Raw genomic sequence first — 288,358 nt, 5'->3', positions numbered from 1 at the left:
TGCTCAACCGTTTAGCGGGCTGTATCAAACGTATATAGGGTGACAGACTCAGCAGGTGCCTGGTAGTATATAGCTAGTTAGTCAGCTTGCATACATTACTGTAATTAAAGCTAAACAATAAACCATTTTATACATCGATTATGTGTGTGTGTGTATTTGTAAGAGTACTAGCTTAAGCTTACCAAACACAGTACAGTAGCTAGCGTAGCCATGTCTGCTATCAGACTGTCACACATCGGCCATTCAGTTAAACAGTAAAAATACTGAATGAAATAATGAATCAACAATCGACATGCTTGCTCAGTTTACTAATGGATTAATATGATACACGCTGTCCTATAGGACAGATATAATTAACACTTACGATAGCCAGTTAGCTCACGTAAGAAACAGTTATTTAAGCTAACCAATTGAATAACTTTCCCACAAAAAAAACATCGATGATGTGTGTTTGTGAAGTGTAACATATGTCCTTTATCAATCACTCACGTTATTGTCGTTTATGTTATTTACAGCTTCACATTACACCTAACACAAGTGTAATTCAGTTGCTTATAATGTTTAACAGCAGCGTTAAGCGTGTCACACCATTAAAAGTCAGGCAAAGTTGTTGTAGCTAAGTGAAAAAAGTAGAGGTCCTGGTAATAGCCAATCAAATAAATGGTGTTTCAGTTCCTGCCTGGTAACTAAATCGTAGACGAATTCTAGAATTTTGATTGGTTGTCAACCGATCGTTTTAGGAGTCAATCGATCGTCTACCGACAGAACCTAACAGCACCTGTAGGCATATTACTGTCAGCTGCTGACAGTATATCATTTGTGAATTTTAGAAGAGCAGTGGTAGTTGAATAACTAGGTTGAAAACCTGATTGGTGTTGAGATAAAATATTATAGTCTGCAAGGTATTTAGATAATTGATTAAATATAATTTGTTCAAATATGTTTGTTATACTATTGATAATTGAGATTGGTCTATAATTATTAGTGTCTGAGGTGTCACCTCCTTTTTGAAGAGGGGTTACCCTAGCGCTTTTCCAGGAGGAAGGTATTTCACAGGATGCAAAGGATAAATTACATACATCAGCCAGTGGGAATGACAAGACATAAGGCAAGTTTAAAGAACTTAATTTCCAAACCATCTGGACCAGCACTGCATCCAGAGCTTAGGCTATCAATAACCTGCTGAACGTCAGGTGGAAAAACAGTTTTGAAACTGAAGGAGCTACTACACCTACTCTGATCTTTGTTAAGACCATAGTAAGTGTATCCAGATAGAGAGCTACCAATTGTAGAAAAGTGCTGGCTAAATGCCTCTGCAATTAAAGAAGGTTTACTCAGTTTGATCAATTAATTTAATATGCATTGTAGGGTTTTTCATGGATTTATTGGTTAAACTATTGATTCTCTTCCAAAATTTCTTAGGATTTTTAAAATCGGTTGATAAGCAGTCTATGTCCGTTCGCGCCCCTGCCTCTAAGTGATTAAATGCATCTCGTCTCGTGCGCATCACCTCTCCTGGTGAAGCGGTTCTCCCATGCAAATCGCTGCAATTCGCATACCGGAGCCAGAAGGATAAGCTAACCTACCCACATAATGGGACCATGCTAGTTTAGCCAAGTACCAGCAGGCTAGCAACTCACTGCCGGGCAGTGTCCCTACCAATGCTGAGACCAAACCTACGCCCTTGCCGGTATTAAAAAAAAAAAACTGGATGAATGAACCACGTAATCCATGCAGAATTCAATTGGGAGGGGGAAAAACTATCCTCTTCTGACAAATTCCCTATTTTATGTTACGACCGACTCATGAGGTCGCAACATAAAAAGGGAGGAGGCAAACAACAAGGTCAATTGTTACGAAAAATGTGTTTATTTGGTCAAAAGGTAGATCCAACAAAAAAAAAAGTCTAGGGGATTCAAAGATGCGTGAACCCAGTATGTTTGTGAGTAGGGATGATTGCGAGAATTTATAGTGCTTTTATACTCACACCCGCCAGGTGTGTGTAATGACTGTTAAACTGTTTCCCTGCTGCAGGCCCACAACCTGCTGCCTGATATATACAGAGTATGAATGTGATTCATTGAATGTTCAAATTACTTAAAATGCCCATCCCCTACTAGTTACTATTACTCATGTAGGTCAAACCGTGGTTGTTACATTAGTTTAATTAAATCAGTCTCATAAAATTTAATAATCATTAAATTTAGTATTTAATATTTTATAATTAAATTACTAAAATAATGGAAAGCTCTAGTTGTACCACTATGCTACAGTCTAAGTATGGTATCACAATACTATCGTACTACAATATCACTACAAAGTCTATAACACTTAATGGAACAGCCAGAGAAGTGAAGGCAATTGGAGTACTTGGTTGGCGGAAAATGGCTTTCAGTGGAATATTGGAACAACAACAGACAAGACAATTGTTTAAGTCTAAATAAACAATTTATTAAAGGTAACAGACAGTAATTAATGGCTAATACTAATCACATAAACAACTGAGTATAACAATGAAACCAGGCACAAAGTGGAGTTGGGATTTCAGAGGAGGGGGCATGAGAGCCTGCCCGTCCGTGTGTGTGTGTGTGTGTGTGTGTGTGTGTGTGTGTGTGTGTGTGTGTGTGTGCGTGCGTGCGTGCGTGCGCAGGTATGCCACTATAAATTGGAGGATGGGCACAACTTTAAATGAGTAGGTTACAACAGACAAAGGATTCTTATCTCAAGGATAGAATCGGCCTTCAACTCAATACAATATATTTCAGCAGCACTGAACTAGCGATGTGGACGTGGTGATTGAGGGAGTTGAGAGAGAAAGAGAGAACGTGCATGCACGTTTCTAACAAGTTATCGAAAGTAAAAACAAACGCAAGATATAGCACGGTTACAGACCGTGCACTGTGAATTACAAAGTAAGCATTTAAATCATGAATGAAATAAAACAACAATACTTTCACACATATATTAACACACATATAAGACTAATCTCTGCCCAGATGTCAGCCTTACGTGAAGAACGCTCTTGCTAAGCATTCAACGGTGTTTTCGCGGAATCCTTGGAACAACGCGTCACGTAGGTTCACTGGATGTCCGTCTGTCCTTTCTGCGCCTCGTCAGGCGAATTCGCGGAGGCCTTGATGGAGGTCCGATGATTTAGAAGGATGTAAAGTTCTGTCGACTTGGAGAAACGAATAAGGGAAGCCGGTCGCCTTATCCTACTCATAAGAACACTGCTGGGCTGCAGTACTATACTACCGGTATAACTTGGTTGCAACTAGACGCGTCAAAGTATTTTCTTAACTTCGGCCAAAAGTTCAATACGACTGTCGTGCGTTGTCCTTTGTTCTGCAGAGAGGGTATCTCTTAATTGAAGGATCTTCACGTGTGTGAGACCACCGTACAGAGAGAAAGATTTGGGGGGTTATCACTGTTTTAAGGGCAAAATGCGTCACCCTTTTTATGACTTTGATGTGACCAATTGCGAGGTCACTGACTGTTGATAAGGATTGAAATTTGATAAGGGAATTGTGGGTAATGGAGTCTATGGTGTCTCATTCACTTACATCCCCCCTTTTGGTCTCAGGGCTGGGATTGCTTCGTAGTCCATGAGAGCAACAGAAAGCTGTGTAGTCCATAAATCCATAGTCCAACAATGTCTCTTATTCCTGCTGACACAAATAGTTCGTAAAAAGGCTTTTGACATCTGGGCATCATAAAGGCTTTTGAACATCTGGGCAGATGGCATTTCTATACCTTAGTTCTAGCAACAAACATTCAAACAACATTCAAACACTCCAAACTTAAAACAGACTTAAAATATTCATGGAAAGGAAGGAAGGGGTGTTAGCATTGAGGGTTAACAAGCCTATTCCTTGAGAAAGTTAGTGGAAGCTTTTGGTGTGAGGGAGGTCTGAACACCGCTGCGCTGAAAATTCTTGAGAATATTTGCTGTGGTGTTAAGTTTTACGTGTGCTGTTGTATTTGTTTGTGTAGCGTGTATGCAATGCCTATGGGGTTAGCGTGGCATGCAAGGTTAGTGAGTGGAGTTAGAGTGTTAGTGTCTATCCACCCCCCTTTGGCGTGAAGACGGCTCAAAGGGTAGAAAAGCTAGCAGAGCTTTCTGTGAATATCCAGTAAGGGCATCAGCCTTTTTCAGCTGTAGCTGGATTTCATTTTCGACCCAGGGTATGGCTCACATGGTGAGGAGTCTATGTCATCTTCTGATGAAACTGAACTTCTGGATGGACAGCGAGAGCATAGATAACCATATCTTTCTGGTGGGCCGGCACTGCAGACCTTTATGTTTCGCAGTGTCTCATGTGATTGACGTAAAAGGGACCTCTTAGGGTCTATTACATCCACATTGGATTCAACATATGAATGTTGAAAATCAGCCATAGTAGGGACATGGATCTCAGGAGGGCTAAGCTGCTCCTAGTGGCAACCGATCCTGTCACACTTAACCTGTTGGCCTCCTGCTAGATAAACAGGGTTTGGAGGGATGAGCTGCTCGTGATGGCAGTCAGTGAGAGGAGCCAACACCCAAAAACTGTGAGAAAGACGCCCTATGTGTGTTAGGTCTAACCACCAGAGGGGCTCAGGTCCTCGGTGGGTGTTTACGCCTTCTTTGGGTTTCTCCCCCCTTGGCGGGGGACGAGGGATCACTATTTAACTATCAGGACCTCTTTAAGAGAATCAGTGTCTGACCAAATCTGACTCCCTGATTCAGATTGTCCTGACTCTGTTTCCATATCCCTATTACCATGCTGAGGTCCATGGTTGAACCGATCATGGGGCCTTTGAGGGAAGTGATCTCTGTTAAAATTGTGAGGGTAACGGCCCTGCTGGCGGTTACCCTTCCCTTGGTAGGGCTGTTTCCTGCGTTGATATTGACCATTGCCTCGCCAGCTCTTCCACCCACCCTGGTGGTGGTTTTGTGGAGAGCGGTTTTGGGTGGCACCTCTATCGGTTGACCACTCCAACGGCACTTCACAGCCTTCCGAGTCAAACGGATCACCAGCTGTTGATTGTACGTTGAGCACTCTAGGCTCCTCATCCGGCTGGTCAACCGGGCGCACAACTGTTTCCCATGTCCTTTGTGCTTTTTTCCTAATCTGCCGCATTTTGGGTTTACCCTGTTGGCACATCAGTGCAACATGCGTGCGCACACAAGGGTGGAGGTTGTGTATGAATAGGGACCTGAAGGCCCTATGCTCTTCCAGGCCTGGGGCGCTACTGCCTTGGAAGAACGCGTGTCTTAAACGCGCATGATATTCACGTGGGGGTTCTGTCCTTCCCTGCCTGATCTGGATGGCGCTAGTGGTGGCCAATGTCTCAGCGGGGGAACTACCTCTCCGTGTTTTCCTTGACCTGGGGCGGTCACTCTCTGAGCTACCAGATGAAGAGTTCCTTAGGGGAGAGCTGCTCTCATCGTAGCTATCAGAGGAAAAGGACGGGGACGAGGAAGAGGATTCACGGTAAGTAGGTTTAGCTACTGCGTGCCTTTTCCTCTTTCTCTCCTTCTTAGCAGCCTGAGGCTTTATGAGCCTTTCAGGTGCTGGTGGGCATGACCTGGCTCCACCAGGGTTGTGAGAGGGGGCTACAGCATGGCGCTCAGGTTTGTCTAGGAAGAGTGAGGTGTGCAGGCAATCTGAGGTATCTGCTTCTGACTCTACTCCTCTCCTAGTTACTGGCTCTACTTCTGCCTCTGTCTCTCTGGGGGATGCTTTAAGCATTGCTTGGGCCCTGGCGCTTGTTTCGCGGCTCTCCTTCGGGACATGGTCATAAACGGCTACTCTGGGCCATTCAGTGTCGAGCATGTTAACGCAATTTACAAGGGTCTCCATAGTGAGTTGGAGCTCCTCATGCAGTTCATCGTTGCGTGTGTCTAGTTTGTCACAACTAGAATACAGTTTCATGTTCTCCTTGCGGAGAATCTCTATCTCCAGGCGGGTGCTCTGGTGATGAAACAGGAACAATCTACCTACCACTCCTTGATGGGTGGGGACTTTACGGTAGGGATTATGAACATGCCTGATTAAGTCGCCTATCTTGGACTGACACTCATCTAGGTTCATCTGTTCAAGTGCCTCCCTTTCATCAGGGGAGGTCTTAAGGAGGTCTGCCACAAATTTAAAAAGTTGGGCTGACTCCACAGGAGGGAGGTTACTCTCAGCTCCTGGCGTGTGTGGGGTTTTCGGGCTCATCCTGTCTGCCTAGTCTGGGACACGGAACTACGCCTGGCAAGCTAGTGACGTGATCACTGATGCTTAATTTAACCCTTTTAATGCAAGCTAATGCAAGTAGTCACAACGCAAACTACAACAATGTTATGCTTAATAACAAAGCAAGGAGATGCACAAGTACTCGAACCTGTGACTTACACTCACGGCTAGGTAACTACCGTGTTGTTTTTACAGTTCTAAAATGCTAGTTACTCTCTTGTTACAACTGATTGTACAGGTTGCTATGGTAACAAATGGTACTTGTGTGTCCAATGGGTTGCTGGTATCACAAGTATGGACTCCCACTAATTATACTTACAGTGTGGCTGGAACAGGGACTGTTAGATAATAAGTATGTATTAAACAGTTAGTAGACGACACTTAAAATGATTCAAAACCACATTTGATATATGCCTTAGAAGTTTCAATGGACCTGGTAAGGTCCTGGAGTTACTCAGGGGGTTGGATTCTTATTTGTTATTGTAACAATATCACTGAAGCCAACAATACCAATCCTCACACGGGCTGCACCATATTATGTAGGTCAAACCGTGGTTGTTACATTAGTTTAATTAAATCAGTCTCATAAAATTTAATAATCATTACATTTAGTATTTAATATTTTATAATTAAATTACTAAAATAATGGAAAGCTCTAGTTGTACCATTATGCTACAGTCTAAGTATGGTATCACAATACTATCGTACTACAATATCACTACAAAGTCTATAACACTTAATGGAACAGCCAGAGAAGTGAAGGCAATTGGAGTACTTGGTTGGCGGAAAATGGCTTTCAGTGGAATATTGGAACAACAACAGACAAGACAATTGTTTAAGTCTAAATAAACAATTTATTAAAGGTAACAGACAGTAATTAATGGCTAATACTAATCACATAAACAACTGAGTATAACAATGAAACCAGGCACAAAGTGGAGTTGGGATTTCAGAGGAGGGGGCATGAGAGCCTGCCCGTCCGTGTGTGTGTGTGTGTGTGTGTGTGTGTGTGTGTGTGTGTGTGTGTGTGTGTGTGTGCGTGCGTGCGGTGCGCAGGTATGCCACTATAAATTGGAGGATGGGCACAACTTTAAATGAGTAGGTTACAACAGACAAAGGATTCTTATCTCAAGGATAGAATCGGCCTTCAACTCAATACAATATATTTCAGCAGCACTGAACTAGCGATGTGGACGTGGTGATTGAGGGAGTTGAGAGAGAAAGAGAGAACGTGCATGCACGTTTCTAACAAGTTATCGAAAGTAAAAACAAACGCAAGATATAGCACGGTTACAGACCGTGCACTGTGAATTACAAAGTAAGCATTTAAATCATGAATGAAATAAAACAACAATACTTTCACACATATATTAACACACATATAAGACTAATCTCGGCCCAGATGTCAGCCTTACGTGAAGAACGCTCTTGCTAAGCATTCAACGGTGTTTTCGCGGAATCCTTGGAACAACGCGTCACGTAGGTTCACTGGATGTCCGTCTGTCCTTTCTGCGCCTCGTCAGGCGAATTCGCGGAGGCCTTGATGGAGGTCCGATGATTTAGAAGGATGTAAAGTTCTGTCGACTTGGAGAAACGAATAAGGGAAGCCGGTCGCCTTATCCTACTCATAAGAACACTGCTGGGCTGCAGTACTATACTACCGGTATAACTTGGTTGCAACTAGACGCGTCAAAGTATTTTCTTAACTTCGGCCAAAAGTTCAATACGACTGTCGTGCGTTGTCCTTTGTTCTGCAGAGAGGGTATCTCTTAATTGAAGGATCTTCACGTGTGTGAGACCACCGTACAGAGAGAAAGATTTGGGGGGTTATCACTGTTTTAAGGGCAAAATGCGTCACCCTTTTTATGACTTTGATGTGACCAATTGCGAGGTCACTGACTGTTGATAAGGATTGAAATTTGATAAGGGAATTGTGGGTAATGGAGTCTATGGTGTCTCATTCACTTACACTCATGATGAATTAGTTGAGGTAGGCTACTTTAGCTGAAGCTCAATCCTTACCTGTTAAGCCATATGTAGTGGCGGTTTCAGGCACTGGGCACTTTTCAATGACACGTGGGGGGCGGCACGAGCACACACAAAAATTGAATTAAAATCATCTGGGACGCTAAGCAGTTTTCTATTATCTATCTATCATATCACTGTGTGGGGAATTGGCGAATTGGTGCCCCCCTGCGGCTGCAGGCGACCCTGCTCCCTAGAAGGTGCCGTGTACAGATCCTGTGTGTGGGGGAAGGTGAGGGGCGCGGGGGACAGTTTAACTCTGGGTCTCCCAAATGGAACTTGTGAGGTTAGAATTTTCCTCTGCTCAAGTAATAAACTAAGCCTACATGCAGTGCTTAATTTGAGGGGGAGCAAGGGGGAGCGCGCTCCGGAAGCTCTGACGTGCGCTCCGCCAGCTGGATCTGGATTTGTGTGTGAAAAATCTAATAATTAAATACATAAATTAAAGTTTTTTTCGTTTTAATATCTGTCATGGTGATTTCTCAATTCTCCCATGAAACGAGATACTCAAAATATCTGAGCTAGCCTATTGCGGGAAAGGAGCGTGCACACACTTCCGTTCCATTTGATAGAGTTTGTTGAGCGTCGGCGGCAGAGTGTTCGTGGGGGAAAATGCAAAAGAAGAAGCAAGGAAGTTTGTTAATGCACGGTACCCGAGAGAGTAGAGAGAGATGCAGAGAAAGAGAGACCACTGGATCTATGGATGCTGTATGGGCTGTTTTGAACAACTGAGATGTAAGTAAGATGAACTTTATTATTCTCTACTGTGCTGGTTGCAGTGTGCAAGTCATTGAATGTTTGTTGTCATGCCACGGAGACAGGCGCGCGCCTGTGTGTAAACATGTAGGCGTGTGTATGTGTGTGTGTGTGTGTGTGTGTGAGGGGCTAATACTGTGTGCATGTGTGTGTTTTGTTCAGATGTGCAGCAAGAGAGGTTGGAGTGATGTGTGATAAATCTGCGAGGAGTTAGCGAAAGTGGCTGCGGAGAAGAGGGGCAAGAAGGCCAAAATGAACTTTATTATTATTATGGTTTTTGTGGTTTTCTGGGCCCTGTTCGGCATACAACTGAAGCTAAGATAATTAATTTAGCTCGCAATTGGAGATTAACTAGCTCGCTAATTGAGAACAGGCCTAGCCCGTCTGGCGACGGGCGCTAATTTATTTTAACCTCTCGTTAATTTATCCCAGGCTAAAATCATCAGCTAAATTGCGCGTGCACGTCCTGCTTTAAAAGGCATGAAAGGTCGATAACCAAAACCAGGATTTTCTAACGGAAAAATGGCAAAAGCGAGTAAAGAAAGAGCGCATTCGTTCACTGCTGCTGAGCAGACGCTCCTTATGAGTACATACGAGGACTACAAAGAAATTATAATGGCAAAATCCAACACCGCCAACTCAGCCAGAGCAAGACAGGCAGCCTGGCAAAAAATTGCCGACACACTTAATGCGTAAGTTTAGGGGAAATGTACAGGCTCATAAGTGCCTCATTACCCTCATTACCCAAATCAATCAAACGACATTTATTTCAATGTGCCTGCTGGCATTAGGCTTAATGGAAATGTATCATTGAATGAGCTCTTGCTAGCGAAAATAATGATCTCCAACTCTTTCAGAATAAGTAGATAAAAACAAAGAGTAGCCTATACGAATTCATAGACACTTGGATATGTGTACTGAAAGCGCTTCTATATATCATTTAGGCTAGTAGGCTATATACAGTGGGGAAAATAAGTATTTGAACCCCTTGCGATTTCACAAGTTTGGCCACTTGCAAAGAAATGTGTGATCTATAATTGTAATGGTAGGTGTATATTAACAGTGAGAAACAGAATATCAACAAAAAAATCCAGAAAAATGCATTTTATAACATTTATGACTTTATTTGCATTTGATGCAAAAAATAAGTATTTGAACCCCCAAAACTGACTGACAAAAATGACTTAGTACTTGGTGGAATAACCCTTATTGGCAAGCACAGACGTCAGACGTTTCTTGTAGTTGGTCACCAGGTTTACAAACATCTCAGGAGGGATTTTGGTCCACTCCTCTTTCCAGATCCTCTCCAAATCTTTAAGGTTGTGTTTTCAATGGGAGGGAATGAGGGAATGAGGTTCAAGCCCAATATTCCACGTTACATGGCCCCATCCATAGTCCCCTTGATGCGGTGGAGTCGTCCTGTACCCTTGGCAGAGAAACAGCCCCAAAGCATAATGTTTCCACCGCCATGCTTTATGGTGGGTATGATGTACTCTTGGGGTCATATTCAGCATTCCCCCCCCTGTCAAACACGGCAAGTCGAGTTGATGCCAAAGAGCTTGATTTTGGTATCATCTGACCACATTCTGTCTCCCAATCCTCCCTAGAATCATTCAAGTGTGCAATGGTAAACTTCAGATGGCCCTGTACATGCGCTTCCTTGAGCAGGGGGACGTTGCGAGTGCTGCAGTACTTCAAAAAATTACGGCGTGGTGTGTTGCCAATGGTTTTCTTGGTGACTCTGGTCCCAGCTGCCTTGAGATCATTCACAAGCTCCCCCTGTGTAGTTCTGGGGTTATTCTGCACCTTCCGAATGATCACTGATTCCGCACGAGGGGATATCTTGCATGGAGCCCCAGACCTAGAGCGGGTGACAGTTGTTTGGTGTTGCTTCCATTTATGAATAATCGCACCAATAGTTATCTGCTTCTCACCAAGCTGCTTGCCGGTGGTTTTTTAGCCCATTCCAGCCTTGTGCAGGTCTACAATCTTATCTCTGACGTCCTTGGACAGCACTTTGGTCTTGCCCATGGTGGTGAGGTTGAAGGTGTGAAGTATGATTCTTTGGACAGGTTTCTTTTATACAGGTCATCAGTTGAGATCAGGTATACCTTGTTAGACCTAATGAGGACTAATCTGTGTGCTTTTTGGGCACATAACTGGCCATTGGGAGCCAGGATTATTGCTGTTTGCTTGGGGGTTCAAATACTTATTTTTTGCATCAAATGCAAATAAAGTCATAAATCTTATAAAATGCAGTTTTCTGGATTTTTTTGTTGATATTCTGTTTCTCACTGTTAAAATACACCTACCATTACAATTCTAGATCACACATTTCTTTGCAAGTGGCCAAACTTGCGAAGTCGGCAGGGGTTCAAATACTTATTTTCCCCACTGTATGTGTAAATGCATGTATTTGTAGATTAGCTACCATATACAACTAGACGTTTGAACATTTTTGTGCAAATCTATGTAGGCCTATGGCGGGAACAGAGTATGTATTATACATAATCCGAAATTCAATCAATTTAAGCAGTGAAACGATTCTCTCTTCGTATCATGAGTCCATCATTTTCAACAATAATGATATGGTGTTCTAAAAACACTGTCATATAATTATGAGTGCTTTCAACCCCCATGTAGTTGCAACCCGATGGCCAAAAGGACATGGGACCAAGTTAAGATCAAGCACAAGAACATCCTTCAGGCTGGTGAGTGAAAACAATAAGTGCCATGGTAATGTATTGAACAGCTAGTCAGTCATATCCTTCATATTTTAGCAAACAAAAAAAGGGCAGAAATGGAGAGGACGGGGGGAGGACCCAGAGGGCCAGACCTCACTGCTCCTGAGGAGCTGGCCCTGGCCAATAACAGAGGTAGGCCTCTAATGGAGGGCATAGCTGAGGCCAGCTCCACTGGAGAGGTGGTTGCAGGTGAAGAGAACCCTTATGTCCAAGGTAGGTGCACTTCATTCTATGAGTTTCCTTCATAATTAGTCATTGGGTTAACCATCGTCACACTTTGCAGTGGTCGGATGTTCCGTCACCCTCCTGCAGCCACCTAGCAATGTGTTGGGCAGGGGAGAGGAGGCCACTGATGTAAGTTGATATTGTTGCATCATTGTGTAATGATTCTATACATGTTCATTGTGTGTTTTTTAAACCAAAGGCAATTTTCCACAGTTCCTAATAATTCCTAATTCACTAACATGATGATGAAGAAACTCTGTCGGCCTTCTCAAGCGATTTGGTAAATGCAAGTTTTGTTAACTAATAATCCTATTCAACTCACTCCTTGCACTGACTACATCGATGCATTCCTTTAGGCTAATGTTGCTGCTGGACCACAGCCTGATCGGCCGGCGCCTGGCCCCTCTTTCTCTGCTGGGGATGGGGAGGTTAGTTCTCATTTAATACCCTCACATTGTGAGGTCGGAATTTAGTTGCCATCTGACCACCACAATGAACAAAGTTATAAATGGTTATCTTGTCTTTTTTTTCAGCCTGATAATGACAATGTACGCGCATTGTATAGGCGCTTCTTGCGCTTGAAAATGGACCTGAATATTCTGGTTGCAGAGAAACTGAAATCAGAAATGGAGATCAATGCGCTAGTTAAGGAGAAACTAAAATTGGAAATTCAATTGCTGAAACGGCAGCTGAATGTAAGTAACACTGTAAAGCAAAGGTTTGGCTGATGTATTTGTGACCATTGACATGAATTGTGACTAAACGGAAATTCTGATTTCTTGTGCACCTTCATTTACAGGAAAAACCCATAAAGGGATAAATAAAAGGCTTTATTGTACAACATGGATCTCTTACATTATTCTTCACATATTCCTCTATTCAGAATGATTTGTATTGCCAAGTACACTCTCATATACAGGACATTGACTTGGTGATTTCAGAGCATGGAACAGACACAATGTTCATAAATAGAATAAAAATAAGGGTCAAACATACAAATCATCAAAACAGTATAACAGTATGAGCAAACTGTGCAAGAGAAAGTGTTAACAAAATTGCAATAAATGATGTGCACTTGCTTTGATGTGTTGAATGAATAAGGATGCAAACTTAAGTGCAAAGTAAAGTGCATTGTGTGCAGGGGTCCCAGAGTCAGTATGGTGCAGGGGGCTTGTTTGTCAGCCCCACTACCGTGGGGAAGAAACTGGTCAGGTGGCGCAAGGTTTTGGTTTTAACTGACCGGACCCTTTTGCTGGATGGGAAGGGTCAGCAATGATCCTGCCTGCTCTCTTGCGGTGGTCCTGGAGTGGAACAGAGGTCAGGGTGGGGTGGCTGGTCGCTGATGGCTGAGGATGGAGTATTAAGTTAAGAGGGTGGCAAACCTTATACCAATTAACCATATAAATGAAACATGCAAACATAAAGAGAGAAACATGAAATTAGTTCAACATTACCCAAAGCCATCCTGGACAGCTATCCGAAATTGTGGTGGGCAATGACGTCCCTTGCAGCCGGTCCAGTCATATCCTGATTCGGGAGAGGCTCCAGCAGATCGTCCTCATGAGGGCCGACTATCACTGGGAGCCTCTCCCTCCTCAGTGTGGCGACGTTGTGGAGCACGGCGCACGCCATTGTAATGGCAATGGCCCTGTCCGGTGCCACCCTCAGCCCCCGCAGGCAATGAAAGCGGCCCTTGAGTCGGCCGAAGGTCATTTCTATCCGCCCCCTCGTCCGAGCAAGGGCAGCGTTGAACCGAAGCTCAGGGCCTGGGGCTGGCTCTATGTAGGGGGTCATGAACCACGGCCGGCATGCATAGCCCCTATCCCCAATCAGCAGGCCATCATAATTCCCTAGTATATGATATGAACAAAGTTGGATCACCTCTACATAAAATAATCCATTTCTGAATGACATGAGATTTGCTATACCTTGTTGAAAGCTGTGGCACAATGTAGACTGTCTGAAAACTCTGGAGTCGTGAACGGAGCCCGGCCACTTTGCCTCAACATTTGTGATCAGGCAGTTGGAGTCACAGATCATCTAAGATGAATTGCAGTCAAGTCATGGGTATTGTACAGTACATGGGTAGCATACAGCAGGCAATTACAAGGTCCATGACCCCTATTGTCAAAGACAAATTATTGTCTATTGTTTTAATTTTAGGAAAATTATCTCTTAAATACCTGCACATTAAGGCTGTGAAATCCCTTTCTATTCACAAAATCGGCCTCATTTGGCCCAGAGGGCCTTCTGATGCGGATGTGGGTACAATCCACTGCACCAATCACATTTGGAAACTCTGCATAATGATAAACTCCGTAATGAATAGTGATAGAAATGCATTTTCATTAAATGGTAAAATATTGAATACTCTATTACCTGCAATAGCATAAAATCCCTCTTTGACATTATTTGCAGGGATAAAACCAGGGAATTGAATGAAGTTATTCTTTAATGCCTGCAGCGCCAGGTACACCTTGCGTATGGCAACGCAGGCTGCGGCTTTGCCAATGCCTTCCGCATCTGCAATACTGTACAAAAAGCCCCCCGACGCAAAATATCGGAGGGCTATGCAGAGCGTCTGAGGCACAGTAAGCGCTCTGCTGCGGCGTGTACGGTTTGCTACATGGGGCGCCAGAAGGTCCTGCAAATATATAAGTCCCTGCCTACTGAAGCGGTACCTCTCATACAAATACTCATCACTATAAAGAAATGGATCTTGGCGATCGCGAAATACTACGACGTTTCGGAAAGATTGTCTCACTACAATTGCTACTATGTCAATAGGGTCTCTCAAAAAGGGAGCTGCCATTTTTTTTCCGGGGGTGGGGCAAGCTTAATCCAGGTACTTTTATATTAGCCTGCCCTGGAGCAGGCTAGGGCTAAGCGATTAATTACCATGGAAATTGAGCAAAAGTTGCTTCGCCGAATCCGCTAAAGCGGTGTTGTCTTTTTTTAGCCTGGAGTTTAGCTCGCTAAACCGCTTAGCGAGTGTCGCCGAATAGTACCCCGGTATTGTTCTGGTTAATAATATGTATCTATTTGTTAACGTGGCCAAGTTGTCATGCCAGATTGTTGTTCTAACTAGGCCTACTATAATCTATGAGGTAGCCTATCTATTTGTTTTCATCTTTTGATGCGACGGAGATCCATTTTCAAGGACTTGGTGTATTTTGTTGTGTTGAGAATACAATGACTCAATGACGCACCTGCGAGTGCATGACATTATTCCTGTTAGTAAACAACGGTAAACTTTATAACGTGTGGCTGTGTGTCTCTCCAACATAACATATGTTTACTATTTTTTCTGGGTACATCCCCATTCACGAGGCTTTAGTAGGCTAATTTCTTGCAATGTTGACTAAATAAGCCTACAGCATTGAACATGGGATTTTGTGTGGGTTGTTCGAAAGCGCCCACCAGAGCCCCCCCCCCGCCGCTTTTTTTCTACTCGTCCTCAGCGCTCCGGGAGCTCCCACTTGACAAATTAAGCACTGCCTACATGGTCATAGGCATACTCATTATTCACATTGTTGTCCTTGTGAGTACCGTCTTACTTTCACCACTGATGTTATGCTAGGCTTAGCAAATTATCTCTGGTTAAAACTAGCTAACGTTAGCTATTCGCTAGCTAGCTTGAGAGTTATCATTATGGTGTTAATTATCAGACTGCTTGTGTTTTCGGCAAACGTTCACGTTGTCATTTTAATCCATTAGCTACTAAAATGAGCATATCGATTGTTAAACCGTTATTAAACTTAGCATTTTGATTGTTTAACAGAATGGCCGATGTTTGACACTGTCATTACTGATCTAGCAGCTACGCTAGGACACTGCCCTGTCGGGGACGGCTCAGTGTTCCGAAAGCTCAATATTCCGAAATCTCAATATCCCGAAAAAAAGTCCCCCTATTGTTGCTGTGCTTACAATTTCGGAACAGAGGGCTGTCGGAATAATGGTCTTTCGGAACATTGCCATGGAAACGCCCTGTTAGGGACAGGGTAATGCTAGTTAATCAACGTAGGTCTACATCTCAGTGCCTCTCTACAGATGAGTTTTAAATTAACTGAAGGTAAATGAATGTAATCTTTCTCTGCTGTGCATGAACAATGCTGGTATGGGATGTTGTTATCTGCATTCGTGATGACCGTGATGGATTCTCCTTGTTGCAATGTGATCTGTAAATTCTCGCCTCCGATTTAAGCTTGTTGTCATCCATCATATCTAGTTTTACATTTTGTACATATCCCTCCATTGCATAATGAAGTCCCTTCCGAAGGCTTCTAGACGCAATCAGGTCCTTCTGTCTCCAAAAGTTGCCTAGAGCCTCTTGGGATATCATTTTGACACTGATAGCTGCTTTTGAGAACTCTAGTCAGCTCCTCTAGTTTGTCCGAGTTAGCGAATAGGTCAGTTCAGAAATGTAAGTGTGTCTTTCACTTATATACTTATAATATAACTAAATTCCGATTTTTTTTTTCTGGGGGGGGGGCTCGGAGGGGGTCTCGCCCAGGGCGTAATTCCATGTAGAACCGCCACTGGCCACATGTGTCAAACTCAAGGCCCGCGGGCTTGATCAGGCCCGACAAGCAATTTAATCTGGCCCGCCAGATCCTCAGAATGTTGCAAAAAGTTCCATTGATTTGAATGAGCAACGGTGTTATTTTATTTGGCCCGCCTAATTTTTCCTCGGGATTCATAAAGTATTCATCTTTCTATCTATCTGACCTTATCTGCCGCGGCCGCTGGTATGTCGAATGCACCACACATACTGCAAGTCCCACAATGCACTGTCCCCGCGTTGGTAGGATACGTCAATTTAGGCCGAAGCACGAGAGCTTGCCCCACTGTCAGCAGCCTCATCACCTGAGGTAAAGTTTAGCTTGCAACCTGTCCATTCAAAAAGAAAAATGGCCAAACGAAAAGTGGACCGTGAAAACGGGGGGAGAATATATGTTTGCTGAGGTTATGGGGAAACCTGTGTGTCTTGTGTGCAAACACCAAGACAAATACAAACAACTAGACGTGACACAGAAGCACCAGAAGTTTAGAGGAGTTAAAAAGAAGTCATAGCAGGTTATGTTTGTAAATGCCAGATCTAAAAGTGAGGCTGCTGTGAAGTCGAGCTATATTGTGGCAGCGGATACAGCTAAAGCAGCCCGACCCTTAAGCAAGGGAGAATTTGTTAAGGACTGCATGGTTAAAGTGTGCGACATCGTGTGCCCTGAAAAAAGGCAAGCATTTTTAAATGTGAGCCTTAGCAGGAACACCGTTGCTGATCGTGTAGGTGACCTTGCCACCGATCTGAAACAGCAGCTGATAGGAAAGGGGATAGATTTCGTTGCATACTCCCTTGCTGTGGATCATCGGCTACTGCCCATATGTCAATATTTATCCGTGGAGTGGACTCGACTGCGCGTTACAGAGGAACTTTAGGGTTTGAAATCCATGCATGGCACAACAACGGGAAAAGATCTCTTTGAAGAGGTGTCCAAATGCTTAAATGAAATGGGGCTGCCTTGGGACAAACTTGTGGGACTGACCACAGATGGAGCACCTGCGATGTGCGGACAAAATAATGGATTGGTGGGCAGGATTCGGGAGAAGATGCTAGAGGAGAACGCAGGTGAGCTGGATAACAAATGAGCAGGGTAACACAGACAGTAAACTTCATAAGAGCCAAAGGATTGAATCATTGCCAGTTCAAGTCCTTGCTGGACGAGATGGGTTCGGAGTATGGGGATGTGCCATATCACACAGAGGTGGTTAAGCCGGGGGGGAGTGCTGAACAGATGTTTCGAGTTGCAGGAGGAAATCTGTAATTTCATGGAAAGCAAAGGGAAAGACACGACAGAGCTCCGGGATAAAAGGTTTCTGTATGAATTTGCGTTTATGGGTGACATTGCGAGCCATCTCAATGCGCTCAACCTGCGGCTTCAAGGGCGGGCCATGTGATCACTGATATGCGCGCTGCAGTGAAGGTTTTTCAAACCAAACTTCGCCTATGGGAGACGCAGATGCTGCAAGAAAACCTGGGCCATTTCCCGTGCTGCCAAACTATGAAAGAGAGGGTGTCCGTGTTCCAAAGTGTACAATTTGCTGAAAAACTCGGCATACTTTCTGCCGACTTCACATGCTGATTTACTTTGAAGCCCAAAAGAGTAGATTTGAATTGCTCAGTAATCCTTTTGCCATTGAAGTGGAAAGTGCACCAACAAACCTCCAAATGGAGCTGATCGAACTCCAATGTAGCGACAATCTCAAGGCACAATATGAATCTGTTGGTACTGCACAGTTTCCATGTTTTATCCCAGACACAATGCCCCATCTGCGTACCCAAGTTTCTCAAATGCTCTCCATGTTTGGCAGCATATACCTGTGTGAACAAGTGCTTTAATGAAGCCTAGATTTCCTATTTGCATTTTTTTCTTGCTACTGCAAGTGTACTGTAAATAGTTGGATGTTTGAATATAAGGAAATTCGTTTTTGGCTGTTGTTGGCCTCTGGGAATTTTTTTTTTTTATTGCAAATTGTTTAAGTTGATGTTGAACGTATATAATATATCTTTTTTTTTTTTTTCAATAAATATTGTCCGGCCCTAATATATCTTTTTTTTTTTTTTCAATAAATATTGTCCGGCCCTTTTATTTAGACCCCTGCATTCAACGAATCATTTCTGTTTCCTTGGCTTAGCCTATTCAACAGACCCGATGCGCGGCCATGAGAAAAAGAACGGATCTTATTTTGAGAGGACTTGTTACTCCTGAGTCCTTGTAAGGATTCGTTCAAAATGAAAGACACATCACTAGAACGAATCATAGATCCAAAGACTTGGTTGGCAGAAGAACGAAACATAGATCCGAAGACCCTTTTCCGGCAGAAGACCGCAATGTTGATCCTAAGACTCGGTTGGCAGAACAACGAAACATTGTCCGCCCCCCGGTTAAAATGAACGAATGACGCGAAAAAAGATTCATTCTTTTTACTGAATGAGATTCAAAGATTCGAGTCGATAAAATGATCCGAACTTCCCATCGCTAATTCGTTCATCTGCCGGATATTTGTCTTCTGATCTATGTTTCGTTCTTCTGCCAACCAAGTCTTTGTATCTATGATTCGTTCATCTGCCGGATACGGGTCTTCGGATCTATGTTTTGTTCTTCTGCCAACCAAATGTTTGGATCCTTTTCCACGTGACCTGCATAGGCTTAGGAGTGGTAGAGGAAACAAAAATGATTCGTTCTTTTTCCGACTGGGTCTTCGGATACGGGTCTTTGGATCATTTTTCACGTGACCTGCATTCAACGAATCATTTCTGTTTCCTTGGCTTAGCCTATGCAACAGTCCCGATGCACGGTCATGGGAAAAAGAACAAATCTCTTTTCAAGAGGACTCGTTACTCCCAAGTCCTTGTAAGGATTCATTCAAAATGAATGAATCGTTCACGGACGACACATCACTAATGTCTATGCTCAAAATGGTACTGGAGAGATGAGCAGTGCACGGGGTCACACAGGCCAAAACACAAACAGACTTTCTGCTCCTGAACTCCTATATTTTAATAGGAGAATATACTGGCTGTTTGTTGTCACAGAAGCCAGTATTGAATTTAGCATGTTTCCTTTATCTCTGATGAAATATCATGGTCATTTTATGATTTTCACTGCACGAAAACTAAGATTATCTGGCCCGTACACGCTGTGATACAGCCGCGAATGATCAGCATTCCTGGCCGATCGCGGACATTCCCCCGAAATATCCGTCTGCCGCTTATGAATGGAAATTCCCGGGAAGGAACGCGCGGGGGGAGGGGGGGCGATGTGTTTAGCATACTTCTCACCTCCCGCTGACAGAGGTGCGAAAGGCTCTTACTACCATATTGACTGTCAGCAGTCTAGCCTCACACACCCTGCTGCAGCCATTGGTTGAAAACGACAAGTATTTGAATTAAAACGTCTTGTGATGAGACGGAATGACATTCTGTCTATTGGTCAGCTTTTAACTGACAAAAACGTATCCCCTCCCATTTACAGCAATTGCCCCATAAAAACGAAATTAATAATGTACTTGATAATACTTTAATTGATATTCTGTCTTTAGGGTTTTGGTCCTGGGTATTCACAATTCTTTTTCTGTCAATACATTCTTGTTCTTGTTCAATCCAGGCCAATTCAATTAACATATGAAAACCTCAGGGGAAGGGGGGCCTTTCACACCATTTGGGCTTCCACGGCAATACACAGGGTCTGCGACTGTCGTAAATCCCACATTTAATGCAGTGTTTGCTCATTCATGAGCAACTTGGAAATGGGAATCTTCCGACGAACTTGGAACATCATAGACTACTACAGAAGTTTGAAGATTGTTGAGAGATCTGAGAAGTAGGTGTTACGTCACTTGACATGGCAGCATTTGTGGTGAAAGATAAATGTATCGATACTTGATCTGTGCCCAAATAAGGCACTTCACTGTTTAGGTCATACTTATTAGCACAGGGTGTTGTGATGTTGAACGATACTTCGCTGTTTACGTTCGTGTAACCCACATAAAGTTATCCTTCTGGCTAGCTAGCCTTCTTAACATTATTTAACTGTCAATACCGTTGCCTGTTTGTTAGGGCTGTAACGATATTGGATCGAACCGAGAAATCGCGACACTGGGCCACAAACCTGCATCGCGATGCGAGGAGGCAGAACCGCGACATGCCCTCAGCGGTCACGTGATACAAAAAGTTTGGTTCGCTAGTAAGCCTACACGTGTGCTGTGCGCAATGTCAATTCAGAGCGTGCTCAGAGTATCACCAGGGCATTTGGAATATTCATGGCACCTGTGGATTAAACAGTGTGTGAGACCCCACTCCCAACTCAATACATCGCAAAATACACATATGTCTGCTCCAAATCAAATGAAGCTGCTTGCAGTTAGCTAGCTATCTATCTAGCAAACTGCTCTTTCGCTAGTTATGATGACCTTACTATCTAGTTGAGTATGGAGGACCAAACCTGCCATATTTACAAATGAATGAATGAATAAATAAATGTCACATCCATGCATTTAGACAGAAATAATTCCTATTCCTATTTCTATTCCTATTCCTATTTCTTCTTCTCAATATGTTAATGAGATGTGTCAATCAAAAATAGGTAGGCGGTATTTGACACACCATTGGCTAATCGTTTTCAATGCGTTGTATTCGATTATGTTAGGGGATGTTCTCTCAACTAGATAGTTAGGTCATCATAACTAGCGAAAGAGCAGCTTCATTTGATTTGGAGCAGACATATGTGTATTTTGCGATGTATTGAGTTGGGAGTGGGGGTCTCACACACTGTTTAATCCACAGGTGGCAACTTTCCTCCTATGTTTTGGGCTTTGGAAATGTGAACAAAAATGACGTGTCCCTCTTGGGGGAATCTGTTTCTACACTAACAGTGGCTGGTGCAAGGATGTGACAGTGATTCAAGAGTTCTGTTCACCTGATCTTGAATCATTTTTTATAAATTGTAACCCTTCTACTCCCCCCGTGAGTTTCATTCATTCTGGTCGGTGTTTACATTCCTCCGCAAGCCAACATGCAGGTTGCTCAGCGCCTGCTCGCCGATCAGATACTGTGTGTGGAGAGGACTTACCCGGACTCCTTAGTTATTGTCCTCGGAGACTTTAACAAAGGAAATGTCACCCGCAAACTCCCCAAATACAGACAATTTATTAAATGCCCGACCACAGAGGAGAACATTCTGGATCACTGCTACACCACAGTTAGCAGTGCCTATCATGCCGTCCCCCGGGCTGCACTGGGACACTCTGACCACGTCATGGTCCATTTGATCCCTGCATACAGGCAGAAATTAAAACTCTGCAAACCTGCTGTGAGGACATCTAAGCAGTGGACCAGTGAAGCTGTGGAGGATCTTCAGGCGTGCTTGGACTGTACTGATTGGGAGGTCTTCAGGTCCGCTACAAACAGTCTGGATGAGTACACAGAAGCTGTGACATCATACATCAGCTTCTGTGAGGACAGCCATTTACCATCTCGCACCAGGGTGAGTTATAACAATGACAAACCCTGGTTCACAGCTAAACTCAGAAAGTCAAGGTTGGAGAAGGAAGAGGCATTTTGAGCGTCAAAATACAGGTTTAGAAAGGAGGTGAGATGCTAAACGTCTTTACTCTGAGAAACTCCAACACCAGTTCTCAGCCAACGACTCTGCTTCTGTCTGGAAAGGGCTTAGGCAGATAACAAACTTCAAGCCCAGAGCCCCCCACTCCACTAACAACTCACGCCTGGCCAACGACTTGAACGAGTTTTACTGTCGCTTTGAAAGACAGTGGGACAGTCCTGATACCATCCCCTGTGACACCACCCACCAGCTCCAGCCCATCAGCGTCACCTTCCCCACCACAGCAGAGGCCTGCGCCTCTCCACAGCTGCCCGCCTCAGAGCACCCCCCTTCTCCCCCACCACGGTGAAGACTCTATCCATTATGGAGAGGGACGTCTTCAGAATCTTTAGGAGACAGAACCCCCGCAAAGCAACCGGGCCAGACTATGTCTCTCCATCCATCCTAAAGCACTGTGCTGAACAGATGTCACCGGTGTTTGACATTTTTAACACCTCACTCAAGTCATGCCACGTACCAGCCTGTTTTAAGACCTCAACCATCATCCCTGTCCCCAAAAAAACAAAGGTCACAGGACTTAATGACTACAGACCCGTAGCTCTGACCTCTGTTGTGATGAAGTCATTCGAGCGGCTTGTGTTGCGGCATCTCAAAACCATCACTGACCCTCTATTGGATCCCTGCAGTTTGCCTACAGAGCTAACAGGTCTGTAGACCAGTGGTTCTCAACCGGGGGTACGTGTACGTGAGATTTAAACATTTAAAAAAAAAAAATAAGCCTCCATCCAAAAATCATTTAAAAATACTTATTATACGGCTCTTCAGAATGTTCCAAAATGTACGTTGATTTGTATGGGCCATATGTGGGTTAAATGTCTGCGTTCGCAGGTTTGTAATTCCTTGATATTCACTGCTGCGTAAAGTTTATCACCGCTGTCATTGGCAACGGAAGGTCATTGAAACTTGAAGTCAGAAGGTGGATTGCTCAGCATTTGCGTGCAGAACAATTTTTTTCTTAGCGGAAATCACGAAATGACAACAAACTCATTCAAAAGAGGTATTCTGGAGGAATGTCTTCTATCGTTTTGGCAAGTAACTGTATAATAAGCGCGATTTTTTTCGCAAAAACATGGGAGCTGAACACACACAACTGCTGCTGCACACAGGAGTGCGTTGGCTCTCTCGAGGGAGAATACTCAAACGGCTGTTGAAATTACGATCTGAAGTACAGACCTTTCTGATTGAGCACAGATCCCCCAATGCCACACAGACTGGCTTGCAAATATGTGCTATCTGGCAGATATATTCAGCAAACTGAACGAACTGAATATGTCTGCAGGGAAAGGACACCAGCATTTTAAACCTGTATGACAAGGTGGGAGGCTTCCCGAAGAAAGCAGAGCTGTGGAGAAGAGCCTCTGCACAGGGGGATTTCACCTGCTTTCCTCAGATGGATGATTTTCTCTCTAGTGAGGATGTGGACATAGCTCCAGTCCAGTTGGTCATCGTGGGACATTAGACCAATTTGATTTAACATTTTAATTTTCAATTTCCTACTTTCCTGACATGGAGGAGAAATCTACACAGCTGGATTGGGTGAAAAACCCATTTCTCTTGTCCGAAGCATGTGGAAGCTCTGTCACTAATCAGGAAACACTCATGGAAGTGTCATCTGACCGTGGGCTCCAGATGAAGTTTGCCACATCCACACTCACACAGTTTTGGATGTGTATGAAGCAGGAGCACCCTGACCTGGGAGAGAAAGCTTTGGAGCAGCTACTACCCTATGCCTCCACATATTTATGTGAGGCCTCCTTCTCTGCAATGACTGTGATCAAAACAAAGCAGAGAAACAGACTGTGCCTGAAGAAGAGCTTGATCACAGCAGTTGCCTCCTTGCCACCAAGACTGACAAAGATTTTCAGCGAAGCACAAGCACAAGTTTCTAACTAAAATGTAATTGCAAACGCACTCAGTTCAATGCAACAATATTCAATGTTCAATCGTCAGTGCTGACAGTTTAATAAATCAGACAATGAGGGCATAGAGCTGTGTATAAAAAACTGAAAAAAGGTTGAGAACCACTGCTGTAGACGATGCAGTAAATATGGCCCTTCACTCCATCCTCCAGCACCTGGACACCTCAGGAACATATGCCAGGATCCTGTTTGTGGACTTTAGCTCTGCCTTTAATACCATAATCCCGGCTCTGCTACAGGACAAGCTTCTCTGGCTGAGTGTGCCTGACTCCATCTGCAGGTGGATTACAGACTTCCTCTCTGACCGGAGGCAGCACATGTCTCTGACCCCCGAACCATCAGCACCGGTTCCCCTCAAGGCTGCGTTCTTTCCCCTCTACTTTTCTCCCTGTACACCAACAGCTGCACCTCCAGTCACCAGTCCGTCAAGCTCCTCAAGTTCGCGGACGACACCACCCTCATTGGGCTCATCTCTGGTGGGGATGAGTCTGCCTACAGGTGGGAGATTGACCATCTGGTGACCTGGTGTGGACAGAACAATCTGGAGCTCAATGCGCTGAAAACAGTGGAGATGATAGTGGATTTCAGGAAGAACCCAGCCTCACCCAGCCCCATCACCCTGAGAGACGCGCCAGTTGACAGTGTTGAGTCCATCCGCTTCCTGGGCACCATCATCTCCCAGGACCTCAAGTGGGAGCATCATCTCCCTCACCAAAAAGGCACATCAGAGGATGTACTACCTGCGGCAGCTGAAGAAATTCAACCTGCCAAAGGCAATGATGTTGAACTTTTACACCTCCATCATTGACTCCATCCTCACGTCCTCCATCACCATCTGGTACGCTGCTGCCACTGCCAAGGACAAAGGCAGACTGCAGCGTGTCATTCGTTCAGCGGAGAAGGTTATTGGCTGCAATTTGCCATCTCTCCAGGACCTGTATGGATCCAGGACCCTGAGGCGTGCGGGGAAGATTATGGCCGACCCCTCCCACCCTGGTCACAAACTCTTTGTGACCCTCCCCTCCGGCAGAAGGCTGCGGTCCATCAGGACCAAAACCTCACGTCACGTCACGAGCAGCTTCTTCCCGTCTGCGGCTGGCCTCATTAACAAGGCCCTGGACCCCAGCCCCCCAACACGGACTAATCCTGAACTCTGTATTGCACATTAGTCCTGCATTTTCCATTTAATATATTCTGTACATTTTTAAATATATTCTAGATTTAGTTTTTCCTATAATTAATAACTTAATATGTGTATAATAACTAATATTTGTATAGTTTATTGTGTATGTTTATTGTTTGCACCAACGTCCCACAAAAAAATCCTGGTAGGTGAAAACCTACTTGGCAGTAAAAACCTTTCTGATTCTGATTCTGATGGTAAACGCAGAATCAAGGTACACTTCTGTCAAAACTAGAGTGCGCTAAATGAAAAGACTGAAGTTGGAACAGACCGCATTTGCTGTCATCCCCGTGGCAACAAACTGACAAGAGCACCGCTGCTGTCACTGTTCTTCTAGGCGTTGTTGAACAGTACTTTCCACGTGACGGTATTCCGTCTAATAGAGCCTTTCTTACTTCGCTCATTTTGCCTTACTGAGTCTTTTCATTTAGCTCAATCTTTCTGTTGTGGACGAACAATTTCTCAAAGTTTTTGAATATAGCATGCAAACTTTATAATCTAGAATGAATCTAGAAAAGAAGACATTTCCTAGGAAACAGACTTTCTCCCAGAGTTATCCCAAAGGAATACACTTGTATTAGTTAAAGTCCTGTGTCCAGGGCTTTGAACGAGAATTTTTTCCCAATTGGTTCGTTCCGAACAGAAACAGTATTTTAACGTTTCCGGTTTTCGTTCCAACCCTAAAATTGACGTTCCTGAACCGGTTAGAACAAAAAAATAAAAGTTCCTGAACCGGTTAATAGTGTTCCATGTCAGCTGCGGGACATACAAATAAGTAGGCTGATCATTAGGACTTTAAAATCATCTGTTATGTCTCTGTCTTGTCATTAAACATTAAAAAAGCACTATAGGCTACATTATGTAAGCGGCAACTGTGATTCTGACATTTTGTAAGTATTATACATGAGTTAAGACAAGGAAAATGTATGGCATGTTGTTTATTGGGCAAACAAAACATAACAGCATTTGGCCAAACCTCGTCAGGGCCCAACCAGTGCATTTTTGTCAACAGAGACAATACAAATATTACAAAACTACAATGGTATCTACATACATCCATCAATGTTGTATTTGGATTTGTTAGTCGCGGGGTCAAATGAATAATGCTGCCGCATAGGATTCTCGCAATGTCTTCCCATCTGAACAAAAAAGTTAAAATTCCAAATATGAGAACTACCGTATTAGCCTACGTTTTAAATAAAGACTTAACAAACTAGGGTAGGTTATGCTGGGCAATAGCCAGGTAGTCTACTGCCAATGCTAACTGTCCAACTTAGCTATAATTTCATTAACTTGACCCTGCAGATTTTTACAACAATGCATTAGAAATTAGTAGCCTATCTTATAGAATTCCTATTTAAAAACAAACATGTGTGAGATACTTGGTACAATATTTACCTCTTCTTAAGATTGAGTTTGAGAGACTGGTGGCTATAGATTTGATCCGATAAGGCTGTCGCTGCCGCGCGTCAAGGTTCTCTAAGTGAACGACCGGAAGAGAACATCACCAATCATATTGCATTTAGGAATCTTGTGAAAGAGCGAAAAAATAACGTTATTAACCGGTTACCATTATTTTAGGGAAACGATTCTGATCCGGAACATAATTTTTTTTTTAAGTTTCTTGTTTCGTTTCTGTTCCTAGCAAAACATCAAAAGTTTCTGGTTTTCGTTTTCATTCCGTGAACCGGTTCAAAGCCTTGCCTGTGTCTACCAGTTATGCCTTTTGCACTATATGTAGGTCCACATTTAGCATTGCCCATAGTGGACTCTATGATGCTAAGACACACATGTCTTCCATCAAATACAAAACAGCCAGCACCCAAGTCCAAGGGAATAAGAGTCTGCTGTCAATGGGTTTTGAGACCCAGTCCAGTGGCATGACCCTGACTGAGAAAGTCACCTGTTCAGCCATTATTTTATTTTATAAGGGTTGCATTTTGTATACAGAAACTTTTAAAATATGAGATACTTCCACCACAATATGAAAAGGTTGCCAAAATACACTATGTCACAGCCAAATTCACGTGATTAAAAAGAGACCCTCTCAAAAGGTGATCTTACAGACTACAAATAAGTAAGTATTAAGTATTTTTTCTTTTACAAGTACATATCATTTTTGCCCGTGGCACCCATTAACGCAGTACAGATTTCACTTAAGGAAAAATACTAATTTACTGGGGAAAATACTACTTTTGGAACCATTGAGTACAGATGGGCACACCACAATGTTGGCAATACTGGTGGATCTGCGCACATCTTTTGGATCCACACCAACTATGAAAGCAGAGGTGTTGTGGACCCTTAACACCATCGCCAAGCACCAGTCCTACAATGGTAATGAGGTATTTCAGAGCTTTTCAAGTGCATGTTCCCCGATTCCGATATCGCTAACACGATTACTTGTGGTCCCAACAAAACGGCGTATATAGCCAAGTTTGGTTTAGCTGTTTATGTAAAAGAGGAGCTGGTGTCCAAAGTCAAGAAAATAACATACGGCGTTAGTCAAACTTTTTTGTGGTTGATTTTCACGCCTCTGTTCGGCTTGTTGCCTGTGGTCTGTGTCTGTGCTGTGGTCTCAAGCGTAAGTACAGTCCACATTTTCACATTTGTTTGATACATTTTTTTTTTGTCTTTGCTGGTAGGTCTGTGAAATAGGTACTAAGTTTTTATTTAAATGGTCTTAAAAAGGTCTTAAAAAGAATTGAAGAAACCTGTAGGAACCCTGTCTACTCCTCATCAGCTCTTTCTGTCTTTACATTACTGTACTGCATGGCCACCTTGTATTTGTCACATTTTACTTAACCGTCTAATTGTCTGAACTTAAATGTTGTATTTATGTTGTTTGCATTATTGTAACATTGTTCTGTATTATTCTTGTTATATTTGAGTTTTGCTTCATTATTATTTTATTGTTGGAAATGTATCTTATCTTCTGTTCGTTTGTTCTGGGAATGGTTAAAATTGCAGTACGATAAACTATTGTATGCTAATCAATCAACTTTCGCGAATCAAACATGTAGGCCCTAGCTGTGAGGTTGCAGTATCGCGCGTACTGAAAATAGGGCCAAGTGATCACGAGGTGTGACTTTTTCCACTACCATGTTTTTGGGATGCAAATATATCACTCTTTTGAGAGAAACGTTTTATTTTGCTGGGTCTAGCAAACCTGCCGGACTACTTTTGGCTTGACCAAAACTGGACAAGAACTCTGCTCACAGGACGCTGCCGGGGGTAAGTCAGCATGATTGCATGACACTGGTTATCGGGGAGGCCATACAGATTCATGTCAAAAATCCCGAACCATCCCTTTAATGCTTTTCAAAGCGATTAGCTCATATTAGCTAGCTTGTATGTGAGTCTCTGTGAGATCTTCTGTGATCCTCTGTGAACTAGTTTTTGTATTCCCTACTTATTAACTATACCAGAACAGCTCAACTTCATTGGGTGAGTGATCCACCAAAGCTTTTTGTGAACATGAATACTGGCTGAACATAACTTGAGTTTCAGTAACCTACACATCTTCTTGACATTTAGCAGTACAATCACAAATCACATTAAAAAACACAAGCAAAGACTTCAGCCTCCTTTGAAGTAGTAAAGATTCAGAAGAGCGGAATGCGGGAAGGGAGGTAGGAGCATATGGCACATTTATACCACTTGGTTTTGTGCGATGGAATTCTGTAGGAGGTGTTTAACATATGGCACATTTATATCACTTGGTTTTGTGCTATTGGAGTCTATAGGAGGTGTTTAACATATGGCACATTTATACCACTTGGTTTTGTGCTATGGGAGTCTGTAGGAGGTGTTACAGTTCCTGTAACTCCAACCATTTGGCGGAAAAAAACACAAAGCAGTTTTATGGAAATATGATTGTAGATTTAATTGGAGTATAACATAAATGCCAAATGACGTATACATACATTGACATAAATGTATACAGGTCTGATAATATCTGTTAAATGTCATCTTTATTTGCGTGGGTACCTCGCAATGTCATCTCTTTGATGCTCTGTTTTCTTCCAGTCATCCTCCCAGCGTTGGCGGCGATAGTCCGACTTGCACTCACTTATTCTCTGGAGGATTCCCTGGTTCTCACAAGTCACTTGGAAAAGCTCTTCTCGTCTCCTCTCAGTGTTCAGACTGTTGAAAATGAAAGGATTATTAACCTAGAATACAACATGGAACGATCAAATAAGTTGTATTGGTGACAGTTTTAAATCATAGTTAACTTTAAAGAAACAGCAAGCGCCGATGTTATCAAGCAACTGTCAAAAGGAGAAAAAAAGTGAGTAATTTCAAGCACAGGAAACACCCTTGGAACCCCTTATTTGTTTTTTTCCTGACACAAAATAAGGGGTTTTAAATAAATATGCGGTAACCGGATATATATATATTTCACTATAATCTACATAAATAGATTCCCTAGGTTGCTTTGATGTGTGTTAATAGGCCTGTAAATATTAGATAATGTGAAAGCCACAGCAATTACCACAGTTTGTTGAACTGAACTGTTCTGGACTGTTAATTAATCAGATGTATTTAATAATTTTCATAATTGGTATCTGCTGGACTTGAATAAGTGCAGTTGTAATAACAGCATACATCAGAATACCCCTTGATATGAATTTATGCTTATGTAACCTGTGGCACTAGGCAGTGAAGATTGTTTTTTAATATGTCCCTAATTAGGAGGGGAGCGGGTATCTATTGAGCCATGTGGGGGTCCTAGGAGCAGGCATATGTGCACACACATGTCGCTACCGGATGGTAGTTGCGCATGCACTACCTGGTCAGTCGCTACCCGATGGTAATTGCGCACATCGCGCATGCGTCACTTTGGGACACTGTAGACAGCGGAATACAATCACTAGCTTCAGCTGATGGTAGTTTGCGAAAGACGGTATACCTTAAGAAGTTTGGTCATTTTATACAGCTGTAAGTTCTTAACGTTTGTATAATAGAAGCAGTTAAAGATCAACTGAATATCCTCTTTTGTTCTCCCTGTCAAGTTCTTTTGGCTAGACATCAATGCTTTATTTGTTTTAGCTACTGCTATATTTTCTCACTTCTTCATAATACAAACTATTTGCCTTTTCACCCTTACTCCATCTCCAGACTTTTAATAATGAAATATAACATTAATTAAAGCTGCAAGCAGCGTTGAACGGGCCCGAGCGTGCGCGCGCGTCGGAGAAGGCGCTGGTCGATGGCCGACGCGCATCGCACAGCTGTCCGTCAAGCGTAAAGCAAACCGTGAGAATGCCACGTACATCAAAACATCACACCAATACAGCGCAAAGAATAAAGAAGCGACTTTTCCAACCACCAACAGGTGGCGCTATAGGCGAGTGGCATTATGGGCATATGTCCGTGTTCAGGCCGGGTCCAGCGTCCACCCTATGAAGTTTGGTCAGGATCGGACAATGTGCGATGTTTCCAACCACCAACAGGTGGCGCTATAGGCGAGTGGCATTATGGGGATAAGTACGCGTTCAGGCCGGGTCCAGCGTCCACTTTGATTTTTGGTCAGGATCGGACAATGCAGGCAGGAGTTTTAATTGACTTTGTGGTTTTGGCGAGCACTGGCGAGTCGTAAAAGTTTGAGGGTCTGCCACGCCCACACCTTTGAGATTTTGAACAATCTCTCAATACAATTTGATCCCCCATGGCTGAAGAGTATCCTGACCAAGTTTGAAGGCATTTCCATTAAATCTGTAGGAGGAGTTCTATCAGATGCGAGGTGTGAAAACGGCCAAAAACAGGCAAAAATGCAGTCAAAACGTAGCCTGACGATGTCATACTCATGATTCTAGTCAGAATATGAGTCTGATACCGAACCATTGGGCTGTGATTATGGGGTGTGTTTCAACGAACCAGGAAAGAAAATGCCTATTCACTGAATTGGATACCTAGAACCAATCAGAGCAACGTAGTAGCCTATTACCATCTGATAGATTAAACTTTTACCTAATCCTGTAGGAAGGACGGCAAAAACATCTTTTCAATCGACAAATGCCTTGATCGCGTTTCTCTGTTCCTCTTTCAAAATGAATGTGCTGTCAATGTCTGTTGAGATATGCCTGCTCACGTTAATTAATTAGCATTAAGGCTACAAGCTACAGTTTGTTTCAATGGGTTTTTTGTGTTCGCGTTAGCAATGATCTAACAATAATGGTCTAGAGAGCTTTAGTTAAGACAAACAATACTCTGCAACATTCGTGTTGCACATGCACAACTAACCGAGTCAATGTAGACATTAAAAAGTCGTGTAGATAGCTTAATTCACATAAAATATTCCCCACTTAGCACCCGAGACGCGGCCATCTTGGTCGGAGTTCGAATCTACCGGTTAATTCAACTCAAGCGTTGGTATCTGTCCATCAACGTATAAAGCCCGCCCTGACAATTTGATTGGTCCGGTTTTATCCGACCGATGAAACTCTCTCCCATTTGGCCCAGAGCCAGACCAAATCTCCCTGACCAAAAATGTTGTAGGCGGGGTTTGGGCTGGTATCCAGGCTAGTCAAAACGCACATTCCACTCAAAATTGCCGACCTCCTGTTGACCTGCCACCAATTCGTCAATACACTTTTTGGTGCGTCTGGGCATGACAAAGAAGTTCACCGAATAATTTCTTTGCTATGCCAAACTAACCCCAATGCATAGGGGTATTTGCAATTTTCTAGGGGGCGCTACAGAGCCATTTTGCCCCGCCCCATAAAATTTTAAACACAAAAGATCTAAGAATTCCCGGCATAACATCCATACCAAATTTGGTGAGTTTTCAAGCAATTTAAAAATAAGAATAATAAACAGTAGAAAAACAATAGGGCTTCGCTGCTTTCAGCAGCTCGGGCCTAAATATTATACCCACATTATGCGTTAAGACAACCCCATATGTTGACGTTGAGCCTTAGGTAAACCGTTTGTGTCTGAGCATGCGCGATGTGCGCGACTACCATCCGGTAGCGGACTACCATCCGGTATAGTGACACACACCTTGAGTCCTGGAGCAGTCTGTAGCAGCGTCTGTCGGTCAAGGATACATAATTCCGCTGGGATCGGTATTGAAGTGAGTACGTAATTCCAGTCTCTGGTTGGTTAAAACTTGTCATCTGACCAGAACTATCATACATGTCTTGTGAAAAGCCTGATAGTTTAGGGGTGATGAACTCAAAAACAAGATGCAGACTATCAAATTAATTTTTAATTAATGTAAAAAATTATAAAGACTATCAGTGCTATTCAGTTCACCACATACCGCAGCAAATTACAAATGCATACATTCAACAGAATTGATTACTCACTTCCGGTTTTAATACCAACCTTACCGGAAATACGGATCCTCGGCCGACAGCGACCATTGAGCATTTGCTGTATAAAGTGCTGGGGCAGTTCATTGAGCATTGGCTGTATAAAGTGCTGGGGCAGTTCATAGATACCTGCTCCCCTCCTAATTAAAAAACTAATTTCACTGCCTAGTAACACAGCTGTTGTGAGAAGGGCGTAAACATCCTTGAGTAAACCTTCTGACTACCACTGGTTGCTTTACTGCTGCACCAGGCTCAAGGCTGCTAACCTCCTTACCTTGAGCCAGGTTATCAATTTATGCCTGTGAATTTGACTGTACAGTTTATACCTTTTTGTTAGTTGCTGTGTCTCTACCACAACTATTATGAATGCTTATTGTTATGTCTCTCTTGGGATTCTGCTCTAAATGAAAAAGAGTTTTCTAGTGCTTGGCTTTGCTCTAGCCCATTGATCGTATGTGGAAGTGAGTATTGAGTGAATTGTGAGCCACTGGCTAGAGGGCTTTTCTGTTCTGTTTTGTTTTTCTATTTATTTATTTTTAATTTTATATTTGTTGTTAAACTTCAGCTTAGGTGTTTGAGGAGCCAAGGGGGTTTGGGGAGCTAATTGATAGTTTGGGTGATTGCGCTGTGTTCACAAGAGAGACAGAAGTTTGCAGTGCAGTGCATTTTGAATGATCAATGTGTATGATTGAAGCGTTTCAGAATACATTCACATGTGGTATTGGGGTCATAGAATCTTATTAGTGTTCCAGCTCCCAACAGTTCAGCCGATAGTTTTGTGAATTATTCTTAATTTTTTTTTATTGACCAATTATATTGGAAAGGTAGTTACATGCGGGTAAATATTGGAGATGCATTTTAAAGATGGAGACGATCGATATTGTGATTGTAAAGACTTGGGGCCTGATTTACTAACAGGATTGCGCCCATTTCTGGCGTAAAATAGCGGTCGTAAACATAAAACGGTATTTACTAACGGGCCGCATTTGAGTAGAGTCGCATATTAACGTTTTGAGGGTGTGTACCTGCAAACAGGTGGGATGGTTCCGAAACGTGGGTGGTAACGTAGGCGTGAAGCGCTATTTAATGGGAGGAGTGCGCCTAATGATGTATTGCGTCGTATTTACTAAACTGCCTGGTGAGCGCACATCTCTGATTTGCAGGCTAATTCTCCGCCTCATAAAAGCACGTCTTAACCAGGAAGCGCATTTCCACTGAGTCTGAAAACGTTGATATGGCAGCAGCAAGGCGACGACAGAGACAGCGAACAGAAATATTTTTTTCAACTCGTATAATTCATATATTCATATATATGAAATTAAACTTTCCGAACGTAATTGGAGAAATTGATCGCACCCACATGCAAACAGTCCCACCTTCAATCCACGAACACGTTTACCGAAACAGAAAGCACACATATTCAATGAATGTCCAGGTCATATGTGATGCCAACATGACCATTACTTACTTGGTAGTGGTCTCTCCATGACAGTTTTATCTTCCGGAATAGTGCCATCTATCCATGATTGAGCAACGGTGATTTTGGCTTCTTGGTAAATGTATTTGTTTCAGTGGGGATATATTGTAGTGAACCCATGTCCCTTGTAGAACGTATTAATCTTGCCATGTACACATCTATATTGTTATAATGATTGCCCAGCGCGTATCTGGCTTGATAAATATCACGGAAAATGCGGGGAAACACCGTGCGTTAATGTGCGCCTGGCAAAGGCGGAGATTAAGATGCGTTCGCAAATCAATGTTAGTAAATCAGGGTCTTTAAAGGGTGGAGTAAGCACAGTTTGCCCAGCGCAGATCTGGCTTGATAAATACCACGGAAAATGCGCAAAAACACTGTGCGTTAATTTGCGAACGCAGATTAAGCAGCGCTCGCATATTAGTAAATCAGGCCCTTGGTGTCTGGGCTACAGATAGCTCTTTTCTATAATAAAGAAAGGTCCTGAAATACTAACAAAGTAATTTAGTACCTTCACCTGAAACACTTACCTGTGTTCAGAGAAGTGATTCCTGTGGTCAAAGAGCCCCTTTGATTGAAATACTAACCTGTGTTCAGAGTAGTGATTCCTGTGGTCAACGAGTCCCTTTGATTGCATAATATCAGCCAGTCTGGAGGCAAGGAGATGGTTGTCCTTCTCAATAATGGTCAGTTTTTCCTCCTGTAACTTCTCACAAAAACAAAAACCTCTTGTGATGCTCAATAAACTAAAGTTGGAAAATGATACATATAAACACACAGTGGTTAACAACAACACATTGAAGAATTGTTCATAAATTAACATTAACCACATCTTAACAATAAATAGTACCAGGACTATCAATCAAAAGTTCAATCATCTTAGAAGTGAGTAATCATTGACCAAACTTCTAACATCTACATAACATGGTTGCAAACTCCTCAACTTTAGGTATTATGATTTCAACCTGGGGGGCGGGGGGGAACAACATTGGTCATAACACTAGTGGAGGTATTCAAATAGCCCAGTCCATGCCAGGTTGGTGTCCATGTAAAAAAGGAAAGGCCGCTTGAGAGGTGAAGGCGTGTGACATCTATGAAAAAGACTGAACTGCATCTAAAGACAGACAAGTTAGTACATGACAGTGAGTGTGTGGATAATTTAGCTAGCTTATCTAATGTCAAAGATCTGTTCCATGAGTATGTGGGTAGCTTCAGCTTACTTGACGGGAGTAGCCTATTCAGTCACTACTGTTTATTTGCTTGGCCTCTCAGTTAGCAGACTGTTCTTTAAAAACACCAGTTTGTGTTAAAGCAACATTAAGGCGTTCTGGTCTAATACTAGCAAGCTACCTACCTACAAAATCATATAGGCTACTGTATATGTATTATAATTTGTACTGACTTTATGTTTTGACCTTGTGATCAGCATCACTGATATTCAGGGTTTGCTTAAGTATCTTACACCCCTTGTCCTTATCCGACAAAGAATGGCAGAAAATAAAATCGGAGTACGGACAACTAATGCCCGTTGGCGTTGAGGATGCAGATTAGAGCATGGATCGGGCCGAATTTTTCTGTCCGAGCCCGGCCCGGTCCGGCAGAATAGTAACCGAGCCCGGACCGAGTCCGACAGCCATTAAAATATGTTTTTTTCGAATCCGAACCAAGCCCGACGGAATAAATTTCTCAACTGTTCATAGTAGCCTACTAATGCCAGATTTACGTAGGCTACAGGGACGCAGGAAGTGGGGTGCTCCGGGTGCTGCCGCACCCCCTATAGTGGACAACAGACGCAACTACAACACTTGAACTCAGGCAATGCCGCGTTTTTTTTTTTTTTTTTTTCGAATTATTATTCTAAAATAAAAATACAAAATATGAATGTTGTCTACTGTTTTTTCATACTTATAAGTAGTTTGAAATGTCATTTAAAATGTTAGTTTGAAATGAGTGGTACACTTTTAGACGTCAACCAGACCGGAAAGAACAGTGTCGTAGAACAGCGTTCTATTGACGGGGTTTGTTTAGCTTGTGTTAGCAAAGTAGCAGCCAGCAATATGAGCCAGAAAAGAATTTCAGATTTTTTTAAAGATGGAGGGGGGCAAAAGGCCAAAGAAAAAAAGTCATCTAATGGTGAAGGGCACGAAGAGGAAGAGGACGAGATGCCTTCATTATCAGGGCAGCTTTCTCCACAGCTAATGCTAACTGGCTGTGAGAGCATCAGTGAGGCTACCTCCCCAGTCACGGCCGATGCAACAAGTGTACCCGACGATGGACCAGTTCAGCCATCAGCACACTCGTTCCCAGCCAGACGTTTCGGTAAGGAAACCTTCTCCAGGTCCTTTAACTCTGGCTGGTTTCAGCGATGGACGTGGATCCACTATGTTAAGGAGCATGACATCGCCCTGTGTTTTCATTGCTGCTCCGCGATCAATAAGTCGTAGTAACATCAACCAACTGAGGAAATACTGAGAAAAACTAATTTTGGTCCTTTGGGCTAGATTTGGTGACGTCATCCGATTACATACAGCACCACCCACTTCATATGACTTCCTGCGTCCCACGTTGTTTATGAATAGCCTGGCTTTATTAAACTGGGGCATCAAAAGTTAAATGCTCTCTCACACAAAAAAGCGCTGTTAAACGCACAATGGTGCACAATAAGGCCAACAAGCATATTTAAATTAAATGATTCACATTGCAAGAACGTTTAGTAAAATGGTGCGGCTCCTTTAAGAGGAGCACGTACAGGGAGGAGAATGACGCATAGTTTGGATGCAGCGACAAAGATGTATGTGCTGTAACAGTGAACGTAGCGTCACACCGGTGTGACAGCAGCCAATTTTCCGCAAAGACGTACCGACACACGGGTGTGACAGAATGTGGCGACAGGAGCGTTCCAAAAGCCGCGTAACAATAAGCCTGTGTGTGGGTTACTAACTTCGCTAACGTGAGCTAACATTGTACATTCAGCCACCTTCATCCATTATGCCTCTTAAAATCGTCTTGTCAGTATCATTTTGTTTACTATATTTGTGTGGTCCACGTCCAATTGTACATGACAAAGTTACAGCGTTTGCAAGTATAGGGAAGACATGATCTCCGGTACAAGACAAGCACAACAAGTGTTTTTTTTTTCATGAAACTTGTATTAATCCCCGTAGGGAAATAATGGTAAATGAAATTTACATAACTGAAAATAACATGTATGGTACATTACTCAATGTTCAGTAGTGATGGGAATTTCGATTCACTTAGAAGATTCATAGTCCTTTGAGTGAATCACTAAAAAGATCCGAATCTTTTGAGTCCTTTGAATCTGAATCAGTCGAAATGTTGTCGCTGAATGAGCCCAGCAGCCCACTCCCTAGTGCCTAATGCGCACGCTCACAGCAAACCACTGTAATGCAGTTTTGAGGATATCCAGGGGAAATATGCAAGCACACACACACACACAGACACACACACACACACACACACACACACACACACACACACACACACACACAGTAAGCCTAGATACATTGAACAAATTGTAACATGATAGGCTTGGCTGGTAGGCAGCTTATCAGAATTAAATAGCCTATGAAATTTCGTAAATTGTGAATAGTTACTTATTTTTTATTTTTACTTAATTGAATTGTCATGTTTAAAATAAATATATTTCAAGAAAATTGGTTCAGACGAGTTACAGTCGATTTTGACTGAAAGAAGTCATCAAATTATTTAAGTCAGCTTACCTTACACGTTAAACACGGCCTGAAAGTAGCATTAATGCTGTTACAAACGTAGAAAATGAATCTGACGACGGGCCTGCTTGCTGTATCAATCAATTGAGGTTGGGTGAAAGACTTACTCAAACGACTGTGAAATGGGTCGGACTCGTAGGCTATCCGGTTGGGTGAAAGACTAACTCAAAGGATTCAGGTGAAATGGGTCGGACTCGTATCCGGCTGGGTGAAAGACTAACTCAAATGACTCAGGTGAAATGGGTCGGACTCGTATCCGGTTGAGTGAAAGACTAACTCAAAGGACTCATATTGAATGGGTCGGACATATTTTAATATTAAAAAGGATGCAAACATCGGAGATGTCGCTAACGTGCCTATCAGTCTCAGATAGAAGTCACGTTGGCGACATCTCCGATGTTTGCATCCTTTTTAATTTCACCTGAGTCCTTTGAGTTAGTCTTTCACCCAGCCGGATACGAGTCCGACCCATTTCACCTGAATCCTTTGAGTAAGTCTTTCACTCAACCGGATACGAGTCCGACCCATTTCCCCTGAGTCTTTTGAGTTAGTCTTTCACCCAGCCGGATACGAGTCCGACCCATTTCACCCGAATCCTTTGAGTTAGTCTTTCACTCAACCGGATACGAATCCGACCCATGAATTCGCTCAGTCTATGGATCTGGATCTGTGTACAGCTCTGTCTACAGGAAGTTCTGATTCACACGCAGCTTGCAGCTTCGGGTCCGTATATCAATATGCTTAATCTAAGTTACTATGCAGATGAAAAACGGATGTGTTAATGTTGTTATAGACCTACAGTTTGATGAAATTCGTGCATTGTTTTAATAATGTCGTCCGTAGCAGCGAGAACCGAAAGATTCGGGTTAATTGAGACCACGGACTCGTGACTCATGGGTGAATGTAAGGATTCGGATCTTTGAATCCGATTGACTCAGATTCAACCACCACTAATGTTCAGCCAAACATCAATTCCAACGACAGCTCGATATGAAAACCAGCATTGCAGCGGGAATATACCGTACATGAATGCTTCACGAGCTGACTAGCTTAGAGGCATACGCTCCTGTTGTAGTCTCATCATTGATGCACACAAACTGCGCAGACACCTTTTCATATTACAATCACTTGTCACTGACAAATCATCACTATCAGCGCATCCACAACATGCAACAGTTTGAAAAAAATAACGACACACCGATACCTGCATCGCATTCATTCATTTATTACAGAAAAACAAGTAGCGTCCAAGCTAACAAAATGACGTCCCTAGAACCTCCCCTGAACGTCCCCGAAAGTAATAAGGACGTCGCAAGGGAACGTCCCCACGACGTCTTTTTGTAGGGTTCCCTAAAGGTCCCGGGGACGTCGCAGACAAACATCCCCGGTACGTCCCAGGTACGTCCTTACAACATTTAGGGGACGTTCAGGGGACGTAATTTAACGTCTTTATTTAAAATAAATCTCCTTAAAATATAACAGGCTGCTAAGTGTTGTGTATTGTAACTTATTATGTATATGCTTATAGAAGGAAAAACACGATTTAAAGTATAAACAAACACTTTATTTAAATGTTTTTTTTTCTCCCCCTCCTCCTCCTCGTCCTCCACCAGTTCGTCCGGAATCAACACCTGCAACAACAATTTAGCTACAGTTAGACAACAGAGCAATTTAACCTGCTTTTACCTAGTGAGAATTATAATGTAATGCATTAGTATGTTAACATAAATGTTATCTTATTGACTGTTATAGCCTCCACTCTCCATTTGTCCGACGTAGAAACAGTAAAGAGATTATGCGCGTCTGAGTCCGTAACCAGGACAACCATGTCAAATGGCAATGAAAGCCAACTGTCATTCTGATACCTTTCTCGCTAAACGTCTTGGTTGTAGCTTTAACTGCCAAAAAAAGAACTAGCTTCTGTAGAGCTACGAGCAGCTTCACCTGTCCAAAAGTAGCCAATTCAGCTGTTTTGTATTTTCTGTATCCTCAATGGGGCAACACCACTAGTGTGTCATATTCCTATTTAGTGCTATCGATAACATAGTAATACAAATTAAGACGATACAACCTCTCAATTTAGCCAACTTCGCCTTCACAGTTTGAGCTAGCAGGCTAGTACAGTAATACATTCATTTTCGATATTCCTAGCTATGGCATATTTCAAGTTGGACAAACATATAGATACAGGTAGAACTAAAGTTTGTATTAAAATACATTTACCTTCGGGTGTCTTTCCTTTCCACACGAATTGATTATCAAACGGGGCCTAGTTTCCCGAACGCTAAAAAGGACTTGAAATGGGTCGTAAGAGGGATCCTTGCAGAGCGGTTTCCCGACGCCGCACTTACGGCTATGATGAGTCTACGATGTCGCCAAAATCCACGTAGGCCTTTAAGATACGTCGTTATCGGGAAACGAGGCCCGGAATTACTAACTATAAAGGAAGGATGTGGGATCAAAAGGTTTTGCTGTCTCTCATCAACAACGTCTTCACTCAACAGCAGGGTTCATGAGCGTTGACAGGTACCCAACCAAGTTACCAGGCAGGTCCGTGAGAGATGTCTTAATGTCATATCATAACCAACCAGGGACGTTGCAGGAACGTCCCGAATGTCCCCCGAAAGTTTTTAATATAATGTCATTTCATAACCAACCAGGGACGTTGCTGGAATGTCCCCCGTAAGTTTTTTAATATAATATCATTTCATAACCAACCAGGGACGTTGCTGGAACGTCCCGAATGTCCCCCGAAAGTTTTTAAAATAATGTCATATCATGACCAACTAGGGACGTTCCTGGAACGTCCCCTGAAAGTTTAAAATTAAATTACTAATTGTGACATTTTAGGAACTTAAATAACGTCTAAACAACGTCCTAAGGGTAACGTCACGATATAACCTATAGGGGACCAAACAGGGACGTCCCCAGGACTTGTTAGCTGGGGTAAACGTAAACTCACAAAACTAAATAAACATGACAAGAAATGTTGAAAGGAGGCAACAGCTCACTGATGATAAAATTCGGGACATCTTCACCAGCTGAAACACACAGAAATACCAGTCTGTTAGTTAGTGTAATGCCCAAAATGTAAAGACACATGCATGCATAAACCTACGGTGCAAAATGTCTCAACACAGTCATCAAATGAAAACCTGTTCATGAGTGAATGTGTGTCCGTGTGTGCTTGTGTGTCCATGAGCCCATAAAAGTAATTGGCCTCTTTTAAAAATAAATGTTTCTGGTTTCTTGAAATATTCAAATAGCTTGCTATAGAGTTGTACACACTTTTTGTCATTTAGCCTAACTTTTACCCAAAATCACTGTGCGACATTTATCATGTTCCCAAAATCTACACTAAACTGCCTTCTATTTGATATTGACTACATTAACTTCCCAAAGTAATACACTGATATGTGGTATCTGTGCACAAAAATAAGGTAATTTCACATCAACTTCTCGTTTGCCTCATATCTGACTAGCTCTGGATTTGCGCAAAAAAATAATTGGCTATTGTTGTTAGACGTTCACTTTCTGGAGTATATTCCCACGTTATTTTCACATCTAGCTAGCTCTATTGGCCTACAGTTCGACATCGATTGTATTCACATTTGTATTGTTTTGCATTCACGCGATTGCATTGCATTTACACATCATATCACATCACATCACATCACCTCATATTCCGCTAACTAGCTCTATTGACCTACAAACGGTTTGACATCCGATTTCTATAGCCTAATTTACAACTCTGATGTTTTCTGGATATCATAAAGAAAGAAATTATAAGGTCACTTACCCTTTGTTGAATCCATGTGAGGAAAGGAAATAGTCGTCGACAATCATCAACTGTTGGCAGGGGCGGACTGGGGGGGAAAAGTGGCCCGGGAGTTACTGTCAGACCGGCCCACTCAAAACACGGCGCGCGGCCCACTAAGGCTATATGCACACGGAGCCTAGTTTCACTGAATCTGGTTTTTCACACCTATCGAATCTCTTAATTTCGTAAAGACAGAGCCTGGTAACGAGAGATTTGCGTAAAAACGGGGCCACCAGATTGTGTTGAACGGGCTGTAGTACATACCTCACGCCTGTGGGTGGCGCTTTAGCGCTTTATTTACACAACTGAAAAAACGTGAAAAACCTAGAAGAAAAGACTAAAAAGCACGAGGATAAACACATTACACAAGACATTCAAGCTCCAATTAACAACATTACATTATGATGGTTAATAAAATCAGTGGTTAGACTAGACTAAAGGATATGCGAAAATGAATTCTTTTTTCTATTGATAATAAAGAGTTTGGAACAGTACAACATGACATGTCTGTCATCCCATTTCCCATGATGCTTTGCTCCGTCCATTTTTACATACATTTATGAATAAAAAAGCTAATTAAATCGCTGGCCAATTTATATTTGCGGTCATGAAAGTTATGTTACGTCTGAATAAGAAGAATTAGATCAAGATAGGAGGCTAATCAAAAATCAGAAGGCTGGGATAATGTTAGTGAATTCGAGGCCCACCACGAGTGAGATTTTGAGGGAGAACAAGTAGTGGTTGGAGATCGCAAATCGATCACGTGGGGCAATGACGTCATCAGGTTGCGTGAAACCGTGCAGACGAACACCAGCCCCCGTACCGATTCAAATCTACTCACTTTCTACCCCAGACTTCGATCGTTGCGGATACCGTGTGCGGATAGAGAGTGTTCGTCTTTATGATAGGGCAATCTGTATTATGAACAGATCGAACGCAAACAAACTAGACTTCGTATAAACAGTACATAAGTAAAGGCTGCGCTGCCCACTCAGTACACGCCGCATTGCCCACTCAATGGGTTGCACGTATCGACCAGTCAGTGGCCTACTGGGAAAAATGCCCATACACTTAACATTATTTTGGATGATAACAAAGAAATTACATCATATATGCTTGTTTTTTAATAACATTTGGATCCACCAATTTGCCTGGATGGACACATGGAATAAAATGATACTGGCTATTGTAACACTCCAAGGTAGGTATAGGTTGCTAGATGAATAGATCAGATCAGATGGTTATCAGACATTGCCAAACAGGGCGGTACAAAATACAATTCTAAAGTGCACATCTCAGGTCAACAAGGACTCAGCCTATAGTGCAGTCAAACCATGGCTAAATCATTTTTTTTATTTTTTTTCAAGTTTGCTGTGAACATAGCAGTCAGGCCTCTTATTTGAAAAAAAACAAACAAACAATGAACCGTAACAGTTAGGTTACCAATAAAAGGTAAGCCTACTACTTTTTTGCTTTCAGCCAGCTACTCAAACAGACAAGCCTGTTGACATTTTCAGACAACAGTGAAGCTCGCTACATTTGCGCAACACAACCAAGCCCAAACGGCGTGCCTATTGTTTTGCTACCGGTCTAGCTGTATCCGGCGTGGTGCTGTAGTTTTTCTAAGGTTAATAGTTGTTGCAACAGCATGTAAAAAAAAAACGACACAGTTTGCTAGGCCAAAAATAACGTAAATCTCGCGAGAAAAACATTGACGTCGTTAAAATGGGTTCGCATTAGCGTCGTTAAAAACGCGTTTATTTGACAGTATTTTTTTGTATACACTATTTTTGTACTTAATATATTCCAGCAGCAGAATCATCAATCTAGATAACATATTAACATTGTTTATAATGTAAGTGTTGTGAAACGCAAGCTTTACATGGCCAAGTCATCACCTCTAGATAAGACTAAGGCCGAATCTCGATTCTTCTCCTTGCCCCTTTTGCTTAGTCTTGTCTTAGTCTTAACCCTAGCACTTGCAAGTGTAAGGGCCAAGGGCTGAGATCTTTCCCCTATGAAATGAGACGCCACTCGATTTCGGGTACGTCATGCGTGACTGTATGAGCTATGAAACTAGCGATTTAAAAAAAAAGTCTAATGAAGAACATGGTTGCAAATATATATGTATACAACTGTGTAGAGCACGAAACAAGACTGTCGTCATTTTTAAATTAATTATAAGCCAAAAATACTTACATGTAGTGCATGTAGCATGATAGCTGGCAAGCTACCATATAAGCCAATGGAGTGGTGGTATACGCGCTAAATGTATCCTAAAACTACCGTTTGAAAGCTTCAGTTAAGGCCGACAATACTATACATCGTTCGAGTAGCACATTTCAGATCAAACCGAGTCATTATAAACATATAAAAAGTTGTGTAGATAGCTTTATTCATGTAAAATATTCCTCGCTTCAAGCAGCCATGTTTTTTTGAAAATTCCCGAGCTGGTTTCGCGGTGTGCTCTGGGATAGCCCTTGGAGTTAAGGTAGCCCTCCGATCATCTCAAAAACGAGGGCCATACACCCCTTAACCTTACCCCTTAATCTTGATCAAGTTGGGTATTGAGACACCACTAGCTCTCACATGAACGCGCAATTTCAAGGGTAAGGGGTAAGATAAGGGGTAAGGGGAAGTATTGAGATTGGGCCTAATTTATTTTAACCTCTCGTTAATTTATCCCAGGCTAAAATCATCAGCTAAATTGCGCGTGCACGTCCTGCTTCAAAAGGCAGGATAGGTCGATCACCAAAACCATGATTTTCTTTTCCCAAACAAAAGTCTAAACTCAAAGAAAAAGACTCATTTTTTTCTCCGCTAAGGCAGGATATGACCATGAACGCGTTAAGAAGAATTCAAGACCATAATCATGTCAAAATTCAACACTGCCTCGTCTGTGACCGCAATATAAGAAACTGCCTTTAGACTGACTAAGTTGTGATATCTTTTCCAACATCTAATATGTGACTCTGGTGCAATGGGTAGAACTCATGGTTTGCATGCTACAGATCGCTAGTTCGAACCCCTCCGCTTCCCTGGAATTTGTAGTTTCACATCTCCTTGTAAATTGCTTTGAATAAACCGTCTGCGAAATGACTAAATGTAGCCTAAATGAATTAATAAGAAATTCAATAAATTGAACCAATAAAATATATTGTGTGCATTTCTCTCTTCTTATCATGCATCCACCTTTTCTACAAAAAATATATGCTGTGAAGTAGACTGAGGTAGACTTTATTAACTAGGCTACTGCACAAAAACTAGACACGTTTGCAAAACTATACGTTTGCAAGGATGTAAGTTGCATTTGTTGATAACGTATTGTTAACAACATCGTGATTGTGGGACAAGATCTTAAACAACTTTCGCCAATATCTCCGTAATGGAGATGGGTTATATGCTCAAATTTCCTGGGATCAAAGAAAACGTTAGTAGGCTATTCATGTGCAAATCAAGTCTCAGGCTGCGAATGAAAGTTATTTCGGGTTTATCAACTGTAGGCTACCAATGTCCTATAATTATGAGTGCATCGCCGACATTACAAAAAGTGAAGACATGCAATGATCTACGGTGGTGTATGCAATAAATGACTCGAGAAGGTCTTCTAAATTAATTATTCCTTGTCGGGTGGATCGGTAGCGCTCATACAAGAACTCATCATGATGGAAAAATGGATCTTCTTGGCGATCGCAAAGAACTTTTCCTACGCTAATCAAACTTTATGACTCCTTGTCAATGGGATCCCTCCTTTTGGCGTGGGTGTGGCAAGTTTAGCCAGTTAAACTTTGGTTAGCCTGCCCTGGAGCAGGCTAGTGCTAAGCGATTGGTTACCATGGTCATCAGCTTCGCCGAACTGGCTAAAGCGGTGTTGTCTTTTTTTAGCCTGGAATTTAGCTCGCTACAAAAAGTGAAGACATGCAATGATCTACGGTGGTGTATGCAATAAATGACTCGAGAAGGTCTTCTAAATTAATTATTCCTTGTCGGGTGGATCGGTAGCGCTCATACAAGAACTCATCATGATGGAAAAATGGATCTTCTTGGCGATCGCAAAGAACTTTTCCTACGCTAATCAAATTTCATGACTCCTTGTCAATGGGATCCCTCCTTTTGGCGTGGGTGTGGCAAGTTTAGCCAGTTAAACTTTGGTTAGCCTGCCCTGGAGCAGGCTAGTGCTAAGCGATTGGTCACCATGGTTATCAGCTTCGCCGAACTGGCTAAAGCGGTGTTGTCTTTTTTTAGCCTGGAATTTAGCTCGCTAAACCGCTAAGCGAGCGTCACCGAACAGTACCCAGATCATAACGGCTAGGTAGGCTAGCTGTAGGGAACGTTACCACAGCTGTGAATAGCAAGCAAACATTTGGCAAGGTCAACAACGCCACATCCTACCTTATCACTGTCACCAGTCGGTGGTTTTCCAAATAAAATGTAGGCTAGAGTAATTGACATTTAATACTAAAACAAAATAACTAGACTGACGGAAGAGATTGACAGAGGCAGCGACGGGCTGTGCCTCATCCGTGTTAGAAGGGCTAGCTAGGGCTGACTGCACACGTCACTACGGTTGCGTGCCCTAGGGGCGTGTTGCGTGTATGTATGCAAATCCAATTTTAAGAATCCTCGACCTTAATCGGCACAGCTGAGAACACTTCGGCTGTGTTAGAACCAATTTTCAGGTGTTCATTAATAAGTTGGAGATATTTTATTACGTTGAACTTCCGAAGTCCGTAAAACACACTCAAGAAGAGACTTAAAAAAGAAAAAAGAAAAAAAGTCACCATGAGTGTGAAGACCGATCGCGAGTAGTAGTAGTATAAAGCTCAGTCAGTGCTTTAAAACAGTTGTAGTTCTTAGAGAAAACTAGACTTGTATTGTCCTCAACGACATGTAGTAAATTGTACCGACAGCCGCTGGGGGTGGGCCGGTTAATGATAACCGTGGGACGGTCTTTTGGGCCATCGGCCAACCGGGGATTTCCGCCCCTGACTGTTGGGCCAGGTGATGACAAATTCACGTGAGACTGGCTGGTAACTACTACCACGACGTTATCATCGCTACAAACGTGCAGGCACCTGTCGGCCTATGGTGTTACGATGACGTCACACGGTTCACAAAGAAGCACTTGTTGATTAGTCTGATATTTGTTAAATATTTTTAATGAATAGCCTACACTACTGATAAAAATGTCTAGATAGCATATCAGATCAGGAAAACTCTGCATAATATTTTCCTTGAAGCCTTAACAATGACTGTAGAATGTTCCCGTAGAACATTCTGCAGAACATTCGTGAATCAGCCAGAAAAAAAACTCACCCACTGCGGTAGGTTGGTAAAAAAAAAAAACTACGTTCTGAAAGGTTAACCAGTATGTGAGTAACGTGAGTTTTAATAAAGCATAGCGTGTGTAATGTGTAGCTATTTCATTCCGTTGTAACTTTTCCTGCTGTCTGTAAAGGGAAGGGAGGTAAAGGAAAGGGAATTAACCCCGAAGTTAAAAACATCTAACTAATCTACTTCGGCCGTGGAGCATTTTACTCCCCTGCAATCCCCAACTACGGGCAGACAGACAGCAGGAAAGGTTAACAAACGGAATGAAATAGATACACATTACACACGCTATGCTTTAATAAAACTCACGTTTTATGATAGGCCTACACCAACGGAGGCACAAGTCTTACCATTGAAGATCTTTTTGCACGCCGACGTTCATTATGAAACTATCTACATCCAACCATTGAGAGTTGCATCAATCATATTTCATTAAAACGTCACACTTCTTACATTGGACATATCCAACAGCCTAATTTTACTGTTTTGATGATCTCATGGTCAGACACAAGACACACTTCCAGAAAACATTTGGAGACTAAAGTAGTGAAGGCTCTAAAACTGAAAGAATATTACTACTCAATGAAAAGAGATGTCTTTACCTGTAAAATGACGGCCATAAATGGGGGACGAAGTTTGTGGGCAGTATAACATAAGTTTTTGTCAACATGATGTTTTCACTATTTTTACCCTTGACCTGTTTGTATCTCTGTACATAGCATCAAAATGATGAATTGCTGCTGGCCAGGCGTGTGTATGTACACACATATACATATACTGCTGAGAGACAGGTAGGTGTCCTCAAAAGCCAAAATGTTTTAAGCCGGTGCACAACGTATACACTCACCGGCCACTTTATTAGGTAGACGTGGTCAACTTGTCGTTAACGCAAACATCTAATCAGCCAATCAATCACATGGCAGCAACTCAAAGCATTTAGGTAGACATGTTTGACCTGCTGAAGTTCAAACCGAGCGTCATAATGGGGAAGAAAGGTGATTTACGACGCATGGTTGTTGGTGACAGACGAGCTGGTCTGAGGATTTCAGAAACTGCTGATCTACTGGGATTTTCACGCACAACCATCTCTAGGGTTTACAGACAATGGTCCGAATAAGAGAAAATATCCAGTGAGAAGCATTTCTCTGGGCAAAAATGACTTGAGGTCAGAGGAGAATGGCCAGACTGGTTCTATGATAGAAAGGCAACAGTAACTCAAATTACCACTCATTACAACCAAGGTATGCAGAAGAACATCTCTGAACGCACAGCATGTCGAACCTTGAAGCAGATTGGCTACAGCAGCAGAAGACCAAACCGGGTGCCCATCCTGTCAGCTATGAACAAGAAACTAAGGCTACAATTTGCACGGGCTCACCAAAATTGGATACAGTTGCACTCAAAATGATTCAACACCCATTGCCCTTTTAGGTTTATTGGCCAAATATACAATTTCTCAGCTGTTTGCAATAAACAAATTCCACAATAATTGTTTAAGTAGTTTAAGGAAACTAATTTTAAAGGGGGTTTATCCAAATTCAACACAAAATGCTACTTTAAATGACTTAAATGAATTGAATGCAGTGTCAAAATTATTCAACCCCTTCATGACAAGCATCTTCAGCACTTAGTAGAGCACTCTTTTGCTGTTATGACCTGCTGCAAATGTGATGGATAGCCAGACACCAGCTTCTGACAGCGTTCCTGAGGAATCTTAGCCCATTCCTCATGGGCAATGGTCTCCAGTTCAGTAATATTCTTTGGTGTTCGTATTGCAACCGCCTCTTTCAAATCCCACCAGAGATTTTCGATGGGGTTCAGGTCAGGCGACTGTGACGGCCACTCTAGAATCTTCCATTTCTTCTCCTGAAACCAAACCTGGGTGGAATAATTTTGACACTGCAGTAAATTCATCAAAGTCTTTGGATAAAACCCTTTTAATATTAGTTTCATTAAACTACTTAAACAATTCTTGTTAATTTTTTTTATTGCAAACAGCTGAGAAATTGTATATTTTGCCAATAAACCTAAAAGGGCAATGAGGGTTGAATAATTTTGATTGCAACTGTAATAGAAGATTGGAAAAATGTTGCCTGGTCTGATGAATCTCGATATCTGATGCGATATTCAGATGGTAGGGTCAGAATTTGGCGTAAGCAACATGAACGCATGTATCCATCCTGCCTAGTATAAATGGTTCAGGCTGGTGGTGGTGTTATGGTGTGGGGGATATTTTATTGGTACACTTTGGGCCCCTTAGTACCAACTGAGCATCGTTTAAACCCCATAGCCTAGTATTGTTACTGACCATGTCCGTCCCTTTATGACCACAGTGTGCTCATTTTCTAATGGCTACTTCCAGCTGGATAACGCGCCATGTCACAAATCTCCAGGCGCCTCCACAATCACCAGGTCTCATACCAATAGAGCACCGTTGGGATGTGGTGGAACGGAAGATTCACATCATGGATGTGCAGCCGAGAAATCTGCAGCAACTGCGTGATGCTATCATGTCAATATGGACCAACATCTCTGAAGAATGTTTCCAGCACGTTGTTGTATCTTTGCCACGAAGAAGGAAAGCAGTTCTCAAGGCAAAAGGGGGTCCAACCCGGTACTAGCAAGGTGTACCTAATGAAGTGGCTGGGGAGTGTTATAACTGAGTTGAGTGGGTTGTTCTACTCCTATGTCACAGAAAGGACAGACATTTTAGAACGTTAAGCCTGATATATTGCAGTATATCTCCTGTTGAGTCTTCAGGGGGGTGAGCAAGCCAGATGGCAAATTTCAAACAGTTATCAGAAATATCAGCTGTTTTAAATAGTTCACAAGGTAAAACATCAAATAATATAGTGCTTTCAATATAAATTCAATAGAATTTACAAAACACTCAAACTCAATACTCATTTTACTGCCAGTTACTATGAGGTTATATATATGATAATCCATGGCTCCTACCTGTAGCTTCTTCAGTTTCAGTTGGACGTGCGGGGGGGTCTCAATACCTTCGGTGTCAACAACTGATTTGGCATTTTTAACCTGTATTTAAATGTTTGACATTATTCATATGTACCACATGTCATGGTACTGGTACAAATATATGCGCACACACACACAGTTAGCACAAAGTTACCTTATCGCGGTGCTCTTTATAGTATGTCTGGTCCCACTTTTTCTGGAGGTATTTATTGGTAGAAGGTTTAAGTGGTTGGTAGGCTTTGTGCATGTCTGTTCCACTAGTGTAACACCTGTCTCCTGTAAGTCCAAAGCTTTTATGCGTAACAGGATGTCTAGATGAGTTCTTGACTGGCCTGCTGCCCCGGTTACTATAGCGATAATGAGAAGAGGTGAATTATTTATGGACGTTACTCACTTACCTGATATGTGTGTGAAGGACAGAATAGACTGGAGTTGTCTTATAATGAACAAAAAATAAATAGATACTCAGATTGGTAAGGATCTAAAACACTATGTATGATGTTAAATTTGATGTTGAAGAATGTTGCATGACATCCAAAAGTGTGCATTAATCCGTGAACATGGAAATGATTCAACAGTTTTCATGACAAAGACAGTAGGAGTAAACCTAAAGCCATAAAAGACAAAGACAGTCTTGGGAGTGAAACCAAAGGCATAAAAGGCATACCATCAAACAGCAAACATTTCCTGAATGAAATATTGGTGCTTTTAATTGGCAAGAATGGCCAGAGTGATCACATTTTATTAGAAACATCCTTTTGAACATTGGAAAAGAATTCACTCTGTAACATTTTGAAATTCAAAGTTTACAGTTATAGGAAAACAGGAAAGAGTATAGAACAGTGTCTAGTGCCTTTGTTCATAGTTAGTTACAGAAAAGAGTATAGAACAGTATTTAGTGCCAGTGTTCATAGTTAATTAGAACAGTGTTAAGTGCCTGTGTTCATAGTTAATTAGAACAGTGTAGTGACTGTGTTCATAGTTAATTAGAACAGTGTTTAATGCCTGTGTTCATAGTTAATTACAGGAAAGAGTATAGAACAGTGTTTAGTGCCTGTGTTCATAGTTAATGAGCACAGTGTTTAGTCCCTGTGTTAATTAGCGTTTCGAATCGTTTGCCTCTTCAGGGTTTGCAAAATGGTAGCCCTTGGTGCAGGCATTCTTCAGATGTTGGCTGCCCGAGACATTTAATGTAGAAAGGTAGATATATTCAATATAGAAAAGTATTTGCAATCATCATAAATATGCATTTTATTACAATGCACTGTGTTGTACTTCCTAAGCACGATTTTTACATTGTTTGCAAAGCATCTAGATTTGCATTTCCTGAAGGAAATACAAGTGCATCCAAAGCAGAAAATAAAATATTAAGTGAAATATTCGAACATTTAACGTCATTCAATGCATGCAGAGAGAGACTGACAAGGTAGAAGGAAGGCCAAAAGTTAGATAGATTGAAAGAGGGGACATTTAAATGTATTAAAGAATTAATATATTTAGTAAAACAAAGTAATTGATTCAGGAATAATTCAGCTCGCTTAACGTAGAAACTTTTTTGAAACTTTGCTGCATTAGTCTTCTACTTTTTCAATTGGTAAAGAAAAAGTAGATGTACATTTCCTTAATGAAATACCAGTGCATGCAATGCAATGGACCCTTAACACCTCATCCATAATAAAGAAGGCACACCAGCGTCTCTTTTTTCTGAGGAGACTAAAGAAGGTCCACCTGTCTCCTTAGATTCTGGAGAATTTCTATCGCTGTACCATTGAGAGCATTCTCACAAACTGCATCTCAACATGGTACAGCAGCTGCTCTGTTGCCGACCGCAAAAGACTGCGGAGGGTGGTGAAAACTGCCCAACGCATCACCGGTTCCACTCTCCCCACTATTGAGGCTGTCCAGAGCAAGAGATGTCTGCGGAGGGCATGCAGCATCATCAAGGACAGCTCACACCCCAGCCACAGACTGTTTGCCCTCCTCCCCTCTGGGAGGCGCTACAGGGTCCTACGTTCCCTTACCAGCAGGTTCAAGAACAGCTTCATCCCTGCGGCTGTCACCCTGCTGAACTCTGCTCCACGGGGGTTAGCCCCCCCACCCCTTCTCACACCTCCCCCTGTGACTGTTCTCCCCCCCCCCCCCCCCCCCCCCTCCAGCAACTAGACATCACTATACTCACTTCTCCCCCCCACCCACCCCTACCCTGGCTTGACTGCCACTCACCCTCCTCTAGCCATTGAACATTTGCATTATACTTCACTTCACCCCACCCTGGCACTGCGCGAAAAGCAAGATTATCGGCCCCGTAAACGCTGTGATACTGCCGCGAATGATATGCATTCCTGGTTGATATCGGACATTCCCCCGAAATTTCCGTCTGCCGCAAATTTACGGAATTTCCCGAATACAGACCAAGAGGGGAGAGGGGGGCGATGTGTTAATTCTCACCTCCCGCTGACAGAGGTGTGAAAGGCTCTTATTAGCATATTGACTGTAGCCTCACACACAATGCAGCCATTGGTTGAAAATGACGATGATTTAAAATGTAACCGTCTTGTGATTGGGGAAAGAGATTCTTCCCTATTGGTCAACTTTCAACTGACAAAATCGTAGCCCCTCCCATTAACAGCTATTGCCTCATAAAAACGAAATTAATAATTTATGTATAATAATATTATGATAATGGTTATATATGAAATTAATGAATTTCTTATTGATCCTTTAAATAATCATAATCATAGTAGGCCTAATAGAAAGGCAGTTGCTTTAGACAAAATCGAGCATTGACGACCTTAAGTCAGGAATTGAAAACCAAAGCTTTATTTAAACAGAAAAACAGACATTGCATCAGAGAAGAAAAAAAAAACAGCAGCAGCAATAACAGCAACACAGCACTGAAATCTGGGACAATAACATTTTGGAACGGCTTCATAGTGGCGGAAATGTGGTAGTCTTTCCGATGGTGTGCCGACACAAAGCCTTCTGTGGTCCCGCCCGGTCGAGTCTTCCTTGCAGAGCCGCACAAAGGTCAGAGAGCTCGTTGCTTCTGAAACTGGCAGTCGCACAATACAGCCAGTTTCCCCCTTGTCTGTGCAGTCCTCGTCATCGGACATCAGGTCCAGGGTAACGTTCTTCCAGAGGTCCATTTCTTCCGTCGCCAAGACGGTCATCCTCGCCTCCATCAGCTGTAAACATAAACCAAATAAGTGCCGCTGTGCTGACACAATGATAACGCATATTTCTATAGTTCGTCCATCAAATGTGTTTAACGACTGCAATGTACATTTGTTTATAAAGGACATCGTTTCTGATGCAAAACGTCACTTTTTATTAACACGAATAATCTCACCCTTGCATTGGGTCGTATGGCATGGCGCTTCGCTCGCTGTTGTGTGAACGCCGCACAGTCTCCTGTAAAGTGCAATACACATTTCCAGAGTTAAGCAGCAGGCATTTGGGCAGTCTGGTAGCCTACGTTTCACAATGATTTCCCTGAATAATTTACATTGCTTGTGAGCAAAATTCTGAGGCCTTGTATAACTGTAAGAAGAAATCACCTAAACATAAATAGACTTACTGCGATTTTTGAATTAAACGCCCTTCGCACACCTCAGCGGTTCTGGACAGCTGTAGCTCGACGCACCGGACACCGACATGGCTGGTTTAACTTCATTCTACCCCCCTCCCCCAATTGTTGCTTTCAGCCATCTGAGGACCCCAATGTCTTCTTGCGTCCTGTCGTCATCATCAACTCCAACGATGTGCTTCCGGCAGTCAGCAATACCCCACTGACGACCTTGCCAAGGGACATGCTTCCGGAGTCCCTCATGATACTGATGGGATGTTGCTAAATGTTGATGTTTGCAAGTTCACCTATTCCAAGTGAATTGCTACGCTATTTTCCATAATACAAACAGATGTACTTTACTGCAAGAATTCATCCAAACCTAGTCTGTCTCTCCCTCTCCTCTTTGTCAACCTCTCTCTGTATGGCACTCTTCTCTATGCCCCCCCCCCCCCCCCCCCCAACTCTTTCTCTATATGTCTGGAGGTCAGGACAGCACACAGTAACACAATGTCCAATGTATTTCCAGCTAAATTTGTTAATGATTTGTTGGCTGTTTGATGATTTCCGACTGTTTGATGTGTTGCTGAATTGTCATCGTTTATGTTAGATGTCAATGTACCTTATGTCTGACAGTAAACTAAAATCGTTATGTGAAATATATAATTAAGTACATTTAAGCATTCTGATGCTTAATATTGTTAATTATTGTCAAATGCCTGTTATTGGTTTACTTCATTAACAGGGTAATAAAACAGTGATGAATAATATGTTGTGAAATATTTCCCGATTTTAAATAACTTAACTTAAGAAGTACTCCAGGTTAGAGTGATGACAGATTTCTTTGGAAGTTACTATATGACTTGAAATCAGTGTTGTCAGTCAAAATTTTACTCTTATTTTAAGATTTTGTGGTCTTATGTAGAAGCCTGAATTGTTTCTTATTTCAAGTACTAACGCCTCAGAAGATCACTAGATTTGGGTGACATCAGGCTTATTTTGAGGTAACTAGGCGCGGAGTGCCAGATCGCGTCCTAGGTGAGGCGAGCCTCATTCACAAAGTCGAGCGTCTCGCCCAGGCGCGGAGTGCCAGACCCGCGTCTTAGGTGAGGTGCGCCTCATTCACAAAGTGGAGAGTCTCGCCCAGGCGCGGAGTGCCAGATCGCGTCCTAGGTGAGGCGCGCCTCATTCACAAAGTGGAGAGTCTCGCAGCGGAGTGCCAGATCGCGTCCTAGTCCTTACCTGGCAATTACGTATGACGAAAGCACGGTGGGGATAGCTCTCCCGGAAGCCATAGAGATTGCAATGAGAGCCCTGTCGCGGCGGTTACAAACATGAAAAAAAGGATACGAAACACTGACATGGGCCCGTCATAATAGCCTGCACCTGGCCCTGTGGTTACTACATTACGCCACTGAATAGCCCAAACCTGAATGTTGTGCTATACCAAATTGTGAGAAAACTGAAAATTCAGAAAAAGTATTTCCTGTATTTTAAAAATACAAAATACATGTATTGTATTTTGTTACATTTTCTGGCAACAGTATTTTGTAATTTATTTTGATACATTTATTTGAGGGGTATTTTGTATTTTGTATCAAAATACATTTTGATGTATTTTTGCCCATCTCTGATTCTACCCCCCTCCCCCAATTGTTGCTTTCAGCCATCTGAGGACCCCAATGTCTTCTTGCGTCCTGTCGTCATCATCAACTCCAACGATGTGCTTCCGGCAGTCAGCAATACCCCACTGACGACCTTGCCAAGGGACATGCTTCCGGAGTCCCTCATGATACTGATGGGATGTTGCTAAATGTTGATGTTTGCAAGTTCACCTATTCCAAGTGAATTGCTACGCTATTTTCCATAATACAAACAGATGTACTGTACTGCAAGAATTCATCCAAACCTAGTCTGTCTCTCCCTCTCCTCTTTGTCAACCTCTCTCTGTATGGCACTCTTCTCTATGCCCCCCCCCCCCCCCCCCCCAACTCTTTCTCTATATGTCTGGAGGTCAGGACAGCACACAGTAACACAATGTCCAATGTATTTCCAGCTAAATTTGTTAATGATTTGTTGGCTGTTTGATGATTTCCGACTGTTTGATGTGTTGCTGAATTGTCATCGTTTATGTTAGATGTCAATGTACCTTATGTCTGACAGTAAACTAAAATCGTTATGTGAAATATATAATTAAGTACATTTAAGCATTCTGATGCTTAATATTGTTAATTATTGTCAAATGCCTGTTATTGGTTTACTTCATTAACAGGGTAATAAAACAGTGATGAATAATATGTTGTGAAATATTTCCCGATTTTAAATAACTTAACTTAAGAAGTACTCCAGGTTAGAGTGATGACAGATTTCTTTGGAAGTTACTATATGACTTGAAATCAGTGTTGTCAGTCAAAATTTTACTCTTATTTTAAGATTTTGTGGTCTTATGTACAAGCCTGAATTGTTTCTTATTTCAAGTACTAACGCCTCAGAAGATCACTAGATTTGGGTGACATCAGGCTTATTTTGAGGTAACTACATGGTTTGAAATAAGTAGAATTAGTCTTATTTCAGGACATTCTGTGCTTGAATTGTGTCTTATTTCAAGTACTAATGCCTAAGAAGTTCACTAGATTTGAGTGACATCAGGCTTATTTTGAGGTAACTGCATGTCTTAAAATGAGTGGAATTAGTCTTATTTAAGGACATTCTGTGCTTGAATTGTCTCTTATTTCAAGTACTAATGCCTCAGAAGTTCACTAGATTTGAGTGACATCCGGCTTATTTTGAGGTAACTACATGTCTTGAAATGAGTGGATTTAGTCTTATTTCAGGACATTCGGTGCTTTTGGAGTAATGGGGCAGCCTGTCTTATTTTAAGAAATCTTAACAAGCCTGATTTGCTTAACGCACTGGCAGCCAAATTTGCTTGTTTTAAGCAAAATCCTGCTTAAATATGTAATTATTTGTTTTAAATCTAGAGGGGCATTTTTTGCAGTGTACATTTGCACATACTCTGCACTTTTATTGCTATTTTGCACTTACTGGTTAGATGCTAAACTGCATTTCGTTGTCTCAGTACTTGTACTCTGTACAATGACAATAAAGTTGAATCTAATCTAATACAACTAAAAATATTAATATTCCCAAAAGTATTCACAGCTCAGTCCAGTAGATGGCGGTAATGCAAGATTGCAAGCTGCCAATAAACTCAACAGGAGAAGTAGAAGAAGACTTTATGTGGCGAAAATTTGTGTCACAGCCATGTTGGAAAAATAACGTACATTTCTCCTCCAACATAATTGCCGTAAACTCTTGTGTGATCTGCGTCGCTGTGGACAACTGTAACGGGTAGGTAGATCTTGATATCAACTTTTATTTGACATCAAATACAATTGCTCAGTTCTCTGAGAAGTGAGTAAATCTCGTTGGAAATGAATCAAACTGTGAGCCACCCTGTGTTCTGCCTGCTTTGCTTATGAGTTAAGGGTAGCAAGAAACAAGCGGGAACAAGTACGGCCTGTAGGTTGTGAATCTAAACTTGAGGTATTGAAAATAAATAGACTACTTCGGAAGGGCTTCGAAAAGGCAGGTTTTTCAAGTGACTAACCGATACAGGGCCCTTAAAGTTCTAAGTGTTAGCACCAATTGAACCATGGTGGCGGCAGGGTTGATTGGACATATAAGAGAAGTTAAAGGCAACATTTTGAATGTCTGATGGAGTACCTCTTGTTAGCAAGTGTTATACTTTCCTCATCTCTGGGCATGCGAGGGTCCGCTAGGGTTTTAGTGACGTAAAAGACGTCATCAGATGTTGTAGTTCAGGCTCTGTGCCGAGGTCCGTGTACTCTCCACTACTCTATTTTATTTGCGTCCTCCACGGACTAGAGAGTACGATCGCTCATATACCTGGAATTGTCAAACTCAGAGCATCCTACTAAGAAAGAGGGTGATGTTTGAGAGTTCCCAGAAGTAGATTTGCCGACACTCAACATAGCAACATTTGTGGTGAAAGATAAAACACGTACTTGCTCTGTGCACATAGTGTCATATCATTCTTTATTTAGGTTGTGCTCATTACCGCTGGTCATTGGGATGTTAACTGATAGTTTAGCAGTTTACTTTTGTGTAATTAAGCTAATGTTTACCGTCTGGTTAGCAAGCCTACTTGACGTTACCTAACTGTGAATACCATTGCCTGTTTGTTGTCATTGTGTGAACGCTCTCACAAAGTTTCCCAATTCCCATTGTATTGCCTTAACACACGAATAGTTGTAGGCTCTGCACAAGGTCTACACCTTATCTATGTCCTTCTAGATGAATAGAAACCAATATTTATTTTGCCTCTGCTAGAGATGACCAACCGACTTTATAATAAAGGATATAAATGGTGATTACCTGAGCAAGCTATCACCAGTAGTAGGCTAATTCTGAGGGGAGACTGTGTCCAGGCATTTAAAAGAGGAAAGTGCAGCATTTATTGAATTGCATCTCCATAGTCCAACACAGACATGACAACTGCTTCTCAATCTTTTTTTCTACTATTCATAGAGAAGCTGGATTTGTTTCTTTAAAAGAAGCCAATTTGTTCGCTGTTCACTGACGAGATTATCTAAATGTATGTTTCTCATCAAGCCAGTTACCAAGATATTTATATTCAAAAATTGCCCCTAAGTTTGCAAAGAAAAAAGTGTGTACATATTTACCAATTTAGGCTAATATCCTAATTGTTTATTGAGCCATAATTTTGTTTTCATTTAATTTCATTCCCATTTCTGTCTCACACACACACCCACACAAACATGCTTGTTCCACTACACACGGAACTAATTGCGTACTTCGAAGTAATGATACCCGGCAAAGGCAAAGCAATCCTTGCAGCTCCAACTGTTACTGCAGAAAGTAGCCTAACCCAAATCATGCGCAGCCACCAACAACACCCGAGTTAATAAGATGGCAAAGAAAGTTGCCGCTTCTACAAAAGTGGAAAAACGTTTTGCTTGGTATTAAAGATGTGAATAAGACAACTCTCCTGTTCTGTAAAGCATGCAGGGCTCACCCACCCAAACATAGCCTTGGACAGCTTAAAGCTAATCACGACTGTTAAAGGAAGTTATCAGGTGAAAAAGTATTCAGCTCACTTTGCTTTGGTAAATAACATTAATGCTAATGCTAGAAACTTCAAAATGTCTTTGGTCAGGTGCCTTAGCAAGTGGCCCATAAATGTTACTTAGCCAAAGTTAATGTAGTCTCACATAGCCAGACCTATGTCCATACTTTGTTTTACTCCAGACAACATGTAGGGCTGCAAAGGGCAACTATTTTATTTTATACATGCTCAAAACATCAGTGGGGCTAAGTTTGTGGAAGAAATTAAGCATGCAAACAGCATTCAAGAACTGCATCAATAAAGACATTTTGGCTCTTGACAGTAGGCCTAGACTAGGGGTGTCAAACTCATTTCAGTTAAGGGGCCACATACTGCCCACTTTGATCTCAAGCAGGCCGGACCAGTAAAATCATAGCATAATAACGCATACATAATGACAATATTTCTCTATGTTTAAATCATTGGTGAAGGTTTTTGGATGATAAACCCTATTTTAAGGTCTTTCTAATTTATCACAAACATAAAGACATCAGCCCACTGTTTATGGCTTATCTCCGCATATTCCCTCGCCTTGTGACGCGTTTGACGTCTGCAGAGGAGCAGACATCGCATTAATGCTGTTTTAAAGCCATTACTTGATCGTTTAAAAAAAAGTGACAAAACGTTGGTACTCATAAACTTCCATATTCTTAAGAGACATTCTGATTCACAACCCTTGACATTTATTAAGAAAACAAGTGCAATTTCATATTGCAAAAGAGACTGCAATATGCAGTGGAAGGATGTATCCAAAACATTAAGATAAACAACGAAGTGGACACATCAATAATCGACGCAAAAGCATACAGGTCTCAATCAAAAACATTAGAAACCATTAGAAACCCTACGACCTCTTCATTAAATGCAACCAGCTCCCCCTTGCATACTAGTCATGTTCTTTCACCGCTGGGTAAGATCTTTATATAATATTTCAAACTAGCTAATTACCTTCAAAGAATCTTTATGTTAAGTCTTTATTCCATCTCTGGCAAGATAATTTGGGGAGGTATCCATCTAGCATAGCTAGCTAGGGTGGAGACTATAACATTAACATTCTGACGGTAATATTAACATTTTTATTTCAACATTAAGACATTTGTTGGAGAGACTAGTTATGCACTAGTAGTGGTAATAATATTAATTGACATGAACCAAAACTGTCAGGGATGTTCTCTCAACTAGATAGTTAGCTAGATAGCAAAGTTCGCTAGCTGCAAGCAGCTTCATTAACTTTGGAGCAGACATATGTGTGTTTGTTGATCTTTGATATATTAGGTTGGGAGTGGGGTCTCCCACACTGTTTAATCCACAGCCGGCACCTTTCCTCCTGTGTTTTGTGCTTTGAAAATGCAGAAAAAAACGACATGTCCCTCTAATCTCAGGCTACCTTCTGTCAGACCTTAACACTCTAAGGTCCAAGGCCTTTTAGACTTTTCTAAGTTGTCTGACATGCCTTGATGTTTTTGTACATTTTGCTTAACTAAAAACATTGATGCACAAATGGAATATATGATTCTATTCTAGAAGACCTCAGCAATAATATTAGAAAAGGGTTCAATGTTTCCGTGGTTGTTCTTTTTATGTCTCTAAGACGAAAACTCAAAAATAAAAATATCCCGGACGGATATAGACCTTTTGACCCGTAGGAACACTGTTTCACCATGCTGCCCAGACCTCTTCTCTTAGTAGCAGTTGCTAAGGTAGGATTGGACGAGTGCTGTTCTATGGAGGAGTTTCGCGAACGGTCAATTGCTGTTAGCTATGGTTCTCAGTGTAATGTTAGTTTAACAGTGCGGCCCCCAGTGGACTGATTAGGTATTGCAGCGACTTTTGCAATTTATGTCTTTCTTTTCACACTTAGCAAAGTCATCCGACGGGCCGAGCTGGATCCCCTGGTGGGCCTGATCCGGCCCGCGGGCCGTATGTTTGACACCCCTGGCCTAGACTGTTTACATTTGTGAAACACATTTTTCCAAATATTTGTATTTTTATAGACCACCTACAGTTTCTAAAGAGGTTTTTGAAGACTATGAACTAGTTTATTTTAAAACACTGTGATGGAATTATTATAAAAATGAATGCATTGTATGTGTGGGAATAAACTCCAAATGTTTAAATCGAATCATTAATCGATCCCCTGGTGACCTAGTAGGTCACCGACAATGGAACTAATTTTTGAACGCAGTTACATTTCTTCTTAACTCCACTTAAGAAGTTCACCGGACAATTCTAGCATTCATTTAAGTTTCATTTCTCATCTGGGATTTGTTCTTAACTTCGAACAGAATTTACGAACGCTAAATAGCCGTCGAAATCAGAACCATTTGCCCGAACAAAGATGTGAACTGCACATTGAGTGTTCAAAAGCTATTACCTCTCTTACTGTTAGCTTTTTATAGGCTCATAAATGTTAGATGGCCATTTATTTGATCATGTTGGAATACCTGAAAACCTCGTTGATTATAACTTACCCAAGAAAACATTTGACAATATGGTATTACTTTTTAAAATTTATTTAAGTTTCCACATATATTAGACCATGTCAGAATCACCAAATTGGCCCCAGATTTCAGAGGGTTCATACTTCTGCTAAAACTGATGTGGTAGTGGTCCGACTCTAATGTTGTTTAATCTTGTTTTGTTTTTGGATTTTTTTATTTAGAAGAGACTTTCCTGACTTCATTACCAGCTTTCAAGAGTACAGTCAGAAGGGTAATGACCACTCAGGTAATACATTTAGTGGCAAAAGTTTTATACCCTTCTACCCTTCTCACACAAGCCATGCACTGTAGGTTGTTTTACTCACTGAATCGTGTGCTTTTTATTACAGTACAGCATACTTTTCAAACAGGAGCATGGTGAGTACCTGTGGTGTTTCAACTTCTAGCTACTTCCATAATCCACAAATGTGTAGAAATGTGATGAATAGGGTAGTCTTCTTACTATAACAAACCTTTCAACATTTGATAGAGGTTGTATTCTATTGTTTTTTATGTATATTGTATATTATTTTACTACTCGAACATGCCAAGACTAACATAACTATGTCATGACAGGCTGGGTTACACTATGCGACTTTAACAATCTTAAAATGTTTTTCCGTTGCTGGGAGACATGGTTCATGGAACACAAATCAGATGACAGAGCAGAACTTATGCTTTGCAGTGATGCTAGTCACCTGTTTGTGCCTCAGAGCATGCAATCATGTTTTTGAAGTATATCAGACTCAAGTAAAGGAGTGACATCATGTTTTTGAAGTATCTCTGACAAGTAAAGGCATGACCTTGGTTAATTTCTTCACCCATTTTCACACCCCTGCATATGTCAATATATTTTGAGTCTCAAAGCAAAGGGCATCTCAAAATAAACAGCAGGACTCATCTTTTCCAGTGGTGCTAAGTGCTTATCTGTGAGACATTTACAAATACAGACTTTTCCAGAGTACTATAAGAGGAAATGTAAGCATATTTACTTGATACATATTATTGTTCATCTACATAGACATCATTTCTCTTTAAAGCGCAAAGTAATACAATTACATCAGGATAGCCCAGGCTCTTCTAATCAGAAACATAGCATGTCTGGCTACGTCTTATAATGCCTAAGATAGAGATGCTCATGTGTTGTCAGAGATGCATGGTAAAGCATATCGCAAATTCAGAGTTTACATTTTTGATTTTGTTTTGTTTCAATGAACAGTGTGACAGAAAGTGAAAGACTTGTTCTTTCACCATCATGTGTGTTAATTTCAATGTTCTTTTGTTTTTGTGGTGGGGGTAAAGCTCATGATGATGCTATATGGACGGCTGCTTGGGGTAAAAGTCAAAGTGATGGATCAGAGACCATCGTGACTGGGTCTTTGGATGACATGGTTAAAGTCTGGAAATGGTAAGATTTATTGTTTTTCACTTTGTCAGGATAATTAGTATCAGTTTGACTGAGTGTGGGAATTCTAAATTCTAAAATACCAGTAAGGCAGGAGTCCAAATCTAAGGGACTCAATAGCCATGATTCCAGTATCGGGAAGCTAGGGCAATCTCAGGCCTAGGGCTTAGAACAAAAAACATTTGTGTTTCTACCATTGGGCCAATAGCCCCGCGGTATTGCCCTAAAACCCGCCCACAGTACACCCCGTGGTTTAAACGTCACCCATTTCACAAGCAAGTTGGAAGTTTAAGTTCAGATATCATGCATCTACAGCCTACAACAGAATAAGTTGAAAGGAAGTCAACACTCAACAGGGATTAGAAACGGTTCAAAGAACGAAAACGAAAACCGGTAAAGAACGAAATTTTGTGATGAACGTAATCGAAAACCGGAACAAAAACAATTTCAGCTGTTCCGGAGTGAAAACAATATTTTAAATTTTAAATAACCGGTTAATAACGTTATTTTTCGTTCCAAATAACCTTTCTTGAAATATTGTGGGAATAAAATAATTGTTAAAATAAATCTTGAAATAAAGTTTTATTCCGGAAGTGATGGGCTTGGCTACCTGCCCGCTAAATGTTACCCAGACCGCCTGGCTGAAGTGAAACTACTGTTGACACTAGCGAGCTGCGAGTAGCCTAACAGATCTGCAATGATTGTGCTGCCTGTGCCCGTTACCTACATAGACATGTATAGGGTTACCTAGGTCAGTGTAGAGCGTGCCTTTTCGCCTCTCAAATATATCCTGTCTCCTTTGCGCAGCAATCTGAAGGAGAATGTTTTGGAGGACATACTTTTCCTTAAACTGAATAAGCAATTTGGTATGTAAGCTATCTGTTGTCCATTTCAAATAGGCTAACTCGAGTTAATAGAAGAGAGTAGGCATAGGCCTCTAGCTATGGACATGAGTTGTGTTTATTTTGCGCGTAATGGAGAACGTTTTGTTGGAGATGCTTTCCGAATTTGAATGTAGGCCTAAATGTGACCGGCTGAGTTTGTTGTCATTTTGTTTTGAATAGCCATGGGTCTAAGCTGCTGCATTTCTTGCTTTCTTTTTTTTTTAACAGACTTCAGTTCGAAAGACATGTTTGCGTTTAAATGGTCCTGCAGCCTAATTTCATGTTGCCGACTGGAAACAAATAAAATTGAACTGCAAGGTGAATAATGTTGTTTCATTATTTATTATAAGTTGTAGGCAAACTCCGTTTCCACAACGTTGGAAAAGTGCGCATTGCATTTAGCCTATAGGCTTCACGCACGCACCCGGATAATGACAAACATTAAGCACGCGCACACACCCCCCCATGACATTTTTGAAAAGAACGTTATTAACCGTTCTTTTATAAGGTTCTAACCGGTTAATAACATGAAGAGAAGCATAGGAACACTGGAACGGAACAGAAAAATAACGTTTCTGGTCAGAACGAAACGAAATGTTGGAAATGTCTTTATTGGGAATAACCCCTTGAGATGTACCATCTCGTTTTCGAGGGGGTCCACAACACAATCAGATTTCAAACACACATCAAATGAACATGTACATAGAAACAACAATAACACAGGAGAAACAAAAACAACACAGCAGAATTGCAGCAAGACATCAATTACATAACGAATTATACGCCTGCGCTCCAAACCGAGCACAACAACAGATCATCAGCTCAGGATTATAATAATGTTAATAATAGTAATACATACTGTATATGTATAGTAATAATATCTATCTATCTATAACTATTCATCTATATCAATCTAACTGTATCTATTTATCCAGCAGTCACATCCCCAAACACTATGTTAAATAAAAATACATATACATATATATATATATATACATATATACATACACATATACATATATATATATATATATATATATATATATATATATATATATATATATATATATATATATATATATACATATATATATATATATACACACATACATACATACACACACATATATAAGAAGATATTAATTGAAACAGTTGCAGCAGTTTGCATAATAAGAAGAAAGAGCATTTTTAAACACAGGTGATGATGAAATTGACCGAATATGTCCTGGTAGATTGTTCCAGTCTAATGGTGCTTTAAACTCAAAAGCCATTTTACCAACAGATTTACCGACTGTGGGAGTAGAAAAGAAGATTTGAGAGGCATGTCTTAAATTGTAATGAGACGAGACTGGTACAAATAAATTCTTTAAGTAAGGGTAGTTGAAATAAATACATTTAAAAATAAAGTGATACCAATGCAACTGTCTTCTTATATTGAGAGAGGGAAAGTTAACAGTTTCATACATTGTACAGTGGTGGGTTGTGAAAGGACAGCCAAGGATAAACCTACACAATCTATTATACACAGTATTGAGAGGATGGAGATTTGTTTTTGAGGCCACCATATAAACAACATCTGCATAGTCGAGAATTGGTAATATGAGTTGTGAAGCAAGTCTCTTCCTAACAGCAGATGAAAAACAGTGTTTGAAAAATATTTCGTTTTTAATCCCTGACACTCAAATAAAGCATATCCCTCGTAAGTTTAACAGACTTTTCAGAATTCTCTTAAAACTCTAGGCTACTGTTGGCTATTGCTATAGTTTAGCAATCCATATCACAGGTAGCATGAAGACGCGGCTGTCATATAAGCCAGCTATAGGCATAATTCATGTGAGATAGCAAACTAGCCTCAATTGTTAACATTAGTAAGCCTGTGTTTAAAGCACACCATGGCTTGAATAGCATGCTTATCGTTCATTGCAATACATTTAATATCATATTGACGAGGTGGTTTAAGTAGACTTGCAGCTATCACACTCTTTCAACTTTAAACTCATACTAGTGTGCCTAATTTTGTGTGCAGAAATCTTGGCACGAGGCCATTAAATGTTGCTAGCACTAACAGGCATGAGAATCACTCACCTTTCGGCGAAATTCGCCGTTTTGAAAACAAAATAGGTGACTTACGTGAGGGGGGGGGGGGTCATATTCAGTGAACTGCGAACACGCAGGCCTGCCAACCTGCACGCATTTTGTGTACCCGCCCCCTCCCCCGCGACAGAGATTTTGGACATCTTTTTCATATTCATGACATGTACTATTGTAAGCATGCACCTAGTGGTGGCGGCGGCGGCAAGGTGCTCAGTGCTGCCAGATTGTAAAGATAACTAGAAAATGCCTTTTACTGAAGGAAATACCAGTGCATGAAATGCAAAAGTTAAGAAAGAACGAAGAAAAGAAAAGTGAAAGAAGGAAGGAAGAAAGAAAAGAACAGTAAAAGAAGGAAAGAAGAGTGGAAGAAGGAAAGTAGAAAGGCAAGAAGAGTGAAGAAAGGAAAGAAGAGTGGAAGAAGGGAAGAAGAGTCGAAGAAGGAAAGAAGAGTGAAAGAAGGAAAGAAGAAATAAAAGAAGAGTGAAAGAAAGAAGAGTGGAAGAAGGGAAGAAGAAAGGAAAGAAGAGTGGAAGAAGGAAATTAGAGGGGAAGAAGGAAAGAAGAAAAGAAGAGTGGAAGAAGGAAAGAAGAGTGGAAGAAGGAAAGAAGAGTGGAAGAAGGGAAGAAGAAAGGAAAGAAGAGTGGAAGAAGGAAAGAAGAGTGGAAGTAGGAAAGAAGAGTGGAAGAAGGGAAGAAGAAAGGAAAGAAGAGTGGAAGAAGGAAAGAAGAGTGGAAGAAGGAAAGAAGAGTGAAGAAAGAAAAGAAGGGAAGAAGAGTCGAAGAAAAGAAAGAAGGGTGAAAAAAGGAAAGAAGAAAGAAAAGAAGGGTTAAAGAAAGAAAGAAGAGTGGAAGAAGGGAAGAAGAAAGGAAAGAAGAGTGGAAGAAGGAAAGAAGAGTGGAAGAAGGGAAGAAGAAAGGAAAGAAGAGTGGCCGAAGGAAAGAAGAAAGTAAAGAAGAGTGGAAGAAGGAAAGAAGAGAGGAAGAAACAAAGTAAGGATAAAGACAGAAAGAAGGAGAAAAAAAGAGTGAAGCAGAGAGATGGAGTGTGAGAGAAAGTAGAGTGAGAGTGATAGAGAGAGAAAAAAAAAGTAGAGTATGGAAGGTGTCTATTAATATTCCTAGTTATACAGTTAAATTGAGAGGGACAGAGAAGAGGTTCCTTGGATTTGGTGCAGGTGTCAGTGAAGCACAGGTGCAAGCCAGTTTAAAGACCCTATTATGATGTCATAATGGCCCAATGTAAGTCAATGGGAAAATTTAGATTAGTTTTTATTTAATATCTTAAAAAGTAGAAAGTTTAGAAAAGTGAAAAATACATAGCATAAGTGTCCTTCACAAGACCTACGCGACAAAGTTTGAACGAAGTTTGTAAGTTAAGCGGTTCGAGCTGAATTAATCGCAGAAAAAGGTAACAAGAATAAGAAGAAGAAGAAGAAGAAGAAGAAAATGCCTAGGAATAACAATACAGGGCATTTCATGCACTGTAACTAGAAAATACATTTCCTGAAGGAAATACCAGTGCATGAAATGCAAAAGTTAAGAAAGAACGAATAAAAGAAAAGAAAAGTGAAAGAAGGAAAGAAGAAAGAAAAGAAGAGTGAAGAAAGGAAAGAAGAGTGGAAGAAAGAAAGAAGAGTGGAAGAAGGGAAGAAGAAAGGAAAGAAGAGTGAAGAAAGGAAATTAGAGTGGAAGAAGGAAAGAAGAAAGGAAAGAAGAGTGGAAGAAGGAAAGAAGAGTGAAGAAAGAGAAGAACAGTGGAAGAAGGGAAGAAGAGCTGAAGAAGGAAAGAAGAAAAGAAAAAGGTAAGAAGAGTGGAAGAAGAAAGGAAAAGAGTGGAAGAAGGAAAGAAGAAAGTAAAGAAGAGTAGAAAGAAGGACAGAAGAAAGGAAAGAAGAGAGGAAGAAACAAAGTAGAAAAGAGAGACAGTAAAGAGAGAGTGAAAATATTGAAAGAAGGAGAAAAAAAGAGTGAAGCAGAGAGATGGAGTGTGAGAGAAAGCAGAGTGAGAGTGATAGAGAGAAAGAAGGAGAGAGAGAAAAAAAGTAGAGTATGGAAGGTGTCTATTAATATTCCTAGTTATACAGTTGAATGGAGAGGTACAGAGAGAAGAGGACCCTTGGAGGCTTGCCGCAGGTGTCGGTGAAGCACAGGTGCAAGCCAGTTTAATGATGTCATTAATCAGGAAATCAGAAAAGAATAAAAGAAAGAAGAGTGAAAGAAGGAAAGAAGAGTGGAAGAAGGAAAGAAGGGTGAAAGAAGGAAAGAAGAGTGGAAGAAGGAAAGAAGAGGGAAGAAGAGTGGAAGAAAAGAAAGAAGAGTGAAAGAAGAAAGGAAAGAAGAGTAAAAGAAGGAAAGAGTGGAAGAAGGAAAGAAGAGTGGAAGAAGGTAAAAAGAAAGGAAAGAAGAGTGGAAGAAAGGAAGGAAGAGTGGAATTAAGAAAGAAGAGAGGAGAGAAGAGAGAACAAGCGTGGCTCTTGATAAAGACAGTAAAGAGAGAGTGAAGAGGGAAAATATTGAGAGAGAGAGATTGAGTGTGAGGGGAAAAAAAGTAGAGTATGGAAGGTGTCTCTTAATATTCCTAGTTATACAGTTGAATGGAGAGGGACAGAGAGAAGAGGAGCCTTGGAACCTTGGCGCAGGTGTAAGTGAAGCACAGGTGCAAGCCAGTTTAATGACCCTATTATGATGTCATAATGGCCCAATGTAAGTCAATGGGAAAATTTGTTTTAGTTTTTCTTTAATATCTTAAAAAGTATGAAGTTTAAAAAAGTAAAAAATACATAGCATAAGTGACCTTTACAAGACCTACGCGACAAAGTTTGAACGAAGTTTTTAAGTTAAGCGGTTCGAGCTGAATTAATTGCAGAAAAAGGTGAGAAGAATAAGAAGAAGAAGAAGAAGAAGCCTAGGAATAACAATACAGTGCATTTCATGCACTGTAATAATAATAATAAGAAGAAGAAGCCTAGGAATAACAATACAGGGTATTTCATGCACTGTAATAAGAAGAATAAGAAGCCTAGGAATAACAATACAGGGAATTTCATGTACTGTAATAAGCAGCATAGGAATAACAATACAGGGCATTTCATGCACTGTAATAAATTATATCTGGCAACACTGGGAAAGCGGTTGATCAATGACAGTTCTGTCTACAGTCAGAGCTCGCGCAAGAAGGTGGAACGTAAGATATCCTTTCCAAAACGTATAAGGACGTAATAACTCATTTGTGAAAGACCCAGAGAAACACTAATATCCGACGAGGCTAAATTCCGGACAATTTTGGAATCCCTGCTGGACGCATTTTTTAGGTCTCGAAAGGAGAACATGCCCGGGTAAAAGATGACGTCTGGTCACTGACAATTCGGAGGTACAATGGGAAGTGGGGGAGTAATAATCAAGCACATAAATGTGACCGTAATGTAAGCATATAAAACGTTGTGTTCGGTAACTTAATGAGATGATTCATTTCAAGGGGTATAACCTTCAGATACATTTGTATAAAAAAGTTAGCCGTAGTAGCAAGCATATGATGTGATTAGCCTGGTTACGAGACGGCTACGGTGTGAATAACTGATGGAGTAGGCTAATTTAGCTGCAGTAACGTTAACTCAAACGCCACGGAGACTCCCTGTTCTAACTTTGAATCGCTCTGTTGGGGCAAAGTGACCATTGCAATAGTCTTTGCTAACGTAGCAAATAATTCCTACTATTGCAGCCAGTCAACCTACAAGCCTTGCAGGTATAAAACAAATCATGACGTCGGATGACGTTTTCAGCCTTGTTACCATAAACAAGACCCAATACAGAGCAACCCTGAGCACTGACATGATAAGCACTTTGGTGACAAGAAAGGTGAGCAGCATGGCTGCAAAGTCACATGGAAGGCTTCAGTTGTGCTCTGCTCAAAAAGGCCAATATATATAGGCCTATATATATATTTGCAGTACCAGTCAAAAGTTTGGACACAACTTCTCATTTTTAGAGAAGTTTTTTCTTTACTTTTATTATTTTCTACATGGTAGATAACACTTGTTTTGTTTAGTGCATCATTCTTTATGTGTTCTTTCGTAGTTTAAATGTATCTATCTATAAATCCAGAAATATCTGTGTGTCTGTCTGTCTGTGACAGGCGTATCTCCCTGACGGTAGTTACGTTACTTATGAGATTAGTAACGCCATCTCCAGTCAGAGTATTTAAACTGTGTTCCCATTGTAAGGACATAATTAGATTACGATCTGTCTGAGAGTGGGCTGTCAAAGCTAGCATCATCGAAGTCACACAGTACAGTACAGTACATACATTCAATAAAATGAACCTACATTTGAGTCCAACTGCATGACCATTCTTACCCTACACTTACTCTTACAATAAAGAAGTGATCCTTTTTCAACCGTAACTTCATTTTAAATAATTTCTTTCTTTATGACATTTAGTTTATAGTTTAGACAGCAACTTTAACATCTATATTCAACTGCATCCACTACATAATCTCAAACTTTATTTGTTGGTATATATCCAAAAAAGGCTATATAACATTAAAACATTTCTTAATGAAAAGGAAACATGCATCACAATAATACTTCAGTGTAACCTGTACCTATGTGGAGTGCAAATATGTCTTGCTATTACACTACCCAACAGCTACACCGACGTCTGCTAACACTACAGAATGCATAATTCTGCATAAAAGAAGTGATCCTATTTCAACCGTAACTTCATTTTAAAGAATTTCTTTCTTTATGACATTTAGTTTATAGTTTAGACAGCAACTTTAACATCTATATTCAACTGCATCCACTACATAATCTCAAACTTTATTTGTTGGTATATATCCAAAAAAGGCTATACAACATTAAAACATTTCTTAATGAAAAGGAAACATGCATCACAATAATACTTCAGTGTAACCTGTACCTATGTGGAGTGCAAATATGTCTTGCTATTACACTACCCAACAGCTACACCGACGTCTGCTAACACTACAGAATGCATAATTCCTACGGGCACTGCACTAGTTCAGTATTAATCAACAATGTAGAAAATAACAACATTTCTCAAAATAATTAAAGGTGTGTCAACTTTTGACTGGTACTGTATACACTGTATATATTCTTGAGAAGTGCTTAATGATGCAAAATGTAAAGATCTCTTTTCATTTATGGAATTCTTGTCAAGAAAATATGATTGTATTGTTTTCTTCGCTGCTTATTTATTATGTTGAATAACTGGATGATATGGCTGTGAGTGGGGAATTGACCACATGCAAAGCACCTGCCAAATTGAACCCGAAGGGCCTTGCCAATAAAATGTATTGAAATCTGAGTTACATAACATTGTATAGGCTGTCAATCATGATGAAAGAGTAGACCAGTTAAGTTACAGCATGTCCAACATCTCTTGTGGGGGTTATGCATTAAGCCATTTGTGGTGCCCTTACCACATTGTGCCTCATATACTGTAAATGTTAGACCCAGTGACAGGCTGGCATGAAATGGCTTGCATAATACTTAGTAAGGAGGCCATAATCATTTTTGACTCATGGCTAAAGTTAAGTTTCTCCAGCTCTCCCCAGGTTGGAAAAACAGCATCTCAAAATGCATCTGATTGATGCTTTAAAATATGGAATATTTAAATTTTGCTTATGGGGGAGCATGCCCCCGGACCCCCCTAGAGGGGTAGGCCTAATGTCCTCCTCACCTTTTTCACCCCTGACCCGTTTTCATGCCTGACTTACATAAACATCTATTAATAAAGATAAAATCCAGACCCTTCTATTAACCTTTTTGGAGAAAAACAAAACAAAATTCCCCTCATCTTATCTGCCTTTCACACAATCTTCTAGCTATCTGTTATTTATATTGTCATGCAAACGTTGTAAAAAGTTAAGTTTGGTTTGGTAAAAGTCTTGAAAGCAGTGTGAATTAATGTATTATTTGGCCAACTAGAGATCAGCCTCTTGCCGTGTTCGCTGTTTTAGAAGGTTAAAGTAGGAATGGCCTTAGGGATTTTATGGTCTATATCTGTCTTAAGTAGGAATGGAGAGCGATGGGTGAGATTGGAGAAATATGTAACATGAAAACCTATTAATTTGTATTAACACTGGCAGGTCAGATGAGAAACTTGAGCTCCAATGGACTATGGAGGGTCATCAGCTGGGAGTGGTGTCCGTAGACATCAGTCACAATGGTGCCATTGCTGCGTCCAGCTCATTGGATGCCCACATTCGACTCTGGGATCTGGAGACAGGAAAGCAGATCAAGTCTATGGATGCTGGGCCAGGTAATTCTGTTATTTCTATGTTGGAGATTGTGTTTGCATAAAGCTAACATATTTCAGATTTGTATGCGTGTATGTATGCAGATGTATACATGAATGTAGATGTGTGTGTATGCACACCACCGTTGAAAAAAAATTAAATAACAGAAACATTCATTTAATACTAGGGCTGGGCAAGTTAACGCGTTAATCTTGCGTTAATTCATCAATTATTTAACGCCGACAATTATTTAATCGCGCGTTAGCACAGGTTTTATTATTTTGCTCAAAGGCTTTTATTTTGTAAAAGTCTGCCGCAAAACCGGAAACGGATAAACCATATATACAGCCGCGGAAAAAATTAAGAGACCACTTCAAAATTATCAGTTTCTCTGGTTTCACTATGTATTGGTATGAGTTAAAGTAAAGTTAACATTTTAGTTTTATTCAATAAATTACTGACAACATTTCTACCAAATTTCAAATAAAAATATTGTCATTTACAGCATTTATTTGCAGAAAAATGACGATTGGTCAAAATAGCAAAATATATGGAATGTTTTCAGATCTCGAATAATGCAAAGAAAACAAGTTCATATTCATTCTTAAACTACACAATACTAATGCTTTAACTTAGGAAGAGATCAGAAATCAATATCTGGAAACGGCGCATCTTTTTTGTTATTTTGACCAATTGTCATTTTTCTGCAAATAATGTTCTAAATGACAGTATTTTTATTTGAAATTCAGTAGAAATGTTGTCTGTAGTTTATAGGATGAAACAAAAGTGTTAATTTTACTCAAACACATACCAATAAATAGTAAAAAAAGAAAAACTCTTAATTTTTTCCGCGGCTGTATATATACAGATGTCTCGTCGCGTTGCCGGCCAACGGAGTTGAACGTCCGCACTTGGCGGCCATCTTGCCACAGTCAGCTCGCTCACGTAACATTGTGTTGGTAGTGGTACTTGTACTTTTTAAATAACGATAACTTGCTCAATTTTCAACCAATTTTTAAGCGGTTTGGCAGTTTGTTATAAACGTCAGAAATGTAGTTATGACACTGCTAACTTATGAACAATTATAATTATAACCATGGGTTTTCATATAAAAATAACATTAAACAGAACAGATAGGTGCAATGAATACACACGCACAAGGTATTTATGTTAAATCATTATACTCAGCATACAGAATGGCAACATGAGATGTATGTATACTTTTAAAATAGGAATATTACTAATTTAATAAAATAATTTGAATCATTACATGTTTAGTTTAAACAAGTAATAATTCTGTAGTAGTAACTGCTACTAGATACAAATGCTGATGCTGGTGTTTTCACAACAAATGCAATGGCACTTTAGTTCATATGGCAGTACATTTAAAAAAACAGTGTCAAGTTCTAGGAATTGACAAACTGCACTGAAAGTGTTTTTTGGTTTCTCACTCTAACAGGGACATTTGGTACTGAATATAGGCTGGTTATGCTGCTCCCTGATGAAAGTAAAATGTTTCTGCTGTTACCTCAGAAATTGCCTGTTTTAATGATATGATTGTGGCTCAGGATTTTGTGGCCAGTTTTTTTTTTTTCATAACGAACAGGATAACATTAATGTGCACTGTACATTACTTTTGAATTCATTGTTGGATTTTGCGTATACAAATGCGATTAATCAGGGAAATCATGCGATTAATCACGATTAAACATTTTGATCGTTGCCCAGCCCTATTTAATACATTTAAAACGTTTTGAAAGCCAATCATAAAATATTAAACTGAAACAGAAAATGGATATATGCAGATCCATACCGTAGACATTAATTGAATTAATTTAGTTAAGGATCGTTACAGCTGGAAAGATCTGATTTTGATTTGAATATTTACATCATCTTCCGTTAGCCATCCTACATTCTCATATTTAAAAAGGTTCATCCATCATTAGAAAACCCTTTTGCAATTATGCTTCTGCAGCTGAAAATTGGAAGAGTGGGCCATCATGCCTGAATGATTCTGCCAGGAAGCAGGGGCAAACCTGTATTATAGGATGATAGATGAATCTCTCTTTGATTCCCTTGTAGTTAACACATCCTTGTCGGCATTCAAAAACAATCTTTCAGCTGCGGGAACTTCTAAGACTTTCAAAAGGTTCAAATGTTTAGAGGAACAGCCAACTGCTGCCCTTTTGTCTTCCGTCTCTTGTGCCCTGTCTCTTGTGTTCTCTCTCCTCTCTCTCTTGTGTATTTGTCCCCTGTCTCTTGTGCTCTGTCCCCTGTCTCTTGTGCTCTGTCCCCTGTCTCTTGTGCTCTGTCCCCTGTCTCTTGTGTTCTCTCTCTTCTCTCTCTTCTGTCTCTTGTGTTCTCTCTCTTCTGTCTCTTGTGTTCTCTCTCTTCTCTCTCTTCTGTCTCTTCTGCCTCTTGTGCTCTGTCCCCTGTCTCTTGTGATCTGTCTTCTGTCTCTTGTGTTCTCTCTCTTCTCTCTCTTCTGTCTCTTGTGTTCTCTCTCTTCTGTCTCTTGTGTTCTCTCTCTTCTCTCTCTTCTGTCTCTTCTGCCTCTTGTGCTCTGTCCCCTGTCTCTTGTGATCTGTCTTCTGTCTCTTGTGTTCTCTCTCTTCTCTCTCTTCTGTCTCTTCTGCCTCTTGTGCTCTGTCCCCTGTCTCTTGTGATCTGTCTTCTGTCTTCTGTCTCTTGTGCTCTGTCCTCTCTCTCTTGTTGTCTCTCCCCCCTGTGTCTTGCTTTAACAGCGACCCACCGGACCGACAAGTTGACATAATAATTTAGTTCTTCAATTCCAAACACAACAAATTATCCATCTGTGCTAGCTAGCATTAAAAAATCTTAAACGGTTTAAATGGCAGAGTTGAATTACATGAAATGATAGTTATCTAGATGATGTTACAGTCTCCTCATAATTATAACAGGAAAAGTTGGAAACCCTCAGGGTGCCTGTGCAGCTTTTATCACAAGTTTATATTCACACATATTAACATATTAACACACACTAGCAGCTGCAAACTGTTCCCTTAGCTAGAGAAAGCTAGGATAGTTTAAAACTTCCAATGGGTAGAAACCCTCTTGGTCCACGTTTGGTAAACCTTCAGGTAACACGGGTGTGAGACCGCAGCTTTTATTTCTGGCACTGGGGAAAGTTACAAGCACTAAAAAGGGTCAAGCAACCGATCCAAAGCTCTGTGGAGCGAAGGGATTCAATATATACTATTTGCTTCCCTCTGTCATCATATTATTGTCATTGCATGCTCCATCCGATGGTCTCAATTATGTATGTCAGCAGCCTTTCCTGCTACTGTTTAGGCTATGTATGTTAGACTGTGGCTCATGTCTGCCTGAGGGAAGTGCCCATAGTCCTGATATGTTACTCGTTAGAACAAGGAAGTGAATCATGCGCACAGTACACAGAAACCTTATCTCAACTAAGCATGTTTAAGTTATAACAGTATTATTCTCATATTGCAGTATCGTAAGAACAGCTCAAACTGTGAAATTTGAAAATTGAGAATTTGTTGCAGCCATTCACATGAATTTCAAACACACACACAAGCACCCATTCAAGTTAAACACTCACAATGGAGAAGGCAATAATAATAATAATAATATCTTTATTTTGTATTGCGCCCAAAGTCGCAGATTACAGAGTCATAGAGGAGGGGGGGGGGGGGGGGGTAGTACAGACAGGGGGGACAGTACAAGCAGGAGACATTTACATTTACAGGCAAAGAAAGGGGGGGGGGGGTATTACAGACAGGGGGGGACAACACAAGCATACACAGCACAAAAAGAAAACAGAGTTTGGAGATGTAACAGGGGGTAGAAGTGTAGGCAGTTGGGTAATGGTGGCTAGGGATAGGGAAGATCATAGGCTTGGGTGAAGAGGTACGTTTTGAGACGGGACTTGAATGTTGTGAGTGAGGGAGAGTGGCGAACAGATTGGGGGAGGGAATTCCAGAGTCGGGGTGCAGTGCGTGAGAATGCTCTGTCGCCAAAAGTTTTTAATCGGGATGTTGGTGTAGTCAGGGTGAAAGTGGAGGAGGAACGGGTGGCTCGGGAGGGGCGGTGGGGGAGGAGGAGGTCAGACAGGTAGGGGGGGGCTAGGTGGTGAAGAGCTTTGAAGGTGAGGAGGAGTATTTTAAAGTTGATGCGCTGCTTGATGGGGAGCCAGTGGAGAGAGTGGAGAACAGGAGTGATGTGTTCACGGGACCGGGTGTGGGTGAGGAGGCGGGCAGCAGAGTTTTGGACCATTTGGAGTCTATGGAGGGAATGGGAGGAGATGCCAGTAAGGAGGGAGTTGCAGTAGTCAAGTCGAGAGGAGATGAAGGCATGGATGAGGGATTCAGCAGCAGGGGGGGGGAGGCAGTGTCTGATTTTGGCGATGCGGCGGAGGTGGAAATATGAGGTCTTGATGATGTGGCTGACATGGGGAGTGAAGGTAAGGGTGGGGTCCATGATGACACCGAGATTGCGTACCTGGGTGGAGGGGGTGATGGTTGAGGAGTCGATGGTGAGTGAAATGGGACCAGTTTTATTGAGAGTGGATTTGGTGCCAATGAGGAGGAGCTCAGTTTTGTCACTGTTCAGTTTGAGGAAGTTGTGAGTAAGCCAAGTTTTTATTGTGGAGATGCAAGTTTCGATGTGGGTGAGGGGAGGATTTTGGAGGGATTTGGTGGTGATGTATATCTGGGTGTCATCGGCGTAGCAGTGGAAGTCCAGGTTGAGTTGGCGGAGGATGTGACCAAGGGGGAAGAGGTAGCAGATGAAGAGGAGGGGGCCGAGGACTGATCCCTGGGGGACCCCCTGCGTAACTGGGGAGAGGGTGGATGAGTGACCGGAGAGGGAGATGAACTGTTGCCTGTTTGTGAGGTAAGATGTGAGCCAGTCGAGTGCAGAGCCCTCAACACCCAGTTGGCGCAGCCTTTGTAGCAGGATGGAATGGTTTATAGTGTCAAAGGCTGCGCTGAGGTCTAGTAGTAACAGGATGTTGAGGGCACCGGAGTCTGCAGAGGTGATGAGTGACCGGAGAGGGAGATGAACTGTTGCCTGTTTGTGAGGTAAGATGTGAGCCAGTCGAGTGCAGAGCCCTCAACACCCAGTTGGCGCAGCCTTTGTAGCAGGATGGAATGGTTTATAGTGTCAAAGGCTGCGCTGAGGTCTAGTAGTAACAGGATGTTGAGGGCACCGGAGTCTGCAGAGGTGAGGAGATCATTGAGTACTTTGACCAGGGCTGTTTCAGTGCTGTGAAGTGGACGGAAACCAGATTGGAGGGGTTCGTAGAGGTTGTTTGACTGGAGGTGGGTGTGGAGTTGGGCGGCGACGATGCGTTCAAGTGTTTTGGAGAGGAACGGCAGGTTGGAGATGGGGCGGTAATTGGAGAGGTTGGCGGGGTCGAGGGTGGGTTTTTTGAGGATGGGGGTGATGGAGGCCAGTTTGTAAATGGAAGGAACATGGCCAAGGGATAGAGACTGATTGAAAAGGGTGGTGAGGTGGGCGATGAGAGCAGGGAGGCAGGCCTTGGTTAGGGTCGTTGGGAGGGGGTCAAGAGAGCAGGTGGTGGTTTTAGAGGCAGTGATGATGTCTAAGATGTGAGAGGAGTCAACAGGGGAAAAGGCGGTGAGGGGAGGGGAGGGTGGGTGGTCAGGGGGAGGGGGGGGGTCAGGGGTGGGGGGGGTGATAGTGTTGATGGCGACGGCAGTCAGGGAGCTGTTGATTTTGGAGATGTTGTCATTGAAGGCAAGAAGGAAAGAGTTGTAGAGGTCAGGGGAGGAGGGTGGTGTGGTGTCCAGTGGCTGGAGCAGCTTGTTGACGGTGGCGAACAGGGTGCGGGGGTTCCGGTGAGAGCTGCTGATGAGGGTGGAGAGGTGGGCAGTTTTGGCGGCTTGGAGAGCATCACGGTAGGAGGAGATGTGTTGCTTGTAGGCTTCGGCGTGGACAGTGAGGCGGGTTTTTTTGAGGAGTCGTTCCAGTTGGCGGCCCGTCTGCTTCATGTTGCGGAGTTCAGGGGTGTACCAGGGGGCAGGGTTGGTGTATGAGACAGAGGAAGTTTTCCAGGGGGCAAGAGAATCGAGGGAGTCGGAGAGGGTGGTGTTTAGCATGGCAGCATAGTCATCGGGGGAAGAGGGGGCGGAGTCAGGGGGGGAAGCAGAGGATATGAGCTGGGAGAGCGTGAGGGGGTTGACTGACTTGATGTTGCGGTAGGTAATGGTGCGTTTTAAGGGGTTGTGGGGCGAGGATAGGGGGGCGGAGAAAAGGATGCAGAGATGATCAGAGAGTGGGAAGGGGAGGGGGTGGGGGTTGGATATGGGTAGGAGAGAGGAACAAACTAAGTCCAGAGTGTGGCCTTTGGTATGGGTGGGGAAGTCGATGTATTGGGCGAGGTGGAAGCAGTCCAGGAGAGAGAGGAAGTCAGACGTCAGTGAGGCGTTAGGGCAGTCGATGTGGATGTTGAAGTCACCAGTGAGTAGGAGGCGGGAAGAGAGAGAGGATGCGATGGTGAGGAGGTCAGACATGTCAGTGAGAAAAGAGGGGTGGGGCTTTGGGGGACGGTAGATTAGAATGACGGTGATAGAATTGGGGAGGGAGAGAGCGAGGTATTCAAATGATGAGATGGATGGAAGGTTGAGGTTCAGTTCAATGATGGATGTAGATTTTTTGTGTATGACAGCAAGACCTCCCCCACGCCCGGAGAGGCGGGGTTTGGCAGTGTAACTGTAGTTGGATGGAGTGGCTTGGTTGAGAGCGTAGAAGTCCAGGGGCTGTTGCCACGTTTCACAGAGGAAAAGCAGGTCGATGTTGTTGTCAAGTAGCAGTTCAAGTATAATAGGTGATTTGTTGGAGAGGGAACGGCAGTTCAGCAGTGCAAGGGAGATGGATGGGGGCGCAGGGGTGGGGTGGCGGAGGTTGCTGAGGTTGGCAGTGCGGCTGGTGGGGGCGACGGGGGGGCGAAGACTAGTCCAGAGTGAGGGGATTGGTGAGTCATCTTTGGAGTGATGGTTGTGAGAGAGCCCAGAGCGCCGGTGGATGGAACGGCGCCAGCGAAGGATCCCAGCTGAGCTAGCTGCAGAGGCAGCAGCAGCTGGGAGACGGTAGTTGCGGTTGAGGAGGTGAAGGTCAGCAGCAGTGTAGGTGAGTGGACGAGAAGTTGGTGGCGTAGTGGTAATCTGTCCAAGGAGGAGATGTAGCGTAGCAGCAGATGAGAATAATCCGTTTAGTAAACTGGCGGTGGCTAGAAGCTGGTGGGCATGGAGTTGAGGGAAAGCGGCAGTGGACCGGGTGTTGAAGTAGGTGGAGTGGGTGGCGCTGGTTACCCCAGACCATGTCTGCACGGCAGGGAGGACCCGCAATGCCATGGCGGGCCTCAGCAGGCTGTAGCAGGCGAGCTGAGAGGGAGTGGAGGCTCCCTCTAAGAGCGCCAGCAAGATAGCCAGACAACTGTGTTGTTGTTGTTTAGATTTTTTAAACGCACGCAACAGTCGGCCGGGGCTTACACAATCACCACCACGAACACACACAAACGTACTCACCCGAGCCCAGATCACGCAGTCCACACACTCGAAGCCGGGAGAAAATAGATGAGTCCAGTGATGAGGTGGGTCCGGAGATGGAGAGTTAGTCCAGCTGCTAGCTAGCTGGCTAGCGCAGTAAATGGTCCAGGAGTGAGGGAGGAGAAGAGTGAAAGACGGGTGGAGCAATTACCGATGAAGTTGAAGGAATACGGATATGGAGACGGATATGTAGACGGGAACAAAACAAAACACTAAAACGACTAACGACTAACAAAACACGAACTATTGGGACAGAAGCGGCAGTCAACAAAGTAGACGCCAGCGTTGCTCTAGCCCAAAGGAGACGCACATTGATGACGCACAAGTAAACTTATTGCAGTAACCTCCAAGCCCTACCGGGGTAGTACCATCCGGTCTCTACTCCCGCACAATGCACAATTCCATCTTCAGCTGGATGGAGACCTCAATGCTAATATGTTAATGATTGAGCAAGCCTTATTTTGTCTGCCGTTTGATTTGTGCCACCCTTGTGTGTTTGCAGTGGATGCATGGAGCGTAGCCTTCTCTCCTGACTCAAAGTACATCGCCACAGGAAGCCATCTTGGGAAGGTCAACATTTTTGGTGTTGAAAGTGGAAAGAAAGAACACTCTTTAGACACCAGAGGCAAATTTATTTTAAGCATAGCATACGTAAGTCCTAAGACTACTACTTTCTCATTTGTTATGCTAAATAGTGTTGTCATGAGACTATATTATGATTAGGTTTTCAAAAAAAAAACCTTGGACAATGTCTGGACCTGATTTTCCAGACATTGGCTGGAGTTCATATGATGCTATTATCGCGTTGGTGGGATAATGTGGTGTGAGGATTGGGTTTAAGATTCTAGACAAAATTGATCAAATTGTTCTCGGCATCGCCAACAATGCAGCCAACTTCAATGTATTAATGTGGGTAGATAAATTACTTATTTTGCCTTTGGAAATACTAGAGTATAAATGTTCACAATAAATAAACAGATTGGGAAAATGAGTGATAACCTTCAGGGGGATTGGATGCTTTGCAAGGCACTGTATGTATGAACCATTGCCACAATGTACAGTGTGTTGATTTTCTAGTATGTAAGTTCTAAATGATGATAGATCTCATATGATCTGTACATGGTCACACTATCACAGAGCGTTAGAGATGCTGACCGGGGTGTTAATAATAATTCATCATTGTTACTTGTTTTGGGTTGTGGTATTCTTTTCAGAGCCCTGATGGAAAGTACTTAGCAAGTGGAGCCATAGATGGGATCATTAACATCTTTGATATTGCAACGGGAAAGCTGCTCCATACGCTTGAAGGTATGTTTATTTTACAAACAACACAATAATGATCTGATGATTGATTTGATTCATTATAAACAACACATTAATGAGCTGATTGATTGATTTGATTGATTACAAAGACAATAATGAGCTGATTGATTAATTTTATTTTTTTGGTGCTTCGTCATGCAATGTTCTTGTTACAAATCTAAAATCAACAAGTACAGTTACATGACAAAAATGGAGCAACTGGCTGCTCAACATACAGTGCCCTCCACAATTATTGGCACCCCTAGTGATTATGAGCAAAACAGGCTATGAAAAAGTATGTCTTTGCTGTTTATCCTCTTGGTCTTTCACTCAAAATATTCACACAAATCTTACCTGTTCATTGAAGTAAAATGATTTAAAGAAAAAAAACAGTTGACACCAAATAAATATTTTCCCCCATAACATATGTGCCACAATTATTGGCACCCCTTGATTAAATGTTTTGTGCAGCCTCCATTTGCCAAGATAACATCTCTGAGTCTTCTCCTATAATGCGTGATGAGGTTGGTGAACACATGGCACGGGATCTGAGACCATTCCTACATGTAGTATCTCTCCAGATTCTGAGGTCAACGTTTGTAGACTCGGCTTCAGCTCATCCCACAGATTTTCTTAGGTCAGGGGACTGTGATGGCCATGGCAAAACCTTTATTCTGCGTCGATGAACCATTTTTATTTTGATTTTAAGGTGTGCTTCGGATCATTGTCCTGCTGGAAGGTCCAACCACGGCCCATTTTAAGATTACTGGAGGGGGCTGTTAGGTTTTCATTTAATAACTGCTGGTATTTCATGGAGTCCATGATACCATGTATCCTAACAAGATGTCCAGGGCCAAGATCCGCCACCATACTTCACATTGGGTATATGGTGCTTTTCTGTATGGCTATCTTTCTGTCTACGCCAAACCCACCTTTGATGTTTGTTGCCAAAAAGCTTTTTTTTTGGTCTCATCTGACCATATAACTCGGTCCCATTGAAAGTCTGACTTACATTTGGCAAACTGTATGCGCTTTAGTTTGTTGTTGATTGACAGCAGAGGCTTTTTTCTGGCAACCCTCCAAAACAACTTGTGGTGATGTGGGTGGTGTCTGATGGTAGTTTTGGAGACTTTCTGACCCAAAGACTCAACTAACCTCTACAATTCTCCAGCTGTGATCCTTGGAGATTGTTTTGCCAGTCCAACCATCCTCCTCACGGTACGTGGGGTCAATGTACAGACACGTCCTCTTCCAGGCTGATTCTTAACATCTCCAGTTGCTTTAAACCTTTAAATTATTTCCATGATAGTGGAAATCGGTTTTTTCAAGTGTTTAGAGATTTTCTTGTGTCCATATCTTGATTTGTGCAGCACAACACATGTTTTGGGGGAAAATATGTATTCAATGTCAACTGTTTTAGTTTTTCTTTCAATAATTTTACTTCAATGAAAAGGTAAGATTTTTGTGAATATTTTGAGTGAAAGACCAAGAGGATAAACAGCAGACATATTTTGTGTAGCCTGTTTAGCTCATATTCACTAGGGGTGCCAATAATTGTGGAGGGCACTGTATTTGATCCTCTGATCAAACAAAAGTTTGTCTAAACCCTAACCCTAACCACAGAATCAAACATAGGGTTGCCTAAACCCTAACCCTAGAAGTAAACATAGGATTGCCTTAATACTCCATGGTTCACCTCACCAGCTGTAGCAATTTATTTCAACATGATACTTCTGTGTGAGCCTTCATGGTGCCTCACTGGAAACCAGCCAATCAGAGCAGAGCTCATCAACATATTAATGAACCCACCAAAAAATGGAAAACCGCTTGTTTCATTCTAGGGCCAAATAATAGGGTTGTAAATGATTGTGTAACACCGCTTGTTTCAATCATGCATCTGGGTGTTTTTCACCCGGACCAAAGTTGCATACCTTCACACTTGTTGGGGTTTATTATGAAGTTTGGCACTATTGAAAATGGCCAGAAGTCATATATATATTGCAATATATTTTAATTACTTTGTTTTACCTTCTGATGTACCCTGGACATTTACAGTCATTTGGAGAGGGGTCCATGCCATGTTTGATCATGCTTGCAGGGCATGTAAGCAGTGTAGCTAGAATCCGCAATGTCAGGACGCATTTTTTATACTTTTTCACTCCATGAATTGGGTTGTTGTATTCATTTGTTGATTGGAAAAGACCTGTATCAATATGAAAGAGTTGAAGGGTCATGTGAAAAGGATGTCTAGTAGTATAGTGCCACCATGTGGAAACAGGATGATGGTGCTTCCAATGCCTAAAAAGCCAGGACAAACAGACATGGAGAAACCACTTTTAGTTTCTATGCCCCCAGCCTTTGGAATACTCTGCCAGAATACCTTAGAATTAGGCCGCAAGGTGAAGCACGAAAAGTGCTTTAGAAAATGAATCCCGTTCCACTCACTGGCATCTACACAATCTTTAGCTTATAAAAAAGAACGAGTCGTGGTTAGTTACCAAAAAAAAGTTCGTCGCTGATTTTCCAGTCGATTGTCTATATGGCTTTGTTTTATGCAGAACTAGAGACTTCAGAGCGTAATAAGATTTTTGTCGGGAGCCGTGCCACGGTTCGACACGTGATCATGCTACACCAATGAGAAGGCTGCTTTTTGACAACAGAATGGAAAAATGGCGGCTCCCGTGCGGTTAGAAACATCGTTAAAGATAGAGGAAAACACTTGAACATCCTCAAAATTGGGCTAAATTAATTCTAATTAGTGCTGTATACATAGCCGCGTCCAAGAAGAACAATGAGGCAAATATACGATAATGTTATTTTTATGTTAAGTCATTTAGATCAAGTTTGACATACATGGGCATACACATTACTGACGATCTTACATGGACTGTGAACACCCAGCACACCGAAGAAATCAAGGCAAAGACTGTACTTCCTACGTCAGCTAAGGTGATCTTAACTATGAGAAATCATAGGCTTAGATGATACACAAACAATTCCATGCAACATTGTAAGAAGTCATTACAGAAATACAATAATCATCCCAACTTTAGAAATCCAGCGAGGGGGTTGACTTTTCCTCATTGATCTGGAGCACTCACACCTAATTGTAAGCCCTGTCAGACCCTCGTTTGTAATTGTGATTAACATTAAATAAGGGTTAAATACATTATATCAGTAAGACACAGCACAAAATACAGTAGTAATAAGGATAAGTGCAACGGCCCAGTGGTTGAGAAACACTACACTAGGACATCAAGTCTGAAATGCCATCAGCGGTTGCACAGTGAAGAAAAGCCATGTAAATGCTTGAATTCTGAAGTGTGAAGTTTGCCCTTCTCAAATGCATATGTTGATACTCATGCCAATGTGGAAAAACTTCTAAACAAGCTGGGTCTTTAAAACGTCACCTGATAGAACATGGCAGGGAAGGTCCACATAAATGTGCCTGACCTTTTATATGTTTACAATATGTAAAGGCATTTTCACTGGCATTTTCATATGCAAAAACATACTATGTGGGAAAACATTTACAAGGTCTTCAACTCTGTTTGTGTGTGTGTGTGTGTGTGTGGAAGAGAAGACTGGAGAGAAGCCTCGTGAAGGTGCCCAGTGTGTGCACACTCACACTCACACACATCCTCATATAGGCTGTAAGGTGAACCCTGTTTCCGTTTCAACCCGCTACACTGTCTGGCATCTACAGATGTGGCAGTCATTGCTGTAAGTGTGCAGACAGATTTGCCATTCACTTTATATGTTTTCACAGGGACTGGCAACAGGACATGTATCATTGACATTACCAAGGTGTCATCAGCTCTTGGAACCAGTGTGTTTTCAGCCTTGATCGGAATTCAAACATTTTCTGGGTGTGACTCCACAAGTGCCTTTAATGGCAAAGGAGACAAAAAAGACATTTTCTGTTGCATGTGAGAAAGATGAGTACCTAAAGGCTTTTAAAAGTTTAGGTACTAACTTAAACTTGGAGCAGTCAACATTTGCATTTCTTTGCCAGTATGTATGCCACTTATATGATCAGTCGGCTGCTGATAATGTAAATAAAGCTAGGTTCAAGGCTTTCTGTATGACATCATCAGCCTTGGCAGAATTATCCATTCCCCCTACCACTGATGCCCTCCATCAGCACTGCAAAAGGGCAAACTACCAGGCTGCAATAATGAGGTCCCGTCTCAAACATAATATAAGTGCTCCATCACCTGCTGGATATGGTTGGCAAATAGAGAATGGGAACTTGCACGTCACCTGGATGACTAGAAATCCGGCCCCTGACAGTGTTTTGCATGTGATACACTGTGGCTGCAAAGGTGCCTGTGAGACAGACAGATGTTTTTCTGCAGGATTGTGTTGCATAGTTGACCTATGTCGTTGCTGTAGGAACTGGAAGATAACTGTCCTGACACTGACACTAACAGTGAGGACTGAGTGTCCCTAATCTGTTATTTCTTATTCAGTTTTGTACAGTTTTATATATCATATTTCATGTTTCATAAAGAGTGTTTTTATGGTTCATTAGTGTTGTTTTCATTTGTGGAAGAATGAATGAATGAATGAACAAACAGATGGTCATTGGTATTTACAATTACTGCCTTTTATTGATACATGGAGGTTTATTTGTCACATACATAAAAATACTACTGTTTTTTCTGTGCGAGTGTGAAGAAAGAAAGATCAAGAAATATTTTTCATAAATAGCAAGAGGGAGTTTAAAGAGCAGTGTGTGAAAAAAGGTGTAATTGATGTTTTAAAATCATTGTGTGTGTTCAGGATAAGGAATGCTTGAGGAAAGAAGCTCCTCCTCAGTCTCTCTGTTCTGGTCTTGTAGCAGCAGAGACGTTTGCCTGACCTCAGTGTTTTGAAAAGTCCATGGTCAGGATGTTAGGAATCCTTTACAATACCTTGGGCGCTGGTAGGTAGGTCTTTTCTTGTAGGTCTCCTGCAGAATATGGAGAGATGCTCTGATGATTCGGTGCTGCAGTCACAGGCTGTACAGTTCCCATACCAAGTGATGCTGTCTGGACACACAGCTGATGGTGCTGAACTTCCTCAGCTGATGTAGGAAGTACAGTCTTTGCCTTGATTTCTTCGGTGGGTGTTCACAGTCCATGTAAGATCCACAGTAATGGGTATTCCCATGTATGTTAAACTTTATGTAAATGACTTAACATAAAAATAACATTATCGTATATTTGCCTCATTGTTATTCTTGGACGCGGCTATCTATACAGCACTAATTAGAATTAATTTAGCCCACTTTTGAGGATGTTCGGATGTTTTCCTCTATCTTTAACGATGTTTCTAACCACACGGGAGCCGCCATTTTTCCATTCTGTTGACAAATGCAGCCTTCTCATTGGTGTAGCATGATCACGTGTCGAACCGTGGCACGGCTCCCGACAAAAATCTTATTACGCTCTGAAGTCTCTAGTTCTGCATAAAACAAAGCCATATAGACAATCGACTGGAAAATCAGCGACGAACTTTTTTTTGGTAACTAACCACGACTCGTTCTTTTTTATAAGCTAAAGATTGTGTAGATGCCAGTGAGTGGAACGGGCTGAAACGAAAACCGTGTTCACCTTACGGCCTAAATGGCTTAACGGTGAAAACCTTTAAACATGCGATTAAGACATACCTCTTTGATCTCGCCTATCACCATCTTGCCGACGGTGTTCTGCGTAGCTAGCTTGGTAGGCTGCTGAATCAGAGTTTGTAGACGGTACCCTGGTGCTGCTATGGCAGCTGACCCGTTAGACAGCTTAAGGCAGCAGGCACCTGCCTTCAGTTTTGGACAGACCCTCTGACTTGTTTGAGCCTTGTTTGTTCAACATGGTCTTCAGTAACACACAATGATAAGAAACAAATGCTAAATGTTGCATCAATGTCTCTGTTAATGTGTGTTTTTGTAAATATGTGTTTCACCCCTTCAGGACATGCCATGCCTATAAGATCCCTGACATTCTCACCAGACTCCCAACTCTTAGTAACCGCCTCAGATGATGGATACATTAAGATTTACGATGTGTAAGTAGAACTGATTTCATAGGCTACTTGAGTTCTTTGAGTTTTTCTCTGAAGGAAACTTGACATTTTGGGTTGAGTTTACAAAGATTCTGCCACACCTTGTTACAGGTGATGTTCATGCACACAGCAGGTTTCAACCCCACTATGCGAGACAAAACAGCTTTATAATATCAGTTGTGCTTTCAGGTGTTAAACAGCGAACTTTGTTAGCTAAGGCTATATACATCGTAAGTCGTAAGGTAAAATTAACAATCAATGCATTGAGGGTATTCAGACTTCACTTCGTAATTTTTTTTTAACGGTGCAGCCTTATGTTAGAATCGTTTAAATTATTTTTTTTCCCTCATCAATATACACTCAACCCCATAATGATTATGTGAAAACAGGACTTTAATCTGCAAAATGTCCATCACATGTCCATCACATTGCCATAAATATTCAGACCCTTGACACTTGAGATGGAGCTCAGGTGCCTCCCATGTCTCTTGATGATCTTTGCTTCCACACCTTGACTGGAGTCCACTTGTGATCAATTTAGTTGATTGCTTCTGATTAGGAAAGGCACACACCTGTCTATATAAGATCTCATAAGAAAACCATAGAATGTGAAGTCTGAGTACATTCTGAATGCACTGTATGTCTGGGTATGTGTTCATGCAAGATGGTGATTATTAGAATGCCCATTTAGGATGGACAGACTTATACAAACTTATAGACTGGAAATCTAGAGGCCTTTTTTCAGTTCAATCCAAAGAAGGCTTGGAGTCAGGGCCTCGTTTCCCGATAACGACGTATCTTAACGGCCTACGTGGATTTTGGCGACATCGTAGACTCATCATAGCCGTAAGTGCGGTGTCGGGAAACCGCTCTGCAATATCCCTCTTACGACCGATTTCAAGTCCTTTTTAGCGTTCGGGAAACTAGGCCCTGGTCAGTTGCAGTCAGGTTTTCGTACTGGCCATAGTACAGAGACAGCCCTGGTCAGGGTCACCAATGACCTCCTGATGGCAGCAGACACTGGCTCCCCATCTCTCCTCATCCTCCTGGACCTAACAGCTGCTTTTGACACAGTGGATCACAACATCCTCCTCCACCGCCGGCAATACACCATTGGGCTCTCAGACAATGTACTAAACTGGTTCACCTCTTACCTAACCGACAGAACTGAGCACGTCGACTTGGGCAGTGAAAAATCTTACACCCACAACGTCACCTGCGGCGTCCCTCAAGGCTCTGTGCTGGGCCCCACCCTCTTCTCCCTCTACCTGCTCCCCCTGGGCAATGTCATCAGCAAGCATGGGATTTCCTACCATTGCTATGCTGATGACACACAGCTCTACATAAGGACAACACCCACTTCTGCTGCACCTCTGCCAACATCCACTCTGACCACCTGCTTGGAGGAGATTGAGGCGTGGATGAAGGTAAACTTCCTACAGCTGAACAGTTCGAAAACGGAAGCCATACTAGTGGGCACACCACATCAGCTCCGCTCTTCCACCATCACTAGCATTACCTTCTCTGGCCAAAACATCTCTCTTTCCAAATCAGTTACCAACCTGGGTGTTAAAATGGATGCTGAATTGACCTATCGCTAAGCCCCGCCCCCCATTGTGACAGTTGCTAAATCGGACACTCTCAGAGCTGACTAGAGTTTACAATGGCAGCTATCAGTGACAAAACTATATCCCAAGAGGCTCTAGACAACTTTTGGAGACAAAAGGACCTGATTTCGCCTAGAAGCCTTCAAAAGGGACTTAATTATGCAATGGAGGGATATGTATACAATTTAAAACTCGATATGGTGGATTACAAGCTTACATTTGAGGCGAGAATTTACAGAGCTCAATGCAACAGGGAGAAGCCTCAACTCACGGTCATCGCGATTGCAGATAAATACATCCAATACCAGCATTGTTCATGCACCGCATGGGAAAGATACAATGAATTCACATTCAGTTAATTTAACTAATCTGGAAGGCACCGAGATGTACACCTACGTTAATTAACTAGCAGGAACCTGCCCCTGACAGGACAGTGTCCTAACCATATCCTAACTGTCTAGCTTGTTAATGTAACCTTGTTAATTACCGGCATGCGTGTGTTTCGTTCACGTTGTCATGTTAATCCATTATTAAACCTATCGTTTGTTTCATAGAATGGCCGATTTTTAATAACTGTCCCATAACTGACAAAGTTACGCTAGCGCAGCTATTGAATCATTAACGTTAGCTAATTTGAACCAGAGATAACTTGCCTAAGCCTAGCATAACATCAGTGGTGAAAGTAAGCAGGTAGGTAGCCTACTGTGAAAAATGAGTAGGCCTATGCCTTTTATCATGTAGGCTTAGTTGATTGCTTTAGCAAAGGGAATTCTAACAAGAGTATGGCAGAAAGCTAATGAACGTAGCGTTCACTGTGTGGTCTGTCACACAGCTTAATCCACCAGAGATATTTGGACTGGTCTTGTTTTCGTTTAGGAAATGAGATACAATATACCCCATTGCCTATCTTCTCACGATAACTCGTATCAGTGTTGTATCTACCCCATGCACATCGTTTGGCCATTTATGTTGAAACTACATTACCACAATTACACACTTGTTTTTGTCCCGTTGTGGCTTGGGGAAAGGGATGAAATATACCCCATTCTGCAGCCTATCGGGATATCTACTGTCGGTGTTACATGTACCCCAAGCACATTGTTTGACCATGTTTTTTTTTTTTCATAAGCAACATCAATCGATCATTAAATTATTGTAACATGTCTCCTCCCTGTTGTTTTCAATGGAGTTATCGGAGCTGATGTCCGAGTCCAGTTCAGGCTGGAATGTCATTGGTTCATCTGCGTTCTAAGGGCGGCGCTTAGCGACAGGTCAATTGACCTATGACACCCACATCAAACACCTCTGCAAGGTTTCATTCCATCCTCTCAGGAACATTGCCAAACTCCGTCCATCACTCACCCTGGCAGATGCAGAGAAGCTTGTCCACGCCTTTGTCTCCTCCAGACTGGACTACTGTAACGCACTCCTCATTGGGATCCCTGGCAAGAGCATACAGAGACTGTAATATATCCAGTACAGTGCTGCCAGGATCCTGATGAGGGTGCGTAAACACGACCACATCACCCCCACCCTGAAAGCACTTCACTGGCTCCCGTTCCCACTCAGAATAGTGTTCAAGGTCTCCCTCCTCACCCACAAATGCCTATACGGACATGCTCCCCCCTACCTCAGGGAACTCCACTCCCCCCAGACCTCCTCACGCTCCCTCAGTTCTGCATCCGCAAACACCCTTCAAGCCACCAGAACCAAGCTCTGCACCATGGGTGACCGGGCTTTCTCCTCTGCTGCCCCAAGACTGTGGAATGCCCTCCCTGACCATCTCAAGGCCCCACAGTCTGCCCCACAGTCGACGTTTTTGAAAAACGTATCTTTTTTCAATTTTCATTGTTGTTTTATATGTATATGTAGCACTTTGAGATTTGTATAATGTAAAGTGCAATACAAATAAAATGTATTATTATAATTATTATTATAACACCAAAATACATCATAGAGTTACGACACTTCTTGATTGTTACTAGACACAGGAGAACAGTCTTCAATCTTTTCCTGATGTGATGACATGTATGACTTTGTATGTTCTTAAAGATCCATGTTTATATTGTCTGTGTATTATTTGTGGGTTGATGTACAAATAAGTCTTGATTGTTTGCTCTACAGGCAGCATGCCAATCTGGCAGGAACACTTAGTGGCCATGCTTCTTGGGTCTTGAATGTTGCATTCTCCCCTGATGACACGCACTTTGTATCCAGGTAAATCCAAATGATCACAAACATTCCATTGAATACAGTGTGGGCCTAATCAACAGAAGTATGACAAAGGAAGATGCCCACTTGACAACCCTAGTGAAACGCTCATGACGATTTATCTTTGCTGTCACTAAGCAGTGTTCAGTGTCGTCATGGTGCTAATGCATAGTCTAGGTTGATTAGGGTTTGATTACTTGCATGTGACAGTGAGAGGATTGGCCACTGTGGAAAGACCCCGACCAATAGCACAAGGAATTTTGCATCTGTGTATCTGCTACTGTGTATAACTGAAAAGTTTACAGAGGATTCATCATAAGTATCCTTTGGCCAGCTGTTTCAAAATAGTCCCACACAGGCATAAACACTTTGCTTCTTGAGTCCAGTGTGTGCGATGCAGAATATCACTCTTGCTGCATTCAGGCTTCCTCAGCTTTGAATAATGCTGGCAGACCATAAGTCTTTAGTTACTGATAGGCATCTTTGTCTTTTTTTTATGAAATGGTTGGTTACTTAAATATTCAAGTGTTGTATATGATATAAAAAGTACGTTGTCACGAGTGCACACTTCCTTACTTGCACTAGGTTTGCACTGAAATATTTTAATCTAATGAATGTGAAATATGTGCCCAAGATTTTGCCCAAGATGTTCACCATTCTGATGTATGCACTCATTGTGAGACACTGAAAAGTGATACGTGCCCCACTCTCCCCTCTAAAGACATGCTGAGCGGATACACTGGATTATTTATTTAATTGACTGGATTATTTATTTAATAGACTCGATTATTTATTTCATTCACATGATTTATTTCCTCCCCCAGTTCTTCTGACAAAAGTGTGAAAGTCTGGGATGCAAGTTCCAGGATGTGTGTGAACACATTCTTTGATCATCAGGACCAAGTAAGAGCCTTTTGGTCTTCATTATTTAAGTGGTAGGATTCTGTATGTAGATCTAAGTTACTAAAACTGTTCTCCCAGGAAAATAAGCTTTTTTTGTATTTTTACAAAATGTGTATGATCTACAGTCCTGCTCACCATTATTGGCACCCCTAGTAAATATGAGTAAACAGGCTATGAAAAAATATGTCTTTGCTGTTTATCCTCTTGGTCTTCCACTCAAAATATTCATAAAAATCTTACCTTTTCATTGAGGTACAATAATTGAAAGAAATTATTATTTTTTGACATTAAATAAATATTATTCTCCAAAACATGTGTGCACAGGTATTGGCACCCCATGATTAAATGTTCTGTGCAGCCTCCCTTTGCCAAGATAACAGCTCTAAGTCTTCCCCTTTAATGCGTGATGAGGTTGCTGAACACATGGCACGGGATCTGAGACCATTCCTACATACAGTGTCTCTACAGATCCTTCAGATTCTGAGGTCAACGCTTGTAGACTCGGCTTCAGCTCATCCCACAGATTTTCTTTGGGGTTTAGGTCAGGGGACTGCGATGGCCATGGCAAAACCTTTATTCTGCGGTCGGTGAACCATTTTTGTGTTGATTTTGAGGTATGCTTCAGATCATTGTCCTGCTGGAAGGCCCAACCACGGCCCATTTTAAGCTTCCTAGAGGGGGCTGTTAGGTTTTTATTTAATATCTGCTGGTATTTGATGGAGTACATGATACCATGTATCCTAACAAGATGTCCAGGGCCTTTGGAAGAAAAACAGCCCCACACCATCAGAGATCCGCCAACATACTTCAAAGTGGGTACGGAGTGCTCTTCTGTATGGCTATCTTTCTGTCAACGCCAAACCCACCTTTGATGTTTGTTGCCAAAAAGCTTAATTTTGGTCTCATCTGACCATATAACTCGGTCCCATTAAAGTCTGACTTACATTTGGCAAACTGTAGGCACTTTAGTTTGTTGTTGATTGACAGCAGAGGCAAAACAACCTGTGGTGATGTAGGTGGCATCTGATGGTAGTTTTGGAGACTTTGTGACCCCAAGACTCAAATAATGTCTGCAATTCTCCAGCTGTGATCCTTGGAGATTATTTTGCCAGTCGAATCATCCTCCTTAGATTTCAATTACGGTCTAAGATTTTTCTATGGGTGCCACATGTTTTGGGAAAAAATATTTATTTAATGTCAACAGTTTTTTTTTCTTTCAATAATTTTACTTCAATGAAAAGATAAGATTTTTATGAATATTTTGAGTGGAAGACCAATATTTTTTCATAGCCTGTTTGCTCATAATTACTAGGGGTGCCAATAATGGTGAGCAGGACTGTATATACATTCTGTGAAGAACAGAGCAATGTGAACCCATACTGCAGAGCCATGTGAACCCATACTGCAGAGCCATGTGAACCCATACTGCAGAGCCATGTGAACCCATACTGAAGAGCCATGTGTGAACCCATACTTACTGACCTCAGGAGATGAAGTCAATTTTTGAAGCAAATTGTTCCATATTGAGCATTTATGTAAAGGGTTAAATACTTCGGCAGGCTCAGTTATTCATTTATGTATAAGGGTTGAATACTTTGGCAAGCTCAGTTATTATTTTTTTGTTTTGGTAGACAAATACACCAGAGCATAAATGTCCCCAATGAAATACTGATTTGCAAAATATGTTTAAGTATCTTTTGTAATTTAGAAAATTGTGATAACTTTCAGTGGAGTTGAATACTTTTGCAAAGCACTTATGCATTAGATAAGTCTACTTATTTTTCAATGAACAACTTGAGATTGTTGTGGTCCTTCAATGCAGCCCTTCTTTGCTTGTTTTTTTTAGGTGTGGAGTGTTAAATACAATGGCACAGGATCCAAGATCATCTCTGCAGGGGATGACCGTGCCATTCATATTTATGACTGTCCAGTCTGATACTTTCCTTTACCTTCTGTTCCTGTCCTGCCTCTGTGGACGCCTTGTTTGCCATGAAATGACTTCCCCATGCTTTGTCACCCTACCAATGAGTCGGCAGATCCTTAAGCCTAGGCAACTGGCAGCATTGAGCGTTTAGCACAGTTTGGTCTTAGTAGTTTTTCTTTGATAATTCTAAGCCAGTTATTTACTCTTCTCAAATGAACTTTTTCCTCTAAGTTCTCCTGGCAAAAAAAAAATAAATAAAAAATTCTGGAAAGCCTGACCTTTTATGCCAGAGTGCAATGTTTTTTTTTGTGCTTTGTTTTTTTTTTACAAATTAAATATTCAATTTGATCATTTCTTGTCTTGGTCTCTTACGTTTTGTTTTCTTGACCATCAATATGAAAATTCTAGCCAGAAGCCTTAGAGAGAACTATGTCTTTGTAAGATACGTAACAAAGTTATACTGCACATTAGCTGCTGATTAAAACCAAGATGCGTATGCCATGATGCTTGGTCAGTAATGTCTGTCATTCTGTTTCAAAATGAGTGCTTTTTGGCTAAGCTACTAAAACCCCTTTCATACCCACCTTTTGACCTGGGTTGGAAAAGGGTTGGATCATTTTGGAATAAACCTTGGCATGACCCAGGTTAAATGTTGCTTTAAACAAAATTAGATTCTAATTACAAGAAACAAATCCTAAAAACTCCTTTCAAGTACACTGAAGTTCAACCTCTGCTTTAAGCATCTTTTTGGAGAAGTACTTTTAAACATAAACAAATTTAAACATACAAAAGAAGGCACCGTGACAAAGCTGGATTAGTATCTTCATACAGCACACGTAAAACGGCACATACAGTATGAGTCAAACTGGAAAAGGGCATTTCAATAAGGTAATATGCTTTAAATCATGCTAACATTGCATGCCAATTTCCATTAAGAAGCTAACCGGATTAGCTCCATTATATGGTTTTGCCATGGGTCCCGTTTAGTTTAGAAGTTGCATCTGATGGTATTGAGAGATGGGTGATTGAAGCCTGAGCGCTCATGAAAAGGCACTGCCTTGTTAATATTTTGATTCTGGCATAAATGTTTTGTTTTCTATTAGAAGGCACTTTACAAATGATGACATGGAAGCTTTTTTTTAATTGTATGGCACTGAAAGTTTAACCAAGGAAACAAAATCACCCTCTTTCAGTATTTTCTGGCCATGTATGGTAAATCCCGCATTTGGCTGTGAAAAGGCCTCTTGCTTATAATAAAATTGTGATGCTTTATCCAACAAACTTAATATTTTCTGGAAGCCTATGTATAGTTCTCTCAATGAACCCGATTTGGCTCTATTTGTTAAAAGTTTACTGTTTATTGTTTAACTTCATTTATCTCTATCAAAATGATGCTGACTAACCAAATGTTCTCTCTCTGATAGCGTGACCTCTGTTTGCAAATGTTTATATCGGTGGAAATGTTATTCCTCATCACCATATCCATTAAGTATATTTGTGCGTATACTGTCGAACTCTGCCCAAATCACTTTGTCTCTTACTTTCCCTGCTTTGGTACAAAATACAGAACGATACCTTACTTATTATACGGCTCTTCATATCGTTCTGTATTTTGTACCAAAGCAGGGAAAGTAAGAGACAAAGTGGCTAGATAGAGCAATTCTGTAATTTATTATAACATCCATCAAATAGAGTGAAATAACACTGAAAAGATGTTTATGTGGATCTATATAATCCAGTGTCATGCCATTAGTGCAATCAAGGGCCCAGCTAAATCTAAAAATAGACATGAATTTGACCAAAATGTTTGTGGTAAATATCTATGCGCTCATGTGTATGTGAAATGTTTTCTGTAAATTCTACAGCAAATGTATATTTATTATATTTATCACCAGAAAACATTGTGATAAATTTTCCTTTAAGCCACTTTAAACAATCTCTTTTGCAAGAGGTGAGTTTCATGACAGGATTATGATCAGAGGAGGATATTAAGCTAGGTCTCAAGGCATAGGTATCCCTGATGCTTTCAAGGTTTTATGGACAATTTGAATGATCATTTTCATTCTGATAGTATGGTTGTATGATGACTTTAATGATCATTTTCATTCTGATAGTAATGGTTATATGGATGACTAATGATCATTGACAAAGGATTGACCAGGCCCTCAATCAAGCAGAAGCAAGATTTAAACAAGGGTAAGGTCAAAACAGCGCTTGACACGCATTGATTGGATCGCCACCTCATCCTTGACAGTGTCTCAGTCCACCTAACACAGATTTGCCATCATGTAAAGTCTTAGCTTTTTCCGTCTCCTTGACCATGGGTTATTCTGCAACTTTGCAAATCATGATGGGTTTCCTGACAGTGAACTTGGTCAACTGTTTCAGATGTATCCATTCTTTGATCAGCAGAGGTAGCAAACCGAATTTCAGGTAATTTATGATAATGCCTCTTTCCACAAGCCACCAGGTGTGTTGTTGCAGTGTATTATAAAGAATGATATGTGGACAACACTGTCAGAAGTTACATTACACTTCTGCTGAAAGGTCCTTCTTCTGCTTCAAGAGGGTTTAAACATATCGCCGAAGCAGTTGTGGTCAGGAGAGGTGTTCTATTTAATGTAAAATATCTATGGAGTCTTCAGTCATTCAGACACTCAAGGCCAGAGGTCAGCCCTATGATCGTGTCATAGATCGTTTTGTCTCAGGGGAGGATGCCCCTGTTGTACAAGTATGGAGCTGTATACGTGTATTTACTTTTAATACCAATCATCCATGTCTGTGAAGAAGATTGTTGATTGTCATGGGCAGCTGCTTGCCTATTACTGAGTCCCTGCATGCCTCTGAGATCATCTATAGTCATCTGATCATTATTCTTTAAAGGTACAATTAAAGGTAAGGTGGGACATAAGATACGTACAGATTTGTATATTATGGGAGGGCTTGGAAAATAATTGTAATTATCAAGTGAAATTAATTTGACTAATCTAGGTGAAACCTAGTGAAATTGTGCATAGATGTGTAAATTAACAGGCTGTCTTTTGCATTCTATAGTGATGCAAGTCTTGCTTGGGCATAGAAAAAGCTTATATACAATAGGCTGTACAATCCAGGTTTATTAGAATACTAGAGAGCACAGACCTCCACCAAGGTCAAATCCCCTTCCAGTGTTAAAGAAAGAGAAACATAATTTGTCCATGGCAAACATTTTCTTTGATTAAGACATCTGAGAAGGGAAAAATTGAGAGACATTAATGTTTTAATTTAAATTTAGAAAATGCTATTGAAGCCATGGCTGCCACCACCAGTATGTCTATGGCAATAGTACATTTCATACCTCCTCAGAAATGACTGCTGTAAACTGGAGGATTCCTGTTTGGGGCCTTTGACCAGAGGGATTTTCCAAGTATTTGCTTTAGTGACTTACCCTGATTAGCTAACTCAGAGTGAATGGTAAACCTCCTAATAGAAGAACCCTTTGGCTTCATTCTCCAAACAGCCATAGGGCTTGATAGATGTTAAATATAAGATCTCAGGTAACATCATTATCAGTTAAGGATAATAATAATTAGAATATCCTACAGTTTAGATGTTCTGTCTCTTACTGAGACCTGTTTAACAAAAAGACAGCAGTACATTTCAGTTCTATGAATACGTGCTGAACTGGCAATAAATGAGGACTGAAGCAGCGTTATTGAAATATCCATTCAAAGAGATTACACAGTCATTTGATTTCTTTTCATTTTGTTTCATATAGAAGGGTTTTTTTTTATCAAGTAATTTTATAATAAGAACCTTTGTCACTGCAGTACTTGACACTTTTGGGCTCGTGCAGCAAGTGAAAGAGCCTTTCCATACCTGAGGCCACACTTTGGATTTCTAAAGGTCTCAACACGTTCTGGTCTGGTCTCTTTGATTTACTGATCACTCTGGATGATAAGCACGGTTTCTATTAAGTTAAGGTACATAAATGAGAGTACAAGTGCTCAGTTTATGGAGTTGATGTACACTCCTAGATAACTTTAACTTGAAAATGTCGAGTGTCGTGGATGTGGTTGCACCAGTCAAAGTCAAGAAAACTGAGCAAACAGAAAGCACCATGGAGAAACACCATGAGTGTAAAAGCCCTGAAAAGAGAATGCAGGAAAGCTGAACGCAAATGGAAAAGTAATCTCAAATCCTCTATAATCTCTATAAGCCTTCATGTGTTACGTAGGGCTAGATGTATACAACTACATCGCTTTCTGAAAATATTGTTATAGAATTTTTTTTAATGTTTTTACCTTCAAGGTGCTTGATCTTTGCACTAGGGCCCATTGTTCCATTTAATGCTGAAGTGTTTTTTTTTTTTGTCCAGTTCCACGCCTAGAGATATACATCCTAATATGTAGGCACTCTGAGATTCTTTGGAATGAAAAGTGCATTAAAAATCAAATGAATTATTATTATTATTATGTCTTATACATAAGTGCTCTGTCCACACTGCTACTGTGTGATCACTTCAGAAAGAAGGCGGTCCCATGACAGAGGTTTATTTAAAATATAAGAAAACTATCAGTCACACCCTCATTTATTTTAGCCGTTGGGAAAACATGAAACACATGGACTTCTGCATTAACCTTGTGAATGTCATTACCACACCATGGAAGCATCTGTTTCCTTGTATCACATCAACCCCATGATCAAGTAGACACATGTGTTAACAAGCACATTTGAATGATCTTAAACAGATATGCTGTGAAATATCCCCTTGTATGTTAGCATCAGTACCCTGTGTTAGCAACAAAATATATTTAATAAACAATAAAAGTTAAGCTAATACTTCTTAGCAATGATCCTATTTGCATTATGGATCACCTCAAAAGCCATCATAGTATAGAGTTGTGTAAACTGCAAAGATATCAAATTCAATTCTTGAAAGTAAATTGGACTTTTAACAGAAATTTGTGATTGGAGGTTGTCAGCCAATGTACTTTTACATTATACTGTAAATAATACAGTATAAAATATACATCAAAAATGTAATAACTAAACACTCAACCATGGGATTGCCATAACTGTTGGTAATATAAACATACATTTTCATTTTCATTTGAATCTGAATAATAACCAGCAGCCTCTTATAAAAGCTGGGTAGACACCCATGTTCATAGTTCATGTGGCTAGTAAAAGGTGGTTTCACTAGCATTGGCCGGCTAGGTTGTTGTGACTATATTTACACTGACCTCAAGCAGGGTAATGACAGCCTGGTTGAAGCGTGCATTACTGAAATTATTATCCTTTGGCTATGCATGTTCTAGCTAAATAAAACAACGTGAATACTTTGCTTCTGTAGAATAGAATAAGGGCCTTGAATGGAGTTGGTGGTTAGGGCTTACAGCTAACACAAAGACTTTATATTTTCCCTCTCGGTCAGGCTGTTTCCTAAAGACTATAGGTGGCAAGAGAATATTGCATTTCGTATCCTTATTTATAGCTTGGACAAAAGTGGAAAAGGTAATGAAAATTAAGTAAACAATGACCACACGTTGGAGACACTAATAATAGGCCGCTGCTTCCACAGCTTTAAATATGGTTTATTCAGCTTGCTTTCATTGAAGGAGTCAATACATGGCTAGACTTAGAAAGCTAAATAATATTTTCTTAATTCCTTGTTGTCAGTCTTGCCATATACTGTCATGGACAAATTCAACGACACATCACAAACACAACTTTCAACACCTGGAGAATGGGTCTAGTTCAGGGATGTTAACTAATAATTAAATAAAAACGTATAATGTATAATTGACGGCAACCATGTGCTAACCGGTCAATACATCTCTAGCACACTACACACCTTATAATTCAGTGGACTAAAGGTTGATGGGAATTCTGTGTCTATTGAAAGTCCTACTGAGTAAGGACCTGTAAGATATCCTTCACCAGCATTGTGCCAATCACCATCTTTTCACAATTGACTGTGAGCTGAGCGGCCCCCTCCTCCTTGGTGAGCACGGTAACAAGCACTAAACTGCCACTGGTCATCGTCTTTCCTGCAAACCTGTGGGATTGAGTTAAGGCAGAAGGGAAACAGAAACTAGATTTTGATAGGTGTACAAAAGTTTGGAAATATAGAAAAGAAGTGGGAATACAATATTTAGATCCATTTGGTGCATCCTTGGAGAGGTCACATGGTGGGAGAGGAACATGTTACTTTGCATTCCAACAGAACCTGGCACTTTTAAATCACATCTGCATGTCCATTCCAACAGAACCTGGCGCTTTTAAAGCACATCTGCATGTCCATCAGCGAGGGGACGTATGACCAGAACTACTTAGGACCCAACATAACGTACCGGTCATAGCAAGGATATCTCAGTCACTTCTTCACTTCTTAATGACCTACCTTCATTATACATTGATACAAAATCAATACAAATGGACAAATATATATAAAAATAAAATGATGGGGGTATTCCTTTTCTAAGCTTATCCTTGGGTGATGTTTGCGTTATTTCCAAATACAATCTACACCTCACAGTCATTGCATTTTACTCTCTCAAACACATTAGTGTGAAGAAAATGTTTAAAGGTAATGGAAACAATGTCTGACATCTGACATCAGTCAGCTTGATTAATTCCAGTTGCTGTGAGCGAGCTACCTGGTAAACACTTTACAGAGGGCTATAAGTCAGTTCAGTTACCTCTAGTGCAGAAAGAATCTTGTAGTTACCACATAAACAAACAGCTGGCTACTGCTTGCCATGCACACCAGTTCTTTCCTATGAAATTCAATTGAATGAAACTGTCTGCCACTAATTTGTAGTTCCCATTCTGTCATGGTCTCTCACCTGCACTCCTTGTCTGAGCCGCATGGAACCCTGCTGATGTTGGCTGCAGAGGTCACCTGCTGCACAATAGTGTGGTCATTCTGACACATCACTCCCAACACCAGCTTCTCGCTCAGCTCGTTCATGCCCATCAGCTTGCCTGCAAAGAATCCAAATCAAAACAATACAACTTTAAGATTGGAAAGTTCAGTTGTTCAATGTATGGTTATGGTGATAGCTTTTGGTGATAGTTTTTGGTTTATGGTGATAGACGCGGTACCACTTTACAATAAGACTCCATTATAAATGGTTTATAAATGGTTTATAAATAGGTTATTAATTAGGTTGTAAACCCTTTGTAAGTCATTAATAAGCCCTTATAAATGAGTTATAAATCAATCAATCAACTTAAATTTTATATAGCGCTTTTCTAGATACTCAAAGACGCTTTACAGATCAGTCCGGTCCAGTCCATTCACTCAGACAGTCATACCAGTGGTGGTAAGCTACGAGAGTAGCCACAGCTGCCCTGGGGCAGACTGACGGAAGCGTGGTAGCCAATCAGCGCCTACGGCCCCTCCGACCACCACCAACATTCATTCCAACATTCATCCAGATTCATACGATGTAATGTGATGCATGTCTTTATGATGGTGGGGGAAACCGGAGTACCCGGAGTAAATGAGTTATATGAGTTATAAACACAGTTTTCATATGTCGATGCGGGCTCACTATTTGGGAAGATCCCCATCTTGGCAACCCACTGTCTATCCCTTAACTTGCTCTCTTAGCCTAATTGCACACTCCCTACCATTCTTGTATCTGTTACTAGAGATTAAACCCCAGGAGGGGGGGGGGGGGGTCTCACAACGTGCCCCCCCCCCCCCCCAAAAAAAAGGTTACAATTAGGCTCCATTTGCCAGTTATATATGTTTGTAACTGATTAATAAAGGGTGATTTGTTGTGTAATGAGTAGTAAGCAGTAGCTTGATCTTGGATGGATGGATACTTTATTAATCCAGAGGGAAATTTTAGGACATCCAGTAGCATCCAGACACAAAATCCACAAATCACATCCACATAGGGAGAACACATTCAAAGTGAGTGGGAACGGAACGGAAACACAAGAACACATCCATCCATCCAAGATCAAGTTACTGCTTACTTCTCATTACACAAAAAATCACCCTTTATTAATCAGTTACTAACATTTATAACTGCCAAAACGGAGCCTTATTGTAAAGTGTGAAACACATCATCATCAAGTCAAACATTTATAACTGGCAAAATGGATAATTGCAAAATGGATGGCTTTGTTGTAAAGTTTTTTTTGGGGGAGGGGGGGGGGCACGTTGTGAGCCCCCCCTCCTGGGGTTTAATCTCTAATAACATATACAGGAATGGTAGGGAGTGTGCAATTGGGGGGGTAGAGCAAGTTAAGGGATAGACAGTGGGTTGCCAAGATGGGGATCTTCCCAAATAGTGAGCCTGCATCGATGTATAAAAACTGTGTTTATAACTCATTTATAAGGGCTTATTAATGACTTACAAAGGGTTTACAACCTAATTAATAACATATTTATAAACCATTTATAAACCATTTATAATGGAGTCTTATTGTAAAGTGGTACCCTTTATGTTATCCCCTCCCCTTCTGCCACAAGACCCCCCTCACTCTACCCAGCTGACCTCACGCAGATGAGCCGCAGTTCTGATTAAGGTTTCTTCAGGGAGTGCTTGCCCCTGTCGCCATTGTGCTTGGGTTCAGGCACTGCAAAGCGCCTTGAGACAATTGTATTGTTTTGGCGCTATATAACTATAAAGTGCTGCTTGACGTCTATAAGTCACTGAGTAGTTTAGGCCCAGAAAACATATTGGATATGTTTTCAAGAATATAAACCGAGTAGGGCTTTTAGATCCATGGACTCAGGTCAGCTGGTAAAGTCAAAACTAAACATGTTGAAGAAGCATTTAACTGCTATGCTACATGCACAACTGCCAGAAGATAAAGCAAACTGAATTATATGAAATGTGATATAAATTAGAAATCACAAAAGCGTAGAATATAATACAGACATTAAAGTGATTAGCACGTTTATCTCAATGGTAGTTCCTCAGTTAGTGCATTCCAGAATGTACACCAAATATGGTTATTTTCCTCCTGTTTTTATCTAAATAGAAATTACTGCAAAAATACTATGCCAATATTATATGTACGTCATAAACATGACATGGCAGAGGTCCACAAGATGTTAGGACAGTATCTTGAACGAAGATCTTATCTTCATTTCTATGCCTCAAAATGTTCCATGTGTAGCAAATGTGTGGCATAGACCCTCAAGGCACCAACCTTCTGAGAGTTGCTCATGGCCACACTGTGAACATGACACTGTCCTGGTCCTTACTGTTCTCACCTTGCTCTTTTTTGAACTCATTTTCTGTCATGAAGACTGGCATCATCAGCTCTCCCACTGGAGGTTGAATAGACACAAAGAACTTCCTTGTGTGTGTACTGTTGAAGTAGAGAAACACAGCGTCAACTAGGACTTCCAACGGGGACATATCAACATCAGCAACAGCTTGCTAGATTGTACAGCTACAGTGTTTACGCAACATATTTTGAATGGGATTTGGCATAGAAAATATAATAGCTGTCAATTATCACCCTGTGACACTGTTCTACCTTCCATTTCCTTGGCAACACCATGTAGCAAGCTATACATCCAGTGTTGAATGCAAGATATTATACTATATACGATATTATTATATATGTAGCTGGCATGTCATTAGATTTAGTCTTATCAACATTCACATAGCTGGCGTGTCATTAGAGTTAGTCTTCAACAGTTTCATAATGTTAGCGTGCAGTCAGGGCTTTTAGCGTGTTCTTACCAGAGCTGGAAGTTGGCAGTTTGTGTGGAATCACTGAAATCTATGCCCATGACTACAGTTACAGACCCAGATGGGGGCAACACATCTGAAATAAAAACATTGAAGATGCAACAAAGGATGTTATGCCATTTGACCTTGCAAATTATGATGAATTGCAAAAATAAGGTCCACCAACCAATCTCTGTAAACTCTTTCATCCTCATGCCCGACTGGAGCTTGGGCTCTTCCACGTGCAGTGTCTTGACCTCTGACGTGGTGTTGTTGGTGAAGTGGATCTGGACCGTTATCATGTGTGGGTCGGAACTGAAAGGCTGTCTGCTGAAGCAGTACTCCACCGCCAGACCCTCCCCTTTGATCCGGTGCAAGAGCTCGTACATCTTCAGTGAGCTGGCTGTAGTAACAGTCTAAGGATGAAAGACCAGACTTCTGTTGACACACCACCTCCTGACCTCTTCCCAGACAAGTTTGCATCTCTGTCCATTTGGACCAAAGAAAATGCCTTCCTTGGAAATGAGAGAATCAGGTAGGACTATTTTCTTGTGCAGCCAGGATCCAATGAAGCAGAGCAGGCTGCAGTAGCAATACATCCCTTTTGTACACCTTATTGTTGAGTGAGCAATCCTTCCCCAATATTCTGCTGTGAAGGTACGATTTGCCCCCTCTTCCCCTGTTTCTGACTTTCACACCTACCTCTGCTCCCTGTCATATGTGCCTAATGGTTTGTGTTGAGATGTTCTTAAGCCTGTCGAGTACACAATATTATTGTGCCGTGGTGGTACCATAAGCCTAGGCTGGTTGTGCCGTAAGATTATTTCTTGTATAAGGACATTCTAACTGCTCTCAGATTATTGTTTGCAGAGTTTGTGCTAAATAATAGCATATTATATAGCATACAATTGTATTCATAGCGGCAATGCCAATTTAAATAGTCTCAAGGCGCCTTGCAGAGACTAGACCCTGACCCTCCTAGAGCCAGCACTAAGGTGACGGGGGCTAGGAAAAACTCCTTTTTAACAGGAAGAAAACTTGAGCAGAGTCGCAGCTCAAAGGGGGGACCCTTGTACTTGGGGCCAGCCGGGTAGAAAGAAAGAAAAAGAGAGGGGGGAGGGGCATGAGGGAAGGGAAAAATAATAAGGGCAATGTTCGTATCTATGTTGACTAATCTGTCAGCTCTTTTCCATAAAGATAATAAGGGCAATGTTCTTGTCTATGTTTACTAACCTGTCCGCTCTATTCCATAAAGATAATAAGGGCAATGTTCTAATCTATGTTTACTAATCTGTCCGCTCTATTCCATAAAGCAGGCTAATTGCCTGCCAACACTAATTGCTGTTCATTGTCCATTAATCATTCAACTAACATTGTTCCTCATCATCATATATGATACTTATACATATATGCATGAAGGCAATCTACAAGGATCCCTACTTGGATAACCCCCTAGGATAAGTGTATCTGTCTCTCTGTCTGTCTGTCTCTCTTTATTCCCCTTATGCTCTTGACCCCACAGTGGGATGCAGCTGCTGTCTGTCCACCAGACCTGTCTGCCCACCTGAGTGCCTATGTGCTCAAGGGAGTTCAGGTCTAGGGCTCTATAAAGTGCTTATGTGATCAAGGGAGTTCAGGTCTAAGGCTCTATAAAGTGCTTATGTGCTCAAGGGGGTTCAGGTCTAGGGCTCTATAAAGTGCTTATGTGCTCAAGGGGGTCCAGATCTAGGGCTCTATAAAGTGCTTATGTGCTCAAGGGGGTCCAGGTCTAAGGCTCTATAAAGTGTCTATGTGCTCAAGGGGGTCCAGGTCTAGGGCTCTATAAAGTGCCTTGAGACAGTCTATTTAAATGAATAAACTTTAACTGAAAAATGTAATCAATCAATTCATCTATGTATCTAACTAATCTCATTTTATTTTCAAGGTAAAAGCTGCTAAAACCTTAATCTTAATCTTTAAATATTCTTAAATCCAGTTTGAAATATTTTTACCGTTTACTTTGTATTATTTTAAATTTCACTTTTTATTTAGTTTCCAAGCACTGGAAATGCATATCTAGCTATTCATTGGAATTTCAATGTTCTAAAGCCTATAGCTTACTCAAAGGGCCATGTTACACCTTGTGCATCCTAGACCCAACTTTTAATCCTCGCCCACCACTTAATAAATGTAGTATTTGTTGATTAGGCTAACACCTGAAAAACATCTGATAAACACCTAGTAAAAATAAAACAGACCACCTTCCAACTTCCAAACATACAGTGGGGAAAATAAGTATTTGAACCACTGCCGATTTCGCAAGTTTGGCCACTTGCAAAGAAATGTGTCATCTAGAATTGTAATGGTAGGTGTATTTTAACAGTGAGAAACAAAATATCAACAAAAAAATCCAGAAAACTGCATTTTATAAGATTTTATTTGCATTTGATGCAAAAAATAAGTATTTGCAAGCAAACAGCAAGAATTCTGGCTCCCAATGGCCAGTTATGTGCCCAAGAAGCACACAGATTAGTCCTCATTAGGTCTAACAAGGTATACCTGATCTCATAAAAGAAACCTGTCCAAAGAATCATACTTCACACCTTCAACCTCACCACCATGGGCAAGACCAATGAGTTGTCCAAGGACGTCAGAGATAAGATTGAAGACCTGCACAAGGCTGGAATGGGCTACAAAACCATTGGCAAGCAGCTTGGTGAGAAGCAGATAACTATTGGTGCGATTATTCATAAATGGAAGCAACACCAAACAACTGTCACCCGCTCTAGGTCTGGGGCTCCATGCAAGATATCCCCTCATGCGGTATCGGTGATCATCCGAAAGGTGCAGAATAACCCCAGAACTACACAGGGGGAGCTTGTGAATGATCTCAAGGCAGCTCGGACCACAGTCACCAAGAAAACCATTAGCAACACACTATGCAGTAGTTCTTTGGTGTACTGCAGCATTCGCAAGGTCCCCCTGCTCAAGGAAGCACATGTACAGGGCCATCTGAAGTTTGCCAATGAACACTTGGATGATTCTAAGGAGGATTGGGAGACAGGATGTGTTCAGATGAGACTAAAATCAAGCTCTTTGGCATTAACTAGACTTGCTGCGTTTGGAGGGGGAAGAATGCTGAATATGACACCATCCCCACAGTCAAGTATGGTGGTGGAAATATTATGCTTTGGGATGTTTCTCTGCCAAGGGTACAGGACGACTCCACCGCATCGAGGGGACTATGGATGGGGCCATGTAACGTGGAATATTGGGCTTGAACCTCATTCCCTCATTCCCTCCCATTGAAACGCAACCTTAAGGATTTTGAGGGGATCTGCAAAGAGGAGTGGAGCAAAATCCCTCCTGAGATGTGTGTAAACCTGGTGACCAACTACAAGAAATGTCTGACGTCTGTGCTTGCCAACAAGGGTTATTCAACCAAGTACTAAGTCATGTTTTGCTAGGGTTTCAAATACTTCTTTTTTGCATCAGATGCAAATTAAGTCATAAATGTTATAAAAATGCAGTTTTCTGGATTTTTTTGTTGATATTCTGTTTCTCACTGTTAAAATACACCTACCATTACAATTCTAGATCACACATTTCTTTGCGAGTGGCCAAACTTGCAAAATCGGCAGGGGTTCAAATACTTATTTTCCCCACTGTATACCTAACAGAAAACTGCATTCTACAATGGAAGATGACTGCTAAATTCAATTACACTTACCGCTGAGGACATCATGGTATCAGTCAATGATAACCCTTCTAAGTCTGTCACCAAGCTGTTTGATAGAACATTGTTGACTGTAATAACTTGAGATGTGGTAGGTTCAACTGGAGATAAGAAAAAGACATCGGTTGGACATATTAATCATTTCATACAGATTGTACTAAGTGCAATTCATATTGCTAAAATGTTTTATTTTTTACTCACAGTCATCCAGATCAAGAAGAGACATTTCCTTCTTTTCAACAGTTGTTTTTTTGGTTTGTTTGGAGGGAAAGTTGGGCACAGAGACCTGTGTAAGAGTGTTGATTAAATATTATTGTTCTACACTTTAGTCAATCATAATGTTGAAATCCTGCTAGAGCAGAAGTGGGCTCTCTCGTCCAAAAGAAATACACCCAAAAATATAGTTTTCTCTTTAGCTGTAAAGATGAACCAAACAGCAGTGCCTATCCTGGGTCCATAGCATGTTCCAGTGGTGTGGAGGCCACTGTGGAAACCCTGTCATCGGTCCCACACAGGCACATTCTGGCTTAGTTCATGCTTGGCTCTGTAAGCTACCTCTGGGCTGACCCATGAGGACTACTGAAGCCCACTGTGGGATTGATCCAGATGCTGGGCTCTCAGTGCCTCTCGCCTACAGGGGCCTCTGAAGGCTGTGGTCTATGAGGGTAAACCCACAGAAATCCTTCACAGGCCCATGGTACTAGAGACCATACAGAGCTCTCAGCGGCATGTACCTCTGTGGCCTGTAGGAGTCAGATGATGTCAGCTACTACCTGAGGTAAAATGCAAAGGAATCCCACAGAGGTCCATTAGACCATCCAGGGCCATCCATATTGGCCTCTATAGGTCTTATGGGGGCTAGCACACTCTACTACTACTACTACTACTACTACTACTACTACTACTACACTGGCCAACTGCACTGTAGACCATGCTGGGTCCACTCTACTGTTTGCCATTTGGGTTCAATGAGGGCTGCCCTGTGAGGGGAACATGGCATGTGTGAGAACTTGCAACACTGTGTTGGAAACTATTTAATGTTCATAACATAAATTTGTATAAGACACTGAACTGTTTTACACCAATTTATAGCATATTGTAGGACATAGTCTTCTGATAAATGGGACAGATCATTTCTGCTCACTGGGAAAATAGCTCAAATGCAGCATGAGTACAACTGACCATCCACCAAAGACCATGAGCAGATGACCATCCACCATAAACCATGATGACCATCCACCATAAACCATGATGACCATCCACCATAAACCATGATGACCATCCACCATAGACCATGATGACTATCCACCAGAAACCATGATCAAATGACCATCCACCAGAAACCATGATCAGATGACCATCCACCATAGACCATGATGACCCTCCACCATAGACCATGATGACCATCCACCATAGACCATGAAGACCATCCACCATCCACCATGAGCAGATGACCATCCACCATAGACCATGATGACCATCCACCATAGTCCATGATGACCATCCACCATAGACCATGATGACCATCCACCATAGTCCATGATGACCATCCACCATGACTGTGGCTATATTAAGTAGATTATTTGTATGTATACAGAAAGGTCAGTGCAATATCTTTGTATGTACTGACTCTGGATAACCAAAAAGGACCATTCACAACTGGGTAAATTGTTCAAATTAAGATTAGTCCACCCCTTTGAAGGTTATCCAGAATGTACTGAATGACTGTTTTATTTAATCCTGCCCAGTTGTTTTCTCTGGTGGTTAGGTATAGTATATTTTTAATCCTGCCCAGTTGTATTCTCTGGTTAGGTATAGTATATTTTGAATCCTGCCCAGTTGTATTCTCTGGTTAGGTATAGTATATTTTGAATCCTGCCCAGTTGTATTCTCTGGTTAGGTATAGTATATTTTGTGCTCTCACCTTCTTCTTCTTCTTGACCTCTTTCTCAGACTCGGACTCCTGCTCTGACTCCGATTCTGACTCACTGCTCTCTGATTCGCTCTCCTCCTCATCAGACTCAGATCGGATCTCTTTAGGCTTCTGCAGGATCTTCTCATCCTCTCCACAGCTCTCCTCACTGTAGCAAAAAAAATCCTACCTTATCAACATTACTTACCAATGTATTACATCAATTACAACACTGATATTTAAATACTCAATGAAGGACCTGGCTGCGCTCTCTGAAGCAGATGGCTTCATTTTTCTTTGCACAATCTTCTTTCTCTTCTTTTTTTGCTCCTCTTCCTCAGAGTCAGACTCTTCCTCACTCTCCTCTGACTCGGACCCTGAGCCACTCTCCTCGCTGCTGCTGCTGCTGCTCTCTGATCCACTGGCAGAGTCGGATCCTGCAGCCAGAGGGGATTCAACACAGAAACACAGAGTGAGCAATGAGAGTGGAAAAGTTCTCAGTAGATTAAGTTAGCAAGAGATGGAACAGCCACCCGTGGGGAAAACCAATCCCAGTTACCCATGCACCTTCATTGAATGTACAATCTTTTTTTTATTATTATTAGGTTTCCTCCGTAAGGCTCAAGGCTCAAACTTCTGTCCACGACTGGTGCTTATTCTCCATGGACACTGCCTGCTCTAGGTTGTTAGTGAAAACAGGGTCAAAGTGGCAGAACTCGCATATATTTATATAGAAATAGTACATAATTGAAAAACACAGCATAAAACTTAAATTTTGTGCAGCCAAATCAAATCAGTCAAGAGTCAAGCCCATTCTCTAAAATCTCATGCAAGATGGTTTTGCTGGATTTTTCATTTTCAATGCCTTTTCCACCAGCCCTTTTCACTCTCAAACTATGAGCACTGGTTACCTACCACTGTCAGCTGATTCTGTTTGGCCAGACTCTCCATCAGAGTCTGAGTAGAAGGGCTTCTCCACTTTCTTGTCTTTCCTCTTGTCACGACTGCTACACTTGGTCCATTCAGGAACCTAAAGGAGATCAAATCACAGGGTAAAAAACACCCCAAGTCTGCGTTGCCAAAGCATGGCAATACAAATGTATTGAACTCTGCAATCTGCCCACAATTGGCCATTTTAATCAACTTTGACCCATGAGTCTGAAAATTAATTCCACTGAGGTGACATCATCATGACCTCCTCATAACTTCAATATGTAGGTGAATCACTTTTGACACAGATAACATTACAGACTGATAATGCAGTGTTTTAAAAGAATCAAGGAGACTGACTTAAGGGATTTGTATTGTTTTAAGGGGGAAAAGGGAATCAAGTAGGAAACTAGTCCAGGAGTGAAAGGTTTGATAAGATGGGCATGGTCAAGTACTGCCATAGTAGAAGAGGAAGCTTAGGGTGGATCCAACACAACTGAGGCGCAAAGACATGGCCTTATGGTCACTAACTGACTCACACTGGTTAAGGTTGTGACTCTTTCAAGCAGCTTAATAACCTGGCAGACAAGACAGAAAAGAACGTAGTGAAGAAAGGTGAGATGAATGGTGGAATCAAGTAAAAAAAGACAGAAATAGACAAGAATTCAAGTCAGCCTATCAACACTCCTCTAAAATAAATATGTCTCTCAGGATAACAAAGCAACTGTCTTCAACTTGTTTTGACCATTACCAGTGTGTACTTTGTGTCACCACAGCATTTCTTATTGAATTATATATGGCTATTAAAACACATGCATTCATTGTATGGATATAACGTTAAGCCCAAAGGGTAGTGTCAGCGTCTATAACATTGTCATGATCATACAACATCATGTAAATGATCCTGCAGTCACATGGGAGAAAGTTGGAAATGACAAATCCTGAAGGAGCAGTTTCAACACGTAAACAAGGTCACACCCTATATAAAAGCTGACTCTGGAAACATTTCAGCCTTAAACAAACGTAATGCAGGCTTGATCCGTCTCCAGAATCAGCTTAAAGGGAGAGGACAGCACACAAGGGATAACTTACAGCTGGCAGTGGCTCATGACATATGTATATTCATATGCCATTTTATAGAATACATTAATTGTACCTCAACACCAGACTGCCAAAACTATGCACTGCTTGATATCTGCTTACTCCTTCAAACAATTGTCAGGGCAGAAAATAGGTTTCCTGACAATTGATGGCAATTCAGCTACTTTAAAATACTCCTCCATCTGCTGCCATTCCAACGGTTCGTATCAACAGGGAGCACGCTGCCACATTAAGAGTTTTGCTTCAGATTAGAATGTTTTGGATTCAAATGGATCTGAAATTAAAAGGGTTTCTTATGATCGACAGCAAAATCTCAAATTAGGATCACTGTGTAGGAAACATATTCGGATATTGTCCTATTTTAAGAGAGTGCCACTTAAAACTGAGCTCAGTCTCTGCAATTGACAGATTGGCTTAAAAGAGAGCTGGACAGAGCAGAGCAAAGAGAACACACTGCACTCCCAGTTGCACCTCTCTCCAGTCTCCTAGCAGGCCGATTCGCCCCTCACTGGTGGTAAAGACTTCCTCTAGCTGCAGAGCGAGGCACAGAGGGAAAGGCGGTCAGAGAACATAGGAGGACAAACTGGAGGAAGACAAATACACCCGTCACCTCAGACGCACCTCTTCCACTGCTATGAATAACAAACACAACATTAACCACAGAGGAACATGAAACACTAACAAAAAATGAGCCAGTGATCAAATCAAGTCAAACTTGATTTGATTCAGATGCTTGACATGATCAAACTAAGAAATGACACATGAGTGATGGGCCTAAACATGCTCCTTTAACCTTGCTTTCATAAAAATGTACATTTATGTGGTAACATTCTTCAAGGAGGGTTTGTAGTTCTATCACAAGTCACATGATCGGCTTGTGGATTCGTGAGTGCTGCTCTGCAGAGGACAGACAGCAGAGGATTATGAAATGGGATGAAATAAACTTCAGCCATGTTTCTTTCAGAACCAAACCAAACTCTTATTCTCCTGGGCTGTTTTGAGTCAATGAATAAAGTGGGCATATAATGTCTGATTGGATAGAATGAGTACATGAATGTTTTGCAGGTTGTCTATATAGCTGTGACAAAGTAAAACTATATCAAATTAGGGGCATTGGGCATAAAGCAGATTTGAAGCCAATAAAGAGAGAAAAGGTGATGGCATAAGATGGTCTGTGTGGGGGTTAGCAGCAGGCCCCTCTGCGGTCCAGTCCTTCTGCAATAGCAGCACCCCCAGGCCTTCGAATAGGGGCCTATTGGGTCTGTTACTCTTTTCCACTTCACGCACAGAATCCTTCACCTCCACGTTGCGCACAGATGGGTCGGGGGCAACTTCAGGCCAGTCAGGTAACTCCTGGTATCCCCCGGTCTTGGCGTTCAGCAGATGGGACAGGGAGCCCAGCTGGAAATGGTCCCGGTCTGCAGAAAATAAACAAAAGGTTTAAAACAATGAAGGAAATACGAATACCTATAGAGTATTGGAGTACACTAATGCAATATCAAGTCAGCCTTTGAAATTCTGTCATTCAATTCATGATATGTTCTTGGTTGTCATTGGTGTGTTTTTGTAAACAGTGTCTTATCGACCTCTTTACCTTTAAATGGAGACTCCAAGACAGGAGCGGGTTTCAAGGCAAGGAACAGCTTCTTAGCATACTTGTTAAGGGCACCACCCTTCTCCATGGGCACAATAAGTTGGCGGATGAATCGAGCTCGGTCACGAATGTCATAGTTTTGGTCATACTTCGCCAGGTTGAGGACATACTGAGTAAGCAGTTTAGTCTACAGGTAGCAGGAAACAAAGAAATTATGAAATGGGTAATTTTATATCAAACTTAATGCAAGACCACATAACACAAAGGGAGTCTCACGGTGTATTGGGAAAGGTTGATACAGTAACTCTCCCCTTTGGATGCAATATGTGATAATAATTAGGACATTATTTACTCATTATTTACTAAATTAGACATATTGTCAGTTTAGACAGACTGTATGACCATTACTTAATTACACATTATTATTATTATTGATCTCTGTATGCATATATGTCATGGAATAAGCATGGGAATGGTAACGGCTCACCTGTTTTGAGTTAGTAAGGTATAGTTTGGCTGCCAGATTGATTATCTGTAGCTTGACGATGTCTTCTTCATTAGTGAATGTCTTAGCCATCTTCCTCAGGACATCAGGAGCGATCTTAGGCACATGCTCACAGTACTCTCCAATTAGCCACAAGATGCTAGCTCGTGCCATGGGGACCTACACACAGAGAAGCACACTCTATTAGCCACAATATGCTAGCTCGTGCCATGGGGACCTACACACAGAGAAGCACACTCTTTTAGCCACAAGATGCTAGCTCATGCCATGGGGACCTACACACAGAGAAGCACACTCTATTAGCCTCAAGATGCCAGCTCGTGCCATGGGGACCTACACACAGAGAAGCACACTCTATTAGCCACAAGATGCTAGCTCGTGCCATGGGGACTTACACACATAGAAGCACACTCTATTAGACACAAGATGCTAGCTCGTGCCACAGGGGGAACACACTCTGCTGCAGCAGTCTTCTGGGAGGCACAGTTGTATATCTGAGCAGGTTGGACAACCTTACCTGAATGTTGTCTGTGAGTTTAGCCATATGCTTAATAATCTCACTATGCTGCTCTGGCTGCATCTGGAGGAGCTTCTTGATCACCACCACTGATTCTGCCACCACCAGCTCTGAAATATCACACATCAAAGCTCAGTGTTAACTCCAGAATTCTTTTGTGGGGGTGTTATAAGACCCATTTACTGCAAAAGGTACACTAACCATCACGGTTGGAGAGTAATTGGACTAATCCATTCAGACATGTATCCCGGACCTCGCCGATATTTGTGGCACAGCGGCCAATGGCTTGGATTGTGGCAGCAACAAAATCTTTGTCCATACTTTTAATATAAGTCTACATTTCAAACAGAAAAAAACATGCATTCGTTTAGGTAAGTATATTTTGTGTGTGTATGAATTTTACTTCTTAAATTGATCAGGTCATGTAGTTACCTGAAATTCTCGGAGGATTGTTGAAATATTGGTATCGCTTGCCAAATTAGTTAAAACCTCAAGCTGTGAAGACATTGACACATCATGATGGATTTGTTACTCTTTAGTGAGGGGAAAAGCATAAGAGCTTTACTATGATGGAAAAGATTCATAACCTGTACCTTAAGGACTTTGATCTGGGTTGGGTCTGTAGATCGTATGTAGAAACTCTTAAGGTATGGTTCAAACATCCCCTAGAGGAACAATGGAACCAACAGAAACCATTACAGGCCACCCCTATCCTCGTGCATTTTACTAGGCCAAACATGAAACATGTCCAATTCATTAACTTTATGTCAATCATATCAATTCAAATTTTCTAGGGGCTAAATTTGAAGACAATAGGAAGTCAGGATTTCCCCTTCAAATATCTCAGTGCACCCTAATACAAGATTATAGCTCGGAAAGGTCTTATATCTCAGTGCACCAAAATACAACATTATGGGTCAGAAAGGTCTGAAACATTTCAAAATCACTGAGGCTATTGTGACTAAATCAGACACAACTTCAAATCAGTCCTTTGGGGGCCTTGTTCAGGGGCCTCTTCCTACTGTTGGCTTTAGGGGCCTTGTTCAGGGGCCTCTACCTCCTTAGCCCAATCAAGCCTTGCAAATGTGTGGACCCATTGGGGAATTAATGAAGATGGTGAAATTTGGCCACACTAATACAGAAGGCAATCTCTGGACCCTCAGTCAAAATAGTTTCAACCTGTCTTACTGTAAGGTTACGTTGCTATGGTAAGCTTTTATGAAAGAAACTGAAACACACTTAGCAGTGTGTCCTGAACATTTATTGTTCTCATCTTTGTTGTGTTCAAATATTTCATACTCTTCATGACACAGACTAGGTGGAGAATGTGAATACTTGCCCTTCGTTTGATAGACATGGTGGCCACATTTTGTAAGACAACATACTGGACTTCACTGTGATAAAATAGAGAGCAACAGATATAATTACAAATGCATATTCGGGACCATCTTAACATTTATAAAGTTTAGACCAACGACTGTAAACCGTATGGGTGGCATATTATAAAGCAATCCATCAAACTGAGAGGTGCCATATGGTCACATTGAAGGCAGTCAGTGCAGTATGGAGCCGGAGCATGCATAACACACAGAGTATGGTACGTGTATGCCCAGAACCCATTTACCCATATGGGGTTTAACATGTGCCCATGCTGAGCTTCCTTCTGGTTACTTCACTTGTGAAATAAGCTCATGAGGTCCATACTTTCACAGTCACTGATCATTTTTCAGTACATTTTAAATTACATGAGGCTTAAACACTGCCAACAAAAAATTATTCTGTAAACAGAAGTATGACAAAAATATGTCTATAAATGGTAAGACAGAATCTCCCCGCAAAACAGCCACACCACACTGTCTCTTCCGCTCCACAGCTGATGAAAACACACACAGACTCAAATTTCCTTGAACAGAATCTGACCGCTTTTCATGAATGCTGTTCAAATTTGAAAGAGTTGGATGAAAACCCAGCTTCACAAGGTCTATGTTCTCCAGGAATCATTTTGACCTTGATGCAATTGAGTTTAGAAAATAGTTACTGATTTTTGGGCGAAGACGCGTGTTGTTGTTAGTGTTGACCAGCCAATCACAGTCAAACATTATGTTTTAACAACTTTATAAATGGAATGACTGGAATGACTTTATAAAATGGCTTCAAAACAATTGATAACAGTTTTGAATAGAGGATGACCTATTTTTTATGTTACGTTACATGAAATTATGCTTTTTGAGAAAATTTGATTTTCCATTGTGAACATTATAATTATATTTTTTCATTAAACTGACCTCTATGTGAGATATGAGGGTTAAATAATTGTGAAATGTACTGTAAATTCTACCTCTTGATAACAATATCAAACTTGGTTATTGCACCCAGCCATGAACGGTGGGCAAACCCGTTACAATTTCTGTCATGTCTAAAACGTACTTCTGTTCTTACTCATTTTTTGAATATTGATTGTTCAGATGCCAGTTGCACCACTTTAAATGATTTGACTTTAGGTTTCTTGGACAACTAACCTGTGGCTTCTCATGAGCCGAACGAGAGCTTTCGCGATCACACCAACCTCGGCTTTTGGGGCCAGGTGGAAATAGAGCTGGGCCACAGCCATTACAACCTGAACAAAATAAATGACAATGAATTAGACAGGAACAAGGAAAACATTATTTTGTGCTGTGCAAGAAATGTTTGACACATATTTCCATTTTTCCAGTTACATGTTTCTTGTAATCCAATGCTAGCAGTTGATGTAAGAAAACCTACAGCTGCATTCCGACTCTGCAGGAGCGGTTTAGTGTTCCTCAGTAGAAGCCTGTGGTCAGGGTCCATGACATAGGGCTTTCTTTTGGCCATTGTAGAAATTTCAGCATTTTCTTCCTTCGCCTCTTCATCCTCATCAGAACCATAAAAAGCCTTCTCCCCTCCTTCCTCCAGAAGACACTCCTATGGCAAGAGAGACAACAAAACACACACACACACACACACACACACACACACACACACACACACACACACACACACACACACACACACACACACACACACACACACACACACACACACACACACACACACACACACAAACATTCCTTAACACAACAAAAAAGGTGCTTCCTCAAGACTTTATCCAACAGCTTCCTTGACTTGCGATATTTGCAAACCCCTGGAGCTTTTGGCAATCAGTTGCAAAACCATATAGGGTTAAAACCAAAGAGGTTAAACCATAGATGTTTAAAGCCACTTTGATTTAAAGTTGGTTCTGGAGAGAAGTATGCTGTACAAGCTGCTCAATAATGGACACTAACACTAACAACAACACTGCTATTCTGTAGGAGTCTCCTTCAGCTAACAACAACACACAACACTGCTATTCTGTAGGAGTCTCCTTCAGCTAACAACAACACTGCTCTTCAGTAGAGGTCTCCTTCAGCTAACAACAACACTGCTCTTCAGTAGGGGTCTCCTTCAGCTAACAGCAACACTGCTCTTCAGTAGGGGTCTCCTTCAGCTAACAGCAACACTGCTATTCTGTAGGAGTCTCCTTAAGCTAACAACAACACTGCTCTTCAGTAGAGGTCTCCTTCAGCTAACAACAACACTGCTCTTCAGTAGGGGTCTCCTTCAGCTAACAACAACACTGCTCTTCAGTAGGGGTCTCCTTCAGCTAACAACAACACTGCTCTTCAGTAGAGGTCTCCTTCAGCTAACAACAACACTGCTCTTCAGTAGGGGTCTCCTTCAGCTAACAGCAACACTGCTATTCTGTAGGAGTCTCCTTCAGCTAACAACAACACTGCTCTTCAGTAGAGGTCTCCTTCAGCTAACAACAACACTGCTCTTCAGTAGGGGTCTCCTTCAGCTAACAACAACACTGCTCTTCAGTAGGGGTCTCCTTCAGCTAACAACAACACTGCTCTTCAGTAGAGGTCTCCTTCAGCTAACAACAACACTGCTATTCTGTAGGGGTCTCCTTCAGCTAACAACAACACTGCTCTTCAGTAGGGGTCTCCTTCATCTCCTCTGCAATAAGGACTGTTACAGGAAGTTACTTCTGCCCAACTCAGCAGCCATCTACAATAAATACCCTCTGTGCTGGGAGAGCACACTCCCCCTCTGAGTGACAATGCACAAATGCACATTTTACAACTAATCTGCAATATCTTACTTTAAAGAGGTCATATTATACTAATTTCCAATGCTTTGTTATTATGGTGTATTGAGTCCAGATTGATCAGGCGAAAACTGTTTTAAATGAAAAATCACATAATGGATGTGGATTCAGTACAGAGGAAGTATGTTTCAATTTAAATACTACTGCATCTTTTCCAGATTTCCAATAAAACTATCAAGGACATCAAAATTGACTGTCAGCATGAAAGGCATATTTGTTATATGTGGAGTATGTAAAGTGTGAATGGGGTTTTATTTCGAAACAGGGATTGAAAAAAAAAAAGACAGACAGACTTTTGGGGAGGGAGATACTTTGGAGGGAGCTAGCGTCTAGGTTAGCCAGTCAGTAGTTAGAACGTGGCGTGCAGCCCGCTGGGTTAGTGGTTAGTTGAAGCGCGCAATAAACTTGCAAGCCTGTGAATCTAGCTAAGCTAAATGCCCCCAGATATAAAACAAATCCCAGGCAACTGTGTTTTGTCATTTATGTGAATTGCAGCTGCAACAATGAAATCCCCTTTGGGGATAAATAACGTACTCTATCTATCTATACATCTATCTATCTGTACCACTTTAGTCCTAGTAACAGAGGGGTTTAGCACTTCAGAACTAATAACACAGGAGTTAAGCACTTGTATTCACAGCTTGTGCCATATCTTATATGGATATTTGACTTTCTCAGGTGACAGCATCAGCATATATGAAAACAACATTCTTGTACTCACTTTATATGATTTTAACAAACACAAAATTGCATGAACTAATATCAATATACTTACATTGATGTTAGGGTTGAGGAATTGAGTCCTAGCATATCGGGTGAGCATGTTGATGATGACGACCTGGCCCCACTCCTCCACATCAATCAGCAGGTTACACAGTTTACGATAGTTTTTATGGATCAAGTCGATGCGCTCTGGACACACCTCCTCAAAGGCCATCACTACACTTCCAGCCACCAGCTGCAGAGACAAATGTAAAACACACTTTACTATGTCTCAAGTCAAAAAAGAGACAAACGTAAAACACACTTCACTTGGTCACTAAGTCCAAAAAGCATAATTAATTTTTATGTGGTGTTGATTTTATGATGAAATGCAAAAAAAAAAAAAAAAAAAAGCAAAATCAGAATGGCTGAGAATTGCTTTCTTTCTGTCTCTACATCTACCACCAATTCTATTGTACCAGAACTTTCTGAAATGTGTCTTACCGTAGTTTTATCAGCAAGAAGTTTTTCTATAACCTCTATCAACTGGTCCTTCTGTTCAGGGTCCAAACTAATAAGACAACCAGAATGCATTAAGCAGATCAGATCAAAAGGTGAGAAGGATAAAAAAGCAAGATAATGAATAACAATGTCCCCCCCCCCCCCCCATGACACCCTGTCAGAGTGCATCAGTACCTGTAGAGCTTTGGGATGGCGTGAGCAGCAGTCTTGCGGACGTAAGGAGACATGTCAGATGCAGCCTCTTTGATGGCCAGCATCATGATTGGCACAATGATAGTGACTCTGATACTGGAGAGGACACGTAGTGCACTTGCTCGAATCAGCTGGTTAGGGTCCTGAGAAAGGCAAAGATTCAAGCTCAAACATCCCCTGATCTCATGTTGACAAAGTATATAATGTACAGTATACCAACATTAGAGGCCTTTCTAACACACTTTACTTACCTGTGATCTGTTGGAGCAAACACCTCAAAGATAACTTATATCTTGATGTATAAGATATCATATATCTCCCACAAAAGATGACAAGTTAATTGATTGGTTTACTAACACTTATGTCTTTTACTTTTATGAATGAAAATATAAATGAAGAAATGTAATATGTGTTTACCGGAAACCACAAGGGAATGTTAGTCAGTGCATAATATGAATTGAGAACTTACTGTGTGAGTTATTTTATTCCCAAAATCAAAACTCATCAATGACTTGTTAGCCAGACTAATGCTAAAAAAAGAAAGAAGAAAAACAGGGAACCGGAATAGGAGGACTGGCTGTTTTTAAGAAAGGAATCAGTGATTAAAATATTATTTGACCAATGACCAATGCTGTCAGAGACTTAAACCCAAACAATGAAAACATATTCCTATGCTCCATGTTCTTATTTGAAGTGCATCTTAATTTAGCATATTCCTATGCTCCATGCTCTTATTTGAATTAGAGTGCATCTTAATTCAGCATATTCCTATGCTCCATGTTCTTATTTGAATCAGAGTGCATCTTAATTCAGCATATTCCTATGCTCCATACTCTTATTTGAATGTATGTCTATAGGTCACCTTCAACCCCCGCTGGAATGTGGAGATGGAGAGCAGAGCAAGGTCCTGCTGTTCTTCAGCATAACGCACAAGGTAAACATAAACAAGTTTCTTCACCTGTCAGGACAGAAGAAAGCATTGCATTTGAACATGAAGACCACAGTTACTGATTACAGTATTTAACACTCTTCTCAGAACTTACTTCAATGTTCTTACAAGCCACATTCTTCACAACAGCTGGAAACAATTCTGAGGCATTCTTTCCTCTGGCAATCATCTGTTTTGGGGGCAAAAATAACATACAGTCATGAGCTATTAAAGATTACATACAGTCTTGAGATCACAAAGATAACATACAGTCTTAAGATAACAAAGATAACATACAGTCTTCAGATAACAAAGATAACATACAGTCTTCAGATAACAAAGATAACATACAGTCTTGACTACCGTCAATCACAAATCAAATATAAGAGCGGTGCAATTAGGGGTGGGAATCTCTTGGCACCTCACGATTCGATTCGAAATCGATTCAGAGGTCAACGATTCGATTTAAAATCGATTTTGTAATTTAACATTTTTTTTTTTTTTTTTTTTTTTTTTTTTTTTTACACATCCATTTTATGTTGAAATGCAAGCTGCATCGACTATTGCATTGCTCATAGAAAGTCAAAATTGTGACCATTAAAAGCTTTTACTCTAATAAAGCAAATAGCAAAGGTAATTCATCTGTTGATTTTCTTCAATTTAGACTCTGAGTTGCAAACTCAAATGATTAAATAGTCAAAATGCATCGATAATCGTTTTATCGGTTTCGAATTGATATTCGATAATCAATCGATAATTGCATTTCAACATGAAATGGATGTGTAAAAAAAACGATTATCAATTTTAAACCGATAAAACGATTATCAATCCATTTCGACTTTTAAAACATTTGAGTTTGCTACTTAGAGTCTTTGCTACACTTCCTACTTTGTGTTTGATAATTAAAGAAAATCAACAGATGAATTACCTTCTCTATTTTTTATGAAAGAAAAAGCTTTTCCTTGTCACAATTTTGACTTTCTATGAACAATCCAATAATCGATGCAGCTTGCATTTCAACATAAAATGGATGTGTAAAAAAATAAAAAATAAAAAAATAAATATATTTTTTTTTTTTTTTAAATTACAAAATCGATTATGAACTTTTCTGAATCGAGACAGAATCGTTTTAGAGAGAATCGATTAAAATCGAATAATCGATTTTTTCCCCCACCCCTAGGTGCAATGGCTTCTAGCATCTGTAATGTTCAAATAATTGTACCTGAAACTGAAATTAGTGTTTTCTGTTACAGTATTTTGATTGATTTTTAAAAATTAGTAAAAAGACAGTCTTGTATCAAAAGAGTCACGGTCATTTCCTCACTTTCTGGAAAGTGATATTTGTCATGGAGACAACATGATGTATATGTGTTGTTTATACTGTTTAATGCTGTAAGTTAGCAACAATGCTCTCATGATCTCATGACCAGTCTTTGACAATCTCACGCCAATAAGCCTTGCAGATACATGTGTACACTGTCCATTAAGGGGTCCCAAAGCGCGATTTGTATTTACAAATGGATTTTTGGACTTTGTAATCCATTGTGCACAGACATGCAGAAGGGCTCAGAATAAGATAAAGGCAAATAACGTTTCTTTACCATCACAAGTTTATTAAATAATAATTAAACTTACAACTACAAGCAAGGTTGATGACTTCCAAAATCCCACTATGTTCCCTTATCTCCCTCTGGAACGAAATACTGTTTTCTGATTGGCTAATGGGGTGTACATTAAGTTCGTATAACCGGACACCTTGGACGTAGTCCCAGTAGAAAAGTTAAATCGCCGTTACATATCAATGCTCTTGAATGGTTACCATTGACAACCAACATAACGTTTTTTTTTTTGACAGCTAGGATAGCGGATACATAGTTTCAATCTAGTTAACAAGGAAAACAGAAATGGAAGATTTTGTAATTAAGTTTAATATTCTCGGGAGCAAAACATTTGAAATAATAATAATCAAAACATTTTTGGATGTTGTAAACGGGAAATAAGCGGGATAACGGCCTTCGAGCTGTACAGTTCTACAAAGATAATGGACTTCGTGGAGTTCTTTGGCCCGCATCGTCCATTATCTTTGTAGAACTGTACATCCCTGTTATCCCTTACATAACAATGCAGCAAATGTCTGCCATCTATAACCACTGCCACCTGTTTAGCTAGAAACACTCCAAACGTGAAGTTCAAATATGAATTCCATTCAACTTAATGTTGTCTCTATAGCCCCTGAGACAGACAGACAGACAGACGGGAGGAGGAACAGACAGATGACCGTCCAATCACGTCAAGATGGGGTCAGACACATACATTCCTCACTTGAACAATGAACAACAGATGATCCCAACGCAGAAGTGCCTGAAAGAGGGCGCAGAGAACATTTGCCATGAACCACGCCATCATTTATTAGCACATCCAGAAGATTGTACAAGCGATGTGCTTGTACATGTCAGAAAAGTGATTGATACCATTTGAGAACAAGTTGAAAATATGATTTCTACGATTATCATGCAGAGCCCAATCAGAATCTATGTATTCAGGTATTTTCAGGTCTTTTGTTTGGGGTGATACATACATGTGGAGTTTTTGCATCTTTCAGTGCAACCCACTTTAAGTTGTAGTCTACTGCCACTATGAGAATAGTATTCTTTGTTTTGCTTAAAGGTAATGGTGCCATAAAGTCAACCTAATAATCTATCCCGGCCCCAGGAATTCTGTCTTGAGTGTTTAACTGAAGGGCTATTGTACTCCTGGTATTTGTGGCATTCCTGGAAATATTTGGGTGCTATTGGATATTTGTGGCAGAAACACTAAGTAAATGCAAGCCCAAATACGCCCCTCTCAACCAACATCTTGAGGAGCCTTTTCGTGACCCACCTGGAGAGAGTGAAAGATTACTACTCCCATCCATCTCAATGGCCAATGCCATGCTAGCTTTTTCAACCCAGGAAGTATACAAATAATTGCCTTCAAATATCTTGCTTTCTCAGTTTTGGCATGAAAACTATGAAAACCATAACCACCATTACCAAAACATTATACTGATGGACCTCCATTGCGTGACTGAAACCTGCCAATGAAAAGCAAACGTCTTGGCACCTAAACAGCTGATGCTAATTGGTTGAGGCTAGCCCTCTTATGCCTGAGCCCCTGGTTACACCATGTGCATGTTTGGGTCTTTCTGAGCTGTACCTAATCTTACCATGGAAAAATGTCCACGGAGCTCACACGAAACCATGTAAGCAATAATGAGTCCTCCTTTTATGTGAAGATGGTAAAAGAAGAAGATAAACATATTTTATTCTGTTCCTTCATATTCCTCTAATTTGTTTCTTCAATAGTTCCCTTTTTCTTCAGTTTCTCCACATGTGCTTGGCCTCAATCCCTAATATTCCATTAATAATACTGCTCAATCTGAATTAAATTGCATCATGTTACCACAAGAACTAGTCGGATTTATGCAAATCTGAATGAAAAATAAATTATAGCGAAGGGTCTTGGTTAATCCAAACAGTCTTGCCAATTATGATTTATGACCTGCCCTCAGTGACACATTCTATCATCTATATGCCACATTGTATGACTTCATTATCATTATATGACATTCACTAATACTACCTCTTATGTGCAAACAGGTCCAAGTGACACCGATGGAAGTGCTACAGGATATACAATTATAAAAGGAACATTGAAGGTAGAGTCCGGGATTCAAATCTAATACACTTTCTTTCAACTTCAGCTAATTGCTCATCACAGTCCTCTAGCTGTCAGTTCAGTGTTCAGTTTACGTTACAAATCCCTCTACCTGTGTTCGTACACAACTCTGGTGCTGTGAATTCAACACAACATCAGCACAAATACCGCATCTTTTCACAATGGTATAACTTTTCTTAAAGATTGCAAATAAAATTGTATATTGTGATGCCTTGATGTTCAATTGCAGGTTATTTCTGCTTCTTCTGACCTCCTGATGGTGGTATAATATTATGTGCAGTCGCTCTCCACCACTGCAGTGTCAGTGTCTGTCTGGTGTGTGATTGATTGATGACCATGGTGAAGTTTGCTTGGTAGGCTATTACACATTCACCACATAGCTGGATCTCTACCTAGTGAAAAATTAAGTGAACTACTCCCATTGTATTATACAGTTGTGAAATTGTAAATAGTGTTCGAATATAATATTAATCTTAAGGCATACTGTTGTGTTCAACTGTTGCGTTTAACTGTTGATTCAGGCGTTTGTGTTGCAAGGAGATAGAATTTGAAAATAAATGTCATGCATAGATCTACTGAATTGTAATTTGAGTGTGTAGAATATCGGCGGAGTAAGGCGGGTGTGAAAGGTCTCAGAAATGTGTGAAATCAAGAAAACAAGAGCAATCAGAGATTTCTGACCTCCAGCAAGGGTTGACGTTGATAGTAAAGCAAGATCTAAAACGTTCATCTGAACAATAGCCCAAAGCAGGGGCCGACTGGGGGGAAAAAGTGGCCCGGGAGTTACTGTCAGACCGGCCCACTCAATACACGGCGCGCGGCCCACTAAGTACACAGCGCGCTGCCCACTCAGTACACACCGCATTGCCCACTCAATGGATCGCACGTATCGGTCAGTCAGTGGCCTACTGGGAAAAATACCCATACACTTAACATTATTTTGGATGATAACAAATAATTTACATCATATATGCTTGTTTTTAAATAACATTTGGATCCACCAATTTGCCTGGATGGACACATGGAATAAAATGATACTGGCTATTGTAACACTCCAAGGTAGGTATAGTTTGCAAGATGAATAGTATCAGATCAGATCAGATGGTTATCAGATCAGATGGTTATACATATAACTACAGCCTATTGGTTAGTACACTCAAAGCGTATTAGATAAATATACTTGAAATTAGTGCTGTCAAACTATTACAATATTTAATCGCAATTTTTTGTCTATTATAAATGTCCCTTCATTTATTTTGTATCCATTTATCCATGTTTTATTCCAGAATCATCTATCTAGATAACATATTAACATTGTTTTTAACTAAGTGTTGTGAAACGCAAGCTTTAAAGCTTCAACACCTTTAGATAACATATTAACAATCTAGATAACATATTAACATTGTTTATAATGTAAGTGTTGGTGTAACACAGTGATTTTAGCATAACAAACTAGCTGGTTAACTTATTTGACACAAGTTACAGTATTAGAAATGAAAAGATTGCCCTATTTACAACTACCACCATGGATAGCTTGCTCATCGATTGTAAGCAAGTGACTACGGCTAACATGTTAAAATAGATAATCTCGATGTTGACAACAGCTTGCTTATTTTACCAGATCATAACGGTCTCAATTTAAGACATACCGTTAGATAGGCTTGCTGTAGGGAACGTTACCTCATCTGTGAATAGCAAGCTAACATTTGGCAAGGTCAACGCCACATCTTACCTTATCACTGTCACCAGTCAGTGGTTTTCCAAATAAAATGAAATCCAAATAAAATGTAGGCTAGAGTAATTGACATTCAATAACACCTAAAACTAAATCAGACTGACGGAAGAGATTGACAGAGGCAGCAGCAAGCTGTGCCTCATCCGTGTTAAGGGCTAGGGCTGACTGCACACGTCAATACGGTTGCGTGCCCTGGCTGGGCGTGTTGCCTGTATGTATGCAAATCCAAATGTAAGAATCCCAGAATCCTCTACCTCAATCGGCACAGCTGAGAACACTTCGGCTGTGTAAGAACCAATTTTCAGGTGTTCATTAATAACGTAGAGATATGTTCTTACGTTGAACTTCCGAAGTCCGTAAAACACATTTAAGAAGTAACGTACAAAAAAAAAAAAAATAGTCACCATAGGTGTGAAGACCGATTGCAAGTAGGAGAATAAAATTCAGTCAGTGCTTCTCTGCATTTGTATTTTTTAGAGAAAACTTGATTAATGTTGTCTTCAGAAGTTTTAAAATCTATTGTACTGATATGCGCTGCGAGAGGGCCTGATGGCGCTGGGCCGGTTGATGATGACAATGGGCCTGTGTTTTGAGCCATCGGCCCACCGGGGATTTCCCCGGTATTCCCGATGGCCAGTCCGCCCCTGGCCCAAAGTCTACATTCATTGTAAATTTCATTAAAATCCGGTCATTGGTTTTCGAGAAATGTCACTTTAGGTGTGAAATAGGTGTGAAACTTTAGGTGTGAAATTTTAATGGGGATGTCCCAGGACCAAGATCCACCTCTTGTGAAAATGTCAGAAAGATCCGCCCAGTAGTTTCTGAGAAATCTTGTCCACAGACAGACAAACAGACGGACAAATAAATAAATAAATTAACGGACCCGATCGCATAACCTCCTTGCTGGAGGTAATAAGTGTTCTTATATCTCCAGTGCATGAAATGAAGACATAAGGGCACACAAAAACAAATATACTATATTCGGATATTTGTGATTTTTATCTCTCCTTAATTTGTCTTCTTATTCATGTGTTTAAAGAGAAACAAAAATTGCAAAATTTCTGATAAAAATTTAAAAAATCACCACCAAAACAATCTTTCATTTTAATGACAAAAAAAAAAAAAAACGAAAAAAAATGTGCAACATTCTAGAGGGACTAGTAAATGGGAAAACAAATATAGTGGCTCAGACCAAGCCATTAACAATTCTAGCCAATCAACACGTTGCTTTAGTAGCACGGAAGGGGAAGGGGTGTAGTTTGATTATCTGTTGAGCTCAAGCATCAATAACATTTTGCCAGATTTACGGACTGGCCTTTAATAGCATCATAATTTCACAGAATAACCATTAGTTAGTAAAATAAAGGGCAAATAATTACTCACAGCAACAATCCTCTTCATAGCTTCAAGCTTTAAGGAGTCTTTGTTGCTGTCCAACATTTCTTTTAGGTCATCATGTCTGGGGGAAAGCAGAAAAACACAATATATAAAACTTGAGGGTATGCACTTTACTACTTATCGGTTACAAATTTGTCTGAGACTCACCTTGTAATGTTTGAATATTCTGTTATTTTATAGCCACACTGTTAAAAGGTTAAAAAACAGAACCATGAAAGGAAGTTTCTATCTGGTGAATGTTTCCCCTGGCTTTCATACAGTTGTCACTATTATACAACTATTAACAACATCAACAACCTTTTAAAAAGGTTAAAGTTCAGTCCATCTTTACCTGGTGCTGTACCTCTACAGGTGGGAGGAAAATGAATATAGTGTAGTATCGTGAGATTTTTTAATACAGCTGCACCAATTATCAAGACTTTGATTTCTTTAATATTATGATTTCAATTTTATTTTGGTACTTCTAAAGATGGTGCAAGACCCTGTTCTTCTTTTACATCGCAGCGGAAGTTGGGAAAGGAAGTCAGAGTTGAGAACTAATTTGGTTGCAGAGACAAAAAAAAGTGTTTTAAATATGTGACTATTTTTGTTCACAGAATGAAATGGGAAGATTCAAGTGAGATTAACTGAATTGTGTCTTATTTTCCTTATGCTATACAATATTTTTGAATAATCGGAATACTTGCTGTATCATGTAAACATGTAAAGAATCACAGTAATATTGTATCCTCAATTCGCACTACACATATACTATACTACACTCCATCTTTACAGCTTGCTTTGGCCCCTGAATAGAGAAATATAAACTCATTGGGACTGAATTTACACGGCTGTGTTTATTTGCCATTTTTGAAACGTATTGACTTGGCCTGTGCTTTCGACCTAGGTACAGGAAATAACAATAACAAATGAATGACAACTGCATAAATTGAGAGATTGAGCAAGAATTAAGTGAAACTAGGAAATATCAGAATATCAGTCATTTACCTGCATAATGTTTTATATTTGTATCATATTTCATTAATGGCAATTTATTGATCACAAATATTTTCATTTTAGGAACAATAACAAATCAGTAAAATTGGACATTTTTATTTCGCCTTGTCATTGGCAAAAAAACTTCTCAAAGACTTCTCAAAACCGCATTGGCAAAACCGTTATAACATACGGCCTCCCAAGAATTGAAAAATACTCCGACCCTTAGATGTAATGGTCATATCTCCAGCCATATTTCAGAGTTCTGTAAAGACACAGTGAATAATAGTTTTAAAGTAACGTGCAGTTACTTACCTTTCCCAAATTTTGGCTCCTATATATCTCAGACACTACCAATCTTTTGGATGAATAAAGTACACTTTGTCATTGAGTTGGCTGCACACTAAAAGGGTGTGAAACAGCAACACTAAATGACCACCTGTGCACACACAGGATAGGGCTATATATTATCATACATTTAAAAAATAGATTGAAGATTGAATGATTCTGTAAATGTCTAAATTAAATTTGATGAATGTTCAAAATGTTGGATGATTTGTTTTAAATTGAGTAAATAGCTTCTCTATGTCAATATTGATGAGCCTACAAAATTCCATTATGATTTGCCATTCACATGAGCATGAATTGACTGCTGAATTTGAATTGGCAATAGGTAACCATTTTGTTGAGCAAACCAAATAGAACAATAGGAGATGTGAGCTAATGTAGAACTATAAGCATATGAAGATTTAAACTTAAACCCTAAGCCATTTTAGATATATGTAAAGTTGCAGCACCCCCATGGACAAAGTTCACAAAATATGGCGTGTGTCCGAAAAATTTGGTAGATGCAGAATGTCACATTTCATAAACTTTGAACATCAGAAGATATTGGCTAGTGAAGTGGTAGATTATTGCTTTGAACATTCTTCACTAGGTGGCGCCGCTCTACAAAAGCCATAACACTTCGTCATTTTTGATGAAACAGTTTGAGTTGTTGACGTGCGCCCTTTGAACAAAATTTCACAAAACTTGGCGTGCATTGCATTGAAGATATTTCACTAGTCCACAAATGTGTCGTAATGAGCTAGTAAAAACGTTATACTATACGATCATAATAAAATATAAATAAAAATATAAGACATACACAAGCATAAAAAATAATATAAATTGGAACTTATTAACCAAATGGATTTAAAGTAACCCAGCTAACCATTAATATACCCATCAGAAATCAGCAAAGGCAAGCTTCTAAAAATGAGTTTTAAGAAGAGAATCTGTGAAGGGCCCAAGGAGAAGGCAGCTCTGACATTATGGTGAAGGCTGTTCCAGCGTTCCAGAGGCAACACTGCAAAGGCCCTTGATGAAGCAATCTGAGTGGTCTCATAGGTGTATATGGGTGTAAAAGATCTGCTATCCGGCACCAAGCCATAGAGTGCTTTGAACCTCATCATCAAAACCTTAAAATTAACACAAAAATGTACTGAAGGCTAAAATTGGAGAGATATGCTCAGACCTCAGAGTCCGGTGTAATGCTACGGTGATTTAAACAGGTAAAGAGAGGGCTACAGTAGTCCACACATGAAGAAATAAAAGCTTTGATAAACGTTTCTGTGCCACTGAAAGATAACATTGTTTTTAGATGTTCCTCAGATCTTAAATACAATACTGGATCAGTTTACTTAGAGGACTATGGACAAATCTGAATCAAAGATCAATCTTAGAATTTCAATCTAAGGGCCCTGGCAGAGTGATTTCAATCTAAGGGCCCTGGCAGAGTGCAAACAAGCTTGCCTGAATCTTTGGGACCAAAGACAACTACTTCAGTTTTGTCCGGATTTAACTGTAAAATGTTTGGAGTCATCCAGTCCTTGACTTAGTGTATGCTGTTATGCAGGAGAGCTATTATGAGCACCTGTGCCTTTTTCCAACATCAACATTTCCCTACCTTTGTTACTTACCTCTGACCTTAGAACCACAGTGATAACCTACAGCTTCACCAATAACCAAACAATACACATCAGAAAAGAGAATCACCTGATTCCTTTTCCCAGCAGTGACTGAAAGAAATGCATCCACCACCTTTGCCTATTTAATACCTGCCAGCAACTCCTATTTCGTGACTTCAAAATCTCGAAATGTTATCATTCTGCTGTCAGCAAGTCTGCAAACATAAGCAATTTCTCATCTAACAACATTTTGGCATGAGGAGTTTTTAGAAACATTTTTGTTTCATATTTTGTTGATCAGATTATCATCAAGCTTGTCTGGACAATGCAGGCTAATTCAAACCAACATAAAATATTAAATATTTTCAATAAAAACACATGAGACCAAAATATTTGCAGTAGTGCTAGACCCTTATCAACATTTCTATGTGATACTGTCTGGCAACTCATGGATGGATTTTTATTTGGGGATTTTTTTGTGCCAAATTAATCCAGATAGTGATTCTAAAACTCGCAGTGGTAAACCAACACCAACACAAGGTATAAGGTTATGTATACGTATCCTCCTTTTCCAAAGTCTTTTAATGACTTGAGATCTTGTGTAATAGATAATTAAAAAAATGAATAATTCAACATCACAGAGAACTGGTTGACCGTCTGTGTGTGAGTAGTCAGGTTACCGGCATACATTTTTAAAACAAGTAACTGAAGCAACTCCGTTTTTGTAGTCTAAAATACAGAACTGAATAAAATGGAAGAACATCTATGTCCTTAACTACTTTAGGTTTCATTACCATATCAACTTCATTTAAAACCAACTCCTTATGTAGATACATTTAGTACAATTTAGACATGAAATACTTGCTACTAAAGTATTTTCTCTTCAGAAGTTATTTGAAGTTCCTCAACTGGTGGGAAGCATTCCTACATACTCATGTTGTTCATTCACAAACACGAACTCAAAGACAAACACCTACTCTTGCATTACATACACATGCATGGAAAGTCTTTACATTCCATTTGACATTTTCTAATTAGTCCTATAGCAAGATACTTGTCTGATTGGGTCCTACCGCAGGGGCTGTGCTTGAACACTGACACCCCCCTCCTCCAACAGGGCCTTCTCCCCAGTATCCTCTCCACCTCGCAGGTGCCTGAGTTCGTCTGGTTGGACGGCGTTGTACCATGTCTGCTGTCCCCCATCTGGTGTGAGCACTGGGCTCTTTGAATCTTCATGGCCTTGACCCTGCGCCTGGCTGTGTGCATTTCTCACCATGTTAACTGCATTGACTGGCAGCTGTAACAGCTTCTGCATGGGATTCATCCTGAACTTGTAAATGTACCTTGTACACTGCAGGTATTGAGTTATCAACAGTGAATAACACAGTGGTATCCAGAGCTGAAATATAGCATATCCAGAGCTGTTGAGTTGAGTGAGATCCTGTGCTGGTGGACCCTGCTGAGAATGATGCTTCTCTGGTCTTTGCTCTGTGACTGCTGCTTTGTCTGCGTGCCGTCCAAAATGACGTGAGATGCCTTAGCTCACTCCCTTCGCCACGTTAGCAATACCCCTCCCCTTCACTTCCTCTCTGTTGCTCATGCTCTATGTATATTGCCTCTCGTCCTTTCAGTGCCTATCCAGTTGTGTCTCCCTCTGGTGCTCAGACACATTCCATTCACCATGAATATAAAATAAAATACAACTGTTGTGTGGTGTATGTGAGGCAGATAAAGAAAGTAAATAATAATCGAATGGTTTTGAAAAATCCCTAATTTAATTCTTAGCTTTAACTGTTGCCTGTTGACTACAACCCGGAATGGACAACCAATAAGCATAAACTACTCTCCTGATCTCTTTCCAAGTCAAAGCCCAAATTATTGTCTGATAGCATGTTTTACACTGTGAATGGTGCCACTTAAAACAGTGTCATAGTATTTTGATGTACAAATCAATATAGCATCTTTTCTATTACAATAATGTATGCAGATCAGGGACATGCCGTCCCAGTTGTTTTGCTAGGAGTCTTTCTGCTGTGCTAAGCACTGGAGTGTCCCTCCCCCAACTCTTCTCACTATCATGTCTAAAGTGGTGAAATCACACACTAGTGTAATACAGAGATTCATACTGTAGGTTGTCAGTCCTATTTCTCACTCACACCGTTTTGGCAAAGAGGCCTGTTCCCTTGCTTTTCCTGCTGAGAATTATTATTGTATGGAAATCTTAATATCATATCCTGCAACTCAATATTCTCAATGGAACATGCCACAACACAACAGAGAGCAATTAAACAGCATGTTGAAATCATACAATCTCATATTGTAATAAGATTAAACCTACTGGTTGTTACTCTAGAAAATCTGTTTTTGGGACTTTTTGATAATACCTGCTCTCAAGTAAGATCAAGGTTGTGTGACAGTTGAAACAGTCTGAAAATAACCTCTGTTATATTTTTGGTCATTTTTTTTCTGTGCACACTATAAAGACGTGCAGATGTTTCTATACCAGGCATCTTAAGTACATGATGTCAAGTTGAAGTGATAACAAATACGTCATTTAAAACTTAGGCCGACTGTTTTTTGAGAACGAAATGCAAAAAGCTCCCTCTGTTGGTGGTAAAAACCACTGCGAAGTGCGAATATAATGTGAAGGTGATCCACCCTGCATCCACTCAGTAAATCATACCAGTATTTTCTTTATCTTTATCAACCCGTGCCAGACCATACAATACATCGTTAGTAAATCAGATATAACGAATACAATGATGTTCTTTCACTGTTCCTAATAACATCCTCGTTTATTTATCACTGCACGGTCAGTTCTGTGTTGAATCTGCCTTCTGCATTTTCATAATATTTCGGCTCCCCTTAAAGGCGCTGTCCACACAGCGGTACTGAAATAATTCTTGTCTGAGTAAACTAGCTTTAGTTAACAGCCAATTTAAATTGTAATTTTTAAAGGGCCATTCTTGTTTCATATGAGCAATCTTTTCAAAGTGTTGACCCATCCTGTTCTTAGCCAGTCTCAATGCTAATAGGGAATGTTAAAGCTTTATAGGCCAATGGCTTCTATGCACGGAAGCTTGGCAATATAGCTACATCGACTTCGTCAACAAAATCACATAATCAAGGTGGAAACATTCACATTTCGTACAAGTACTTAGTTTACGTTTCCCCACGAAGGCACATAAGGGTATTATGAACCTTTAGCTTGTCGCCCATTTTCTGTCGTAAGGAACAGCATCCTTGCGGATCCGACTCCTTATACAATAAAAGCATATTGACGAAAATGTTTGCGTTTACCTCTTGTAATCAGAGGAGAAAATCCCCCCGCTTGCAGGATCATGCCCATACTCCGGCTCTCCAACGTTAGAGGAGCCACCTTTGTCATCACTGAATGCAGAACTGGCAGACATCTCTGCAACCTCTCTTTGATAGCGTCAGAGATTTAGAGTCAAGACTGGAGCTTAAAGCAGTGTTCCGCTTGGAGTGCAATTTCTGTGGCCTATACCCTGACGATTTCCGTTGTTCTCGATGACGTTGTACCGTGTTCATTTAGGTGTGTTCTGCGTTTCCGCACAAAACTGTCACTTAACTGTTAAGTGCTCATGTCCATCACTAGCCCGAGAGAATGTTAGCGTAGGCTTAGTGTAGGTTCATTTTTAGAATAGCTTTGTAGTAGGAATTAACCACTCCCCATGCGGGAAGGCCCCACATCGGAAAGCTTGCATGGAATATTTAAGGATGGATATCCGATTCATTGTCAGCGATTAATTGCAATCTCATGATTATATCACACATTAAAAATCAAACAATAATTTGATTTGGTATGATATATGAAGACGAAGATGGTTGCTTCAAAATTTAGTCCAGAAAATTATGGATTAGTGGAGATGCTGCTATTTATCTACTTTCTAAAAGTATTTCTCAGCAGTCAAGATCGTGCTTCCAAATTTTCATTTGACAACAATGCCGTTTCGTCAGCTAGGCACTGAAGGTGGTTGAAGGCTAGCACACATACACTCGGGTTTTGGCTGACATGTCAAGTTGGGAGAGAGTGACAAATGTCAGTAATACCGTAATATATCGTTAAATACCGTGCAGACATTTTCAATGTACAGCCTATTCTCCCCTGTGCATTTCTCCTTTACTCTGTGCTGTTACCATCTAAACTGCTTTATGTAAAATAACTACTACTACTATTCTCCCCTGTGCATTTCTCCTTTACTCTGCTTATCAGACTTCAGACAAGCTCAGCGTGAACTTTCCGTTTGATCCATGTGTTTCGCATCCTGGCCAGGATCTTCCCTTTACTCACATTATCTGGGGTGAACACAGGGACATCGCTTGACCCCTGCCTGCGCACTCCTCCGCGGTCCCTGCAAAGCACTTCAGGACCCTAGCTAGAGACCTCACCCACCACGCTTCTTTTTAGGCAAATTTGGAGCATGAACTTGAGTAATTATGTAGCGTAACAGCCCCTCAGCTGGTTTAGTCTGCTGATGATCATCTAGGGAACAGTAGTAAAAGAAGGCCCATATTTTCTACTATATTACAGTTTTTCTCCGTTGCTAAAACTCAGCAAAACAAAGCATGCCTCGGTTTCTCTGAACACTAAACCCAAATCCCAAAACCACTCACACAAAATGCAAAACCCTTTATATCTCTTGCAAAATGCTACCTTGCTTTCAAAACACTATTAATATGTCACCTCAAAAGGGTATTTTGTTTTTTCAAATGACAAACACAGACCATTATATGAGTAGACATTATGAGCATCGATTGAAGACTGATGTGCTCAATGGAAAACACTACTATGAAATGGGAAAACACTAGTATGAAGGCCTTATCAGGAGAACTATGCCTTTTCATCTCCAGTGTTACTGTATGCTTTCTCCTGTTGTAAAATATTGGAACTGTATAATGTTTTAACTCAAATATAAAACACCTCACAAACAGTAACGACTTACAGTAAAGATTTTTTTTTTTTTTCAAAAGTGCTGTAGCCTTTACATCAGAGCAAACACAACCGAATGTGTAGATAATTTACACAGAACAAACAATAGGATATTGATACAGTCAACAAAAAAAGAAAGAAAAATGTAAAATAAAAAAGGAAAAAAAAACTAGACTGCATCCTGTTCTTGCTCAAGACAATATCGACAATTGTTGTGTTGTGAAACATCTGAAAATACAGTAACATTTGATTGGATTACAATACAGTACAGTAATGTTTCAGTGCTAATAGGACGTAATCAGTTGTGGAAACGTATATGACTTACTTGCACATAGTCATATCATACTGTAATTGTTTGACTCTATCAGAGTTTCTGTCAAAAGGCACCCTGTACACCTGCTTCATTCTCGAAGTGTTCTGCCTTAGAACATGGTTCACTGTGGCTAGGCTCACTGTATAGGAATATGCTTTGGATATCAATGGTTGCACTTTGTATTTGTTTATAATTTTACAAATACAGTACAATGTAAAATACTCTAAATACAAGAATACTATGCTCCTGATAAGGCATTCAAACTAGTGTTTTACTGTCATAGTAGTGTTTCTTACCCATTCTCTCTTCTGAATGTCCGGAGAATCGGTGCAACTAAGAAGCGGCTTATGTTGAACCCTCTGGCCAGCCTTGCCAGCCTCCTGCATGGTCAAACCCATGTTGACCACATGGTTGAACACATTGGCCTGAATCTCATCAGAGATACAGTAATGGCTCTCCGTCTTGCTCTTCATCTTCATCATTTTCCTCCTTCTCCTCCTCTTACTCTCACTCCTCTGCCTCTCTGATCACCTCTCACTTCAATGTTGCCATAAATTATTCTCGAAACTAGGAGCTAAAGTTTGATTTCAAATTGCACAACAGCTTTGGAAATGGAAGTTTTGTCATTTGAATAGCAGTGTGTTCTGTCTGAAAGCAATGAGGTTTTGGCATTGATAAACTGTTCAAAGTAGAGAGGATGGTGTTTAGTATTTTGTAGAAAGTGTGGTTAACAAATGAAATCTGTGTCTAAAGCAGAGAATTGTGTGTTGTGTTTTGAAGAAAGTACGGCTAACAATTGAAATCTGTGTCTAAAGTAGAGAATTGTGCTTATAGTTTAGCAGAATTGGTTTAGGGAGTTGGCACTTGGGTTAAGTGTTCAGAGAAACCGAGGCATGCTTTGAAAAATTGAGTTTTAGTAACGGAGAAAAACTGTAATAGGAGGTAGAGCGGGCTTTGGCCATATCTAGCACCTGGGCCTATAGGGAGGATGGTCCTGGCAAGTAATCAGACTGAAACAAACTAAAATGTTGTGTGAGTACCCTCACCATCCATGGCTGCAAACTGTTGACTGTCCCACTAGCATGATTTTGAGCACCCACTGTTTCCCCGATATGATATCTGCCGCACTCTGCTCCACTCCAGAATAGTCAAATCTCTAAACATTCAGGTCTTTTGACCAATTTGCAGTGAGGACTGCACTGTAAAAGTGTCTTGAGCCTCTGTTTTGTTTGGTAAACTATGGAGAACTTTGAAAAGATCGACAACCAGAGAAGGAGAGGGGTTAGAGTGAGAGAAGGAGGAAGAGGAGGACAAGAAGGAGGAGTAGGAGGACAGAGAGAAGGAACAGGAGGAGGAAGAGGAGAAGGAGGAGGAGGACAAGGAGGATGAAGAGAATGAGAAGGAGAATGAAGAGGAGAAGGATGAGGAGGAAGACAAGGAGGAGGAAGAGAATGAGAAGGACAATGGTCATCTCTAATGAGATTTGGGCCGCTGTGGTAGACCATGTGCTCAACCATGATTTGAGCATTAGGGAGGCTGGCCAGAGGGTCCGACCAAATCTCAGCCGCTTCACAGTTGCTTCCATCATTAGAACCTTCAGGATGGAGAACAGGTACGAAATCTATTTGCCTTGTGTACTGTAATACTGCATATCAATAGAATACAGTGTGCTCACAGTATTTGTATTTTGTAGGACTGAAAGAGAACCACACTGTGGAGGAAGAACACACACTTTCAATATTTTTTTAAAGCAAAGTAGCATTTTGCAGAAGATATAAAGGGTTTTGCATTTTGTGTTAGTTGTTTTGGGTTTTGTGTTTAGAGTTTTGAGAAAACTCTAAGCAATTGAGAAAAACTGTAAGCATTTTGTATACAATATAATGTCAATACAATCTAGTGTTTGATGGAACAGGAGACTTAAATTGTAAATATGGTTTGTGAGAACAACGGTATCACACGGTTTACAGTACTGTACTGTTCTCTGTGTGTACCGGAATAAAACTTTTTTGCCTCATATTAGTGTGTTGTTTTTATGTTTGACTATGAAAAATGTAGGCCTACACTGAGACATTTTACAAAAGTAGAAATGGCTCATTCTCGAGTCATTGTCATTGTCATTCATATGGTGTGTTCCATTCTGATGATTGTGTTTTCAATTTTGTACTGCAATGTGCTGTAAATGCTTTGTAGTGTACAGCAAATGCTTAGTTTGATACAATGATTGTATGTGTGTGTCATTTGAAAACATGGCTGTGTGTACCAAATGAAGACATGAGTTACATTTTGTGAACAGTTAAGAGATTCTGAAAAACTGTAAAACCCTTTGATCAGACATCATGTCAAAATTCTAGAATTCATCTGCATCACTCATGACATCATCGGCTGAGAGCTCTACTTTGAGAGTTCTACTTGGCACATTCTACTTTGAGAGTTCTACTTGGCACATTCTACTTTCACTCACTTTGACTTGACTGACAAAGAAACAACATTAGAGAGCGCTTTCTGCCTGCTATTGAACCACCAACATTGATTCACTGTTTGGAAATACCATTTAGAAATTTAAACCTTGTGATTTTGTGTTTTAACATCGGGTGAGGCACAAAAGTAGTACATTTCGTAACAGTAAGAGTAATCGATTGAGTTCATCAACCTGCTGAAGATGGAGTCGCGTGGCTGTTTCATGGATGCCCTGAGGGCTGCATTTTCCAGCATCAGGGACAAGATCCGCAAGAGAGGAGTCAAACAGAGGCGGAGAAACTACCGTATCAGTAAGATGCAGGCCATGTTGGTGTGGGCTATGTGAGGGCTCTGTGTGGGCTGTGTGAGGGCTCTGTGTGGGCTATGTGCGGGCTATGTGCGGGCTCTGTGAGGGCTCTGTGAGGGCTCTGTGGGCTATGTGAGGGCTGCCAACACAGCGGGGCCAACGTTTTGCCAATGAGCAAAGTCTTACGGGCCCTGCGCGGGCAGCCCTCACAGGGCCCTTGTGCCAGCCCAGAGGGGGCCCGCATGGGGCCCGTGGAGGCTTGCTTGCCTAAGCTTAAGATAAAAGCACCGTTGCTATGGATGACGTCGATTCTCATGCACGAGTTTAGAAGGGGTGAGGACGGTGATTGGTTGTTGACAGGCTCTCTCATTAAAAACTCATTCGTGACGTCCCTCTAACAATCCCACTATATTGTAGCGTAGCTGGGATGCCGCTACACGGCCAAGTGTTATTGTTATGCCGCGGTGTATGATGGGAGTCAAACATCTCAGCTGTTAGCCTAGCCGCAATGCTAGGTCTTGGTTATATGTTGTTGTTATATGTGTATCTATGTAAATACCCGATTGTAATGGTTCCTGTTGTGATTTGTGATGTATGTGAAGTGCCACCATGTTTGTGTAATAGATGTAATGTCGTTATGAATCCCTGAAGTTATTGTAATCTTTGTCTAAGTTCGAAGTTCGAGACAGTAAAGAGTTTGGAACCTCATCTGTGACTTACTTCGCCACATTGGTGTCAGAAGTTCGGATCGGACGAAGCCTGAAGGATGTACACGCCATGGGGAGCACCTGGAGGTGTCATCGAACCGAACTACTCGAGGACCACTCTACCAGCCTTCGGGATGGAGGAGTCACCGCTGGACGCGCCACCGCGACGTCTCTTCGATGGAGCCAGCGGACTGCGGCAAAGGAGCGACGCCAAGGGGGACGACATCACCCTGCCCGCCTTGGATCGAATGCCCACCCTGGAGCCGATCTACCCGGGACCACTGCAGGATAGGCAGCTCCCGATGACGACTCTGGACGCCCAACCCGTCTACAACCCGGCGAGGCGAGCGACAATGAAGCTGCCCAAGTACCATGGAGAGGGACCGCTGGAGACCTACTTCATCCAGGTGCAGCTGGCGGCCAACTTCAACGGCTGGTCGAGCGAGGAGACCGGCGTACAAGTCGCACTCGCCCTGGAAGGGAAGGCGCTGCAGGCGTTGATGGACTTGACGCCGGGCCAGCACGCCAGCTGGCCGGCGATCAGAGACGCTCTGCAGCGCCGTTTCGGACAGCGGGTGTTCACGGAGGATGCACGGGAGAGGCTAGCCAACCGCTGCAGACGGGACGGAGAGAGCCTCGGGGCATTCGCCGCTGATCTGCGGTTCTACACTCGGAGAGGCTACTCGACCTTTGCCGATGCCGAGCAGGAGGAACTTACGCTGCAGGCGTTTGTGCGAGGCCTGCGCCCGGAACGGCTCCGGGAGCACATTCGTATGAACTTTCCCCGCTCCCTGGCTACAGCACTGGACGAAGCCGAGCGCGTCGAGCATGTCCTGTGCGTAACCAGACATCAGGTACGATAGGCAGACGCGGCGGTGGAGCTCGGCGAGGACGAAGTGGTGGAGGCGAGGCAAGCAGCGACGACTAACCCACGGCGATACCCCGGACGGAGCCCCGGTCAACAACAGCGGCGGCGAGACGACGGCTGCTATCGGTGTGGTGAGCCTGGTCATCTGGCCCGCCATTGCTTGGCACCAGCACCACGGCAGCCGTCTTTAAACTGCTGAAGGGTGGCCTAACGGGAGGATCGCCACCCTTGCCTATCATCATAGCCCCCTCCCCCGATCAACAGAGACTAGGCCGTATTGGCCAAACACATGGGTTGTTTGTGGACATTGACATTGATGGCGTGCCCGTGCGGGCGTTGGTGGACACCGGGTCCACCATTTCAATCATCAGACCCGGTGTCCTACCCAACACCGACCAGCCCACACCACCGGGCTGGACGGCTACAACAACACGCATCACGACAGTGACTGGAGAACAAGCGTCGATGAAAGGGAGGAAGTTACTGACGGTCTCCATCGCTGGCCGCACAGTGCAACACTCATTCTGGCTGGCCAATATTCAGGACAACAGCATCATTGGCCTGGACTTATTGACTGTGTGGGGGGCTAATGTGAACTTGAAAGACTCTTTGCTTCACATAGGCAAGGTGACCGTGAGTCTGCGCGCTGTCGGGGAAGTAACAAAGACACGAAGCGCTGCAGCAGGTGGGGCTGTGCCAGCAGCAGGAATGTCATCAGCTGCCCGGCAAACGAAACACGGCAGTCCTCTCATAGGTCCGCTTCACAGTCAGGGCGCTCCTTCCAGTCCAGGCTGGTCCCCGCCCCCTCCCAACGCCACAGCTGAGCTAGGCTCCGGATGTACAACATCACTCCGGAAGAAAAACAAAGCGGTTCGCAGCTTGTGCAGCAACACCACAGCCGGCGTCTGAAGAAACACTACAAGCCGTCAAAGATCTGTATGCTCATAGTGAGGAAGGGCTGCCTGCCCAAAAGCTTTGCCTACAGCAACTTCTGCTGGGATTTATTGACATTTTTGCTGCACATTTTTGGCACAAGGTTGGTGCAGCACATTGACACGGGTGATGCTCGCCTGATTCGCCTTCGTCCCCGGCGGCTGCCCCTAGCCAAACGGGAGGCAGCGGAGCAACAGATCGCAGAGATGGCAGCAGCTGGGGTCATTCGAGCCGAGCAACAGTCTGTGGACGGCGCCGGCGGTCCTGGTGAGGAAGAAAGATCAGACATGGCGGTTCTGTGTCGATTACAGACGCCTCAACGATGTCACCCGAAAAGACTCTTACCCCTTGCCACGGATCGACGGCGCGCTCGACGACATTGCCGGGTCGAGGCTCTTCAGCTCGCTGGACCTCCGAAGCGGCTATTGGCAGGTACACCTCACGCCAGCGGCCCGCGCCAAGACGGCGTTTTCCATCGGGCAGGGGCTATGGCAATTCCGAGGGTTACCCTCCGGATTGTGCAACGGGCCCGCCACCTTCGAGCGCTTGATGGAGAGAGTGCTCGCGGGTGTGCCGCGGAGTCGCTGTGTGGTGTTTCTGGACGATTTTCTATGCCATGCGGCGGACTTTGAGGGGGCTATGGATAATCTGCAGGAGGTGTTCGAGGCCATCCGAGCAGCGGGGCTACGGCTACACCCGCGGAAGTGCCATCTATTCCGGAGGAAAACGGCTTTTCTCGGACACATCGTGAGTGAGGCCAGTGTGTCCACCGATCCGGGCAAAGTCGCTGCGGTGAGAGACTGGCCGACACCCCGCGACGTCGCTGAGCTGCGGAGCTTCCTGGGGCTGGCGTCCTACTACAGGCGCTTCGTCAAGGACTGGCAAACTGCACGGCAATGCGGACGCGTGGTCTCGGCGACCGTGTGCTACAACGCAGTGTCGGCAGTGTGAGCGTCACGAGTTGAAGAGCTCGACGGCCGAGACGACACACCATCAGCATCCGGCAGAGGCGAAGGTCCGGGCAGCCAACGCCGCGGACGCAGCTCCGATCGCAGACGACGAGGGTGAGGTCTTCGACAGTCAACAGCTGCAGCAGATGCAGGAGCAAGACCCTGTCCTCGCCAGGCTCCGTTCTTGGGTGGAAAAGGGGCACCGTCCACCGTGGTCTGCTGTTTCCGCTCTGGATCCGGAGACCAAGACGCTGTACTCGCAGTGGCCCAACTTCACCATCAGAGAAGGGCTGCTGTATCGCCGCTGGCAACCACCATCAGGTCAGCGCGAGATCCTACAGCTGCTGGTGCCTCCCTGTGTGCGTGGCCAGGTGCTACGGATGATCCACGGCGCAGTGGGGGTAGGGCATTTCGGCATCTCAAAGACACTACACCGACTCCGGTCGCGATTCTACTGGCCGGGTTGCCGCCTCGACACCGAGCAGTTCGTGCATTGCTGTGATGCCTGCACAGCCAGGAAAGGGCCCTGGCGGCGGTCCCATGCCCCACTACAACGTTACCAGGTCGGGGCACCCATGGAACGCGTCGGCGTGGATTTCCTGGGACGGTTTCCTGTGACGGAGCGGAATAACCGTTACATCCTGGTGGCTATGGACTATTTCACCAAGTGGCCCGAGGCGTATGCCACTCCCGACCAGAGTGCAGCAACAACGGCGAAGTTCCTGGTGGACGAGATGTTCTCTCGTTTCGGTGCCCCGGAGGAACTGCACAGCGACCAGGGGAGGAACTTCGAGGCAGAGGTGTTCCAGGACGTCTGCCGATTGCTGGGGGTGAAAAAGACTCGAACAACCCCACTACACCCGCAGAGCGATGGACTGGTAGAACTCTTTAACAAAACGCTGGCGGAGCAGTTGACCATCACCGGCAATCGGCAGGCAGATTGGGACCTTCACATCCCCATGGTCCTGTGGGCGTACAGGAGCGCAGTCCAGGAGAGCACCGGATGCACACCCGCTTCCCTGATGTTCGGCCTTTGCTGCGGCGTCAAAGTGTGGGTTTATTCCCCGCAGCGGAAAAGAGGTATGTGTCCAAAGTTGTCTAGCAAGTGGATAGGGCCATGTGTTGTGCTAGATAAACTTTCCGATGTGGTGTACCGTGTGCAGCTAACGGGGCGTAAAAGAACTGTGGTCCTCCACCGTGACCGTCTAGCACCCTACCGGCCCTTAGCTCGCATCAGTGGGGAATAAGAGACTGTGGGGGAATCGTCCACTGGGACTGTAACATCTCCGCCTGCAACGAGGACGTACCCGCAGGGCCCCTGTCCATCTCCAGGACTTTGTCATGCAGGCTGGGGTTTATGGGGACATGTAACCCGCCTGGAGGGGGCTATGTAGCGTAGCTGGGATGCCGCTACACGGCCAAGTGTTATTGTTATGCCGCGGTGTATGATGGGAGTCAAACATCTCAGCTGTTAGCCTAGCCGCAATGCTAGGTCTTGGTTATATGTTGTTGTTATATGTGTATCTATGTAAATACCCGATTGTAATGGTTCCTGTTGTGATTTGTGATGTATGTGAAGTGCCACCGTGTTTGTGTAATAGATGTAATGTCGTTATGAATCCCTGAAGTTATTGTAATCTTTGTCTAAGTTCGAAGTTCGAGACAGTAAAGAGTTTGGAACCTCATCTGTGACTCAGAGCATTCTTTACTTCGCCACAATATCAACTGAAAATAAGAGAATAACCTAGGCTTCAAATTAAGTCATATTAAATAGTTATGGACAGTGCAGTTAGCAGAATGCACAAGCATGATGACAAGTTTGTGCATCCAACGGAAATGACACTTTGCACGTTAAGAGAAAGCGATCAATATAAAATATGGCAATTGCATGTAATCAAGGCAGTAATAATTAAAGCACCCAACAAACTAAGGCTATTATATTTCCAGCCCTTGACCACTTAAAATATCAGCACATACGGCCCTTCAAGCCCTCCAATCTTAATTGATCAAAGCGAAACGAACGTGAAACGTAGCCTAAGCGAAAGCCTACTGGTCCCAGGACCAATAGCCACTGTCACCCCAGCGGCATCCAGCTGGTAAGTTCTCAAAAACCTGCTGAAGACCGCTCTCCGTTGAAATGCACGAGTCATCAGTACATCCAGGCCACGGTGGACGAAAACGTCCTCATCTTTTGATGGGGCAATTATTGTAATGTGTGTCCCGTCACTGGACATTCCTGCGATCGCCATGGAATTTACTTTGATCTTGTGTAAAAGGCGATTGTCCAAAGGCAACTGGATAAACTGTTGGATGATGTGGGGTCTACAGTGCGTTGATAGTTTGATGAATTAAACGGCTGACTGATGATTCCCAGGCTATCTTTATGTTTCCAAACATTTCACTTCGGGACACATCGCTGTTTAAAGGCGCCATTGCATCCCGCGCTAATTCTACGACAATATTAATACCTTCACGGTTTAAGCAATTCAATTCAATTCAATTCAATTTTATTTGTATAGCGCCATAACAATACAATTGCCTCTCGGCGCTTAACAGAGCCCAGAGCCTGAACCCCCTTAGTGCATGCACAACGGCAACAGGGGCAAGAAAAAAACTCCCTGTTAGGCAGGAAGAAACCTTGAGCAGAACCACGGCACATAAGGGGGGACCCATCTGCTTGAGGTCGGCCGGGTGGAGACAGGAAGGTGGGAAGGGGGGAAGGGGAAGGGTAGTGTGGCAGAAGGGGAAAGGAAGCAACAGGGGCAATACACAGCCAGCATTTGGTCACTGGACAAATGTGTACATACATCTGGTGGTAAATACATGATACAGACAAGACCAGATTACTGTGGCAATAGGGTTACTGTTACAGGGGTAGGGGATGTAGGGACAGAGAAACATTTCGGTGGAGGCAATAAAGTATATTGTACATAAATGCTAGCATAAAGTATTGGGTAGAGTAGGTGTACGGCAGTGCAGTGGCAGTGGGTGCGGTTGGCCGAGGGTTTCTCTAGGTAGACCAGGTAGAGAGACTACGTGCAGAGTGGTGGGGGTGGGGAGGGAAAGTTCCACATCCATCAGCGATTGGAACACGCCTGGCTCCGGGGAGGCAGTGGACCTTGCAGGGGCCGCTTGTTGAAGGGGGGGGTGTGGACATCTCGGACCATGGAGCTGCCGATGACCAGGGTGGGGGTCGTCACATCCAGCGGGAGAAGTCGTCAAAGGGATGATGACTGAGTTGAGGGCCCAGGATGGGGAGCAGGGCGGCGTGGGCGATGCTGGTGTTGCTCTGGAGCCGGTCTGCAGGGGCGTTTCGGGGCGGGCTGAGGAGGGGAGTGATCAGGCCCAGGAGGCTCCTCCTGATCCATCTAACAAACAGGAAATGACGAATCAGTCTGCAGGTCTGTCAGTCGGGAATCAGCACGAACAAACACACAGATGAATCATTTCACCAACCAGGGACATGTCACCCGTGTGTCGGTTTGCCTGTTGCATATTGCAATACTTAGATATGTTTAGTTTTTCTGGCATTGAACATTTTGTTTTTTGTTGTAAACTGTTTGCCGGGGCCGTACATGCAATGTCTTTTATCAATTCCAAGTCGGCTGCAGCCATCTTACGATTTTTTGTGAATAAGTCTTATTGACTTAGGAGTCCTCATGAGGAGTTTTAAGCTGTCTTAGACTCAGGTGCTACTTTTAGGGATAAAATACTTTGTGAATTGCTCTTAGTAAAAAAAAATAGGAGTCCTAAATGTAAGACTGACACGCCCATTATTTTTAGGAGTTTCTCCTAAATTCGCCACTTATGAGCTACTTTTAGCCCTAAGATTCTTTTTGAATACGGCCCTTGACTTTTTGTGTCTTGTAGGTTGAGATTTTACTTGAGAAGTGTGTGCAACAACTGAACATTGTGTACAGTGATTTGACAACAAGGTGATGCGTAATTGACATCAGAGTGTAAACAAGGAAAATCAGAGTCTAATGCAGATAAGGGAGTCTTAAGTATTGCCAAATTGGGTTGAGCGATTGGTACATGAAGTGAAGGTTGTGCAGATTGTGCCGAATTTTCGCTTTTTGGGTCTTAACAACTGTGAAAAACTGTTTTACCAATTATTTGCCGTAAACAAAAAGCAAAAATTCGGCACAATTTGCACAACCTTCACTTCATGTACCAATCACTCGACCCAATTTGGCACTACTTCACACTCCCTTATCTGTATTAGACTCTGACTTTCCTTCTTTACACTCTGATGTCAATTACACATCACCTTGATGTAAAAACACTACACACAATGTAGTTGTTGCACACACTTCTCAAGTAAAATCTCAAAGCATCAACCTACAAGACACAAATATTCAAATCTCTAAACATTCAGGTCTGTTGCCTGTGATGTGGATGAGGCCCTCTCGCCAGACAGGAACGGGAGGCATGATGACCAATTCATTTTTGTGAAGGTTGAGCAGGCCGGTTTACAGTACATACCGTTCTCTGTGTACCGAAATAAAACGTTTTTTTTTTGTTTTTTTCATATTTGTGTGCTGTTTTATGATTGACTATTAAAAAAGTAGGCCTACACTGAGACATTTTACAAAAGGAGAAATGGCTCATTCTTCAGAGACATTGTCATTCATTTGGTGTGTTCCATTTCTATGATTGTATAAGGCTGTGTGTATCAAAAACACGAGTTCCATTTCATACAGTTAAGAGATTAGATGGCAAAGAGTCATCTTGCAAAGGGAGTGTCAGGTTTAGCGTTTTGTGTGTGAGGTTTTCAGTTTTGTGTGTGCAGTTTTGAGAAAGACGTTTTTATTCTGAGAAACGTGTGTTAACAATTGTGAAAAACTCTTAAAACTGCTATGGTTGGTCTTCATATATTGAATATTTCAGGCCACACAATCGGGCCTTTACCTTCAATGCTATTGCAGTTAAAAACTGCATCAAGGTTAAATGACTCAAAAACTATGAGCTGATAAAAAGCACCATGATTCCAGTGATTCTTTATTATAAAGATTATTCACAATATTTGACAATGACTGATAACATACACTACAGTCCAGAATTTGGGAACTCTCCATTTTTCATTTCAAATTAAATTTTCATGTATTGCATTATTTAGTACTTTTGGGATTACATTGCATTGATAAGTTACAACACAAACTAATGTGGCCGATTTTGTTAAATAAAACAATTTAGACAACGATCAGCATAAAAAAATATTGAAACTTTGGATTCAACAATAATCTTACCATTGGCAGCTGACAACTAACAGTGTTTTATTGACATAATATGCCTAGAGACTATTCACACTGGTTGGACACAGCGGTGGTCCGGTATACGCACCATGTGGTCCAATCCATTTTGTTATAGACATACACACACTAGATGGTTCCTCTCCAGAAATGATTAGCAAAATGCCGAGGTATCCTTGGGGTCACTGTCTTGTTGTAAAGTGACACTGCCCAGTGTCCAGAGGGAAGAGCATGACACTGCCCAGTGTCCAGAGGGAAGAACATGACACTGCCCACTGTCCAGAGGGAAGAGCATTTGTAAATTTGTAAAATGCTATCGTATACATGGTGGAACAATATTGCCTGCAATACAGAGATCAAACTTTCCCCGCTTCCAAACACTCCTTCTAGAAAAGATGCTATTTGGCCTTTCAGTCCTCTTTCAGTCTTTAATGGACCCACACTGACCCACATATATTCCAGGCTATAGCACACACACTTTTAAGTGAAATTCTACATTTATTGGCAATGTCATATCAAATAGCCTTCATCCTTTAATGCAATCCCAGACGCATGTGTTTCTGTTGAAAATGTTGTCAATTCCCCAAGGCAGAAACTTCTAAAAGTTCTTAACGGTCAAAGGCCTCTCTCTGGCAAAAGTTATTACCAAGGCTGTTACCACCATAGATAATAATAGATAAACCAAACGACCTGTTATTACCAAGGCTGCCTGTAACCACCATAGATAATGATAGAAAAACCAAAGGACCTGCTACCCAAACTACTCCCCACCCCCCACCCTTGGGTATGAGTGCTTACATGTGACTGTGAGAGGTTTGTTTTCAGTGTGAAGTCCCCCGATAGGATTTTAACATATTTTCCTGTGTATACCAAACTTTTCCTTGAGTTTTTCCAAGCTTTTAGAAGAGTGGGGAGTATACTGTCTGTATAATTTCTCAATTACCATTTAAATGTAACTTTTGGCAAATGCCTGATGGGCAAGTGCAAGGTGTATTCTCATTGCATATTTATATTGCACAGATGTAAAATATAAACCAGCCTGTATTACACAGAATATGAGTAAAGAATCCCCTCAATAAAAAAGATACGAGATGGTAAATCATGAACCAAACATCAAACTGGAACAAATCAACTCAAAATTCAGAGTTCCTTAAAGTATTCATTTGTGAGAAGTGGTGGTCTACTTGTTTATGTTTGTGATCGCATTTTACGTTAGATAAATTGAACACTTAAAATATGCTACCTTAACAGACAACTTGGACAAATGCCTTGTATGTTCATGAATGGTGAAATCAACATGTAACATTTATGTTTTACCATCTTCAACCTCAAACCAAACTTTAAGAAAATCTTTAACCTAGCAACTGTATATACTATAAGTGTCTGTAAGTCTGATGTTAAAACATACATTTGAAAAGTTCCATGATTGGATTGTAGTGATGAAAGCAGTTCATTGTCACTGTGGCATTCTAAAAGAACTATACACATATAAAACAAAATCATACAAAAGAAATGCAATGCAAATGTCGCCTTAAGCAATAGGGATGGATCAATATAGAACGCTCCTGTTGGATGAGCGAATGGCATTCACTACAATACCTCAAACACAAAGAGCCTGAACTGAAAGAAGAACTGAAAAGCATCAACGTGAATGAGGACGAAGTTGAGTCAGTCAGCAGATTCTGAGCAGAAAAAGCCGGAAGGGAAGCACCATGGCCAGATCTCAGATGGTCACCAGTATAGGTCCGAGAACTGAAGCAGTGCCTCTGCTCAGACAGCAGAAGGCCTTCTTTCTGCACTTTCTGCTCCGCAGTTGGTGAGGAGCATGTTGTGTGTCACATATTTAAGCATCCCTCCATGTCTATAAAACACCAAGTCCATCTCATTCTCAAATAGAGCCGTCACTCGAAAACTCTTGCCAGTGCTCGTCTGGAATAGAGACAATAAACAAAGTTAATTTTAAGTGATGAGTTCCTTCTTTAAGAAACGAGAGACATGTTTTTCAATATAACAATACCAGCCTTTTCATTTCACAAATAGTTTTCATTGTTTTTCTTCTTTTTCATTTTCTTATTATGTAAAAAACTATATTTTAGCACAACTTACTTGTATGGAGTTACAATACGGTATTAGAAATATATAGCTAAATGAGATTGTTCTAAAAGACACATTTTAATTCCAACTGTGCTTAAATTGCAATTTACTTTCAGTTTCAGGAAGTCTACAGAAAGAACATTCAGTGATTCACCATCATATTGAGAATGTTCTATTTCCCTTTAACTTGGTTCAAAGTTCCATTATGGATATTATGAGGGGCGGGTGATAGATAATGAAAATATTACTAATTGAAAATAGAGTATGCAAATACACCAAATGGTAGATATGTGTGGTTCATTTATTTCAATTGAACTGTTGGCTTGAAAACATGCCAAGTAAATCAGTCCGAGCACGGCCATCTAGCCTGCAGGCAAATTTAAAGTGTTGTAATCTCACTATGTTACTGTTATACTTTAAGACATGTTTGTAGTAAAACAAATTAATATCTAAGTCACTATAGTGGGTCTGTGTCAATAGTTAATTAATAGTCCCCTCCCCCTAATGATTCACCCCTTAAAGTTGGTACAGTGAATAGATGTATTTAATAAGGTAATTGTAAAGCATACAGATGGCATTGACAACAGTACATCTACACAGGATTGACTTTCTGGACTGATCATTTCAAACTATTGCTATGGAATCTAACTCTGTAGCAATAGTACACTAACTACAGTATCGGTTTGATAGCCCAATATATGCCTTTGTTGGTGTTATTTATATATTTTCATTTCTTATTTTAAGCATCCAATATCATTGATCTTTATACAAACAAGAATTTGAAGTATCCTTGCATGAAATGTACTGAACTAGATTGCTTGAAATGTTCTTTTCCACTCTTATTTCAAACGTTCATGGAAATTAATGAACCCTGGACATCTCTTCCAACACCTCCAACAGTGACTTTATATGTTTAATATTCGACCTTTTCCTCAACATAATTATAAAACAAAAGATAGAATTTAAATTGCTTCTTTATAATTATTTAATATGCTCATTAAATAATAAAACAGTTCGCATTTAAATTTTAAAGCACAAAAACTGTTCCTATTAAAATAGAGTATAAGACAGAAGATTATTTTTCACTAATAACTTATTTTGAGACTTTGCATACAGATATTCAGTAGAAATGATTATGTGTTTATATTCTACAAAAAAATTATCTGTGGCTCAAATATGGAGTACTGACTTATATGATTATTTTAATCTGTAATTTAAATCTCTATCTTATAACCAGTGGCTACTTAATTGGTTTCACCAGTCTCATGAAAAAGATCCTGTCTACTCAAATTAATGGAAGAGGTTATCATTTCTTTTGTTTTAAATGTACTTCTCTACGAAATATATTGGATGCAAAGTGTCCCGTGTTAAAATGGAAAAAACAGTTCATAAATACTTTACATCATACCTTGACTGAAAGTTCTTGCAAAGGTGACAGATCCTTTGGTATTGATATGGTGAACCTTTCTTTTCCTGAGAGCTCTAGTGTGTCTGCACTTTCTCCTTTCACAAACTGGAGAGGTGCAATTCCCATTCCAACAAGGTGATTCTTGTGCATCTTCTCGAAACTTTCAGCTATCACTGCACGAACACCCTACAACAAGCCAAAAAAGAGATTAATTCCACTGTACCGTTTTCTCTTTGAAACATACGTAAGACTTTCATGCTGATATGTTACCATTAGGTAAGGACCCTTGGCTGCCCAGTCACGGGAGCTTCCTGAGCCGTAATCCTTTCCTGCCAGAATGATGAGAGGAACCCCATCTCTCTGATAGCGCTCAGATGCTTCAAACACATCAAGCTGCAATGCACAGACAGTTGGTTATTTCAAACACATCCAGCTGCAATGCACAATCACACAGTTGGTTATTTCCAATGCCACTGTACTGATGTGTTGGTGATCAAATGAGAAGTTCCACATTTGTCAATAATGATATCATGTAATTAATCTTAGAGGAATAGAAAATGGCAATGGCAATGTTCATCTCTCTCCAATGTAGTGTGTTTTCCAAAATACATTTAGAATCATAATATGAAATCAATAATGCGTTCTTTGTTGTGCCAAAAAATATTGCAATTTTGTCTATAAAAAAATTAAATATTTCTCACTGCCACCTGTGGGCGGTCATTGGTTTCTTTCTTGATATACAACACAGTTGTACACATTTCTCCCATACAGAACTGCTAAGTGCACAGAAACGTGCAAGCACACGTGCCTAGCAGGCATTAACAACTCACTGTCTGTCCGGTTGGAATGTGCAGAGTCTTGGGGCCTGGTTTGCCAATGAAACGGTTCTGTAGCTTCATGCTGGCAAATGTCCCACGAGTCATCACTGCATCATTCCCTCTACGAGCCCCGTATGAGTTGAACTCCCGCGGTGTGAGGCTGTAATAAACAACATGCTAGTTATTGATCAAAATGATTAGGAAGTCCTTTGCAGTTGGTCTTATGGCCTGTCTTCAGCATCACAAGGCGCTTATCTACATCACTCTGAGATACATCTGCACCGTATGCTTAAATGCATCATTATATTTATGTTAGTTGTCAATTGTTAATTGTAGAACAAAACAATTAACCACCAAAATGTATTTGTTCTGCGTTCATACTGGTGTTCAAAAGAGAAGGAGAAACTCACCGTTTGCTTTGCAGATACTTGGCGGCGGCACTGACCCGGCCGATGCTTCCAGCTGGGGAGATGTGATCCGTCGTCACCTTGTCTCGCAAGAACAGCAGTGCATGTGCATTCTCTATTGACTGGGGAGGTGAGGGCTCTCTTGTCTGGGCACAAGGCATAGAAACTAATTCAGTATGTATGAGACTTGGCCAAATGACAGGGCTAAAGCACACATAAAACAGCTTATCATAATATCGTTAAAAAAACATGGTCATTTTTAAATATAAGGATAGGGGGGGAAAAAAATAATATTTATAGTATTTTACAACCGACATCAAATGTATATTTTATAGACTGATTTACACTTCTCCCCTTTCACTTGACCCCTTTCTCATGCCAAAACAATTAACTGATGCAATTAACCAGATGAGGTAGCAGAGAAGCAGGTATATTTGAACTGAACTACAACATGTGGATTGAATTGAACTACTACATGTGGATTGGGGGAAAATGTCTTCTTATGAATGAATTTATTATCCCTGGATGTTAAATGTTTTGTTGAACATACCATGTCATCAGCCGGGCCACACTGCAATACACAGTTTAGAGAACTTCAAATACACAAACAATTGAACACACAAATGAAACTTACTAATTTGTTGAAGAATGGAGGACAGTGGATATACGTTGATTTCAAATCCCAAGGGAAGTGATCAGAGTCTGAAAATTCTATACCGTCCCATAATTTGTTCCCTTTCTGCAAGAGACAAAATGAAACCATAAAAATGTGACCTTGATACCCTTAGATTTAGTTGAAGAAGAAGTGTTTGCTCCTAAAAAAAATACTGACAAGGTAGAATGTTATCATTTGTTGTCTGTCTCGTTGTCATAATCAGTTTCAATCTGTTGCAACTGAGAACACTGCAATGTCAATAACTTTAACCTAAATTAAGGATTCATTGATCAAAATCGGCCTATTTTCACCCTCACTGACCAATGACTGGCCAATCCACCTTACTGTAGCTGTTTCTGAAAGACGATCAAATCCACTCTAGTTGTCGCTAGATTGATGTTGGCTGTGTGGACATTTTACAGCAGACACAACCCCCCTCTAGATAGATAGATAGATAGTCGAAATGAAGGCTTTTATAAGCCTCTACAGTGCTGCCTGTGTATACAGAGGGATGGTTTAACAAACACTTAGACTATATGTCTCCATACTGGAGGTCGGAAACCCGATTGGTTTGAGAATAAACCCAGGAAGGTGATGGGGACAAGATCATTATCTCCACACTTTTTTTAGAATTCATGTCATATTTGTAAATTATATTAAAATAAGCAGTTCATCCAGAGGGTAAAGGCTACTGATCAGACAGCTGTTCCAGTGGGTTCAAATCCTATTTTTTGTGAAGTAACCGCTACAATTCTAAAGACTAGGTTCACATTTGCACATATTGTGCACTTGGTATAGATTCAACAATTGCCTGATTCCAGGCTATGGGATCAGATGCAATTCTTGTATATACACGTACATACATTAAAAGCCCAAACAATAATAACCTTATTATACTTTACTGCAACGTCAGACAGTAATCTAAAATGAATCTATAAAGAATTCAGAATCAGTTTGGACCATGACTGCACAGCAAGTGACAGGATCAGTGCAAATCTCCCCCCAATCACAATGTGAAAAGCCTTTCTCAGTCCTAAACGTCATCTGGAACTTACCTCCATTCTAGTCCTGACATCCGTAAACATGCTAGAGATGACTGTTTCCTCAATGTGCTGGACTTCTACTCGTGAAGGCCACACATCAGCCAGAAAGACTTCTTTCCCCTCGGAGTTCACTCCTGTAATGTACCCAAAACATTAACATCCAACAAACCACCACCTCTGTTCATAAAACCACTCCAATGCAGTTGGACGTGCTGGTTGTGAGATCTATGACGGGTGCCTTTAGACCTCTTCACATGTGGAATCTATGACGCTGCTAGGTAAAAACATCCCGGTAAAGATGGTCTATTGCAACAGTATTGTGGAGTAAAAATGGAGTAATCCCTTTAAACTGATTGAGTCAGTCAGACAAGACTACAGTGGAAGAAGATATCTGCGGATGCTGGACAGTTGGACAAGGAATAAAGTGTAGTCCTTCTTCTGTTGGTCCAAGCAAATTCACATCTCTTTGAACCGACTGTTAAATTGTTAATGTGATTTTGAGCCTGCGTTTTGCACCCTTGGATTTCTCATGCTTTCATTATGGCATTTTTAAAGCACACTTATAATGAAAAAGACCCATTACCAAATACCACAATTACACTATATTTCCATAATCATAGAATTAGGTATTGTTCTATGGTTACAAATATTGATCAGTAAAAAATTTAAAAAACGTAAGCATCATCATACCGTCTGTAAAGTGTGAAGAGACACGCTGTGTAATGGTCTTACCTAGAGGCTCTTTCTCAAAGTCAATACTGATAGTGCCAGCAATTGCATAAGCCACAACCAGTGGGGGTGAGGCCAGGTAGTTTGCTCGCACACCGTCACATAGGCGCCCTTCAAAATTCCTGTTTCCTGATAGCACTCCACATGCGACCAAATCACCCTTCAAGAAAAAGAATGAAATTACTTTTACTCGTGATATTCATAAGATATTTAAACCTGGCTAAAAGACTATGCACTGAGATATGAATGCAATGTACCTTGTTAATGGCATCTGTAACAGTGTCTGGTAATGGTGCCGTGTTCCCTACACACGTGGCACATCCATATCCGATCACCTCAAATCTATGGGGAAATGGGTCAAAAGGAAGAGTTATAACCAAAACACTGTCTTACGAGCAACACAACATCCCCAAGAGAGTGTGATTCTCACCCAAGCTGACTAAGGTACGGCAGCACACCGCTGATGTTCAGGTAGTGGGTCACTGTACCGGTCCCAGGGGCAAGGCTTGTTCTGATATATGGCTTTACTGTAAGACCCGCCTCCACAGCTTTTTTGGCCAATAAACCTGTCAAGGAAAGAGGGCAGGCACACATACACACACAGCAACATGGGTTACAATAATTAAAAACTTCTCAAGTCTAAAAAAGTAGTGTCAAGAATCATATCACAGGTACTACACAACAGGGCCACAGAAAGTAAATAAAACTTTCCAGTTTTGTTATTGGCCCTCACATTTGGGCTACAGACACAATAGTCTGAGTGGTCAAGAATTGAAAATCAGACACTTTCCTTCGTCATCAGGATTGCTTTTTTTGCAGCATTACCTATTCTTGCCCATATCGACCAACATCAAACACAAATGGTTTCACATTCACTTGGTATTTGATCTTGACATGGAGTTGCCAAACAACTGGTAGATACTGCCTCAAAACCTTTCATGTCGTTTCTACAGTCTCAATCAATCTATTAGTAACGCTCAGCCTTTACACAAAGACAGACTAAAGTGGTTGCCTAGTAATGGGGATGCTAGCAAGTCTAATGCTTCTTTGGTTGGCTTGTTTTTTTTTATTTGCACATTTTGAAATTATTTCTAAGTGCATGGACCCAGGGGTCTCTGATAAACATGATGACCTCTCTGCCCAGGTCAGCTGTTAATGCTGTCTAAAAAGTTGGTTATACAACATCCATTCTCTCACTGGCAGAGCTCAGCTGGTCAATCAGCATTGTGAACGGCAGTCTTACCGCACTTTAACTTTGCACTAATCGCTTTTTCAGAATAACCATCCTGGTGAAGAACCACAATTTGTGCCCTTGTGCCTTTTTTTTTGTGTGTGATCTTTCATCCATGTCTAGAACACTCACTGATTTTCACAGGTAGTGTGTGTGCCTTGACTTACCTGCAGCTAGCATTACAGATGGGTTGCAGTTGTTTGTACAGCTGATAACAGCAGCGATTACAACAGAACCATGGGCAAGTTTGTACTCTGTGCCAGCATGTAGAAATGGGACCAGTTTCTCCTGTTTCTCTTGTGGTATGTGGAAACCTCGAAATCCCACCTGAAAGTTCAGACAGACAGGCAGAATGAGTCCACAGTGCAATGCAATTGCATTTTGACAGAAGCAATGTGTCAAAATCTTTAGAAATCACAGGGGAAAAAAAGTCATGCTGTTTAAAAAAAAAAGGTCTTAAAAATACAGAGGAACATCAAAAGGGAAGAGTGGAGAAGAACCACTACTGAGTAGGGATGGGGGGGGGGGGATTGATTCAGTCACAAATCGCGATTCTTTTTTATGACGATTTTTTTATCGCCACACTGCCTCCCAAATCGATATTTTGTCTGTAGCCTACTTTTAATTATTTTATTCAAGGCGGAAAACAACGTTGCCGCTTATAATCCTACTGATGGCGCAATGCATTCTATTCATTCATGAGTTCCTCCTGGCTAGAAGCTCAGCTTCACACGTAAACAGTAAAAATGTCAGACGTTAGTCCCGAAATTCATGCTGCACCTCAACAGTTTAAATCGCACGTCTGGAAGCACTTTGGCTTTCATAATTCGCGGGGAAAAAATGAGTTAGACATGAGCAATGCTGTCTGCAAACTATGCCACGGAAAGATAAAGTATTGTGGTAATACAACCAACATACGTGCCCATATCACTAGACACCATCCTGAGTTATCAGACAAAACGGCTGAGGACAACAAATGCTAGATACATGTTTCAGTAAGCTCCCCAGCAGTCCAGAAAAGGCTAATCGCATCACAGAATCATCTCTCATTTTATATGCAAAGGCCTTCGTCCATATAGTGTGGTTGAAAATACAGGTTTTCGTAACATGATTTACACTTTAGAGCAGAAGTACACAATACCATCAAGACGTTTATTTTCTGACACAGCCCTACCCGAGATCTTCAATGATACCAAAGCACTAGCTTTGCATAGCCTACATGCAAACAAAAGTGAAGCATAGCCTTCTTTTGGTATATTTCAAAGTTTATATAAGTTTATATTTTAAGTTGGGCTGTCAAAGTCAATCTGTTAGATAGGAGAGACTGAGACGGTAGTTGAAGATGGAGAGAGCAGAGGGATTGTAGGGCGGAAAGTTTCTGTTTAAGAGGCAAAATGACGGAACAATCGACAAACTAAAATTGTATGTAGCATTTGTCAAGCTGAATTTAGCCATCACAGAAGCAGCTTGTCTTTTTAAATTATCAACTTAATGCAAAGCACCCGACAGAAAGCAGTCCCAGGTGAGATGGTCGCCAACCCACACTCCACGACTTCTCTAGCAAAATATCTAGACCAATCCGTGAAAACGTTACCTACGCTGTAGCAGTTTGGGTTGCAGTTCAACTGTCGGCACCATTGTGTCTCGCATACATTCCTTGTATGACGCTGAGAGAGCCCGAAAAAAAAATACAATTAAACAACAGTGTCTAAAATACACGCTGTCTGAAGTGATAACTCGTTCATTTATAAGATTTAGTCTTTAGAAGAAAAACAAACTTTAAATCATGATTAATGAATTTCAAAATGTGAGATTAATTAGTTATTTTTTAAATCTATTGACAGCCCTAATTGTAAGTAAACTTTTACTCATTCTATTAAATTTACCTTTTATTTATTGATTAAAAGTTGCCTTAGTGGCATTCATTTCTTAATCTGGCAGTTTGTGTGCAGTTGACAGGGGCTATAGGCCTACAATAAAAGGTCACATTCTTATTTATTTTCTCTATTGGCTGCCCTGCAGTCATTAAGTTAATGTTTAAGATTCAGGAATTCAAACTTGAAATAAAACTTGGAAAGCTCTAAGTGAATTTGACTGTGTTGTATTTGAAGGTATGATTCAACTGTTCTCCATGGTCCAGCAGTGTTTAAAAAAAAAAAAAAAACGTATCACAATACTTACAGAATCGCAATACACAAAGAATCGCGATAAATATCGAATTGCCACCTAAAGGCATCTGCATGGTTATCCAATTCACCTTGTACGACTTCACGAGAGACACGCCCTTTCTAATCTGATGATCGTGCGACTCACCTCTACCTGCATGGTTCTACGAGGGGCTGTGGAGATTACCAACGGTTTATTATGATGTTACAAGGCCAATTACATCATCATCAACAAACTATAAAATAAGAAATCGTTTGTTTTTATCCCGTGTATTTTCAGTTAATGATCAGAGGCTGTTGTTGCGAAATGAATTAGCCTACTAACGACAATGACCAAGCTCGTGGTTATTGCCGAATATTTTCTATTATTATACCACACAGGTTCTTTTACAATTAAATCATTTACACTGCATCCTCTGCTAACTCAAACACTAAGAGGCTGTTAGAAAACCAAGAAATGTTTTTATTATTGCTGTAATTAGACGACGTCTCCCTATGCTTTATATGCGGCGAGCTCCACGATAGAGCAAGGAAGAAGGGAGATGTCGGTTTTCCTCCTGCATCGCCGCTGGTGCCCTTCATAGTTTTTTTCATTTTTACAAACTTGTCCCTGATCTTCCTCCAACTCCTAATGCACTCCTGGACCTCCAGCCCCAGGTTCCCAGCGATCTCTCAGCGTTTTTTTTTTAAAACGGCGGTGCTGTCATATAGGGAACGAAACAGGAAACGTGATTTTAGCCAGGGGTGTCGGGACAGCTCGGATCGGATAGTGAGAAAATTCAAGCAGTGCTCCAGAGGCCATCCGAGACCCTCGGATGGCTCTCCGAGGTGCTCAAAGGTGTGGTCCCACTTCAAGGAGGGTGTTTTAGGGCGTGCCTCGTGAGGTCGGAGAGCACGATCGGATAAGCATGTGGGGGCCTTAAGTGTCGTGATAGTATCGTATCGGGAGGTCCCTACTACTGAGTAACATCAAAGGGAAGAGTAGAGAAGAGAAGAACCACTACTGAGCAACATAATAGGGAAGAGTAGAGCAGAACCACTACTGAGTACATCAAAGAGAAGAGTAGAGAAGAGAAGAACCACTACTGAGTAGAGAAGAACCGCTACTGAGGAACATCAAAGGGAAGAGTAGAGGAGAGGAGAATCACTACTGAGGGACATCAAAGAGAAGAGTGGAGTAGAGAAGAACAACTACTGAGTAGAGAAGAACCGCTACTGAGGAACATCAAAGGGAAGAGTAGAGGAGAGAAGAACCGCTACTGAGGAACATCAAAGGGAAGAGTAGAGGAGAGGAGAACCACTACTGAGGAACATCAAAGAGAAGAGTAGAGAAGAGAAGAACCGCTACTGAGGAACATCAAAGAGAAGAGTAGAGAAGAGAAGAATCACTACTGAGGAACATCAAAGAGAAGAGTGGAGTAGAGAAGAACCACTACTGAGTAGAGAAGAACCGCTACTGAGGAACATCAAAGAGAAGAGTGGAGAAGAACCACTACTGAGGACCATCAAAGAGAAGAGTGGAGAAGAACCGCTACTGAGTAACATCAAAGAGAAGAGGGGGGAACCTTTGTGGGACAGGTGAAATGCCATATTAATTTGTGAGTGTGCCGTTGAAATGCGTCTTTTAAAGCAGATCATATCAACAGGATTTTCGATATGTGCTGTGACCCCAAGCTATTTGTCATTTGTTTGGCTCAAGTCCAGACACTAGTGCATGCTTTAAGGAAGGGATAATGTATTGTCCGGAAGTCATTATCCAAAAATAAATCCCGACAAGGCGAACAGTACCCCGACGCAGAGTGGATTATACGGTCACTTGCCAAAACAATAGAAGACATTCCTCCAAAATACCTATTTTTAATGATGCAATTGCCGTTTCGTGATTTCCGCTAAGAAATAAATAGTTCTTCAAGCAAATAGAACTTCAAAGTTTCAGGTGTTGCATGGTAACCCATTACTTGCTGACTTCAAATTACAATGAGTCTTACGTTAAATGACCGGACTACTTAATGATATGAAAGACGTGAATCTGAGGCAAAAAGGCCACTTCCCTTGACAGCGGTCAAAGCAACGGTCAAATATGGAAAAATAATTGCCCACCGAACGTTGGGAAGCCCCATTTAAGTGAATGGATAATTCTACAGCATTGAGCAGAGCCGTGATATAAAGATATTTAAACTGTTAATTATCATTGTGAATTGACTACATTTGTCATGGTCTTCACATGATTTTACATACAGGCCTATGGGCCTAATAAACACGCATGAAAGCAAGGTACATACAGTCGTGGCCAAAACATCCTCCGAGAGCAACTTCTCCCAACCATCCAGGAACAGTTTGGTGATAAACAATGCCTTTCGCAGCATGATGGAGCACCTTGCCATAAGGCAAAAGTGATAACTAAGTGGCTCGGGGCACAAAACATTGATATTTTGGGTCCATTGGCCAGGAAACTCCCCAGACCTTAATCCCATTGAGAATTTGTGGTCAATCCTCAAGAGGCGGTTGGACAAACTAAAAAAAACTATTTCTGACCAACTCCAAGCATTGAATATGCAAGAATGGGCCGCCATCAGTCAGGATGCACATATTGACTTTTCGCATTTACTTCATGTAATTGCCAATAAAAGCCAGTGACACTTATTAAATGTTTGTTGTTATACTTCAGTCTTCCATAGCAACATCTGACAAAAATATCTAAAGACACTGAAGCAGCAATCTTTGTGAAAATGTCAATTTGTGTCATTCTCAAAACTTTTGGCCACGACTGTAGGATAAGGGAAACATTGTATGTATAATATAGTGGAAAGGTACGTGAAGAGGTTAGTAGGGATAGGCAGCCTGAACCGCAGTTAAAATTATTCAGCAACTCTACAAAGTCTGACACTTGAATCAAGGTCCTTGAAAGGACAATGTTTTCAGATAATTTAGCTAACAGACCCCACTTCTGCTATCCATTCTAGTGTTAATGTTTTTGCTGTCAAACAGGAGCCAGATTTAATGTATGTTAGGGGCAGCGTCCTCACCTTCTCTTTAAGACAGGTGTGGAAGTCCTCCTTCACGCAGGCGACTGCAACTCTATCTTGTGGTCGCTTAGGCCCACTCACATGAGGAATGATTGAGCCCAGGTTGATATCAATAACCTTTAAGCAATCAGAGGGGGAAAAGGATCTGTGAGATTAGTCATATTGTCACTTTATCTGAGGAGTAAACTCTACAGTGAAACATCTCTTCACCTCTGAGTACTGTGGGTCTTCAGACTGGTCCTCAGCACTTTTGAACAGTTTCACTGCCTGAAGATAGCTTTTCATTAGTCGGAGTTTCTCTTCAGGGAAGTCTGAGAAAAGAAAACAAATATTCTCTCAAAAATGAAAACTAAACACTCATTCAAAGAAGGCACATTCATTGAAACAGATGTTTTAAGGATTCTCAGATGGCCAAATGTATATCCCTTACTTGTGTGTTTAAAGTGCTTGAGTGTGACCTCATCGACAGGGAAGAAGCTAACGGTGGCGTTGTACTCAGGGCACATGTTGGCGATGGTGGTCCTGTCAGAGGCAGACAGCTGACAAACCCCAGGACCAAAGAACTCCACAAACTTTCCGGAGATGCCTGCTTGGCGGAGGTGCTGAAAAGGTATATGTACATTTGTTATATAGTTGCACTGAGTAAACTGACTTATAAGCAAACTTAAGCAGAAACATTACAAGGGGATTAACAGAGACGTGGCGTGGTTATAAATGGTCAATATTATATTGATGTGTAAACGTCATGGGTAAATGCATATATTAAAAAAACACATTCTCATTCACTGGCATGTAGGTAGTTAGCATTCTTTTACTTGTAAGAAGACACACACATATACACAGATTAAACACTTCTCCCAGGCCACAATCAGCTGACTACAACTACTTAAATCAAAAGTCAATACCTTTGTGATCCCCAAGACTATGTCAATTGATGTGGCTAACGTGTTGATGGTGCCAACCAGCTTACATCCAACCACCTTTGGAAGAGTGAAGGTGACCGGCTGGCCCAGCATCACTGCCTCAGACTCTATGCCTCCGACTCCTAGAGGAACACACATGGCCAATGAATATGGTTAGTAACTCAGTAAACATGTTAAGTTTAGTACCGTCAAACCTCCAATAACAGGACACACATGGCCAATGAATATGTTTAGTAACTCAGTAAAGATGTTTAGTTCCTTCAAACCTCCAAAAACAGCCGGTGCATTGACTTGACTGAATGTACCTGTGCTATGTTCCGTTTCCATACCTCCATGAGTATACATATACGCAGTACACAGTACACACTTACTAGGTACGCATATTCTCAGCAGGTGAGTGTTGTTCCAAATCTAATACTCCGTGGTGCACTTACCGGAAATTAACTACAGTCCCGGGTGGGGGGATAGCCAGCTGCTTAGCATAACTGCCATTCAGAACCAATGGTAATGCTACCAAGCTAGGCTAGCTAGGTATGCTAACTGTCCGTATACATCGTTAAAAACCACCAAAATACTCATGTCACTGGCTTTAATTTGAGAATGACATGTTAGTAGTACATTTAATATCAGTACAGTTGTTTAATTACTACTGTAGCCTTGTGGTCTTCTGACTCGTAGCCACCGTAGCCATTATGTCCGCCATTGATTTCGAAATAAAACGCAAAGCTCTGCCTGGCTCCGTCTCTTCCGCTACGTAGACAAGATGGCGGCCGTTGAGAATGGAAAGTGTACCCTGGTTCCACACTCAGCTTTTTGTCCGTTATGAGTACACATACGGGTCCTTTGGGTATACTTCTTTTCGCCGCGATCAAAATCGGAACACCCTACATACTCAAACTAAGGATGGTAGGTACGGAGGGTATGGAAAACAGAACAGAGCCCTGGCCTTTATTGGAGAGCAGCAATAACAATAGCCTGGCGTTTATCTCATTTACAGCCCTCTGACTAGCACACTTTATCATTTGGACAGAAATATAAACGCAGTGTTACAGACTTCTTCCTGCAGACTAGCCCATGGCTTGTGTTGCCTTAGCATTACCTCTAGAAACTAGATCTCAAATGCTATATTTTTTGCGATTTCAAGGATTTCAGGTAATTACAATTGTGGGTTGCAATTTTCTCTTATTGCTGCAATATTTCCACATATTTGATCATGACAAGCAGTCATGATGAAACCAGATCTGGACAGTCAAAAAGTTCATTCACTGTCCAAGAGTTAATGCACTAGTTCACTAAGTTCAATTTAGTGAAGTCTAGTTTAACACACAACCCTAACCCAGGTCTAGCCCTTACCCTAATTATAACATTCATAGCCAAGAGATGACCATATACTTCATCCAGACTATACAGATGTCTGCTTCAGCTGAAAGTCAACCTGGTCAACCAATGGGAATGAAACCTAGTCAACCAATGGGAATGAAACCTAGTCAACCAATGGGAATGAAACCTAGTCAACCAATGGGAGTAAAACATAGTCTACCAATGGGCATTAAACCTAGTCAACCAATGGGAATTAAACCTAGTCTACCAATGGGCATTAAACCTAGTCAACCAATGGGAATTAAACCTAGTCTACCAATGGGCATTAAACCTAGTCTACCAATGTGAATGAAACTAAATTACTTTTTGCCCAGCTTTTATTTGACTGCATACACAGAATACCTGGCTACTACTGACCAGCAAAACTGGCTAATAATGGAGGTTTTACAATATTCAAGACAGTACGAAAAACAGATGCAAAAAATGTATTATAATTTGTTTCTCACCCCAGCCCAGAATGCCAAGGCCATTTATCATGGTAGTGTGCGAGTCGGTCCCAACTACACTGTCAGGAAATAAGAGTCCATGTCTCTCTTGAACCACCTGGGATGTATACTCCAAATTCACCTGGTGAGCTGTACCAACATCAGGAGGGATAACATTCACATTGCTGAACGTGTTGGAGCACCACTAGAGAGGAAAAGTCACACAGAATGGGAAAAGGAGTTAATTAGTGTGGACAAAGAATACCTGTCCAATGGCAAATGCATGAGAATAATATGGGGCGTAGGGCTGGGTATCACTAGGTACCCCACGATACGATACTATCACGATATTTTACCCACGATAACGATACTATCACGATACAGCGATTATCGATATATTGCAAGAAATTTCACCCACGGTACATCACAATATCTGTGTCACTGAAGAAATTCAGAATGTATTAATTGCACTGAATCCATTTCACATGAATTACACATGAATTGCACGAAAAAACAAGAATCAAGAAAAAACAAGTAAAATAAAGTGAACTGCACAGTGTACAGAATGATGCAAAGTAATGCTTCAAAAATGTTTTCTGCAAAGTAACAGAAAATTAGAAAACAAAATAAATGCAGAAAACATATTTCAGTGCTTAGTTATCAACTTTTCTGTAAACAATGGACACAGTGCTGCTGAACAAGCAGAATCAAATTGTTTTATGAAAACTTTGTTCTTTGTGAACACAGAGCATTTAACCTATTATTAGTATTTAAATTCTGTAAAATTCAACTAAATCTGTAATGTGCAAAATAACAGGTCTGTAGGCAAAGGTTTTCAGGCATTACTTAGTTGATAGTACTACCACTGACCTGTAAAGTATATGGTCCTACCGTTATGTTGTTGGATTCGTGACATTTAAAGCAATGCCTAATAACTGCTAAAACCTGTGCTACCACCTTGCATGTCTAGCAGTGATCAAGGAATGTAACGTGAACTGCGAACTAGACAAAATGATATTGTATACAGTCACATCAAACCATCTCCCTATTTCATGTGACAATAAAAAGCCGTAACTGCTGTGACGTGAAGCATTAAATTAAACATTAACATAGCTAGCTGCGTGCATTATCACAGGCAGTAAACCACATCCGAGATGCTGGGATGTTGCCAACAAGAAGCATTGGTCAATCAACCTGCCTAGCACAGACGCTAGTTAGGCCCCTTAAGATTAGAAACGTGGGCTGCATAGATACCTATTCTGTAATCCAAATAAACGTGCCTGTGAAAACTATCGCCGTCCGCAATAGCTAACGTTAGCAAATGAATGCGTCGGGGGCTTCAGTATTGCATATAATAACAAGAGCAATCCGAGATTTCTGACCTCCAGCAAGGAGGTACACAAATCCGGATCCAGAATCCGGATCCAGAATCCAGATCCGGATCATCCTGAAATTTTAATGGGGATGTCCCAGGACCAAGATCCACCTCTGGTAAAAATTTCAGACATAGACGGCCAAAATTAATTAACGGACCCGATCGCATAACCTCCTTGCTGGAGGTAATAATCCTATGAATTACATGTTAATGTTAAATCGAAAACAAGATTGTAATACAGAAAGGCAGCTGAACGTAAAATGCATTGCCAGTAACATCTAAACATCTGAATGTGTCATTTCCAGAACATATAACTTCGCAGGTAACGTTTTTGTGTCTCCCTCTTCTTCTTTTTTTTTTCCACTGACTGCAGTGGACTTCACTCTAATTAATAAGCACACTCATGTGGGGTCTTGAAGTAATGACTCTGTAGATTTAATCTGTTGCGGGTTTTTGTGAGAGAATCTGTTTAGAACGGCTGTATGTTTATTGTTTAAATATCGATATTTGGCGTCAGCATATCGATAACGTCCCGCAAGACGAAATATCGCGATATGTCGTAATATCGATATTTTGGCACACCCCTAATGGGGCTTTTGGGGTGTTTGTGCCAAATCAACTTTCCAGACAAAAATCACTTGATCATACATCAGAAGATGATAAATGAGAAACTGTAACTGTTAAAAAGAGAACTGTTTTCAATAAACCAACCAACATATGGTGTGAATGAATGCCATAACTGACATGTGTTCTGCTTCATAGCTCTGCTTCTCCTTGTAATAGTAAGCATACCTAGCCTGCAAAGAGCCAGCTCGTAGCTCGGGGGCCCTCTCCTCAGACCTGATCTCATCATGCTGCTCTGGGCCATGGCTGAAAGCACAACACCTACCTGTGGCTTAAATGTGTCTGGGAAATATCTGTCCTACCTCTTTATTTAATTATCAATGTCCAAAACATAAATGTTATTGTCTGAAGTATGCAAGGTCAAACCTGTTTAACCTAGGGTAATTTTGGAGTGAAGTCCTGTGAGCAGATGAGGGTAAATTGTGTTGGTGACAATCACTAGCATTTGATGAAACAACCCCTTGGCAACTGTTAAGTATGTGGGTGGATAAATTCTGTTTCGGGAAATATGAATGAATGAAGAATGGATTACCCTTTATATGACAACGGTTCAAAGTATACCTCATAATACACTTTGAAGCATTTAAATAAATGCAAACAGTAGCTTTAGGAATAGCATGCAGTATCCAAACTTAGGCATGATTGAACATCTGTAGATGAAGTTGTTGGTTTACAGTATGACGGCAGGGTAACATTACCTTCAAAAACTGCAGCCTCTCCTTATTACGGATGAGCTCCATCTCTTGGTTCTTGAGAGTTGTTTCTGGCCTATATGTAAAGTTTTGGGTAGAGGTTATTTTAAGTTCTCTTGGTGAAATTACCAATATTTAAAATCATTTGGGGAAAAAACAAATATACCAATTCCAGACCATAGCATATCATTTTCAAGTCCATACGACTTTTAGCATGATTTGAAACTAATCAACAGGTGCCATACTCTTTAATTATACTGTTGTAATGGATACATATCTGGCTTATTACCTCCGCCAAGGAGGTTATGTTTTCGCCCCTGTATGTTTGTTTGTTTGTTTGTTTGTTTGTTTGTTAGAAGGATTACGCAGAAACGCATGGACCGATTTCCATCAAACTTTGTGGGGAGATTGGGTACTATAATGGCAATAATTGATTAGATTTTCAGATGTCAAGGTCAAAGGTCAAGGTCACAAGGCGGAGGTTTGCATTCTCTGAATGCTCCCATTCTTGTATTTTCATATTTTCATTTTTAATGAAAAAGTAGTGAAAACCTGGGGCGTTTGACTGGTAGTTTACCTGTAAGGGTTTTTGTGTGTATGAAATGTGTGGAGGTTACATGTTTCTACTACCACGTCAATAAGTAAGGGATAATGTATAGAACGCAGGTCATTGTCGGGAAAATAAGCCCCGACAGGGCGAACAGCACCCCGACGCGAAGCGAAGGGGTGTTGATTCACCGTGAAGGGGCTTATTTTCCCGACAATGACCGGCGTTCTATACATTATCCCGCTTATTATACGGCTAAAACTAAAAAAATTACTTAACACAGTGTGTCTTTTAACAATGTATTTGCTTTTGTTACTATACGTAGTGAGGTTAAAAAGCAGAGAAATAGTTCGCCAAAGACGTTGAACTTCAAAGACAGTTGAACATTCTTTAGAACACAGCTGCTCAACCGTCCGCTGAAACTCCCTTGATAAGTTACCGTACTACTTGCGGAGTGCTACGAAAGATGTGAATCAGAGGCAAAAAGGCCACTTTCCTTGACAGCGGTCATTAACTGCATAGCAACGGTCAGTTATCGGAAAATAGTTGACCGCAGAACGTTGGGAAGCCCCATTCAAGTGAATGGAGCATTCTACAGCATTAAGAAGAGCCGTGTAATAAGGGAATATTAAAGCCTGATTGGACAGCACTGAAAAAATTTAAATAAATCTTAAGTATAGGCAACATTTTTTTTAACTAGTTACAGATTCAGAAGACATTACATTGTACAAACAGGATGTACATCATGTGGTACTAGTACTTACTCAGAAACAGGCTGGAGATGGAATGGACAGAGCAGAGGAGTGTTCTCTATCTGTTGTACCGAAGGGAGTTTGCCCGAGCTGAGAGGTGAATCACTACAGCTCCCCCTGCTGCAGCCACGCTGCCTGCCACACTGAAGTCCTTGCTGCACTGGTCTAGCAGGAGAGGAGTCGACAGGAACGCCATGACCTTTACCTCCACCAGGGTTTGGGGCATTCTGAATAGCACTAAAGAGGACACAGAATATATACAATTAGAAACGGAAGTCCTCCTTAACCAAGCCAACAGAACTTGCAATTTAGCAGTAGGCAGCAGGTTTATTTCAGAAGGATTGAGATTTATTTCTTGACATTCTTTACATTCTGATAGCAATGAATAAACTAGAAAATGCATTTCCTGAAGGAAATACCAGTGCATGAAATGCAAAAGTTAAGAAAGGAAGAGTGAAAGAAGGAAAGAAGAAAGAAAAGGAGAGTAGGGTTGTGCCGATCATCGTCCATCGTCATTTTTGACCCACCATCACGATGGATGGTAACCATCGTGATGCCACGCCCCCCCATATGAATTAAAGTCAGGCATGAAAATTAAATAGGCTACTGCTACAATATGCCTAATTGGCTTATTCTTATACAATTTATTATTATTATTATTATTATTATTAGGGTATTATGTCTAGGTTACAGCTTTTCATCGTTTTTCCCACGTCAAACATTTCATGTCATCCACGTTAACTAAGCCTGCTCCTGCGCTACCAGCAGCATTACTCTATAGCAAATGACTGCTGACAGGGCAGTGTCCTAGCGTAACTGCTAGGTCAGTTATCTGACAGTGTCAAACATCGGCAATGCTGTTAAACAATCAAAATGCTAAGTTTAATAATGGTTTAACAATCAATGTGCTCATTGTAGTAGCTAATGGATTAAAATGACAACGTGAACGTTTGCCAAAAACACACGCAGTCAGATAATTAACACCATAACGATAGCTGTCTAGCTAGCTAGCGAATAGCTAACGTTAGCTAGTTTAAACCAGAGATAACTTGCCCAAGCCTAGCATAACATCAGTCGTGAAAGTAAGACGGTACTCACACAATGACAAAAATGTGAATAATGAGTTTGTCTATGACCATGTAGGCTTAGTTTATAACTTTAGCAGAGGAAAATTCAAACCTAACAAGTTCCATTTGGGAGACACAGGGGTAAACTGTCCCCCGCGCCCCTTGTCATTTCAAGCTAGCTGTAGAGAAGGCACTTCCAACACCGAGTCACCAGCAAATAGACCAGCAGTGGTCAGAAACAATGTACTGTTCGAGGTTTTACATATGGGGGTTTTATATAAAATACGGTAGCCGTAATGCTGCAAACGGCGCTGCTTTGTAGTTTAACAAAGTCGTACTAAAACATTTTGACAGAGCGCAACCAGAATTAAGCTTGTCACCATGTTGGTTATTAATAGTATTATTATTGAGTCATGAGTAGTAGGCTACAACCCCCCCCCCCCCCCCGACGAGACGATATCATCGTCCATCACAATGTTTCAATGTAAACATCGTCTTCTGCCAAATAAGGAGACATCACCCAACCCTAAAGGAGAGTAAAAGAAGGATGGAAGAGTGGAAGAAGGAAAGAAGAGTGAAGAAAGACAAGAAGAGTGAAAGAAGGGAAGAAGAGTGGAACAAGAAAAGAAGAAAAGAAAGAAGAGTAAAAGAAGAAAGGACAGAAGAGTAAATAAAGGAAAGAAGAGTGAAAGAAGGGAAGAAGAAAGGAAAGAAAAGTGAAAGAACGAAAGATGAGTGGAAAAAGGAAAGAAGAGTGGAAGAAGAAAAGAAAGAAGAGTGAAAGAAGGAAAGCAGTGTTGAAGAAGGGAAGAAAAGTAGAAGAAGGAAAGAAGAGGGGAAGAAGGAAAGAAGAAAGGAAAGAATAGTTGAAGAAGGAAAGAAGAGTGAAAGAAGAAAAGAAAGAAGAGTGAAAGAAGAAAAGAAGAGTGGAAGAAGGAAAGAAGAGTGAACAAGAGTGGCTCTGGATAAAGCCAGTAAATAGAGAGTGAAGAGGGAAAATATTAAAGAAGGAAAGAAAAAAGACTGAAGCAAAGAGATGGAGTGTGAGAGAAAGTAGAGTGAGAGGGATAGAGAGAAAGAAGGGGAGAGAAAAAAAGTAGAGTATGGAAGGTGTCTCTTAATATTCCTAGTTATACAGTTGAATGGAGAGGGACCGAGAGAAAAGGAGCCTTCGATTTGGCGCAGGTGTCAGTGAAGCACAGGTGCAAGCCAGTTTAAAGACCCTATTATGATGTCATAATGGCCCAATGTAAGTCAATGGGAGAAATTGTATTAGTTTTCCTTTAATATTTTAAAAAGTATAACGTTTAGAAAAGTGAAAATTACATAGCATAAGTGTCCTTTACAAGACCTACGAGCCAAAGTTTGAACGAAGTTTCTAAGTTAAGCGATTCGAGCTGAATTAAGCGCAGAAGTTTGGTACAAAGAATAGCTAGAAAATGCATTTCCTGAAGGAAATACCAGTGCATGAAATGCAAAAGTTAAGAAAGCAAGAAGAAAAGAAAGAAGAGTGAAAGAAGGAAATAAGAAAGGAAAGCAGAGTGAAGAAAGGAGAGAAGAGTGGAAGAAGGAAAGAAGAAAAGAAAGAAGAGTGGAAGAAGGAAAGAAGAGTGGAAGAAGAAAAGAAAGAAGAGTGAAATAATGAAAGAAGAATGGAAAGAAGAGTGAAAGAAGGAAAGAAGAGTGGAAGAAGGAAAGAAGAAAAAAAGGGAAGAGTAAAAGAATGAAAGAAGAAAGGAAAGAAGAGTTAAAGAAGGAAAGAAGAAAGGAATGAAGAGTGAAGAAAGGAAAGAAAAGTGGAAGAAAGAAAAAAGAAAGGCAAGAAGAGTGGAAGAAGAAAAGAAAAATGGAAGAAGGAAAGAAGAAAGGAAAGAAGAGTGGAAGAAGGAAAGAACAAAGGAAAGAAGAGTGGAAGAAGGAAAAAATAGGGAACAAGAGTGGCTCTGGATAAAGAGATAAAGAGAGAGTGAAAATATTGAAAAAAGGAGAAAAAAATGGAGTGAAGAAGAGATATAGAGAGTGAGAGAAAGTAGACTGAGAGGGATAGAGAGAAAGATGGAGAGAAAAAAAGTAGAGAATGGAAGGTGTCTTAATGTTCCTAGTTACAGTTCAATTGAGAGGGACAGAGAGAAGAGGTTCCTTGGATTTGGCGGGATTTGGTGAAGCACAGGTGCAAGCCAGTTTAAGCCAGTTTAAAAACCCTATTATGATGTCATAATGGCCCAATGTAAGTCAATGGGAGAAATTGTATTAGTTTTTCTTTATTTTTTTTTTAAAGTATAAAGTTTAGAAAAATTATAAATACATAGCATAAGTGTCCTTTACAAGACCTACGAGCCAAAGTTTGAATGAAGTTTCTAAGTTAAGCGGTTCGAGCTGAATTAAGCGCAGAAAAAGGTAAGCGGAATAAGAATAAGAAACGAAGGAATAACAATACAGGGCATTTCATGCACTGTAATAAGAAGAAGCCTAGGAATAACAATACAGGGCATTTCATGCACTGTAAAAAGGTAGCCAGGCGCAAAAGTTTTCTGTAGCCCACTGGACGACGAGGGTGCTTCAATAAATATAGTTGAATGTCTCCCGTTGAGTATCTCTGCAACCTGGCAGAGGTAGAGAACAGTCGCTGACAGTGGCTGGGGTGGAGGAGAACCGAACATGTTTAAGGACCAGTGGCGGCTGGTGGTTTTTAAAGTGAGGAAGAAAGGACTGCGCATTTGGTTGCCATTGGCCTGCTTATTCTGTTTGTGGCATAAGTGTGAGATACAAGTTGTTCCAGGGTGTTTTTGTGAACTACAGTACAAAATAGCAGGCAGGGATAAAATTGATACAAAGCCACCTGTGCGGCACCATTGTACTTTGAAAGCTGGTGGGCAGCATGTCTTTGGACTATACAAGGCCAGAAGGAAAGGATGCAAAGCCAATTAGTCAAAATCAGGCCTACTCTTGATTTGAAAAACAAAATACAAAATTCTGGGCCTATCATTGGGCCTATTTCCCCCCTCAATTACTGAAGCTATTGGTTATTATTAGACTAATTACATTTTCAGCTGCAATTGTTTTCAGAAAAATTAAGACACAAGACCAAAAGTGATGCCATTTAAAATGCATCATGCTCTGAATCATTCACTAACATCCTTTCCACACTATTAAACAACAAGTAACAAAGGCAACAAGTAAAAGAACATTATTTTGCAACAATTAACATTCATCAACATTGTTTGTGGCAAATGTGGATGTTAATGGATGCTTCAGAGTGTTGATCAATGTGCATTGATCACTTAGGGGTGGACTAAGTTTTACTAAATGTAATATTAAACAGAAAAGTATGTTTATGTTTAGGCTATGTGTCTGTCTGAGCAGATGTTTTAAGCTTATATAAAACAAATAGGCCTATGGAAAAAGTACAAACCCTGAGTAAATTACCTTTGTTCTCTAAAATTGCAAAAACAAAAAATTCCTATAATTGCTGCTCAGATTATGCCAGATTATTACAGCTATCACTCAAAGTAGCCTAATATCAGGCCAATGCCCAAGTGACAACGTAGGCTAATTAGAATAGATACGAAACACATCTCGTTCTGAAACATTCATTAACAATTTCCATTCAGAATGTCAGCTGAACAAGAACATTCAGACTAACAGAACAAAACAATATAGATAGGCGGTTTGTAATGGTACCAGTGAGCCATGAGTATTTTGCATACCGGTTAGCATTAACGGCAGCGGTTTTACCAGTGGGTTTACTGACTACTAATGGTTGCTGTATTTCTGTTCGACAGGGAATTCTCTCATTTGTTTACGGGGGAATTTGTTATTTTCCTGAACTATGCAGCCAACATAACCATGTACCTGTAGCTACCTTACGTATTAGCTCAACACCAATGTTAGCTACCTTACGTATTAGCTCAACACCAATGTTAGCTACACTCTGTAAAATAGTAGACTATGTAGCTATGTTGACACAAAGCTTGTATGTAATTTAGCCTATATGTGTGTGCATGTTCGTGGGAGTGGTGTCAGGCAGTGCACATTCAAGTGTTTTGGAGGAATGCCTTTAACCGTCCAAACTGCACCTTAAGATGGGAGATGGGAGTTTTACCATTTGCTGAAGTCAACTGGTAGTGCATGGTCTATCAGCAGGTCTATTGGACATTTGGGGTTGACAAGGTTAGGGTTGACACCAAGCTTAGCAACAGCATCCCTCATTGCTGCAAGATCCACCATGGCAGGAATGCCCCTGTGCATCAATCACAAATAAGAACATTTTAAAATCATAACATGGTGAGAAGTAGCGTGGTAATAATCTTAACAGGTAGCCCTTATCCAGGCAGCATACTAATATCAACAGGTAGTCCTTATCCAAGCAGCATACTAATATCAACAGGTAGTCCTTATTCAGACGGCATACTAATATCAACAGTCCTTATCCAGACAGCATACTATATCAACAGGTAGTCCTTATCCAGGCAGCATACTAATATCAACAGGTAGTCATTATCCAGGCAGTATACTAATACCAACAGGTAGTCCTTATCCAGACAGCATACTGATATCAACAGGAAGTCCTTATCCAGGCAGCATACTAATATCAACAGGTAGTCCTTATTCAGGCAGCATACTAATATCAACAGGTAGTCCTTATCCAGGCAGCATACTAATATCAACAGGTAGTCCTTATCCAGGCAGCATACTAATATCAACAGGTAGTCCTTATCCAGACGGCATATTAACATCAACAGGTTGTCCTTATCCAGGCGGCATACTCACGTAAAGTCCTGGAAAAGGACACGGGCTGGGGCAAAGGGCACTTCTGCTACATTCTGCTGATGTTTCCAATCTAGTATGTTAAGCACATCCTCCTCCTTGATATAAAAGCCATCACACTTCCGTATAGCTGCCTCCAGAAGGACACGGATTGACAAGGGCAATTCCTCTGGAAAAGAAAGAACAACGAAGAGTTCAATTGGTAGGACACACAACAATGTGCAAATAATTTTGCTTTTCTGACATCTGTTTCAAGATTACGAATTTGGCAGATGCTTTTGTTCACAGTGACTTGCAGTGTTTTGTGTCATAATCAAATTCTAGTCAAAACATAGATAATTACTACTACTAGAACTGATAATAACACAACCAAAAACAAATTACAAAAAACATTGAATTGCTTCTCCAAACAGACATGTTTTTCACTTACCATATCTTGGATCATTTAGTTTCAGTGGATTGAAATACTGGCTGTCATTGTTTTCACCCTGAAGGGTGTCAATCAGGTGGCTAAAAGGATTTCCTGAGAGGGTGGGAGGGAAGAATGTGAAAATAATCAACATGTGTATGTATTTATGTATGTGTAGATTCATTTCCTTGTATGCTAGCAATAGCCAATCTCATAAAAAAAGATACACAAAACAGTAGGGTGAATCCGCCATGACTGACGTTACAAATTGGGTGGTCGCTGTACAGCTGCCATGGTTTATTAAGTTTCAAACCTTAGGTCTACGGCTAACAGGTTATGGCTAACCTGACCCTTGCTTGACATGGAGAAAATGTCAATTGATCTTAGGCTATGTGCTTGTAATGTCAATTAGCTATGTGCTTGTTTGTCCTGTAGTGGAAGTTTGGAGCTTGACTGGCATTACAATATATGGGCATGTAAAATGTCTAGCCAAAGTTGTCTTCAAACTATTGGAAGTAGAAAATTGCATCTAGCACATTTTAAAGACAATACAATCAGAGTTTACAATTAAATAACTAAAGCACAAAATGATTCTCAATACATCTAAAGAGCTTTCAAATACAGGGGAACTCCATTGTTAATGGCCATCTTACATTTATGTCCCTGTCACAGTATAAAATGCGTGCTAAACTGCCCTCAAGTGTCCTTTCGGGAACCAAAACACGTGCTAAAGGGTTCCCTTGGGAACCAAACCGCGTGCTAGAGTGCCCTCAAGTGTTCCTTTGGGGGCCAAAACGCGTGCTAAACTGCCCTCAAGTGCTCTCTCGGGCACCAAAACGCATGTTAAACTGCCCTCAAGTGTCCTCTCGGGAACCAAAACACGTGCTAAAGGGCCCCTTGGGAACCAAAACGCGTGCTAGAGTTCCCTCAAGTGTCCCTTTGGAAACCAAAACGCGTGCTAAACTGCCCTCTAGTGCCCTTTCGGGTGCCAAAACGCGTGCTAAACTGCCCTCCAGAGTGACCTGACCCTGCCATCACAGAAACTATCGGGCATTATCTTATTATGCTGCTATTAGTCTGTCTACACCGGTCCACCGCCACCATTAAAATGTAATTGTCCCTGGGCCTAACACTTTTTTGGAGGGAAACCCTGTGTAGCGGAGTTAATAATTCCACTTGCCATTAAAAAATGTCTTTTCATTTAGCTAGTCAGACAGGCTTTTCCATGTAACACAAGCGCCATCTATTGGTGCAATTCTGCAGACTTCAGGGCACGTTCTTACATACCATCACCAGTCTGCAGTAGCCCGTTTAGTGGTAAGTCACATATACTGAGCTCCACTATTATAGCTAGATAAATGTGTTGTAATTTGTGATTGTAACTGTAATAATATGTTAGTATGCATGCATTAAATACACACGGGAGGTCTTTAATTTTATATTAGAGACCATTTTGTTTTGTTTCTTTTGTTTTAGCTTTAAAGTGAAATAGCTCACCACATTGTGCTAGCTTGCTAGTTTAGTTGTAGTAGCTCGAGAACTTTTATGCTATACCTGTGAAAAGGGAGCAGTGAACTGAATAATTTCTGGTTTCATAGTGCTAACTGGAGCTCTCTATATAACAACTGACTGTGAGACACGCTTGTTCTGCTATTCATCAAAATAAATGGCTGTGGTAGCCAAAGAGATTCAGCGCCGTCTGTTATCACAACGCAAGAGAGAGTATACACGCTACACCTGCATATTCTATGATTACAGATTAAGAATGCCCAGTAAAGAAAGAAAACAGAAAGCTGTTAAAAAGCAGCTGGAAACTGCTGCAAAAGGCAGCTTGTCTTTGAAAGATTGGATCCAAGGAAACAAAGGAGATCATGATAGAGGTATGTGTAGGCTTATAGGCTACTCCTCACTGTTAGTATTGTATCACACAGAGCCTGTTTGGATTATCACAGAGAATTTGATGCTAACATGATCAAGAATGCTTAATTTTTTTACAGAAAAATGGTTCTCAAGGTTTTATTCACCAGCATCTGAATTGACCAACCGTAGACCTTCGTTGGCCTACTATTTGATAATACATTTGGGCCACTTATCATACAATATACAGTACACAGTACAATTATATTCAACTAGTACAGTACTATTGTTATTTGCTCTATCTTAGATAAAGACAATACAGAAAGTGGTGATGGAGATACCAGAGAGCCGAGGGATACAAGGCAGATAGAGGATAAAGAAGATGAAAATATTCAGGAGGAAAATGATGATGAAATCAGGGAGGAAGAAGTTAAAGGCACAGAACAGACAGATATTGATATGGAGGGAAATGGTGATGATGAAGACAGAGAGAAGGGACATGAGGATGATATGGAGAGGAATAGAGAGGATGAAGACAGCGAGAGGGGAAATGAGGATGATATGGAGGGAAATAGTGATGATGAAGACAGAGAGAAGACTGACAACAGTGATATGGAGAGAAGTGATGATGAAGTTGAAGACATACAAGAGAAAATAGATGACGATACAACAAATACAAATTATGCCCTCCTATCTTCATTAAAACATCCCACTGATCCAGCACATGTTCAAAAGCACAGCAAAGATCACTCTAACAGATTTGTTGAGTTTTGTTGAGTTTTGTTGCTTCATTGGACCTTGTCAGCCAGCTGAAGGTTTCCCAAAAACTGAGGGGCGTTCATTCCACAGGGAGTGGTATCAAGACAATCCCTGGCTAGAATATTCTGTGGAAAGTGATTCCATGTTTTGTTTTAGTTGCCGACTTTTCATGAAAGAGGAAAAGTATGAGAGTAAAGTAGCTTGGAGGACGGTGGGAGTTGACAATTGGAAAAAAGGCACAGAAAAAATTAAGAAGCATAAAAAAACAGAAGCACATATGGTAAGGTGGAGCAACTTTAAGCAGAGACCACTGGAAGAAGCTTTTAGGAGGGCAGACATGGAAGGCCAAGCCAGAAGAGAGGAAGAACGACAACGAAACAGGGAGATAATGAGAAGACTGATAGACATTACACTGTATCTTGCACGACAAAATGGAGCATTCAGGGGTAAGAACGAAAGTAATACATCTCTGAACAAAGGAAATTTCCTTGAGCTTGTACAGCTACTTTCAAAATATGACTCCACCATCAAAATGCATCTTGATCACATCAACAAAATCCATTCAAAACAGAAAACAGCCCAGGTATCACTGTTGTCCAACAGGACACAGAATGACATAATCAGTGCCCTTGCAGAGGAGAAATTCTCAAAGAGATGGATGAGTCAAAAACATTCTCCATTCTCTTGGATGAGACAACAGATGTTTCTCATGTTGAGCAAGTGTCCTTTGTTGTTCGTTTTGTCCATCAAATGGAAATCAAGGAGAGATTTTTACAGGTGTGTGATGTGAGCGGAACGACAGCAAAAGAATTGGAGGATGTTGTGATGACAGTCCTTGAGGAGAATGGATTAAAAGTTGAAGACATCAGGGGCCAAGGCTACGATGGAGCCGCTAACATGAGTGGAGGATACAGCGGCCTGCAGTCACCAATTAAAAGCCACAATGAGAAAGCTTTATACGTGCACTGCCATGCCCACTGTCTCAACCTTGTCTTGGTGGAGAGTGCCAAATCACGTCAGCCCTTTGTTAGTTTTTTCAATCTAGTTGAGAGTCTCTACACTTTCCTAGCCAGATCCCCAAAACGCCATGCTGCATTTGTGACACTCCAACAAACCATGTGCCCGGGTCAAAGAGTCTGTGAACTGAAAAGGCTGTCTGACACAAGGTGGGCATGCAGAGAAGATGCTCTGAGATCCCTGAAGAAGGTCCTTTCTGCAGTGGTGAAGCTTTTTCAGAACATGGCTGACAGTGATCCACCAGACTCTGCAGCAGGTGATGCCCGGATGCTCCTGCGCAGTATAGATTTTGAATTTATCCTGTGCATGGAGATCACCACACCCATCTTTAATGAGACTGCCATTGCATCTGCTGCGCTTCAGAGAAAGAACCTTGACTTATCAGCATCATACACCATCGTCGAAGGGGTCATACAAAGAGTAAAGGCAATGAGGACAGATGAGGAGTTCAAGGTCCTTTTTACAAAAGCAAAAAGGCAAGCCGAGGCAGCAGGGATTGAGGTGCCAGAAGAAATACCTGGTCAAGCCAGACGCAGGAAGGTACCTCAAAAGTACAAGTATAGCTCTAAATCAGCAACAGAGGATTACCAAGCCCAAGACTTGGAAGAGCACTACCGGGGAAAGGTGTTCATTTGCTTCCTTGACAGGCTGTCCCATGAGCTACACCGAAGATTCAAGGGAAAGGATGACACACCTACTGGGTCAATCCTATCAGGTCTTCACTGCCTTACTGTCTCACGTCACTGGAAGGGAGGTAAACTCGATGACAAAGCTGCTGCATCTGTGAAACATATGTGCAAGTTTTATGATGTTGATGAAGAAAACCTCATCACTGAGCTCAAGGTATTCCATGCATCATATGTACTCCCCTCCAACAATGTAACAGCTGCACTCAAGTGTCTTGGAGAAAACGACGTTGAATCAGTTTTTCCGAGTCTGACCATGCTCCTCAAGACGTATGACACCATTCCAGTGACAACAGCTTCAGTAGAGCGGTCATTCTCAAAACTTAAACTTATCTAAACTGTCAAAACTGTGCTGAGAAACCGATGTGGGGAGAAAAGGCTCTCTGACTTAATGCTCCTCTCCATTGAAGGAGATATTTCCATTGACCAGAACAAGGTCATTGACATTTACAAACAGATGGCCAAACGAAGAATTTTACTATAGTTCCACTTGGCACAAAGACTCATCATAGTTTGTCTCTTTTGAGTTGTCAAATAAATAGTTTAAGTAAATAGTTTAAATGTGTATTGTTCCTTGTGTGATTTTATCACAGAGCCCCTCTTGGGTGAAGAAAATACATTAGAATACTATGACACATTACTGTTGCAATGACTTTTATGTTGGGCCCTTTGTTGATCTATAGTTGAGCCAAAACTATATCTCACAGAACCAGTTTGGATTATCTGGTGCTAATATGGTGTTAAAATGCACTAGAATACAGGAAATGGCATCTACTTAACTGAAAATGTTCTGGGGGAAGACTCCCAGACCCCAAGGAGTTTATTTCCTTCATACATCCATGTCGCTGTGTGTTCTTCACAGTCCAACGTTGCAATCCACACAGTTCTCTTGAATGCTGATCCTAACAGCAAACTAATCTGAGTAGTCTGTCTAGTTAGTCTGTTTTAAGGCTATATAATGTGTCATTTGTATAACATATAAAACGTGTCTAAAGTGCCCTCTTCAGTGGTGAGAACGCGCTATATGTGCCCTTTTTTTCTCTTTCCGCCCCTGCCCTTCAAAAAGTCTGTGCACGCCACTGACTGCCACCTTAAATTTTTTTTAAAAAACTCAAATTCTCACCACTTGTTATTCTTCTCATTAGTTATTCTCTCTCTTCTTATTCTTTGTTTGTTTCCTTGCAATACAAATCAGTTAATTCCAATGTAATCTTTGATATCTATGTGGTTTAGTAATGTCCAAAACGGACCTGGCTATGAATTGGAACTTTAGGGTGAAGGTAAAGCTGTGTATTTTATGATTCGTAAATGATACTCATACAGATTTACAGTCGTATTAAAGTAGGAAGTTTAGGCACCTCTCTGAGGCTGCATGATAATTTACTCTGTCTTCAACTAAAAATATCACAGTGGTATAATATTAATTAACTAGTTAAAACTGAGTACAGGGGGTGTTTTCCAGACAAAGGTATTTAGTGAAGAAGTATTTAGTTGTGTGAAATTAAATCAAATGTGAAAAATAAGCTGTGAAAATATTTAGGCACCCTAATAATTTTGTTGATTTGAATACGTGTACCTACTCAGTACTGATTAATTGCAACCAGTGTTGGGAGTAACGCGTTACTTACTGTAATTCCACTACTTTTAGCAGTAACGAGCATGTAACTAAGTATTTGTTTAAATCGAGTAACGCAGTTACAGTTACTGAAATCTAAATGAGTTTGTTACCCGCGTTACTATCTTTTGTGGAAAATGAACATTTGCAGACAAGAAGACAAGATAGACCTACTTTAGCTTCTTCTGATCTGACGTCGCAGGACCAATGCGACCGCACATGAAAGACACTCAGCTACCCAGATCCACGACCGCTTACATACACACAAACACACACACATTGCACCTGCATACAATCACGCACGCATGCACACACACACAAAGACACGCACAAGGCTGTACATACGCAACTGTTTCTCCCATTTTCCAGGACTGCTAACACACACACACACACACATTGCACTTGCATACAATCACGCACTCACTCACACACGGATATACAACCGCAATTATTTCTCCCATTCTCCACGGCCGCTAACACACATTCATTGCACTTGTGGAAAGAAGGCTAGGACACCGATCGTGGTTTCCAACATTTATTGTTTAACCAGAAAACGCGTGGAATCTATTACCAACGGTATAGGGTGTTCGTGTCCTCAGTCATCTTGACTGTCGGGGCAACGGCGAAAGAAGCGCCACCGGGACCAGTGGGAACTTATAAACAGTTCCTACCTTGATCAGGGTGGGGATTGCCAGCGATTAGGATGTATTAGAAAGATATTATTCTAATTATATATTTAGCATATTGTGAATACTGTGTGGGTGTTTCAGGGTATTTTGTGAACTGAACCACTAATTGATTGTTTTGTGTCCCCCTACTTTTTATATGGTGTTAATACTGTAAGCCAATCACTTTAACTACATTGGGCCTAATGTAGTAAAAAAAAAAAAACACTGTTAAATGACTGAGACAGTTTTTTTGTGTTAAGTTAAGTGTTAAAAGGGACTTTTGTACTACTGCTTGATTTGAAGGCATGTTGCCCTGTTGTTTAAAATAATTAGGTAAAAAATATATATGTTTATTGGGTTTGACTGTTCAGTACTGTTCATATTCATTATATTAAACGCAGATATGAAAGTAACTTAAAAGTTACTTTCCCTAGTAACTAATTACTTTTGATATACAGTAACTGGGAAGTAATTCAATTACCTTTAAAATAAGTTACTAGTAACTGTAACTAAGTACTAATTTTCAGTAACTTGCCCAACACTGATTGCAACACATAATTAGTCTGATAAGCTCGTTAAGCCTTCAATTCCATAGACAGGTGTATCCAATCATTAGAAAAGGTGTTTAAGGTAGCCAATTGCAAGTTGAGCTTCTCTTTGATTATCCTCTGAAGAGTGGCAACATGGGGGCTTGTCAAATGATCAAAAGGGGAAGGCTACAAAAAGTTATCCCAGAGGTTTCAGTTGTCAGTTTCTACTGTGAGGAATGTAATCAAGAAATGGAAGGCCGCAAGCACAGTTCTTGTTAAGGCCAGAAGTGGCAGGTCAAGAAAAATATCGGAGAGGCAAAGGCGAAGGATGGTCAGAATGGTCAAAGACAACCCTCAGACCACCTCCAAAGACCTGCAGATGGTGTCACTGTGCATCGCTCAACAATTCAGCGCACCTTGCACAAATAACAGCTGTATGGGAGAGTGATGTGGAAGAAGCCTTTTCTGCACACGCCACAAACAAGCTCCCTTAAGATATACAAAAGCACATTTGAACGAGCCATATACATTTTGGAACATAGTGCTGTGGACTGAGAAGACAAAGATTGAGCTATTTGGTCACAACAAGAGGCGTTATGCATTGCGGCAAAAGAACACGGCATTCCAAGAAAATCTTGCTGCTGTAACAGTCAAATTTGGTGGGGGGGTCCATCATGCTGTGTGGCTGGTGCAGGTACTGGGACTAGGAGTGGGCAATATACCGGTTTGATAGTTATACCGCGATTTTGCCACGCCATGATATGGATTTTGCAATATCGTGGATATCGCGATTTATTCATAATTCATAAATTCGAATTTGGCATTAATATTTTTTTATTCAAAATTTCAAGGACGAACCGGTTATTATCAGACATCAGTTTGCTTACTTGGAAAGATTACTGTATATTTCCACTTTTGATTTGTTTTGAAGTTGAGAAATGTTGGGAGTTTACAATAAAAAAAGAAACATTGAAACCTTTGGTACAGGCGTTCTTGTCTGAAGCAAATGAAACAGACTTAATTTATATCGTCTTATATCGTTATCGAATGAAAATATAAATATCTATCGTGATAATTTTTTACCCATATCGCCCATCCCTATGTGGACCTATTTTTTTCAGCGCACGTCGCATGTCCTTGTTGCGCGCATGTAGTGGTAAAGAAGCGTGCAGGCAGCTGCAGTTATGAGGCAGGTCTACTTTTGAGGAAAACATTAACAATCCAGGATGAGCAAAAACCCAAAAATTGATGTTGCTCGAGAGCAGGAGGATGAATTAGTTAAGAAGAAAGGGTGCACCTCTGTTGTTTGGAACTGGTTATGCTTTAAAATCCCCGACCCCAACCAAAAAAAGAATAATAGACAGTTGTGTCGCCGTGTTGTTTTAGCCAAAGGTGTAAGCACCAGCAACCTGTTAAATCACCATTCAATTGGCAGCTTGCAAATTGTCTACTGATTGTTTATCATATTTCATATCATCATTCTTAACACACATACAGTGGGGCAAAAAAGTATTTAGTCAACCACCAATTGTGTAAGTTCTCCCACTTAAAAAGATAAGAGATGCCTGTAATTTTCATCATAGGTTAACCTCAACTATGAGAGACAAAATGAGGGGAAAAAATCCAGAAAATCACATTGTCTGATTTTTAAAGAATTTATTTGCAAATTATGGTGGAAAATAAGTATTTGGTCAATAACTAAAGTTCATCTTAATACTTTGTTATATACCCTTTGTTGACAATGACAGACGTGAAACGTTTTCTGTAAGTCTTCACAAGCTTTTCACACACTGTTGCTGGTATTTTGGCCCATTCCTCAATGCAAATCTCCTCTAAAGCAGCGATGTTTTGGGGCTGTCCCTGGGCAACACGGACTTTCAACTCCCTCCACAGATTTTCTATGGTGTTGAGATCCGGAGACAGGCTAGGCCACTCCAGGACCTTGAAATGCTTCTTACGAAGCCACTGCTACATTGCCCAGGCGGTGTGTTTGGGATCATTGTCATGCTGAAAGACCCAGCCATGTTTCATCTTCGATGCCCTTGCTGATGGAAAGAGGTTTTCACTCAAAATCTCACGATACATGGCCCCATTCATTCCCTCCTTTACACGGATCAGTCGTCCTGGTCCCTTTGCAGAAAAACAGCCCCAAAGCATGATGTTTCTAACCCCTTGCTTCAAAGTAGGTATGGTGTTCATTGGATGCAACTCTGCATTCTTTGTCCTCAAAACATGTAAGTTGAGTTTTTACCAAAAAATTATAATTTGGTTTCATCTGACTATCTGACATTCTCCCAGTCCTCTTCTGGATCATCCAAATGCTCTCTAGCAAGCTTCAGACAGGCCTGGACAGGAACGGGCTTAAGCAGGGGGACACGTCTGGCACTGCAGGATTTGAGTCGCTGGCGGCATAGTGTGTTACTGATGGTAGCCTTTGTTACTTTGGTCCCAGCTCCCTGTAGGTCATTCACTAGGTCCCCCCGTGTGGTTCTGGGATTTTTGTTCACAGTTCTTGTGATCATTTTGGCCCCGCGGGGTGAGATCTTGCGGGGAGCCTTAGATCTAGGGAGATTATCAGTGGTCTTGTATGTCTTCCATTTTCTAATAATTGCTCCCACAGTTGATTTCTTTACACCAAGCTGCTTACCTATTGCAGATTCAGTCTTCCCAGCCTGGTGCAGGTCTACAATTTAGTTTCTGGTGTCCTTTGACAGCTCTTTGGTCTTGGCCATAGTGGAGTTTGGATTGTGACAGTTTTAGGTTGTGAACAGGTGTCTTTTATACTGATAACAAGTTCAAACGGGTACCATTAATGCAGGTAACGAGTTGAGGACAGAGGAGCCTCTTAAAGAAGAAGTAACAGGTCTGTGAAAGCCAGAAATCTTGCATGTTTTGTAGGTGACCAAATACTTATTTTCCACCATAATTTACAAATAAATTCTTTAAAAATCAGACAATGTGATTTTCTGGATTTTTTTTCTCATTTTGTCTCTCATAGTTGAGGTGTACCTATGATAAAAATTACAGGCATCTCTCAACTTTTTAAGTGAGAGAACTTGCACAATTGGTGGTTGACTAAATACTTTTTTGCCCCACTGTAGGTAAGATACATACAGTTTGCAGCTGCTAGCTTGTGATGAGTTCATGTTAATATGTGTGAATATTAACTCTTTCATAGGAAGTTGCACAGGCACCCTGAGGGCTTTTCCCATTATAATTGTATGAGTTAAATCGAGCAAACTAGGGTAAACGTACCTATTAAGCCCACGTACCATATAAGCCCACTTGTGACTTCTGCTTTAAATAAAACATATGTTAGAATTTTACTAGAATTAGACATATATATATATTTAAAGTGAAAATATGCATATTGGCATACTAGCAAACCGCCCACATGCTGCATCAATACAGTTGCTGCATAGCATTGTTCATTGCAATGACATAAAGCATGAAACGCATGTATAGTTTACTTTTTTATATACAGAATATATTATTATACTATTAAATTGATAATATATGTGTGTATTTATCTTTATTTATTTTTTATTAAACATTTTTACCAAGTGGGCTTAAAGGGAACACTAGCAAAAAAAATCACACCATTTACAGCGGATGTAAATGAGTATAGCTAATTACTTAAATGCATGATCAATTGACTATTTTCATGTTATGTTAGTGCAGCATATAGATTCATGGCATGTAGTTATTTCTTTAATGTCATGTGTGTAGAATAAAATATTCTGACTTTTAACCAGATATTCACTGATGTTCCCTTTAAGCCCACCTGCTCCCATTAGGCTGTGTTTCAATGGAGGTTTTCTCCCTTTTGAATTTTGAACCATTTTCTTGCCTAACTTTGACCTCACCTAATTACTGAAATTGACTCATTTATTAACCTTGGAATATTACTATTGAACCAGGAAACTTTCTTTCTTTCAGTTATTAGGTCTTCAGATATCTAGATAAAAACAACTGCACTTTCAACCAGCTGTCTGGACCAGAAGTTTTGGCCCGTTGTAAATGCCAACAGTACAATGTAGGATAGAGATACAGACAAAATGTATTGAAGATACATTTCCATTCTAATTTTGATTTTGTTCATGAATAGTTTGTTGGCTACATTCCCAAGAAGACATGTTGTAAGTTTAGCTTTTTCTGTGTTGAAAAGGCTGATCACGCATAATCATGCCTATTTCAAATGTCATTTACAGGCCAGAGGAAAGGAGTAGAGACAAAATGAAAATAGCTATTGAGAGCTAAGAGATTGCATATTTCAATAGAACAAGTTTGGATTGTTAGTACTTTTTAATATATATTTGCATTTATCAACAAATCTTGAAGTGGGCTTATTTGGAACACCCATGGTCTTAAAGAGTATACATAAAGTACCCATTAAGCCCATGCCAGACTTTTGACATATTTTGACAAATTAAACAATATAAACATTGAAAATTGGTATAAATTAATTACTGACACTTCAAATGAGACATTAGACTATCATTTTAACTAGAATGTTCTCACTTAAATTTGGGCGGTATATATTATTAATGTCTGAAAAGCAGATTTGGTGGGCTTAATAGATACGTTTACCCTATATCATCAGCTAGATAACTAGCTGTCATTTCATGCAAATGTAACTTCCATTGAAATCGTTTATGCTAAGGTTATTAAACACTTCCTTAGCTAGCACAGCAATTCGATAACCAGTAACAACCAGGAAACACAACTTGCCCAGTTTAATTTCTCAAAAACAGCTCACCATCGCCGTTTTGGGTTCAAAGTGATTACAACCACTTGTGTGATGGCTTCACATACAGTAGATATGTTCGCATACTTTCAAAATCAAGCTTACTCTTGCTGGTTTCTCCAACATTGCCTTCCCTACCTTAAAGAAGCATCACAGAGTTCCTATCTGAAAAACACCACCAACAGCCCAGCTGGCAGATAAAAAAAAAAACACTTGCTAACATATTAACAGTTAGGAGATATTGTTGGCAAAGTCTTTTCTTACATTTGACCCAAACCATAGAACCAGGGCCGGATTAAGACAATGGGCTTTAGGGACTGCAGCCCCGGACCTCGCCACCAGGGGGGCCTCAGGTTGCCCGATGTCGAGTGAGTCAACGGCACCGCGCATAACAAGAAACATTCAGAGTGAAACAAATTATAATGAGCGAAAATGTCCGGTCAAAGAAAGCACCAGAGTGGGGCCAGAAAACTGGTCCGTGGACCTTGACCCTCTTATCGCAAAAGGCCTCAAGTGCAAAGTAAGACTGAAGAAGATAAATTCACATTTCTAAACTTTGCTTTGGTTCGCACCACATTGCATTAAGACAGGGATAAACGCTTTTAATAACGTGCTTTCAAATACGATGATGCAGGTAACAAGCCAGGCTTCCCGGATCTAATAAAATGTAAATTCTTTCAGCCATTGAAGATGTATGAGTTCTTATCCTCACGCATATCGCTGCAGATTAGGCTAATTCATTGAAAATTGTAGACAAATGATTTGCAAGCCAGTTAGACATAGCTAAGTGAAATGTTTTAGCTTAGCTATAGAATCTTCAATTTTCACAGTCATGGTCAAATATAAGTGTAGAGGTTTTCAATGAGGTTTTTTGTCAGATCAGCAGGACTAAATAGGTTCTACGCTCAGTCCAGTTTGTGAGGTATTGCGCAATCTGAGATGAGGCACAGCTCGTCGTTGCCTCATCGTCTTGTTGTCTTCTGTCTGTTTGAACAGGACATGCGCAAATTCAGCAATTTTGATTATAAAACTGCTCGAAATGATTGGAATCATGCAGAAAATAAATTTATATCACAGACCAGTAGAAATATTTATTTCCTTTGATTGTTATTATTTTTTTTACTTTAATGATGACAGTGTGCGTGTGTGCGTGTCATGATGTGCGTCGGGGCGATATAGGGGCCTCATCCTGGTAATTAGCCCCAGGCCTCAAAATGTCTTAATCCGGCCCTGCATAGAACTACATAGTGCATAGCCTTTTCATAGCCACAATGCATAAAGTGTGGATAGAATCGTGGAATTCAGTAAGTAAAACAACAACCAGGTAAATCTCATAGCAGACTAAAACTGGCCATTGGGGCAGCATCAGAATCTTAGAATAACCATAAGACTTAGAATGTACATGTAAATTATCATAACACAAGTGACTTATCCTTTTGACCCAGAAACTGTATTTGTAGTCTTTGAGGTTATAGCTACTAGCCTTGCCACCCATACCGTTTTACAACATAGCATTAGATCTATCACTTGGACAGATCTTTAAAAGTGTGTAAACGCCAGAAACGCCACATTTTTTTAGACATAACATATTTAACTTGATAAGTTTGTATCGTCTTATACCCAAGTCATGCCGATATTTTTTGGTGCATCCCCAAGTGTAACCTTAACTAGCCTAGCCTACACTAGTCATATTAGCGTCAGTTCTAACGTAGCTAGCAAGATAGCTATCGTTAGCGTTATAACGTTACCTAAACTTTACACGCAACATTATGACGTGATATGTTTACTAGGTGGTTGTTTCACGGAAAATCAATCTGGCAGTTAAAGACGCTAAGTTAAAGTCGGCTATTCTGTCTAAGTAAAGGTAACTTATCCCTGATTGTGACAGCTACCCGTTGCTAAAGCTGACATTGCCATATTCGCAATCCATCTTTACTAGCTATCCATCTTAGACAACCAGCTTCTATGATATCTGGCATATCACGCTAACTCGGCGACCTCGATATTTTGACAATGGTCTTTACATATTGGGTCTTCGTTTAAAAAAAAAAGCCTTGCACGACACACACAATAACCTAGCTGACAACAACTAGCTTGCTAACTGACAAGTTAGGTATCGGTTCGTTTGCTAGCTAGCTTGCTATCTACGTTCGCTAATGTTCCTTTCAAAAACGATACCAAACAATAAAGTTAACTAACGTTAATGCTATGGCATGGTTGCATTAGTCAGCTAACATCATGGCATGATGACTTGCTTATAAATTATATGCCCGCTTTTTTTTTTAAGGTTTACAAGTGGCATTGGGAGTAACAATACTTCACGAATAAAAAACTGCAAAGAGATAGCTGATAAACAATGTAACAACCTCGTTAGTTTTGCGTTAGCTCAACCAACTTCGTTATCCCAGCTATCATCTCTATCTACCAGTTTTTTCACGTTAATCAACGTTAATCCATCAATGCACTAAAACAAACATTAACGTTAGCTATGCAGTGCTAGTGTCCTTGTCTGCAATACCTGACAACCCGTTAACGTTAAGTTTAGAGTCACCTAAACTCAAAACAGAGTAGTCACAGTAGTCTTAATCATTTGTTGTGGTCTGAAATGTGTTTTGGTTACCATGAGCTTCTTACCTTTAACTGGCGAAGCGAGCGCCATGATGACTTCTGAAAAGATCACGACTTCACTCGTGTGTACATGAGACCATAGACATGTATAGAGACCACCTCCCTATGGAGCCTTCTCCAATCGTTACACTGCATCTCACACAGGCTGTCCTTGACCCGTACAGAGTAATGGTTTTGTGAAAGAATCATTATGTATCATTAAAAATTAAACAGGAAATTGTTTAATATTATTATTGTTTATTTTGTCTTTTTTTGCTCAAATAATTGACATAATTATCAACAATTCAATCATTATTAGTTTTTGTAGAGCGCATTGAAACACTTTTACAATGTTGTGGTTAATATTTGGGTGTTACTTCTGCACTAGGCCGGGCAGTGGTGAGGGCAGGATAGCAGAAAGATCTGTGATGATTGCTTCTCAAACTGATGGTGCCATGCATAGACATGTATACGTAGACGCCGCCTCCACTGCTTCTCGGCGAAACGCGTCGCCGCCATATTGTTACAGGAGCTCTCTGACGTCAGAGGTCTGTCAAACGTCTCAAACAACTGCAAGTTGCCAGGAGCTGCGGTTTGTCTGGATACAAATCACGATAACCTTTTACATTTCGCAACCAATTTCATGGAGTATTCAAGGGTTTATGCTCTACGTGAAGTGTGTGAAAAAGATTTGCCTCTACATTACTTTGAATCTCGCTAGTTAAATCGCCAGTCATTCATGTGCATGGGTCTATGATAAACGCGCACCTGGCTTGCACAGCTCGTGCACTTTGAAAATACTGAGAAGATCTATAAACTATCGAAATAGTGCTTCTTTAGTTACTAGGTATTGACCATCATTAAGAGAAAGAGCATACATCAAATAGTGAGAAACTGGCAGTCAGTGTGTTTTTCATAGTTTAATAGTTCCTTTTCAAGTATGTGCATTAAGAAACCTTGAACAGTGCAATTGGCAATACACAGTTATTTCACAAATCAACATTACAAAAAAAGCTATATATTTCTATAGCAGTAAAAATATACACATCTCAATATATACATACACATCTCAATAGTTGAACTGTAATATAAATAACATAGCATATATATAATACAATATAATATAATGACTCAGTATAATGTGCAATGGAATAACATATGATATAATATGTGATACAATATAATATAATGTAATATATTTTAAGTATAGGTATATATTCATATTATATAATATATATATATATTTGTACATTTGTACAATTTGACTAAAACTATTTACACCCTCACTCACGTATGAAAAAGACGGTTTAGAAAACAAACATGTTTTAAAACGGTCTAATACTGATCAAATTATTACTTACATCACGTCTCAGTTTTAAAGTGTTGGAGCTGTCGCGGCAGCAGTGAAATGTCAATAGCTGAGTTATCGGGGAAACGAGTGTCAATATGGCTGCATCTGATTGGTTAATAATGTTCTTACGCCAGTTTAACGTCGTGTTATTGGTACGACTGATTAAGTAGGCAACTCTGTTTGCCAGCGAGTTTAACAAAACTTTACACTATGAGTTTGACAAAAATGAAACACACTTTTTACTGGCAACAACCGGTTTATCTTTAGAAATGATATGATCATCCAAACTTTAAAAAATGAGGTCCTCCTAAATTAAATTTCAAAGTTGAACAGATACGAGGCTTCGGCCCACCGCCTAGTGGGTAAACTATGAATTTTGTGATCGTACAGACCTCGACGTGATGCAACTCGATGCGGAGCAACCCAACACAAAGCGCTGGCACTCTGTTATGCTGTCCTGGCTATATTGCATTATGTTATCATTTAAAGTCATATACAATCAATGACAATGAATACATGTGTTTGTAGTTTGAAGATTATTACATTTTAAGTAACAGTAAAGAAAAGTATGTTGCTTTTCTGTCCAGATATGTGGGTGGCATCTGCTCTCTTTTTCTCCTCTCAGACTGTCTTCAGTCTCAGATTCTTCTTTCTCTGTATCTCCCTCTACTTCAGATTCTAATTTAGATTATCCACTCTCCATCTCTCCTGTCCCTGTTTCTTCTCTTACTCCTTTCTTCCTACCTGTTTGTTTCTTCATCTCCTCCCTCTATTTCATCTTTCTCTGTCTCCCCTTTCTCTGTTTCTTCCTTCTCTGTTGGTCTTTTTTAATTTTCTCCCCTTTCCTCTTCTCCACTCTTTGGTTCTCCACTGCCATGATTTTGTTCTCTCACCAGCCCTCTCACTCTTTCTCCTCTCTCTATTTGACCTCCTGGTGTTTCCCCTCTCCCTGTGCTCTCTGCATCATTGCCTGAAAGAATATATTTAATTTAAGAGTTGTGGGGCTGAGAACACCAGTTAAGGAGCCTGTCAATAACACTGACAACATAAGTTAAAGGAATACTCATGTACTGCCTATGTCTTCATAAATAGCCTTTACAGCATGTTTTTTTCACATTGAGAACTGACTTGTTTTCAAATAATCCATGTTTCCAGTGTATTTCGTTTATAGGTTACTCTACACCTTTCATGACTTCAAATAACCCATTAATTAAGCATATAGGCCTATTCAGTGAATCAACAGCTTTGCTCCCTGCTCACGTTTCTATGCAAGAGCACGGACGTGTCATCATGAAAGTAAAAAACAAATATATTTGACCTTAAACATTTCACTTAGCTAGCTTAACTGGCTTGCACATAATCTGTCTACAATTTTTCAATGAATTAGCCTTATCTGCAGCGATATGCGTGAGGATACTCCAGCATTTTCAATTGCTGAAAGAATTTATGTTTTATTAGGCCTATTTAGATGGAACTGGGAAGGCTGGCTTGTTACCTGCATCATCGTATTTGAAAGCACGTTATTAATAGCGTTTGTCCCTGTCTTAATGCGATGTTGTGCAAACCAAAACAGTGTTTAAAAACGTGAATTAATCTTCTTCAGACTTACTTTGAACTTGAGGCTCTTTGTGGGCATCTGTGGGAGTGGGAGCACTTCAATAAATCGCCTGATATCCATTGCTAATTACTGGTAATCTTTTCCTAACAGCAGTGCTGCTGCTAGCCATTTTTTTTGGTGCCCTAAGCAAAACTCCTTTATGATGCCGCCCCGCCCCCCCACCAGAAAAAAAAAGTTTCATCAACCCCAAATGAGGGACACTTTCTTCTAGGTGCCGGCGCGTGCCAACAGCTGACCAACAATAATGGAAATCGAAAGGTTTCATTAGCCATACCATAAACCTATTAATTTCAGTGTAATTTTGGCAAACCACTACTGGACTTCCTAGGATGTATTGTTCATTGTTCTGTTTCAACGTCCTACAGTCCTGCTCACCATTATTGGCACCCCTAGTGAATATGAGCAAACAGGGTATGAAAAAATATGTTTGTGCTGTTTATCCTCTTGGTGTTTCACTCAAAATATTCACAAAAATCTGACCTTTTCATTGAAGTTAAATTATTGTAAGAAAAAACAACGGTTGAGATTAAATAAATATTTTTCCCAAAAACATGTGTGCCACTTTTATTGGCACCCCTAGAAAAATCTTATAATTGAAATCTAACCGAAGTATATTTCTAGTCATGTTTTACATTTTTAAGTTCACCTGTTTAATTATGAACTCTTAAGAGATTAATCATGACTTCCTGTTCCACTGACGTACAAATATGAGGTGACACAGGCCAAATTCCATTAGTCATTCATCACAAAGGGAAAGACCCAAGAACACATTGACGATGTGAGATGAAAAGTTGTTGAGCTGCACAAATCAAGAAATGGACACAAGAAAATCTCGTACCAGTTTAAAATACCCATTTCCACTATCATGGAAATAATTAAGAAGTTTAAAGCGTCAGAAGATGTTAAGAATCAGCCTGAAAGACGACGTGTGTGTTCATTGACCCCACATGACGTGAAGGGGATGGTTCGACTGGCAAAATAATCTCCAAGGATCACAGCTGGAGAATTGCAGACATTAGTTGAGTTTTGGGGTCAGAAAGTCTCCAAAACTACCATCAGACGCCACCTACATCACCACAGGTTGTTTTGGAGGGTTGCCAGAAAAAGCCTCTGCTGTCAATCAACAACAAACTAAAGTGCCTACAGTTTGCCAAATGGAAGTCAGACTTTCAATGGGACTGAGTTAAATGGTCAGATGAGACCAAAATAAAGCTTTTTGGCAATAACAACAAAGGTGGGTTTGGCGTAGACAGAAAGATAGGCATACAGAAAAGCACCCCATACCCACTGTGAAATATGGTGGCGGATCTTTGATTTTGTGGGGCTGTTTTTCTTCCGGAGGCCCTGGACATCTTCTTAGGATACATGGTATCATGGACTCCATCAAATACCAGCAGATATTAAATGAAACCCTAACAGCCCCCTCTAGTAAGCTTAAAATGGACCATGGTTGGACCTTCCAGCAGGACAATGATCCAAAGCATACCTCAAAATCAACACAAAAATGGTTCACCGACCGCAGAATAAAGGTTTTGCCATGGCCATCACAGTCCCCCGACCTAAACCCCATAGAAAATCTGTGGGATGAGCTGAAGCCGAGTCTACAAGCGTTGACCTCAGAATCTGAAGGATCTGGAGAGATACTGTATGTAAGAATGGTGTCAGATCCCGTGCCCTGTGTTCACCAACCTTATCACGCATTATAGGAGAAGACTCAGAGCTGTTATCTAGGCTGCACAAAACATTAAATGAAGGGGTGCCAATAACTGTGGCACACATGTTTTGAAGAATAACATTTATTTAATGTCAAAAAAACTTTTTCTCTCAATTATTTTACCTTAATGAAAAGGTAAGATTTTTATGAATATTTTGAGTGGAAGACCAAGAGGATAAACAGCAAAGACATATTTTTTCATAGCCTGTTTGCTCATATTCACTAGGGGTGCCGTGCCAATAATGGTGAGTGTATGTAACTCAGACTGGTTGCAGTTCACTGCCTGGCCACAGTTTTAACATTGTTTTAGATGGGTCAAGGGGGGGGGCGCTATTTACTCGTCAATACAGAACCTAAGTTAGTAGCTAATGTTATAGTCTCCTCGACTTAACTTCTACAATTATAATGGGTGCCTGTGACACTTCGTATGAACGAGTTCATATTCATGAATTCATATTCACACATATTTACACCAGTTCATCATGTGTAAAGAATGCTGATATGAAATATGAAAACAACCAGTAGTCAATGTGCAAGCTTTCAATTAAATCGAGATTTAAGATTCTCTATTTGATGTGGGGCAGTCTGTCCTTCAAGTTTCACCTGTTTGTGTTGGCGTGACCAATTACTATTATTATTATTTTTGTTGGCATAATAAATGCTAGTGGAGTCAACTGAAGTTGAGAGGCGCTTGTCTCCAGGTCACAGATTACACTAAACTGTCATATTTTTCTTTTTTCACGGACACAAAAAAAGGGCTGTGATTGGAATACGGGACTGGAGCTGTCCCTGACGGGACAAAACAAAATCACCCATAATTCGGAATGACACGGACAATTCGGGACGTTTGGCAGCCCTACTTGCACCTAAGTTATAACATATTTGAGTGTGCTAACATTATCAATAACGTCAGCTAGTTCGAGGTGTATGCATAGGCTAACCATTTAATTAGCAGCACATTTCCCGTATTTAACAATGATTAAACATGGACGTACCTGAAAGTGATGCACGGGCATCATCTCGCAGTTTCATACTGTTTCTTATATTCTGCCCCTGACTCCTGTTGTCTTTTAGAGGCCATTTTCGAAAAGTTGACCTAGCCACTGAGATAGGAAAGGGCACAACCACGGCGAGCTTGGGGGTTGAGTGTGTATTTGTTTTTGCTTTCTGGGGGGGGGTAACTTTTTTTGAGCAATTAAATATATCTCTTGTTCTGCCTGTTTTGTGATATACATGCCTAAAAGGTGCCTTATACTTCTATACTGAAATAATATCGGCATAATCATTTTTATAACTAAGATGATTTTTCAGTTGCCTCTTTTTTGGTGCCCCCTCAGGACGTGGTGCCCTACGCGCAGCGCGTAGTGCGCGTTATGGGAGCGGCGGCACTGCCTAAAAGGTACGCAGGCAGACTAATACACATCTTCCTGGATACTGATTGGTGTCGCTGCTGCAGCCACAAGGCACTGATTGGAGGGTCACAGACCATAATACAGTAGTAGAAAATGATTCAGACTACAGCGTTTATATGTTCAACCATATGAAACGTAGTATTAGGTGTTTTAAAATGACACAAGTTTATTTCGGATTATTCCAACCTAAGAATACAAGAATACAAGGCGCAGAAATCTTTGAGCTGCGTAAACGCCTCTTAAATGTGGATAAACGTTATTTATAGGTGCGTAAACGCTATTTCCAAAATTCCAGAGGTGCGTAAACTGTGTTTACGTGTTTTTACCCTCCACTACAGCCCTGGTGCTAGGGGAGGAAGGGTTAGAGGCAGCCCATGAAAGGAAGAGGGCAAAGTATCCAGACCTGGTCACAAATTGCTAGGAGGCTGAATGGAGTGTGAGGCTCTGCCCTGTGGAGGTGGGAGAAAGAGGATGTGTGGGCTGCCTAAAGATACATAGAGATATGGGGACTCTTGACAAGGCGGCCAAGGAATTATCAGAGGAGGCAGAGAAAGCAAGCAGGGACATCAGAACAATCCTTAGCTGCAGGGGGTGGCAGGGAGACGTCCCTGTTCACTGCCCTGTCACTTGAAGATGTTCGAGGATAAGGGGCGAAACTTCATTAAATGGCGGTCCCCAGCCAATGACCCTGCAGTTAACCAAAGAGGCACTAGCAGAGGTGGAGCAGGCCTAGTGCCGAACAGGATGTTGACCAACCTGCAACCTAAACGCAGCGTGACAGTATTTCTTGTAGTTTCCATTTGTCTGTTCAGAAGTACAGTCCGTGATTCTTGCAACAGGTTGCTTATATTTCAGCTCAACAACCAATGAAATTACACCCCTCCCTTCCGTGCTTCTGAAACAATCTAATTGTACTGACGAAGTCCTAAACTAAGTCTAGTACTGGTTGCTGATAGCTTATTTAGTGCCCGGTGTGTTTGCCCATAATAAAACGAAAAGTTCATTGATGCAATTATCTCGTATTTATTTTCCATATGATACAGCAGCAATAACTTTAACTCATAATACTCGTAACCAAAACAACAAAACCGAATTGCTCACATTCAAATCTGATACACTGCATCTAACCACATTGCACCTAGACACAGTCGAAAAACGGTTTGCTTCCCCCAAATCAGCAACACCTGCGTTTGGGTTTCACTAGGTTAAAATGGCCTAGCTTGGCTGACCCGAGGTCAACTAAGCCGCACAGCAAATACAGCCCCCTAGTGGCACGGGACAAAATCACACCAAATGAAAGGACAATGAATATCGCTCATACATTCCAGCCCCTAATTGCATCTGCCAGAGCAATTACACCACATTTGAAATGAGCCATTAATACAGTGGGGATACAAATGAATACAAAAATATGTATAGTCCATTTTTAAATGGTAACCAATTACTCTTTAGCTTCATTAAGCAAGAATATTTTGGTTATGGGTCGTTCAATGATGTTTGTTTTGGTCTTTAAAAGAACCACTCGTACCAGACCTCTCTTATCAGGGAAGGTTTCCAGGACTCTTCCTAGTATCCATGACCCACGTGGTGCTGTGGAGTCTGCAACCATGACCAGGTCTCCAGGAACAAAACTCCTCTTCTCCTGGTTCCATTTTTGACGCTCCTGTAAAAGCGGTAATTACTTGCAGATCCACCTCTTCCAAAACAGATCCGAGATGTACTGGGTTTGTTTCCACCTTCTCCTTGTGTAAACATCCCCTTTGTCGAACAGTCCTGGTGGGAGAACAGGTTTTCCTTTGAGGAGTAGCAGATGGTTTGGCGTCAACGCCTCAAGGTCGTTGGGGTCCTCTGACAGCCTTGTGATGAGGCGATCGTTGAGCATAGCTTCAGTCTCACAGAGCACAGTATGGAACCCTTCGTCATCCATGGTTTGCTGACGGAGCACAGAGCACAAAATCTTCCTGATCATCCGTATCATGCGCTCCCAAGCGCCACCGTGATGTGACCCAGCTGGAGGGTTAAAACTCCATTTGATTCCCTTCTTGGACAAGACTCTCTCAATGAGGTCATGATTAAAACAGGCTAAGGCCAAATCTCGATTCTTCTCCTTGCCCCTTTTGCTTAGTCTTGTCTTAGTCTTAACCCTAGCACTTGCAAGTGTAAGGGCCAAGGGCTGAGATCTTTCCCCTATGAAATGAGACGCCACTCGGTTTCGGGTACGTCATGCGTGACTGTATGAGCTATGAAACTAGCGATTTAAAAAAAGTCTAATGAAGAACATGGTTGCAAATATATATGTATACAACTGTGTAGAGCACGAAACAAGACTGTCGTCATTTTTAAATTAATTATAAGCCAAAAATACTTACATGTAGTGTATGTAGCATGATAGCTGGCAAGCTACCATATAAGCCAATGGCGTGGTGGTATACGCGCTAATTTGTATCCTAAAACTACCGTTTGAAAGCTTCAGTTAAGACCGACAATACTATGCATCGTTCGAGTAGCACATTTCAGATCAAACCGAGTCATTATAAACATATAAAAAGTTGTGTAGATAGCTTTATTCATGTAAAATATTCCTCGCTTCAGGCAGCCATGTTTTTTTGAAAATTCCCGAGCTGGTTTCGCGGTGTGCTCTGGGATAGCCCTTGGAGGAGTAAGGTAGCTCTCCGATCATCTCAAAAACGAGGGCCATACACCCCTTAAACTTACCCCTTAATCTTGATCAAGTTGGGTATTGAGACACCACTAGCTCTCACATGAACGCGCAATTTCAAGGGTAAGGGGTAAGATAAGGGGTAAGGGGAAGTATTGAGATTGGGCCTAAGGCTTCTCGCGGCTCTCTTTCTGCACCCACAAAGTTGGTGCCGTTGTCAGATCTCAAGTGCGAGACTTGTCCTCTTCGACAGATGTACCTACGCAATGCGTTGATGCACGAGTCTGTGTCAAGAGAATAGGCCACTTCCAGGTGCGCGGCCCTGCTCGTCATACAGGTGAACACTACTCCATATCTTTTCACGATGTTACGCCCTCTTTTCACATCAACTGGCCCAAAGTAATCTACTCCAACGTTTGCTCACCGGTCTTTCCACCATGGAGCTTACAGATGAGGCATCTTGATATGATCTTCCTCACTGCAGTAGGTCCATTTGTTATCCAGTATTTTCTCCTTGTAGAGGAAAGAACATGATTTCTACCTCCATGTCCCAGCTGTAGATGGACATGACAGAGGATAAGGTCTGAGATGTGTTGGTCTTTTGACAAGATGAGGGGGTGTTTAACCTCTTAAACTCTGTGGGCCCGTCGGCGGGCCGAGATTCTATTTAAATCGTCATGCTATAACTGTCAAGCTAGCGTAATATCAATGTTCATTAAAGTAAACAAACTATATGTCAAACGAACGACAAGACCACTGGCTTTACGATCGTGCATGTCAGAATTATGTTTAATGAACCTAAATCGACTAAACAAGGACACAAGTAGCAGATTATAAAAAAAAAAAAAAAAAAAAACATTTTCGTCAGTTTTCAAAAGTTTGTAGCGTGATGTATCTTCATGTGCAGTCTTATAAGTTCGGTGGAAATAAACGGTAGGATCACTTACCCTAAAGTATAAACTGTAAAACAACACCATAATTATCCACATTAATCCATGTTTGTATTCATAATTTCCATGATAAACCCACACAACTAAAAAGAGTACAGGTACATTTACGATTAAATGGAAACTACTTCCGGTTTAGGCAAGTCTTGTGTTGGACATGGTTAAAAGCAAAGATGTATATCTACGGTTGAAAGTCCATCATCTAAGCTCTTCAATGACCCCTTGCATATCAGGATAACCCAATCAGCCAGCAAGATACGCGAACCTGTAACTTACAGGATTGAACCAAAGCGGACTGGAGGGTCTCCTAGTTCGTCTTCTCTGATGAGTCCAATTTTCAGCTTTGCCCAACACATGGTCGTCTGATGGTTAGACGGAGACCTGGAGAGGCCTACAAGCCACAGAGTCTTACACCTACTGTGAAATTGGACTCATCAGAGAAGACGAACTAGGAGACCCTCCAGTCCGCTTTGGTTCAATCCTTATGGTCTTTTACAAACCTCAGCCAGGCAAAGTACAACATTGTCCCGGAAGAAAAACTTGCTTCCTTTTGCTCTGACAATGTTCCTCAACTCTGAGAAGTGTTTTTTCCAGCAGGGCAATGCTCCATGCCACACAGCCAGGCCAGTAAAGGTGTGGATGGAGTATCACCAGATCAGGACCCTGTCATGGCCAGCCCAATTTCGAGACCTGAATCCCATAAAAAAAACTCTGAAATGTGATCAAGAGGAAGATGGATGGTCACAAGCCATGAAAAGAAGCCGAGCTGCTTGAATTATTGCGCCAGGAGTAGCATAAAGTCACCCAATGGCAATGTGAAAGACTGGTGGAGAGCATGCCAAGACACATGAAAGTTGTGATTTTAAATCAAGGTTATTCCACCAAATATTGATTTCTGAACTCTTCCTAAGTTAAAGCATTAGTATTGTGTAGTTTAAAAATGAATATGAGCTTATTTTCTTTGCATTATTCGAGATCTGCAAATAAATGATCTAAATGACAATATTTTTATTTGAAATTTGGTAGGAATGTTGCCAGTAGGTTATAGAATAAAACAAAAATGTACATTTTACTTTAACACATACCAATAAATAGTAAAACCAGAGAAACTGATAATTTTGAAGTGGTCTCTTAATTTCTTCCGCGGCTGATATCATAGGTTGACTGACCTGTCAGTCTGACACAACGCGTGCACCCAAGACTAGTTTTCAGTTGTTATCATATGCCTATGGTTGCTATGGTAAACTATGCTAAGTCTGTACGTGGAAAACATAAACTAATACTTTCATTGACTGGTCCACACGTGTGTCAATCACGACTGTAGACCAATGAGATGCAAAGATATCCGAGTGCACAACAGAGAAGGTGGGATGTAATCAGTAATTCACGTGCATTTGTTTGCCGTTTAGCAACGCAAGTTTTAGACAGTTCTATAACGAATTGCAGTTGTACAACGAAACACATTTATTCTACATCATCATGGCTTCTAAAAATAAAACAGAGAAACAGCCCCAAAAAAGATTGTTTTTATGGGGTAACAGCAGTATTGGAAGAGCTTCAACGGTTGGATGACGAGAAAGATTGAAATAGAGAGTCTGGGAGAATCAGAAGGCAGCAAAAGTCACGGAACAGTATGGAGAGGTCACCGATTATTTATCTTCTAACTTTTGATTGGGAAGTGTTTTCAGTTCCAAATTTGTTCAGGTGATGGCATACCCTTGGGGGCACACAATTATATGACAAAACTGGCCTGTTCAATTAATTTTCCCACTTAGATCCACAGTAATCTAGATCTAAAAGAAGAACAAAATTAGGGAGCGCCTACATTTTGGGAAGGTTATCAACATCTTTCTAAATTTTTAGATAACATGGTACTCTAAAGGTATTTTATTATAGCTTGAGGTGTACTCTGTAACATCAAATTGAAATTTGCCACCAAACTATGCCTAAGACTCAAAAGTAGGCCTTTAAATTTGGGCATGGAATTTTAGATAGAATTTCCCAAAAAACATCAAGGTTCTAACAGAGTTTAAGAGGTTAATGTCCTCAGGGATTGCTGCCTTATTCAGCCGTCCCCCAACTCGTAGAAGTTCTCCATCTACTACCGGATCCTATTTGAAGATGCTGCTACTACTTGGCACTTGTGGCTTGCCAGAGGTTAGTGCAGCAAATTCAATGGGAAATCTTTCTTGCTGGCAAAAATGTATTATGGAGGTCTCAGCCTCCAAGAGATCTTCCAGCATCACCTTCTGCTTCCAAAGAGATGTTGAGAAAGCTTGCATCCCCTTTTGCACATCCATCCTTGCTGCTCTAGTAGCACTGGATTTTGCAAGCTCCAACTCTTTTCTTTTCTTACTCAGTTTGAGCAGAGTTCCTTTCAATTTAATTAGCCATGCAACTGCAACCTTCAATCTTTGCCAATCAGAGAAATGGGTCATCAGTTGTGATGTGGCATTAGTTTCAAGAAGTATTACGTTAACCGTCAGATTTCTCTTTACTTCTGGGTCGTCTGCAGTGACACTTGTGTCCACAGGAAAAGTTGGCCATGTTTCTTCAGGTTCCCATAGGAAGTCCGGGCCTTCCATCCATCTTTGCTTCACAAGATCTTCAGCCTTCAATCCACGAGAAGCATCATCAGCAGGGTTCAGGGATGTGGGAATGTATCTCCACTGCTCAACTTCTGAGTTGTCCCTGATGGTGGTTACCCTGTTTGCGAGGAAGGTTTGAAATCGTCGGACCTCATTTTTTATATACTTAAGAACTGATGTACTGTCAGTCCAAAAGCAGGTCTTCTTCAGTGGAAGCTGGAGCTCCGATTGAAGCATCTTGTCCACTCGTACTGCAACAACAGCAGCGGTGAGCTCCAAACGTGGGAATGGTGACAGACTTCAGGGGAGCAACTCTGGCTTTGCCGAATAGGAAGGCAACATGTACCCTCTCATCCATGTTCTGCATCCTCAGGTAAGTAGCTGTACCATATCCTTTCTCGCTCGCATCGGCGAAGTGATGCAATTGGGTGCTGATAGTCCTCCCAAATCCTTCAGGCTTAACACATCTGTGGATCTTGAAATATGCCACCTTCTCAAGATCTGTCAGCCATGTGTTCCACTTCTGCTGGAAAGCTGGAGGTATTGGATCGTCCCAATCACATTTCATTCTGCATAACTCCTGCAACAGCAGCTTGGCGGGGAGCACTAAAGGTGCCAGGAATCCCAATGGATCGTAGATGGAACTGATGATGGGATAGAATGCCTCGCTTGGTTAGCGGCTTCTCCTTGACTTTCAGCTTGAATTTGAAAGTGTCCGTCTCGATACACCACTGCAAACCCAAAGCTCTGTCCAACGGCAGCTTATCCCTGTCTAGATCAAGCTCATGCAGGTTCTTGGACTTGAGATCCTCTGGGAGGCTTTGAAGCACTTCTCTACTGTTACTGATCCATTGAGTGAGGGTGAAACCTCCTTTGCTGCAAATGGTTATTAGGTTCTTAACCATAGTGACTGCCTCCTCCTCAGAGGGCAGACTCTTCAGTAAGTCATCCATATAAAAGTTTTGGTTGACCGTTTCGATCACTTCCGTTGGAAAGTGGGCCTGTTTGTCTTCAGCGGTCTTTCTAAGAGCAAGGCAGGCAACACTGGGTGATGAAACCGCTCCAAACAAATGGACAGTCATGCGATGCTCTACAAGATCTTGCTCCAGATTACCTTGTGGCCACCATAAGAATCTTAAGTAGTACTGGTGTTCCTCTGCCACCTTGACCTGGTGGAACATACCTTTTATGTCCGCCATTATGGCCACTTGTTCCTGTCTGAACCTCATAAGAACTCCAACTAAAGAGCTGGTGAGGTTCGGTCCTTGCAAGAGCCGACTGTTGAGTGAGACCCCTTTATACTCTGCTCCACAGTCAAAAACCACTCGTAGCTTTCCCTTCCGTGGATGATTCACACCGTGGTGAGGGATATACCACACCTTCCCTGTTGGTGTTTTGAACTGATGCTGCGGCACTTCTTTTGCGTAGCCATTGCTAATGACATCAGTAAGAAAGTTGTTGTACTCCTCATGAAAGCTTACGTCTCTCTGAAGTCTCCTTTTCAGACCACGAACACGTTGCATGGCAACACCGAGGTTGTTCGGCATCAAAACATCTTTCCCTTTGAAAGGCAGTTGAAACGTGTAGTGTCCATTCTGAAGCTGAGCAGAGCTTTCCATTATCTCCATGAACTTCTTGTCTTCCCTTGACATTTCTTCCTGTTCAGCAGAAGCTCGCTCGTTGAAGTCGTAGTTGTACTGGCTGGTTAACAGTTCTTCAATTCTGTCAATGGCGATTCTGTTGGCAAAAACTGAAGGGTGGTCACTTCCACAATCGCTACTTCCCCGTAACGGACCATTTATTACCCACCCCAGTAGGGTTCTGATCGCGTAGGGTCCATCTTCACTTTCACGACTGTTAATCACCTCCCAAGGCTCCATCAACTTGGAGGCGTTTGTGCCAATTAACAGATCAACATCAGCATGTATGTGTGGAATGTTTACATCCTCTAAATAAGGCCGTTCTCTCAGCTCCCTTTCACTGATTATGTTGGCTGTAGAGACGGGCATCTCTGTCTGGGCACACACTTTGGGAAGTGGATAGAAGCACTCACCCGAAAATCCAGAAATCTCCAGACTGTCAACAACAGAGCTTTCTACTGAGTTACTATGTCCCAAGGTGCGGATATGAATCTTGAATTTGCGTCCTTCCATGTTCAACCTGTCAATGAGCTTCCTGGTGCAGAAAGTTCCTGTACTCCCTGGGTCCAGAAAAGCATAGGTTTCAATAACCTTGTTTCCCTTAAAGCACTTCACCTTTGGAGGAGTTCTGGTAAGATGTTGGAGTGAAAAGTCACGTAATTTTGAGCTCCCTCAACTCGGCGACGATAAACCCTCAAAAATCATAATTTAAACAAATACATTCAATAATATATAGGAAGGAACCAATAAAGAGGCCGGATATATCAAGAAAATCAAGTCAGAAGAAAATAAAAAAGGAGAAAAATGGATCCAAATTCTGACAATGGAAAGCGGGAAGAGAAGACGGGGCAGGTGCAGAACCAGCTAGCCTAAATCAACTAATTGAATTACTAGCACCCATAGGCAAACAACTGGATGAGGTGAAAAAGGAGGTCAAAGAAGTTAAACAAGGGATAATAGATGTGAGGAGAGAAGTAAAGGAAGAATTCGATAGATTCCGGAAAGAAACTGACAGCAAATTCGAAGGGATTAATGCCGACATGAAAACGCAGCATGACCACATTGAGGAAGCCCAAACACGATTAGCTGAACTGGAAGAATGGCAAGTAGAAGCTTAGAGCGAGATGCTAGCTATGATGGCCCAGACCCTAAAGATGCAGGAGAAAATGACGGACCTCGAGTGGAGGTCGAGGAGGAATAACATTCGCATGTTTGGCATACCGGAGGACACGGAGGAGAACTCAACAAGCAAGTATCTGGAGCGCTTCCTAACTAGGGATGCACCGATCCGATATTTGTATCGGTATCGGTACCGATATTGAAGACATTTCTAGATCGGGTATCGGTGACAATGGGCCGATCCATATTTAAAAAAAAAAAAAAATGTTTATGTTTATTTGTATGTATTTACATGGAGGCTTTGTTTTATTCATATCATGCTCCGGTATCATTGTTTTAAACGGACTGTTATTATATTGAAACACGCACATTCAAAGATTTAGGGTGGCGCGATAGCAGACAATCCAGAGAACAGCCATCAAAAGCCTTCCCGCACGTTAACTGTATGAAAAACTATCTGTTGATAGTGATGTTGCCTAGCAACGCTGTCTGCTCAGTTAAGTTCGGTGAATAGTGACAAGTTCAGTTCGTCGCCCATCAGTGGCAAAGTAGTTGTGCCTTATACATTTCCAATGCTTAAATCATCATTGTTAGACATGTATGTGAGGCATTGTGTGCGTACATAATGAATGTAAGGGGTTTCATGAAGTTACGGCTGTGATAGGTAGAGTATTATGAGTGCAGGTTGCTATTAGTAGCGATTAGCATGCTAAGCGGAGATTTAGTTATGTTCTGATGTTGATTCGCTGTAATAAAGATGGGTTCATCCTGTTAAGATTTCGACTGGATGAGCTATGAATGAGATTCATGTTGCCTAGTGTAATGTCCACAATTATATGTATCGAGTAATGTTAGTTGTGTAATTGTTATCGTGTAGCAATAACTCATGCTAAAGTAATTCAGTGCAGTCCCCATTCTCATTGCAGGCACACACATGTGTACAATCATATGCATCGTCATGTAATGGAAATTGATGAATGCACATTAAAGAGAGATAAAGAATACAGTTTTGGTAATTGTGGGTCTTTTAACAGAGTAGAACCAGCAAATGCATTAACAGGTCACCATGCTGAGCCTCTACAATGTAACGTAAAAGTTGACGCTAGCGGATATATGATTGCTAACTAATATGAAGACTAGCCCTAGTTAGAACGGACATTATTTTTGATTATTTTTATCCTATGTTATGAATTGATAGTGATGACTAGACATGATGTTTAGTAGCAAATGAGCAAAAAATGCACCAAGATCTCATGTCATGCACTCCTCTTTTCTCCCTCTCGCACGTGTGGTCACACACATACACACAGTTGCCATACTTTCACGCTGTTTTTTTAATATCGGTATCGGATCGGTATCGGCCGATACTAAACCTCAGATATCGGTATCGGTATCGGAGGTGAAAAAAGCGGATCGGTGCATCCCTATTCCTAACCACCAAACTCGAATTACCTAGTGACACTCCACTCCAGATACAGAGAGCACACAGGGCCCTGGCACAGAAACCACCGCCGAACACACCCCCAAGATCAATGGTAGTTAACTTCCTACAATTCGAGACCAAGGAAATGGTGCTCAGTCATGCATGGAAGAGGAAAATTCACGTGGGAGGGAAGAGGATTTTTTTCGACCATGATTATGCAACTGAAGTGGTCCAGAAAAGAAAAGCATACGGACCCATTCAAAAAATACTTAAGGAAGAACAGATCCGCTTCCAGACCCCGCTAGCGAGGATGCGCATACACTGGGGAAGCGGAGTCAAGACCTACGACAGTGCAGAGGACGTGGCGAGAGACATGAAGGAGAGAGGTTACGAGGTGGATCTCCCGGGAGAAGGCACCGCGACCGCAGGGAGGGAGAAGACAAGAGACCGGGCAGAATGGAAACAGGCGACTCGAAGCAGGACGGCGAGGATGGCAGCGGCTGCTGCCAAGGAGAAGCTTAGGGGGTTTCAAAGGGGAAAATGAGCCTGGCTCGCTGACCCGAATGGATGTGTTAAGGCCCAGTTTGACGGCCTACAAGGTATGTTAACGGACCTCTACTAAATACAACGTAACTGACGCTGATTGAGAGAGACTAAAATAAGAGAGTTGGACATGACTAGACGGAGGGGAGCCCTACGGAATGGGTTTGATTTTGGTTCTAGGGAGGGGCCCTTTCTGAGAGGAAGGATACCCCCTCAACCTACCAACGGGACTTGGGGGAGACGACATCCCCTTCTTTGGAAGAAGTTTGTGTTTTGTTTTATTTCATTTTATAATTTCATGTTATGTTTTATTGCACGTTATGCAATGTTAAATGTTCCTTGTATACTCAACCTACTGCTGTTCATGGTGCTTAATAGGGATTTTGATCTAGGATTAGATGGGTACGACTGTTAGAATGGTGTCACTTAATGTTAATGGTTTAAATACCCCCAAGAAAAGGGACAGGGTTATAACTAAATTAAAGAGGGACAAAGCCCAAACTATTTATCTACAGGAGACTCACCTCAACAAAGTAGAACATGACAAGCTAAAGAGATACGGTTATAGACATGTGTACAGTAGTTAGTTTAGGGGAGGTCCCAGAAGAGGTGTGACGATTATGATATCAAATCAGTTACAATTCGAATACGAAAAAGAGATAAGAGATGGGGAGGGAAGGTATATTATTGTGAAAGGGAAGCTCGATAATGTGAAGGTTACTCTGGTGAATGTGTATGCGCCCCCAGACTGGGACAAACACTTTTTTAGACTGCTATTTGATGTTATCGCAGCGGAAACTGAGGGTATTTTAATTTGTGGAGGGGATATGAATGTTGTTTTAAATTATAACATGGACACCACAAGCCTTAAAAAATCCAAAATACAAATATCAAGATACGTAAATACATTATTGGAGGAGATGGGATTAGTCGATATATGGAGGAATCTACACCCACTAGAGAAGGACTTCACACATTACTCGGAGGTGCATAAAGTACATTTTAGAATAGATTATTTGTTTGTGGATACAGGTAATGCCCACAGGGTTAATGACTGCCATATAGGAGGTGCAGATGTGTCCGACCATAACTCGTTGTACCTAGGCATTAGTAACCGGAAAAGAATAACCAATTGGAGATTGAATGTGTGTCTGCTGAATAATGAAGAAAGGAAGAACAAAATCAAATTAGAAATACACAAATATATTACAGATAACGACAATGAGCTGGTGGAGCCAACGATGGTTTGGGACGCCTTGAAGGCAGTTATGAGAGGCAGATTCATTTCGGAAGCGACTTACGCAATTTTTTTTTAATTAAAAACGTATTCGGAAAATAAAGAGAAACTTAGAGAATTGGAAAAAGATCACCAGAATTCGGCTGACTTGGATACACAAAAGAAAATTAAGCTTGTAAAATTAGAGATAGAAAAGCATCTAACAGAGGAGATAGAACGGAAGATGCTCTTCTATAAGCAAAGTTACTGTGAGATAGGCCCGAGAGCCACTAAACTATTGGCGAGACAGACCCGCAAGCAAATCGCAACCAGTCAAATACATAAAATTAGGGACCCCCTTACGAACCAGTTATTAACAGAGCCAGAGGAAATAGAAAAAACATTCCAGAAATACTATGAGGAATTATATACAGTCGTATGCAAAAGTTTAGGCACCCCTGATAATCTTTATTACTTTCATTTATAAATTGTTGTTTGGATCAGGAACTTCTTTGTCACATGTATAATACTACATGGACACAGTGATATTTCAGAAGTGAAATAAGGTTAATTAGATAAACAGAGAAAATGCCAAATGTATAATAACAGAATTAGACAGGTGCATAAATTTGGGCACCCCAACAGAAAAATCACAATAATATTTACTAGAGCCTCCTGTTGCCAAAATAACAGCCTCTAGACCATGGGTCGGGAACCTATGGCTCGCAAGCCACCACTGGCTCTTTTGCTGACGGCCGGGGCTCTTGGACGAAATGGGTTGGAGAAAAAAAACGTGTAATCAAGGGATCAGCCTAGGCCTAGTAGAAGGCTTAAATAACAGTCAATACTAGTTATATTAAAATGACAAGGCTTCGTGGCAAATACGTAGGTCTATCTGAGTTATTTAATTTAACTTTCCACCTCACTTGACTCCGTAACCATAGCCTGCAAAATATTGTTACATTCGCGGCTGGTTGCCATGCCAATATCTAACAAAATCACAGATTTCCCTACATTTCCGTCAACGAGAAAACTTCCATTGTTAAAGTTGATAGGCTAGAGAAAAATATCGAAAAGGAAAAAAACATATTGTGCATCCCTGGTGTTTCTATCGGCGATTTCGAAATAGAAGTTGCCGACTTGACCTCGTCTGGCATCTGGGTGGGCAAGTTCAAATCAGTGAACGATCAGCTGGAAGGAATCGCACGTCAGCGAGCACAGCTTGCGAGCAAACACAAGTGGACTGACATGGGAAAGCTTCCATCTCAAGACGAACTGCTTCTAATAACTTGGAATGAACTGCCCATTACATAACGCACATTGCAATATGTTAGTATTGCCGTGTTACCCATGTTCGGTTCCACTTATGCATGCGAGAAATCTTTCTCACATATGAAAAATATAAAGACGAACCTGCGCTCGCGTTTAAACGATGAAAGCCTCAATGCTTGCATGAAGCTTCACTTCACAGAATATGAGCCAGACTACAAGGCCATCAGCAAGTCTATGCAGCACCAGAAGTCGCATTAATCTCTGGTAGATCTGGTAGTCAACGTTGTTAACTTCATGTCGTTGTTACGCTGTAACGTTGTTAACTTCTGTCATTTCCCATTGCCATTTACATTTCAAGTTACTAGTACAATAACTTTAAAAACTACTAGAAAATGTATTTAAAATACTCTGTTGAATAAAAGTAACTGTTAGTTAAATATCCAAACTTTTTCTTGTAACTGTCTTTTTGTGGCTCTTCTGAGATAAAACAAAATAAAAAATGGTAAAAGTGGCTCTCCAGGCAAAAAAGGTTCCCGACCCCTGCTCTAGACGCTTCTTATAGCCTCTGATGAGTGTCTGGAATCTGAATGAAGGAATTTTGGACAATTCTTCCTTACAATACAGCTCCAGCTCTGTAAGGTTTGATGGGTGCCTTGCGTGGACAGCCTGCTTCAAGACATCCCATGTATTTTCAATTATATTCAAGTCTGGGGACTGGGATGGCCATTCTAGAACATTGTAGTTGTCCCTCTGCATAAATGGCTTAGTGGATTTGGAGCAATGTTTCGTGTTATTGTCCTGCTGGAACACCCAACTCCGCCGTAACTTCAGCTTTGTTACAGATTATTGAACATTATTGTCAAGAATTTGCTGGTACTGAGTTGAATCCATGCGACCATCAACTTTAAATAGATTTCCAGTTCCTGTACTAGCCACACAGTCCCACAGCATGATGGACCCCCCACCTAATTTTACTGTGGGCAGCAAGTGTTTTTCTAGAAATGCTGCATTAATTTGCCTCCATGCGTAACGCCTCTTGTTGTGACCAAATATCTCTATCTTTGTCTCATCATTCCACAGCACTTTGTTCCAAAATGAGCCTGGCTTGTTCAAATGTAGTTTGGCAAACCTCAAGCGAGTTTGTTTGTGGCGTGTGTGCGGAAAAGGCTTCTTCTGCATCACTCTCCCATACAGCTGTTTTCTGTGCAATGTGCGCTGAATGGTTGAGCAATGCACTGTGACACCATCTGCAGCAAGATGACCTTGCAGATCTTTGGAGGTGGTCTGAGGGTTATTCTTGACCATTCTGACCATTATTCGCCTTTGCCTCTTTGTTATTTTTCTTGGCCTGCCACTTCTAGCCTTAGCAAGAACTGTGCCTGTTGCCTTCCACTTCATATTTAAATTCATCGCAGTGGAAACTGATAGCTGAAACCTCCAGGATAACTTTTTGTAGGCTTCCCCTAAACAAAACTGCTGAACAATCTTTGTTTTCAGATAATTTGATAGCTGTTTTGATGCCCCCATGTTGCCACTGTTCAGAGGAGAATCAAAGAGAAGCACAACTTGCAATTGGCTACCTTAAACACCTTTTCTAATGGTTGGATGCACCTTTCTATGGAATTGAAGGCTTGACGAGCTAACCAGACTAATTCTGTGTTGCATTTTATCAGCATTGAGTTGGTACAGGTATTCAAATCAACAAAATTATGAGGGTGCCCAAACTTTTGCACAGCCTATTTTTCACATTTGATTTAATTTCACACCAATAAATACTGCTACACTAAATATCTTTGTCTGGAAAACACCCCAGCACTCAGTGATAACTACAAAATAAATATTTGACCACTGTGATCTTTTTTGGTGAAGACAGAGTAAATTATCATGCAGCCTTAGAGGGGTGCCTAAACTTTTGCATACGACTGTACACAGCCAGAGTCTGCACCAAGAGAGGAGATCAAGTCCTTTTTAAACACACTAGACCTACCAAAGATTGGACAGACACAGAACGATTCCCTTACGAGGGAAATTTCAATAGAGGAGGTGGTGGAGGCCATAAACAGAAAGCGGCTGGGAGTGACGGCTACGCGGGAGAATGGTATAAGATATTCAAAGACAAACTGTCTCCGCTGTTAGTTAAATACTTTAATTGGACATTACAAAAAGGCAAAATACCACCATCATGGACAGAAGCAATAATAACAGTCATACCTAAGCCGGGGAAAGATAAGTTACAAGTTATATACATCTATCATTGCTAGACGACTGCACACCTTTACACAGGATTTGATCGACGAGGATCAAACAGGATTTGTGAACGGGCGACAGACGCACGATAACATTAGGAGGACACTGCATATTATAGATCAGGCAAACAAACAGAAAAGAGGCACGATACTGGTTAGCGTAGATGCCGAAAAGGCGTTTGACAGGGTAAATTGGACTTTCCTTTTCACAGTGCTAGAGAAGTTCGGATTCAATGAGAAATCAATACAGATTATCCGGACGCTATATCAACGACCTACAGCTCGAATTAAAATAAATGGAAGCCTATCTAACAAGTTTGATCTACAGAGATCAACCAGACAAGGATGCTGTTTGTCACCAACCCTGTTCGCTTACTTTATTGAACCATTAAAAAAATAGAAGAATCCAAGGAGTGACAGTGTGCGGAGTAGAACATAAAGTCGGCCTCTTTGCAGATGACGTCATTGCATTCCTTGAAAGGCCTAGTGAGTCGTTGCCAGAATTTCTAAATCTCTTGAACACATATGGACAACTATCAGGATACAAGATAAATATCACTAAAACCCAAATACTCACCATCAATTATACACCACCACAGGAGATTAAAGAAAAATTCAATTTAAACTGGAATCTAAAGAAAATAAACTACTTAGGAGTAGAAGTGACTAGAAACATACCAGGACTATATAAGGCGAATTATGATAGAATTAACCGAGAATTATTAAAAGATATACATAGATGGACCACCCTAACATTGGATTTTAGCTCAAGGATTGAATTAATAAGAATGAATGTACTGTTTGAATGAAATGAATGAATGAAAATGAAATGAAAACAGTTTGCTTCCCCCAAATCAGCAACACCTGCGTTTGGGTTTCACTAGGTTAAAATGGCCTTGCTTGGCTGACCCGAGGTCAACTAAGCCGCACAGCAAATACAGCCCCCTAGTGGCACGGGGCAAAATCACACCAGATGAAAGGACAATGAATATGGCTCATACAGTAATAATTGCCTGGAATCAACCAACTAGTGTACGGCTCTCGGCCACAGCTAAAGGCCACAGCTGAAGGCCCATGAGAAGCAATTAGCTGAATTTGACAAAAGGTGGATTGGATTAGAATTGCAGCAGTACTTTAAAAATGTAGGCCTCACAATGTTTGCATGTAAAGCTAATTGAACATACCAGTATACTGTGAGCCAGAAGCTAAACCAGAATTATTTTGTTCATCAGTTTGTAGATGATTATGACCTTTCCTTTCCACAGGAGTTTCTCAACAAGGCTCAAACGTTGTAAAGGCGTTTTGAGAAAAGTATACTAAAATGATACCTGAATAATCTTTAAAGATTATAGCACAAGGTTTATTTACATTTGGTACCACATATTAAATACAGAGATTAAGCACGGGGGTAATTATCATGTAAAACAGTTTTGTACAGGCAAATGTAGATAATAAAAAGCATTAGTAACACCTCCTTATTCATATTTAATTCATGCATTCACAGGGGTTAAAGAAAAAAAAAAAATCCTGAGCCTGAACTTTTTTGTGTGTGGGTGAGTGCGAGGGGAGGTGTCGTCCTGTGGCGTGGACACATTTGCAGGGTAAAAAATAAATAAATAACATTTTGAAATGATGGATTGCAGATTATGGTGGGACTTTTGAAACTGCAATACCAAGAATGGTACGCAATAGTACTCCACCTCACTACAATATGGTACTAACACATACGATTTCTTTTGATATCAAGTTTTGTCCTTGGAAGATTTCAAGATGACCTACAATCACAAGGTGACATGTTATAAGGGTATGTGAAATTCAGTCTGTGGAAGAAGATTAGATTTGCAATCATTTAATTGAGGATAAATGAAAAAGGACAGCGATTCATTCATTTTTTAAACCGTTAAAGTGCAACAGTGAACTGTATATAATACTGTAGTTTTATATTGCAACATTTCCATAATTACTTTGTTCAAAATGAATAATCGTAATTGAAGTACTACATATTTTACTTCTAGCATAAGTGCTGAGGCATTGGCTATATTCATGTTCCTGCCTGGCAAGTGATGCGTTTTTACTGCGTTCACAAAAAAACGAACGAGGACACTGTCCATGTTCTTGTTGGTGACTTCGTCGACATTTAAGGAAAACATTAATGATGTGTCGTTCGTGAACGTTTCGTTAATTTTGAACGAATCCTTACAAGGACTCGGGAGTAACGAGTCCTCTCAAAAAGCGATTTGTTCTTTTTCTCATGACCGCAAATCGGGACTGTTGCATACATAGTAGTGATGTGTCGTTCGTGAACGATTCGTTCATTTGAAACGAATCCTTACAAGGACTCGGGAGTAATGAGTCCTCTCAAAGAGAGATCCGTTCTTTTTCTCATGACTGCACCACGGGACTGTTGCATAGGGTAAGCCAGGAAGCTGGCTTGATTGAAGGATGATTCGTTGAATGCAGGTCACGTGAAAAATGATCCAAAGACCCGTATCCGAGACCCAGTCGGAAAAAGAACAAATCATTTCTGTTTCCTCTACCAGTACTGAGCCTATGCAGGTCACGTGGATAAGGATCCAAAGACCCGCATCCGGCAGATAAACGAATCATAGATCCAAAGACTTGGTTGGCAGAAGGACGAAACATAGATCCGAAGACCCTTATCCGGCAGATGAATGAATCATAAATCCAAAGACTTGGTTGGCAGAAGAACGAAACATAGATCCGAAGACCCGTGTCCGGCAGATGAACGAAACGTTGATCAAAAGACACAGTCGGGAGGTGAACGATTCATTCATCTGCCGGATACAAGTCTTTGGATAATTTTTCACGTGACCTGCATAGGCTCACCATGGGAAGCTAGAGAAAACAGAAATGATTGGTTCATTTTGACTGGGTCTTCTGATACGGGTCTTTGGATCATTTTTCACGTAACCTGCATATGCTCAGAAGAGGAAACAGAAAGGACTTATTAATCCCGTTCACTTTCGCGTGACTAGGTTAAGTAAGACGTGAATGACATTCGTTCACAAGTAGGGATGGGAACTGAGAACCGGGTCTTGTTGAGAACCGGTTCCCAATGAGCCGAATCTTTGGAATCGTTAGCCAAATTCATAACCGGGTCTGTTAACGGGTCTCTGTGCCGTTTGCGCATGCGCGAACTCTTATAATAAAGTCAGAACGCAGCAGAAATGGCAACTCGACAGAAGCGATCTAAAGTGTGGCTTTATTTCACCCGAACGGATGCGAACACGGTCACTTGTAACCTCTGTAAAAAATGTATTTCCTCAAAGGGAGGAAGTACATCTACCATGAATAAGCACTTGAGCACACATGGTTTAAAATTACAAGAATGTCATGTTTTCGATGCCAGCAGCAGCTCAACTAACGTCGGCGCTTCATCCCTTACTTGCCAAGGTAAACTCCTCAAAATGTTTTATCATAAGTCATAACGGTGTTACTCGTGTGTTATCAGCAAACGTTTGCGTTTTCATGTTAACCATAACTAAACTTAGCATTGAATTGCTTAACAGAATGGGCGATGTTGGACATTGTCATTATATAACTTACATAACTAGGCTAGCTTAACTGTATACTCTTCTATTTTCAACCGTTGGCTAGAGGCAGGGGCAGTGCTTGCCTCCCCTCTGTTGGTCCTAGGGTAGGGTTAGGCTGTACAAAAGACTCCGTTAATAAGCAAGCAACGCGTGCAGCTCCCTCAGTTTGACAGTTCGATATGGATAAGTTTCTCGTAGCCAATTCAGTGGCAGCAATAGCTAAGTGTTAAATATACTGAGTGCCTAGTTTGTACATGATACAAGTAATTATGTTTCAGTACGTTATTGTGTTTGTAGTGGACTCTACATTGCTATTAGAAGCGTTAAGCATAATAGTTCGCTATTAGCAATACAACCAAGCAACCTACAAGAAAATATACAGTCCTTTACCTCAATAACAAGGGCTGTAGGCCTATGTCAGATCAGAAAATTCAGCGATTTTGTTAGTGCCATTTTTTTCATTGTGCAAACCAGCGTTCGCTCTATAAATAATCTCCATTTCCATCCAATTAAGCTGATGATGAGGTTCTAAATCAGACGGGCTCAGAGGCTGCTAGTCTGTCATCGTTACAGGCTGCAGTTAGTACGTCTTCTGTTAGGAAGGAGCATTGTTATTTGTATGAACGTTTATATTAAACAGAACACATTTTATTTAAGTTATGTAAGTTTTATTTAAATGTGTATGTAAACATTCTAGAAATTTATATAAAAGAACATTAATGTAAAAAACCCGTTTGTGCTCTTTTTTCGCCCCTTACCAAATTATAAGAATCGTTAAGAGAATCTATAAGGAATCGGTTCGATAAGCAGGAATCGATAAGGAACCGGAATCGTTAAAATCTTATCGGTTCTCATCCCTATTCACAAGTAATAATTACGAGATTCAAAGACTCGAGCCGGTAAAATGATCCGAACTTCCCATCACTAGATAACATGCCGGGGTTTTTTTTCACTCTGGTCATTGCCTCCACCGAATTGTTTCTCTGTCCCTACATCCCCTACCCCTGTAACAGTAACCCTATTGCCACAGTAATCTGGCCTTGTCTGTATCATGTATTTACCACCAGATGTATGTACACATATGTCCAGTGACCAAATGCTGGCTGTGTATTGCCCCTGTTGCTTCCTTTCCCCTTCTGCCACACTACCCTTCCCCTTCCCCCCTTCCCCCCGTCCCACCTTCCTGTCTCCACCCGGCCGACCTCAAGCAGATGGGTCCCCCCTTATGTGCCGTGGTTCTGCTTAAGGTTTCTTCCTGCCTAACAGGGAGTTTTTCCTTGCCCCTGTTGCCGTTGTGCATGCACTAAGGGGGTTCAGGCTCTGGGCTCTGTTAAGCGCCGAGAGGCAATTGTATTGTTATGGCGCTATACAAATAATTGAATTGAATTGAATTGTTGACAACACGTTCACAACGTGCTGAGTTTGGCGGCGTGGTTTAAATAGCACTCCACAATGGAAGAAAACAGAGGTTTCGAGTAGAATATTCAAAAAAACAAAGCTTTATTTCAAGAAAACACAGTGCTCAACACTATCCAATAACAACCATCAACAAACTGTAACTTTGGGCATAAGAGGTTCAGAGCAGAATGGTTGGGAAACATTGGGTTGGGTTTCAGAGGTTTACAGAATAAAACAAATGCCCACACATTCACATGACAGAGGTTAATATGGCTGCGGCAAGATTCAGGCTTCTTACATTTCTGGGTGAAGTCTTTAGCTAGTTCCCTCACCCCCGTTGACTTTGGAACAACAGGCAGGGGAAACAAAAACGCATCACTAACTAAACAGCCAGCTAACCAGCTCCGGTAAGCATACAAGCTGGAGGAGAAGCTCCGGGTGTACGTCCTCCCGCGGTCAGTGCTCGTCTGCTGGATTTTTAAATCCGGACGTTCGGGTCCCGTGTCTTTCAGTCTCTTCTTATCGAAATCTGATGAGAATGATAAAGGTCTCCGATTCGACGAATAGTCCAGTCGCGTTGGAATAACAAACGCTGTCATTGTTGGGGGCGCACATTTTTGCACCCCAGGATCGAACCGTCATCCGCCAATGAGAAGCTGTCCTAGCGCAAATGTTTCTGCCCAGTTTTAGGGCTCCCATTGACTTCAATTAGGCCGGCGCCCCACCACGGAGGAGGAGCTTCTCTCAGTGATAACGAATGGCAATATATTATATTTGGTCACATTGGTCACATCCCCCTCATCATGTGTGACTCCCCAGTTAACATGGTGGAGTCTTTAAGATTCCTGGGAACAGTCATGGCACAAGACCTAAGGTGGGCAGAGAACATCACCTCCAAAATCAAGAAGGCCCAGCAGAGGATGTTCTTCCTTCGGCAGCTAAAGAGATTCAACATGCCAAAGAAAGTGATGGTGGAATTCTACACAGCCATTGAATCCATCCTCACCTCTTCAATAACCATCTGGTTCGCTGCCTCATACTGCAAAAGATAAAAGCCGACTGCAGCGGATCATTCGGTCATCCGAGAAGGTCATCGGCTGCGACCTGCCGTCTCTTCTAGACCTGTTTCACTTAAGGAACAGCAAGAGAGCAGGGAAGATCATCGCTGATCCTTCACATCCCGGTCACCACCTATTTCTGAGTCTCCCATCCGGCAGAAGGTTTTTTCCCCACGGCAGTTGGGCTCACAAACAAGCCCCCTGCATCACACTGACTCTGGGTTTACGTACTCAAACTAACTTGCCCTTCATGTGCCCAAATTATTTATTATTATTTATTATTATCTTAAAAAAACATTTGTCCTTTGTTCTTGTTTATGCTTTTTTGTTGTTATGTTATGTGTTATGTCTTATGCACCAACCACACCAAGTCAATTTCCTGTATGTGTGAATATACTTGGCCATTAAAAGAATTCTGATTCTGATTTAAGTGGTTGTTAATAGGGGCTTATGGTCTCCCACACACATGTAATCCGTTAACACAGTACATTTCTTATTTCAATTATTTGATAATGTTTTTTGACATGTGTTTTTTTTTTTTCATCTCAAAATTTTAGGAGGGGCGGCGCCCTGTATTGACGCATCGCCACTGCTGAGCACTAGGGCCCTACCCTTTTGTAGGCCTAAGGAGTTGCCTACCATTGTTCAACATGCAAAGTGTCCTCTTATTTATTTGTCCTTTACTTTATTTTTTGTGTAGCCTATTCAAATAAAATCTTTAGATTGCAGTTGTGTGACTGAAATTATTTTCATCAAGGTCAAATTGCCTTGATCCTTTTGCTCCACTAGGCCTACTGCCTTTTTGGTAAACTAACACATTAGTGGACATTCTAGCTTAAACACCATTCATTCATCAAACTTTAGTTCACTATCACTAAAAACAGTGACCTGTTTGTGGGGGGCTACAGCAGTGGTAGGTCACTCATTCATTGCTGCAGGATGCAGACTTGCTTTGGAAAACAACTTTTTAGTTGGCCTTTAGATATCCAGCAGGGGGCACATTATCACTAATCATTGCATGTTGAAACCTCTTTTTGTTCAGAGGTTGGGCACTCATCAGAAAAATTAGGAAAGCCTACACAGGGGATATCACCCATTTTGATGGAATTGACGACCTTCCAAAGGCTTGTAGGGTGCGTAACGCTACAGTGCCTAGGCCAGCCTGACAATCTCTATTGAAGCCTGAGAAGTATGTTTTAACCAGTAAGCACTTTATAACAAATAAACACAAAGAGACCATTTTTTTAAAAGCCCATGAAGGTAGGCCTATATTATGAGTGCATCAAACATCTTGGGTGATTTGGTTTGCCTGAACACATCAGCGATTTCTGTAGGCTAATCTTATGTCCTTCTTATAATAATGTTAGGCTATTTTATTTACATTAGCCTTCTTACATATGTTGCCATTAGATTGTCTAGCCCAGTGGCTCCCAAACCTTTTACAGTCGCGTACCCCTTCTGACATTCAATCTCCATCTACGTACCCACTTCCCAATACTCAGTCAATACTTTGCCCCTTGACAAACAGCGCAAGTCGGTGTGCACAGTGGCGGTTCTAGACCATTTCTACTAGGGGGGCCAAGGAGGGACCAGGGTTTAACCAGGGGGGCACACAAAAAAACCGCAACAAATGATATTTAAAGATTATAAACTTGAATTACTTTAAAAACATATAAACATTTATTACTTAACTTAACATTATAACAATGAGTTCAGGTGCAAGAGAGGTAGGGCCATACAAAATGAAAAATACAGTACAGGGTGCAAATACAGAGCATCAATTCAACTTTTGACACTGTGTGGGCGGGAACCAAAGCAGGACGGGCTCGTCTCTGATTGGTCCTGATTTGACAGCAGGAGTCTCATATTCACGACAACTGTTTACCAAAACTCCGTTAAGTGGCTACATACAGTGTTGCCAGGTACGCGGTTTTACCGCGGAATTGGGCTTCTTTTGAAGTGTTGCCGCGGGTTAAATTCTCTGTCCGCTGGTTCGCGAAGACCTATTTTGCATGCAAATTATATGAATACAAATCCATATTTTAAATCAAATGATTTATTTATACCCAAATCCTACCAAACTTCAGATCAGCACGTACACACATGGGGCATGTGACGCGACGTGGGACACGCCCACATACACACAAGCACCATGCTCTCAGTCTGCCACGAGACTCCCAGACCCACCGCTAAAAAAAATAGATATCTACTATCTATTTAGCTGTCATAGCTGATAGCTGATATACTACTATCTATGTCTAGCTGATATACTACTATCTATCTAGCTGTCACGTTAACACAGTCTCTGCGCGCGAAGCGCGCAACATTTTTTGAAGGAACAATATTGGGCTGGTTTTTGGGCTGGTTGTATTGGCCATTGGGCTGGTTTTGGGCTGGTTTTGATTGGCCATTGGGCTGGTTTTGTCACACAGACCTGGCAACCCTGGCTACATATGTCTTTGTATGGTGAAGACTGCCATTTAATGACGAACCGAAGTAACGGTACCCATTAAACCTGTTTTGATTAAATACTAGTGGTGATGGTGGCATTTGACCCAGGATCACTTTATTAATTCCAGGAAAAAGAGTCAGTTCTCATGACAGGCGATGTTATCTGCCCCTCATATCATTAAATGTTATTGTGTAGCTGCTAGCTAGCCTTCTGCTGATCTAAGATTCCTGCGCTAGCAAGCAGCCTTTGCTTGTATTGCTAACTGTTGTAGGTTGCAGTGTTGAAAGCAGTGAAAACACCCTGAACATGGGATACATACATTCAATTACAACATTGAAGTCAACTTTGAAAACTCAGCAGCAAGAGCTAGCTACATCAGTAAGCAATCAAAGGCTTCTTGCTAGCGCAGGAATCTAAAGCAAGCTAGTAGCTAGATATGTTATCTACTGGCAGATAACAGCGACTATGTCACGAGAACTGACTCTTTTTTTATCCTGGAATTAATAAAGGGATCGTGAAAGACTGTATGACCCACACGAATTCTTGTCGTCATGAAATCAAATTTGTTCAGTTCGTCTATGACAGTTTGAATAAACATAAGATCTAGGAAAGTCAACAGGCATAGAATATTTCCATCTTTTGGTTCTTGAAAATAGCGCTGTGGTTATTTGTCCTTCTTCCCTACCTTCATGTGGCAGAAAAATCAACAGCTCAGCCGGTAGACAGTTGTAGGCCTATATGACCACCATGGCACAGGCAGACTACCAGCTCCTCTTAAGAACCAGCGATCCATTAATGAAAGAGAGCGAGCCAAACATTTCAATCGTAGCTCCTCTCTCCAACAAGCACCACACATGGCAAACAAACTACAGTGATCTGGTGCGCCGCTTTAATTTACCCATGTAGAACGTTGCGTCGCATTAGTACCCCTTTTCGCGCTCGGGTGTAAAATCATAATACATTCATATATTTTTTTTTTTTTGGTCAGCAAGGGGTGGCCGCAGGGGTGGCCAGGGACATGTCTACGGGGGCACGGGCCACCCCAGGCCTCCGTGTAGAACCGCCACTGGGTGTGCAGTAATCGCGTCGTATGGTCGCTGCCCATTTCACTGCATAATGCAGTAAATATGCAAGAGTTCAGGTGCCTGGCTTTAGCAAAGTTCACCAATTTTACTGTATTGTCTAAAACGTCCTTTAAGCTGCAGGCATTCCCTTGGCAGCAAGAGCCTCTCGGTGTATGCTGCAGTGTACCCAAGTGGTGTCGGGAGCAACTGCTTACAGGCGCGTTACCACTCCACTCTGTCTCCTCGTCCTTCCTGAAGGCCATTTTGCCATTCAACAATACATTTTTTAAGCAAGCTTGTGGACAGCTTCTGGCATGATCTCCCAGTTTAGATGTCCCTTGTAAATAATGACATATTACAATGAAATAGAAAATTAAGAAAACCTGACAAACCTGACAAAACACCTGCCTTTGCAGGTTATGATAATGAAATTTGTCAAAAACACTTTCTAATTTCAACCAAATTGACCTTCACTTATTTATCCTGATATAATACACATGAAACAAATCTCTTGATTTCATAACTTGTTTATTTGATACAAAAAAGCACAAAATTCATCTCAAAACAGGGCTGAAAGCACCATAACGGGGTTGAAAATCATGTAACAGGGTTGAAAATCATGTAACAGGGTTTAGTGGACAAGCAGCGTATGCCACATTTGTATCCTTATTTTGTACTTTTTTCTTGTGCGTTCACTCCTGAGGTACCTTTCCCTTCGTTCATGATCAGTATTCCTTCTTGCCCCGTACTCCTTACTGCCTTTTTGGTTATGTTTTTGCCATTGATGAATCTGAAAGCATCGACAAGTCAATGACCTGGAAATTCTTTGTTGACCTTCTCAAATTACCTTTTGAAATTCTTAGTTTTTTTTTGTTGATACTGTACACTTGCATTCACAGCAAAAACAAAACATTATTTGTATCAAGCAATATACTTTAAATATCGCAAATTTGTCAAATCTGTTCAACCCTGTAACAGAAAAATGTGACAGGGTTTAAGATTTTGTGCTAATCGTTGTTAATTCTGGATGCTAGTAGCTATCAGTGTGCCTCATGGCATTTATCAATTTAGATATTGTTATACTTAACAGCTATGAAAGCACTTTTTTCGTAAAACCTTCTTAGCTATGAGTTTACCCCTCAACAGGGTTGAACACCTGAGCTCGACAAAGGCCTTATGTACATACAAACTGTATAATATTCATAGAAAATGAGAGACACACCTACCTCTTGTTACACCATCCTGTGAAGACTTTGATGATGTCACTTACTCAAAAATGATGTCAAAAGGATCAAACCATTATTTATTTTTTTGGGGGGGAATGTTTTTGTTACGGGGTTGAATGAAACACAAGGACAGGGTTACAAGCCTACATTTATGTGAAAATGTCTCTGAAAATGCAATTTCTTTTCTTGAGAAAATGCATGATCCATGAAAAGACGACATCTTGATTGAATTCAACAAAAAAAGCATTATTATTTTAAACTGTATACTCAAAATGCATCATGCTATTTTCATGATGGTTGATGGGGACATGCAGATTTCTTAATAGTCATAAGAACAGCAAACATAAAAATAATGAAATAAATATATTTTTAAATATTTATTGTCTATTGCATATTAAAAACATGTGAAACTTTTAAATGCTGCAGTTTAAGTTTAGTTTGATCAATGTTCTGTAAAGTTATAACAGTAGTAAGCCCTGGGACACTGATATAACTGAAACGGCACCGAATCTGTAGAATGACCCTTATATGATTCATGCTTCTGTATTTAGCATGAGTCATATAATAAATAGATCCTGTGTGTGTGTGTGTGTGTGTGTGTGTGTGTGTGTGTGTGTGTGATAGAGAGAGAGTATACGTATTTGTGTGCCATGTGTATTGACTGTCTGGTTACACCTCTAGTACAACCCCAAATAAGAAAGTTAAGTTAAGACAGTGGGCCTGATTTACTAACAGGATTGCGCCCATTTCTGGCGTAAAATAGCGGTCGTAAACATAAAACGGTATTTACTAAGGGGGCGCATTTGAGTAGAGTTGCATATTAACGCTTTGAGGGTGTGTACCTGCCAACAGGTGGGATGGCACGGAGACGTGGGTGGTAACGTAGGCGTGAAGCGCACTTTAATGGGAGGAGTGCGCCTAATGATGTATTGCGTGGTATTTACTAAACTGCCTGGCGAGCGCACGTCTCCGATTTGCGCACTAATTCTCCGCCTCATAAAAGCACGTCTTAACCAGGAAAGCGCATTTCCATTGAGTCTGAAAACGTTGATATGGCAGCAGTGATAAGATCAAGGCGAAGAAAGAAGACAGAGACAGCGCACAGAAATAATTTTTTCAACTCGTATAACACATTTTCAGTTAAATGAACCACAAATCATTAGACGGTACAGGTTAACCAGCCACGCAATACTTCAATTACTGAACCAGATCAGAGACGACATCTAACCCTCTGGAGTTCACATTCCATTCAATCAGTTGGTAAACTCTGGACAACATTGCAAATATTGGCATCGGATAATTTCAAACAGTTATAGCATCAGCAGTTGGTATATCTCAGCCTTCACTCAGCCAAATATTCACACAGGTACTCGACGCATTGCTAAGGCGCACTGGTCAATACATTTCCCCACTGCCACAGCTGAAATTAGAGACATCAAACAGGACATTTTTTTTAATCGCAAACTTTCCGAACGTAATATGAGCCATTGATTGCACCCACGTCCATATACTGTATATTGTAGTGAACCAATGTCCCTTGTAGAAATTATTAATCTCGCCATGTACACATCTATATTGTTATAATAGACAGTTTATGCATTAATGCCACCAATAGCATATTCTTTATAATCGTGTTCTTTTAAACATCTCGCTGTAGGTGATGGCGGGCAGAACAACAATATAGCAGCGCACACAATGAATCGGATTCAGTGATTGAGCGAACGTGAACCAATATATCTATCTCCACTTCGCTGAAGCTTCATTTTCTCTTCCTAAATAAATACCACGGAAAATGCGCAAAAACACTGTGCGTTAATGTGCGAACGAAGTTTAAGCAGCGGTCGCAATGTTAGTAAATCAGGCCCTAGGGCGGAGTAAACACAGTTTGCCCAGCGCGGATCTGGTTTGATAAATACCACGGAACATGCGCAAAAACACTGTGCGTTAATGTGCGAACGCAGATTAAGCAGCAGTCGCACGTTAGTAAATCAGGCCCAGTATGTTCAATTAAAACTTAAAACAGTGATTTGTAAATTGTCTTTAACCTGTATTACATTGAAAACAAAACAACATCACATTATTTTATGTTTTACCTTATGGATTTTGTTGTTTTTTCTAAATAAGCACTTCATTCAATTTCGATTCTTGCAACATATATAAAAAAAAAGTTGGGACAATAAAGCATTTACCACTTTGTAATGTTGCCATTCCTTTTCACAACAATAAAGATGTTTACAAACTGAAGACACCAATTGATGAAGCGTTTCAGGTGTAACTTTGTCCCATTCTTCCTGCAAACAAGTCTTAAGGTGTGCAATAGTACAGGGTCTTCGTTGTCACATTTTGCCTTTCAAAGGCACATTCTCTATTGGGGAGTCAGGATTGAAGGAAGGCCAGTCCAGCACCCACACACCCTTCTTCCTCAATCATGAAAGTGGTTTTGCATTGTCTTGTTGAAATATGCATGGTCGTCCCTGGACGTCGTCGTCTTGAAGGCAGCATATGTTGCTCCAAAATCTCTATGCACTTTTTGGCATTAATGGTGCCATCACATAAGTGTCAGTTACCTTTGCCAATTGCACTACACAAGCCTATACCATGACTGACCCTGGCTTTTGGACTTGTTGCTGGTAACAGTATATTCTGGATTGTCCTTTTTTTCCTTGGTCCGGAGCACACAGCGTCCATTTCTTCCAAAAAAGACCTGAAATACTGATTTGTCTGACCACAATATACAGACGTGGACAAAATTGTTGGTATCCTTCCGTTAAAGAAAGAAAAACCCACAATGGTCACTGAAATAACTTGAAACTGACAAAGCTAATAATATATAAAAATGTACTTAAAATTAGCTTATCAAAATCAGACATTGCTTTTGAATTGTTGTTCAACAGAATAATAATAATAAATAAAAAAACTAGTGAAACTGGCCTGGACAAAAATGATGGTACCCCTAGAAAAGATTGAAAATAATTTGACCATAGGGACATGTTAAACTAAGTTGTGTCCTCTAATTAGCATTACAAGTGTCTTTAAAGCTGTTATCAGTCAGTCTGCCTATTTAAAGGGTGAAAAGTAGTCACTGTGCTGTTTGGTATCATGGTGTGTACCATGCTGAACATGGACCACAGAAAGCTAAGGAGAAAGTTGTCTCAGGAGTTTAGAAAGAAAATTATAGACAAGCATGTTTAAGGTAAAGGCTATAAGACCATCTCCAAGCAGCTTGATATTCCTGTGACTACAGTAGAACGAATTATTCAGAAGTTTAAGGTCCAGGGGACTGTAGCCAACCTCCCTGGACGTGGCTGCAAGAGGAAAATTGATGACAAATTGAAAAGACTGATAATATGAAACCAAAAAGCCCAGAACTACTTTCTAAAGAGATAAGAGGTGAACTCCAAGGTCAAGGCACATCAGTGTCAGGTCGCACCATCCGTCACTGTTTGAGCCAAAGTTGAAAGAGGAGAACTTTACTGTTGAAAGCAAATAATAAAAAAGCGAGACTGGAATTTGCCTAAATGCATATTGACAAGCTACAGGGCCTCTGGGAGAATGTCCTTCGGACAGATGAGACAAATCTGGAGTTTTTTGGCGAGTCACATCAGCTCTATGTTTAGAGACGCAAAAATTAAGCATACAAAGAAAAGAACACTGTACCTACTGCAAAACATGGAAGAGGCTCGGTTATGTACGTGTTTATTTATTAATACCTTTGTCAGTTTCAAGTTATTTCAGTGACCATTGTGGGTTTTTCTTTCTTTAACGGAAGGGTACCAATCATTTTGTCCACGTCTGTACGTTTCCACTGTGTGATGATCCATCCCTAATGCATCCGAGCCCAGAGAAGTCGACAGCGCAACTTGACATGGTAAAAATATGGCGTGCTTTTGGCACAGTAAAGTTTTAACTGGCATTTGTGGATGCTTTTTTGTTACCATTTGAATATGCTTCCATAGGCCATTGAATGCTGGGCGTGTACAAAAATCCCATATTTTCAAAAAACTGTTTTGAGAAAAGGAGGCAGAACGCCATCACACATTTTTGATATGTTAAGAACAAATATCTAATCTTTCCCAAAAAAATTGCTTCATGTTGGCAAATGCTATAGCATGCCAAAAATGGCACAAAATGGGTTTTCATCCATTTTCAAGCTTTAATATCTTCCAGACCAATCATCACATAAGGATATGGTTTTTCAATACAATATACAGAGCATACATATGAAGGTCTATGTATAATATCAGTAGTACAGGCACCCCCTCCCCCATAAAACATATTTTTGTGACAAAACTGTTGGGAGTAAAGAGCTTATATTTGGGACTTTACCTATTAAGAAGTGTATGAACAACCTTGATTTTTTTCTGCCAAATCTGAGACAGTCGAGTGGGGAAATTTCCTTAAATTGTCCCGTTTGGCGTGGAAGGACCCTCCTATCTTTCTTGTGGAAACATTGTTTTTAAACATTTAAATTATTTGCTCACGCATTTGTTGGAAATCTTGCGAACCTCTGCTCATCTTTGCTCCTAAAGGACTAGGCATTTCCTGGATGCTGCCTTTGTACCACATCATGATTACAATGACCTGGTGTCTTCACTAGTTTCAAATCACTTCATTATTTAATTATTGTACCTCATTACTACCCCTAAATGGCACCCGTCCAAAAGAAACCTGTCCAAAGAATCATACTACACACCTTCAACCTCACCACCATGGGCAAGACCAAAGAGTTGTCTAAGGTCAGAGATAAGATTGTAGACCTGCACAAGGCTGGAATGGGCTAAAAAACCATCGGCAAGCAGCTGGCTGAGACGCAGACAACTGTTGGTGCAATTATTAGCAAATGGAAGCAACACCATACAACTGTCAATCACCCTTGGCCTGGGGCTCCATGCAAGATCTCGCCGCAGTATCTGTGATCATCCAAAACGTGCGGGATAACCCCAGAACTACATGGGGGGAGCTTGTGAATGATCTCAAGGCAGCCCTAGTCACCAGAAAAAACACTGGCAACACACTATGACATAATGGTTTGAAGTCGTGCAGCGCTCCCAAGGTCCCCCTGCTCAAGGAAGAGGATGAACATCTGTTCTCCATCTCAAATTCGAAAATGAGATGAATACAGATCATTTCAAGCTGAGGCTGTCGACCGAACATACAACCACTAATACAGCTCAAAACATTAATGAAAGTTTCCCATCAAAAGTGCATGACAGTGTGTTAGGGCAACTTTAGGTAGGGCGGTTGGGCTAGGGGGGTATTCTTAGGAAAAAAAATAATAATAATAGAAAACATATTTTTTTTTGTCAAAGAAACACATCACTTCACTTTGCAAGGCTAGATCAACTTCATCATACCACAGACAGCACTGGTGAGCAGGAAATGCAGTAGCCTACCGTTGTCTGCTGGTGAGGTAGTCTGTGATCCAGGCCACCAGGCCATGGTCCACCTGCATCACAGAGAGTTTCTCAGGGTGGCTGGATGGTGTTGAAAGCGCTGGAGAAATCAAAGAACATAGAATAGAATAGAATAGAATAGAATAGAATAGAATAGAATATACAGTGCCACTTGAAAGTATGTGAACCCCTTGAGCACTTAAGCGTTTTCTGTTGTTTTACCATGATTTTTCATTTTTTTATCACCAATTTTCCATAGATGAAATGTCAGGTTTATGTTTATCATTTGCATGTACTTGTTTAGAGGAAATTGTTTGAGAAGCTGAAAAACTACATGAAACATGGAATTAGTCCATTTCAAAAGTAAGTGAACCCCCAGCTGAATTGATAGTCAAGCAGGTAACAGATTCAGTGAAACTTATTTGGGTGAATAATTAGTCAATTGAGCAAACCGATCATCTGAGACATCCTTAGGGAAAGGTTTGGGCAACACAGATTAAAAGAGAGAGGAAACCAACCAAACTACTGTAGTGCCAAGGTGTACCCACACAGATCAACAATGCCGAGAGGAAACGAGATATCCGAGAACATCAGGAAGAAGGTACTGACAGCCCATCAGTCTTGGGAAAGCTATAAGACCATCTCCAAAAGATTCCAGCTCCATCCATCCATCCAAGACAAATAATTTTGAAATGGAGGGCATTCAACATGACCGCATCTCTGCCTAGAAGTGGACACCCATCAAGACCATCACCAAGAAGCACCAGAAGAAGAATAAATCAGGTAAAAGTCAACCCACACATCACCTCTAAAGAGTTTCGGACCTCTCTGGCAGCATCTGGGGTAAATGTACATGGGTCTACAATCAGACGAAAATTGTTGGTTTTGATCGTGACAAAATAATTCTATCTCGGACTCATCTGTTTAAATAAGGGACTTCCAGAAGGCCTTTGGTTTATCCAAGTGCTCTCGGGCAAAGTTGAAACAGGCAGTTTTGTTCTTTCTTGAGAGCAGAGGCTTCCTTCTAGCAACCCGATCATGAATGTCATGTCTATTCAATTTTCGTCTGATTGTAGACCCATGTACATTTACCCCAGATGCTGCCAGAGAGGTCTGAAACTCTTTAGAGGTGATGTGTGGGTTGACTTTTACCTGATTTATTCTTCTTCTGGTGCTTCTTGGTGATGGTCTTGATGGGCGTCCACTTCTAGGCAGAGATGCGGTCATGTTGAATGCCCTCCATTTCTAAATTATTTGTCTTGGATGGATGGATGGAGCTAGAATCTTTTGGAGATGGTCTTATAGCTTTCCCAAGACTGATGGGCTGTCAGAACCTTCTTCCTGATGTTCTCGGATATCTCGTTTCCTTTCGGCATTGTTGATCTGTGTGGGTACACCTTGGCACTACAGTAGTTTGGTTGGTTTCCTCCCTCTTTTAATCTGTGTTGCCCAAACCTTTCCCTAAGGATGTCTCAGATGATCGGTTTGCTTAATTGACTAATTAAGCACCCAAATAAGTTTAACTGAATCTGTTACCTGCTTGACTTTACCAATTCAGCTGGGGGTTCACTTACTTTTGAAATGGACTAATTCCATGTTTCATGTAGTCTTTTGGCTACTCAAACAATTCCCTCTAAAAAAAGTACATGCAAATGATAAACATAAACCTGACATTCCTTCTATGGAAAATTGGTGATGAAAAAAATGAAAAATCATGGTAAAACAACAGAAAACTCCTAAGTGGTCAAGGGGTTCACATACTTTAAAGTGGCACTGTATGTATTTGTCATTGCACAAGTGCAACGAAATTGAGGTGGCAGCTCTCAGACTTCAGTATTGAAAAAACAAAAACAATACAAATATATACAATATAACTATACAAATTTACACTATGAATACTCAGCTTTAAAACAAGTTTAAAAAAAAAACACAAGACATATTACGCATTGTTAAGTGCTATGATGGCTCTTGGATAGAAGCTGTTTCTCAGCCTGTCTGTTTTTGCTTTGATGGTGCAAAAGCGCCTCCCTGAAGGCAACAGTTCAAAAAGGTGGTGACCAGGATGTGTTAAGTCTCTGAGGATGCTGTGGGCCTTCCTGAGGCAGCGTGTTCTATAGATGTCCTCCAGAGGTGTCAGAGAGCAGCCAATGACTCTTTGTGCGGTGTTAATGACCCTCTGGAGTACCTTTCTTTCTGCTGCTGTGCAGCTGGCAAACCACAGCGAGATGCCATAGCTCAGCACTGACTCCACAGAGCAGCGGTAAAAGGACACTAACAATTCCTGTTTTAATTTATTTTTCCTGAGTAACCTCAGGAAATACAGCCTCTGTTGTGCCTTTTTCAGCAGTGCATTTGTGTTGTGTTTCCAGGAAAAGTCCTCCTCAATATGAGTGCCCCAACATGACTCTCACGGTGCTGCTCTGCCCCTCCAGGTTTGTATAGGCTCTGTGGAGCATGTAGATTCAATTCAATTAAATTTTATTTGTATAGCGCCATAACAATACAATTGCCTCTAGGCGCTTAACAGAGCCCAGAGCCCAGAGCCTAAACCCCCTTAGTGCATGCACAACGGCAACAGGGGCAAGGAAAAACTCCCTGTTTGGCAGGAAGAAACCTTAAGCAGAACCACGGCACATAAGGGGGGACCCATCTGCTTGAGGTCGGCCGGGTGGAGACAGGAAGGTGGGACGGGGGGAAAGGGGGAAGGGGAAGGGTTGTGTAGCAGAAGGGGAAAGGAAGCAACAGGGGTTATACACAGCCAGCATTTAGTCACTGGACATAATAAGTATACAGACATCTGGTGGTAAATACATGATACAGGCAAGACCAGATTACTGTGCCAATAGGGATACTGTTAGAGGGGTAAGGGATGTAGGGACGAAGAAACATTTCAGTGGTGGCAATAATGTATATTGTATATAAATGCTAGCATAGGGTATTGGGTAGAGTAGATGTACGGCAATGCAGTGACGGTGGGTGCGATTGGCCGAGGGTTCAGCTGTCCATGTGCGTAGATGCGGAGTGGTGGGGGTGAGGAGCGATAGTTCCACTTCCATATGCGATTGGAACACGCCTGGCTCCGGGGAGGCAGTGGACCTTGCAGGGGCCGCTTGTTGAAGGGGGGATGTGGACATCTCGGACCATGGAGCTGCCGATGACCAGAGTGGTGGTTGTCACATCCAGCAGGAGAAGTCGTCGATGGGATGATGACTGTGTTGAGGGCCCAGGGTGGGGAGCAGGGCGGCGTGGGCGAAGCTGGTGTTGCTCTGGAGCCGGTCTGCAGGGGCGTTTCGGGACGGGCTGAGGAGGGGAGTCATCAGGCCCAGGGGGCTCCTCCTGATCCATCTAACAAACAGGAAATGACGAATCAATCTGCAGGTCTGTCAGTCAGGAATCAGCACAAACAAACACACAGGTGAAACATTTCACCAACCAGGGACATGTCACCTGTGTGTCGGTTTGCCTGTTGCATGTTGCAGTACTTAGATATGTTTAGTTTTGCTGGCATTGAGCATTTTGATTTCTGTTGTGTTCTGTTTGCCGGGGCCGTACATGCATCCACTCGGCAAACAGGAAACACATATGATGTTGCGGTACTTAATTGCAAGTAATATTTTAATTTTGATTTTTATTCAACATTATTTGGGTTCGGATATGTCTGGGTGGCTGGTACAGCAGGTGATTGTTTTTTTGGCGCGATTACTTTTGGCTATAGGATGCACTAAAGAGGAATGTCTTAAGTCTTGATTTGAATATAGGCACGGTGTCTGCATCTCTGATGGAGGCAGGGAGATTGTTCCAGAGGAGAGGGGCTCGGTAGCTAAAGGCTCTGCCTCCTAGTGTGGTTTTTGATATTCTTGGAATTACCAGGAGGCCTGCACTCTGGGAACGGAGCAGCCTTGGAGGGCAATAGGGGATGACTAATTCCTTGAGGTAGTTTGGAGCCAGGTCGTTTAGGGCTTTATATGTTAGCAGGAGTACTTTGAAATCGATTCTACTTTTGACGGGGAGCCAGTGCAACGAGGCGAGTACCGGTGAGATGTGTTCATATTTTTTAGTTCTGGTGAGTGTACGAGCAGCGGCGTTCTGTATAAGTTGAAGGCTCTTTATTGTGTTAATGCTGCATCCGAACAGGAGAGCATTACAGTAATCGAGGCGGGAAGTAATAAATGCATGGATTAGTTTTTCTGCATCTTGGAGGGATATAGAACCTTTCTAATTTTGGCAATATTGTGTGAATAAATGTGAAAAAGTGATGTCTTTGAGATCTGTTTTATGTGTGAGTCAAGTAGGAGGTCTTGGTTGATAGTTACGCCAAGGTTTTTGATGATAGTGTTGGGTGTCGGGAAGCCATTGAGTGTGGGTAGATGGGTAGATAGTGTAGTTCTCAGTTGATTGGGGCCTACAAGCATAACCTCAGTTTTATCAGAGTTGAGGAGCAGAAAGTTGTTAGTCATCCAAGATTTTACATCATGGAGGCAAGCTTCTATCTTGGGTAGATGTACAATTTCATCAGGTTTCATTGATAGGTAGAGTTGGGTGTCGTCAGCATAGCAATGGAAGTTAATGCCATGTTTCCTTATGACAGCACCTAAGGGTAGCATATAGAGGGAAAAGAGCAGTGGTCCAAGGACAGAGCCTTGTGGGACACCATAGCTTACTCTGGTGTGATTTGACGACTTCTCATGGACATGACCAAATTGATGGCGATCAGAGAGGTAAGATCTAAACCAAGATAGGGCACAGCCTTTGATGCCGACGTGATGTTCAAGTCTCTGTAACAGGATCTGATGATCTATAGTGTCGAAAGCAGCACTAAGGTCTAGGAGAACTAGTATTGAGGTGCACCCATGATCAGATGCGATTAGTAGGTCATTTCAGACTTTGACTAAGGCCGTTTCAGTGCTGTGGTGGGCCCTAAAACCGGATTGGAGGGTTTCTTCAATTTTGTTTTGTTGTAGAAAAGAAGTAAGTTGCTTAGCAACTACTTTTTCAAGTATTTTTGACAAGAAAGGGAGGTTAGAAATGGGTCTATAGTTAGCGAGATTATCGGGATCAGGTTAGGTTTTTTTCAGAGATGGTTTTATCACTGCTATTTTGAAAGATTGTGGGACGTAGCCTGAGATTAGTGAATTATTCATTACATTGAGTAATGTCTCACTTAATAAGGGAAGTGCTTGTTTAAGTAATTTTGTGGGGATAGGGTCTACGTCGACGATTTAGATGAGAGAATCAAGGCGTTTAGTTCAGGGAGGTCGGTGGGTGCGAAGAATTCAAGTATAGCACCCGGTTGAAGGGGTGTTGCCATGGCGCATTTTGGAAGAAGTGTGGGGTCATAGAGGGGGAGGAAACTTTGAATTTGTTCTCTTATTTTGAGGATTTTATTATTGAAAAAGGTCATGAAATCATTACCACTAAAGATTATGGGAACCGAGTGTTCGATTGTGTTGTGGTTTTTTGTTAGCCTAGAAATAGTGTTAAATAGGAACTTTGGGTTGTTTTTATTACTATCAATCAATAGAGAATAGTAAGCTGATTTCGCCTCAAAGAGTACTCGTTTATATCTTAGAAGACTATCCTTCCACGCCAGGAGGAATACCTCAAGTTTGGTGGAGTACAGGGGCGGAGTGGCCATCGGGAGGACCGGGATTTTTCCCGGTGGGCCGGTCGGCCAATGAACTTGCGTGAAGCAGCCTGCAGGCCGGCCTTCGCAAACGTGTTAAATTCATGAGCGGCCCATTCAGTCAGTGTGTACGTGAAGTCTTGGTTGCGTGAAAAGCTCCAAGTTCTCCGAGAGTTGTAGGAGAGAGCGGTCCAACCAATATTTATACCACTTTTTGTCTCTCTATATCTCACTCATGGTGGGTGTTAAACTCACTCATTAATCCAGCCTATTGTTTTTGTTTAGCCTCCTATATTGATGTAATTCTTTTTATTCAGACGCTACATTACTTTCATGACCACAAATATAAATTGGCCAGCGATTTAATTCGTTTTTTTTGCTCATAAATTAACGTACAATGGTCGCAAAGCCTCATGGGAAATGCGTATCGTTCTGCCTTTATCAATTGAACGTAGGGAGATAAATTAGCGGCTATCAGGGAGAGAGAGCAGGTGAAGTGGACCTGATGGAGGGACATACGAGAAAGGAGAAAGGAGGTGCCGAAAAGGGCAGACTGAAAAAGAGCCGGATGCTGGAGGAAAGTGCATTAAAATGTACAAGAATTACGGATTTATTCAACCAGCCGTCAACTAGATGCGAGTGAGTTGACAGGACACATTGTTGCGAATTAGCATAACATTTGAGCCAATACTGGACGCGATTTGTTCCGTATTTCCATAAATGTACATATACAAATACACATGACTGTCACCCACACATCACATCAACACTAAATATAACAAAAATTGTTTGTGAAGTTGATATATGGGAGGTGGAGGGGATGGGTTGGGGCAGTTTTGGGCACTTTGTGGGCCGGTGGTGGGCCAGTGCAGTCAGAATAGTCCCGGTGGATTTTTGTGTCCCACTCCGCCCCTGGTGGAGTACCATTTATTTTCTAGTTTTCGTGTGGTTTGTTTAAGTGCACGAGTCTGGTCAGGGTACCATGGGGCTAGTTTTTTCAGTTTTCTTATTCTCTTTTTTAGTGGTGCAACGGCGTCAAGGGTTGAGTGCAACGCATGTGTGACGCCTTCAGTCAGTAGGTCGATATAAGGTGGGGAAGTGTCATTTGCTTTGCCAGCGGTAGGAGCTGAGGTGAGGGCGACGGGTAGTTTTGAAAAAAATTCAGCTGTAGTCCTGTCGGATAGACAACGGCTGTAGAAGTGGGATATTTCCGATGTTGGACCGAGTTCTATTTTCATGTTGAATGTAATTAGGTGGTGGTCCGAGAGGGTAGTATTTTGGGGTAGAACTATAGGGCGGTCAATTTCTAGGCCATGCGTTAATACAAGGTCGATGGTGTGATTATGGTAGTGAGTCGGTGTGTTTACATGCTGTGAGAACCCGATAGATTCTATCAGTGATTGGAATGCAATTGTAAGGCTATTATTTTCATTATCCATATGGATATTAAAATCTCCCACTATCAGGATTTTATCAGAATTTACAACCAGGGCGGATAGGAAATCGGAAAATTCGGATACAAATTCAGTGTAGGGACCTGGTGGCAGAGATGGGCAAAATTACATAAAAATGTATTTTGATACAAAATACAAAATACCCTTTAAATAAATGTATCAAAATAAAATACCAAATACTGTTGCCAGAAAATGTAACAAAATACAATACATGTATTTTGTATTTTTAAAATACAGGAAATACTTTTTATGAATGTTCAGTTTTCTCTCAATTTGGTATAGCAGAACATTCAGGTTTGGGCTAATCAGTAGCGTAACGTTTATCACGGGCCCAGGTGCAGGCTATTATGACGGGCCCTTGTCAGTGTTGTAAGGCAGTGGTTCCCAAACATTTGAGTCCCTTATCCTTTTTTTCATGTTTGTAACCGCCGCCACCACGCCCCTGCCCCCGCACACATATTCCGCCTATTACACCTGCCAGTGTAATTTTTTCGCTTTATATAGGTATAGGCCTACATCAGAATTTTTGGCAATGTGACTTGGCTATTCAGACTATTAAGATTTACATAAATATGCCTAATGGGCCCTGGCTACGGGGCTATATAATGTACACAAAGCTCTGGTGAACCCAGTAAAAAAGGAAGAACAGTCACAGAATGTCAGTGTAACTAAGCAAAGCTATTAAAAGACAACAACTTGATTGATTTTGTATATATATATATATATATATTTGCAGGCAGCAGCTGTGTGACTTTCATGTTTTCACAAAACAGGGCTCTCATTGCAATCTCTATGGCTTCCGGGAGGGCTATCCCCACCATGCTTTCGCCATACGTAATTGCGTAGGCCTATAAGGACATCATACGGCTTTGATCAAATCACATTCTGTCAAGATGGCTAACGTTTAGTGCAACAACTCGATTCGCTTTTTGAAAGAACCTCCTTTTAGTCGGTGTACTAATGAAGATAAATTGACAAATATCAAGACAGCTATCTAAGTTTTCGACCTGAGCCCTGTTTTGTGAAAAAAAAAATGGATTTAACATGAGAGCCAATGGGAGAGATCTGGGGTGATTTCCTTTTCGCCCCAAAAAGGGGCGGGCCATAAGAAGCACCACTTTTGGCAAATTGTCTGATGCCTGATTCGACAATGACATTCAGAGGCAGATCAGATGGTCTAGTGGTAGAATCAGACAGAAAAAAATCTCCTTCTGCCTAAACACTGGAGAAAGTATTTTGAGTATTTTAAATACAAAATTACTCCACTCTAAAGTATTTTGTTACAAATTACATTTGATTTTTTTATCAGCCCTATCAAATACAAATTACAAAATACTCAAAAGTAAATTAACTAGTATTTCAAATACAAGTAATTGAAATACTGCCCATCTCTGCCTGGTGGTCTGTGTCACAAGAGTGACCGGGTTAGTGGCTTTTGAGTTTGGATGCATAAGATGAAGTACGAGGACTTCAAATGATGCAAATTTAAATTTAGGTCGTGGGGAAATACATAGATTAGCGAGGGAAATTGTAGCAACTCCACGTCCAGTGGGGGGATGTGGCAGTTAACATGGCTTGGAGGGGTAGATTAATTTAAGGCTATGAATTAATCTGGTTTTAGCCAGGTTTCAATTAGGAAAAGTATTTGGATGTTGTTGTCTGTTATCAGCTCATTTATAAGTGCACCTTTTGATGTTAGGGACCGAATGTTAATAAGGCCCATGCAGTTTTAATATTGTGCAAGTTTCATTTTGTGCTGATAGGGTTTGTATCTTTATTAGGTTTTCCTGATTTATGTTTCTTCTAGTGTGAATTGCGTTGGGCTTATGTATATCACATGTGTCACTGCATGATACAAAAATATATAGGCTATAAGTCGCTAAACAGTTCATGGTATAAGCTCTCAATCTTAAAAAATACTTGGTCAATTAAAGAGCCATGCTATGCACTGGCAACATGTGAGGGGCAAAACGTTGGGTCATTTGTCTCTAACTCGTGATGATAGGCCTACTCAGTCACTACAAATGTTTGTGCTGCCCTCTAGCCACCAATCCTCACTTTATTAAAATGGCGACCAGTTCTAAACGCACACCTCCGCCTTTTCCTGAAACAGAGGACATGGATGTAGACACAGAAATAGAAGACTTGGAGAGCAACGAAAGCGAATATACTTTAGTAAGTGTGAGTAACATCGCCATGAATGTCTTACCTTTTCTCACGTTAGAGTTGAGACGATGCTGACAGATCGCCTAGCCCACTTGCGATATAGGAAGTGACTGGTAAAAGTTGTTGTTGGCACGCCTTTGAAACAAATGTTTTTTTTTCTACTGCAACGTAACATTACAAGTTTATTTTCATACATCGTTGACAATCATTCCAGATACTGTGCGATTACTCGTGGTTGAAAAGGCGTGAGCATTTCGCCAGAGAAGGACGTTTCCTAAATGAAGAAACTTAAGGGATGGCAACAAACCATATTAACTGTCTGATCGTAACATAAGAGATGAAAGAACTTTCGCTAATACCCAACGTCTCAGTTGTTTTCAGGTCTTGAAGATTTGTAACTTCGTAGCCAAATAATAAAGACGTTCTAAATGCTTGCAGGGTCACACGAGATAAATCAGGCACCGACAGTCGAAAGTGATTCCCAAACTTTTCATTGCAGAAATCTGCCAGAATAACATTAGTTTCAGGTTAAAGTGTATGCTCCCGATTTCGCTTCATACAAATTGAAAATGGGTTCATAATAGGTAGGCTATACACGTTGTGAAAACGTGTCAAATACAACGTTTGAGAACATTTTGTGATGAACGTATTATACACGTTTAAATTACGTTTCAATCACATTCTTTAGACGTTGTCATCGCCATGGTCACGTTTATTGAACGTGTTTAGGGATTTACCTTCTCACAATGAAGGTATGTCCTCAGAATGGACAAAATCATTTAGACCTAAGCTTTATAGCATTCACAGATCAACGTGTCTAAGTCTATCCTATGAGTAGCCTCTTTTAACAGGCCTTAACCCTACACACAAAATCAAGCAGATGATATACATTATTTCAAATAGTCATGTTATAAGAACAATATGCCTAATATACGATGGCTTGGGCTACACAGGTGGGGCCCGTCTGGAGGTCTGGGAGCTATCGTTTGTGGCCTGTGGTTGCGTTCTCCAGCTGACTTGACTGTTTTCCGTTTTACCCACTGAAAACAGAAATGGAAGCGAAGGCGTATGTTTAAAGAGTAGGTGTAATCCAGCATAGCAAAGGCCAGTTGACCACTGTCAGCCCACTGGGGGTAGAGCTGGAGGTCTGCTGACCTTCTGTTTATCTTTTTTCAGGTGGTCCACTGGTGAGTTGCTGACATCTTCCAGTTGCACTTCCTCCGCATGCATATTGACTGTTCGCACTTTGTTGAAAATGTACCTGGGATTGATAAAGAACCAATGAAGTCTTATGTGCATATTGATATGCGTGTGAAATACTACGTTATGCAACATTGTGTAACAATTTTACCTTCAGATAAAAAATAATTTTGATGGCACACTGATTTGTAAAAGAGAGAATGGTTTCTGTGTCCTTGCCACTTGTTGCACTGTGTGGACCGTACACGAGACACCTTGTGACCACTACGTAATGCTTTACGGCTATGGGTCAGTGTCTATGTCTTTCATTCATTGGCAAGAGGTAAAATAGATAAGACCGATGCCGAACTGGCCTTCTTTATGTTGGACTTGCCATAACTTATTAACTGGCTTGCTATGCTTTGTGTTGTTGTGCTTGCTTGATGTTTGAGTTAGCAAAGTTTTAGACTCGCTGGATTTTTAGAGTAAGTCTAGTCAACCCATTTCAAAAGAAAAAGCCATTTCAAATTGATGTTACGCAGATTTATTGAGGCGCATTTACCAGCTGCTAGGTGGCTTGATCTAACATCTGCCATCTCTCCGCAGCCAGCTGACATCACCTTCTGAATTAAAGACAAACTGCACATAGAACAGATTATATCCACAATCTAGTTTGGGTCATTTTGCTGTCCACCATTTTGCCTCTGTAAGTGTACCAAATTTACAGTATTAAGCTCAAGCTTAAGCACCCTCCTATGGATGTTGTAATGATTATTCGTATTTAGTTTTGTTATTTTGGATCATTACATCACAAGATATTGGCTGTAGAGTAATTATGGGTTAAGGTAGTGGTGTTAGTTGCTATGGTTATTAAAAGATAGAGTGAAGTGGATGCTATGCTGGTTCCTAGGGCAGTCATGTTGGTTGCTAGGGTTGTCATGCTGTTGCTAGGGTATTCTGGATGGTTGCTAGGTTGTCACTATGGTTGGGGTTGTTAAGATGTTGCTAGGGTAGCTAAGGTGGTTTTCATGGTGGTTGCTATGGTAATTGAAGTGGTTGTTATGTTGGTAATTGTGGTGCTTGCATGGGTGTAGTTATGGAAGTGGTTGCTGGGATGTTGCTGAGGTAGTCATGTTGGTTGCTATGGTAATTGAAAGATGGAGAGATGGAGATATTGCCAGGGTAATTGAGGTGGTTGCTCTGCTGTTGCTAGGGTATTCTTGGTGGTTGCTAGGTTGGCATTATGGTTGGGGTTGCCAGGATAACTGTTCTGGTTGCTAGGTTGTTCCTAGAGTACTCATGGTGGTTGCTATGTTCACTGAAGTGGATGCTATGCTGGTTGCTAGGGCCGTCATGTTGTTTGCTAGGGTTGTTATGGTTTTGGTTGCTAAGATGTTGCTAGGGTAATTTACGTGGTTGCTAGGGTATTTATGGTGGATGCTTAGTGCGTGCTAGGTTGTCATTATAGAAATGGTTGCTAGGGTAGACATGGGGGTTGCTGTGTTAATTGAAAGGTAGGGAGATGTAGAGACAACAGTAGAGAGAGAGAGAATGCCAGAGTTAAATGTTATAATATACTGAAAAAGAAAGTGATTGAAAGAGACAGAGAGAGATTGAAAGTAAAGTAGAGATGGAGATATTTTTAATTGGATATTAAAATAGAGAGAAAGAAATAAAGACACAGAGAGACTGAAAGAAAGTGAGTGAGTAAAAAGTCAGAGAAAGCTGACCTAAAAAATATATATATATACAGTGAGAATTGATGGAAGAAAAATGGACAGAAGAGCCAGTCAGGGTGAAGAGAAAGTCAAGGGAGTAAAGCTGGGAAGAAGGAGAGAAAATGGAGTGAAACAGTGATGGAGTGTAAGTACAAAGATGCAGAGGTGGAAAGGGTCAGAGAGAAAGGGAGCCTTCATATTGGTGTAGGTGTCAGTCAAGCACAGGTGCATGCCAGTTTAATTACTCTATTATGATGTCACAATGGTCCAATATAAGTCTATGGGAGAAACTGAAAAGTATAAAGTTCAGGAAAAATACTTTACAAGACCTACAAAGTTTGAAGGACGTTTCTGCGTTAAGCAGTTGGAGCTGAATGAATTGCAGAAAAAAAAGCCTCCAGAAAACAGTATAGACCTGACTATAAGCCTCACCAATTTGCAGAAGTCTAGACTATATTTCTACATCGGTTGTAAGTCATTTTAATGTTAAAATGTGTTATTTTCTGTCGAGATCAAAGAAATATCTCCATTATTCAAACCTTTGAAAAGTAGTATCCCAGTCTGTCAAAACATGTGATTAGAACATGGATGAGATGCACCAGAGCTTCACTTGGCAAATGATCAGGTGACATGGGCATTTTGAACCACACTAGTCATTCAAAGTCATCATTGTATTTTCCCATAGAGAAAATCACTTACAGTGCCCTCCAGAAATATTGGCACCCCTAGTGAATATGAGCGAAACAGGCTATGAAAAAATATGTCCGCTGTTTATCCACTTGGTCTTTCACTCAAAATATTCACAAAAATCTTACCTTTTCATTGAAGTAAAATTAGAAAAAAAAACCAGTTGACATTAAATACATATTTTTCCCCAAAACATGTGTGCCACAATTATTGGAACCCCTAGACAATTCTTGTAATAAAAATCTAACTGAAGTTTAATTCCAGTCATGTTTTACATTTTTAAGTTCACCTGTTTGATAAGGAACCATGACTTCCTGAACCATGACTTCCTGTTCCACTGGCGTACAAATATGAGGTAACACAGGCCAAATTCCATTAGTCATTCATCACTATGGGAAAGACCCAAGAACACAGTGACGATCTGCGACGGAAAGTTGTTGAGCTGCACAAATCAAGAAATGGACACAAGAAAATATCTAAACAGTTGAAAATACCCATTTCCACTATCATGGAAATAATTAAGAAATTTAAAGCGACAGGAGATGTAAGGAATCAGACTGGAAAAGGACCTGTCTGTAAATTGACCCCACGCACCGTGAGGAGGATGGTTTGACTGGCAAAATAATCTCCAAGGATCAGAGCTGGAGAATTGTAGAGGTTAGTTGAGTCTTGGGGGCCAGACGCCAGACGCCACCTACATCACCACAGGTTGTTTTGGAGGGTTGCCAGAAAAAAGCCTCCGCTGTCAATTAGCAACAAACTAAAGCGCCTACAGTTTGCCAAATGTAAGTCAGACTTTCAATGGGACTGAGTTATATGGTCAGATGAGACCAAAATAAAGCTTTTTGGCAACAAACATCAAAGGTGGGTTTGGCGTCGACAGAAAGATAACCATACAGAAGAGCACCCCATACCCAATATGAAGTATGGTGACGGATCTTTGATGTTGTGGGGCTGTTTTTCTTCCAAAGGCCCTTGACATCTTGTTAGGATAAATGGTATCATGGACTCCATCAAATACCAGCAGATATTAAAAGAAAACCTAACAGCCCCCTCAAGTAAGCTATAAATGGGCCGTGGTTGGACCTTCCAGCAGGACAATGATCCGAAGCACACATCAAAATCAACACAAAAATGGTTCACCGACCGCAAAATTAAGGTTTTGCCATGGCAATCACAGTCCCCCGACCTGAACCCCATATAAAATCTGTGGGATGAGCTGAAGCCGAGTCTACAAACGTTGACCTCAGAATCTGAAGGATCTGGAGAGATAATGCATGTAGGAATGGTCTCAGATCCCGTGCCATGTGTTCACCAACCTCATCACGCATTATAGGAGAAGACTCCGCTGTTATCTTGGCAAAGGGAGGCTGTACAAAACATTAAATTAAGGGGTGCAAATAACTGTTTTTTTTTTTCTTTCAATAATTTTACTCCAATGAAAAGGTAAGATTTTTGTGAATATTTTGAGTGAAAGACCAAGAGGACAAAACAGCAAAGACATATTTTTTCATAGCCTGTTCTGCTCATATTCACTAGGGGTGCCAATATTTGTGGAGGGCACTGTAGACCCATAAATCCATACGTGTCCAAAAGTAATGCATCATTTTGTTTTTCAGGTTCAGAAATTCATATGCAAAAAATGCGCATTTACAGTAGGCTACATATGCATATGTGATGGGACCATCTATACTCAATACTAGTATCTGAATAAAATTGATATCTAGACAATACTAACAATCATATACATGTTGATCTCTATAGACCAAACAAAGATTTGGGAGGTTTTCCCCTGATTCTGACAATATGATGAAGAGTTTCTTCACAATGTGACATTTGGTGGCCCATAATGGCATACTGCTTTTGCTGAAACAAGAGTCAGCTGGGTGGACGCGCTGGGAAGACGCTTCACGCTTTTATAACTGGAGTCAGCCGGGTAGACGCTTATACAATTGTTGTCTCTAGTTCAAAGGTAAAGCCATTTTTCAGGGGTATTTCTGATGTTTTATTCACTCACTGTAAATATTGTACGAAGTAAGTTAGAATTTATTTATTTTCGTACAAGAGTTGCAGTTCAAAGTGATTTTCATAAAATCAATAAAAGCAAGCAGCAAGAGCAATAGATGGAGTAAAAAATAAATAAAAAATGATTAACATTGTATCAGAACCTGGTGTTCCAGTAGGCTTCTTGGATTACTCAAATCATGATAAAAGGAATAAAGGAATAAAACCCTTCTGCCTGGTCTTTAGCTCAGTCGGAACCATAGTGCTGATTCCGCCTTACCCTGTTAAATATTTTTCCTAGCTATGTTTCCGCCCAGAGGCCACACTTCCTTCCTTCTAGTAAGGGAAGACAATGCCATCATGGTCATCGGTATAGCAAAGTTCAACAAGGGAGAGATAGAATGGTTAGCAAACAGATTGAAATGACATGTATCAGCAAAATACCAGAGACATGGAAAAAGTGAAAGTAGAGTTTGCATGACATTCCAGTTGTGAGGTCCTCGGCAGCTTTGGCGTAGCATAAATACATGTGGCTCATTATAGGCTGGTGGGTAAGGCCCGCCAAAAGATTGATCCACTTCAAATGTTGAGTCTTTTTCAGTAGTGAAGCTTTGTTTTCAGAGATGTCTTTAAGGCATAAAACTGTTTAAATGGATGTGTAAATATGTTATTTATGAGGTTCATCATGCACAGATTTCATTATCAGGTTGCCCTGTCTACACTTGACGTAGTAGATTTCATGTGGCCTCTGCCCACAGGCACTCCACAGTGCTCCACAATGTGAATGTTTCCAATGTGTCTCTACCTTTAACGGTGGAGATAGGAGGCACCACATATAATTAAGCTCAACACCAAGTTCCATGTTTGCACCCCTGATACTCTGACTGTTCTGACTATTAACTCCTCACTACCAAAAGGACCGGAGACAGATCCTCCAGTTAATTGCTTTGGGTCACACCTTGTAAAACCCCAACTAACCTTCCAGACACATCCTGGGGGAAAAAGTCTTCAAGATATTTGCACGACAAATAAGCATTTAGAATATCTTTGAAGTATCATTGTTTTGTGGAATGATGACTTTTCTCCGCTTTCCTGCAGGAGGATGTAATTGGGCAAGAGACAGACGCCAACAATGTTCCAGATGACCTATTTTCTGGATCGCCAACTGTCAATGTCCGTTATCCTTTAATTGATTCGATAATCAAGTCAGACACTGATGCTATCAATAAACTGGATGAACAACCTAATGACATGGCACCAAAGGAAGAACCAAACAAGGCACCGGATAACAGTTTCTTGATTCCGCTCAGTACAGATGTGAGCAAACCAGAAGACGGTGGCAAAAATCCCCTTATAGACCCCAGTGAATCTGACCTGTGCTCTCCTAATAAGTCATCTGCGAAGGACTTCCTCTCTGAGTCTGTTGGCAAGCCATTGGCTGAATGGGAACTTGAGACAGTGAGTGTTGTTAGTGAACCTTTGGTCAAGGAACCACTTTCAGATGTCACAGAACAGCCTGTTTGTGATGACTTTTCAGAGTTGTTGAGTGAACCTGTTAGTGACAGCAAAGACATACCAGTGGTAGATGTCCTCTGTGAGCCAGTGAGAGTTGTTAGTGAACCTGTGATGAGGGAACCCCTTTCAGATGTCACAGAACAGCCTGTTTGTAACGACTTTTCAGAGTTGTTGAGTGAACCTGTTAGTGACAGCAAAGACATACCAGTGGTAGATGTCCTCAGTGAGCCAGTGAGAGTTGTTAGTGAACCTGTGATTAGGGAACCCCTTTCAGATGTCACAGAACAGCCTGTTTGTGACGACTTTTCAGAGTTGTTGAGTGAACCTGTTAGTGACAGCAAAGACATACCAGTGGTAGATGTCCCCCATGATCCAGGGAGTGTTGATTCCGTAATAAAGTCAGACACTGATGCAATCAACAAACTGGATGAACAACCTATTGACATGGCACCAAAGGAAGAACCAAACAAGGCACCTGATCTGCTCAGTACAGATGTAAGCAAACCAGAAGACGGTTGCAAAAATCCCCTTATAGACCCCAGTGAATCTGTCATGTGCACTCCTGATAAGTCATCTGCTGAGGACTTCCTCTCTGAGTCTGTTGGCAAGCCATTGGCTGAATGGGAACTTGAGACAGACAGTGACCCAACTAATGAATTATCTCTGGAGGCCGAGAACGACCTAATTCGTGAACCTGTTAGTGACTGCCAAGACATACCAGTGGTAGATGTCCTCAGTGAGCCAGTGAGTGTTGTTAGTGAACCTTTGGTCAAGGAACCACTTTCAGATGTCACACAACAGCCTGTTTGTGACGACATTTCAGAGTTGTTGAGTGAACCTGTTAGTGACTGCAAAGACATACCAGTGGTAGATGGCCTCCATGATCCAGTGAGAGTTGTTAGTGAACCTGTGATTAAGGAACCACTTTCAGATGTCACAGAACAGCCTGTTTGTGACGACTTTTCAGGGTTGTTGAGTGAACCTGTTAGTGACTGCCAAGACATACCAGTGGTAGATGCCCTCCATGAGCCTGGGAGTGTTGCCAGTGAACCTTTGGTCAAGGACCCACTTTCAGATGTCACAGAACAGCCTGTTTGTGATGACTTTTTAAATTTGTTGATACCTGCTAGTAAACAACACAAAGACCTCTTTAGTGACCCTCCTGATGATGACCTTTTCAGTGAGATGCTCAATTGCAAAGACAAGCAACAGAGCTCTGTCTTCAGTGCCGTCTCAATAGATATGTGTCTAGAAGCTAAAAACACCCCCATCACTGGACCCCTGAGTGATGACATGAAAACTCCTCCATCTGACGTTTTTTCTGAGGACTGTGTGAATAGAGTGACAAGTCCAGTTGCAAACCCTGACTCTAGTTCTGACAGTCGTACCAGAGATGAGGAGGAGCAAGATATATTTGCAGGTAATATATTATTTTATGGTATGGTATTACACAACATTACATTCACTTTTACATATAAATCAATTCTTGTGCATATGATAATTGTCTGAATTTAAAAACTACACAGTATTGAGGTTGTTTAAAATATTCATATCGGAGACCTACAGTGCCTATACAAACTTCCCATTCTGCATAAGGCTGGAAAAAACACTAGCAGTGAAAATACATTCAAGCAAAGCAAATTTTGGTGTTCCGTTAATTTTGTGTTTGTCTTTCACATTGCTATATTGAAAAGCAACAGGGGGTATTTCTGTTACTTCTTGTCACTTCCAGTCAACAATGGCTACCTTCGGCAAAGAAGTGTGTCTATCTCTGATGTTCTCCACATCTTCAGATGGCTAAACATCCAGAAAAACTGCATTTTATAACAGTAATGAATTGAGAGATAAGATTGTAGACCTGCACAAGGCTGGAATGGGCTACAAAACCATTGGCAGGCAGCTTGGTGAGAAGCAGACAACTGTTAGTGTGATTATTAGCAAATGGAAGCAACACCAAACAACTGTCAATCAGTCTCTGTCTGGGGCTCCATGCAAGATGTCCCCTCGTGCAGTACTGGTGATCATCCAAAAGGTGCGGAATAACCCCAGAACTATACAGGGGGAGCTTGTGAATGATCTCAAGGCAGCTGGGAACACAGTAACCAAGAAAACCATTGGGAACACACAACAGCGCAATTGTTTGAAGTACTGCAACACTTGCAAGGTCCCCCTGCTCAAGAAAGCACATGTACAAGGCCATCTGAAGTTTGCCAATGGACACTTGAATGATTCTAAGGAGGATTGGGAGAACGTGATGTGGTCAGATGAGACCAAAATCAAGCTTTTTGGCAACAACTTGACTTGCCGCGTTTGGAGTGGGAAGAATGCTGAATATCACCCCAAGAACACCATCCCCATCGTCAAGCATGGAGGTGGCAACATTATGCTTTGGGGCTGTTTCTCTGCCAAGGGTACAAGACGACACAACCGCATCGAGAGGACTATGGATGAGGCCATGTACCGTGGAATCTTGGGCGAGAACCTCCTTGCCTCAGCTAGGACAATAAAAACTTAGCCTTAAGGATTCGGAGAGGATCTGCAAAGAGGAGTGGACCAAAATCCCTCCTGAGATGTGTGTAAACCTGGTGCCCAACTACAAGAAATGTCTGATGTCTGTGCTTGCCAACAAGGGTTATTAGACTTTCTGTTCTGTTTCAACTCTACTTTTTGCCACTGTTCCATTGTTGATTGCTAGTAAGAGCAGTGGTGTCAAAAGTAAACACATTCGTTACTTAAGTAAAAGTATTGATACTGGAGTTTAAAAATACTTTGGTAAAAGTTGAAGTATTGACGTAACCTCTTTACTCAAGTAAAAGTAAAAAAGTACAGGCTCTTCAATGTACTTTAAGTATAAAAGTAAAAAGTAAAAAAGAAAAAAAAAAAACATTTAAAGATAAACTAGTTGGATTTAATATAATTGACACGACTGTAAGAAAAAATAAGCTTAATTTAATAGCTGATTAGTGCTACATGGAGCCCAAGACATGGTAAAAAATGTCATACAAAAATATAATAATGCTGTCAAAGACAACAAACTAGAAGAGCATGTTTTTCTCAAACTTTATTGGAATTCAAGTAGACCTCCACCCCATTTGCACATTCGTCTCTCATCAAGGGCCTTTGCAACTAGGTTCATAGTCTTCGCATATTCTGCCAGAAATTCAAGCTTGACAGGAGTCAGATAAAAACACTTTCAATTCAATAACAAACCAATTATGTAATGCTAATCATCTGTAATGAGGGTTAGTAAATATACTGTATAGTGTTTTAAAGCTTTTCAATTCAAAGTGAAAGAATATATATAGTTCAGCTTTAAAAATGAAAAGGGGCAGGTACATACATGGGTATTTTTAGTGCACTGTAAACAGCTGTAATGGCCTTGTTGTACTTGTTCCCTTAATTTGTTTTGCTTTGATTTTTAGAAAGTTACCGAGTTACACTGTATAATGTAAAAACCCCAAAAAATATGTCTGAGGATTTGCACGGTGTCTGAGCCACCTATCTAATGTTAGCATGCTACTAGCTGTTAGCAATTCCTACGTGGTTCTTGGGTTCGAAAAGTTTGCGCCGCATTCTCCATGATCCTTTTTGCTCCCGACTATTTAGAATAATTCTTTGAGGTAGGGCCAGGGATGTGGACGGTTTTGCTGTTCTCCATCGCCACTACTGTTTGGCGTCTTCAGACCCTTCAGACATCTCGCCAGAGTTGCCATCTCTCTCTGACACTGCCATTGACGCGCGTTGTATCATTTGTTCGCCTCCGTTGTCTTGTTTTGCGTCATGCATAAAGACGATGGATAGCCCTAACCAATGAGTGTTATGGGTTTCTATGCTTCATCCAATTACGCTCGAAATCAGTATCTCTCTGGATGGCGCCATTGAACTGTATTGGATGGTGCACATTTGAAACTTTTAAAAAGAAAACCGGAACCAAGAGTAGGCCTAACGAGCCTCATTTAAAAATGTAAGGAGTAGAAAGTACAGATAATTGTGTTAAAATGTAAGGAGTAGAAGTAAAAAGTTGCCAGAAAAATAAATACTCGAGTAAAGTAAAAATACCTAAAAATTCTACTTAAGTACAGTAACGAAGTATTTGTACTTTGTTACTTGACACCTCTGAGTAAGAGGGAGGATTCACTATTATTATTATTAGCTGACACTACTTGGACGAGTCACAGATAGCGTTAATTCGGCAAATAAATGGAAATTTCTAAAATCAAGAAGGGCACTATTGATAAAAATCATACACCTGTCGCTTCAGAGATCAACATGTTGACCTCTTAGACACACCTGACATTAGCAGGGAAACTTTGTGGGAAACTCTCCAGGCTGTCCTGTGTGGGCAGACACAATAGTTTATATCCCTGTTAAAGAGATCAGAACGGGCCAGGCTAATGCAAGTATCTGATCAACTTTCCAAATGACACTGAATATGCAATATCCCCCATTCCCACCCTTTATAAGAAGTGTTTACAACCGAACTTGGAATATTAGTCATTATCTGCAAACAACTGAACAGCAGATCAGTTACAATAACCATGTAAGATTTATTCCAGACGTATTCCCAGTATTAAATCACACTTGGGAAACATTATACCTGACCCCCTCAAAATCAGTAGTATCTTTAATCCTAACTCTACTCTTCAGGTTGCTCCTTTCAACCAGTTGTGGGGCTCTAGCCACTTGGTCACCTAACCTACCTTCAAATATATGAGGAACTCTAATGATTTAGTTGAACCCGTATCGATCTCGGAAGTGCAAGATTCTATGGTTCACAAAGTGGAAAATCTCCTGGACTTGAAGTATTAACTTTAGAGTTTTGGAAGATGTTTTCAACCTCTTTGGTCCAATGTAAATGCTTAATTTAACATCCATACTGTCATGGTCGGCTACCACCCTCCTTTGTGGTGATAGTAAAGCCCTTTAAAGTATTCTGGACATGTTAGGCCTAGGTCACACAAATGTTTTTCTATTTATTTATTTTTAATCGGAAGGCAAAAATGACTACAAACGAGCATCCCAGGCCAGTTAGACGATATGTCAAATACCAGAGAAGAACTTTCTGATCATTCATATTGATCTTATAAGTCTCAATACAAAAAGCAACGATTGGCAGGCGCAAATAGACATCACATCATGGCTCCCCAAAATCCCACAAAATGTCCACACGGATACACGTGAACCGGGATTTAAAAGAATATTTACCTTCGAAGGTATATTAAAAACATCTCTCGGTGAGCTCAAACGCTGTTTGCAAAGATGGCTTATTCCTAAAATATATAGGTCCAGTCCACGATTCTAATCCCATACATGTTTTGTCAAATTCAGAAAAAAGCTCCTCATGGTCCTCTAGGTGTCTAGGTGGCTTTTTTTTAGCCAAGTCCTGGCTCTGTAAATCTGGATCAAACAAACAAACATACATACAACATGGTGCTTCAGGAGCAGAGAGTGTAATTTGATTGGCTGTTGAGCTCAAATATCAACAACCTTTCGTGAAACCGAATCACGGACTGCGTCTTTAAATTGAGTCCCTGAGCACCTGGGAAGAGGTTCTAGGTTTTACCAATCCCAAGAGCAGTGGAAACACATTGGCCTACTCACTCTGGTTCAGTCGGTGTGGATATGTGGAAATACATGGGCCTAATCTAAGATCCTGCAGTCTACCTTACTAATGCCAGATTAGTAAAATTATACTCATGTAGGTGTAACAGATGCAAAGGGTCACAAGCCAATCTAATGCATATGTTCTGGATACACCCCCAAGATAACATTAGTACATTTGTTATGTATTTCACACCCTTGCCAATGCACTAGTGACTCTTACACCCTTGCCAATGCACTAGTGACTCTCACCCCCCTCTGCCCTGTTTGCAATGCCCTTCAGATCTTGTGTCATGGCACACATGCAATATGCCCAGAGGTGGGTAGAGTAAGCAAAAGCTGTACTCAAGTAAAAGTATTTTTACCTTTTATTAGTATGAGTGTAAAAGTATCTCAAGTAGTGAATAACTTCATAGGATACACCTATTAGGCATGTATTCGCTCAATATGCACAATACGTGCACAATATGGCGACCGGTGGCGGAACTGATCTGTATAGGATGCTGAGCACTTCCAGTCTAAACATCCAGATTTGACAGCGACCACGAACAGCCAGAGAGCGAATGAGTTTCAGGGCTCTCAAGTGTCACGCATTGAGCTGGACAGTAACTCATTTCGGTCTTTAGTCACGCACTCCCGCCACACATCGTATTTCTCACGCTGAAAAAAACCCTCTAGGCTGTTTAATGTGCCGTAGCGCGCAAACATGACCTGGCCGCGCTGCCCTCACCATGGAGGAATCAAGCCCGCTCCCCGAATCCCCTCAAGTTCTGCCGTGAGGTGCACAATAGCAAATAAAAAAAATATGTATCTTTTGTATCTGGGTAAGATTTAATCCAGCAACCAATGGAAATAAAGCATCCTGGAATGACTTGACTGCAGTTAGAGAATATTTCCCAGATAATTAGCAACAGTTTTTAATGAGTGTTTGTAGCCAACACAGTTTTAGGCTACAGTCTGCCTTTTTACTATAGCTTTGACTCCTAACTTCGTTTATATGCTAAAATAAATTCGAGTAGGCCTATTCAAAATATATATATATATCCTATAATTCGAACGAATATAAGGCAGCCCTTAATATTCAATGATGTTATTGGCATTATTTTTTGTAAATGTGTTTGCTTGAACAGTCTATTCAGATTCTGAGGATTCTTAACACCTGGTGGAGTTGTGAACCTCTCATTAGTCATACTAGCATGTATAAATATCGTGGCCATGGATGCATTAATCATTGCATCTGTATTTCAAAGATGTCAGGTAAAAAAACAAATGAGCATAAACACATTAGCGGAGGAGATGGTGGAAGAGAAAGAGACAGTGCAGGTGGTGGTGGAGGAGGGGATGGTGGATGATATGGTGGAAGAAACAGTGAAGGAGATGGCTAGAACAAATGGGAGAAAAGTCCAGGAGCAGCCACTACAAGACGTCTTTTGATAGTGAATGGACCTCTAAATGGCCATTTATTACTGTAGGAAGCACCAGAGATAGTTTGTTTACAATAATGAACGCAACATCAATAGTATTGCTATAATAATAAGCGAATTACGAATATAATAATGAACGCAACATCAATAGTATTGCTATAATAATTAGCGAAATACGAATATAATAATGAACGCAACATCAATAGTATTGCTATAATAATAAGCGAATGACGAATATAATAATGAACGCAACAGTAACTGCGTAATTAGGTAATTGGGGTCACCGAAACGACTTGACTGCACAAATAAGTTATTCAGTGTCGTATAATTCAACCCATTTAACACAAGATTTAACAGTAAAATCCACAATTTAAAAGTACTACGATCTCGAGGAGCGGTACCGTTACCTGTCGACAGAACCGCGCCTACCAGACGTAATGTCATTCATTCATACAAATGATCGAAAACTTAACTAAAACCATTTAACTTGACCCTAGAAAATAAAAATGTTAAACTATAACACTTAATATAAACATGAATTATTTCAGTCTTACCAGAAAATATATTAAGTATAAGCAATCAACCTGTCGACAGAACCGCGACTACCAGACATTGTGCCGGAAGGACTGAGCATCACAATCGAGGGAGCGGAAGTAGAACGGAATTAGCTTCTTGCAACGAGCGAATTATATTCAAATGTGGGGTTATGCCCAAAATATAAACACAATGTAACATGGCCATCTACACTCTCAAGTACATCACATTCCGAATAAATGCTGGAGGGCTGCTGCTGGTCATTTGGGGTTAAATTCCATAGATTTTCATTATCAAGTGCCTTGGTTAACTTACGAACCAGAGGCCAATGCGGCATCTACGTATATGTTTATTTAGCCAAAGCAGTCAACATTGAAGGCTTGAAGCTGTTCATGTGTGAATAAAGATAATTTCATGTGAAAGTAGCGAGACGTGTGAAGCCTAATGTAATAGAGTATGAGTAAAAAAAATGAAATCATACATTTACTCGAGTAAGACAAGCATTCTGTCTTAAATGTACATATTAGTACTATAAGTACTATTGATTTGAAAAGTACATGTGACAGAGTAAGCGGAGCGCGTTACTACCCACTTCTGAACATGTCATAGCCTTTACCACCCTTCCGGACCAGAGGTTCATTCTGCTTAAATGGACACATGGTTCCCGTCCTATTCTCCGTAGGTGGATCAAAGAGGTGCTTTTTAATGTGAAGGTGGAGAGACTGTGGCTCTCCCTATGAGGCTCTTTAAAGATATTCCAGGATACCTGGATACCCTTTATAAAATACACTGACAAATGTGACATTTTGCCACAATTCACGATCATTTCCACAGTTAATACCATAAGCTGAGCATTTCACTTATGTTTTTTTTTTATTATTGGGGGCCAAGTAGAGACACCATTGTGTTTCTGTCTTTACTTATTATTCATCTTTACTAGGTGAAGGTCTGAGGCACCTGTTGTGTTTATTTATTATTCATCTTTACTAGGTGAAGGCTTGAGGCACCTGGGCCCTGTTCGGCGTACAACTGAAGCTAAGATAATTAATTTAGCTCGCGACTGGAGATAATATAGCTCGCTAAATGAGAACAGGCCAAGCCGGTCTTGCGACGTGCGCTAAATTATTTATACGTCAAGTTATTTTATCCCAGACCAAACTCGTCAACTAAATTGCGCGTGCACGTCCCTCTTCAAAAGGCAGGAGAGGTCGATCACCAAAAGCATGATATTTATAACGGCACCATAGTCTAAACTCAACGAAAAAGGCAAATTTTTTCTCCGCTAAGGCAGGATATGACCATGAACGCGTTATGAAGAATTCAAGACCATAATCATGTCAAAATTCAACACTGCTGCGACTGCGACAGCATTAAAGAAACTGTCTATAGGCTGTCTTCTTGTGCCGAACATGTGACTTTGGTGCAGCGGGTAGAGCATATGACTTGCATGCAGCAGATCACCGATTCGTCTCCCCTCACCTTCGTAAGAATTGTAGTTTTAAATCGCTTTGAATAATACTGTCTGCTAAATGACTAAATGTATTAATAAGAAATTCAATAAATTGAAGCAATGCAAATAAATTGTGTTTATTTCTCTCTTATTATCATGCATCCACCTTGACATCCACCTCCACCATCCACCATTCACTATACTGCACAAAAACTAGACACGTTTGCAAAACTAAACGTTTGCAATGATGTAAGTTAAAGTAGGTAAAACAACTTTAGCCAATATCTCCGTAATGGAGATGGGTTATGTGCTCAAATGTCCTGGGATCAAAGAAAACGTTAGTAGGCTATTCATGTGCAAACTAAAAATCACGTCTCAGGCTGCGAATGAAAGTTATTTCTGGTTTATCAACTGTACCAATGTCATATAATTTATGAGTGCTTTGTTTTCCGCATGGCCGACATTACAAAAATGAAGGCACTTGCAAGAAAGTGAAGACATTCAATGTTTGACGGTTGTTGTATGCAATAAATGACTCGAGAAGGTCTTTTAAATTAATTATTCCTTGTCGGGTGGATCGGTAGCGCTCATACAAGAACTCATCATGATGGAAAAAATGGATCTTCTTGGCGATCGCAAAGAACTCTTCCTACGCTAATCAAACTATAATATGACTCCATGTCAATGGGATCCCTCCTTTTGGCATAGGTGTGGCAAGTTTAGCCAGCTAAACTTTGGTTAGCCTGCCCTGTAGCAGGTTAGTGCTAAGCGATTAATTACCATGGTTATTGATCAGAAGTTGCTTCGGCGAACTCGTTAAAGGGGCGTCCTCTTTTTTTAGCATGGAATCTATCTCGCTAAACTGCATAGCGAGCGTGGCCGAACAGTACCCTGTTGTGTTTCTGCCTTTATTTATTATTCATCTTTACTAGGTGAAGGTCTGAGGCACCTGTTGTGTTTATTTATTTTTCATCTTGACTAGGTGAAGGCTTGAGGCACCTGTTGTGTTTCTGCCTTTATTTATTATTCATCTTTACTAGGTGAAGGTCTGAGTCACCTGTTGTGTTTATTCATTATTCATCTTTACTAGGGGAAGGCTTGAGGCACCTGTTGTGTTTCTGCCTTTATTAGGGCCTGAGCTGCTGAAAGCCCTATTAGGATTGTATGGTTTCTGGTTATTTTTATTCTTGATGAAACTTGCTCGAAAACTCACCAAATTTGGCAGGGACGTTATACCGGGAATTTCAAGATCTTTTTGCGTTGAAAGAATTTTCGGGCGGGGCAAAATGGCTCTGTAGCGCCCCCTAGAAATTGCAAATGCCCCTCTGCATAGGGGTTAGTTTGGCATAGCTTGACGAAATTCGGTACACAACTTTATCATGCCCAGACGCACCAAAAAGTTTATTGACGCCAGGGTGGCAGGTCAACAGGAAGTCAGCAATTTTGAGTGGAATGTGCGTTTTGACAGTTTTTTTGCCCTTTTCCTCACCTCGCATCTGATCGAACTCCTCCTACAGATTTAATGGTAAAGCCTTCAAACTTGGTCAGGATACCCTTCAGCCATGGGGGATAAAATTGTCTTGAGGGATTGTTCAAAATCTCAAAGGTGTGGGCGTGGCAGACCCTCAAAGTTTTACGACTCGCCAGTGCTCGCCACAAAACGCAAAGTCACTTATAATTCCAGCCTGCATTGTCCGATCCTGACCAAACGTCATAGGGTGGAAGCTGGACCCGGCCTGAACGCGGACATATGCCTATAATGCCACACGCCTATAGCGCCACCTGTTGGTGGTTGGAATCGTCACTCTTTTTCCTCACCTGGCGTCTGATCGAACTCCTCCTACAGATTTAATGGTCATGCCTTCAAACTTGGTCAGGATACTCTTCAGCCATGCGGGATCAAATTGTATTGAGGGATTGTTCAAAATCTTAAAGGTGTGGGCGTGGCAGACCCTCAAACTTTTACGACTCGCCAGTGCTCGCCAAAACCACAAAGTCACTTAAAACTCCTGCCTGCATTGTCCGATCCTGACCAAAAGTCATAGGGTGGATGCTGGACCCGGCCTGAACGCGGACATATGCCCATAATGCCACTCGCCTACAGCGCCACCTGTTGGTGGTTGGAAAGGCGCTTTGTTAACGCTAAAATAATGCTTTACACATCTGCAGGTCAAAAAGTGATACTGCGATTCAATCAGAAGTTCTTATGAAGATACTTGAGAATGTTTTGTACACAAATCTGAAAAAAAGTTGAAGATGAAAAGTCGATTTTTGGCGAATATTTGAAACATGCATGCTTGGCTACTTGCTAGGGTGATTCTCTCTCTGTTCTCCTCCACGTGCGTGGCTCCCAATTCTCACAGACGCAGTCTTCCCTTGACACACGCGCCAGCTTGCTCTTACGCACACACATTCTCACAGAAACAGAGAGTCCCTTCACCAGCTAAGCACACACATAAAAGCCCTACTTACTCTAACCTTGAAGTCGGCCATTTGGGTGGAATATTCTTTTTTTTGACTGCGTTTTTGCCTGTTTTCACACCTCGCATCTGATCAGTGGCGTGCACAGACTTTTTGAAGGGCAGGGGCGGAAAGAGAAAAAAAGGGCACATATAGCGCGTTCTCACCACTGAAGAGGGCACTTTAGACACGTTTTATATGTTATACAAATGACACATTATATAGCCTTAAAACAGACTAACTAGACAGACTACTCAGATTAGTTTGCTGTTAGGATCAGCATTCAAGAGAACTGTGTGGATTGCAACGTTGGACTGTGAAGAACACACAGCGACATGGATGTATGAAGGAAATAAAGTCTTGGGGTCTGGGAGTCTTCCCCCAGAACATTTTCAGTTAATTAGATGCCATTTCCTGTATTCTAGTGCATTTTAACACCATATTAGCACCAGATAATCCAAACTGGTTCTGTGAGATATAGTTCTGGCTCAACTATAGATCAACAAAGGGCCCAACATAAAAGTCATTGCAACAGTAATGTGTCATAGTATTTTAATGTATTTTCTTCACCCAAGAGGGGCTCTGTGATAAAATCACACAAGGAACAATACACATTTAAACTATTTACTTAAACTATTTATTTGACAACTCAAAAGAGACAAACTATGATGAGTCTTTGTGCCAAGTGGAACTATAGTAAAATTCTTCGTTTGGCCATCTGTTTGTAAATGTCAATGACCTTGTTCTGGTCAATGGAAATGTCTCCTTCAATGGAGAGGAGCATTAAGTCAGAGAGCCTTTTCTCCCCACATCGGTTTCTCAGCACAGTTTTGATAAGTTTAAGTTTTGAGAATGACCGCTCTACTGAAGCTGTTGTCACTGGAATGGTGGCATACGTCTTGAGGAGCATGGTCAGACTCGGAAAAACTGATTCAACGTCGTTTTCTCCAAGACACTTGAGTGCAGCTGTTACATTGTTGGAGGGGAGTACATATGATGCATGGAATACCTTGAGCTCAGTGATGAGGTTTTCTTCATCAACATCATAAAACTTGCACATATGTTTCACAGATGCAGCAGCTTTGTCATCGAGTTTACCTCCCTTCCAGTGACGTGAGACAGTAAGGCAGTGAAGACCTGATAGGATTGACCCAGTAGGTGTGTCATCCTTTCCCTTGAATCTTCGGTGTAGTTCATGGGACAGCCTGTCAAGGAAGCAAATGAACACCTTTCCCCGGTAGTGCTCTTCCAAGTCTTGGGCTTGGTAATCCTCTGTTGCTGATTTAGAACTAATACTTGTACTTTTGAGGTACCTTCCTGCGTCTGGCTTGACCAGGTATTTCTTCTGGCACCTCAATCCCTGCTGCCTCGGCTTGCCTTTTTGCTTTTGTAAAAAGGATCTTGAACTCATCTGTCCTCATTGCCTTTACTCTTTGTATGACCCCTTCGACGATGGTGTATGATGCTGATAAGTCAAGGTTCTTTCTCTGAAGCGCAGCAGATGCAATGGCAGTCTCATTAAAGATGGGTGTGGTGATCTCCATGCACAGGATAAATTCAAAATCTACACTGCGCAGGAGCATCCGGGCATCACCTGCTGCAGAGTCTGGTGGATCACTGTCAGCCATGTTCTGAAAAAGCTTCACCACTGCAGAAAGGACCTTCTTCAGGGATCTCAGAGCATCTTCTCTGCATGCCCACCTTGTGTCAGACAGCCTTTTCAGTTCACAGACTCTTTAACCCGGGTACATGGTTTGTTGGAGTGTCACAAATGCAGCATGGCGTTTTGGGGATCTTGCTAGGAAAGTGTAGAGACTCTCAACTAGATTGAAAAAACTAACAAAGGGCTGACGTGATTTGGCACTCTCCACCAAGACAAGGTTGAGACAGTGGGCATGGCAGTGCACGTATAAAGCTTTCTCATTGTGGCTTTTAATTGGTGACTGCAGGCCGCTGTATCCTCCACTCATGTTAGCGGCTCCATCGTAGCCTTGGCCCCTGATGTCTTCAACTTTTAATCCATTCTCCTCAAGGACTGTCATCACAACATCCTCCAATTCTTTTGCTGTCGTTCCGCTCACATCACACACCTGTAAAAATCTCTCCTTGATTTCCATTTGATGGACAAAACGAACAACAAAGGTTTTGGTTTTACGCACACACATTCTCACAGACACACAGCTTGGTGTCACAGACATACATTCTCACAGACACACAGAGTAAGCGTGCACACACACAACCTCCACTCAGTCTAAACTTCAAGGCAAAAGCATTGTAAATGTTGGATTTGAAATGTAATATCCCATTGGCAAGTCTGCAGCATGGATTTTTCTATACAGTGACAAATTGTCACAAAATTACATTTTTCCCTGGGACTGTCCTTAATGATTGTGCCAAATTTCACAAAAAGTTACCATATGGTTTGTCCGGTACAGCCACTCAAATTCAGCAGAAAAGCGGTCAAACAGGAAATGAAGTCATATCTCAGCTAATTTTTGAGATCAACACCAAACTGGTATGTCACTTGGAAGACACTACAACATGTTCCCATGTGCAAAGGCAACTTCATATCTTGAAAAATGATTGATATAAAGCACATTTTTAACGCTAAAATAATGCTTTACACATCTGCAGGTCAAAAAGTGAAACTCTGATTCAATCACAAGTTCATATGAAGACAGTTGAGAATGTTTAGTACACAAATCTGAAAAAAAGTTGACTGTAAGATGAAAAGTAGATTTTTGGTGAATATTTGAAGCATGCATGCTTGACTACTTGCTAGGGTGGTTCTCTATAGAATGTCTCTGTCTCCTCATCCGCGCGGCTCCTAAATCTCACACAGTCTCCCCTTAACACACGCGCAGGCTTTGTTTTACGCACACACATTCTCACAGACACACAGCTTGGTGTCACACACATACATTCTCACAGACACACAGGGTGAGCGCACACACACAACCTCCACTCAGTCTAAACTTCAGGACAAAAGCATTGTAAATGTTGGATTTGAAATGTAATATCCCATTGGCAAGTCTGCAGCATGGATTTTTCTATACAGTGACAAATTGTCACAAAATTACATTTTTCCCTGGTTCGCAATGTTTGGAGGAGGAAACCGCCATCGCTGCTTGCAGCTATATTTATTATTATTACACACATGGGAGTCTTTGGCAGCCCCTAGAACCGCATGGTCAAAAGTTGTGAAATTTGGCACACTTATTGGGACCAGTCCTCTCATCAATTTCACCAAGTTTCATGTCTCCCACTCCAACCCTCTAGCGCCACCAATGGGTCAAAGTTGAAGATGTACACATGTTACTTTTGAACCATATGCCACATTTTCCACAATGAGGTATCGTTGGATTCCCTGGATCAAGACGAGTTCAACGCACTCTATGACATCATAAACAGTTATATAAATGTTCTGCTAATTCCAATGTTAAGGAAAAGCATTTTTTCGCAACTCCTCCTACAGATTTAATGTTAATGCATTCAAACTTGGTCAGGATACTCTTCAGCCATGGGGGATCAAATTGTATTGAGGGATTGTTCAAAATCTCAAAGGTGTGGGCGTGGCAGACCCTCAAACTTTTACTTATTATATGTTTCTTCTTCTTCTCTAATGGGGAGTCTATGGCAGCCCCTAGAACCACATGGTCAAAAGTTGTGAAATTTGGCACACTTATTGGGACCAGTCCTCTCATCAATTTCACCAAGTTTCATGTCTCCCATTTGAACCCGGGTCTAGAGTCTAGCGCCACCAATGGCTCAAAGTTGAGGATGTATTTACACATGTGGTCAAAAGTTGTGAAATTTGGCACACTCTTTGGGACCAGTCCCCTCATCAATTTCACAAAGTTTCATGTCACCCATTCAAACCCTCTAGTGCCACCAATGGGTCAAAGTTGAAGATGTGTTTACACACGTTACTTTTGAGCCTTTTGCCGCATTTCCCAAAATGAGGTATCATTGGATTCCCTGGATCAAGACGAGTTCAACACACTCTCTCACATCATACCCAGTTATATTTATTCTCCGCTATTTACCATGTTAAGGAAAAGCGTTTTTTAGCTACTCCAGAAAAATGCACTGCGACCTCAGGCCTGCGTGTGCGTGTTTGTGTGTGTCCTGATCGCCACTGTATATGCACGTGTGTGTTGCTGTGTGTCGTTTCGCGGGAAAAAAACTGACTGAAGTCAGCCTTGTTTGTTTGTAATTCTTGTCGAATATTCTTCAAAATTGCCACACATGATCTTGAGACCAAGCCTCACAAAAGCTATCCTCTGGCATTTTGATTTTCACAACTGTTTGTTAGTTACACTCAATCAAATTGATGTTGCTGAATTTATGTGGCTGCCATTTTGAATGAATGACTATCATTTTTGGTGAATATCAAATATTCACCAAATTTTGGAACAGATTATCTTCAGACCTCAATCACCTCGACTTGTCAAAATAGGACTGAATTACAGCTGTTTAAACTTGGTCCAAATTTGACAACCGTTGCCACAGGAAAAATAAAAAACGCTTCTATTTTGAAACAGTAACTGAACTCTGTGATTTCCATCATGACAATAGCTCACTAGGTAAGTGAGTTGGTGATTGGTGCCCTGTCGTAGGCAGCCTCATCGGTTCGAATTCAGCCTCTGCTAAGTAAATCAAAAGCCTCTTCTGAGTAAATCGAAAGCTTCTTCTGAGTCATCTGACTGACTTGGCCACCACATCGCTGCTTGCAGCTATATTTTATTATTATTATTCATCTTTACTAGGTGAAGGTCTGAGGCACCTGTTGTGTTTCTGCCTTTACTTATTCGGGGGCGGAAGAGCGAAGCTGCATTAGATGATATCTAATGCGTATCTGATTCAGGATGATATATTTTAATACAAAACGATTGTTACCATTATAAATTAAAATAAGCCAGTTCTATAAAAGTTGCATTGCTTACCTTTGATAGATGTCTTTCATGAAAGACCAGGAAATCACAAGTATTTTTGTTACTATATGGCAAAAATGGAAGACAAATGTCACTACATTGTGTTTATTACTTTCCCACTACAGTTAGACAAAAAAAAAACACACATTTTGACGTTATGAATACAAACTGAAGTCTGTCTTAACACACCCATGCCCTGGCGCCTCACATTGTTAGTTTTAACTTTAATTTAGTTTGAATTAATTTCTTTATCTTGTCTTTTTTCGCCCCATAGAGGCCACTGTTGAATTATCACTGGACAGTCCGGCAATCGAGAGAAAGAGAGTGGAACCTTCCAGGCTCTTAACACCGGCTTCTTCCACCTCTGCTTCCTCAAACATCTCTAAACCTCAGCCCAAAATGTTGGAAGAGGTAGCCTAGTTAAAATATACCTTAACACATCAGATATGTTATGTGCTCTTTTTTGTTAACTATTTATTCAGAAATGCTTCAGTTTCTGGTGTCTTTTCTGTCAACTGTAATTCACTTAAGACGAAAAGAGCGTGTATTCCCTTCCAACAGCTTCAGGAAGAGGACCCTGAGGACAAGTTTGAGCTTAACGTCTCGGTGACTAACCCAGAGAAAGTTGGTAAGTGTTCCAACATGGTGCGCCCCAGGGTGCTGCAGCTGAGTGTGGGAAGGTTAACCAGAGCATACTGATAGTTCCTCAAAATAAAAGCCCAACTCTTACAGACTTGTCATCTTAAATATGTTCACATCAGACCTACTTTATGTGAATTAAATGTTCACATGTGAAAAGTAAGAGGTCGGTTACTTGGTGCTATATGACCAGGGCTGGATGGCCATCTAGCATGTGTTGGTCGTTCTTCAGGCATAGAGTCATCTTTCTGTTCATCTAGCATTTGTTGGGTCATCCTTCGGGCAGAGTCATCTTTCTGGCTGATATTTGTTTCTCAACTGACACTGGCTGGTGCAGTCACATCTTACCAGGGCCTTCCCCATTGGTAATAATTGAAAGATTGATGATTGTTATAAATGATGATTGGTATAAAGGATCATCTGACAGAAGATAATCAGAGAGAAAATTGTGAGGAGAAAAATACAGGCTCTTCTGCGTGTCATGAGTAAGATGATAACAGAATAGAAAACAAGTTATTATATGTTATGATACTCTTGTCCAAGTATCCCATTAAACCTCTTGTGTGCTTATTTGAAGATGAATGAAATTAAACAGTCGAAAAATGAAGGAATTTACAAATAAAAAGACAGAATGCTGAGAAGTTAGAACAGAGTAGTGGATTAACCTAGCCAAATGCTAATGGGCCTTGCAATCAGACTTCCCATCCTGATGCCAGCTCATTGTCCTGTAGCCAGTCCCAATGACCAAACAGAAATCATAATATAGTATTTGCTTTGCATGTAGAAAACTATGAGAAATGAGGTGGTCATTTAAACATTTATCATAAGTAAACTATGTAAAATGTTAATATGTTGTTCATTTTGTTGTCATTTTATATGTTCATAGGTGAAGGCATGAATGCTTATATGGCTTACAAAGTATCCACACAGGTATGTCAGAACTTTGAATCGCACTATAAATGTTTGTGTTATTATTTCAAGAAAATGAAGAGCATACATCAAACATGGCTTGGTCAGTTTATCAGACTTTAAAGTAATTAGAGTTTCTACGTATGTCGTACTATTTAGGTGGACTGAAAAGGTTTGTCAGTAACATTCACCTTGTGCCCAGTAATAATAATAATAATAAGGAAGAAGAAACACCATGACAGTAATACAAAAATAGAAAATAAAATACAGTAATAGAAAAACTACACACCCATTTTTCCAGGTTTATTGAATAAGCAGTGCAAGTCCAGTGAATGACCTGAAATGGAACAAACATAAGCGGTAGAAGAGGAGGAGGAGGAGATGTCTTGTATTCCCACCTAAATGTATTTAACAGGATGCTTTGGAGCGCAAACCTATAAGTTCATAGTTGCTGGGTGTCTAATATGAACTCATTTTAATATTCAATTCAATTGTCTTTATATAGCACCATAACAATACAATTGCCTCTAGGCGCTTTACAGAGCCCAGAGCCTGAACCCCCTTAGTGCATGCACAGTGGCAACAGGTTAGGCAGGAAGAAACCTTAAGCAGAACCACGGCACATAAGGGGCGGCCCATCTACTTGAGGTCGGCCGGGTGGAGATAGGAAGGGGTGAAGGGGGAGGGTTGTGTGACAGAAGGGGAAGGGAAACAACAGGGGTTGGACACAGCCAGCTCAACCAGTTTACTGTACTCATAGGGTTACTGTTACAGGGGTAAGGGATGTAGGGACAGAGAAACATTTCAGTGGTGGCAATAATGTATATTGTATATAAATGCTAGCATAGGGTATGGGGTAGAGTAAGTGTACGGCAATGCAGTGGCGGTGGGTGCAATTGGCAGAGGGTTTCTACAGGAAGACCAGGTGGAGAGACTACAGCAGCGTCCCATGGCGGGGATAGTCTAGATTAGGAATACAAATATAATAATAATAATATAATATCAAGTGAATATGAACTTGTATATATGAAGCCACACAGAGGATTTCTACCCATCATAGCGTTTAATTAAATTTCTTTAGCTAATGGGACCATCTTAACAGTTGGCAGCTGGTAGCGTGTGATTAACTCATGTTAATATGTGTGAATATGAACTTGTTAATATTAAGCTGTACAAGCACCCTGAAGGGTTTTACCCTTTTCCTATTATAAATGTATAAGTTAAATCGAGAAGACTAGCTAGATAGCTAACTATCATTGAATGCAAATGGAGCTTCATTTCACATTTTAAAATGTTCAGGTTATTTAAAAGTTTCCTTCGCTAACTAGTTAGCTACAATAGCAATTAGAGAACTAAGCAACCAGCAAACAAGTTTAATTTCTCAAAATCAGCTCACCAATAAAAGGCTGTCATTGGTGACTCCAGCGTACAGTCCTGTCACACAACCCCAGATCTTCCTGGATATGTACCAGGCTTGGGGCCTGCCTGGAGCCATCAGTTGCCATGGTAAATAATCCTTATTGGGAGCGTGCAAAGGAAAGTTTGCATATCATACCTTTGGGCCACCAGGTATTCTTCAATTAGTCAAAAGTAACCTTGGATTGGTGGCACAATGTCTTTGCCCTCCTTTTAACACCCTCCCCATTGGCCTACTTGTAGTGCATCCGTCATAGTAAAATTCACTCTTGCATAGTTCAGAGGCAACAGCTTTCATATTATTTTGTATTTTTTATGCAATGATTAGTTTTAGTGAGCTTTAGAGAGATTATTGTTGAGTAAAAGTACCACTTACTAACTAACATATTTGTGTCTGAAATTGCCTTTATAATACATACAACAGCTCTTAATTAGGGTTACCTTGCTTTGCAATAAGCGGTCCCAGGCCCACTTGATGGATTTTCTGACAGGAGAAGATAAGAATGTATATTTCTAATTATTGTAAATGATAGGCAGGGCAAGCAGTGATTTGTAAATATAATGTTCCCATGAATGAGCTAATTAAAAGAACTAGTGCAGTGCCCGTAGGAATTATGCATTCTGTAGTGTTAGCAGACGTAGGTGTAGGCTAGCTGTTGTTCAGTGCAGAACTGGGAGGATAACATGACGACGTGGCCCGACATAACTTACAGCGAGAATTGCGCGTATTTCGTGGACTCCATAGCAACAGATGGGAAAGCAATGTACAATCTGAAAGCCTCCGAGGCTTATCAATATAAGCTACCATTTGTAGCGGCCACTCTTGCGTTGTGATTTTGATTGGCACCCAGCCGTTTATTCATACACTCTGACAGGTTTAATGAACACAGAGCAAAGGCGATCACACACAGTATCTTCCGAATGACAGCCTCTCCCAGCCAGGGTAAATGCAGACTGAGGTTTATAATATTGCAATAATGAGAAAACAAAGTCTACACACGAATTACAACAGATACATCAGGACACATCTGAAAACCTCTCTCATTGCGTCAGTAGATGCATGAACGCATGGTCACTGGTCTAGGCTTACCATCAACATTGAATAGAAAGCTAACTCTTATACAAATACATCAAACTACAATATACTACTTAACATGGTAGTGAGAGTTGGTTACATGCCAGGCCCATACGCATCAGCTGGGGTAACATCTATGACAACGACTGTTCTATGACTATGACATCATTCACGTCGCGCGGGTCCGCTACATAGTGCCTCACTACAGTGCCTACCGCAAACGGTAAAATACAAATATCTCGCGAACTATGAATTCAAAAATCTTCAAAATCAAGGATGCACAGGTTCATGACATGTGTCAGCTATACGCCCTAGACAGACTTTGATGGATTACTATTCCCTGTCTGTTAGATGACTGTACAACTCTAGACATTACTTTGAAACTTAATATAAAGAAGCTTAAAAATAAACGAAACAAAATCAATCACTGTCTTAAGATTACCTGAGCAAAAGTCTGTATCTGTTCACCAATAAGAATTTGAATGCGTACCTCCTTATCGTATCCAACGCTATTCTGAACTTTGAGTGAAGGCAGGATAGTTTAATACTGTTAGGCGTATATTGTTTGATTGTGACGTCACTACCCATAGTGCCGACTGGACGGGAAACGATAACCCATTGTTTCCTACGGGAAACGGTAAAATACAAATATCTCGCTAACTATAAATTCAAAAATCTTCAAAATCAAGGATGCACAGGTTCATGACATGCGTAAGCTACATGCGAAATCTCATAACTAACCTAACTACCGTCAGGGAGATACGCCCTAGACAGACAGACACACAGAGATTCCTGGATTTATAGATAGATGTAGCTTTTGCTGTATTGCTGTGAACTTCTTTTAGCTACTAGCTTTTACTAGGTAGCCTGATATGACCCAACCATAAAGTTAGCCCTTTTCATTGTTGATAGTAAAATAACACAATGCCTTTCTTTCAGACTACACTGCCAATGTTTAAGAGAAAGACCTTTGAAGTAAGACGGCGCTTCAGTGATTTCCTTGGGATGTATGAGAAGCTCTCTGAGAAACTCTCACAGAATGGTTACATCGTACCCCCACCACCAGAGAAAAGCTTTCTGGGTACCAGTTCTCTTAAATACAAACAAACCTGCATCTGTTGTTGGATGTATTATTGTTGTATTTAATGTGTCTCTTGTTTTATAACAGGGATGACAAAAATGAAAGTAGGGAAAGAAGACCCCTCATCTGTGGAGTTTGTTGAGAAGAGGAGAGCTGCTCTGGAGAGGTACCATCTTTAAAATGTATAAATGTATAAAATCTGCAGGGTTATATTATTTATTTATTTATTATTGATACCATACCAACGCAGTTATGATGTTTCTTCACAAGCCATTAATGTGAATCGTCCCTCACTATGGCAGGTCTGACCACCAGCTGAAACTAATGAAGTTCCTGTTGATCCATTTATGACACAGGGCATTTCTGGAATAAAAAATGTCAAGTAAGTTAGTGCCCAGTCTCATCAGCTCTCTCCACATGGCTCCATGTTTCTCTCAGGTTTCTCCAAAAGGTTTTGTGTCACCCTACATTGTTGCAGGACCCAGATGTAAGAGAATTTCTGGAAAGAGAGGAGGTAAGAATTTGTGAAATTCTCTCTTGCCTTTTTTGCAATGTGAGTGACCAATCAGCTTTAACAGTTTTTCCTTTTTTTTTTTTTTTTTTCAGTTACCCAGGGCAGTGAACACCCAGGCATTCAGCGGTGCTGGCTTCCTGAAGATCATAAACAGGGCCACAGAGGCTGTCAGCAAAATGACCATAAAGATGGACGAGTCCGATGTAGTATGCAACATTAAAATTACCATTATTCAAACACATTTCTTTTCCAGCTTAAGCTTTTGGTGGTTGCAGCAAATGTTGGACTGTCGATGAACTACTTGGTTAAGGATATTTCCCTGTGTTGCTACAGTGGTTTGAGGAGAAACTTCAGGAAGTGGAGGGTGAGGACCAGCAGCTAAGAAAACTTCATGCCATGGTGGATTCGCTTGTCAATCACAGAAAGGGTGAGACTCCCAATATGATGCCATTAATGAGTGCTGACCCCCAATTATCTGCACTTCAATTGTAGGGAGTATGCTCTAAAGAATACAGAAGAATACAGAATGAATCTGTAAAAATTGGTCTGAAATTAAACCTTTTTTTAAATAATCAAGACTATTTGGCTGAATACAACCTTTAATTTCTTCACATATCAGACTTATCGGCCCACACGGCGATGTTTGCCAAGAGTATTGGGATGCTGGGCAGCTCCGAGGACAATACAGCTCTGTCCCGTGCACTCTGTCAGCTGGCTGAAGTGGAGGACAAGATCGAACAGTTGCACCAGGAGCAGGCTGCAAATGATTTCTTCATTTTCGCAGAGTTGCTAGCTGATTACATCCGTCTGCTGGGAGCAGTTAGGGTAAAACAAAAAATTATAATTAGTTTGTAACAGTAACATATGAAACACCACTGAAAACACTTTCTCCCTATGCCCTCTCAGAATTGTTTTTGAAATTTCAGAATCCAAAAAATTAACATGGACTCCTGAGGGATTTACTCACTTATGTTATTTACTGTATTTTCAGATTATACATTAATCTTCATGTTTGGTTTATTATTTTTTTAATCGCTTTGTTCTGTGCAATAGGATATTATTTCTTACATTCTTTATGTGTTCATGTCCGCGTTTAAACCTGACTTATTGTTGCTGTACCTACCAATTGAAAAATCTTCTCACAAATTGTAAAAAAAAAAAAAAAAAACTTTTTTCAGGGAAAAACAAGCCAAAAGATACAAAGCCAATGGCAAGGTATTACAAATGAAACTATAACAATAGTAGTCTCTGAAAACAAATAAAGTCACCACGTGACTGCAAAAAGAGCTTTGTTCTGTGGAAACTGTGTCCAACTCAACATGATGTGACATGACAAGTAATTATTATACTTAAGTAATAAATAAGTAATGATTTCCTTCATTGGTTTGTGTTTTGAATGTTCCAGGGGTGTTTTGACCAGCGTATGAAGATGTGGCAGCGATGGCAGGATGCTCAAAACATGCTTCAGAAGAAACGTGAAGTTGAGGCCAAGCTGCTATGGGCCAACAAGCCAGAGAAACTGCAGCTAGCTAAGGAGGAAATCACAGAGGTACTCTAACTTTTAGCCTACAGATTTCTGTACAATGTGCACAAGTTGGATAAACTTGTGTCTGTTGTGTTTTGTGTTTTCTTTCCCATTATTTCTAGGAACAAAAATGACTTTTATTTGATCAATTATTAGATGCTGTACTTTCTCAAGTGAGAAACCTGTGACCTCACATGTAAACTAGCAGTTTCGTTGACATCTCTGTCCTATATTAACAGTGGGAGGCAAAGGTGACCCAGTATGAGAGAGACTTTGAAAGGATTTCAGCAACTGTTCGAAAAGAAGTGATTCGGTTTGAGGTTTGACTATGATTTCTTTATTAACTGTATATATCTGTCTGTAACGAAGTAAAGTAAACTCAGAAAGGAGCATTCTATAAACAATCTTTCATTTCGTCAACAGAAGGAAAAGGCCAAGGATTTCAAAAAACAGACACTAAAATACCTGCAGGTCTTAGTAAATTCACAGCAACAGGTAAGTTGGGTTGTTGGTGGAACATAAAATGTTGCAGAAGTTGATTCCATGTGGTATAGTTTAACCAATTTTGTTTTTTTCTTTTCCAGTTGATTAAATACTGGGAGGCATTCTTACCAGAAGCAAAGGCCATTGCTTGATAAAGTACATAAGTCAAAGGAGAAGAGGCTGAAAAAGAATGGAGATCACCACAATCAATCAGAAATTGCCCATAACTTTTAGCATTGAATTAATAATGTATTTTCAATACAACTCCAACATGAATATTTTAAATGACAAAGTTTTGAGAAAGGTAATTGTACTTTCTAGAATTTCACTCAGCATTTAATTTTGCATTATTAAACACAACACAAACATGATATTCAAAGGGCCCCTTAGGCAACATTCCAATTTGACATCACTCATTTATAACTGTTGTACTATCTGTGTACAATTTATGAATTTCAGTACTCAAGCATGTTTTGAACATGCTTTAATTGCCAAAAATTGGAGATTACATTTGGATGATTTGATGATGATGCCATAATGTCTTCAGGGTATTGCGTTTGTCCATTTCCTGCAAGCTGCACAAATGCCATTCTTATACATGTGTTGTATTCCTCATGGGCTTTGCTCTGGTCCTATCTCCTGTGTTTGTCCTTGTTAACACAGACCTTACCTCCCCTGACAAAGAGTGGTTCGTGGACAACATTACCTTCAACAGCTATTCTAGTTTGAACTGAAATTACCTATGGTGCTTCCTAGCATCGTTTTAGGTTGCAGATCAGTGACCTGCCACTGGCACCCTTTTCTTAGAGATTTTAAAGGGGAACCTGACATCAATTCTTTAAATTGCAAGTGCCATTCAAAGTGTTAAAAGAGAGAAAACAGTCAGATGAAAACCATGCATTACAATATTTCTTATAGTAATAGCAATTTTTGTTGTAAATGACATGAAGTGGTGTTAAATTCAATTCAAGTTTTTCCTTTTGGCTCCAACTTCTAAGTGTGCCAAGCATTGGGCTGCAGACATAGAAACACTTAAAACCGGTGGAAACAGGAACAAGGGAAACAGCCATGGACTTTATGTCCAAAGTAGACCACAGAGGGAAACAGCCTGTCGCAGGGCTGCCATGATACTATCTCAATACTATTACTTGCAAAGGTATAACATTCACAATAGTTTACTTTTAATGTTGTTGCTAGGGGATTTCATTGATCAATATATGGACATTTGTGCAATTTTTGAAAACACATTGTCAAGGGAAAATATGTAAATACTAATATCAACTTCAAATCCAATGCCACCTACTCAGTGCATCAGTGGGCCGCCACGATAACTTCAGTGACAGATGACATACTTCACTTCAAGCTGCCTTCACTTGACTGATGCCATTTGTATTGCCTCTCAGCAGCCGAACTATACTACAGCTCATTACTCTTCTAGTTCAACTCATATGGAAACGTATTCAAGCATTTTAGCAAAGTCTAATACCTTGCACCCTTAACGACATCTTATATGTTGTATTTATTTAGCCGTATGCTGAAACACAATTAGATGTTTCTTGGTGATGGTTTTTTGAAGGTTTTCTGATGCTGTAAGCTCTTGGAACTAACACTGAGAATAAAAAATGAGGGTGTTTACAACCAGTTGAATTTCACTTCCCCGTTCCCCTGGTCTTCGTTTCTCTTTTAGCCTGATTCATTTCTTTCAGTGTGTTAGGAAAGTCACAGCGAGAGTCTTATTTGTTCTTATTTTGCTTCTGTACACATCCATTGTCACAATTAGATAGAGATTGAAGTTTGATTACAACCTTGTGGAGCACTGCAAGACATGCACTGCAGACATGAAGCTAGTCAAAAGTCTATTGCTATTTTTTCTAATACCACAGCTAGTTGGAGAATGATCAATCAGGAAAAAGGCTTTATGCTCGCAATGATGAGTATCAAGGGAGAGAGGAAGGTTTCACTCAGAACAGTCACTCGTGTCTCTAATTTGATATTGAAACAGTCCAAGTTTAAGAATCTTAAACAGTAGAAGGGGTGTCAACCAATAGCCCTGATCCTACATGAGTATCAGGTAGACCTAGAGCTCTGATATGGGAACTGCCACAATGGTGATTTACGGGGGAAGTTGCTGATTTAGAGGATCCAGCCGTGAACACATCTTGTCTCATGGGGGTGCCGGTGTAAAAAATGAATGAATATGAGATATATTTGATTAGACTCAACTGATTGTGTGACTGCACAAGCAACTGAATCTTTCTAAGTTGCATTGTATTAAGCCGTTTAATTCGGGTGTAATAAAAGAGCATTCATTTGTCAGTCTCAAACATATTACGTAGCTGATGGTCACACATTGTAAGGCATTGTTTTATATTAAACTTTTTTTGGGGGGGATCTGTAATTTCATCGTCCTCGGATTTCTTGTCTTTCAGTGTGCTCATGAGAATGGTCCCATTCATTTACTGGAAAATAAATTAAGATCGAATCAGCCAGAATCTTTTTTTCAAAGGGGCAAATGAAAGGCTGTGAACTCCTTATAAACAAGTTTGCCAGCCACAACTAGCAACTGTTTCCCCTGGAACCCTTGAAGATGTAGTGTGACGGTGGTCAAACTGAGGACTGACGAACTGTTCGTTCTTTTATCCCTGTTCATGCACAAACATCACAGTTGGTACACAGCATCGTTGACAGGCAAACTTTTTCTGTCTCATTTAAACAACACATTAATCACACACAAGTAAAACAGCGCACGAACAATTTAAACATCAATGCACATATTTCACATGCATAACACACTATTGCAACAGCACATATCTGTTCATGCACAATGAACAAGGACAATTATCGTATGTGGTTAGCTAACTAACTAAAAGTAAAACCGAAGTAAACGAGACTAGTAAGGGCTCAGATACACATACGCGTTTTTGTATAAACGCGACGCTAGGAAATGCATTGATTCCTATGGTACGCTTTGCGTGAAAGCGCGCCGTACCATAGGAATCAATGTATTTCCTAGCGTCGCGTTTTTACAAAAACGCGTATGTGTATCTGAGCCCTAAGGCAGTTGATACAGGTGACAACCTGCCCTTAACGAAGAATTACAGCCAAACAGCGCTTTGCCTCAGGAGTACGGAAGGGACAGGTGTAATTTGATTGGCTTTTAAACTCGAGTATCAACCACCTTTTGCCAGAATCGCAGACTGAATGCTTTCCAAACTAATGCTGCATGATGGGTGGAGCCTGACCTGAACACTACCCTGAAGTCGGAGTCATCCTGAAGAGAGAGAGAGGTTACAGTGCTCGAGAAGATCTCTCTCTCTCTCTCTCTCTCTCTCTCTCTCTCTCTCTCTCTCGCTCTGGATTCGCCTGACGTTAACGAGGAAATGCTGAGATTTCGAAAGGTCCACACACAGAGTGGGACAACATAGACTACGCGTGACGAAGTTAAATGTTTTGCTTAGAATTGCTATGTGGGAATGGGAAAACCTTTATCCGAAGATTGAGGTGTGTATTCCATCATTGAAGAGAGAAATGGACATGTCCGGAAAAGTAAGAAAAGTAAGTATGTTGTCAACTTTAAAATGTAAATAAGGTGCTCACTGTTAGCGAACGAAGACTCGCCTACTTGAGAGAATAGATCACATTGTTGCTACTAAGAATGATAGGCTGTTAATTACTCATGAGTGACATACAGCTTGTAATCAGTGGCAAAGTAGAGTTCCATTCTTAAATAATGGAATTTTACTACGTTGCTCTGCAATACTTTTCCCCAACAAGCAGCCAGTGCTAGGCTATTTGGTAAGTTCTCTTTGGTTTTGTCCTTCCTATCATTAACTGTTGGGTCCCTATTCTGTAAAAACTGCGCGTGTGAGCCATTCCATTTTCAATACATCATGTGCAATTCAATTCAAATTTAGGAGGGGTAGATTAATTAAACAATGCATGTTTAATGGAAGATCAAAAATAAAAGGAAAAATAACTTTTAAAACATTATTACTTAATTTTGAAGTAGACCTATCTCATTATTGTTATTAAAACCTAGGAAGTATCGTTTTTCAATATCTTTCACATATGTTCAAGCAACATTTGGACCTTTCCCCAATTAAAGCAGCAGTAAGGGGGGGATTTAAACAAGTAAATTATGCTCCTTTTAAGCCCTGACAGTATTGAAATGACCAATACTTCAGTCTTTATTGTCTCAGGGAATAGACTAAAGGTGATGACCATATTTACCCATCATTATATGACCTTTCAATGTGTTTTGTGTATGTACTGTATCTAAAGTGTGAAGGACTGCCACTACTACAGAGTAGGGGATTTGATCAGTCAAGTAGGGTCACTGTTCTCCCCCTTTGCTGCAGCTAGTGGCAGAGCCACTACCATAATATCATAATACTTCTATGAATTAGTTGATGGTTGGAAAAGGGCATCCGTTTTTCACCGTCAAATAGGGCCAAAGAGTTTCTGAAGACATTCATGTGTTTTTTCTGTCTTTCACTTCAGGAATGAATGATTTATTGAAGTCCTGTGTTTGTCATGTGTCTTTGTCGGAGCGTAACTTTATTTCCCAGAGACTTTGTTGTGCTGCTTTGTTGTGCTGTTCCTCGTATTTGCTTTTCCTTGCCTGCTTGTGGTCAAGTTCTTATTTGTTGAATTTAGCTGGTTTCAGTTCTGTTATGAGTGAAGTGTTGTTTCATTTAAATCACCTGCCTTCTGTGTTGTGCATTTTGGTCCTCTCCTTCCTGAAACCCTGATGACCAGAACCACTAAATTAGACTCTGATCAACTAAACAAATGACATAACGTTACGTATGATGTAACACAACCTGAATATTTCGTCCTGTATTCACGTCGTCATTATTGGCTATTCTGTGTAGAAATTAACTCAATCTATTGTAGTGTGTAACGTTATAAAACGTGGAGAAGGTGAAAGGGGTGTGCGGACTTTCTGGCTTGACTGTATATGTCAAGCTTAGCCTTTCATCAGCAGTGTTCACCAAACATTTTACCAACACAGTTTAAACTCACCTTATGCATTCCTCTTGTGATTAGTTGATTGCTGGTGTTTGCTAGGAAATGTTGTTTGCTATATGCTCACTAGCTGAATTCTCATGCAAGTTTGCTTATTAATATAGCACCATTAACAATTCCCATTATCTTAAGGCATTGCACAGTATTAAGTTAGCTTATGTTCAGGAGAAAATCTGGTGTGAAAAATAACCCCAGGTGCTCTGGAGTCACGAGAAAGAATCAAGGAGAAAAATGGTCCAGGCACTGTGGATTTCGTTTTTTATGTTTAAACAGCCTTCATTTTGAGGCAGATCATATTGAAATATACCAATGTGTGTCGGCCTACCACCAAATTATTTTGGAAACATGAAGTGACCAAGTTACCTGATCCAAGGTGAATGGCATGCAGGTAAACTGTTGACCACCAAAGGTCTTCATAAATGACCACATTTAGAGACAGAATAGGTCAAACAACAGTAAACAAGAAAGCCTGCATGGACTTTACAGAACTAAATGACTTTACAAAACATAATCATCTGTGGATGTTGTGGAATTGCAGTTGATAAAATCATCGGTGTGAAAGGTCTTGTTGTGCATATCTAGGCAATAGAAAAGTTCACAAGAGTTCATGAGTTTCTAGTGTCCACAATTAAATCTGATTGCTGTGCCCAGCTCACATCCTCCCTTAGTTTGCGCCAGTCCGAAAAAGCAACATATAAAAAAGATGGAGGTGGTTTGGCTGATCGCATCACCATCCGGTGCATTCACACCTTTATCCTCATGTGGTCAAGCACTATCCAATCTGATCACCCAAAATGCATATTTAATGCTAGGTGTAAATGGGTAGCCTGGCCATTACCAGCCTGTGACACCATTCCTTTCCGTCAGTCAGTCTGGCAAAACCCCATGCATTTTCGTTTCCGAGATGGGTGGGTGCTTCGCTTGAGGTTTAAAATCATTGGAGTTCCCTTAACCAATCAGCAACGTTTGGTAAGCATTCGGTCTCTCCATTACTAACGGGGCCATCTGGTAGATTAAACTCTTCCCAAAGCCAGTTGGGAGAAGAGCTACGACGTCCCTTCCAATCATAAAACTTACAAGACAATCCTCTTGTTCTCCTTTTAATTTTCTGATGTTCTCGAGAGTTGAGACAATGCTGGTAAACTAAAAATTCCGCTGGACTACATGCACCTCGGCAAGGCGAGTTTTGCGTCACAGCTCTGAACTGTTCGCTGATTGGTGCGGTTGTAGGGTGAAGCCTGGAAACGATGTTAGGCGGGGCTGGGCCAGACTACGTATGAGCTTGAAATCATATCAGGCGGAAATACGTATGCTGGTGTCACCAGGCTAGTAAATGGGGTGTTTGATTCCGTGAATCTTTCTTGAGGTATAAAAATCAATACAATACTCTGCTCACATGATACAAATCAATTTGCACAGATTTGCCCTTTCAGATAATTTCGATAAGCAGAATTGAACTTAAATATGGACTTTACATGTGAATTTAATGTGAACTTTAAATTAAATATTCTAGAGGTGCTTATTGTTTTCCCATTTTGAAGCTCTACAGAGTTGAAGTTTTCTTTAATGGAAGGAAACATGATGTCCTCAGGCGCCACAGTGATTTCCAGAACCTCCACAGGAAGGTAAGGTAGCCTCTTCAACCAAACATAAGATGGAAGGGACAATTAACACAGCATTGGGGTAGAAAACAAATGCACACCAAGGTGGTAATGCCCTGGTAATACCCTCTGATGTGTTATACAGAGGTTGGGTGCCACACTTAAGTATGTTAAACTGCAGATACAACTAACATGTTTTGTCTTCATAACTTACCGCCCAAACAGCTGTCAGTGGTTTTAAATGGTTGTTAGGACCAGTCCCATTGCTGGTGCTATACCTCTTGCTTGCAGGTAATTAACATGCCAGCTCACCATCCAACGAGTTCCAACGGAGTCAGATAGAGTACCTTGTTTTAGCATGATGCAGCACAAAGTCGTCAAACACCCTGTTTCTTTTTATGTGTGGCAAATTAGATAGATACATTGATTGTTTTGGGTTTAATATGACAAAACAGACCTGTAAAACTTTCAGTATGGAGCGAAAACAGCAAATGTGACTTTGTTGTACTATCAAAAGTTAGCTGACATTCTGAAGAACACAAGCTGGAATTCTACAAAACAGTGGATCTGCATTTGCAGAAGGCTATAGATTTCCCCAGCTCAGTGTTGGCCTTATGTTCTCTCTATCAGCTCAAGAAAATTCTGATGCTTCCTGAGTTTCCAAGCAAAAGGAATCCTCATCTCAGAACCAAGCCCTTGGACCAGAGGAGGCAGGAGCTGGAGAGTTACATTCAGGTATGGCTGATGTGGGAAACACTCAAAAACACTACTTTCAGAGGAAGATACCGGATTATACCTACCTGAATACCAGCTAGATTTCCAAACATCTTGTTTTATATATGTTTGACAATCTAAAGTGGCCCAAAAAGGTGTCAGGTGTACATTTTTAAAAAGTGGATTACTACACAGGCCAGAAAGATTTCAGGACACTTCTCTTCCAAGGCTAAACATACTACAGGTGTTCCATACACCTGCCTACCTGCCCTGCGTAAACTGCCTTGTGTAGACAAGCACAGTCCTGGGCTGTAACACCTGGATTTCCCTCACAGGATTTATAGAAGTTTATCTTATCTTATCTCTTACTCAAACTCTCAACATTGGGCATTGGAGGCATGTGTGCTAGCAAGGATGCTAAAACCCATGGGTGCTAGCACATCAGTAGTGATTTCCCCCCACGTTCTGACAATAATGATTGATTGCCTGTTAAAATTGACGACGTGTCAGACAGATGGCCGTGGCTCTGGTATGCGTGTGAACGCTTGATGATGTGATGTTGATGTCCCACTTTAACAGTGTAGAAAGATTTTAACCAGTGTTTTTTTTGTTTTTGTTTTGTACCGGGAACACGTTCTTGTTGCCTGGTATGTGTGTGTGTGAGTGCATGCATGCACAAACAATGAGTACCAAAACCGTACGACACTAAGCACACAATTGAGTATACATACAAAATATTGTATGTTTCCTGTCAATGCAGCTACCAAGTGAACCATACATCATCTGAAACAAGTTCAAATATAGCTGCAAGCAGCGATGGCGGTTTCCTCCTCCAAACATTGCAAACCAGGGAAAAATGTAGTTTTGTGACAATTTGTCACCGTAAAGAAAAATTCATGCTGCAGACTTACCAATGGGATATTAAATTTCAAATGCAATACTGTGCTAGAAAGCTGTGAAATTTGGCACACTCATTAAGGACAGTCCCTTCTTTATTCACAGCAAGTTTCATGCCTCTCATTAGACCACTCTAGCGCCACCAACGGGTCACAGTTGGACTTGTGTTTACACATGCAACTTTTGAACCGTATGACTGATTTTCAAAAATGAGGTACCATAAGATTCCCTGGATCAAGACGAATTAAACACACTCTATAACGTCAATATCACTCAAATATTTGCTGACATTTGACTTCACTTCCTGAACCGGAAATAGCGGAAAATCTATATAACCGGAAATTGACGCCATGGGGTGGGTTAAATTCGTCTTGATCCAGGGGTCCAATGGTACCTCATTTTTGAAAATCGGTCATACGGTTCAAAAGTTGCGTGTGTTACAAAAGTCCAACTTTGACCTGTTGGTGGCGCTAGAGTGGTGTAATGACAGCCATGAAACTTGGTGTGAATGAAGAAGGGACTGTCCTTAATGAGTGTGCCAAATTTCACAAAAAGTTACCATATGGTTCTAGGGGCTGCCATTGACTCCCATGGTACTAACGGACGAAAGCCTACAATAACAATAGGTTACCTCCTACCGGAGGAAACCTAATAATAAGAAAGCCTACAATAACAATAGGTTACCTCCTACCGGAGGAAACCTAATAATAAGATTTTAATTTGATTAATTTAATCTTATAAAAACCAAGAGACAATTTAGAGGAAATGATGTAGGAATTTGTACATAATGTACTGACAACTGTAGGGCATTACAGAAAAAGTAGCTTGCATCATTAATATTGAGCGTTTAAACTGAATGTATGTTTCATTGGTTAATCTGAGACACACTCACAAACTCAAAATGTGTTCCGGTTAAACTTTGCACCAAATTGTTGTGTGTGTGTGTGTGTTAAAACAGTGTTCAACATGTTACGCATCAATTCAGATGAAACAATTATATTTCTTTTATCTTATAAATTTATAAAGGACATTTTCAGAACTTTACAGACATTTTACATAGAGATAATGTTGTCAATGCGTTGCTAGAAAGAAGGTTTCATCACCGATATTGAGCATTAGAGCCAGAGTTTCAGGTTTAATCTGAGACACACTCATACTGGGTTTCAGGTTTAATCTGAGACACACTCATACTGGGTTTCTGTTTTATCTGAGACACACTGTTTAATCTGAGACACACTCATACTGGGTTTCTGTTTTATCTGAGACACACTGTTTAATCTGAGACACACTCATACTGGGGTTCTGTTTAATCTGAGACACACTCATACTGAGTTTCTGTTTAATCTGAGACACACACATACTGGGTTTCCTGTTTAATCTGAGACACACACATACTGGGTTTCTGTTTAATCTGAGAAACACACATACTGGGTTTCTGCTTAATCTGAGACATACTCATACTGGGTTTCTGCTGAATTTTGCACCAATTTGAAGTAGTGTGTATGTATGTATGTGTGCGGGTCTGTGAGAAAGTAACTATTTTTAATTTGTAATTACACACAATAAAGGCAACAGTGTCAGGAAAAAAAAATGTAAATTCACATATAAGCAGTAAAGATGCATATGGCAAGACAACCAATTACATCAGTACATCTGCATAAAATGGTCAACCCACATCCGGTTGTGGCATATTATCTACATAGTTCTTAAAACCAGACCAACATTTATCAAAGAGATGTGGCTTCCTTTTAAGGTTAAACATAATTTTTTTCTGACACCATGTATGAGGAAATTTCTTTTAGCCACATGGAGAATGACGGAGGGTCTACACTTTTCCAGAGCAAAACAATACATTTATTGCCAGCTATCATGGCCAGTTTGGTAAAGCGCACTTTGGATCTTTTGTCCAGAGGAATGTCTGATATATCGCCTAACAGGGCTAACTTCGGTGAGCAAGGGATCTCAAACCCTGTAATCTCCTTAAGAGCCTCCCATATACAGTACCTTGCATAAGTATTCACCCCCTTGGATGTTTTACCATTTTATGGCTTTTATAAATCAGTCATGGTCATTATAAGTTGGCTTTTTGGACAAAAAAAATCACAAAATAGCTCTCTTTAATGTCAAAGTGAAAACAGTGCCACCATGGCAACAGTGGTTGTATGCAGAGTCTCTCCCATACCAGATGCTGAAGCTTGAAACTTCTTCAGAGTAGTCATAGGTCTATTGGTGGCCTCTCTTACTAGTCTCCTTCTTGCACGGTCACTCAGTTTGTGAGGACGGCCTGATCTAGGCAGATTTACACATGTGCCACAATCCATCTATTTCTTGATGATGGATTTAACAGAATTTCAGGGGATGTTTAGTGCCTTGGACATTTTTTTGTATCCTTCCCCTGACTTATACTTTTCAACAACCTTGTCTCTGAGTTGCTTAGAGTGATCTTGGGTCTTAATGGTTTAACAATAGCCAGGAATACTGATTACTGAATACTGACCAGTGAATGGACCTTCCAGACACAGGTGTCGTTATACTACAATCACTTGAGACACATTCATTGCACACTGATCCCCATTTCACTAATTGTGAGACTTCTAGCACCAATTGGCTGGACCTCTGTTGAATTAGGTCAGTCTATATAAAGGGGGTGAATACTTATGCAATCACTTATTTTCATTACATATTTTTATGTAATGTACATAACTGTCTAGAAATCTGTTTTCAATTTGACATTAAAGAGGGATTTTTTGTGATTTTTTTTTGTCCAAAAAGCCAACTTATATTGACCATGACTGATTTATAAAAGCAATAAAAGGGTAAAACATCCAAGGGGGTGAATACTTATGCAAGGCACTGTAAAGCCCCAGTAAGGTTTTATTTGATCAGTCCCAGAGCATGTGAATAAGAGTCCCTGTTTCTATGTTACATCTAGGACAAAGATCTGAGAGTGAGTCATTCATCTTATGGAGTCTTTCTGGTGTAAAGTAGATTCTATGTAGGACGTTAAACTGCAGTATTCTATGGCGACTATTGTATGAGAAGGATAGAGCCTTCTCACATATTGATTCCCAATCATTTAATTCAAAAGTACAGTTCAGGTCTCGCTCCCATTTGGTCCTGGCATTTAGGGGAGCAATGTCTGACAGGGCCGAAATTCTGTTAAATGTATCAGACAGAATTCCCCTGGGGTGTGTGACATCTTTAAGGATATCATCAATCGGGAGAGGCCTGGAGGGGGTGCTGTTCCCAAGTGTACTTATAAAGTGTCCGACCTGTAGATACTTGAAAAAATTAGCAGCTGGGGTTGGAAGGTTCTACTTAACTGTTCAAAGGTCATAAGTGAATCGTTCTCGTAAAGGTCCCCAAATTTTTGAATTCCCTGATCGTGCCACTTCTTAGTGATGGCATCTCTAAGTGCACTTGGTAAGCCAGGGTTGGCATGGAGAGGACTATTCCTATGAAGTACAATAACACTCTTCATATGAGTTTGGGTTTCGGACCAGATTCTAGCTGTATGTCTAATAATGGGATTGTCAGTGCCATTCCTCAGAGTGTGATATGACTTAATATAAGGAATGCCTGCCAGTGGCACACCTGATGTGTGGCACTGTTCTATTTGTTTCCAGACTGGCAGGTTCAGTCATCAGTTCTGATTTGGCTAGACTTGTCAACAGCCTGTGATACAGTGAACCATGACATCATCCTCTCTACGTTGTCCAATCTGGGAATTTTTGGGAAAGCAAACAATTGGTTTGAATCGTACCTCGTGGATATTCATTCAGTGTTTCTTGGCAGGAACAAGTATCAAAATCTCATCACCTCTTCGCTGGTGTACCCCAGGGATCAGTACTTGGATCTCTCATATTTTCTATCTACACCACATAAGTTGTGAGAAATGTGGCGGCATGTTTGGTCATCATAGCTGGTCCCTCGCTCTCGCCTATAGGACAACCACTGGATCGATACCAACTTATTGAAATGCCATAATACAGCACTATTCACCCAGCATGGAACAGCATGAAGCATACAATTGTGAACCGGACAAAGGTTAATTAAAGAAAGGTTTGAATAAAAATGTATAGGACTAACCATCAACAGATTTAAGGTATTATTATACTACTCATTTCAAGCATTTCCTACTGATAATTGTCAAATGGTCAGGGAAAGACGTGGAAAATGCGGTAACTAACTAACTAAACATTTCTGCACCTGAAATGATGAATACTGACTGAGCAAACCCTGCTGCAAAGGCACATACAAAAATCATCACCAATACATAACTATTTCTCAAAAAAATGGGAAGTTGTGCATTGCAGGAAATATCTGCACTGATGGGAAATTGTCTATCTGCTACTTCGCTCTTAATTTCTTCTTGCAGCTTAGCAGCCACAGCGTCAATCAAATTATACTGAAAAAATATCCATCGAAAACAGAAGAATGAGAATATGAAGCCAGTAGATCATTGTTACGCTATATCACATTCATGATGTCTCTCACTCTATTTGCCCAATGCTCTAGAATGCTCTAGAATGCTCTTCTTACATACTTGCTCCAATTGGCTCTCCAAAATAACTGTTTAACAAGACCCTGTTTTCTTTTAAGACAGGAGTTGATCTACCTTCATGCCTAAACTGCATTTTTTGTTCATATCTCAGGGAACGTTGGCTAGTTGGCCTCTAGGAGGCGCATGACCCTAACTCAGTATGACTTATTTGTGGAGTGACACTCTCATGGACAGAAAGTTCCGGTCTGCCAAAGTTCCGGATGACACAACGGATGGCGCAACAGAGACGTTCCGATCAGCTGTTTTGCTTTTTCACAAGAATTATATAGAATCTTCATAGCTAGGTGCTACTGCTTACTCAATTGCTACGTGCCTTCTCAAATACATACAGCCGCGGAAAAAATTAAGAGACCACTTCAAAATTATCAGTTTATCTGGTTTTACTATTTATTGGTATGTGTTAAAGTAAAATGTACATTTTAGTTTTATTCTATAACCTACTGGCAACATTCCTACCAAATTTCAAATAAAAATATTGTCATTTAGATCATTTATTTGCAGAAAAATGACAATTGGTCAAAATAGCAAAAATGATGCAGTGTCTTCAGATCTCGAATAATGCAAAGAAAACAAGCTCATATTCATTTTTAAACTACACAATACTAATGCTTACACTTAGGAAGAGTTCAGAAATCAATATTTGGTGGAATAACCTTGATTTAAAATCACAGCTTTCATGTGTCTTGGCATGCTCTCCACCAGTCTTTCACATTGCCGTTGGGTGACTTTATGCTACTCCTGGCGCAAGAATTCAAGCAGCTCGGCTTCTTTTCATGGCTTGTGACCATCCATCTTCCTCTTGATCACATTTCAGAGGTTTTTTATGGGATTCAGGTCTCGAAATTGGGCTGGCCATGACAGGGTCCTGATCTGGTGGTACTCCATCCACACCTTTACTGGCCTGGCTGTGTGGCATGGAGCATTGCCCTGCTGGAAAAAACACTTCTCAGAGTTGGGGAACATTGTCAGAGCAAAAGGAAGCAAGTTTTTCTTCCGGGACAACGTTGTACTTTGCCTGGCTGAGGTTTGTAAAAGACCATAAGGATTGAAAAAGCGGACTGGAGGTTCTTCTAAGTTCGTCTTCTCTGATGAGTCCGATTTCACAGTAGGTGCAAGACTCTCTGGCTTGTAGGCCTCTCCAGGTCTCCGTCTAACCATCAGACGACCATGTGTTGGGCAAAGCTGAAAATTGGACTCATCAGAGAAGACGAACTAGAAGACCCTCCAGTCCGCTTTTTTCAATCCTTATGGTCTTTTACAAACCTCAGCCAGGCAAAGTACAACGTTGTCCCGGAAGAAAAACTTGCTTCCTTTAGCTCTGACAATGTTCCCCAACTCTGAGAAATGTTTTTTCCAGCAGGGCAATGCTCCATGCCACACAGCCAGGCCAGTAAAGGTGTGGATGGAGTATCACCAGATCAGGACCCTGTCATGGCCAGCCCAATTTCGAGACCTGAATCCCATAAAAAACCTCTGAAATGTGATCAAGAGGAAGATGGATGGTCACAAGCCATGAAAAGAAGCCGAGCTGCTTGAATTCTTGCGCCAGGAGTAGCATAAAGTCACCCAACGGCAATGTGAAAGACTGGTGGAGAGCATGCCAAGACACATGAAAGTTGTGATTTTAAATCAAGGTTATTCCACCAAATATTGATTTCTGAACTCTTCCTAAGTGTAAGCATTAGTATTGTGTAGTTTAAAAATGAATATGAGCTTGTTTTCTTTGCATTATTCGAGATCTGAAGACACTGCATCATTTTTGCTATTTTGACCAATTGTCATTTTTCTGCAAATAAATGATCTAAATGACAATATTTTTATTTGAAATTTGGTAGGAATGTTGCCAGTAGGTTATAGAATAAAACTAAAATCTACATTTTACTTTAACACATACCAATAAATAGTAAAACCAGATAAACTGATAATTTTGAAGTGGTCTCTTAATTTTTTCCGCGGCTGTATGAAAAGTGATTGAAGTAGTGCTAAACAATGTTCAAAGGCTTTAACCATCTCTTCTCTGGATATTCCAGAAGTAATAACAATTTGGCTTTCTGTTCACAACAACCCTTAAGAACCACTTTTTTCGATTAGATAGATAATGAAGAATATAATAAGAAATGTAATGCAAATTGGAATTGAATGTTGTCTCTGTCGCTGTCTGCTCATGTGTTCCTGAGGCGTTCCTGAGGAAATGACAGCTTCTTGCGACTCGCATATGACAACCACAAGCTCATTGCAAACATCATAGGAATGTCACCAAGATGCTTTGTTGAGTAATCCAGAACTTTTGGCAGGCCGGAACTTTCTGTCCATGACAGCACCACCTTGTGAATAATGTTGCGCTTCACTAGGCACTTTTGTGACGTAATTGTAACGTAAATGCTCAAACAAAGCTAGCATGCTGCTACTATACTACAACATTCTTTGGATGCACCCCATATCTTGTGAAATTTTGTTGATAAGAGGCACTACAACTGACACATTTTACTATTTCACCAAAAATCAAACAAATGTGGTGTCAAGTTGGCCTCAAGGGGGTGCATTAACCTAGCTTATTGTGATTCATTTGTGGAGTGGCGCCACCTAGTGATGTTCAAAGCAAAAACCTAGCACTTCACTGGCTAATATCTTGTGATGTAAAGGTTCCAACTTGTGTAAGAACAATGTAATCTAAAACCTATAATTAACAAAAATCAACCCTGTTTTGGCTACATTTAAACATACAAAAACATTTTAGCAATTCCAATGTCATAAGCCACCGTATAATGGTTGCCTTGCCTTACAATTCTTTGTACTTCATAGCGGGATGTAAAATCATTATCACACAGAAAAGCTATTTTGACAGGCTTACCTTCAGAAGTGTTTGTTAGAAATGTTAGGCCTGAGTTAGTAAAATGCCATGCAATGTGATTCATAAATGTACATTTTGAACGGCCTCTGTAATCACACTATTAAATCCAACTGAGGGCATTTATTATTAATCTAGTTATCTGGGTAGGGTTGCTCTCAGGACCCTTTTTTGGAGTGTTTTCAAACATATGCAATTGATACTAGATGGCCGTTACATTTTGTGGATAAACTACAGTAATTACTGGTTTAACGGTTACAGCCTTTGGCATAATAACATGATTTATTATGTTCTTTTCTCCAGGAGATCTTGATTGATCAAAATGAAGCTGTTCCCAGAGAACTTTTGGATTTCCTGCAAATCAGGCATTTCCACTTGATGAACAGAGCTGACAGCACTGAGTACGTGGCGTAATTCTATACACACACACAAATAAATAGGAATATGAGGTTTAAGGTCCCATCTCCTCAAACACAAGTGTCACGCCTTTAGATGAACAGGTCTACCCCCTAATTGAGTTTGATGACCTCAGATATTCATGTGTTGTTAAGTAGCTGTCAAGCTAGTAGATAACTTATAATGTTACAGTATGTGTTACCCCAGTAACTGTTACTCATAGTTTTGCTATTTGTGTGTTGTGTTCAATTAAATAACGACATTAACGACAAAAACATTAGCTAAAAGCCTACCAGCCTTGGTTATGAAGAATAGTGCATTCTACTGAAATTTTGACAGATCTTTTATTTTCTGGTGAGGGAAAATTCAGCACAAAGTAAAATTTTTACTTTTTGCAATGTCCCACCCTCCTTAGTAACTGTTGCTACACCTGTATGCCATGCTTTGACATCAAGACATCAATATTTGATCTTTGATTTTAAAAATGCATCAGTGAAATTTAAAACAAATATAAAGTTATAGCTTAGTAAGTTAAAATATATCTAATGCATGTGTAAAAAGGAGAGCGAGAGATGTTACTTTACTTGTACCAAAGGCAATGGTATTTCCTTCAGGACATGCTAATCTAGTTCCCCTTTTAGACCCAATGTAAATTCATTTTAGTTTTTCGTTAATATCTTAAAGTTCAGACAAATGAAAAATACATAGCTTAAGTGTCCTTTACAACAGCTATGCGACAAGGTTTGAACTAAGCGGTTTTAGCTGAAATAATCACAGAAAAGGGTGCAAACAAGAGGGGGGGCATTTTAGTGGACTGTCTATATTTGTCAGTAACTTGTATTTTTCAGAAGCCACAGAGGTGGAGGTGCCATTTGTTTATTTGTATTTTTCTTATCATCATATATTCTGATCATCAACCAAACACGAAGGCAGGGAATTTTCATATTTTTCTAATAAGCCAGTCTTGCAATACTATGCCACCAATTCCAACATTACATTTTACTAACAGTCTTATGGGTTTTGCTTCAGTTATTTTTATTTATTTATTTGTTCAGTAAACAGCGTTACTGTGCAGGATTGAACTATCTCTGAAACCATCCTCTTTTCTCCTATAGCTCCCAGCTGACTCAACAGCGTGTGGTGACATTCTCTAAAGATCCCTTCTTTCTGAACCCATGCTCAGGTAAGTAAGCCTCCTGAGATCCCTCTGGTCTAAACCACAACACTGTTCTCTAAGGAAACAAAGAAGGTTGTACAAAACTTCATGAGCATACAATGCACTGCTTTGGCATTCTTTATAATATGACACTTTTTTAGGGTCTGCTGTGTCACAGTAGTTGTAAAACACTTTCAAAATACACTGGGCAAAAAGGCTCAGTTTGAGGGGATATTTCAAATCGTATATCCACTGATATGAATTGTTTACAGGCATATACGGGCAGACATGCCTCAGACTGTCAGTTGTTATATACGGGCCGTGTCTCAACTCAGGAATGGAAACATGTTGGTACGCATTATACACAGACAAGTAGTCCTACTACGTGAAGTTAAATGTTTGACACTCAATTTCAGTATAAATCAAGTATAATTCAGTATAAACAAGTCTGATATCTGAATATTTGAAATACTGGTGATTTGAAATGTTTTGCAGACAAAATTAAAAAAAAAAATGTTTGAAAATCAGGCTTTGTATATTAAAACCAACCAAGGTCTTGTGCCAGTTAACCTAGCTATGAACTATACTTGGTATCTCTAACTGTTGGTAGTTGCTAGTTTGTGTAATATGAACTCATGTTAATATGAACTTTTGTTAAAAGCTGCAGAGACACCTTGAGGGTTTCTACCTTTTTTTGTAATTTCAACCGTTTAAGGTTATTTACAAGTTTCATTTTGCTAGCTAGCTAGCATAGCAACTAGGCAACAATGTGTTTGCTCCACAACCTGAAGTTTCATTTCTCAAAATCAGCTCACCAATAAAAGACGTTTCGGAGTGATCAAAACCACTTGTGGGGGATGTTGAATGGCTTCACATTAAACAATTCTGAGAGAAATAATGGGACATCAGTGGAGCAAGCGGTCCCCCTCCCCGTGCCCTTCTTGAACACGTTAATTCTGTGGTGAAGATCATTTGGACAAATCTAAATGAGAAAAAGGATGCCAACCCTTTAGGGGTGTTTTTGCAAACAGAGTGATATGGCAACCCAGGTGACCACAGTACTCATATTCCCAGGAGTAACTCTCCTATTTTGTCATTATCTAAAAAAAACAGTTAATCTGTGGAATAATACATGATGTTGGCAAATATAATGCAAACCATGCATTTTATTAGACCAATGTTGCATTCCAAACCGGGCATTTTATTAAACCATGTTCCATTTCAAACCATGCATTTTATAAGACCCATGTTCCATTTCAAACCATGCATTTTATTAGAACCATGTTCCATTTCCGTATGAGGGTATAAATGGAATCTGTTGAACTGTTGAATCTGGAATCTGTTGAATACAACAACAAAAAAACTCTGAACATCTTTAGGAAAACCCATATCAGCTACTTCAGCCACAAAAGTGACGTGAGAATATCAGAATATATTAGTGGCAGATAGTGACATGGTGAGCACATGAAAACATCTCAGGATCCCAACTCAAACCCAACATTGCCAGCTTTGAAAGGGAAATTGTACAGATTTGTAAAAATGAACAATTTTTACATTTGTAAAGGGGCTATACATACAGTATGAGACAACATATGAAGCAACAACAATCAATGACAATCTCAATGATGTAGCAGTGTGGGTGATCTTGCAACAGTCATTCAGAAGACGGAGTCTATGTTTAGATTTGAACTGGGGACCCCCGGCATATCATGGAGCATCCTTGATCGGGACTCCCACTCATACCATTGTAAACATCTTTGTTGCAGCACCACCTTTTGGCCGTTTGTGCCAAGGTTTTGTACGGTCTTTCTTCATGATGTAATTATACCTACGCACTCACAGTGGAAATTACAAGCTTTTTAAATTTGATTGGCTGCTGGCAGATACAGTGGTTATGTTGTGAAAGTAATATTTTGAGAGTTCTAAGATGTCATTATGAGCCATTGTACCAAATTTGATCTTTATCAGATTTTTTTTCACTGAAGAATAACAAATGTTTAGTTATAGCGCCTCATGGAGGTCTATTTCTACAAAACAGAATCTACAAAATGCCAAAGTTTGGGGAAATTAGACAATGGTGAAATCAAGACATCTTCGGTACTTCTGTGGAGTGGGTGGAATGTCAAACCCACCAGCAAAGTTTGGTGTAACACAAAATACAATGGAATGTTTTAGACAAAGTGTTAACTGTATATTGAAAGAATGACCGTTTAGATATTTGCGCTATGCTATATGCAAAATGTGCCCCATGTTGGAAATTGAAGATTTGGACCTGCAAACTGGGGATTTACGATTTGGAGGACAGTAAGGAAATGAGTCAGCTGATTTCCCCATTTACACCTTGGGATTTAAATAGAGCCAAAAAGACCTTTAAGGTACTATTGACACTTACAAAATGTTGGGTTTTAGCAACTGCTATCTTGCATTGAACCTGGCAGGCCTCTGCAAGCAAGATTCAAATTCAACGTCTCTAGGTTGGTAACAGGGTTTGTTAATCACTACGCCAGGACAAATTTGTACCTAATAAAATAGCATTTGAAAAACATTGTGAAAATAAAATATAAATAATGTAAAATGGGATAAGAAATGGGACGCATGTTGTGTTGAAAATTGAAGGAGATTTAGACACTGGGGATATAGGATTTGGACATTGGAGAAATGGGATCATACCATGGGATGTTGAAAGTCTGATTTTAATATAATTTCCTTAGCTTTCCCTGGCCTAAATAGAGCCAGAAGACCTTTTTAAGTACTCTTGACACTTCCATGACTCTTGCCACTGCCAACTTGCGTTGAAACTCAGCAGGTCTCTATAAGCAAACTCATTGAATCAAAATAATGATTCTGACTAACTTTAGGGACTACTGGCATTGCAGTTGTCTCATCTTGAAATAACCACAGCCTGCACAAGGAGTTTTGTAGCATATTGTGTGAAATAGGGTCTGATCTTCCGAATATAACAAAAGGTGAACTGACAAGACCTCAAGGGAAGGAAGCCACATGCTCGGAGAAATTAAGTTGCTTATCAAACATAACACCTAAGTTTCTTGCAGCTTTGGTTGGGATCTATGACAATAAACCAAGTTTGGTGGTTGATAATTTGTTGGATAGCCAGATTGGCCAATATTGTGGAGTCATCAGCTACAGATGAGTATCCTAGTGTTGTAGAACCCATTGGAACAAATTATCTCACCTAAGGAAGTGGTGTAAATAGAAAAGGAGGGGTCCAAATACCAATCCCTGAGGAACATCAGTTGAGAGGTGGTGACATTTTGACACTTGTCCTTGCCAAGACACACTAAATGAACGTCCAGTGAGGTATGATTAAAATGAACTGTGTGCTTTTCCCTGAAATTCCCAGGTTGGACAGTGTAGAGGGGAGGATGTCGTCATGTTTCACTGTGTCAAAGGCTGTTGACAAGTCTGGTGTAATTAGGGCTGATGACTGAGCAGAGGCTTTTGCTACTGTAGGATATTTTCTATGGAAAAAGGTGCCTGGAGTGTCTTTGTGGAACTGAACAGAAGGGCCAGATCTAAGAAACACCTGCGAGTTGAGGAGCCCAGGAAAGTCCCTTTTCCTCGGGAAACTCCCTCTTCTAAGTTTAAGCAAGTCTTGCACTTTCTCTGTCTGTCACAGAGCCATATAAGCCATCTGGACTTATAGCAACGTTTGCAATATTTAAATAAGACCATTCTGATTGGGTTTGGCAAACATGGAACTCAGGCCACATGAAACAACCAGTCAGAATAGGCCACATTGCTTCTGAGGCCTTTAAAAACAGCTTGCTGCATATTTCTCACCAGAGCTCTTCCGGAAAACCTCTCTTTGTTGTTGTCTTCTAGTGAAACAATAAATACAAACTTCCAGATTTCTACCACCAGTCTCCGGTCTTCTGATTAAGAAAATGAATCCGAAACAGATAAAGAGGTTTTAGCTACAACACTACCCATTCCTGTGGGATGCTTCAGTGACAGATAAAAGAGCAGTTTTGGTAGAATGACCACTCTTAAAACCACACTGTTTTTGACCTTTTCTTGGTCTAATGCCTTTTTGGCAGCTGACTGTTGATGAAGGCAGTTCATTGTGACTGGCAGTTACCAAGAACATTGGCATCTCTGAATGTATCATATGTTTTAATGTCTCTAAGTTCCTTTATATGTTATAGGTTCCTTTATATATTGTATTCTATTCATCATAGATTTATGTAAGTTCTGTATTTTAATTTGATTTCATTAGTAGTAGTACTCCGCTGTGGGATGCTGCTGTAGTCTCTCCACCTGATCTACTTTCAGAAACCCTCCGCATACACCCACCCATCCCCACCTCACTTGTCATGCATCTTCTGTAAAGTACTTTGGGTTCCTGCCAGAAATTAGCTACATTAATAACATGTTTTATTATATTGATATGTTTAGGTCTTCCAGATGTGGTGGTGAATGGAGTCCTAGAGGGTATGTACCCAAAGGACATCAAAGCCACTATCAGAGCAGACACCAAGCCTACCTGTGTGAGCCAGACCCTGGAAGATCCTGCTTTTCTACCTCTCATCACCACAGAAGAGAGTGGAAATCCAGGAAGGGAACAATAGAGCTTATGTTATATGGTTGGTCAAATTATAAAAAGATTTGTTAAACCTTCTGGTGGCACCTGTTTAGTGTACTGTCATGCCACAACAGTACAAATATTTTCCTCACTCAGTGTAAGCTACTTAAGTTTGCATTTAACCTGTGGTCTACAGTTCATATATTACAAACCTTTTATTGTTCTGAATGATATGAACATGTATTTATTTTTGTAGTAATGTTTTCATTACCGTTTATTTGTCTGTCCTCAGGATTTCACAAAAACTACCTGGACATTTTTCATGAAACTGGGTGGAGGGGTGTTGTATGGGCAACAGACACAGGAATGTTTGACTTTCTTTAACACTGCAATAGGGCAATTTTGGACAGGAGTGGACTGTTGGTCTTGGTGGAAGTTTGCTCTCTCTGAGTGCCCTTCCATTTAGATTTGTGATACAAGAAAGACAAATCAGTAAAAAGAACTACGATTGAAGAGGTATTTTTCTTAGTGTTCTGTAATGTTTCCAAATGTATCTATCACTCCCTTTTACTGTTTCACAGCCTTTTACTTCAGTTCTTCATCTCAGTCTCTCATGTATGACAATGTTTTTGTAGAACTTTTGTATTAACCTTTTTGACCTTATTATTGTCTTAACCTACTTTCAAATTCAGTTTTGTTGGATTATTTGTTTTTTAATGTCACAATTTCTATTGCCATTCCAAGAAATTAAAGACTACTATGCCAATATGTACATTTTGTTCAGGCATGATCAGATCATGATACCAGCAGTGCCTCATTCTTCACACATGATCTCAGACCCATCTTTGAATATGCTATTGTAGTAGTTGTCAGTGCAACAAGTCTACGAGCTCAAACCTGGGGGGTATTCCATCAAGCCAGATGGAGAAAATCCTTGAGAGTATCTGTCATTTAAGTTAGAGTTCCATTCCATTACTCTAGCTTACAAGATCTAGGCTCAGTA

The 288,358-nt window shown here is 41.0% G+C and overlaps 5 protein-coding genes across 6 annotated transcripts; 3 read left to right on the top strand and 2 right to left on the bottom strand.

Annotated features, from left to right (window-relative positions):
* The first annotated feature begins 56,707 nt into the window (after positions 1-56,707).
* skic8 (SKI8 subunit of superkiller complex) lies at positions 56,708-93,661 on the top strand. The gene is made up of 11 exons (XM_080842277.1): positions 56,708-56,848; positions 61,309-61,373; positions 61,477-61,504; positions 62,429-62,534; positions 71,620-71,792; positions 79,825-79,973; positions 80,537-80,630; positions 86,573-86,666; positions 90,395-90,487; positions 91,306-91,384; positions 93,231-93,661. Exons 2-11 carry the CDS (start codon positions 61,362-61,364, stop codon positions 93,318-93,320), a joined length of 918 nt encoding a protein of 305 aa, XP_080698403.1. The 5' UTR covers positions 56,708-56,848; positions 61,309-61,361; the 3' UTR covers positions 93,321-93,661.
* A 5,536-nt stretch (positions 93,662-99,197) lies between these two features.
* Positions 99,198-132,973, bottom strand: ap3b2 (adaptor related protein complex 3 subunit beta 2; the record flags this gene model as incomplete). Its single annotated transcript, XM_080841658.1, has 29 exons — positions 99,198-99,348; positions 100,139-100,277; positions 102,532-102,629; positions 103,010-103,094; positions 103,185-103,413; positions 106,707-106,813; positions 106,914-106,998; positions 108,637-108,793; positions 108,884-109,061; positions 109,540-109,654; positions 110,094-110,132; positions 111,127-111,186; positions 111,955-112,073; positions 112,250-112,436; positions 112,737-112,913; positions 113,272-113,381; positions 113,473-113,605; positions 113,704-113,766; positions 113,865-113,936; positions 114,611-114,665; positions 115,791-115,888; positions 116,035-116,214; positions 118,218-118,400; positions 118,649-118,715; positions 118,841-119,001; positions 119,721-119,816; positions 119,902-119,976; positions 126,622-126,697; positions 132,861-132,973. 29 exons carry the CDS (start codon positions 132,971-132,973, stop codon positions 99,198-99,200), a joined length of 3,408 nt encoding a protein of 1,135 aa, XP_080697784.1.
* Positions 132,974-146,043: 13,070 nt separating this feature from the next.
* Positions 146,044-187,461, bottom strand: ireb2 (iron-responsive element binding protein 2). Its single transcript, XM_080841958.1, has 22 exons — positions 187,352-187,461; positions 172,860-172,952; positions 172,433-172,598; positions 171,765-171,902; positions 166,608-166,832; positions 165,303-165,372; positions 162,627-162,810; positions 160,783-160,922; positions 160,308-160,479; positions 160,088-160,188; positions 159,878-159,994; positions 154,854-155,013; positions 153,886-154,021; positions 153,713-153,797; positions 153,459-153,615; positions 152,739-152,860; positions 151,663-151,767; positions 151,032-151,174; positions 150,634-150,781; positions 150,074-150,196; positions 149,804-149,989; positions 146,044-148,230 (listed from the first exon to the last, which is right to left on the bottom strand). Exons 1-22 carry the CDS (start codon positions 187,374-187,376, stop codon positions 148,072-148,074), a joined length of 2,955 nt encoding a protein of 984 aa, XP_080698084.1. The 5' UTR covers positions 187,377-187,461; the 3' UTR covers positions 146,044-148,071.
* A 46,900-nt stretch (positions 187,462-234,361) lies between these two features.
* Positions 234,362-267,260, top strand: snx1a (sorting nexin 1a; the record flags this gene model as incomplete). Of its 2 annotated transcripts, none has more annotated exons than XM_080842237.1 (15): positions 234,362-234,469; positions 241,147-242,983; positions 258,241-258,377; positions 258,528-258,594; positions 259,492-259,535; positions 262,945-263,086; positions 263,174-263,252; positions 263,525-263,600; positions 263,693-263,806; positions 263,934-264,027; positions 264,220-264,425; positions 265,006-265,149; positions 265,365-265,445; positions 265,549-265,620; positions 265,710-267,260. In XM_080842237.1, the coding sequence occupies 15 exons, from the start codon at positions 234,362-234,364 to the stop codon at positions 265,758-265,760; spliced, it is 3,252 nt and encodes a 1,083-aa protein (XP_080698363.1). In that variant the 3' UTR covers positions 265,761-267,260. The 2 variants fall into 2 exon arrangements, with proteins under 2 accessions (XP_080698363.1, XP_080698362.1); XM_080842236.1 differs by having other exon boundaries at positions 234,362-234,475.
* Positions 267,261-269,073: 1,813 nt separating this feature from the next.
* On the top strand, positions 269,074-287,401 carry snx22 (sorting nexin 22; the record flags this gene model as incomplete). The annotated part of the gene is made up of 6 exons (XM_080841807.1): positions 269,074-269,163; positions 272,178-272,261; positions 272,868-272,972; positions 281,564-281,661; positions 282,772-282,839; positions 287,229-287,401. 6 exons carry the CDS (start codon positions 269,074-269,076, stop codon positions 287,399-287,401), a joined length of 618 nt encoding a protein of 205 aa, XP_080697933.1.
* Between the last annotated feature and the right edge of the window lie 957 nt (positions 287,402-288,358).

The sequence above is a fragment of the Sprattus sprattus genome, assembly GCF_963457725.1.
Source record: "Sprattus sprattus genome assembly, chromosome: 7".
NCBI lineage: Eukaryota > Metazoa > Chordata > Actinopteri > Clupeiformes > Clupeidae > Sprattus > Sprattus sprattus.
Note: the sequence above shows the minus strand (reverse complement) of the source record. Positions and strands in the feature narration are given on the sequence as shown.

Bases quoted from the DNA above. Each gene is read 5' to 3' on its own strand.
- skic8 (XM_080842277.1), top strand. The intron at 62,535-71,619 runs GTAAGATTTATT...TAACACTGGCAG, and splicing joins ATGGTTAAAGTCTGGAAATG to GTCAGATGAGAAACTTGAGC. The intron at 86,667-90,394 runs GTAAGTAGAACT...TTTGCTCTACAG, and splicing joins TACATTAAGATTTACGATGT to GCAGCATGCCAATCTGGCAG.
- ireb2 (XM_080841958.1), bottom strand. From the start codon at position 187,376: ATGGCGCTCGCTTCGCCAGTTAAAG. The intron at 166,833-171,764 runs GTAAAACTCCCA...TGTCCTCTTTAG, and splicing joins CCAGTTGACTTCAGCAAATG to TGCTATTCAGAATGCCCCAA. The intron at 159,995-160,087 runs GTGAAGAGATGT...GATTGCTTAAAG, and splicing joins AAGACCCACAGTACTCAGAG to GTTATTGATATCAACCTGGG.